This window comes from Rhinoderma darwinii, chromosome 7 (assembly GCF_050947455.1).
Source record: "Rhinoderma darwinii isolate aRhiDar2 chromosome 7, aRhiDar2.hap1, whole genome shotgun sequence".
Taxonomy (NCBI): domain Eukaryota; kingdom Metazoa; phylum Chordata; class Amphibia; order Anura; family Rhinodermatidae; genus Rhinoderma; species Rhinoderma darwinii.
This window is the reverse complement of record NC_134693.1, coordinates 101373156-101661513: the sequence shown is the minus strand read 5'-3', so window position 1 is coordinate 101661513 and position 288358 is coordinate 101373156. Positions and strand designations below refer to the sequence as shown.

The 288358-nt window shown below is 43.3% G+C and overlaps 1 protein-coding gene and 1 long non-coding RNA gene across 3 annotated transcripts; one reads left to right on the top strand and one right to left on the bottom strand.

Moving 5' to 3' along the window:
* The first annotated feature begins 69942 nt into the window (after nt 1-69942).
* On the top strand, nt 69943-75283 carry LOC142657293 (uncharacterized). The gene is made up of 2 exons (XR_012849882.1): nt 69943-70031; nt 73942-75283. It is a non-coding gene; the product is annotated as an uncharacterized LOC142657293 (long non-coding RNA).
* A 13592-nt stretch (nt 75284-88875) lies between these two features.
* Nucleotides 88876-218752, bottom strand: ATRIP (ATR interacting protein). 2 transcript variants are annotated; one of them, XM_075833735.1, is made up of 14 exons: nt 218553-218738; nt 213021-213429; nt 206950-207020; nt 199176-199346; nt 184285-184388; nt 183025-183185; nt 154312-154392; nt 143484-143610; nt 140459-141112; nt 139118-139260; nt 114818-114909; nt 108199-108285; nt 93929-94181; nt 88876-89121 (listed from the first exon to the last, which is right to left on the bottom strand). In XM_075833735.1, exons 2-14 carry the CDS (start codon nt 213409-213411, stop codon nt 89054-89056), a joined length of 2403 nt encoding a protein of 800 aa, XP_075689850.1. In that variant the 5' UTR covers nt 213412-213429; nt 218553-218738; the 3' UTR covers nt 88876-89053. The 2 variants fall into 2 exon arrangements, with proteins under 2 accessions (XP_075689850.1, XP_075689851.1); XM_075833736.1 differs by lacking the exons at nt 88876-89121; nt 93929-94181; nt 108199-108285; nt 114818-114909 and adding an exon at nt 130571-130815 and having other exon boundaries at nt 218553-218752.
* Between the last annotated feature and the right edge of the window lie 69606 nt (nt 218753-288358).

The following is a 288358-nucleotide window of genomic DNA, read 5'->3' as shown; positions in this document are numbered from 1 at the left end:
ATTCAAAATCCCTTTTATCTTGTACAAATCTCCCACTTAACGAGCACCAAAGCAACCCCAGACCATCACATTAAGGGTATGTGCACACACACTAATTACGTCCGTAATTGACGGACGTATTTCGGCCGCAAGTACCGGACCGAACACAGTGCAGGGAGCCGGGCTCCTAGCATCATACTTATGTCCGATGCTAGGAGTCCCTGCCTCGCTGCAGGACAACTGTCCCGTACTGAAAACATGATTACAGTACGAGACAGTAGTTCCACGGAGAGGCAGGGACTCCTAGCATCGTACATAAGTATGATGCTAGGAGCCCGGCTCCCTGCACTGTGTTCGGTCCGGGACTTGCGGCCGAAATACGTCCGTCAATTACGGACGTAATTAGTGTGTGTGCACATACCCTAACTCCACCATGCTTGACAGATGGCGTCAGGCACTGTTCCAGCATCTTTTCAGTTGTTCTGCGTTTCACAAATGTTCTTCTGTGTGATCCAAACACCTCAAACGTCGATTCGTCTGTCCATTACACTTTTTTCCAATCTTCCTCTATCCAATGTCTGTGTGCTTTTGCCCATATTAATCTTTTCCTTTTATTAGCCAGTCTCAGATATGGCTTTTTCTTTGCCACTCTGCCCTGAAGGCCAGCATCCCGGAGTCGCCTCTTCACTGTAGACGTTGACACTGGCGTTTTGCCGGTACTATTTAATGAAGCTGCCAGTTGAGGACCTGTGAGGCGTCTATTTCTCAAACTAGAGACTCTAATGTACTTGTCTTGTTGCTCCATTGTGCAGCGGGGCCTCCCACTTCTCTTTCTACTCTGGTTAGAGCCTGTTTGTGCTGTCCTCTGAAGGGAGTAGTACACACCGTTGTAGGAAATCTTCAGTTTCTTGGCAATTTTTCGCATGGAATAGCCTTCATTTCTAAGAACAAGAATAGACTGTCGAGTTTCACATGAAAGCTCTCTTTTTCTAGCCATTTTGAGAGTTTAATCGAACCCACAAATGTAATGCTCCAGATTCTCAACTAGCTCAAAGGAAGGTACGTTTTATAGCTCCTCTAAACAGCAAAACTGTTTACAGTGGTGCTAACATAATTGCACAAGGGTTTTTAAGTGTTTTCTAATCTTCCATTAGCCTTCTAACACAGTTAGCAAACACAATGTACCATTAGAACACTGGAGTGATGGTTGCTGGAAATGGGCCTCTATACACCTATGTAGATATTGCATTAAAAAACAGACGTTTGCAGCTAGAATAGTCATTTAGCACATTAACAATGTATAGAGTGTATTTCTGATTAATTTAATGTTATCTTCATTGAAAAAAACTGTGCTTTTCTTGCAAAAATAAGGAAATTTCTAAGTGACCCTAAACTTTTGAACGGTAGTGTACATTACCTCCAGCCAGGACGTGATGTGTATTCATAATCCTGACGTGTAATCCTGAAGTGTATGACGCTGATTGATCAGCGTCATACACTCCTCTGTACAATGCCCACTTGGCCATATAGTAAAACATGCCCAGTTGTCCATTGAGAAACTCATTAGAATAAAGCTAATATAGGTCATAACTCCGTCAAAAATGATCGTTTTCTAAATAAAAACACTGCTGTAATCTACATTACAGCGCCGATCATATTATGTACAATATAGGCCACTTATAATGTGGTGACAGAGCCTCTTTAAAGGAACAGTGTCACCAAAAAAAAATGTTCTACCATCAGTTTGATTTTAGTCTTTTATTAAAAACTTTTATATTTATTTGTGTGTTTGTGTTTCACTTTTTTTTATTTTTACACTTTTTCTTCCCTATGGGGGCTGCCATTTTTTACTCCATTTCTGTATGTGCAGATTAACGACACATACAGACATGGAATACGGAAGCTCCAGTCCCATAGGGACTGCGAACGGGGCCCGTTCGCAGTCACTATGGTGTACACCGTCTGTGTGAACGGCGCATGCGCCGCTCCCACACAGTCCAAGTTGAAATGCGCGCCGTCCGGCGCCATTTTCCTGTGGACCGGAAGTCGCGGCCGGACAGTAAGATTACTACTTCCGGTCGCGGCTTCCGGACTTGTGCACATGGAGCAGCGGCAGCAGGCGGAGCGGACGGAACGGAGGGAGCGGCGGCGACTGGAGCAGGTAAGTGATTTCTGTGTATGTAAGTGTTATACTGTGTGTTTACTACTGTATGTAAACCTACTACACTGTGTGTTAGCGCAAAAAATGGCGACACACAGTGTAGGAGGTTTGACCGTTCAATCCCCTCGTTTATCCCGGCACTAGCATTTTTGGCCAAGTTATGACCATTTTTGTAGTTATGCAAATGAGGCTTGCAAAAGTCCAAGTGGGTGTGTTTAAAAGTAAAAGTCCAACTGGGCGTGTATTATGTGTGTACATCGGGGCGTTTTTAATACTTTTACTAGCTGGGCGCTCTGACGAGAAGTATCATCCACTTCTCTTCAGAACGCCCAGCTTCTGCCAGATCACGCTGTGACGTCACTCACAGGTCCTGCATCGTGTCAGACGAGCGAGGACACATCGGCACCAGAGGCTTCAGTTGATTCTGCAGCAGCATCGGCGTTAGCAGGTAAGTCGATGTAGCTACTTACCTGCAAACGCTGATGCTGCTGCAGAATCAACTGTAGCCTCTGGATTCCGATGTGTCCTCGCTCGTCTGACACGATGCAGGACCTGTGAGTGACGTCACAGCGTGATCTGGCAGAAGCTGGGCGTTCTGAAAAGAAGTGGATGATACTTCTCATCAGAACGCCCAGCTAGTAAAAGTATTAAAAACGCCCCGATGTACGCACATAATACACGCCCACTTGGACTTTTACTTTTAAACACACCCACTTGGACTTTTGCAAGCCTCATTTGCATAACTACAAAAATGGTCATAACTTGGCCAAAAATGCTCGTTTTTAAAAAATAAAAACGTTACTGTAATCTACATTGCAGCGCCTATCTGCTGCAATAGCAGATAGGGGTTGCAAAATCTGGTGACAGAGCCTCTTTAACTCCCAAAGTTCCCTCAAATCAGGTCAGCTCCCTTCCAGTGTTCTGGCACGAGCATTCCTCTCATGAGGAATGTAATCTCTATTCCTAAAGTTGTCCTATTGTTTTAAGATCTATTTAGTTTGGAGTAAAAGATTAGAAAAGTTAAGCATTTATTAGTTTTTTCCTGAAAGAAACAAAGGCTTAAAATCCACCCTGGGTAGATTGAGTGAAGAGGTCATTAGACTAGCATTTCATTGTAAGAACTCTGATCCACCTAATTTTTTCTAGAGCCCACTCTACTAGAGCAATGTCCCTTTGGGCTGAATCAGATTTGCTATGCTGCTTGGAGCTCATACTTTAAGGGGGTTGTATGGGCACAGACCGGTTTTGCATACTGATAAACTATCCGCAGGATAGGTCATCAGTATATGATCGGTGGGGGTCCGACACCCGGACCCATCAGCTGTTCTGGTTGCCTCAGGGCACCGGATGTCCCTTCCCCAAAGCAGATGGCTCTAATTACAGTTTAGCGGCTGAGCTGCAGTACTGCAACTCTGCCCCTATTCAAGTGAATAGGAGCAGAGTTGCAATTCTGCATTACGGTCACTATGCTGTGTACAGAGCCATCTGCTTCCGACACCGGCCACTGCATAACATCTGGTGCCCGAAGGCTGCCGGAACAGCTGATTGGTGCAGGGTCTGGTTGTCGGACCCCCAAAATCATATACTGAGGACTTATCCTGTGGATAGGTCATCAGTATGAAAAACCAGTCCATGCCTGGACAACCCCTTTAATATTTATCAACCATTATAGGATGAATTTTTGGTTCTACATGAGTTGTGTTTTTGACACTTTTTTGCCGCAATTTTCATTGTGGCCACAAAACAACACCATTTATGTAAAACCGCAATTACAAAAGCGAAACCACAACATAAAAAGCTGAAGAAACAACTGCACCTCAACGGTATAAAGTAGCAGTGACGTGTCGACACCACTGAGCAGTGGTCAATACTTGGTAGTTTTGTCATGATTATAAAAATCACAATTTTTTGGTGTTTTTTTAAATGTGGCAGAAATATGGAAGATAACATTTTTTAACAAATACGCACGTGTGAGGCTAAGTTCACATCTGTGTTGGATGCTCCTTTAGAAGCCTCCATTGCACAATCTGTCAAAAATGACATAAAAAATAGCACTGCTTGCAGCGCTAATTTCTCCAATAAAATGGCAGAAGCTATGACAGAATCCCAATGGAGCCCATTAAAGTCAATCAGTTCCATCAGGCAGTATCGTTGTCCGTCATGTGACAGATACAGCACTAACATTGGAAATGGTAATGTGAACTTAGCCTGAACTATGCAAAAAACGAAACATGCGTTCTTACATTCAACTCACTGACTTCTATGAGCTAAAACGGATTCGTTATCAATGTCTTGTCAATGTTTTTTCAATGGAAAAAAAACCCTGAATTAATATGGATCCGTATTTTGCAGTGTGAATGAGCCCAAACACTAAATACGATAATACACTCTTGCAAAGATATTTTACTATATATAGTTTTTCTAATTAAACGGAAAACACTGATTTTTGGGCTTAAGCACATGGTGCGGTCAAATCGTGGTTTATTGTTGGACTTACCACAAGATTTACCAAGAACACTGTGTTTTTTGCAACATTGCAAGAAAACTGGTATATTGAAGGGATTTTGCAATAATCGCAGCAATAACCTAAGGTCATGGGCCTCCTCCCTGGAATTCCCTGTTCCACAGGTGCTCTCAGGAGTGCAATGTTAAGTGACTTCACAGCGTGGCAACACATAATGGCGCAGTGTGACATCACATTGCAACATCACATGTTGAATTGGGAATAAAGTTATACGCAGAGCACCAGGGGGACCAGTTGTTATTCCTGCCTTACCTATAAGGGTATGTTCATACAGTGCGGTCAAATCACGGTTTATTACCGCCATTACAGCAAAACCGCCGCAAAATGCGATGTTTTGCAAAATTACAGCAAAGTGGTGGCTGCAAATTTGTAGTAATAGTGGCAATAAATTGCAATTTGACCGCACCGTGTGAATGTACCCTAATGCTAATAAGCTGTTCTGCAGTAATTAGGCCTTAAAAAAAAACAAAAAACAGAATACCCTATTCAAATCAATGGGCGAAAAAGCAACAAAAAATGGTAGTTTGAAAAATTATATTTACTTGAATTGAAGGTATTTTTGGTCCGGATTGTCAATGATGAAAGCCATGAGGGGGAAAAAAATCACAGTTCAAATGCACATGGTTTTAACTCGATTTCCTGTGTTTTTCCCCCTAAAAACGCTGCTTGTAATGCCACGTGAGAAGCTGCATGTGGCATGGGTTTTTATTTAGGTAAAAAAATGCAACCACATGTGTAAAGGATCTGCCAGACACAGCTTCTGTGTCGACGTCCGTGGTTAATCAGTCTGCACCTGCTCCTAGGTCTGATAGACTGACTCCATCTGCCACCACTCAGGTTGGGAGACTGAGGAGTGGGAGAACCTATCACAGCCTGGCCAGACGGTTGTAGCTCCCGCCCTCGGTCTATTTATACCTTCAGTTGTTGCTTGTCCTTTGCCTGTGATTTTCCTGTTTTTCCTGGCTCTGCTGCTCCTGCTATTATTATTGACCTTGCTTCATTTTGACCCTGGCTTTACTGACTACGCTCCTGCTCTTCATTTGGTACCTCGTACACTCCTGGTTTGACTCGGCTCGTTCACTACTCCTGTTGCTCGCGGTTTTGCCGTGGTCAACTGCCCCATTTCCCTTAGCTTCTGTGTACCCTTGTCTGTTTGTCTGTTGTGCACATATTCAGTGTATGGACCGTCGCCCAGTTGTACGCCATCGCCTAGGACGGGCCGTGCAAGTAGGCAGGGACTGAGTTGCGGGTAGATTAGGGCTCACCTGTCTGTCTCCCTACCCCGTCATTACAACATGAAAAAATGCAACAAATCACATGCGGTTTTCGGATGAATTAGACCCAATAATGGCAACACCTGAATACACCCTAAGGCCGGATTCACACGAGCATGTGCGTTTTGCGCACGCAAAAAACGTGCCGTTTTGCGTGCGCAAAAGGCACTTAACAGCTCCGTGTGTCAGCCCTGTATGATGCGCGGCTGCGTGATTTTCGCGCAGCCGCCATCATTATGACACTCCATTTGGATGTTTGTAAACAGAAAAGCACGTGGTGCTTTTCTGTTTACATTCATAGTTTTACTGCTGTTGCGCGAATCACGCGCGTCCCACGGAAGTGCTTCCGTGTGGTGCGCGTGATTTTCACGCACCCATTGACTTCAATGGGTGCGTGGTGCGCGAAATACGCATAAAGAACGGACATGTCGTGAGTTTTACGCAGCGGACTCACGCTGCGTAAAAATCACGGAACTGTCTGCACGGCCCCATAGACTAATATAGGTCCGTGCGACGCACGTGAAAATTACGCGCGTTGCACGGACGTATATCTCGTTCAAATTAAATGAGAACAAAAAGACGGCGCCACCTTGTGTAGATCAGTAGGTCGAGGTGAGGAGACAGTGCAAAGAAATATTTTTTATTTTATTTTTTTTTTTTTATTTTATTTTTTTTAAAAACATGTGTTCACATTGCCTGACTATAATTGCATAATGTGTTTCAACATACAAGTTGGATGTTTATTCATAAAATAGGATACAGTTAAAACAAATAAAGAAATAAGTTAGAAAATAAATAAAACCAAAGTTGGAAGAAATAGCTTAGTTAGGACTGAACGAAGCCGGGACGCGTCCTCGTTGCCAGGACAACCAAGCAGAAATCACAGCGAGTGAGCGGATTGATAGAACACTGCTTGCCGTGTGTAAGGCATTGAACTCATTTGAAGGCTGCCTAGAGGTATGTGTTAATTAGATAAAAGAATGCACTTAAATGCCGTATCAGGCATAAGTTTTATTAAATAGCTACGCTAATAGAGAATTATTATTAGATAACTCAATTAAGCGTGGTTAGCAACAAAGTTGCGTCCTGATAATAATTAAAGTGTGCAGCATATTTTTAGTTACAGAATGTTGTATCTTTTTTTAAAAGGGATATATTCTTATAAAAAGCTGGAATGTAAGATAATAAAAGTGAGTCCGTAGTAGACGACGTCGGGACGCGGCCTCGCTACCAGGACAACCAAAAGAAGGAAAAAGACAAGGAGCGAATGGTAGAACAATGTTTGCCGTGAGTAAGATATTAAAATTATTATTATTAAAAGGCATATATTGTTTAAATAAGAGAATTCATCTACGGTTGCGCTAAATAACACTAAACGTGATTAGCAACTCTGTTCGGTCCAGTTTATAATCGGAGTATGCAACTTGTTTGAAACTGTAATCTAAATTAGTATGAGAACCCCATATTTGATACTACTGTAAATGAAAAGGATAGAGTGGTAGTTGTATAGTGAGATCCCGAGGGCAGAAAAGGCAACATAAGATGTAAGTATAAAGGTATATATATATAATAAAGGACTCTAAAAAAAACAAAAAAAAACCGGGAGTGACGTCAAGATCGCACCTTGACCCCGTCAGATTTGGCGGTTTTTTCAATTATGTTAATTTGTACCTACAGATTATATAAGTTGTGTCTGCTCTGATATGTACATGGCCTGATGAAGACGATTGTTCATCGTCGAAACGCGTAGCCACTATCAATGAATTGAACTTATTAATATCTTGGGACTCCGTTCCACAACATTTATACCACACAGCAGCGCCTCCAAAAAGATCCAATTTTCTTTTACCTGCAAGTATATCTCGTTCGTCTGAATAAGCCCTAAGGCCTCCTTCACACACAGATTTTCGGGCATTTCAAATAAAAAAAACACTTCTAAAAACGCTAGTTTTTTTAAATCTAACATGCGTTTTTTATGGCATTTTTGTAGTGTTATTTCATTATGTGTTATATTGTAACATGCAGTTTTTGTGGTGTTTTTTTTATGGCTTTTTTCACTGCGTTTTCTAAAAGGAAATTAGGTACACCCTATGATGTCACTTCCTTTGTAAAAACGGGGTGGGACCCCATGTAATTATTTTTTTTTTTAAATGTAATAAATGTTGTGCAATTGTCGTCCCCCCATTTATTGGGGGGGGGGGCAATATATGTCTCGGGGCTTGTGCCCCATATCTTTTAAGACCCTAGCAATGCCCCTGGTTTAACAGTACGTCCATAGCTGTATGTGATTAGCTTCTGGAGACCTTGCGGCCTTCTTCAACATTACAAAACAGACCTGTGAGGATGTGCATTAGCCCTGGGGAGCATCTTTTATTACATTAAGGTTCGTCAGTTGTTTTTGTCACACAGTGAACTCTATAAAACAAACCTCTTTAAGATCTGCACCTCCTTATCCAGACCACATTTACTATGAAAGATATTAATTTACAAAATATCCTAAGCATATTGACCATGTTCTTTGAGAGGAACACCCTGCTTGAATAACACTTTTAAATACAATTTTGGGTTGCTCTCAAACAGGTTTAACTGTATTACATAACTGCAATGTAGACATCATAATGTTTTTCATGTAGTAATTTTGTGCTTTTCCTTTCTTTGCAGATTTCTGGCAATGGGTGAGTCTTTGGGCTCCCTTCACTTCCAGTTCTTGATAGGAAAGTCCACCATCTCAGGGATAGTGAAGAAGACCTGTGGCATAATTTTGGAGAAGCTATATCCATCTGTGGTGCCTATTCCCACTCTGGTGACATGGCTGCATGTTGCAGCTGGTTTTTAGAAATTGGCTAATTTCCCAAACTGTGTAGGTGCAGTTGATAGGAAACATATCTGCATACAGCAACCATCACACTCAGGGTTACTGTTGGCATTTGCCGATGCCAACTATACATTTGAAGACAGATCAAGGAAAAGAGGCAGCACTCCAAATTGAATGTCAAAAAATGGTTTTATTCACCCATATGTGCAAGGAATGCAACGTTTCAGCTGCTGAATGCAGCCTTTGTCAAACATCGAGCCTCTTTTCCAAGATCTGTCTACATTTGCGGGATTCACAAGTCGGATTCCTGGAGGCTGGCACCCTATTGACCCTTGTGAGGTCCAGTTCTGCTGTGCTGCTCTTACTTTTGCTATTTTGAACTATAAATTTGTGGCAGTTGTTGTAGTCAGATTTGGAAGCTCTTCTGACTCCAGAATGATGCAGGCTTCACAAATTGGATGTAGACTTCTCCTAGATCAACTTTGTTGATCCTATCCCTTTTGTTTTGGTGTCATATGAGGCCTTTGCTCTGACACCAAACCAACTGAAACCTTTTCCAAAAAGAGGTTTAGATACTCAGAGAATGTTTAATTACCGTCTTGGTCGGGCAAAGAAATTTGTTGAATGTACCTTCAGGATAATGTCTAAGGCTGGGTTCACACGACCTATTTTCAGACGTAAACGAGGCGTATTATGCCTCGTTTTACGTCTGAAAACAGGGCTACAATACGTCGGCAAACATCTGCCCATTCATTTGAATGGGTTTGCCGACGTACTGTGCAGACGACCTGTCATTTACGCGTCGTCGTTTGACAGCTGTCAAACGACGACGCATAAAAATACAGCCTCGTCAAAAGAAGTGCAGGACACTTCTTTGCACGTTTTTGGAGCTGTTTTCTCATAGACTCCAATGAAAACAGCTCCAAAAACGGACGTAAAAAACGCTGCGAAAATGGAGCGAAAAACGCAGCGAAAAACGCGAGTTGCTCAAAAAACGTCTGAAAATCAGGGGCTGTTTTCCCTTGAAAACAGCTCTGTATATTCAGACGTTTTTGGTCACTACGTGTGCACATACCCTAATAAGTGGCAAATTCTTCACACAGCAATGCAGTTAAATATAGACACCATTGCTGCTGTTATTAAAGCATGTTGCGTCCTTGATAACTCTGTCCAAGACAGTGATGGCTTGGTTGTAGATTTTGAGGAGAATATACAGATGTAGCTATCTTTACCTTGACTTTTAACGCATTAAATAAACAATGACTAGATCTCTTATCTTGACTTTTTCAATGATTTTTCTATGGCATCTGTTGTGTGATATCAAGCTGCAGCAAGTTATCAGAATCAAGTTAAAGAGGCTCTGTCACCAGATTTTGCAACCCCTATCTGCTATTGCAGCAGATAGGCGCTGCAATGTAGATTACAGTAACGTTTTTATTTTTAAAAAACGAGCATTTTTGGCCAAGTTATGACCATTTTCGTATTTATGCAAATGAGGCTTGCAAAAGTACAACTGGGCGTGTTGAAAAGTAAAAGTACAACTGGGCGTGTATTATGTGCGTACATCGGGCGTGTTTACTACTTTTACTAGCTGGGCGTTCTGATGAGAAGTATCATCCACTTCTCTTCAGAACGCCCAGCGTCTGGCAGTGCAGATCTGTGACATCACTCACAGGTCCTGCATCGTGTCGGCACCAGAGGCTACAGTTGATTCTGCAGCAGCATCAGCATTTGCAGGTAAGTAGCTACATCGACTTACCTGCAAACGCCGATGCTGCTGCAGAATCATCTGTAGCCTCTGGTGCCGGTGTCCTCGCTCGTCTGACACGATGCAGGACCTGTGAGTGACGACACAGCGTGATCTCTGGAGAACACGGCTGTGTCTGCACTGCCAGAAGCTGGGCGTTATGAAGAGAAGTGGATGATACTTCTCATCAGAACGCCCAGCTAGTAAAAGTAGTAAACACGCCCCGATGTACGCACATAATACACGCCCAGTTGTACTTTTACTTTTCAACACGCCCAGTTGTACTTTTGCAAGCCTCATTTGCATAAATACGAAAATGGTCATAACTTGGCCAAAAATGCTCGTTTTTTAAAAATAAAAACGTTACTGTTATCTACATTGCAGCGCCTCTTTAAGGATAGCTACATCCGTAGCTTGCTTTAATACCACTATCAACTGGGAAACATCTAGGCCACACTTGACTGGATTACATATGGGGGATATGTTTGCTGATTACTTCATTAGTCCCGAAGGTTCCATGCCCTGGCAAATGACGTGTATATCTGGGAGTATATAACTAATACACCTCCTCTTGAAAAATAACATAAAATAACATAAAATAACATAAAATGTTTGCTTAATTCAACAATTGCAAAGATAGACATTTTGTATGTAAGGTAAACAAAACATCTGAAAACATTACATCTGTTTGTCAGAGTGTAGATTTTGAGAATGACATGGTCATAAATATTATTTTTAAATATTAATATGGTGCTTAGTAGCCGACAATATTTAACTGTTCTTTGAAAGAAATCACAAAATAGGCAAAATAAATGAAAAAAATTTGTAAACAAAAAAAGCACAAAAAAAATATCAATATAGTGGTGAAAGCAATGAGGCGGTAAAACCTAAATAATTAGATGTCACATTTTCAAGGGTTTCTGAAGGTGTCGGCTGAGATTGTATTTGGTTTGGCCCTGGGTGATTGGGAGCAGGCATACCCTGACTTTGTGAAGGATAATATACACTTTGCACATTAGCAGAATATGAATAAGTAGCAAAATATGAGGAAGATCCATGTGGAGGAGATGAGTAACGTCCCACTTGGGACCCATAATTGAAGTGTGGGTAACCTGTTTGTCTGGAATAGTTTGGTCCTTGATTTTGTGAATATTAATTCTCTGCCGTAGGTGGATAATATGGTTGGTTAGATGGTCTGCCCCTAGACGAGGTTTGTGTGCTAGCACAATTGCTTGGAGGCCTTTGTTGGATACACCATATGGTTTTGATGATAAAAATGCATCATCAATAATGCTAATTAAAAATGAAATGGATGGGGTTTAAAAGGGTTTTTGAAAAAACTCCATACAGCCCAAAATATCCCATAGTAACATAAACACTACTAACCAGTCATATCTGATTCCCTGGAATGGCGTCCTAGGACAGTGTTGAATTCGCTATCAGCTTCTGCACTTTAGCACTTTATATTTGGCAACACATTGCCCATTTCTAAATGGGAGTTGAGTAAGTTCCATGTTACCGAATTATATTATCATCTGTATGCCCACAGCCTAGCCACTGATATACTAGTCTTTCTCCTTTTATTTATACCACTATACATATATCTGAGTAGTTATCCTATGTACTGACAATAGATGGCTCTGTATAGTGTTGATACATGACATTTCTTGGTGTGGCAATCTTATCTGTTCATCGGTGTGGATTAATTTTTATATACATTGTTACATTTTTAAAGCAATGAAATAAAGTATTTTTTTTTATTGAGCTTATACACTCTGTCTTTTATCGGTTTTCATATATTTTGTATGAGTACAGCTCTGTGATATATTGGGGTCACTTATAATGTCCAGGTAATGGAATCACATGCAGTGATTATAGGTTGAATTATATTGCCCACATAGTGCCAGTGCCCACATAGATAGAGCCCACTGTAATAGTTCCAGAGTACGCACTGTAATAGTTCCAGAGTGCCCACTGTAATAGTTCCAGAGTGCCCACTGCAATAGTGCTAGAGTGCCCACTGTAATAGGGCCAGAGCGCTGGCCGGGGTTTACGATCCTAGAAGGAGCTTAGGTGGCACTATCTACAGAGGGTTTTGAGGTATCTACAGTGGGAGGTGTATTCTGGGGCTTTCAAAGCCCCGGCAGACATAAGAGTTTAGCGCTGCTCACATTGAAGCAGCACTGAACTCATTAAACCCTGTTCCAGGCTGTCAACGTTTATTTACGTGACAACTGTACGGGGCATCGGCAGTTGGAATGTATATAGCTGTATGGCAGTCGTGAAGGGGTTAATTAATATATTGATCACATACAAAACAGACAATTTAGTTAAAAAGTATCTATGGACTACCATTAATTGACAATATTTTTTACATTGGTTAACTCCCTTTCTTTTATTGAAAAATTAGTTTTTGATCTCACTTTCCTTGAGAGTTTGATAAACTACGAGATAGTAAATTGGAGCATTCCTCCCAATTGTACCAGAGAATACTACCAATACAAATGGACAATGTTTTTATACTGCTCTATAATTGGGAAAGCTGGAATTGTCATTAAATCAAAGGGATTTGATCCGCAAATAATAGCAGAGGCTAATACTGATAGGACCAAAGGTTATTTGATTACTAAGAAGCGAATGGAGGCATTCCTCCCAATAATACTATACGCTAATACAAAGGGGCAATTTTTTTTACATTACTCTATAATTGCGAATGTTGACATTTTTAGTAACACAAAATTATTATTTTTTTCTGACTAAAGTTGGGGGCATTCCTCCCATTGTAGTTAATACCAGTGAGTAATCAAAAATATTGTCCTCCAATTGTGGATTTACAGACTCCACAGGATAGGTGGATTTCTTTTTTTTTTTTTTTTTTTTTTTAAACATTAGTTTTTATTATTTAACAAATAAATCCAACGATGTACAAAAGCACAGAAAGTGTACACTCAAATAAATACAAGATAGCACAATCAAGGACATCGGAGGTATTCAGAATGTAAATACAATCATTGGAAGGGGGAAGGCGAGAAAGGAAGGGAAGGGGTGGGGAAACAAGGATAAACTCCAAGGAAACATCTGTATATCCAATAGCATGGTACAAAGAAAATAACAATAACATTAACCATGACATTAACCCCTTAATGACCAGGCCATTTTGCACGTTAATGACCAAGGATTATTTTTTATTTTTTCACGGTCGCATTCCAAGAGTCGTAACCTTTTTTTTATTCCGTCGACATAGCCGTATAAGGGCTTGTTTTTTGCGGGACGAGTTGTATTTTGTAATTGTACCATTTTTAGATGCTTATAATATATTGATTAACTTTTATTAACTTTATTTTAGGAGAGAATTGAAAATAAGCAGCTATTCCAGCATTAATTTTCACGTCATAAATTTACGCCGTTTACTATGCAGCGTAAATAACATGTTAACTTTATTCTATGGGTCGGCATGATAAAGGGGATACCAAATATGTAAAGGTTTTATATGTTTTCCTACGTTTGCACAATAAAAAGCCTTTTAGAAAAAAATTACTTGTTTTTGCATCACCGCATTCCAAGAGCCGTAATCTTTTTATTTTTCCGTCGATGTGGCCGTATGTGGGCTTGATTTTTGCGGGCCAATGTGTAGTTTTCATTAGTACTATTTTGGGATACATAGGACTTATAGATTAACTTTTATTTTATTTTTTATGGGGGGAATGGGAGAAAAGAGGGAATTTTGCCGTGGTTTTTTGCGGTCTTTTTGGACGCCGTTCATCCGGCGGTTTAATTAATGTGTTAATTTTATTGGTCAAGTTGTTACGATTGCGGGGATACCATATATGTTTATGTGTTATTTGTTTTGACACTTTTACTAAATTAATTTTATTTTGACTGTAATTTTATTTTATTTTTTTCACATACTTTATTTAACTGATTTACATTTTTTTTTTTTTTAGTCCCACCAGGGGACTTCACTATGCGATCTGCTGATCGCATATATAATGCTTTGGTATACTTAGTATACCAAAGCATTATTGCCTGTCAGTGTAAAACTGAAAGGCAATCTATTAGGTCATGCCTCTGGCAGATGCTGAAGGCAGACCTGGGGGTCTTTGTTAGGCCCCCGGCTGCCATGGAAACCCGACGGCGACCCGCGATTTCTTTGCGGGGGTGCCGATGGGGTGACAGAGGGAGCTCCCTCCCTCTGTCAAACACATTAGATGTCTCTGTCACTATTGACAGCGGCATTTAATGGGTTAAACTGCCGGAATCGGAGCGCGCTTCGATTCCGGCAGTTGCAGCAGGAGCCAGGCTGTGTATAACAGCCGTGCTCCTGCCGCTGATCGCGTGGGTACAGTGGCAGTACCCGTGCCATCACAGGACGGATATATCCGTCCTCCTGCGCGAACTAGCAGCTGCACAGAACGGATATATCCGTCCTTCGGCGTTAAGGTCTTAATAGCGAAGATCGTAATTCCAGGCGCGTGACAACATGGGAACATATCAGTCCACCTTTGCCACTGGGCACCAAATCTGCCCAATCTGTTCTGTCTGAGTGCAAATAATCTCTCATAAACACAATGGGACTACACTCCCTCAATAACCTCCCGCAAGGAAGGAACCGTGGCAGACTTCCATTTTTTAGCCACCAATAGTTTAACTGAGAGACAAATATGGCAGACCAGAGCTCTATGAGCCGGCAAAATTGTTCCCATATGTAAGGACAGAAGGGCCATAGCTGCGTTTGGAACCAACAGAACACCCAATAATCTAGAACAGAGATTGAAGACTGAAACCCATAATGGAGCAATAACAGGGCAATCCCAGAAAATGTGATGTAAGGAACCCACGTCCCCACACCCCCTCCAGCATAAAGGACTAGAAGCCGGAAATATCTTGGATAGCTTATAGGGAGTATAATACCATTTTAAAGATTATAAGTGCCCTATCTCCTACATAATCTGATCGGCGCTGTAATGTAGATAACAGCAGTGGTTTTTATTTTGAAAAACGATCATTTTTTAGCAAGTTATGAGCAATTTTAGATTTAGTTTCTTAAAGAGGCTCTGTCACCAGATTTTGCAACCCCTATCTCCTATTGCAGCAGATCGGCGCTGCAATGTAGATAAGAGTAACGTTTTTTGTTTTTTTTTAAAACGAGCATTTTTGGCCAAGTTATGACCATTTTTATATTTATGCAAATGAGGCTTTCTAAAGTACAACTGGGCGTGTTTAACGTTAAAGTACAACTGGGCGTGTATTGTGTATGTACATCTGGGCGTCTTTACTTCTTTTACTAGCTGGGCGTTGTGAATAGAAGTGTATGATGCTGACGAATCAGCATCATCCACTTCTCTTCACAACGCCCAGCTTCTAGCAGTGCACAGACACACAGCGTGTTCTCAAGAGATCACGCTGTGACGTCACTCACTTCCTGCCCCAGGTCCTGCATCGTGTCGGACGAGCGAGGACACATCGGCACCAGAGGCTACATTTGATTCTGCAGCAGCATTGGCGTTTGCAGGTAAGTCGATGTAGCTACTTACCTGCAAACGCTGATGCTGCTGCAGAATCAACTGTAGCCTCTGATGCCGATGTGTCCTCGCTCGTCCGACACGATGCAGGACCTGGGGCAGGAAGTGACGTCACAGCGTGATCTCTCGAGAACACGCTGTGTGTCTGTGCACTGCCAGAAGCTGGGTGGTAACGAAGAGAAGTGGATGATGCTGATTCGTCAGCATCATACACTTCTATTCACAACGCCCAGCTAGTAAAAGAAGTAAAAACGCCCAGATGTACATACACAATACACGCCCAGTTGTACTTTAACGTTAAACACGCCCAGTTGTACTTTAGAAAGCCTCATTTGCATAAATATAAAAATGGTCATAACTTGGCCAAAAATGCTTGTTTTTAAAAAAAACAAAAAGACTTTACTCTTATCTACATTGCAGCGCCGATCTGCTGCAATAGGAGATAGGGGTTGCAGAATCTGGTGACAGAGCCTCTTTAAAGGGAATGTGTTGCCAGCAAAACATGTATTTTTTTTTTTTTAGTTAAACATTTAGTGTGTAGGTGATTAAACATTGTTCACATTTTTTTTATTTTTTTCACGAGTCAGGAAATATTATAAATTAGATTCTAATTTATAATATTTCCCAGTGCTGGTCACTAGATGGAGCTATTCCCAAAATTGCAGCATTGCATGTGGTAAAGCAACCACATTGCTTTTTGCTGCAAAATTTGGAAAAAAGCACTCGATCTAGTGAGCTCTGAGAATCCCCCCCTCCTTTATCCTGGCTAGTGCCGGGATAAACGAGGGGATTGAACGGTCTGACCTCCTACACTGTGTGTCGCCATTTTTTGAGCTAACACACAGTGTAGTAGGTTTACATACAGTAGTAAACACACACAAACACGAACATACATAGAAATCTCTTACCTGCTCCTGCCGCCGCGGCTCCCTCCGGCCCGTCCGCTCCGTCTGCTGCCGCTGGTCCAAGTGCACAAGTCCAGAAGCCGCGACCGGAAGTAGTAATCTTACTGTCCGGCCGCGACTTCCGGTCCACAGGAAAATGGCGCCGGACGGCGCGCATTTCAAATTGGACTGTGTGGGAGCGGCACATGCGCCGTTCCCACACAGACGGCGTACACAGAAGTGGATGGGACGGGACCCGTTCGCAGTCCCTATAGGACTGTGGCTGCCGTATTCCATGTCTGTATGTGTCGTTAATCGACACATACAGAAATGGAAAAAAAAAATGGCAGCCCCCATAGGGAAGAAAAAGTGTAAAAATAAGAAAAAGTAACACACAAACACACAAATTAATCCAAACGTTTTTAATAAAGCACTAACATCTTTAACATATTAAAAAAAAATTTGTGATGACACTGTTCCTTTAAAGACCAACTGGGCGTGTTTATACTTTTGACCAAGTGGGTGTTGTAAAGAAGTGTATGACGCTGACCAATCAGTGACCAAAACAGCCTCATACACTTCTCATTGTTCCAGCCCAGCTTCTTTCACTGCACAATCACACTGTGCTGTGGATCATGCTGGGCTGGAACAATGAATGCCTAAATTAGTACATATAGATTGTCAGGCTAGTCTACATGGATGCGTAAATTAAAAGTTCCCTAATCAGCCTCCCTACATGTTTCACTACCTATAGTGGCATCTTCAGGGGAGATGGCAGTTTGTATTACAATTGCAGGTGCATTGGCATCGCCTTAAATAACTTCCCCATCCCTCCTTTTGTTCTCTTCCCATCCTCAAAAGGTACTTCCCCAAAATTATGTTTTTCTTAGGCTGTTTAGAATTGTGACACTGCCTTCAGTTCATAACAAGCATGTTGTATTGGCTCAGGCTGTGCCTGTCGTATCTCAGTGATAGAGTTCATAATTTTAGTCTTTTAGTTCAAGTTTGTTGGCACTTGCTGGGGACACAACCTTTATCAATTGTTAAAATAAATGCTCATCTGGTGATAACATCAACATCTACATACTCTATAAAAAAAAAATTGCACAATAAAAGTGACAAGCCCTTAACCTGAATCAAACAAACACCTTTATAAAAAAAACAAAAAACTTTTCTCTGTCCCACTGTACAGGACATGTAGAAAATGTGCAGCTACTAGGTACATTTTATTTTTCACTTGGTGTTACACTTTTCAGTGGGATTTGTAACTTGATCTGAGCTGATTACCTGTAAGGGCATGACCACACGTGGCGGATTTCCTCCGCAACTGTCCGCATCAATGCCGCACAGAATCTGCGTTGCAGATTCTGCTGCGGATCTGCACAAAATGTGCAGTAACTTGATGCGGACTAGCTGCTGCGGACTGCGGGAAAAGTGCTTCCCTTCTCTCTATTAGTGCAGGATAGAGAGAAGGGCCAGCACTTTCCCTAGTGAAAGTAAAAGAAATTCATACTTACCGGCCGTTGTCTTGGTGACGCGTCCCTCTTTCGGCATCCAGCCCGACCTCCCTGAATGACGCGCCAGTCCATGTGACCGCTGCAGCCTGTGCTTGGCCTGTGATTGGCTGCAGCCGTCACTTAGACTGAAACGTCATCCTGGGAGGCCGGACTGGAGACAGAAGCAGGGAGTTCTCGGTAAGTATGAACTTATATTTTTTTACAGGTTGCTGTATATTGGGATCGGTAGTCACTGTCCCGGGTGCAGAAACAGTTACTGCCGATCGCTTAACTCTTTCAGCACCCTGGACAGTGACTATTTACTGACGTCTCCTAGCAACGCTCCCGTCATTACGGGAGCCCCATTGACTTCTTCAGTCTGGCTGTAGACCTAGAAATACATAGGTCCAGCCAGAATGAAGAAATGTCATGGCAAAAAAGCAAGACGCATCCGCAGCACACATAACATGTGCATGACAGCTGCGGACTTCATTGCGGAACTTAGAATCTCCATTGAAGTCAATGGAGAAATTCCGCCATGAGTCCGCCACTGCTCCGCAACAGACAGAGCATGCTGCGGACACCAAATTCCGCTCCGCAGCCTATGCTCCGCAGCGGAATGTTACGCATCGTCTAAACGAACACTTCTAAATAGAAGTGGAAGTCAATGCAGAAACGGCTCCGCTGCGGATTAACGCTGCGGAGTATCCGCAGCGGAATTTAAGTGAAATTCCGCCACGTGTGAACCCAGCCTAACAGCTCCTCCCCACAGAAATATTCACATATACTATATACTTGATCTGAAAACCATTTTTATTACCTACTCAAAGCAAATGAAGGCTCTTATTCACATACCTAATATCTTAGGAAGCTGAAAAAAACTTGTATTACATTGGAAGGCCTCTTAAGGTCTGTCCGTGCGAGGCGGGTATGCTGATAAGGTTGGCACTGGTCTGCCAGGACTGTTCTTTAGGCAAATCAAGTTATCATTTACACAGATATAACATGCTGCTCCACCTTTTATGTGACACATGCCTCCAATAGTCCAATTCTAAGGCACGCTGATCCAGAACTTTACATGAAACTTAATCTTAGTATTTAAAGCTGCTGATATCTTAGCCATTGAGCAGCACCAGTTCAATATTTGGGGTAAAAACTGTTCCCCTGTCACTTAAGCACAACTTCACTGAAAATGTTCTTGGCTGTGTTCTTTGCAGTGGGGAAGATACTGGCTGGGCTTCAGACCACCCTGAGAACAGGTCTACACATACCAGCACATTTTCATACACATCTACCTTGGGTAGTTGTATGTTCTGCAGTCGCTGGAACAGGTAATCTGGCCATGGTGCACTTTTCATAGGTACCTTTGCTGTTTTACCTATGTCATTCCGTACGCATATCATGCAGGCTACTATAAACCTAGTGGTGGCATTATTGAATCCAGGGCAAGCCAATTTGCTGATACCTGGCTGCACATACTCTCCTTGCCAGGTGTGTCATCTCTTGCGCTCTCAGTTGGCTTACACGATGATCCAACATAGTTCCTACTATCAATGGGCCCATAATCATGTGCGATGCCAAAAGCGTACCTAGAGTCAGTATAAATGTTGACCGTCTTAACTTTTGTCAGGTTACAATCCTCAGCGAGTGCCTCCACCTCCGCTTTCTGATAAGAACAAAATGGGGAAGTGGTCCTGCATCGTGACTATGCGTATCCTGTCTTGTACATACTGCATATTATATGGATGAACTATTGTTCAATGGTGGACTCTTATTTATTCTTAAAAGTAAAAAACGAAAATTTTATATACTTCTTCACACTCATCTGATAATCCAGAACACTTCAGAATCCCGCCCCATCAGGTCCTGTAAATACCTGATTAATACCACAAACAAACCATTATTTTACTAAAATCTCTCATAAAACCAACAATGCTGAGGCAATTTTCACCTCCTTCACATCTAAATCTGTAAAGACTCATCTGTGAGTGACGTCACCTAGGCTCCTGTGCAGATTTGCTGGAGGGAAGAGATCTTTTACACAATACCTCATGTTGGGTAACTACAACACAGCATACCTGGTGCCATATTTGCCGTTCTGGAAGGATCTGGAACTATCTACACAGAAAAACTCAAAATCTATGTTACTCTCATACACATTTTGTAGACATCCTAGCTCAAAGTTCATTAATTCAAACCAAATTCAAACCAAATTCAAAACAAAATTGTGCGCTGTCTCACTAAAACGTAACTGATCATCCTCATCACAACTCCCCCTTTTTGGACCCTGTGGTAGTAATGCAGCAGTGTTCAAAACTGCATATCTGAATATAGTGACTCGATCTGGGGACACTTGTTTGGCCCCCCGTAATATACAATGGCTTAGAACAGTGACTTTCTCTTGACAAAATCTGCATCTTAACTTTAGATACTTTGTGCATTAAGAATTAAGTCTGTACATACTTTTCTACGCAACACTGCACACATGTTACATCACACATTACCCCCCCCCCCCCCCGTCATAATCCACACTAGCCACGGCAATGTAGCTGGATCTCCGTATTATTCACTTTTCCTGTCAAAATCTATGCCTGTATTCACATACCTTTCACACCAACTTACCTGTAACCACCGATAATCACTTAGTTTGTCCACGCACACTGCTTTCCTAGTTTACTCCATTAACTCCTGGTCATTCAACCATCCCTTGTTCATCTCTCCACAAACAACCATTTATGAACATCCACACATCCTGCATTTTTGAACATTTTTCACGCTTTGTTATAGCATCTTTGCCTGTCCTGTTTGTCACAATTTCTTTGGCTGTACACCACAGGGTTTTGTTCCCCCTGTCACTCTGCCCTCTGAGTTCTCCATGATCAGGACTTACCCACAGACGTTCAATCTCGCTGTCCCTGACTCTGTCACCCAAGGACAGTCTGTCGCTCCAGACAGCTATGGCACCCACAGACACCTGTGGTTCTCGCCGAGTCAGGCACTCCCAACATTCAACTACTGAGCCAGCATTCCTGACACTCGACCACTGAGCCGGACTTAACATCCCTGGCCCTCAACTCTCTCTCAGACAAGCAATCAACATGGTTACATTGAACGATTGAACGATTTGACACGACAGCCAAATAATAAATGAAATTTCAAACAGACCTACAACAATACAATTCAAATCCAACACACAGCTTATTGCAGGTTTATTCTACAAAGCCTTTATTTTCCTCACCACATACACAGACACTACCGAACTTACCAGACCTCTAATATTAGGTTCCTTTATAAGAACAAGTTTTTTCACTGTCCAAGCTGCAATTCTTTCACTTTAAAACTTTCACATGTAAATTCGAACACCTCTCAACTATCCGCTACGTCTATGCATTCCAAGGTGGAGGGCGGACAAGCATTCATTCACTCGTAACAACTTTAAAAACAGTTACACTGCCGGAAAAAATCCTCCCATGTCCTGCCGCTCACACCAGCAACTCAAGTCATAAATTTACACATCTTCAACATTAACTCGCAATCATTGATCACGCAAAAAGTTTTAACATACCTTATACATGTGGATAAAATTTTCCTTCTTCCAGGAGATGTGAAGTCATGACAGTTAATTCCAGCCCCGGCAATACATTAGTGAAAAAGGTTAGTGTAAGCATGGCCGGCCTTGGATACGTTCGACCAGTGCGGTCGCACAGGGCGCCAGCCACCACACTGCAAGAGGGGCGCCAGCGGGTGTGTGTATCCCCGCGCTGTTGCAACTACCAGCAGGGATTTTTGTATTGATCTCTAATGTGCCCACCAACTATTGGGGTCCATTTCTTTAGTATTTGCTAATAATTGCAGGGTTAATTACCCATATTTCTAGGACCCTGTTCCAGAAACTTGGAACCTCATTTATTTTTATAACTAGGATTATGGCAGGTTTCCTATCTAAAAGGATTAACTCGGAAACACTGTCTGCGGAGGCAGCATATGTGTTCTCTACAGACAGTGTTCCATTACATCAGTTTGACATACACACTGCTTTCAAAGATCTACAAAAAACGTACCAGAAATACATTAGATCGTGCTGGGAAATTGCTAGCCTCGAGACCTATATTGTAATGGCAGGAAGGAGGTGAAGGGAAAGTGAGCCCTAATCTACCCACCGCCCTGTCCCTGCCTACTTGCAACGGCCCGCCCTAGGCGACGGGGTACAACTGGGCGGCGGTCCCTACGCTGTCTAAGTGCACGGGAGAACAAACAGGGAACACGCAAGGGAAGGGGCAGTAGCCCACGGAACGCCGCGAGGAAACGGAGAGGTGAATGAGTAGTCCGGACCAGGATGAAGTGGAGTATACCCAAGTGAGCACGGAGGAGGAAGCAAGCCAGAGGCAAAGCAAAGCAGGTTAAGCGGAACTGCAGCAAGGCAGAAGCACGGCAGAAGCAGGCTGGAGCAAGCAGCAGTGGGGCCAGGAATCCAGAAGAATTACAAGCACTGAGGAGGAGAACAAGGCAGGTAATAAAGGACAGGGGGCGGAGCTAACTCCGACTGACCAGGCCGCGATAGGCTCTCCCACTCCTAAGCCTGCCACCCTGGTTGGTGGGAGATGGTGTCAGTCGAACAGGTCTGGCCTCAGGTGTGGATTGATTAATCCCAGGAGTATACCTAGACGTAGTACCTGGCAGATCCCTAACAGTACTCCCCCTTTTATGAGGGGCCACCGGACCCTTACTAAGAGGACCCGGTTTAGTAGGGAAGAGAAGGTGGAACCTCCTGATCAATACCCCCGCGTGAACATCACGGGCAGGTACCCAAGTCCTCTCCTCCGGCCCGTATCCTCTCCAATGGACCAGGTACTGGAGGGAGCCCTGGACCATCCTACTGTCCATAATCTTGGCCACCTCGAATTCCACCCCCTCAGGGGTGAGAACGGGAACAGGAGGTTTCCTCGAGGGGGACCAGGACGGGGAGCAGCGTTTAAGGAGGGAGGCATGGAAGACGTCATGTATGCGAAAGGATGGGGGCAGCTCCAGACGGAAGGATACAGGGTTGAGGACTTCAATGATCTTATAAGGTCCAATAAATCGGGGAGCAAACTTCCTGGACGGGACCTTAAGGCGCAAGTTCCTGGACGACAACCAGACCAAATCCCCGACGACAAACCGGGGGTTAGCAGAATGTCTACTATCCGCCTGAATCTTTTGTGCGCTCTGGGACGCCTCTAGGTTCTTCTGAACCTGGGCCCAGACAGTGCACAGTTCCCGATGGACATCCTCTACCTCAGGATTATTGGAACAACCAGGGGAAACGGAGGAGAACCTTGGGTTAAACCCGAAATTACAGAAAAACGGGGAGACCCCTGACGAGTTACTGACCCGGTTATTCAGGGAAAATTCAGCAAGGGGAAGGAATGAGACCCAATCTAATTGACAGTCAGAGATGAAACACCTTAAATATTGTTCCAGGGATTGGTTAGTCCTTTCCGTTTGGCCATTAGTTTCGGGATGGAAGGCGGAGGAGAAGGACAGATCAATCTCCAACTTTTTACAAAAAGCTCTCCAAAATAAGGAAACAAATTGTACCCCCCTGTCAGAAACGATATTGACTGGGGCCCCATGGAGACGCAGGATGTGTTTCACAAACAAAGAAGCTAACGTCTTGGCGTTAGGTAGCTTCTTAAGGGGCACAAAGTGGCACATCTTGCTGAAGCGGTCTACTACCACCCACACCACCGACTTGCCCTGAGATGGAGGCAAATCGGTGATAAAATCCATGGAGATATGGGTCCAAGGTCTCTGGGGAATGGGCAAGGAACGTAGTAGGCCCGCAGGTCGGGACCTAGGGGTTTTGGACCTAGCGCAAACCTCACAAGCGGCGACGTAAGCCCTAACATCTTTAGGCAACCCAGGCCACCAATAGTTTCTGGTGATGAGGTGTTTGGTGCCCAAGATGCCAGGATGACCAGATAGAGCGGAGTCATGGTTTTCCCTGAGTACCCTTAGCCGGTATTGCAGGGGAACAAACAGTTTGTCCCCAGGGACGTTCCCGGGAGCTGCACCCTGATCAGCCGCGATATCAGAAGCTAAATCAGAATCCGTGGCAGAAACGATTATACCAGGGGGTAAAATACAAGCAGGATCCTTCCCGGAAGGAGGATTGGCCATGAAACTACGTGACAGGGCATCAGCCTTAATATTCTTGGACCCAGCCCTATAGGTAACCAAGAAATTAAATCTGGTAAAGAATAGTGCCCACCGAGCTTGTCTAGGATTAAGCCTCCGGGCCGATTCTAGGAAAAACAGATTCTTGTGATCCGTAAGGACCGTTACCTGGTGTCTGGCCCCCTCCAGGAAGTGCCGCCACTCTTCAAAAGCACATTTAATGGCTAGAAGTTCGCGGTTGCCAATATCATAGTTACTCTCCGTGGGCGAAAACTTCCTAGAGAAGTAAGCACAGGGACGGAGATGGGTGAGGGAGCTGGTACCCTGGGACAAGACGGCCCCCACTCCCACCTCGGATGCGTCAACCTCCACAATAAATGGCTCCTCTTGGTTGGGCTGAATCAGCACGGGGGCCGAGATAAAGCACTTCTTGAGGGTCTCAAAGGCCTGGACGGCCTCAGGGGGCCAATGGAGGACATCAGCACCCTTGCGAGTAAGGTCCGTAAGAGGCTTAGCGACGACCGAGAAGTTGGCAATAAATCTCCTGTAATAGTTGGCGAACCCTAAAAAACACTGTAACGCCTTAAGGGAGGCAGTTTGGACCCATTCCGCCACAGCCTGAACCTTGGCAGGGTCCATGCGGAATTCATGAGGAGTGAGGATTTGCCCTAAAAATGGTATCTCCTGTATCCCAAAGACACATTTTTCAGTCTTAGCAAACAGATTATTCTCCCGAAGGACCTGGAGCACCTTCCTGACATGCTCCACGTGGGAGGACCAGTCCTTGGAAAACACCAGTATGTCATCAAGGTACAAAACAAGAAAATTACCCAGGTAATCTCTCAGGATTTCATTAATAAAATTCTGGAAGACAGCAGAGGCATTACACAACCCAAAGGGCATGACGAGGTATTCGAAATGACCCTCGGGTGTGTTGAACGCAGTTTTCCACTCATCCCCCTCTTTGATGCGGATAAGGTTATATGCCCCCCGTAGATCGAACTTAGAAAACCATTGGGCTCCCTGAACCTGATTAAAAAGATCCGGAATCAAAGGAAGTGGGTACTGGTTCCTTACGGTGACCTTATTCAGGTTACGATAATCAATGCACGGCCTAAGACCACCATCCTTCTTCCCCAAGAAGAAGAAGCCAGCACCTACAGGAGAAGTCGAGGGGCGAATGAAACCCTTGGCCAAGCATTCTTGGATATACACCCTCATAGCTTCACGTTCAGGACATGAAAGATTAAATATCCTACCCTTAGGAAGCTTGGCACCAGGCACCAAATCGATGGCGCAATCGTAATCTCTATGGGGGGGCAACACCTCGGAGGCCTCCTTAGAAAACACATCGGCGAAGTCCTGAACAAACTCAGGAAGCGTGTTTACCTCCTCCCGGGGAGAAATAGAGTTAACAGAAAGACATGACATAAGACATTCACTACCCCATTTGGTGAGATCCCCAGTATTCCAATCAAACGTGGGATTATGCAACTGCAACCAGGGAAGACCTAATACCAGATCAGACGATAATCCCTGCATCACCAGTACAGAGCACTGCTCCAAATGCATGGAGCCAACCAAGAGTTCAAAAACAGGAGTATGCTGAGTAAAATAACCATTAGCAAGGGGAGTTGAGTCGATACCTACTACAGGGATAGGATAAGGTAAATCAATAAATGGCATCTTTAGAGACATAGCAAATTCCACAGGCATGATATTAGCAGATGAGCCAGAATCCACGAAGGCACTGCCCGTGGCAGACCGGCCAGCAAACGAGACCTGAAAGGGAAGCAAAATTTTATTGCGTTTCACATTAACGGGAAATACCTGTGTGCCCAAGTGACCTCCCCGATGATCACTTAGGCGCGGAAGTTTTCCGGCTTTTTATTCTTGCGCCTGGGACAGGTGTTCAGAAGATGCTTGTCGTCCCCACAGTAGAAGCAGAGACCATTCATTCTGCGAAACTCCCTACGTTGTCGAGGGGACATGGAGGCCCCGAGTTGCATAGGTACCTCCGAGTCCTCCGTGGAGGGGCGAGGAGACGGGACCTCGCGGGGGGGATCGTAGAAAAGTCAGAGGGGAGCACATTGAAGCGTTCCAGCTGACGTTCCCTGAGACGTCGGTCAAGTCGTACTGCTAGGGCCATAACCTGGTCAAGGGAGTCAGAAGAGGGGTAGCTAACCAGCAGATCCTTCAGGGCGTCAGATAATCCTAACCTAAACTGGCACCTTAGGGCCGGATCGTTCCACCGAGAAGCTACGCACCACTTTCTAAAATCAGAACAGTATTCCTCCACCGGTCTCCTACCCTGACGTAAAGTCACCAGCTGACTCTCGGCTAAAGCAGTCCTGTCAGTCTCGTCGTAAATGAGTCCGAGGGCAGAGAAAAGACGATCAACAGAGGAAAGTTCAGGGGCGTCAGGAGCCAAGGAGAAGGCCCACTCTTGGGGCCCTTCCTGGAGTCGGGATATGATGATATATAAAATTCTGGAAGACAGCAGGGGCATTACACAACCCAAAGGGCATGACGAGGTATTCGAAATGACCCTCGGGTGTGTTGAACGCAGTTTTCCACTCATCCCCCTCTTTGATGCGGATAAGGTTATATGCCCCCCGTAGATCGAACTTAGAAAACCATTGGGCTCCCTGAACCTGATTAAAAAGATCCGGAATCAAAGGAAGTGGGTACTGGTTCCTTACGGTGACCTTATTCAGGTTACGATAATCAATGCACGGCCTAAGACCACCATCCTTCTTCCCCACGAAGAAGAAGCCAGCACCTACAGGAGAAGTCGAGGGGCGAATGAAACCCTTGGCCAAGCATTCTTGGATATACACCCTCATAGCTTCACGTTCAGGACATGAAAGATTAAATATCCTACCCTTAGGAAGCTTGGCACCAGGCACCAAATCGATGGCGCAATCGTAATCTCTATGGGGGGGCAACACCTCGGAGGCCTCCTTAGAAAACACATCGGCGAAGTCCTGAACAAACTCAGGAAGCGTGTTTACCTCCTCCCGGGGAGAAATAGAGTTAACAGAAAGACATGACATAAGACATTCACTACCCCATTTGGTGAGATCCCCAGTATTCCAATCAAACGTGGGATTATGCAACTGCAACCAGGGAAGACCTAATACCAGATCAGACGATAATCCCTGCATCACCAGTACAGAGCACTGCTCCAAATGCATGGAGCCAACCAAGAGTTCAAAAACAGGAGTATGCTGAGTAAAATAACCATTAGCAAGGGGAGTTGAGTCGATACCTACTACAGGGATAGGATAAGGTAAATCAATAAATGGCATCTTTAGAGACATAGCAAATTCCACAGACATGATATTAGCAGATGAGCCAGAATCCACGAAGGCACTGCCCGTGGCAGACCGGCCAGCAAACGAGACCTGAAAGGCAAGCAAAATTTTATTGCGTTTCACATTAACGGGAAATACCTGTGCGCCCAAGTGACCTCCCCGATGATCACTTAGGCGCGGAAGTTTTCCGGCTTTTTATTCTTGCGCCTGGGACAGGTGTTCAGAAGATGCTTGTCGTCCCCACAGTAGAAGCAGAGACCATTCATTCTGCGAAACTCCCTACGTTGTCGAGGGGACATGGAGGCCCCGAGTTGCATAGGTACCTCCGAGTCCTCCGTGGAGGGGCGAGGAGACGGGACCTCGGGGGGGATCGCAGAAAAAAGTCAGAGGGGAGCACATTGAAGCGTTCCAGCTGACGTTCCCAGAGACGTCGGTCAAGTCGTACTGCTAGGGCCATAACCTGGTCAAGGGAGTCAGAAGAGGGGTAGCTAACCAGCAGATCCTTCAGGGCGTCAGATAATGTTAACCTAAACTGGCACCTTAGGGCCGGATTGTTCCACCGAGAAGCTACGCACCACTTTCTAAAATCAGAACAGTATTCCTCCACCGGTCTCCTACCCTGACGTAAGGTCACCAGCTGACTCTCGGCTAAAGCAGTCCTGTCAGTCTCGTTGTAAATGAGTCCGAGGGCAGAGAAAAAACGATCAACAGAGGAAAGTTCAGGGGCGTCAGGAGCCAAGGAGAAGGCCCACTCTTAGGGCCCTTCCTGGAGTCAGGATATGATGATACCCACCCGCTGGTTCTCGGAACCTGAGGAGTGGGGTTTTAGGCGGAAATACAGTCTGCAACTCTCCCGGAAGGAGAGAAACGTCTTACGGTCCCCTGAGAACCGGTCAGGTAACTTGAGGTCGGGTTCTAGAGGTGAGGTGAGGGGAACTACTAAGGCAGCGTCACCCTGGTTGACCCTCTGGGCCAGGGCCTGGACCTGTAGGGAGAGGCCCTGCATCTGCTGGGTCAGGGTCTCAAGGGGGTCCATGATAGCGTCAGCGTAGGAGAAATGGTAGACTAGGTATGGGCTTGTAATTATGTAATGGCAGGAAGGAGGTGAAGGGAAAGTGAGCCCTAATCTACCCACCGCCCTGTCCCTGCCTACTTGCAATGACCCGCCCTAGGCGACGGGGTACAACTGGGCGGCGGTCCCTACGCTGTCTAAGTGCACGGGAGAACAAACAGGGAACACGCAAGGGAAGGGGCAGTAGCCCACGGAACAGAGCGGTGAATGAGTAGTCCGGACCAGGATGAAGTGGAGTATACCCAAGTGAGCACGGAGGAGGAAGCAAGCCAGAGGCAAAGCAAAGCAGGTTAAGCGGAACTGCAGCAAGGCAGAAGCACGGCAGAAGCAGGCTGGAGCACGCAGCAGTGGGGCCAGGAATCCAGAAGAATTACAAGCACTGAGGAGGAGAACAAGGCAGGTAATAAAGGACAGGGGGCAGAGCTAACTCCGACTGACCAGGCCGCGATAGGCTCTCCCACTCCTAAGCCTGCCACCCTGGTTGGTGGGAGATGGTGTCAGTCGAACAGGTCTGGCCTCAGGTGTGGATTGATTAATCCCAGGAGTATACCTAGACGTAGTACCTGGCAGATCCCTAACATATATACAACAGAAAATTGTGTATAGGGGGCTTCGCATCAACATCACCCCCAATTCTTATCGTAGTGACGCAGAATTTGTCAAAGGCTGGGAGGAGCTCCTCACAGAGTGCTCTCTGCGATTACTGCAATATATCCTGGACTTTGAAAAACGTGACTATAACAAAACTCTCCAGTTGGAGAAGGAAATTGGGGATATTCAAGGTTTTAATACTTTGAGCGAATTTAATAATTGTGAAACTCAATTACAAAAAAACATTGAAAAGTTATAAGCGGAGATAAAAGAGAGGAAGCATCGCAAGTACGTTAGAGATCGTAGGGATTTAGATACTGGCCAAGCATATACGTATAAAACACAATCATATCTTGCTCCTAGGCGTGTGCAGGTCTTCACAGATTTTTCTGACTCCGAAGCTTCTGGTATCGACGAATCGGTGCGTTCTCCCAGTTCTAAACTGGGCACTAAATGCAAAATTAAAAACAATAGATTCAATTCTTCTAAAAGAAGTACTGTATAGACCAGATCAAATACAAAATGCCAGCCAAATTCGATTCCAACAATTACCTCCCACTCTTCCTCATTATCAGCTTTCTCAGTACCAGCAATGTCTGCTACCTCAACTATACCCTTAACCCCTCGTATAACTGGCATTGGTTCCAGTCAAAACTCCACAGTTGCCAAATGCCCCACTAGCAGTACCAACAATATAAGTGGAACCCTCAATACTTTTCCTTTTTTAGGAACTACCAACCCTCGTTGGAATCTGGGCTAACATCGGCACCATCCACTCCCCTCGCTCCAACTGGAAGTGACGAAATGCAGGTGTACAACATATCCTCTGTTCACTTAAATGACTCCCAGTTGACACTATTACGTAGAGGTCTATCCTTCACGCCTACTCCCTTGTTTTACGAATTTGTCTGGACTAAGGATGTGAATCTATTCGCCAGAAAGGTAGCCTTGCATAAATATTTTAAAAACAATACATCTGGTTTGGGAGATATTGATAGAGCCGAGGCTAACACACTCAGAGACCTTGAAACTCTCCTATATGAAAACGAAGTCGAGCCCATTGCGGCTGTTGGTCCTTTTTCCTCATTACGCCCTAAGTCGAAGCTTACTCCACCGTTTTCACAATACGCCCATATTGATGTCTTTGTTAACCTGGTGTGTGCAGACTTGAGGAGAATTAAATTAGACAGAACTAGAGCACTTGATAACCTCAGTGAACCAGAAAGAGTGGCACTAGACGAACTCTGCCACAATGATCTAATTACTATAAAACCCTCTGATAAAGGGGGTAACATTGTAGTCATGAACCAGGATGATTATGTCGCTATGGCTTCTAGATTATTAGACGATACCACTACCTACATTATTCTTGAAAGGAATCCTACTGATTGTTTTCTGAAGGAGCTGCACACGCTACTTGAGGAAGCAAAGATACAAAGCATGATCACCAATGAGGAATTCAAACGGATTTATAATCCTGTCCCCACGTTGGCGACTTTTTATGCTCTGCCTAAGATCCATAAGGCAACGCCCCCAGTCCCAGGTAGACCTATTGTTTCTGGCAATGACAGCCTCACTCAAGGCATCAGTATGTACCTAGACGAGATCCTTTCACCCTTCGTCACCTCCCTGCCGTCATTCTTGAGGGACACTAAGGACACCATCAACAGGATCCAGGAGATCCATGTCACTTCCTCCACGTTTATTGCTAGCATCGATGTGGAGTCTCTTTACGCTAATATTCAGCATAAATTTGGCCTCACTGCAGTTGCACACTTCCTAAGCACCAAGGGCAGCCAATTCCATGCACATAATAAATTCCTACTATCACTACTCCAATTTCTTTTGACTCACAATTACTTTTTATTTGACCAAAATTTTTATCAGCAGGTAAAGGGAACGGCCATGGGCACTGTGTGTGCACCAACCTACGTAAATTTATTTCTGGGATGGTGGGAGGACACTATAGTCTTCACTGGTGAGCTATCTTCCTACACTTGTCATATTCTTTTCTGGGGGAGATTTATCGATGATATTCTCCTCCTGTGGAACGGTGACTTAGTTTCTTTCAATGATTTCATGGACACGCTTAATACCAACCAGATGGGCATGAAATTCACTCGTGTTATACATAAAAATGAAATCACCTTCCTGGATTTTAAAATCTCCCTGGACCCTGTTGGTGGTGTCCATACCGATATCTCACGTAAACCAACATCTACCAATAGTCTCTTACACTGGGAAAGCTACCATCCTCTTGCCCTGAAGAAGGGCATTCCTATAGGGCAATACCTCCGTGCCAAAAGGAACTGCTCCGATGAGCGGTCCTTCCAATTGGAGTGTGATGGGCTTTTCTCTAAATTTTTGGCACGAGGGTACCCTAGGAAATGGCTACACAGAGCATATGCCAGAGCGAGGGCCACAGATAGAAGAGAATTACTGTGCGAACGGAAACCTCTGGGTGCTCAACAATCGATGACTACTTATAAGCCCGTGGGATCTGCCAGTATTAGATGTATTGGCACTTTTGATACTGGTTCTCAACAGGTTCGTGAGATCTTACATCGACACTGGCCAATTCTCATGGCCGATCCTGATCTCCAGGATGTTGTTCCTTACACCCCCAGTATCACTTATCGTAGAGGTAGAAACCTGCGTGATTACTTAGTGCATAGCCATCACTCTAGTCCTACCATTATATCGAAATGCTGGTTGAAATCATCAGTTGTTGGTTCCCATCCGTGTGGCCGTTGTTCCTTCTGTTATCTCATGCCCACTGTTAAACAATTTACTAACCCACTTGATAGTAGATCTTACAAGATTGGACAGTTCATTAATTGCCAGAGTAAAGGTGTTATCTATGTAGCCAGGTGCCTGTGCCCTAAGTTATATGTGGGTAAGACTATACAGAAACTAAGGAGGAGAATTTTGAAACATTTGAGTACTATTAATCACAAGGAGGACACACCACTATCTAGACATATCCGCTCTGTACATGACGGATACGTTCGTTCACTACAATTTTGGGGTATAACTCAGATTAAACTTGGCCCGAGAGCAGGCAATCTGGATCGCAGACTGCTACAGGAGGAGGCACGGTGGGGTCCATCGATTGGGGTCTCTTAGTCCTGGTGGCCTTAATGAGGGGCTCACATTTGCGGCGTTTCTCTGAACCTTTTCATATGTATATAATCCACTGATATCTTATGTACCTAATCCCAGTATCCTTGCTTTGACCATGCTTGACTATTATCAAGCTGGCCTATCTGCATTTATGTGCTTTTTAATTTTAAGCACTTCACTTTATATGATGTTCTAGCACTTAAGCAATAATGACTAAAAATGTCTAAACTCTATTATCCTGTCATTCCTATTAATACTCTATTTTATTATTATTTATTTATTTATTGTCGTTTACTGCTTCAGACTACAACTCTGATGGCTATCGCAACGGCTTTCTGTGTCATTGGTGCCAATGTAATCTGATTGAGACCTATTATCACTGCCGCCACTATCCTATATGGTGGCGCTGTGCTGGGTCATTGCCACCTCTGTGACCCTATCTCGCACTAAGTTGATACATTGGTGACTCTCGTGTTTTGTAACGTTTAAAACTACATCTGTTCCCCGTACATTGGCTCTGCACACTGTTGCTCCCGATGAGATGTATATGTATCTCACTGTTATTGAGCAATTGCGCTGGGCTCCACTGATTTCCATGCCCACTGCTGTGCGCATGCGCCTAGGTCTATTTGCTTCGTGACTGTAATGATCTGACTCTATTTGTCTCTCTTTCTTCATTGCGCATGCGCGCTTATGCGATCTCTCATTGGCGGTCGGTGCTGAGCGTACTATTCGCTGCACTGACTGCCTATCTTTCAGGGTGGAGGCTCGGTCCTCTATCCTGCCTCCTATTGGCTCTGGCCATAACTAGGGGACAGGTGTAGCTAATCCCTAATGTATTTAGATATGGGAAATCCGCCGCGCGCCATCAGTAGCCCCGATACCCCTGAAGACGCTACATCCGTAGCGAAACATGTCGGGGGGGGGGGGCTCTCTCTGAAATTTTAACCCATGTCCCTGCTGACTTCTAATAATTTAACTCAGGACCTGAGTGCAGCGTTCTACAGCCGCTAGCACTCTGAATCCCCACAATAGAGGTGTCTAACATTGCACTATGCTGATCATTGTCAGCTATGGACTTGAATCTTTTAATTTCTATGTGGTCTGTTCTTTTGCTATAATCGCATAATAAAATTTTGTTACTTTAAAACTTTGTTACTTTAACCAATCGATAGTTGGAAAACAGGGCTTTTGTTGCCGGCAGGCAATTTTGGTATTGATACACACACTAACTGCAGTCGCGTTTCCACCCGGGCGCTTCTTAACTTAGTGGACGTCGCTACCGCTACCAGGCGTGAGGGAGGTGGCACCGCTAGCAGCCGCTGCGACTGCTATAGCGGTAGCGACGGCACTATAGCAGAGCAGGGAGGTATCTCCCTGCTCTGCAATCTACTAGCGCCACTTTAGCTCCCTGAAGGAGTGGAATCCCCATGTGGCCGGGGATTCCGATGCTGGAGCGCTGCTTGATGTCTCTGTCCATATATGGACAGTGACATCAGGGGAAACTCCTGAAGCGGAATCCCCGGTCACAGCGTTGCAGACGCTAAGACCGGGGATTCCACTCCAGGAGAAGCCAATGACGTCATGGACACAGACGACAGGAGCTACGAGTGTAGTGCTTGTTCTTAGCCATTTTCTGTCTTTCTCGAAAAAAAAATTGGTAGGGGGGCCTTGAGCAAATTTAATTTTTCCAGTTCTGCCTCGAGTCTGAAAAGGTTGGGAAACTCTGTACTAGGCTACAGGATCCCGTCATGGAGCAGCTCAGTTCGTCATGGGAACGGGGCCTAGGAGAGTACAATTTTTGTTTTTGTTTGGGGGCACTGTCTACAAGGGGGAGGTGGGGGACTGCATGGTACTGTCTACAAGGGGGAGGTGGGGGACTGTAGGGCACTGTCTACAAGGGGGAGATGGAGGGCTGTATGGCACGATCTACATAAAGGAGTTGGGGGATTATGGCACTGTTTACAGGGAGACTATATGGCAAAATCTGCAGGGGGCACTATACTGTGTGGGGGCCACTAAGCGGACATTATACTGTGTAGGGGTACTACAGGTGGCATAATACTGTGGGCACAATTAGAGGACAAAATACTGTGTCCTTGAAGGGGTTGTAATATATTATTAAATATTATTATTATACTGTATGGGGGTACTAAAGGGGCATTCTAATTTTTTTATGAGGCATTTTTTTTTAATGATGGGGTGGGACGCCGAAAGATCATTTAGCACAGGGCGCCATCTATCCTAGGGCCGGCCCTGAGTGTAAGAATAGGCTTCTTACTTACTGCGGTTTTTAAAATTTCACTTATGCAATGCCTGACCTCCAGAGACCCCTCTCAGATGATTAATCTCCCGGGTTACGGCACTAAAACTGTTGACGCAATCATGGCCAAAATATATATTAGCCAAAAAAAGGGAAGGAAGACACAGCGATTGTAGTGTCCATAGCCGCGGGCCGTCGTGATTACTCACCTTCCGACGCCCGCAGCCATGGATCAGTGAGCGCTGGCTCGCCACCCCACTCCTAGGAGACGCCAGCGCTCACTTCCACTCCGGTCCGCTGTGTCCCGTAGGGTGCACGCGCATGATCGTGCCCGGTCTTAAAGGGCCAGCGTGCGCACATGTGAACTATCATCATCAACTAGACATGATTTCCTGGACTATAAGAAGGGCTCTGTCTTCTGATCCTTGCCTGAGTATTGTTAGTGTATCCCAAGTCTGTCCTGCAAATGGTCTCTTTGTTTTTCCCCATTCCAGTTGTTACCCGTGCCCTGTTACCCATATCCTGTATCCCGTGCTCTGTTCTCGTTTCTGAGCCTCTTTGTATTGGAGTCGTGCTGCACCTGCTGTTGTTTGCCATGTCCAATGTCTTCTGCCACATTTAGTACTGTTCGCCATGTCTGGCGGAACCTGCTGCACCTACCTCCATCCGTGCTGAAGCAACAGCCTGGACTAATTCAGGTACCCGTGTGTTACAAACAGCTATAGACTTTTGTATAGACTGTGACTAGGCCATCTGCCTCTCCGCTATGGCGGAGTAGCCTAGTGGGTCCACATACCCTGTGATCGTGATAACGATATACCTGCATGGAGATTACTATTGGCATATAATCATATAACAAGTCGGCTATATGGTTGCCCACGGGGTGCTCATCAACAAGTACAGCACGTGAATATTTGAATAAAAAAAGTAAATTGATAGACTAAATTCTGAGTTTTGCAGGTTATTTAACTTTTTTGCCCATGGGGCAGATTTTATGTAGGCAAGACAATTCGCCCTGTATAAAAGGTTTGGTAAACATGTTCATTCTTTGAAAACCGGGAAAGGTTGCCCTAGACTATTTCAGCATATCCAAGAATCACAATAATGACTTTCAATTATTGCGATTTGCAGGGATTGTCCAAATAAAACCGGCACCCTTTGGGGAGATAAACATAAAAACTGAGTCTCTTGGACCGCTCGGTCTCAACGATCTTAGTGCTTTCTTAGTATAAATGTTACTATGTCCAGGGCCGCCATCAGGGGTGTATTAGGGGTACTGCTGTGAGGGGCCCGGCCAAACCTAATTGAAAGGGGGGCCCGGCAACTGCCACGACTTGCCTTTGGTAGAAAAAAACAGGCCCCCGGCAATGGGGCCCGTTTTTTTCATCAAAAGAATGTCGTGAGCTGCGGGCCCCCCCTCTCGTCATGGGGGCCATCAAACACCGTCAAACACCGCCCGCTCGTGCGCACGCACCCGCGACCGCACGCGCCCGTGCGCCTGCAAACGCCAACGAGAGCGCATCGGACACATGGACACACAACTTACCTGGAGCCTGGCTGGAGGTGAAGGACTGGACATCTGGACCGAAGACATCGCCTGGCAGACATCGCCTGACAACGAGGACTGGAGTGGGAGCCAGCAGCTCTTCTGACACAGTGAGTAAAGTGTCTCAAAGTGCTGATTATGTATGGCCCTGTTCACACAGAGTATTTTGCAGGCATAAAAAAATCTGCCTCAAAATTCCTTAAAGAATTTTTAGGCAGATTTTGACCTGCCCACACTATCTTGCCGCGTTTTTTGCTGCGTTTTTTGCCCGTGGTGATTGAGGACAGCAGACAAAAAACGCAGCGAAAAATGCATTTTCTGCCTCCCATTGATTTCGATGGGAGGTCAGAGGCGGAACCGCGGCAAGAAAGGACGTGCTGCTTTTTATTTTTTCCGCGACTGGCTCCCATTGATTTCAGATTAAATCAATGGGAGGCGGGTTTGGAAGTTTTTTGGTGCTGATTCTGACGCAGTGTCCGAGTCAATCTCAAGGCCCAAAAACTCTGTGAACTGGGCCTTATTGTTAGGGTTTATTCAGTTGAAGGTGTAATACGTCCGTGCAAAGCGCGTGATTTTCATGCGCCTCGCACGGACCTATGTTAGTCTATGGGGCCGTTCAGACTGTCGTGATTTTCATGCAGCGTGTGTCCGTGTGTCCGCTGCGTAAAACTCACGACATGTCCTATATTTGTGCGTTGTTCGCGCATCACGCACCCATTGAAGTCAATGGGTGCGTGAAAATCACGCCCAGCACTTCCGTGTGACGCGCGTGATTCGTGCAACAACACAAAAAACTATGAATGTGCTTTTCTGTTTACAAACATACAAACAGAGTGTCATAATGATGGCGGATGCGCGAAAATCACGCAGCCACGCATCATACGCTGCTGACACACAGAGCTGTTATGGACCTTTTGCGTGCGTAAAACGCCACGTATTTTGCGCGCGCAAAACGCTCACGCTCGTGTGAATCCGGCCTTAGGGTAGGAACACACTAGGCATGGACACTGCAGATTTTATGTAACACTATTTACTGCGGAAAATCCGCAGCATATTATAGTCGCAACAGAGTGGATGAGATTTGAACAAATCTCATCCACACGCTGCAAAAAAAATTGACCTGCAGTGTGGCTTTTTAAGCCGCAGCATGTCAATTTATGCTGCGGAATCGCTGCTCCTCTGTTGCGGAAATGCTGCGGTTCTGCCGCAAAAATCACAAATGAGGAAAAAAAAAGGTACTTTTTTAAATTTATAAAAAAGTTTAGACTTACCCCGGCCGTAGTCCTGGTGACACGATCCTATATTCTTAGCGCAGCCCGGCCTCCTGTCATGACGTTTCATCCCATGTGACTGCTGCAGTGGTCACATGGTCTACAGCGTCATCCCAGGAGGCCGTGCTACGTTCAGAATAGAGAGATGCATCACCTATACTACGGCCGGGGCAAATCTAAACTTTTTTTCCCTGGATTCCTGCAGCGAACATGCCTCACGAAACCTGCGCCACTATTTGGTGCGGTTTTGCTGGCGGAATTCCCTGCAGCTACCAAGGTGGATAAGCTGTGTAGTTTTACTCAGCATATCCGCCTAGTGTGTTCCTACCCTTATGATGCGCTCCTGAAGCTGCTGCCTGTCTCTAAATAGGCAGTTGGTCCAGTAGAATTTGGAATTATTTTTTTTGTGAACCAGCTTAAAAAAAGACAAAACTTTTGGGTTAGGCTTTGTTCACAGCTGCGTTGGAGGCTCCGTTGCAGATCTGACAGAATACCAGATACAATAATGCAGCATGCTGCACTATTGTTTTCGTTAAAACAACCGACACCCCAACGGAAATCCAACAAAACCCATTAAAGTCAATGGGTTTCGTTGGCGGCAGGTGTTGTCTGTTGTTCAGCGGAACAGGCGCTTCTTATTTTTCCGTTGCTCTGCTCTGACAGAGGAGAATAACGCAAAACGGAACGCAGGTGTGAACCCAGCCTAACATTTTGGGCATTTTGAGTAAAATAAAACTTGTACTCCCATGCAGGCGGAGCTTGTACGGAGCTGCGGTCATGCATGTTTCAACCTGTTTCCGTCATTCCTATACACTTTGAATGAAATGGAAGCGTGCATGCTTGACCGCCGCTCAATTCAATGTCCCCCACACTGTGGGGGGTGCAGTGAAGAGGATCTGGGGGTTTGGGACCCTCGTTCTTATGAACACAAAAAAACAAACAAACTGTAAAATTATTGTTAACCCACCTGCTGGCCTCACTTTCTTGCTTGCTGCTCCGTTCCCTCGTTCTGGTCCCAGTTGTCCGGGATCCAAGATGGCTGCTACTGTCTCAGACTTGCATATAGAAAGCGTTGCCTGCTAGTCTGAGACATGCCCCCCACCTCCTTCACTGCTCTCAGAATCTCTGTGTCCATCTCTTCTGACACGTCTGGCTTCTTGACAGGGGTTCCGTCTGCAGCAACATCCTCACTGACAGCGCCAGGGTTGGCAGAATCATCTTCTGTATGTAAGTATATCACATTGTATGCTTGTAACGGTCTTATATGTTTTATTGTCTGTGTTTTTTTACAGGTTTCAGTATCTTGGACTATGTAAGATCGTCGTAGGATGGAATTTTTACCAATAAAATGATCACAGCGGGCTGTAGGGGGGCGCAGTTATTTTAATAAAGTATTTTTTAAACATTTTTCCACTGTATAACAGAACTAGTAATCGAGGTATCTGACTGACACCTCTCCATTACAATTGCTAGGGTTTGGCGTTAGCCAGAGGTGTGCTATGTCCACTTTTGGCTGACACCAACCCCTTTTCCCCATTACCCAACGCACCAGCGGTACTAGGAAGAGCCGAGGACTATCCGGTGGCTCCTGGGATGGCCAGAGGCTGGTGTTTTTAGGATGGGAGGGAACCAATAGCCATGGACCTTCCCATCCTGAGAATTTCAAACTGCGGTTATTGGTTTTTCTTGGCTGGATAGTGCAATAGGAGGACCCCAGATGTTTTTTTTGTTTAATCATTTATATTTTTTTAAGAAAAGCATTACACTATGCTATAAATACAAAAACATATATATTAAAAAAAAAAACATTGAGAAAATCAATAGCTGCAGTCTGATTATCCGGATGGGAAGGTTCATGGCTATTGGTCCCCTCCCATCCTAAAAACACCAGCCTGCGGCTGCCCATTACGTTGCTTGGGCCACTCCTGATGGTTCTCGCCTCTTCCCAGTACCCCTGGGGCGTTGGGTACTGAGTTAATTGGAGGGATTAGTGTCAGACAAAGGTGGACATAACACACCTCTGACTGACACCAAGCCCTAGCGATTGTAATGGAGAGGTGTTAGTCAGACACATCGATTACTAGTTCTGTTACACAGTTGAAAAAAATATAAAAAATACTTTATTGAAATAAACTGCCCCCCCTACAGCCCGCTTTGACCATTTTATTGGTAAAAATTCGATCCCACGACAATCCAACGTAGTCCAAGACACGGAAACCTTTAAAAAAAAAAAGACAATAAAACATATAAGACCGTTACAAGCATACAATGTGATATACTTAAAGAGGCTCTGTCACCACATTATAAGTGCCCTCTCTCCTACATAATCTGATTGGCGCTGTAATGTAGATAACAGTGGTTTTTATTTTCAAAAACTATCATTTTTGACCAAGTTATGAGCAATTTTAGATTTATGCTAATTACTTTCTTAACCCCTTCCCGCACCTTGACGTAACTGCACGTCAATGTGTGCAGTAAGTTCGCGCACCTTGACGTGCAGTTACGTCTGTGCTTTGACAGTTAACCGCCACGCTGCGCTACACCGCAGTGGCGGTTAATTGTGCAGGGTGTCTGCCCTACATTCCCTGTTGACGATCAACGGCCCATCGCCGCTGATTTAGGCAGTTAACCCCTTAATTGCGGCATTCGATTTTGAACGCCACAATTAACCCCTTGAGTACCCAGCTCATTTTGGCCTTGAGGACCAGACCCATTTTTTCAAATCTGACATGTATCACTTTATGTGGTAATAACTCCGGAATGCTTTTACCTATCCAATTGATTCTGAGATTGTTTTCTCGTGACATATTGTACTTTAGTTTAGTGCAAAAATTTGGTCGATAAATTCATTGCTTATTTGTGAAAAACACCAACATTTAGCGAAAATATGAAGAAATTATGATTTTTCCCATTTTAAATGCATCTGCTTGTAAAACAGATAGTAATACCACACAAAATAGTTACCAATTAACATCTCCCATATGTCTACTTTATGTTTGCATCGTTTTTTGAACATCCTTTTATTTTTCTATGACCTCACAAGGCTTAGAACTTTAGCAGCAATTTCTCATATTTTTAAGAAAATTTCAAAAAGCGATTTTTTCAGGGACCAGTTCAGTTCTGAAGTGGTTTTGAGTGCCCTATATATTAGAAACCCCCATAAAACACCCCATTTTGAAAACTGCACCCCTCAAAGTATCTAAAACAGCATTCAGAAAGTGTTTCAACCCTTTAGGCGTTTTACAGGAATTGAAGGAAAGTAGAGCTGAAATTTTCAAATTTCATTTTTTTTTACAAAATTCATATGTAATACATTTTTTTCTATACCACAGAAGGTTTTACCTGAGAAATGCAACTCAATATTTATTGCCCAGATTCTGCAGTTTTTAGAAATATCCCACATGTGGCCCTAGTGTGCTAATGGACTGAAACACCGGCCTCAGAAGCAAAGGAGCACCTCTTGGATTTTGGGGCCTCCTTTTTTCAGAATATATTTTAGGCACCATGTCAGGTTTGAAGAGGTCTTGTGGTGCCAAAACAGTGGAAACCCCCAAAAGTGACCCCCATTTTTTAAACTACACCCCTCAGGGAATTTATCTAGGGGTATAGTTAGCATTTTGACCCCACAGGTATTTTGCTATATTTTCTGGAGTTAGTCTGTGAAAATGAAAATCTACTTTTTTTCTAGAAAAATGTAAAAATTTCTAATTTTTGCAAGAAATAAAGGAGAGAAAGCACCCCAACATTTGTAAAGCAATTTCTCGCGATTACGGAAATACCCCATATGTGGTAATAAACTGCTGTTTGGACCCACAGCAGGGCTCAGAAGGGAAGGACCCCCATTTGGATTTTGGAGCTCTGATTTTACTGGAATGGTTTTCAGTGCCGTGTCACGTTTGCAACGCCCTGGAGGGACCTAAACAGTGGAATCCCCCCAAAAGTGACCCCATTTTGGAAACTATACCCCTCAAGGAATTTTTCTAGTGGTATAGTTATCATTTTGACCCCACAGGTTTTTTGCTGAATTTATTGGAATTAGTCTGTGAAGATGAAAAGAGACTTTTTTTTGGAAAAAACACAGAATTTTCTAATTTTTATAAGGAATAAAGGAGAAAAAGCACCTCAACATTTGTAAAGCAATTTCTCCTGATTACGGAAATACCCTGTTATGTGGTAATAAACTGCTGTTTGGACCCATGGCAGGGCTCAGAAGGGACGGAGCACCATTTGGATTTTGCTGAATTGGTTTCTGGGGGCCATGTCGCATTTGCAGAGTCCCTGAAGTACCAGTACAGTAGAAATTCCCCAGATGTGATCCCAATTTGGAGACTATACCCCTGAAAGAATTAAATTAGAGGTGTAGTGAGCATTTTGAGCCCTCAGGTGTTTTATAGATTTTATTAGAATTGGTCCGTGAAAATGAAAACATTTTTTTTTCCAATAACCTGTAGCTTTAGCTCAGAATTTTTCATTTCCACAAGGAATACAGGAAAAAAGACACCCCAAAATGTGTTACACAATTTCTCCTGATTACGGAAATACCCCATATGTGGTTGTAAACGGCTATTTGGACATACGGCAAGGGTCTAAACGGAAAAAGTGCAATTTCGTTTTTGGAGTGGAGATTTTACAAAATTGGTTTTTGGTGCCATGTTGCATTGCGCTGAGGTACCAGTACAGTGAAAACTCCCGAGAAGTGACCCCATTTAGGAAACTACACCCCTCAAGGAATTTATCTAGAAGTGTAGTGAGCATTTTGACCCCCAAAGGTTTTGCAGAAATTAGTGCACAGTGGATGTTGCAGATTAAAAATTGACATTTTCCACATATATGCTATTTCAGTGCCCAATGCGTTGGGCCCAGCTTGTACCACTGGAGACATACACCCCATAAATTGTTAAGCGGTTCTCCAGAGTACGGTAATACCCCATATGTGGTCATAAACCGCTGTTTAGGCACACTGCCAGGCCCAGAAGGAGCGCCATTTGGCCTTTGGAGCGCAGATTTTGCTTGGTAGTAGTTTTGTTTAGGGTTTTACTGGTGTTTCAGTTTATAATGTGGGGGCATATGTAATCTGTGCGGAGTATATACATTTTTTGCGTGACACACTGTCGTTTTTATTGGTACCATGTTTGGCTACGCGCGACTTTTTGATCACTTTTTATTCAATTTTTTGGGAAACAACGTGACCAAAAAAGGAAATTCTGCCATTGTTTTTTATGGTATTTTTTTTACGGTGTTCACCGTTCGGGATAAATAATATGATATTTTTTTAGGTCAGGCCGATACGAACGCGGCGATACCTATTATGTCTAGTTGTTGTCTTTTTTTTCATTTTTTTTCTAAATATAAAGGGCTTGATCAGGGAAACAAGGCGATTATTGTTTTTATTACGTAAAACTTGTATTTATTTATTTATCTAAAACTTTTTTTTTACTTTTTATTTTACACATACTAGGGGACTGGAAGATCTGATCTTCTGATCCCCTGCACAATACACTGCACTACTTCTGTATGTACTGATGTAGTGCAGTGTATTGTAACTGTCACTTTACAACTGACAGTTGAGCCTATTACGTCCTGCCTTGGGCAGGACCTAGTAGGCTCCCGTACCTGGCAACCAGGAAGCCGTTGCTAGGCTTCCTGGTTGCCATCGCAACCATCAGAACCCCGCGATTTTTCGCGGGGGGGGCAATGGGGTGCAGAGGGAGCCCCCTCCCTCTGTATCAATCACTTAAATGCCGCTGTCGCTATTGACAGCGGCATTTAAGGGGTTAAACTACAGCGATCGGAGAGGACAGTGATCGCTGTAGTTGCAGTGGGATGTCGGCTGTATATTACAGCCGACATCCGATGAAGATGGAGCGAGCACAGCTCCTGTGCCCGCTTCATCCTCAGGGCGTTACTATACGGCCATTTTCGGGAAGGGGTTAATAAAAATAGTGTTTTTTTTTTTTTACACCGCTTTCTCTGATCTCCTCACGTATCTCACAGAAGTGAGGAGATCAGAGAAAGTGACAGGAGCTTTCTCCTGCAGACGACGTCACAGACGGCTGTGATTGGTCAGTCTTCAGAGACTGACCAATCACAGCAATCGCCGGCATTGGGGACTGCTAATTGGTCCCCAGGCCGGTAGCAGAGACGGTTAGCTGTCAATGACAGCTGCCGCAGCTGTTCTGTCACTATGTGATTTCACATAGTGACAGTTTATTCCTGCGCCGTAATAGTACGTTGAAGGTACGCTGGAATAAGCGGCCAGCGACGTACTATTACGTCGAAGGTACGCAAGGGGTTAAGGTGTTTAGCGCCGATCGGCAGCCCCCATGTGAAATCACGGGAGCTGGCGATTTTACCCATGGCATCCAGACGCCAGACAATGGCTTCCGGGCTGCCATGTACAGAAGCCTATGAGGACCAGCCGGAGGGTGGTCGTCATAGGCTTCCTGTCAGTGTGACTGTTACGTCATAATGACAATTGGAATGCATTACACTACGTGTGTAGTGTAATGTATTCTAGCAGCGATCAAAGCTGCAAGTCTAAGTGTCCCCTAGTGGGACAAGTAAAAAAAGAATAAAAATGTTTTAAAAAAAAGTGTAAAAATAAAAGTTATAAGTGAAATAAACAAGAACTGCTTTTTTTCCTATAATAAGTCTTTTATTATAGGGAAAAAAATGAACACGTAAAAAAAAGTACACATATTTGGTATCACCACATTCGTAACGACCCCGACTATAAAACTATAATATTATTTTTCCCGCACGGTGAACACCGCAAAAAAAATAAACGAAAACAATGCCAGAATCACTATTTTTTGGTCACCATCCCTCCCAAAATATACAATAAAAAGTGACCAAAAAGTCGCATGTACGCCAAAATAGTACCAATAAAAACTACAACCCGTCCCGCAAAATACAAGCCCTTAGGCCTCATGCACACGACCGTAAAAACTCCCGTTATTACGGGTCGTAATTACGACCCGTAATAACGGGCTCATAGACTTCTATTGGCGACGGGTGCCTTCCCGTTTTCTCACGGGAAGGTGCCCGTGCCGTTGAAAAATATAGAACATGTCCTATTTCAGGCCGTAATAACGGCACGGACAGTCCATAGAAGTTTATGGAGCTCTCGTAATGACGGGTGGCTACATGTGTGCACCCGTCATTACGGCAGCGTTGCTAAGCGACGTCAGTAAATAGTCACTGTCCGGGGAGCTGAAAGAGTTAACTGATCGGCAGTAACTCTTTCAGCACCCTGGACAGTGACTACCGATCAGTATAAACCTGTAAAAAATAACAATAAAAGACGTTCATACTTACCGAGAACTTCCTGCTTCCTCCAGTCCGGTCTCCCGCCCGTTGCCTTGGTGATGCGTCCCTCTCGACATCCGGCCCGACGTCCTGGATGACGTTTCAGGCCATGTGACCGCTGCAGCCAATCACAGGTCAATCACAGGCTGCAGCGGTCACATGGACTGCCGCGTCATCCAGGGATGTCGGGCTGGATGTGAAGAGAGGGACGCGTCACCAAGACAACGGCCGGGTAAGTATGAATTTCTTTAACTTTTATTACAGAAAGGGCTGTCCCTTCTCTCTATCCTGCACTGATAGAGAGAAGGGGCTGCCGATTAGTGCAGTGCTATTTTGCCGCCAAAAACGTGCCCGTAAATACGGGTGGAATACGGGTGACACCGGACCCATATTTACGGGCACGGGTTCGTAAATACTTGTGCAAAACGGGTCGAATACGTGTGATTCTGGACCCGTATTTACGCCAGTATTTACGGGTGGGAAAAAATACGGTCGTGTGCATGAGGCCTTACACAGCTTTTTTTACTGAAAAATAAAAAAGTTCTGGCTCTCAGAATATGGTGACACAAAAAATAAACTATTTTCGAAATAAGTTATTTTATTGCGCAAACGCTGCAAAACATAAAAAAACGATATACATATGGTATCGCCTTAATCGTACCGACCCGCAGAATAAAATATAATGGTCATTTATAGCCCAGGGTGAACGCCGTAAAAAATAAATAAAAATCATTGTCAGAATTTATGGTTTTTGGTCACCTGGCTTGCCGAAAAATGGAATAAAAAGTGATCAACAAAATCGCATGTACCCCAAAATGGTACCAATGAAAATTACAGATTTTCCCGCAACAAATAAGCCCTCACACAGCTCCGGTGGTGAAAAAATAAAAAAAGTTCCGGCTCCCAGATTATGGCGATGCAAAATGTGCAGATCGTTCCAAAAGCGGATAAGATCGGGCGCCATTTATAAGTGCAACACTGGCCACATATCTGTGGATTATTATTTATTTACCCCATTATTATACCCTCTTATTATGCCCTGATGTACTCTGCCCAGCCTACATATGCCCCCACATTATAAACTGAAATACCAGCAAAACGCCAGAGCTACTACCAAGCAAAATCTGCGCTCCAAAAGCCAAATGGCGTCCCTCCCTAATGAGCCCTACAGCGTGCCCAAACAGCCGTTTACATCCACCGATATGGCATCGCCATACCCGGGAGAACCCGGTTCATATTTTATGAGTATTTGTGGCACAAACTGGGCACAACATATAGTGCACTAAAATGGCACATCAGTGGAAAATTGTAATTTTCACTCTGCACCATCCGCTGCGCATTAAACCCTTCGTGCACCATGACTTAATAGCATGTCGTGGTGTGGGGGGTGATATATGGAGCGTCGCAAGCGCTGAGCCCGCGCCATACGCTGCGGGTGTCAGCTGTGTATTACAGCTGATACCCGGGACTAACGGACAGAAACAAGAGCCTGTAAAAATGACAATATACTGCAATACATTAGTATTGCTGTGTATTCTACCAGTGATCTAACGATCGCTGATTCAAATCTCCTAGGGGGACTAATAAAATATGTAAAAACAAAAGCAAATAGTTATTATTAGTGGAAAAAATGAAATAAATATTTAAAGTCCAAAAATAAACCCTTTTCACATTTTTTCTCTAAAGTAATGTAAAAAAATAATAAATACACAAAATTGGTATCGCTGCGTCTGTAAAAGTCCAAGCTATTACAATATACCATTATTGAACTCGCACAGTGAACGCCGTGAAAAATAAAGAATTTTAAACTGCAAAATCGCAGTTTTTTGGTCACCTTCGCTCTACCAAAAATTGTAATAAAAAGTGCTCAAAAAGTCTTATGTACCAAAAAATGGTACCAATAAAAACTACAGCTTGTCCCACAAAAAAAAAGCCCTCACACCCTCTATTGACGGAAAAATAAAAAAGTTGTGGCTCTCGGAAAGCGGGGAGGAAAAACGAAAAAGAAAAAGCAAAACATTGATCAGTTCGGAAAGGGTTAATTACTTTCTAATTAAAAAAAATTAATGACCACATGTGGGGTATAGCCATACTCGGGAGAAATTGCTTTACAAATGTTGGGGTGCATTTTCTCCTTTATCCTTTGTGAAATTCAAAAAATTCAACATTTTAGTGGAAATAATGTTGATATTAATTATCACGGCCTAATTCTAATAAATTCTGCAAAAGACGTGTGGGGCCTAAATGCTCACTATACCCCTAGATAGATTCCTTAAGTGGTGTAGTTTCCCAAATGGGGTTACTTTTGGGGGGCTTCCACTGTTTCGGTCTCTCAGTGGCTTTGCAAATTTGACATGACACCCAAAAACTATTCCAGCTAAATTTGAGCTCCAAAAGCCACATAGCGCCCCTTCCCTTCTAAGCCCCGGTGTGGGTCCAAACAGCACCTTATTACCACATATGGGGTATTTACGTAATCAGGAAAAATTGTTTTACTAATGTTGGGGTGCTTTTTCTCATTTATTCCTTGTAAAAATTAAAAATGTCTAAGTTATTACAGAAAAAAGGTAGATTTTTACCTTTACAGACTAATTCCAATAAATTCAGCAAAACAACTGTGGGGTTAAAATGCTAACTTTAACCCTAGAAAAATTCCTTGAGGGGTGTAGTTTCCAAAATGGGGTCACTATTGAGGGGTTTCCACGGTTTTCATCCCTCCAGTGCATTGCAAATGCAACACGGCACTGAAAACTATTCCAGCAAAATCAGAAATCCAAAATACAAATGGTGCTCCTTCTCTTCTGAGCCCTGCTGTGGGTCCAAACAGCAGTTTACTACCACATATGGGGTATTGTTATAATCGGCAGAAATTGCTTTACATATGTTGGGGTGTTTTTTTTACTTTATTCCTTGTAAAAATTTACAATTTCTACATTTTCTCACAAAAAAAGTAGATTTTCATCTTCACATACTAATTCAAATAAATTTAGCAAAAAAACTGTGGGTTCAAAATGCTAACTATACCCATAGATAAATTCCTTGAGGGGTATAGTTTCCAAAATGGGGTCACTTTTGGGGGGTCTTTACTGTTTTGGTACCACAAGACCTATTCAAACCTGACATGGTGCCTAAAATATATTCTAAAAAAAGGAGGCCCCAAAATCCACTAGGTGCACCTTTGCTTCTGAGGCCTGTGTTTCAGTCCATTACCGCACTACGACCACATGTGGGATATTTCTAAAAACTGCAGAATCTGGGCAATAAATATTGAGTTGCCTTTCTTGGGTAAAACCTTCTGTGGTACAGAAAAAATGTATTACAAATGAATTTTCGAAAAAAAAAATGAAATTTGTAAATTTCACCTCTACTTTGCTTTAATTCCTGTGAAACGCCTAAAGGGTTAAAACACTTTCTGAATACTGTTTTGAATACTTTGAGGGTTGCAGTTTTCAAAATGTGGTGATTTATGGGGACTTTCTAATATATAGGGCCCTCAAAGCCACTTCAGATCTGAACTGGTCCCTGAAAAAATAGGCTTTTGAAATTTTCTTGAAAATATGAGAAATTGCTGCTAAAGTTCTAAGCCTTACATCCTAGAAAAATAAAAGAATGTTCAAAAAACGATGCAAACATAAAGTAGACCTATGGGAAATATAAACTAGTAAGTATTTTGTGTGGTATTACTATCTGTTTTACAAGTAGATACATTTAAATTTAGAAAAATGCTAATTTTTGCTAATTTTCTCTAAATCTTGGTGTTTTTTACAAATAAATATTGAATTTATCGACCAAATTTTTTCCCTAACATAAAGTACAATATGTCACGACAAAACAATCTCAGAATCACTTGGCTAGGCAAAAGCATTCCGGAGTTATTACCACATAAAGTGACACATGTCAGATTTGAAAAATCGGCTTCGTCCTGAAGGCCAAAACAGGCTCAGTCCTGAAGGGGTTAATAGACAACTGGGCGCTTTTTAACTTTTTACCAACTGGGCGTTGTACAGAGGAGTGTATGATGCTGACCAATCAGTGACCAATCAGCGTCTTACACTTCTCATCGTTCCAGCCCAGCTAGTTTCACTGCATAGTGTGATCTCGCGAGATCACGCTGTGCTGTCACATACTCCCACATTAACTTTACCGAAGTGTCTTGAGAGTGAATAGACATTGCCTCCAGGACGTGATGTCTATTCACTCAGCCACAACTTCGGTAAAGTTTCTGTGGGACTTACTTACAGCACAGCGTGATCTCGCGAGGTCACGCTGTGCAGTAAAAGAAGCTGGGCTAGAACGATGAAAAGTGTATGACGCTGATTGGTCACTGATTGGTCAGCGTCATACACTTCACTCCACAACGCCCAGTTGGTAAAAAGTTAAAAAGCGCCCAGTTGTCTATTAAGAAACGAATTAGCATAAATGTAAAATTGTTCATAAAATGATCGTTTTTCAAAATAAAAACCACTGTTAGGGGGGATTCACACGAGCGTGATTTGGCAGCGTGTAGGCCGCGTGGTTTTCGCGCGGCACGCAATGCCCTATAGAAGTCTATGGGGCAGTACACACAGTCCATGTATTTTGCGCAGCGTTTGTTCGCTGCGCAAAATACGCGACAGGTTCAATAACGCTGCGTATTTCACGCATCACGCACCCATTGAAGTCAATGGGTGCGTGAAAACCAGGCAGGTCGCACGGAAGCACTTCCGTGCGAACAGACTGAAACAGCGCACGAGCTCTCAAAAGGATGAATGGAAACAGAAAAGCACCACGTGCTTTTCTGTTTCCAAGCATCCAAACGGAGTGTCTTTGCGAGGAGCGAACCCCGACAACCGAAGCTAACTTCACCGGGTTCGGCCAAACTCGTTTTGGCCGAACCCGGCAAAAAAATTTCCGGTCCGCAACGTCGGAAGACATTCACTGTGCATGGTGCTGAAAGAGTTAAACTGTTTCAGCACCATGGACAGTGACTTGCGATCCCAAAATACATGAACCTGTAAAAAAACCCGAAGTTCTAACTTACCGATTACTCCTGTCTCCTTCCTGCAGTCCGACCTCCCGGGATGACACTTCAGTTCAAGTGACAGCTCCAGCCAATCACAGGCCACGCACAGGCTGCAGCCAATCACAGGCTGCAGCGGTCACTTGGACTGCCGCGTCATCCAGGGAGGTGGGGCCCGATGTCAAGAGAGGCGCGTCACCAAGGACGCGTCACCAAGGACGCGTCACCAAGGCAACGGCCGGGAAGTTCTCGGTAAGTAGGAACTTTATCTTTTTTTTTTACAGGTTTTTCGCTGTTGTGTTCGGCATTCACTGTCGAGGGTGCTGAAAGATTTAGCTGTTTCAGCACCTTGGACAGTGACGGGCGTCGACAAGCCTCATCTCTATGATGCCGGCTGCGCGAAAATCACGCAGCCGCGCATCAGACACGCATGACACACGCAGCTGTCAAATGGTTTTTGCGCTCGCAAAACGCCGCGTTGTTTGTGCGCGCAAAAACGCAACGCTCGTGTGAATCTGCCCTTAGGCTGGATTCACACGAGCGTGTGCCTTTTGCGCACGCAAAAAACGCGGTGTTTTGCCTGCGCAAAAGGTACTTGACAGCTCTGTGTGGAAGCATCATATGAGGCGCGACTGCGTGGTTTTCGCGCAACCGCCATCATTATGACACTCCATTTGGATGTTTGTAAACAGAAAAGCACGTGGTGCTTTTCTGTTTTTATTCATCCTTTTGACAGCTGTTGCGCGAATTACGCTGTTCGCACGGACTTCAATGGGTGCGGGATGCGCGAAAAACGCTCAAAGAACGGACATGTTGTGACTTTTACGCAGCGGACCAACGCTGTGTAAAAATCCCGCACATGTCTGCACGTCCCCATAGGCTAATATAGGTCCGTGCGGCACGTGTGAAAATCACGCGCGTTGCACGGACGTATATCCCGTTCGTCTGAATAAGCCCTTATCTACATTACAGCGCCGTTTAGATTATGTAGGAGATAGGGCACTTAAAATGTGGTGACAGAGCCTCTTTAAACACAGAAGATGATTCATGCCAACCCTGGCGCTGTCTTGCTCCGTCCTCCACTGACGCGCTGTCAATGAGGATGTTGCTGCAGCCGGAACCCCTGTCAAGAAGCCAGCAGGATAAGTGTCAGAAGAGATGGGCACAGCGATGACATCATCGGTGCTTGTCCTTTTGAGAGCAGTGAAGAAGGTGCATGTCTAAGATTTCAATAATTTTGCAGTATTTAATTTGTTGTTGTTTTTTGGACTGAATGTGTAAAGGATCTGCCAGACACAGCTTCTGTGTCGACGCCCCTGGTTAATCAGTCTGCATCTGTGCCTAGGTCTGATAGAGTGATTCCATCTGCCACCACTCAGGCTGGGACGCTGAGGAGAGGGAGAGCCTATCGCGGCCTGGCCAGACGGTTCTAGCTCCCGCCCTTGGTCTATTTATACATTCAGTTATTGCTTGTCCTTTGGCTGCGATTTTCCTGTATCCTGGCTCTGCTGCTCCTGCTATTATTATTGACCTTGCTTCATTTTGACCCTGGCTTTACTGACTACGCTCCTGCTCTGCATTTGGTACCTCGTACACTCCTGGTTTGACTCCGCTCGTTCACTACTCCTGTTGCTCACGGTGTTGCTGTGGGCAACTGCCCCATTTCCCTTAGCTTCTGTGTACCTTGTCTGTCGAGCACATATTGAGCGTAGGGACCGTCGCCCAGTTGTACGCCGTCGCCTAGGATGGGCCGTGCAAGTAGGCAAGGACTGAGTGGCGGGTAGATTGGGGCTCACCTGTCTGTCTCCCTCCCCCGACATTACATAATCACAGGCCCATATACCTTTTCTACCCTGGTCCCTGACACAACTATGGACCCCCTTGAGACCCTGGCTCAGCAAATGCAGGGTCTCTCCCTACAGGTCCAAGCCCTGGCTCAGAGGGGCAACCAGCGTGATTCCACCCTGGTAGTGCCCCCCACCTCACCTCTTGAACCCCACCTCAAGTTGCCTGACCGGTTCTCAGGGGACCGGAAGACTTTTTTCTCCTTTCGGGAGAGTTGTAGGCTCTATTTCCGTCTAAGGCCCCACTCCTCAGGTTCTGAGAGACAGCGAGTGGGTATAATTATGTCCCGGCTCCAGGACGGGCCCCAAGAATGGGCCTTCTCCTTGGCTCCTGACGCCCCTGAACTTTCCTCCGTTGATTTTTTTTTTCTGCTCTCGGGCTCATATATGACGAGACTGACAAGATTGCCTTTGCCGAGAGTCAGCTGGTGACCTTACGTCAGGGTAAGAGAACCGTTGAGGAGTACTGTTCTGACTTTAGGAAGTGGTGTGTAGCTTCTCGGTGGAATGACTCTGCCTTGAGGTGCCAGTTTAGATTGGGTCTGTCGAACGCCCTGAAAGACCTGTTAGTTAGCTATCCCTCTTCTGACTCTCTAGATCAGGTTATGGCTTTTGTTAAAGGGGGCATATGACTATCTGTATTATCTCCCTTTTCTCCGTTCCTAGTCCGTTACCTTTGTTTCTCATATAGTCCGCTTACTTTGTATTGTTCACAATGTGCACACACTCCAGTCCTTCACACACCACAGGAGTAACATACAACCCTCGCAGATACTTAAATATATAAAAATACTTTACTCATAACATAGACGTGACAAACCAATATACACTACATCAAGATACAATACATTACATAGACAACACAACCACACACAGCGGCATCTCTTCCTACCTTCCCTGAACACTTTGCACATGTGACTAGTAATGTGTATGTATATATAATATAAATCCAGGTCCCAACCTTATACGGTCTCCTGGTACTACCACTATAACCAAAGCCACATACAGCGCCTGACCATTAGTACATGTACATATAGAGACTCATGCATAAACAGCATATATATATCTACTCATCTATAATCCACATAAGATTCCTAGAATATCTCTATGTACACATATAAAGTCTGCTGTAATATAATTATACTTATATACATACACAGAAAGCACACATATAATAGAACTTAGCTTGCTCCTGATGTTAAGTGCTGAGCGTCCAGGGCTGGCAGGAAAGAGCCCGAACCAAGAGCTTCCCATGACCTATATGTTCCTATCCCTGGGTTGAACCCACCCATTCCATTGACTCCGCCTTATGACCACCCATACACCTTCCAATGTGCATCTGTACAGTATAGGTAAATCTATTCCCAGTATGCTCAGCTGTCTCTACATCCAGTTTACAATGGCTCCTTCCTGTACTGAGGTCCATTGTAATGCTAATAAGGCAGTAGATAAGAATCTATGACCAAATGGCTTCTGAGCATACTGCCACCTCAAAGGGTGAGCACCACTGAATAATATCAGTATATACTATATCTATTTACCAGGTATATTTTATGTGGTCATAAGACAGAGTGTCTGGATGGGAACAATATTCTCCTGTAACAGCTTTAGTGGTACGTCTTGACCGACGTCTCAAGGAACGACGACTTGAACGTTTTTGTGCTTTCTCCTCTGGCTCCCCCATGATGGCTCCTGAGGTTCCGTTGCTTCGTTCTTCCACGGAAAACTCGGATGAACCAATGCAACTCGGGGCCTCCGTGTCTCCCCATCAACGTAGAGAGCTCCGCAGGAAGAATGGTCTCTGCTTCTACTGTGGGGATGACAAGCATCAAGTGAACAACTGTCCTAGGCGTAAGAATAAACAGCTGGAAGAACTTCCGCGCCTAAGTGATCATCGGGGAGGTCACTTGGGCGCACAGGTATTTCCCGTAAATATGAAACCTAATAAGATCTTGCTTCTCTTTCAGGTCTCTTTTGAGGGTAGGTCTGCTACCGGTAGTGCCTTCGTGGATTCAGGGTCTTCTACTAATATTATGTCTGTGGAATTTTCTATGTCTCTAGCTATGCCATTGATTGATTTGCCTAAACCTGTCCCGGTAGTGGGTATCGACTCCACTCCACTTGCTAATGGTTATTTTACGCAGCATATCCCTGTATTTGAACTCATGGTTGGCTCCATGCATTTGGACCAGTGCTCTGTACTAGTGATGCAGGGATTATCGTCCGATTTGATTTTAGGCCTCCCCTGGTTGCAGATGCATAATCCCACGTTTAACTGGAATACTGGGGATCTTACCAAATGGGGTAATGAATGCATGGCGTCATGTTTTTCTATTCATTTTATTGAGGAGGTGAACACTCTACCTGAGTTTATTCAGGACTTCGCTGATGTTTTTTCTAAAAAGGCCTCTGAAGATTTACCTCTTCATAGAGAATACGATTGCGCTATCGATTTGGTACCAGGAGCTAAGCTCCCTAAGGGTAGGCTATTTAGTCTCTCTTGTCCCGAACGTGAAGCCATGAGAGAATATATCCAGGAAAGCTTGGCCAAGGGTTACATTCTCCCCTCTACTTCTCCGGTAGGTGCTGGCTTCTTCTTCGTAGGGAAGAAGGATGGTGGTCTTAGGCCTTGCATCGATTACCGAAACTTGAATAAGGTCACTGTAAGGAACCAGTATCCCCTTCCTTTGATTCCTGATCTCTTCAATCAGGTGCAGGGGGCCCAATGGTTCTCTAAGTTTGATCTTTGGGGGACTTATAACCTTATCCGCATCAGAGAGGGGGATGAGTGGAAGACTGCGTTTAACACGCCCGAAGGTCATTTAGAATACCTCGTCATGCCCTGTGGGTTGTGTAATGCTCCTGCGGTCTTCCAGAATTTCATAAATGAGATTTTAAGAGACTACCTGGGGGTATTTCTTGTAGTGTACCTTGATGACATACTTGTGTTTTCCAAGGACTGGTCCTCCCACATTGAGCATGTCAGGAAGGTGCTCCAGGCCCTTCGGGAAAACAAACTCTTTGCTAAAACCGAAAAATGTGTGTTTGGGGTGCAGGAGATATCATTTTTGGGTAAAATCCTCACTCCTAATGAATTCCGCATGGACCCTGCCAAGGTTCAGGCTGTGGCTGAATGGGTCCAACCTTCCTCCCTGAAGGCGTTACAGTGCTTCCTGGGGTTTGCTAATTATTACAGGAGATTTATTGCTAACTTCTCGGTCATCGCTAAGCCTCTTACGGACCTTACTCGCAAGGGTGCTGATCTCCTCCACTGGCCCCCGGAGGCGGTTCAGGCTTTTGAGGTCCTTAAGAAGTGCTTTATCTCGGCCCCAGTGCTGATTCAGCCTAACCAAATGGAGCCATTCATCATGGAGGTTGACGCCTCAGAGGTGGGAGTGGGTGCTGTCTTGTCCCAGGGTACCAGGTCCCTCACCCATCTCCGTCCCTGTGCCTACTTCTCCAGGAAGTTCTCGCCCACTGAGAGTAACTATGACATTGGCAACCGCAAACTCTTAGCCATTAAATGAGCATTTGAAGAGTGGCGCCACTTCTTGGAGGGGGCTTGGCACCAGGTAACGGTCCTTACCGACCACAATAATCTGGTTTTCCTAGAATCTGCCCAGAGGCTAAACCCAAGGCAAGCTCGATGGGCGTTGTTTTTTACTAGATTCAACTTTTTGGTCACCTATAGGGCTGGGTCTAAAAATATTAAAGCTGATGCACTGTCGCGCAGCTTCATGGCCAGCCCTCCTTCGGAGGAAGATCCTGCTTGTGTTTTGCCCCCATGTATAATCATTTCCTCTGTTGATTCGGACTTAGTCTCCGAAATTGCAGCTGATCAAGGTTCAGCTCCCGGGAACCTTCCTGAGAACAAGCTGTTTGTTCCCTTGCAATTCCGGCTAAGGGTACTCAGGGAACATCATGACTCTGCATTATCTGGCCATCCTGGCATCCTGGGTACCAAGCACCTCATTGCCAGAAACTATTGGTGGCCTGGGTTGCCTAAAGACGTTAAGGCCTACGTCGCCGCTTGTGAAATTTGGGCTAGGTCCAAGACTCCCAGGTCCCGTCCAGCAGGCTTACTATGTTCTTTGCCCATTCCCCAGAGACCTTGGACCCATATCTCCATGGATTTCATCACCGATCTGCCTCCATCCCAAGGTAAGTCGTTGGTGTGGGTTGTAGTAGACTGCTTCAGTAAGATGTGCCACTTTGTGCCCCTCAAGAAACTACCCAATGCGAAGACGTTAGCTACCTTGTTTGTCAAACACATCCTGCGTCTCCATGGGGTTCCTGTCAATATTGTTTCTGACAGAGGGGTACAATTTGTTTCATTGTTTTGGAGAGCTTTCTGTAAAAAGTTGGAGATTGATCTGTCCTTCTCCTCGGCCTTCCATCCTGAAACTAATGGCCAAACTAATCAGTCTCTAGAACAATATTTAAGGTGTTTTATCTCTGACTGTCAATATCATTGGGTCTCCTTCATTCCCCTCGCTGAATTTTCCCTTAATAACCGGGTCAGTAACTCGTCAGGGGTCTCCCCCATTTTCTGTAATTTTGGGTTTAATCCACGGTTCAACTCCGTTTCACATGGTGGTTCCAACAATCCCGAGGTAGATGTCGTTCATCGGGAACTGTGCACAGTCTGGGCCCAGGTTCAGAAGAACCTAGAGGCGTCCCAGAGCATACAAAAGACTCAGGCTGATAGGAGACCCCTTGTTTGTGGTCGGGGATCTGGTGTGGCTGTCTTCAAAAAATTTGCGCCTTAAAGTCCCGTCCAAAAAATTTGCTCCCCGGTATATAGGGCCGTACAAGGTAATTGAGGTCCTTAACCCTGTCTCCTTCTGACTGGAGTTACCCCCGTCTTTTCGAATACACAACGTGTTTCATGCTTCCCTCCTGAAACGCTGCTTGGGTACCCGCCCGGGATGTTCACGCTGGGGTATTGCTCAGGAGGTTCCATCTTCGGTTCCCCAATAAGCCAGGTCCACCTAGAAAGGGTCCAGTGGCCCCTCAAAAGGGGGGTACTGTAAAGGATCTGCCAGACACAGCTTCTGTGTTGACGCCCGTGGTTAATCAGTCTGCACCTGCTCCTAGGTCTGATAGAGTGACTCCATCTGCCACCACACAGGCTGGGACGCTGAGGAGAGGGAGAGCCTATCGCGGCCTGGCCAGACGGTTCTAGCTCCCGCCCTTGGTCTATTTATACATTCAGTTGTTGCTTGTCCTTTGCCTGTGATTTTCCTGTTTTCCTGGCTCTGCTGCTCCTGCTATTATTATTGACCTTGCTTCATTTTGACCCTGGCTTTACTGACTTCGCTCCTGCTCTGCATTTGGTACCTCGTACACTCCTTTTTTGACTCGGCTCGTTCACTACTCCTGTTGCTCACGGTGTTGCCATGGACAACTGCCCCTTTTCCCTTAGCTTCTGTGTACCCTTGTCTGTTTGTCTGTCGTGCATATATTGAGCGTAGGGACCGTCGCCCAGTTGTATGCCGTCGCCTAGGACGGGCCGTTGCAAGTAGGCAGGGACTGAGTGGCGGGTAGATTGGGGCTCACTTGTCTGTCTCCCTACCCCGACATTACAGAATGGTTGCTTTTTAACCAGTTAAGCAGCAGCTCCAATGTGCGTCTAGCTGGGGTGTATTTACATGCTGAGCGGTCTTATCCTGCAATCTAGCACATGTTGACGTCACGCTCAACGTCATAAGCGTTAACCCTAAAGTTTAAAACTCTGTAGAACTAATGACGAAGCTCTTTACAAAATGTATATATATTTATTTTTTCTTTCACTTAAATAAATTTTTATTATTTCTAAAGGTCCAAAGCGATGAAGAGCAATCCCAGCGACGCCAACTGCGGAGTCTGGATAGGGCAGAGGGAGCGGCTCAGCCTCAGTGTGTGATAAGCACTTGTGAGCTTGATGCCCCCCTGCTGAAGAGAAGAGAAGACTGCAAAGGTAAGTGTAAAATGAATAAATGGGTTACATATAGAACTAGAATAATATTTACACTCAGGGGTGTAACTACATTGTGCTGCGCCACACGCCACACTTTTGAATAGCCTCGTCCACCTTAAGCATGGACCCCAGAACCAACATAAAAATATTAAAAAAATGTACTCCCCACTACTCGCTCCTCAAGCCTTCATGGCCTGGTACACAAGGCCCACTACCATATCCGGCCGGGCAGCATTAGTAAATTATATGAGACGCAGCATACACTGTCCTAACGCTTCGTTAAATACGAGGATCCGGTTTTAAGTGGGGCTCGCCCATTCCAGGTCGACCCACCCCCCTCTGACCGCAATTGTTATGCCACGGTTTTAACAACCTTTTTCTCCTTTGCTCTTATGTATCTATTTTTGATCGTAGATGGGGTTTTAAGATTGTACCAAAACAAATCCTGTATCTTCTATTTTGTTTATGTGAACTTGTCGGCCTGTTAATGTTGCCCTAACAGGGTGGATGTTAGAAAATGTCCTAGAAAAGTAAAAAGAAAAAGAGATTTTGGTAACATTTTCTTTTCTATAAACCACTCAACATTGCTGCAGTGGTAAAATGGTACTCCCATCTTCTAATGTCATGGCATATCGCTAGAATATTCCATAAAATTATGGTCAGTGGGGGTCCATTCTCTAGAATCCCCGCCAATCCCAAATATTCGAAGATATATCCATCTGCCAATGTGATTTTCCAAGAATCATTATTATTAAAGCCGGTAAAAGTAAAAATCAGACTTTGGATTGGTGCTAAACATCAAGTCTAGAATATCATGACTGCTCATCCTAGGGCCATCATGAATGCATTTCATACGTCTTTCTTCTGTGAGTTATACACAGCCTGGCTCCTGACGCAACTGCTGGAATCGAAGCACCCTCCGATTCCGGCAGTTTAACCCATTAAATGCCACTGTCAATAGCGAAAGCGATATCTAATGTGTTTGACAGAGGAAGGGAGCTCCCTTTGTCACCCCATCGGCGCCCCCGCAAAGAAATCGCAGGGCTCCGTCAGGCATGGCATGGCCTAATAGATTGCCTATCAGTTTTACACTGACAGGCAATAATGCTTTGGTATACTAAGGGTATGTGCACACGATAGCAGGCATTTACGTGTGAAAAGACAGACTGTTTTCAAGAGAAAACAGCTGCCTCGTTTCACACGTAAATGCTCCTCCTCGTAATATACAAGGCGTCTGAGACGCTCGTAAATCTTGAGCTGCTCTTCATTGAGTTCAATGAAGAACGGCTCAAATTACGTTGCAAAGAAGTGCCCTGCACTTCTTTACCAAGGCAGTCAATTTACGTGTCGTCGTTTGACAGCTGTCAAACAACGACGCGTAAATTACAGGTCGTCTGCACAGTACGTCGGCAAACCCATTCAAATGAATGGGCAGATGTTTGCCGATGTATTGTAGCCCTATGTTCAGGCGTAAAACGAGGCATAATACGCCTCGTTTACGCCTGAAAATAGGTCGTGTGAACCCAGCCTAAGTATACCAAAGCATTATATATGCGATCAGCAGATCGCATAGTGAAGTCCCCTGGTGGGACTAAAAAAAAAAAATGTAAAGCAGTTAAGTAAAGTTTGGGAAAAAAATAAAATAAAAATTACAGTCAAAATAAAATAAAACAAAAAGTGGTTTTATTTAGTAAAAGTGTCAAAACAAATAACACATATACATATAAGGTATCCCCGCGATTGTAACGACTTGAACAATAAAATGAACTAAACCGCCGGATGAACGTCTTCCAAAAAACCCACAAAAAACAACGGCAAAATTCTCTCTTTTCTCCCATTCCCCCCATAAAAAATTTAATAAAAGTTAATCTATTAGTCCTATGTACCCCAAAATAGTACTAATGAAAACTACAACTTGGCCCGCAATAATCAAGCCCACATACGACCTCATTGACGAAAAAATAAACAGTTACGGCTCTTGGAATGCGGCAATGCAAAAATAAGTAATTTTTTTCTAAAAGGGTTTTTATTGTGCAAACGTAGGAAAATATACAAAACCTCTACATATTTGGTATCCCCTTAATCGTGCCGACCCAAAGAATAAAGGTAACATGTTATTTACGCTGCAAAGTGAACGGCGTAAATTTATAACGTGAAAATCAATGCTGGAATAGCTGCTTATTTCCAATTATATAAAGTTAATAAAAGTTAATCAATATATTATAAGTATCTAAAAATGCTGCAATTACAAAATACAACTCGTCCCGCAAAAAGAAAGCCCTTATACAGGTATGTAGACGGAATTAAAAAAAAATTACGACTCTTGGAATGTGACCTCGAAAAATAAAAAAATAATCCTTGAACATTGACGTGCAAAATGGCCTGATCGTTCTATTTTAGCTTTTGGTTACCAAGAGTACAAAATGTAAAAAGAAAACATGAATAAATAAATATATATATATGTATATATATATATATATATATATATATATATATACATATATATAGTGTACAGTCAGGGCCAAACAATGTACCAACCCCTTTTTAGAAATGTAATAGGGGAATTGGGTTTCTCCTTAGTAGAGGGAACTGGAAGAATTTAGTAAAAATATTACATTTAAATTGTATTTGCACCAATAGCATTTTTTGATTGGTGGGATTTCCTGGTCACCGGGACAGGGGTCCCATGTTCTAGGAGGGTAGGAGATAACCAGAGAGTTGGCTGCACGTGTGGGCTCTCTATATTATAGTCTATGTGAGTAACGATAACCAAGATAAACTGATATTACTGAATATGTAACGCAGATTCAAAAGAAAATGCAGTGAGAATATTATTTATTATTTGTCAGTCGTATAAATTACACCAGACGTAATATTTACCCATGAATAATGAACATATAAGTTATATAACCTGCTGCTGTATGCCATTATTACATCATAGACCTCATCATAATAGGCATGCACCTAAATGATGTCACAATGGTGCCAAGGGGAATGTAAATGGAGATTACCTGTTTGACCTCTTTGAGGGTTTAGTGAAGGCGAGTGAAGATGTCAGGTTTGTGCCACAAGATTATTTGCTTCCCGTTTTTATGTCTTCTTCTTCAGTGTCATACCTACCAATATGGCAGGGTTGGCAGATGCTTGGGGCCCGTTAGATTGGGATCCAAATCCCCCTTGTTACTTTCTGTAGCTGTATGCTAGGAGTGGTCAGTAAAGACAGCGCATGCCACACAGCGGAGCCTCCATGTTCTAACCCATTGTGACATGTCTCAAGCGGGGGAAGTTGCATGGAAGGGGCTGCTGATTGGCAGATTTCATGTTAATTCTGGATAATGTTATATCAGAGGGCATGGAGTTGGTCAATGTTCTGTCCTTTATGACTGATATTATATGGGCACTCTCCCTGGTATTATGTTGGTGCTATGGCTGCCATTTTCTGGGCATTATTTTATGTAAATGAAAACTATAAAATTCAGTAGATAGTGTGTATATATATATATATATATATATATATATATATACACGCACTATAACATATTATGTTAGCCCTATGTCTGCCATTATATGTGCATTACACTTTATGCCATTACTAGTGCACATAGATGAACTGGGTCTTCCACTTTTAACTTGTATACGAAAACATCCCCATAAGATATGACAAAATCCTAACCCTCACCCTAAATTTACCCCATAAATAATTTATATATGTATTTGATTATAGTATTTAAAAAGAAATTAGCCCCAATAATAGTATTATACAACCACATCTACCAATCATACAATACCATGTATACGATGTGAGGGATGATGTCACATTGCTTGTTCTCATGGGATTCCATGAGCCTGAAGACACATGGGGGCAATGTATAAATCACCTTATTTAGGGTTGTTATTTTATGTAACGGTATTCAGAAGAGAGGGGGGAATAGGCGTCCTCCTTAAGGGGTCCTCCCATAATTTAGTCATTTTAGGGGTATTCATAGAAATAATAAAGCTGCAGTTTCCCATCTTACTGATATAACTGAGAATACTAGCTGAAACACTGCACAGAAGTCATTTATATTATTGACAAATTATGTTCCATCATTTATGTATTTATAATTATTAGGATTATTGTGAAAATGTCTTTTATCCGATTTCTTTCTTTCTTACACTGGTCTCAATAAAATAGTTACTTTTACTCCTATTAAGAGTACAACTTCTTTGGTCTTTGATTCCTGTAGGGATTTTATAGCAGTGTCCATTCTAAATCTAATCTATTTCTTAAACAGGTGACTATAAGATTTTGGCGATCGTTCTTTTGGCAATAATGGCTTATATTATTATTGCTTGGCTTCTGTGTTATATCTGGTAAGTTACCAACACTGCTTGCATTATAATTATTATATTTTTTTTTTTTATCATTCTGAAAGTAGGTGCATACTTATCTTTATGGTATCTCTGTTGTGCAATGTCCCAATGTCCCTGTACCAGGGGTAAGACAAAATTTATATGGGTTCATATAAAGTACTGCTTTGTGTCCTCCTGTCCAGTGACATCATGGTTACTTCTAAGTCATTATCACTGGCCCCAAGTATCAGTGTGTGCTCTTCTAGGAACTCAAATACAACATAGTATGACGGAAGTATAAGAATTGTGTTATGGCATGGCGATAGAAAGATGGTTGACCACAGCTTATTTCTCTGTCGCTGCCTCAGGCTTCACTTCTTTCAGCAAAAATCTGCTGGAATCTCCATGAACCTGCAGATCCTGACAGTTATTGGTGAAGAATTTGGCCGCCATTTTTAATTTTGTGTTATTTTTGTAAAAGACCGATTTTAATTGAGTCGATAAAGAACAACCAGCGTTACATGTGACAGACCCTGACAGGACAGGGTTACATGTGACAGGAATGTTAGATTTTAATAAATTATTCAGAATTACGGTCACTGAAATATATGAGAGACCGTGTAATACATGGTTGGGCGAGTCCTTGAGATCAAGGCCTGCTTTTTCCATCAACTCCCAACACTACGGCTAACAGAGGGGGGTCACGAGTGGGGGATATATGATGTTCATGTGCCGTAATAGTGTGTGTGGCATGGGGTTGTCATCACACTCCTTGTCTGCGTTGTCCTCCGCTTCTATCTTTAATTCTGTACAAGATTGTGACTTTAATGATTTTCTCTGTCTTTTGCTGTTTTTTTTTTTTAGGAAGAAGCTGTTCATGGCTCGGAGAATGGATGACCCAGGTAACAACACGAATGTGATTACTAGGCGTGGCATCCTACTGCGACATGACATCTTAGCTGTCAACTGTTTTATCAGTCTTTCTCTAGCGTAGAAAAGTCACACAAGAGCATAAAAGTTTTGGGGTTTTTACACTGCCCTCACCACTTTCGGGAATAGGGGGCGTGGCTTACCAAAGCTAAAACTGGCATATGAAACGCCAGTCTTAGGAAATTTGCACCCAAAAGTTTTCTAACTTTTTTGGGGTGTATTTAAAGAATTCTTTCTTTCCACATAGTGTAGAGATATATATATATATATATATATATATATATATATATATATATATATATATATATATTGTGTTGTATGTCTCCTTTAGAATTGTTCCATTAGAACTACATTCAGCATCTTCTATTCCTCTGTCTAACAGAGATTCCCTACAACATCCATGAAAATGAAGTTGAGATCTGGGTCGAGTCAGTGGCAGGCTGAAAGAAGGGAAGAAATGCGCCACTATAACATCGTGGTTTCTAAAAAGGCTAGGGCTACAAGGTGACTATGGCCGTAACACAGGATGCCCAACCAAAGATCACTGTGTGCCCCTACGTACATCACACATATCTAGAGTGAATGTGGCAGCATTGCGACCTGCGACCGTGACCTGACATTTGCAAAAAATTCAGCAGGTTTGGAGTACTTTTGCCAGCCGTTTCACGGTAGTGGCAACCCGCGGGTGGCAATGCGGCCACATTTACTTTAATTACATGCGATGCACACAGGAGCACACAGCGATCTTTGTCCTAAAGACCTGTGTCGCGGCCCAGATCACAGCGTATCCCCAGCCTAACGCCATCTACAAGACGAACAATACCATCATCATCAAAATAATCATACACAACAACATCATTACCACCAAGAAGATTATAATTAACATCATCAAGATCGGTATGTATTGTTAGAATTAAAGTTAAAGCTTTATGGTAACATTTGGCTACTTGCAAATTTCTGTAAAATCATGACATCATGATCATGAAATCATGACCTATCTATTATGTACAAAAATGCAGGCATCTTGGACCGATTATAAAAATTCTAACAATGTTGCTTTTCCCCCGTAGGTTTACATATAGGTTGCATGCAAGTCACGATAATTCTGTGATTCTACCGTGACTCATAGGCAACCAAATGTTCTCGTGGAGCTCTCTCTAGCCTTACTACATTTGGCCACACATAGTTTTGTCAGCATACATTGCCGGACATTCATTCTCAGGAAAAACATTGATTGCTGTGATGGATTTTTCCATCTTCTTTTATCCTTCCCAGAGATGAATGGTATAGGATGTGCCCAGCAGCTGCTTAAACCTCTGTTCCCCATAGAAATAGCCATAGTATGCACCTTTATTTTTGGGATCTGGAGGTGGAGAAGAGCATTTATTATGTATAGGAAGCTTAAGATTGGCCATGTTTGTGCAGATCTCTCATCATATCTGATGGTCTGGTTATCTTGTTATCTGCTCATCTATACTACATTTGGGACCTCTTTGCCTAGCCAAGGAGCTCATACGGATATGACTTATAGATAACATAAAACAGATTAAATATTTAATAATATGTTAGAAATTCTCTATGTGCTCTGACACAAACCTCAACTGGTAAAGCTCTTCAAATCTAGGTTGGGTACTGATCATCAGATGGGCTCATGCGGCTAGGCAGGAATTGAGTCATGTATAGAGAGTACATCTATTTAAATGCCACCCAATGTTTACTGGCTTAGGCAATATAAATAAAGTTGCGTCATATTTTTGCCCTCTATGCAGAGATACTGCCACTGCTGGGGGGTATGTGGACCCACTAGGCTGCTCCACCGTAGCCGAGAAGCAGCTGGCCAAACAACAGTCAACAACAGTCGCTCGGATATGGGTACCTGGGTAGAAGATCAGGCAGGTACTCGGAGTAGCAGACACGTGGTGAAGCAGGCACAGATGATGCTTGGTGTAGCAGATGACACCTGACGTGGCAGATGACAACAGACGTGGCAGGTGAGGCACACACGACTCCCACAATAGGCTTATGCTCAGGAACAAACACAGCAACAGCATATAGGAAGCAGGATACAAGAACACTGGGAGCAGGATACAACTAAGGGACCATTTGCATAGATGAACACAGGAATACAAACAACGCTCAGGCAAGGAGAGTAAGGGCAGAGCCCTTTTTAAAGTCCAGGATGTTACTGGGTTGATTGGGAAACTTTAGACAGCTGTGCACACTGGCCCTTTAAGGCCGGGAGTGAGCGTGCGCACACCCCACAAGACACAGGAGAGCACTGCAGTCGTGTGTGTCTCTGAGGAGGGAGATACCGACATGAAGATACAGTCCTGTGGTTGCGGCTGCCGACAGTCAGCGACCGCGGGCATAACAGATACCTTGACATGGCATGTTGGCATGTGTGTATATTTATATATAGTGTTGGACTTGTGTTCGTTACTTGTGCTCACCAGAGAAGATAATTGTGAGGGGCCCCCTACATCTATGTGCACGTCCACTTTTAATTACACTGTAAATTTTGTTGTTATCATTTTATACACAGGACTTCATTATCAATAAGGTCTAAAAGGCTATTTCTGAACCAACCCATGAGAAATAGAGTGTAGTGGCAAGTGAGTAGCTCCAAATGGAATTGTCTTCTGCTGGACCTTTGTGAACCATTATTGTGTCACACCCTGGGCCCTCAGGAGCATCCTCTGGTACTATGGGCGGCCAGTCTGCCCTGGTTTCTGAAGACATATACTAAACATGTTCTGTACTTTCAATGATCTAGTCACATATTCTAGTTGGGCCACATTCAAACATTGCGAAAAAACGTACCTAAGTAAAAATCCTATATGGTTATCAGCTTTATGGGCGTAATATTACTCAAAAACAATCCCATCTCTATTTCCAGATTTCTACAATCGACTCTTCTGTCAATAGATTTGCACCATCAAGAATAAGTGACAACGTCTATAGATAGAAAACATCAAGAGATAGTCGTCCCAAAGACAAAGAATGAACTTTTGTCTTTTTCTTTTATCAAAAATAAATGCAATAAAAAATCTAGCCACTAATGTGATATTTTGCTTCTTTGGTCTACAACTGCACCTGTGTATAATGTGTAACAAATATGAAAATGACATTATAAAATGATTCACTATGAAGTACCAAATGGACATAAGATGTAACCCAGGTATATGACAATATATGGGTTTAAATGGGTTTTCCAATTTTCCAATCTCATAAAACGATGGCATCTTGCTAGGAGGTTACTAGTAGAAACTACACAGGACACTGCATCTCCGACACAGTGTTCAGCCTTTTCCTTCAGCGGGTCTCTAGAACTCAGGACCTACTGTATGGGAGGCAGAAACACTTATGCCTCATACACATGACAGTGTGCGCCGGTCGGGTCCCATCAGTGATCCATAGAAAGATAGAACATGTCCTATCTTTCCACGGATCGGAGAATTGGGTCAGTTTTCACGGAACCGATTCACCCGCTAAAATGAATGGGCCATGAAAACTATCGGGGCACTCGGTTATGTGCAACTGCACTAAGGGTATTTTCACACAGGGCGGTATACGCTGCTTAAAAGCACACAGCGTATCCGCCCTGTGCTCCGCAGGGAATTACGGTCCAAAAACCGCACCAAACTGTGGTGCAGTTTTTCGGCTGAAATGTCCGTTGCGGAAAACCGGACAGAAAAAAAAGCGTAATTACCCTGGCGACGCGTCCCACCAACGTCCTGATGTCATGACGCTCTGCAGCCCTGAGATGACGTTTTATCCCATGTGACCTATGCAGCCTATGATTGCAGTCGCATGTGGTGAAACGTCATCCCAGGAGGCCGGCCTGGACAAAGAAACACAGACTTCTGGGTAAGTATAAGATTTTTTTTTCTGAGACGCATTGTTTTCAGCGGAATTGCTGCGATTTTGCCGGAAAAAAAACACAGCATGTGCTATTTGTTGGAGGTTTTACCTTCCGATTGAATTCAATGGGGAAAACCCGCAACAGATAAGCAGCGATTACACAAATACAATTGACATGCTGCAGACTAAAAAACCGCACTGCATGTCAATTTCTAAGCATTTATGCAGCGTGTGGAAATCTCATCCACTTTGCTGGTGCTGTATTATGCTGCGCATTTGCCACAACTAAAAAATCTGCAGTATTTACCGAATGTGTGAACTGAGCCTTACAATGAGGCTACACACAGGCTTCACAGTTGTCTATGAGAAGATTTCTCTGCCTAAAAACTTCAATATTCTTCTTCATAGGCATAATGTACTGGTATATAAATGTTATCTTTAGATTCCATTATATTATAGCTAGAAGATGAAAATTGAAAGTTACATTTTTTCGGTAAAATTACAAATAGCGCCGTAAAAACAATTACAATAAATAGAAAAAAGAAGTACTATGCACACCAATATGGAATTATTTATCCAAGCAAATAATTTATTTATTTGTAGGCAGTGCCTCACACAGCGGTTACCCGCCAATCTTACAGCGCCAGCCACGCAGGACCAGCATTGACTAAAGTTCCTGAGGAAGGTCAAGGTTTTGACCGAAACGTCGCACTGTCACTGGCTACAAATAAATAAATTATTTGCTTGGATAAATAATTCCATATTGGTGTGCATAGTACTTCTTTTCTCTACTGGATCGGGTTGGGCCCCTACTCATGCACCCACACCATTACCTAGTGCTATCCGAACCTTGTAACTAAAATTACAATAAATCAATTTTTTTAAATAGACTTTATTAAATAAACATCACAAAACAGTACATAAAATAGACACATCTGGTATCCTTGTAACCATAATGACACATACAATACAGTGAAAACATTATTCACGGTGATCGATAAATTTAGTAAATAAAAATAGTGCAATTGCTTTTTTTTATGCATTTAACCCATATTAAAATTTTAAATAAGTGAAATGTTTACTTACGTATATGCCAAATGACGCCAAAAAACAACTATAGCAAAATCAAGATATTGCTTTGAATATGGGAAGGTGAAAACAAAATCATTCTTCTGGCTAGCTGAACAATTAGAGCACCTACATTTCTGTTAGCAAAAGGTCTAAATTACAAAAACATCACTGCCAACATTCTTGGTGTATAATATATGTAACGTCCATGGTCGCTGACCACGAACTCCTTCCATCCAGTCGACGCCCTTCTCTCCAGAGATGTCTGCACATGCGCATTCCACAGTGACCACCAGGGTGCACTCGCGAGCTCAGTCCAGACTTAAAGAGGCTCTGTCACCAGATTTTGCAACCCCTATCTGCTATTGCAGCAGATAGGCGCTGCAATGTAGATCACAGTAACGTTTATATTTTTAAAAAACGAGCATTTTTGGCCAAGTTATGACCATTTTTGTAGTTATGCAAATGAGGCTTGCAAAAGTCCAAGTGGGTGTGTTTAAAAGTAAAAGTCCAAGTGGGCGTGTATTATGTGCGTACATCGGGGCGTTTTTAATACTTTTACTAGCTGGGCGTTCTGATGAGAAGTATCATCCACTTCTCTTCAGAACGCCCAGCTTCTGCCAGATCACGCTGTGACGTCACACACAGGTCCTGCATCGTGTCGGACGAGCGAGGACACATCGGCACCAGAGGCTACAGTTGATTCTACAGCAGCATCAGCGTTTGCTGTGCTAAATTTATATGCTTTTTGTGTACTATCCGTGGTGTAACTAATGCTGTAGCAGCCATAATGGGTGCTATAGGGCCCGCGGCATGTGGGGGCCCGTGCCATCCAGCCTGACTACTTCCTGGTGGCATTGCTATCACCGGGCATCGGGGGCCCCAGACGACTGCCACGTTTAATTGTTTCTCTGTCCTTAGGATGCAGACACAATTGAACACTCTCTGCTAGACTAGAATTGAACACCGGTGAACACCGTTTACTAGACTACAGGCCATGTTAGGCCTGCAACCTATAAGTTGCTGGGACAGGGTCCTTGCGCAGGCTGGCACACTGATGTCACTGGATCACGCCGGCATATGCAAGGATCCAGTCTCAAGCTACTGAGGAGGCAGTGGAACAGCTCCATTCGTCTAGTAAATGGGGCTAGGTGAGTATAAGTTGTTTTATTTGTTTTGGGTGGCGTTATCTACACGGGGGGCTCCCGGGCCTTGTGGCACTGTGTACAAGGGGAGGCTGCCCGGCACTATGTACAAGGAGGGGCTGTGTGGCACTATCTACAAGGGGGGCAGTGTGGCACTATGTGGCAGGACTGTGTGGCACTATTTACAAATGGGGGCTGTGTTACTCATTTACAAGGGGGGTATGATGGTTGCGGGGGAGGGGGGCCCAGTCAAAAGTTTGCTATGGGGCCCCATTCTTTACTAGTTATGCCCCTGTGTACTATTGTTGCTTTTTTACTGGGGACTTGCCCATTATTGTTAGCAATGTATGTGTATACATTTCATTCACTTGCAGGGGTCCACGTGCTGTTCCAAAATGGAGGGGCTTTACTGCCTGTGTCAGCCCTTGTAATAGATGTGGATGAATGAAGGGATTCCTATAACAAAAATATATTTGACCATAGCTATTTTTGTAGTTCCCATATAGAAGCGTATATATTCACCAAAGGTAAATTTATTTGATGCAAGGTAATGCATATTGTGAATATCCCGATGGATAACCCAATACATAATGAAAACTAATATTACTTACATTTCTGTAATTGGTCACTTTGAATCATGTTAAGAAAATGGAATTTTTACAATTGCACAGTATAAGTTGACTCTCTTGTCTTTCTCCAGCACATGTCACTAGCAGTGTGACAGTCGCTAATGTCGTTCGCCATCGGCCCATGGTACAAATGCCGTATTCCACACCTGTCGTAGGATACATGCCTGTGGCAAACCAATCAATGTATGCTGGACACTGTCCACCACAATATCCAGGTGAGGCTATTGGCTATTCCAGTTACCCGACTAAATAAGGTGGTAAGTAAGCTTTAGTCAGTATGCATGGCCGCAGATAATTAAATTGTTATTATTGGGTTGGTCTCTGCATTGAATAGTTCTGTTTCCCAGCTGCAGCAGTACATTATAATACACGCCTCAGCTGCCGCACTACATTATAATACACACCTCAGCTGCCGCAGTACACTATAATACACACCTCAGCTGCCGCAGTACACTATAATACACACCTCAGCTGCCGCATTACACGATAATACACGCCTCGGCTGCCGCAGTACATTATAATACACGCCTCGGCTGCCGCAGTACACTATAATACACGCCTCGGCTGCCGCAGTACACTATAATACACGCCTCGGCTGCCGCAGTACACTATAATACACGCCTCGGCTGCCGCAGTACACTATAATACACGCCTCGGCTGCCGCAGTACACTATAATACACGCCTCGGCTGCCGCAGTACACTATAATACACGCCTCGGCTGCCGCAGTACACTATAATACACGCCTCGGCTGCCGCAGTACACTATAATACACGCCTCGGCTGCCGCAGTACACCATAATACACGCCTCGGCTGCCGCAGTACACTATAATACACGCCTCGGCTGCCGCAGTACACTATAATACACGCCTCAGCTGCCGCAGTACATTATAATACACGCCTCAGCTGCCGCACTACATTATAATACACGCCTCAGCTGCCGCCCTACATTATAATACACGCCTCAGCTGCCGCACTACATTATAATACACTCCTCAGCTGCCGCACTACATTATAATACACGCCTCAGCTGCCGCACTACATTATAATACACGCCTCAGCTGCCGCACTACATTATAATACACGCCTCAGCTGCCGCACTTCATTATAATACACGCCTCAGCTGCCGCACTACATTATAATACGCGCCTCAGCCGCCGCACTACATTATAATACGCGCCTCAGCCGCCGCACTACATTATAATAGGCGCCTCAGCTTCCGCAGTACATTATAATACGCGCCTCAGCTGCCGCAGTACACTATAATGCGCACCTCAGCTGCCGCAGTACACTATAATGCGCACCTCAGCTGCCGCAGTACACTATAATGCGCACCTCAGCTGCCGCAGTACACTATAATGCGCACCTCAGCTGCCGCAGTACACTATAATGCGCACCTCAGCCTCCGCAGTACACTATAATACACCTCAGCTGTCGCAGTACATTATAATACACACCTCAGCTGCCGCAGTACATTATAATACACACCTCAGCTGCCGCAGTACATTATAATGCACACCTCAGCTGCCGCAGTACATTATAATGCACACCTCAGCTGCCGCACTACATTATAATACACGCCTCAGCTGCCGCAGTACATTATAATGCACACTTCAGCTGCTTCAGACCTACTTTATAAAAAGATTGAGGGCATTTCAATTCAGTCAATAAATGATGGAAAAGAATCTCCCCTTTACTCTTCAAAAAGAGGTTCTGCAGCAGCTGAATTGTTGTATAAAGAGTAATATACTGCCTACACTAAATTAGAGAGAAAATTGTGTGTCACCAAGAAGGTTTGTGACCTTTTAAAATGCACTCTGTCTCTATGCTTTTGAATGGTCAATGAACTCCTTGGTGGCCGCTAATATTTTTATCATTTACACTTGGGGGTTCATTATCCGATATGTAATTTAGGTATTATCTGCTGTTTCATAAGGGCTATACCAGTAGGCCATTACTTATGGGTTGACTCATATCTATTAACTTTTACCAAGTTGAAAATGAAAAGTGGAGGTAGTTGTGTATGCAGTGGCGGATTAAGAAGACCATGGGTCCTGGGCTGTTACCTAAACTTGGGCCCCCCTTCTCCACCGCCACCCTGCCGCGCCGTAACTATTGCTAATACTACCTTTTTGCACAAGCATTAACAGATGGGTGTTACAATTCCCCTTTCACAGGGCTGTGTTCCTACATACTGACAGTATCACACTGTGCAGGGACACATCCTCCTGCCAAGGTAACACCAATTTTTCTATCATTCCTGTACTGCACAAAGACGTTATGTGGAATACAAGGATTTCCTATAATAAACATGTCAGGAGAGCGGACAGATTCTCTACAAATCCAGTGACTCACAGGTGACTATGTCACAGATGCTAGTAGTTTTTTTCTCCTCTTTTCTTCTCCATTCGGTCCAGAGCTCATGACGACTTCTCCTGGCCATGACCCATTTCTGCAGCCCTTAAATATAATATCACCATGCACTGACCCCTAAATATAATTGTGTCACACACTAAAGTAAAGCACCACATACACAGTGCCCCTGTAGATAGCGCCAAACCCCCATGTAGACAGCGCCACACACACAACCCCCTGTAGAGAGCGTCACAAATCCCCCTATAGATAGCATCACACAGCCCCCTATAGATAGAGCCACAAAGCACTCCCCTGTGTATATAGTGCCACACAGCGCTAACTTCCTTATATATAGTGCCACACAGCGCTCCTCCCCCTTGTATATAGTGCTACACAGCGTCGCCACAGTGCAGCCCTGGGATGACATTTTATGACTGCTGCAGACTGATTGGCTGCAGCGGTCACATGGGGTGAAACGTCATCCCAGGAGGCCAGCCCGGACCAAGAAACAGAATTCTGGACAAGTATAAGATTTTTATTTTTTCAAAATTGCGTTTTTACATAACATCTGTTATTTTTTGCGGGTTTTACCTCCCCATTGAATTAAATGGAAAAAATAAAACAAATGAGCAGCGTTTACACAAATACAATTGACATGCTGAAGAATAAAAAAAAACGCACCGCAGGTCAATTTCTGGGCTTTTTCTCCCCACTTATCATTTACGCAGCGTGTGGATGAGAATTGTTCACATCTAATCTACTCTGCTGCTACTGTATTAGGGCTTGTCCACACTTAACGAAATTGCTGCGTATTTTCCGGCCGGAAAATACGCAGAATATAGTAGTGGCAAAGTGAGTGAGATTTACCAAATCTCATCCAGATGCTGCGAAAAATTTCCAACCAGACATTTTCTCCTGCGGTGCGTATTTCTCGTACTGCAGCATGTCAATTCCTGCTGCGGAAAGTAGACAGAATTGCTGCAACATTGAGAAAAATGCAGCAAAATACGCACCATTTTCTGCAGCAAAAATGCAGGAAATGGTGCTTTTATTCTGCAGCGGAATTTCTGCTAGTTTCTGCGGAATTGCTACTGAAATATATATATATATATATATATATACACACACACACGCACACACACACCCACTATATACATACATACATAAATACACTCACACACATCACAGACACACATGAATATGCACATTATACACATATAAAGTACACATTGTAAGCACACATGCACTTACCTTTTATGTAGGATATTTGTGAAGGGTGTTCAGCAGGTTGATGTGGTGGGAGTCTTCACACAGCGTTTCTCCTGCTCACAGCCCGACACAGAGCCCACAGACAGTTTCCCCTCCCCCATGTCCCGACTGCTAGCAGCAAGAGGAGAGATGTGTAGAGCAGGGAAGGGGGGCTGGAGGGGGAGTTTCAGCACAGACCACGGCTGCTAAGTAGGACAGAAGCTCACCTCGCCTTATGACGGTCCTGGCACCGGGGCATGAGGGGGTTCAGGCGGCCATGGGCCCCCTGGGAGCCTTGGGCCCCGGGCGGCCGCCCGAACTGCCCTAATGATGATCCGCCACTGTGTGTATGGCAAACTTGAATTCCAATACATGGACTATTTACTCCTTCCAAAGATTAGAGAACATACGGTGGGGGGGGAGGAATTAGTCTAAAGAATAATGCCTAATTGAGGAATAGACTCGTTTCAATTAAAAAAAAAATATCTGTTAACATCACGTGAAATTTATATTCTTGTTGCAGGTGCAGATAACAAGGCTTTTGAAGAAACACCATAAATACGATCAACACTGATAATTTGTACCCTGGGTGGACATGTGATATTACTGCATCTTCAAATAAATAGACAAATGTTGCATTTCTTACTTGGTACAAGGATTTCTCATATGAGCTAATTATGGCACCCGCTGGTTTCATGTTTTTTATTTTGTACTATTTTTGTCACAATTATTTTCGTAGGAGTGTTCAGTGGAAAAAGTAAATATAAGAATTGCACAACCCAACAGGCCAATGGCCAATAGGGTGTAAGGAGAAGCAGCAGTATACATATATGAATCACTATATTGGGAATGTTGAGGAATAGTGTTTGTAATATTACATTTCAACATAACTGCAAAGATATAGGGTTAAGATGCAGGAAGGTAGGTGGCGAGAACGGCTTAAGTGGTAGAGCCGGGATATGGTTTCTACATTGTAGCCACCAGTATTTGTCATCTCTATGACCCATATTTTGACAGTCAAACCTAAAAGTTGATGTCTCATTCATGCTGCTGGTTGCACATTGTTAAGATTTTATTGTTTATTGGTGTAAAGGTTTTCCCATGATGGCATTAACAGCACTTCTTAAATAAGACCTTTAAAGGGGGCCATTTTAATTCTCATTCCTTATTTTCCTTAGTTTTATTTAAAGCAGTATTTCCTGAAATGGGTTGTAACAGAAACATCCACTCACTGACCTATTATGAATCACTTTTCTTCTATTAGAAGTGGTTACAAATTTTAAAAAATAAACAAAAAAAAGATATAGCTGATGGCTTATAGGCAAAACAAGCGGAGGAAGCTGAAACGATTGCATAATAAATGCAGCTTTCAAATAGTTGGAAAATAATTTTATATGTTATTTGCCTTATTTTACCAAATAATCTAGAAGGGAATCATTTCACTTTTCTTGCAGTCAATTGAAAAATAATTAATTTTGTTGGATTTACTCCACATTATGCACCTATGACCAAATTGTACCGTCATTTGGTACATAAGCTCCATGACATTTCTTTGCTTCTACCACGCTCTATGATGAATGACCTACAGAAGTTGTCCCCTAATCTGTGGCTCTCCGACTATTGCAAAACTACAAGCTTTAGAGCAGCTGGAGAGCCACAAGTTTGGGACCACTGACCATGAGGAGGGCTTTTTGCTTTGGGGGAGTTTTAAAATGTTAAAACTATATTCTGTACATTATCATTTATAAAACCACCGCCCACTGGTGTTTCAGCATTTTCTTAACATATTGATATAGAAATTATTGCCTTCTCCTGCTTGCCTCTCCCTTCATCACATTAAAATGTCTGGCAGGAGCCAAAATTAACTCTGGTGGTGGACAGTAATCAAAATGTATATCTATAGTACATATAATTTTGTATCAAAGCTTTTAGTTACCTTGATGGGAAATAACATTTTTGTTTTTCTATTGGATTACTGTGTCCAGGTTGTATATGATGTAATTTCTGTGTTTATTAAAGGACCAGTGTCACCCAAAAAATTTTTTTTACATCAGTTTGATTTTAGTGTTTTATTAAAAACTTTTAGATTTATTTGTGTGTTTGTGTTTTACTTTTTTTTATTTTTTAACTTTTTCTTCACTATGGGGGCTGCCATTTTTTTTTCCATTTCTGTATGTGTCGATTAACGACACATACAGACATGGAATACGGCAGCTACAGTCCCATAGTGAATGCGAACGGGGCCCGTTCCATCCACTATGGTGTACGCCATCTGTGTGGGAACGGCGCATGCGCCGCTCCCACACAGTCCAAGTTGAACTGTGCGCCGTCCGGCGCAATTTTCCTGTGGACCGGAAGTCGCGGCCGGACAGTAAGATTACTACTTCCGGTCGCGGCTTCCGGACTTGTGCACTTGGATAAGCGGCAGCAGATGGAGCGGACGGACCGGAGGGAGCGGCGGCGGCGGCAGGAGCAGGTAAGAGATTTCTATGTATGTTCGTGTTTCAGTGTGTGTTTACTACTGTATGTAAACCTACTACACTGTGTGTTAGCTCAAAAAATGGCGACACACAGTGTAGGAGGTTTGACCGTTCAATCCCCTCGTTTCTCCCGGCACTAGCCAGGATAAAGGAGGGGGGATTCTGAGCGCTCACTAGAGCGAGTGAGTTTTCTCAAATTTTGTAGCATAAAGCAATGTGGTTGCTTTACCACATGCAATGCTGCAATTTTGGGAATTGCTCCATCTAGTGACCAGCACTGGGAAATATTATAAATTAGAATCTAACTTATAATATTTCCTGAATCGTGAAAAAAAAAAAAAAAAATTAGAACAATGTTTAATCACCTAAACACTAATTGTTTAACTAAAAAAAAAAATTTTGTTTGACAATAAATGTTGATGATCTGTTTTTATTTGTCATTGATTCAATATGCCAGTCTTTATACATTTTACAAAAATAACTACTTGCTATCTTTCCATAGTCGTGTTACATGTACAACAGTTCAAAAGTTCAGCACTTGTCATGAAAATAGTGTAACCTAAGACATATCAAACATGTTTGGATGTCCAATTGATAGAGTCCAGGACACCCATAATGACAGATACCAGAATCCCTTTTTTAGCAGAGAGATCACTGAACATATGGGGCAAAAAAAGGATCAGGGCACAAATGTTTTGCCACCTTTCTTCAGCAACGCCCTAATCCTCTTTTTGATCTAAAAAAGACATACTAGAGATTAGATCGCCCATACATTATGTAAAAGTGTATAATATGACCGAAAAGCACAGCATGGATCTAGAATGGTTCAAAATGAAGTAAAAATGCGGCTGTCAGCGAGCATATATACAAATATGAACCAGATCCGGGGGTGTATACCCCTAAGGCATTCAAAGCATGATATACAACCGAGAAGAGAAAAAATGCCAACACACAAGAACATAGGGGAAAATAGAAAAATTACTTTAATGAAAATGACACATGAATACATAAGATAAAAAGAATCCATAAACCAACAGGTTAAAAAAGACTAACACGCCATGCAATGTACAAGAAAGGTAACGTCTAAAATAGACAAGCAATGGTGGCAACCAAATGGTATGATCTAATGATCAGGGTACGTAAATACATAGATATGAGTAAATGTAACTGACTACAAATGTGTGTCAGATAAAGTAGTTAGAGAAAAAGTATATACTCTAAGGTACAGAGCATAGTACCATAAATGAATACCATTAGTGAATGAAGGCAGTTGCGCCGAAACGCGCGTTGGGGCAGACATATCGCCGTGCATTCATCTAGTTGATCAATGGGTATGTGTTTCATCTCCATACAATTTATTGTATTCATTCACTAATGGTATTCATTTATGGTACTATGCTCTGTACCTTAGAGTATATACTTTTTCTCTAACTACTTTATCTGACACACATTTGTAGTCAGTTACATTTACTCATATCTATGTATTTACGTACCCTGATCATTAGATCATACCATTTGGTTGCCACCATTGCTTGTCTATTTTAGACGTTACCTTTCTTGTACATTGCATGGCGTGTTAGTCTTTTTTAACCTGTTGGTTTATGGATTCTTTTTATCTTATGTATTCATGTGTCATTTTCATTAAAGTAATTTTTCTATTTTCCCCTATGTTCTTGTGTGTTGGCATTTTTTCTCTTCTCGGTTGTATATTATGTAAAAGTGGCTTAGTGTTATGAAGACACAGAACAGTTGTTTGTAGGACTGGTGTTCATTAACATCCTTTGTACTGAAACGTGGTTGTGGCACAGATTAACAGCAGAAATATATAGCACAAGTATCTCCTCTACTACACTACAGTAGAGATGGACTCGCAAGTGGCCATAATGTTGATCACTGGTACCCATAAAATCTAGCACAAGTGCCAACAACAAATTTCCTGACACTATTTTACTTTCCTGTTCTGTGTTAATGGTATGTTCACATGCAGTGTTTTCAAGCGTATTTCGGGGTGTTTACGCCTCGAGAAAACGGAAGCTGAATGCCTACAAACAGCTGCCCATTGAAATCAATGGGAAAAACAGCATTTAGTTAATACGGGGCGTCTTTTTACGCATCTGTTTTAAAAAACGGAGCGTAAAAAGGCACTCCGCAAAAAGAAGTAGCATGTCACTTCTTGAGGTGTTTTTTGGAGCGGATTTTCCATTGAACACTGAAAAACGCCTCAAAAGAAGTTTTTTGTTGAGCGTGTGAACATACCCTAAGGGCTCATGGAATAGTCAGTACTACTGATCTGCGTTGTATGGATCCATAATACAATGCCCACAGGCTGCTATTGAACTATACAGTACCTCCCTCCTGATTTTGTAAGGAGGAATAAGCAGGTTTTTTTCTCAGTTAAAGAGAATCCATAAGATATTACTGTATGGGGTGGCGCTACTGGAAGAGCATGGAGTGGGACGTGTTTGACTCAGCTCCGTAGCACCAGGCATTATAGCAGCTATACATAGCGATTACCAGGATGGATAATCCACCCGAACAGGACTGCAGACCTGGCTAAGGCTGGGTTCACACGACCTACTTTCAGGCGTAAACGAGGCGTATTATGCCTCGTTTTACGCCTGAAAATAGGGCTACAATACGTCGGCAAACATCTGCCCATTCATTTGAATGGGTTTGCCGACGTACTGTGCAGACCACCTGTAATTTACGCGTCGTCGTTTGACAGCTGTCAAACGACGACGCGTAAATGGACTGCCTCGGCAAAGAAGTGCAGGGCACTTCTTTGCAACGTAATTTGAGCTGTTCTTCATTGAACTCAATGAAGCACAGCTCAAGATTTACGAGCGTCTCAGACGGCTCGCAAAATGCGAGGATGAGCATTTACGTGTGAAACGAGGCAGCTGTTAACAGTCTGTCTTTTCACACGTAAATGCCTCTCATCGTGTGAACATACCCTTATTGTCCTAGATCATGGGGAAAGCTAAATAGAAAGAAAGATTGTTTTTTTCCTTCCACGAGGTCCCAAAATGGCGCCAGCAGCAGACAGGATGCCGGAGCAGCAGACAGAGGACCGTCTTCTCCAACCTGTTCATTGCTTTCCTCAGCCAGTGCTCCTGGACATCTCCAATCTCCTCATGGCTCTCCACTTCAGCTGGGCATAGACACATCTGGGAACAGAGTACGTATGCCACTTTTCCTACCCTATCTCCTATGATAAAATTGGGCTGCACAGAGCCATGTGTATTGCCAGCCATACCGACCTCCCAACCACATACTACGCCTGTGTCTGAAGACACCCTTAAAGGGAATGTGTTGCCAGCAAAACATGTTTTTTTTTTTTTTAGTTAAACAATTAGTGTATAGGTGATTAAACATTGTTCTAATTTTTTATTTTTTTTTCACGAGTCAGGAAATATTATAAATTGGATTCAATTGGATTCTAATTTATAATATTTCCCATTGCTGGTCACTAGATGGAGCCATTCCCAAAATTGCAGCATTGCATGTGGTAAAGCAACCACATTGCTTTATGCTGCAAAATTGGGTAAAAAGCCCTCGCTCTAGTGAGCTCTCAGCATCCCCCCCCCCTCCTTTATCCTGGCTAGTGCTGGGAGAAACGAGGGGTTTGAACGGTCTAACCTCCTACACTGTGTGTTGCCATTTTTTGAGCTAACACACAGTGTAGAAGGTTTACATACAGTAGTAAACACACACTGAAACGCAAACATACATAGAAATCCCTTACCTGCTCCAGTCGCCGCCGCTCCCTCCGGTCCATCCGCTCCGTCTGCTGCTGCTGCTCCATGTGCACAAGTCCGGAAGCCGCGACCGGAAGTAGTAATCTTACTGTCCGGCCGCGACTTCCGGTCCACAGGAAAATGGCGCAGGACGGCGCTCATTTCAAATTGAACTGTGTGGGAGCGGCGCATGCGCCGTTCAAACAGCGGCGTACATGTTAGTGGATGGAACGGGCCCCGTTCGCAGTCCCTATGGGACTGGAGCTGCCGTATTCCATGTCTGTATGTGTCGTTAATCGACACATACAGAAATGGAAAAAAAAATGGCAGCCCCCATAGGGAAGAAAAAGTGTAAAAATAAGAAAAAGTAACACACAAACACACAAATTAATCCAAACGTTTTTAATAAAGCACTAATATCTTTAACATATTAAAAAAAAAATTGTGGTAACACTGTTCCTTTAAAACCCTGCTGGAAGGTCTGAGAACCTTACTCCAGAAAGATATACAGGCAGGTTTCATGAATGTACAGGCAGAATTCTCTGCACTGGGAGAACGTACATCTCATATGGAAAGCAAAATGGCTGAATTTTCTTTATCACATGAGCTGGTAGATCTCAACAGCACTCTGGAAGAAGAAGTAGGGACGGCATACATATGAAGATAGCAGACCTAGAGGAGCGATCACAGCGCAACTACGTGCGGTTTAGAGGCATATCTGAATCGGTTAAACTGGAACAACTTGAAGAGTTTATAACGGATTTTTTTTTTTGTGGCACTCTTACCTGCCTCATCTCCAGCAGACCTACACATTGATAGAGTGCAACATATAACAAAACCAAAGGATCTCCCAGCCGCCATTCCACGGGACGTGATCGCTCGATTACACTTTTATCATTTTAAGGAGAAGATGATGCAAGCTGCTAGACGCCCGTCTGATTTTTCTGAAAGGTTCCAAGATGTATCGGTATTTACTGATTAATTTGCTGCCAGATTGGCAAAATGGAGGGAATTCCAAGAGGAGGCGAAAATTTTGAGAATACACAATATTCAGTACAAATGGGGATTTCCAGTTAAACTGGTCATCTCCAAAGATGGTTGGACAGTGATTGCAAACTCTCCAGCTGGTCATGCAACTCATCCAGGAATAGCTATTATCATCACATGCCTCATTACCCACATCGCCACGTCCAAGATCAGTGCCCAGACTGGAAGAAGAGTGGGTAACTAAAGCTTCTGACTGACTGTTATATATTCCCAATCTCTCTAGATGGAATCTACTGAGTCGTTTGATGGTATGAAATAGTTCTATACTTGATCCTGCAGGTTATGTATTGCGATTGTCTAATACGAGTTAATGTTATGTTTCATTTATGCCGAGGTGTGGTTCAGTCTTACATTGCAAGCAATGTATTCACCCCCCCCCCCCCAAACATCTCACCTTCGGTTTTGATGTTTGTTTGATCTATACCTTTGTTCTAGTCTATGCCAGGCATGTAGATTATATTATAGGTACAGTACAGTCCACTTTGCTATTACAGTACAGGAGAGGGTCTCTAAAGAAGTTTGTCCTAGAAATCCACTTCATCCAGCAAAATGGTGTTACAGGTACTCTCTTAACAATCCTATCCAAAAAAAAGGAGGAAGAATGTATCCAGCTATGTGGAAAACGAGAGCATGTTCACAGGATGAAAGAAAATTTGTAGGGCTGTAATGACTTTTTTATTCAAAGTGACTGGTCATACAACGTCTCTTTAGCTCCATCAATCCCTACATAAGGGACGAATGTGCCAAGTGACGCTGTACACCATAACAAGCCCCTGCCCGGCAAGGTAGGAACCACCATGTGCACAAAACAACCAATCACCTGTAGAATATATAAAGGGGCAGTGTCCCACACCGTATGTATAGATACAGTAAAGGACCACTACTCCCCAAATTAATGTCGCTATTTCTAGAAGTATTGTCGGGTGTAAGAGGTCCACCAAAAACCAGAACAAAACTGTAATAAAGCCCATAGTGTATTGATAAGGAACAGCTCGCTTATTAGAAATCCTCAGAATAGAAACAAAAAATTATGCCGTATCCCCAGTCAGTAACAGCTATTTATTGCAGGACATAGTCATAACGGAAAATGAAAAAAAAAGCTTTCAGGGCACAATTTTATCTTGAATGAATTTCAGGCCCTTATTCCACTTTCTATAACTTTGGGTTCTATCCCAAAATGACAATCTAGAAAAGTAGATTTCCCTCCCTCCCAAAAAAAAAAAGTGATAAAAAAGGATTTTGGCCACTCCTAAATATACAGCGAAGCTGCTTCCCTAAAAAAAAAGGGTGTACAGAAATATAAAATCCTAAATAAATCCTGCAATTTAACTTTTAGAGCTCACAAAAAAAAAAAATTAGTAATCTGCGACGGTACGATAAATTTCAAAACAGGGACTTATGCAAAGGCCAGGGTTGGAAGGACAAGCGGAACAATAATATCGGGACTCACTTCGCTGTCCTCGTTTGCTGCAGACCCCGCACCATTTTTTTGGGGTATTTTTGGTTAGGTGTTGAAGGGATGGGGTGTAAAAAAATGTTTTTCAACAAGTCGGCGTACATTCTCTGACTCATGGACTACTCTCTGGTCTACAGATTGAAATAAGAGATCTTCAATCACTTTCTCCTGAAATTCAAAGAATGTAGCCCTGCCCGCTGATTTTTTGTACAGGACAAATGCATTGTGCATCGCAACCTGGATGAGGTATATTGCCACTTTCTTATACCATGTTCTGGTTTTCCTTTTAACCAGATAAGGTTGTAACATCTGGTCGCACAAATCTACCCCACCCATGAATTTGTTATAGCCGATGACACACACAGGCTTTTGTCTATCTGCAGAGGCCCCACGTTCTCTAACAGTAGCTGTTGCACTTGAATGTACAGTGCTGATCATGTAGACGTCCTTGTGGTCACAAAATTTTAAAGCCAGCATCTTCTCAATTTGAAAAGTGCATGACTACCCCTTTGATAGTTTTTTTTATCCACAAGTTCACATGGGAAACCTTTGCGATTCCTGCGTATTGTGCCACAGGCTCCGGTGTTGGCACTATGAAGGGCGCTAAACAATGGCACACTGGTATAAAAGCTGTCAGTGTATACATGATACCCCTTGTGTAGGAAAGGGCCAATTAAATCACACACAATCTTACCAGTGGTACCAATATTTGGAGGGCACCCTGGTGGATTAAATTCACTGTCTTTACCCTCGTAGATCTTAAACGCACACGTGTAGCCAGTAGTGCTTTCACATAACTTGTAGATCTTTACCCTGTGTTTTGCACTTTTTGAGGGTATGAATTGGCAGAATGAGAGATGCCCTTTGAAATTCATTAGCGATTCATCCACTGCTAAATTTTGTTCAGGGGTATATGCTCCTAATTTATACAGCCGGTCACGGCTTCTGTCGCTGGAAGGGGGTGCCTGTAGGTTGTCACTAAAGTGGAGAAATCGCATAAGTATTTCATACCTGTTGCGTGACATAATGCCAGAAAAAAATGGGGTGACATGTATAGGGCTTGATGCCCAATATGACCCAATAGAGGGTTTTTTTATTTTTTGTCTTTTTTTATAATTCCCATGTTAAGGGTGAGGCCCAGAATTGTTTTTATTTCCATTGCATTTGTGGGATTCCACAACCTGGCATAAAGTGACGAAGGCTTATTGTCAATGTACTGCCTGGCATACAAATTTGTTTCCTGCACAAAACGTTCCAAAACTTGGTCCGTAATAAAAATATTCAAATAATTTAGTGGTAAAAAATTACTGACATTGGGATTTAGGCCAGGAGTAGCAATAAAGTCATTTATGGTGAGAAAATAAACTTGGGTTCCCACACTAAAATCGGTTTGGTGGGGTTGTGCAATTTCAGGGGCTGCACTTTGAACGGACATTGTGGCAACTGCGCCGTCTCCCATATCACTGGTACTGGGTCTCATTTCAATAGAATCCCTTGAAGCGACAATTTCGCTGTCGCTTTCAAGTAAAAGGTCAACTTCAGATGCAGAATCCGTATCTGAACATAGCATCTGATAGGCTTCCTCAACGCTGTATCTTCTGGCAGCCATAATGATTATACAGTCTAAACCGCAAATAATAAATGTAACTAGGAGTTTCATTTTTTTTATCAACTAAGAACACTAAAAACTTTTTTTTTTTTTTACGCTTTTTTTTTCAAACCTAAACCCTACGCCTAACACAAACCGTAAACCCAAGCCCAGAACAGCACCCTACGCGTCTTACAGCGTACACGCCGTCAAACAGCGTACCATAAAAAGAAAGTCGTTTATAGTACGATTCTTAGTATATACAGTAAATATATATATATATATATACACACACACACACACACACCATATACTATAAAATACTGAAAAAAAGTGGTTTTTTTTTTTTTAAAACCGTGTGAGGAACAAGTGATTTTGTGAGGGGACACTGACACACTTGTATCTGTTTCTCTCCACAGCTAGAACAGAGTGAGGAGAAACAGATACATACTTTTATTTTACTGTAGTGATCACTATGATTGGATCTCATAGTGAACACAAAAGATCAGGAACCAATACTATTGGCTCCTGATCACTGCTCTAAGAACAGAGCTGCTAGCAACAGCTCGTTCTTAGAGCAGGAGCTGTCATTTAGACACGCCCCACCGGCTCTGTACACAGTAACAGCATGTGGCCACTGTGATTGGCTGTCACAGCGGTCACATTATGTTACGAGGAAATCGGCCGGTCCTGATGGCTGCACCAAGAACTGGACCAGATACTTACAGCTGCTTTTTAGTGCAGACTTAATCAGGGTGCCGTTAAACCCCCTCTACTACAGCGACGCCAAAAGGCGTCACTGTAGACGGAGTACCTGCACCGCCTGACGTCAAAAGACGGTGGGCGGTCGTTAAGGGGTTAATACCCTTTAAACTCTTAATGATCAGCCTATTTCGGGCTTTCAGAAATGAGCAATTTTGTTCGTTACCACATTTAGAGAACCATAACTATTTTGATTAGACAATTTCATGTGCAGAACACATGGAATTATTAAGATCTCTTCAGGGACTAGGACGTATGTTTGCCTATGAACTGGAATTGTAAAGGGAGTTTTGGCCCATAACATAGCCCTATATTGGGCTGGAGTATACACTCCCCAATGTAGGGTATCAGGGTCAAGTTGAGTAAACCTTATAAACCAGGCTTGTTTATTGGAAAAAGTAATGTTGGTATGAGTTAGATCAGTGAACGAACACAGATTCGATCTTTTTTTAATTTTGATGCATAGTTGGTCTAATTTGAGAAAAGGAAAGCACAATTATGATCGTTACAGTAACAGGATTAACAGAGGGACTTTAGAAACCTCAAGAGTAATTTTTTAAATTTAGATGGCTTGATAAGCAGAGAGTCTGTGTACATCAGTAACCAATGGCCGAGCCCCCTTGGTGCATAATATGACAAGCTAAAATATAGCAGTTATTTTACTGCTCTTACGGTCGTATAGGAGACCGTTCCACAGTCTGATATGTATCTTTGAAGGGTACAAAATCCCCTAGCCTATATGCATGCAGGCAATTCATTAGTCCAAGTCGTGTGATTTTTGGATTTTTCTTCAACTTGTAGTTCCACAGAGGGATGCAGAGATGCTACAATCCAGGTGAGCCCAGTCGAACACCACACTATATCTTCAAAGAGGGAACAAGGAAACAAATAGTGCAATACTTTTTGGACTAGTTCACTTCACGCATTTTATTCCATACTTACAAAAAGGGAAAAGGTATAAAACATAGCGCATCCACAGCATGCGCCACGCCAAATTATATATATATATATATATATATACACACACATATATATATATATATATATATATATATATATATATATATATATATATATGCTATAGGTTCAGGCTCCCCCCCTGTAAGCTGGGCACAGTACACCAGGGTATAAGGTGGTATTAGAACGGGATAAATAATAATATATATAAGACTGTGTGGCCAGTGTCTCACTGATAAATGATGTCTGAGAAGAGAAAAATTTACACAGCGCCACATGGTGCAAGCTAAACCTTGATAGGTAAAGTAATGGAGAGCAATGGTAAGTTGTTACACTCACCGTAAGAGCTTGTACTGGCAGGTAAAGCTTGGGGATGTAGGCAGTATTGTAACAAGGTTGCAACTTTCAGTATCCAGGTACCGGCAACAATTGTATTCTGCCGTGGGTTAAATAGCAGGTAAAAAATATATGTTTTAAAAAAAACATATAGAGTATGTTAAAAACTGGATGTTTTGAAAGCGCTACACAATTGGAAAGATAAACAGAATGATGCTAATGGTGGATTTATTGTACAAAGGAAGGGCAACGCGTTTCAACACAGAACCTGCGTCTTCATCAGGCCGAAAATAAGTTAAAACAAGCATAAACATACATCTTAAATACACATGTGGATAGGGGGAGGGGATCACAGGCAAAGAACCTCCAAAAACGAGAATCAGATACACAGGGGAAAACAGATGTGAATGACGTCATCAGGTAAACACTGACAATTACAATAGCCATGGGATACATAGATCATATAATTGATAATAGAGACTGAATAAAACGTACCAGTAGGTAAAAAGTACACAGTGGGCACACAATTATAAAAATACAGATTGGGTTAGTAAACCCAAAACACATAAGACTGTAAAAACTCAAGGTAAAACATGACGGGAAATAACAGAGCAGACAGAAATGATTTTATATTTTAGAGCATTATGAAAAGAGCATACCGGTGTTCAGAGGAGTAAGAATGGAAATGGCGGAGACAGTTACAGCGGCACAGTCAGCGGTTAGGCTGGAGCGGAACGAAAGGACGAAAACGGCCAGCCGGCGTCAGCGTAACCTGGAGAGCTACGGTGGCCGTGAGAGGAAGAAAAGGTGGCGAAAGCAAAAGCTGATGCCGCAGGAGAAGGAGATACATACCCGGGGAGACATGGGGAATGTAAGTAAAGACCATGGTTACTTTTGAAACAAGTTGATTGTGAGAATGTTAGTTGTGTAAATTAACAGGAGGTAAGGGAAAAAAAATTTTGTTTATCAGAGAGGGAGTGAAATGGATGTGGAAGAAAATTGCAAAGAGAGTAAATCATGTAGGTAGAGATGTATTTGGGGTAAGACTGTAGAAATAAATTGGAGTCATATAATGTGCTAGAATATATGAATTTACAGACACAATACAAATTCATAGAAAAACATATCAAATAAGGTGGCCACATATTTATTAGATTGACACATATTTTTGGACCGGTTTCATCTTGTCAGTCTAGTGCAGATTCAGAAATGTCATTAAGACCACCGGGTTGCAGGCAGGACAGTTTAAAAATCCAATAATTTTCCCTCTGTTTAAGCCTATTAAACCTGTAATTATCAGTTGCTGGGATGGATTCAATGGGAGTAACACGAATATTACCAAAGTCGTTATCATGGACAGTTGAAAAATGTCGTGAAACACTATGTTTAAGAAAGCCAGTCTTCATGTTGAACCTGTGTTTGTTAATCCTGCAACGCAGTTGTTGGGTCGTCCTCCCCACATATTGTAAGTTACAGGGACATTTTAATAGATATATCACGTAGCTATTGCTAGTTACCTTGACTACGCTGACGCTGGCTGGCCGTTTTCGTCCTTTCGTTCCGCTCCAGCCTTACCGCTGACTGTGCCGCTGTAACTGTCTCCCCCATTTCCATTCTTACTCCTCTGAACACCGGTAAAGCTCTTTTCATAATGCTGTAAAATGTAAAATCATTTGTCTGCTCTGTTATTTCCCGTCATGTTTTACCTTGAGTTTTTACATTCTTATGTGTTTTGGGTTTACTAACCCAATCTGTATTTTTATAATTGTGTGCCCACTGTGTACTTTTTACCTACTGGTACGTTTTATTCAGTCTCTATTATCAATTATATGATCTATATATCCCATGGCTATTGTAATTGTCAGTGTTTACCGGATGATGTCATTCACATCTGTTTTCATCTTTGCCTGTAATCCCATCCCCCTATCCACATGTGTATTTAAGATGTATGTTTATGCTTGTTTTAAAATTTTTACGGATGCAGTTATACCAAATATGTGTGCTTTTTTTTTTTTATGTTTTCAGTTTTTTCCTATAATAAAAGACTTGTGAATAAAGTTTTTTTTGTTTTTTGTCCCACTAGGGGACTTGAAGGCATGAAGCCCTGATCGCTACCTTAAAGGCTATGTAAGCCTTTGGAAGTTTGAACAGAAATGATTATTATTTTTTAATAAAAAGGTTGGTCAGCGTGTTTTGCGTAACTTTGTAAATACTTATTAAAAATTTGTTTTACTTTTTTAGATGCAGCTGCTCTGTATTCTCTATACAGAGCAGCTGTATTTTTCACTAAATCCTGCATCCATCAGGTCCACGGGACTGACTGGTTCAGTATCGGCGGGTCCCCTCGTGTCTCTGACACGCAGGATCCACCTGTTATGTATCACATCTAAGTTCATAACGCAGGACCCGCTGACACTGAACCCATTAGGTTCGCGGGACTGACTGATTCAGTGAATAGCGCTACATACAGTTGCTCTGTATAGAGAATACAGAGTAGCTGTATCTAAAACAGTAAAACTATTTTTTAATAAAAAGTATTTATAAAGTTACACAAAACACACGGATACACCTTTTTATTTTTTAAAAAAAAGTTTGCCTTTCAAAGGTTTGCAATGTCTTTAAAACATTGCACTACCTAAGTAGGGCAGTGTATTAAAGTTGTCAGTTATACACTGGCAGCAAGCCCATCACGTCCTGCCTCCAGCCATGCATAATAGGCTTCTGTACTTGGCAGACCAAGAGGCCATAGTTAGGCCTCCGGTTGCCAAAGAAAACCATCGGCATTCCCGCGATCGCGTTGCGGGGGTGCTGATCGGCTACAAACAACCTAGATGCGTTCGCTATTGACCTTGGCATCTAAGGGGTTAATCTTTGAAGAACAGACCTTGCTCAGATCCCTACTGTTACAGCAGTGTCAGCTGTAATATACAGCTGACACCCCGCTGATGATGACGCTCCATCACCATCACATATAGTTATTTGACCACGCGCTAACCTCTTGACAGCAGCGACGTAACTGCATGTGAGATGTTGCCAAGGGATTAAGATGAACGAATAAAAAACAAACCGAAAGCTTAACTAATTACAAGATTTTTGTATTTAAAGGAATTTTCATTATTAAAAATACAGTATATTTCATTTAAGCAGAATTCCACAGCCAGATCTAAAAATGTGATACAAAAACGATAACAGGAATTTTGCCCAATATTTCAAAACATTGTTAATGCACTTCCATATGCTTAAAAACACATGTCTACACAACATATTCAGAATTATGTGCAGTCCATGCATTCGTCTTCCGTCTCTACTTCAGGCGGACACAATTCATCAAGTGCAAACTCTGAAACAGAAGGAGAAAAACTTAAATACATATTAGTGCATCTAAACTAAGTCAGCCCAACGGACTATAAAAACAATGCTTCTTAACTCTTTCATGACGGGGGGGGGGGGGCCATAATGATCAGAGAGAACCTTCACCTTTTGGAATGCTGCATTCTAAAAAGGTAAAACATTATTTTGTTTTTTAGTCTACCTCTAAGTGATGTCAATAAATTTTGTAGGTCTTTAGGGAAAAAAATGTCAGCAACTGGAAAATTAAATATATACTTTTTCCTAATTTTTGCATGCTTGCATGTTTTAAAGTGCAACTTGGCTTTTCAAAAAACTTTTGACATGTCTTAGTGACACGTCAGAATTTTGATCGGTGGGGGTCCGAGCACTGACAACCGCTACCAATCGCTAAAACAATGCAGCAGAAAAACTCGGGTAAGCGCAAAAATGTATCCTCTAATTCTCCTGCCCATAGCAAAGTCAAATATGTGTACATTGTGTAACGTATTACGTCGCTATAGCGGCGAGCACGAAAAGCCTATTTTAGCTTTAAATGGATCTTCCATCTGTACATGGATGATGATCATTTAAAAGTACAGAATATTTTTTAGTAAAGGCGCAAAGCTATGCAAATCTTAATATTCAAGCTGTTGAGGTGGCCGGAGTGGATCATAAACTTAAATATTCTGCAGACAACATCCTCCTTAGCCTAACCCAAACACATACAATCTTCAACAACTACTCTCACTTCAATAGCGTATCGGGCCTTACTATCAATCACGATAAATCAATTGCTCTCAATATTTCCCTCAGTCAATTTGAATTTACCCTTCTGAAATCAAACTACCTCTGTGGCTTGGCAACATCACATTTGACTTATTTGGTTGTCAAACTTACCCCTTCCTATTCAGACCTCTATTCTGTCAATTCGGGTAGGAACACCCACAGCGGGTTCAGGGCGGAATTTCCGCTGCGTAAAGCAGTGCTGGATAAATATAAAAACCCGTTCAAACTTACCCCTCTCTCTTTTCTGCGCGGCGTAGCCCGGCCTTCTGGGATGACGTTGCAGGCCATGTGACCGCTGCAGTCTAATTGCCTGCAGTGGTCACATGGGATGATACGTTATCTCAGGAGGCCGTACTGGAGAAGCAGGGAACTCTGGTTACGTATAATTTTATTTTTCTCCTTACTTACAATTTTTGCTGTGGAATCACTGTGATTCCGCGGCAAATGTCGCTACACACAACACTTTGTTGCGGGTTTAAGTACCCCATTGAATTCAATGCAGAAATCCCGCAACAGAAGAGCTGCAATTCCGCAGAATTAATTGAAATGCTGCTGTTGAAATAAAAGAAAAACGCACCGCAGGTCAATGTATATGCGTTTTTTTTCAGCACCTTTTTTTTTCCCACTGTGTGGGGACGAGATTTGTTGAAACCTCACCCACTCTGCTGCTACTGTAATAAGCTCCGGATTTTCCGCAATTAATCCATTGCGGAAAATGCACAGCGTTTACGCGGTGTTTGTTCGTACACTTATACCCCAACTATACGTTCTCTCCTGACTTTGTTAGACACCTAGAGGACTCTTTCAATCCCTTGGTCTTGCTGTTCTAATGCCATAAAAAAGAAAATGGCTCCCAAAATTGTTATATCTTTTCAGAGTCCTCCCGGTCTCTCCCAGCCTACAGTGCCTTTCGAAAGTATCCACTCCCTTGGTGTTTTTCCATGTTTTGTTGCATTACAACCTGGAATTAAAATGGATTTTCAAATTTGATTTTATGTAATGGACCTAACAAATTAGTTCAAATTGTTAGTCAAATCGATTTCTGTGGAGCTCCGGCGTCCCCAGACATATCTAGCTCAATCCATGCAGATCCTCTCCAGGAAACCCCTGCAGAGGCTCTCCGGAGACTCTCCAGGAACTCGGGGATACAAAAATTATAGGCAGGTGAGCCTCCCCTCCCGACTCTTAGGGCTTACTACAAGGCCCGAAGCCGCGGCTTAGACTACTGGCGGCGGTCGAAAACCTCCCGCGATCGTTCGTTGCAGCCGTTTCCTGAGGCCCTAAATTTGGCAATCAGGGCCAGGGGCTGCCTCCACTCTCTCCCAAACCGCTGGTTGTCCGTGGCTGAATTTTTTCATATTGCGGCCTAGCCGCCGCCTAAATGTCTGACGGCCCCCAAAGATCGTCTTGGTGCGGTGGGCTTGAGAAACCTGGGAGGCCTCCTCACCTACCAAACCCCCATCTGGGCTTAATAACTGGGCCAAATAGGCTATGCATGGGCCCTGCAAAAGTGCCTGATAAAAACCACCTTCACAGCACCCCTGGCCTTTCGACCCCTTGTAGTTTTTGGGTCTCTCATGCTAGGAGTGTCTTTTCCTAGATACCAGCAGCAGAGCCATTTGTACATATTGCTGAACTCCGTCCTAAGACCCATTTTTCTACCTACAAGATCTGTTCTCTACCCATTGTTATTGGGGACGTGTTTCTATGCATGCTTGATACCACGAAGGAGAGGGGGCCCCTTGAGTACGAGACATTCTCGGTTTCTAACTCCGTACACAGACTCACTAAGGAGTCTCATGGAATAGTTCTTAATACCATACAGGGCAGCAACCCACTCACTACCCACAGCCTGCATGTCTAAAGATGCTCAAGATTGGGCCTAGTAAATCAAGAGACTCTCAGGACACGTCGAAAAGTGGCAACCTAGATTGCTTTATCCGTAAGCCTCCCTCTCACCAGGCAGTGAAAGACTCTACACTTTCTAAATAGCAGGACAATATGCCACCCACCAAAAGTTCCCAAGATCACCAGGCGACAGATGATGGCGACCTAGAAGATGCTGCCACCAATCTGTTGTTTTTTAAGCAAAAGCGGCGAGAACCGCTGCTCCATCGAGTGCACCGCACCCCCCCACACACACACTAACCTCCCCAAACAGGTAACCGCGCCACACACGGACCCCCACACACAAAACCACGCACGCACGCACACACCTGCATGTTTAGGGGGTGTGTGGTGCTCGCCGCTGATCCTTCATAGCCCCCAATCAACTGTTTTGAAGGAACATCGGCGAGAATCGCTGCTGCGTCAAGCACCCCTCCCACACACAAAACCCCCCAAACATGCAACTGCACTAGTGACGAATTTAAATGGCCAAATAAATGAGCCGATCAGCCCATAAAGGAGCGCTTGTATACACAGGGCAAGTGTTTATGTGAACAATCATTGGCCTGTATAAAAAGGCCTTTACAGAAACATCTCACCTACAGACAGTACATTAGAAATAGATCTTCCTGCATGTAAACTATCTGTACGTAATTTTTAAAAACTTGTTAGCTACTTAAACTAACGTGGCTTGACTGGAAGCTACCACGTGGCCTTATGACAAGGATACAGCCAGGTGCTCCCGCTCTTTTTACATACAGCGCTCTTGTTTCTTATTTGCTTATGTTAACCCGTTAGCGACCACCCATAGGTATTTTTATAGCGGCCACTAACAGGCTTTATTCCGATGCAATAGACTTTTTACGGCGCTGCATCGGAATAAATAAATAGAGCAGGGAGCAGTTAAATCTCCCTGCTCTCAGCTACCAGAGGTAACGGAGAGTAGGGAGCAGACCTGCTCGAATGGGCGAGATCGATATCAGTATCGATCTCACCTGTTTAACTCCTCAAAAGCGAGAGCCGCATCTGAGTGGTTTTGGAGGGAGGGAGCTCCCTCTCTCACCCCTGCGGCACCCTGCGATAAGATCGCAGGGTGCCAGTGTCTTCTATGGCAGCAGGGGGCATAATAAAGGCCCCCAGGTCTGCCTTAGTTAATGCCTGCTAGGCGTCCTCTTTACACGGACAGGCAGTAATATACCGCAATACAGAAGTATTGCAATGTATTATAAAAGCGATCGGATGATTGCATAGTGAAGTTCCCTAGTGGGACTAGTAAAAAAGTTTAAAAAAAGTTACATAAATTTAATAATAAATAAAAACAAGTGAAAAAAAAATTAAGGACCCCCCTTACAAAATGTTTACTAACAAAAAAAAAGTTAAAAAAAGTCACATATTTGGTATCGCCGCATTCGTAACGACCCCATCTATAAAGTTATAACATTATTTAACCTGCTCGGCGAACACCGTAAAAAAATAAAATAAAAAACATTGCAAGAATTGTGGTTTTCTGTGAATCCTGCCTTTAAAGAAAATTTGATAAAAATTGATCAAAAAGTCGCATGTACTCCAAAATGGTACCAATAAAAACTACAAGTCGTCACACAGCTGCATCGACGGAAAAATAAAACAGTTATGGCTCTTCAAATATAGACACACAAAAACAAATAAATTTGAAAAAAGTTTTTACTGTGTAAAAGTAGTAAACCATGCAAAATCTATATAAATTTGGTATCGTTACCATCCTAACAACCCACTGAATTAAGTTATTGTGTTATTTCTACCACATGGTAAACGACGTAAATTTAGGATGCAAAAAGAGTGGCGAAATTGCTGTTTTTTTTCTATTCCCCCCCCAAAAAAAAGTTTATAAACGTTCATCAATAAATTATATGTACCCCAAAATGGTGCTATTAAAAATACAACTTGTACCCGCAAAAACAAGACCTTATACAGCTATGTTGATGCAAAAATAAAAAACATAGCTCTTTGAATGAGACTATGGAAAAAAACGTAAAAATAGCTTGGTCATTAAGGCCTAAAATAGGCCGGTCACTAAGGGGTTAAAGAGGTCTGTCATGATGACAGATTCCTTTTGAGTATCGTATAGAAAAGAAACTCATACATAGCATTTTGCAGATTCTGACCTTCATTCTCATTCAAGGTGTTGAATTTTCTAAATAATGCTCGGACTCCAGGCACTGCTTGGTCATACTGGTGGAAGACATCCAAACAATGTTCACTGAAGCTTTTGTCCTTCTGGTAGAGGCTGTGCAGAAGCATTACCGCTTCTCGTAGAAAAAGCACCGATTTGTTTTGGTTTGGAGTGGGAAAAAGGATGGTTAAGCGCCGTACACTGAGCCATTCCTGATGAAGAGTAAGAACCAGTGCCTTCACAACCTGAGCAAAAGAAGAAATAATACAGTTATGATACTTTGCACTACTTACCATAAGAAGAAGTATAATCTTCTTTTCTTACAAGGGAGAGAGATGCTTTAAATTTAACGCAGAAGTAAACACGAACTTAACATACATTTTTGCATAATGAGCATGTTTTTTATACTTTAATAATCATTACATTAACTTTATGGTGCCAGTCACTACTTATTAGTTTGACTCATGCTATGGTCAGTACAGTCCAGGATCTCCGCTCTCGTAATTCCGAACAACGTTAAAACTAGGTTTTGGCCTGGCTTCTCGTATGCCCCCACCTACACTGAATCACTGTATATGTTTTTTGCATCTTTGGTGAAATATTTGACTTGATATGTGATATGCATGATCTCTGTAGAGACCATATTGTTTATAGTGGATGCTTCTACCGTGTCCTTTCCATTTGCATGACTTGCTTCCTAACCTGACATCGCTGTATCGCATTTTATAATGTGTACTTTTTCCCTGTATATGCACCGAATTGACTTGTATTGTATGTTATACTTTTTCAAGAAAAAGTTTAAAATAAAATAAAAAAAATCAAACAACAACATTTGTGGATGAAAATTACGGAAAAAAAAAAAAAGTTATTGAACACATGCAGAGGTCAATGTTTATAGGGGTTTTACCACAAGCACATGTATCCCCTATGTACAGGATAGGGGATACATGTGTGATCGCTGGGGGTCAGACCGCTGGGACCCCCCGCGAGTAGAACGGGACATCGAAAGTCCCCCGAAGTGCTCCATGAGAATGGAGCTCATGCTTGACCAGCACTCCATTCATTTCTATGGAGCTGACAGACAGCGGTTCAGGAAGTCCCACAGATATTAATGGAGCGCTGGCCGAACATGCTTCTCATGGAGCACTTCAGTTGGACTTTCGGTGTCACTGTTCTACTCATCCCTGAAGGTCCCAGCGGTCGGAGGAAAACCTAGAAACAAAGCTTTTGATGGGTCAGAACCGCGATCAAGGGGAACTAGTAAAAATAAATAGATGTCCAAAAAAACCTAAAAAACTGAATTGTGTAGGAGCTGTCACCCAATGAGAAAAGGAGTTGATGGAGAGTACTCAAAAATACTCTTTTCTTGTTTGTGTCATTGGGAGACACAGAACATGAGAAGTCCTAAGCGAGTCCCCAAGGGAGAGAACCATTGCACAACCAGTTGTTTAATCCACTGCTACCTGCATAACCTAGCGACCAGGCATAACAGCCAGGATGAAAAAGTGTGAAACTCATAGAAAAAAAAAAAAAAAAGAGTAAGGTGTAGCGAGAGACAAGCAGTGACCGTATGCACCTGCAGCTCTTAGGCACACCCGCCAAGGGGCGACCACAGGACTGAAGGAAGGTAGACGGAAGCGAAAAGCTTTGCCTTTAGAGAGTGACTCATCGGATGTTACAAGAGGACAAGGAGAGTTGTGACGACAGAGATGTAGTAGATAGCATTACCCAAAAATGGGAATAAAAAATACAAAAAAAAAAGTTGAGATTCCGAGGCGTTGTGGTCTGAAAACAAGGAGTCGAGGGGCGGCCCATTGGAGAGCAGTCTGCATGTCAGGAAGGGAACGAAGTAACAAAAAAAAAAAGATCTGGCATCACTACTACAACATGACAAATGGCGCAAGTTTTGGACCCTGCTTGGGAAAAGTCAAAAACCCGAGCAATGAAAAGAGAATGGAGAAGGGAAACCTCCCTCAAAATAGCAGAAACCAGACTTCAAAGTGTGCTGTAAAGAATAGGAGATGGGAAGGCCATATGGCCTTCAGTAAGGTTGTGATTACTTGTTCCGAGAAACCACTAGATCTTAGGGCTACGGATTGACAAAACGTTAACCAAGAAAGTAGGTAGTATCAGAAAAGTAGATGTCAGGAAAAAAAATAAAAAAAATCAGTCGAAAAGGACAATGTGAGAGACCACATTAGTCGACGGAAGATCTATGCCAACAAGATGATGAATGTCTTTAGCAACGATCTACCAGAAAATCCTTGGGAGAAGAGGCAGGAGAGGTAAAATGGTCATCCTTTGGCCGGTGTCTTAGATGTACAAGACTACATGTCAGGGACCACATGTATTCTGCTGAAGATCGCTGTCCAGTAGGCTACTACTGGAAATTGGACCACAGAGTCAGAAACCTGTTCTCAACCCACAACAGGAATCGTTGACACAGCTGAGCTGTAGGTCAACTTGATGGTTTAAGCAGGCGGCCGTGTTAGGCTAGTAAGATGGAAAGTGAGAAGATGAAAAGGGAGTTGACACCCCTCTAGGATAAGAGTTCCCTGAAAAAACGACCGCCAAAAGTGCGGCCTTGGGGAATGGTTGAAGACTAGCACCCCACATGGGATGCACAACACACCGCCAGGGGATAAAAAAAATAGGACGATCCAGCAAAGTGAGATCGATACCAGCGGGCAATTATCTCCAGATATAGCAGGCGAATGTGACACAAATCATAGTGTAAAAACTTCCATAGAGGAAGAACCCCCATAAGACAATGTAGTAATAAGTGTGTAGATTCAAAGGCTAACCTAGTTACAAACTGGAGTAGTAATGTACCAGGATATAGTGCAAACATGGCATGATAAAAAAAAAAAAACAACCGCCAGTACCAGAGAATTGATTGAGCATGACTAGCACCACCAGGATGGCCCAAGGAGAAGAACAAATGCTAGGCCAAAGAGAAGCTGAGGGAGAACTGGTGAGCTCAACATGGCCCACATGGTACCATAAAGGGACTGGAGTAAGAAAATCGAAGAAACTTCCTCTTGAGTAATGTGGACGAGTATGCCCGGGGATGTTGAGGAAGTTCACAGCGCAATGGCCACAAGAAACGAGGCCTAAATAGATTTCTAATCTAGCTCATAAGGGTCTCCATTGCAGTCACACAGTTGATATCCACAAGACCCGAGCTGACCAGAGTAAGGGCTGACCATCATGTAGAGGAGGGCCCTCTAAACTACGCAGTTTATGCTGGGATAGGTAGGGGACAGTGGTTGACACCATATAAGATTTCAGAAATCAGCAGCACAACCAGGTTTGCATCACAAGGAGGAAAAAACAACTCCCCAACACAGCAAAATGCCCCAGGTCCAAAGAGACAGCTAGTATGCAATATAGATATAAGGAAGTCGCACTCAAAAACACCAAATATATGTTGGTCTTTATTCACCAAGCATAAAAAGACTTGCAACATTTCAACCCATGTTGGGTCTTCAGCATAATTACAGTGATGTAGTGCACACTTTATATAGCACATAGCTTGTGACATTTCCTGTGTACAATTTAGTATAAACAAAGAATATAATACATTAGCAGGTACATAATAAGGCCTATACACATCCCCACACAATACATGTGTAGTACACAATGTTAAAATATATGAAGATCTCCAAGGAATACAGTTACACAAAGACACAATCTAAGCTCGAATGTCTACAGTGTCCACAGCTCCCCATTACGCATGCCCTGCCCTCTACGTTCATAATTTTCATATCTAGCGTCCCTTGTTTCTGTGGGCAGCAGATAGCTGTATAAAGGAGACTGTGCATGCGTCTGTACATATGAGCTGCGCATGCTTCAACATGCCCAGTTCGACGCCGCTAAGTAATCAGTTACATCAACTCGTTACTAGAAGACCACGAACGCTAGTATATCATCGACGGGCAGGGCCACCATCAGGAATTTCTGGGTCCCATACAGCCAAGGATTCTGGGCCCCCCTCCATTACCGACGGATGGGCAACTGATAGTGTTGCAAACACGTTTGTACGTTATGCGTGTTAAGTGATTTTGGTACGGATGTCAATTACAGTGAACGAAACCGTGGGTCAGGCACATGACCGGTTAATGCCTTGGATTTTGTTAAATTCAGCCAAAACTTATCCCACTGTATGGCATACAGTGGGATACGTTGCCCGGGAGAATGTCCCTGGGGAAACTCCTGAAGTCACTGTCCATAAATGGACAGTGACGTTAGTAGCATTCCCAATGCTGGAATCCTCGGGCAGAGCTTCTACTAGAGCTCTGCCCAGGCACTCCAATGCGGTTCCTGATGTCCATAGACAAAGACCCCAAGACCAAAGTCCAAAGAGATTGCGATGCTCTGCCTGGAGACTCCGTCATTGGGAAGCTCCTGACATTACTGTCCATGTAGTGGGGTCAGGAGCGTTATGCATTTTTATTTGCGGGATCTCAGGATGGAATAGCATAGTCTACTACGCTATTCCATCCTTCAAAAAAAGGTAAACCCCACTAGATTTATTTTAATTTTTTGGAGTGCTGCCTCTTTTTTGAACACTGACATAGGACTCTGGCCTGACTCCTGTGGCGTGCCCCCTAAAGTTTGTTACTTTTACATATATTTTCCCACTATGCAGCTTTGGATTTTTCTTTTATAGATCTCTCGCTCTCTCTCCGATCGAGCTCCCTCCGATCGAGCTCCCGCCGATCGAGCTCCCTCCGATCGAGCTCCCTCCGATCGAGCTCCCTCCGATCGAGCTCCCTCCGATCGAGCTCCCTCCGATCGAGCTCCCTCCGATCGAGCTCCCTCCGATCGAGCTCCCTCCGATCGAGCTCCCTCCGATCGAGCTCCCTCCGATCGAGCTCCCTCCGATCGAGCTCCCTCCGATCGAGCTCCCTCCGATCGAGCTCCCTCCCCTCTCCGATCGAGCTCCCTCCGCTCCCTCCCCGATCGAGCTCCCTCCGCTCCCTCCGCTCCCTCTCCGATCGAGCTCCCTCCGCTCCCTCTCCGATCGAGCTCCCTCCGCTCCCTCTCCGATCGAGCTCCCTCCGCTCCCTCTCCGATCGAGCTCCCTCCGCTCCCTCTCCGATCGAGCTCCCTCCGCTCCCTCTCCGATCGAGCTCCCTCCGCTCCCTCTCCGATCGAGCTCCCTCCGCTCCCTCTCCGATCGAGCTCCCTCCGCTCCCTCTCCGATCGAGCTCCCTCCGCTCCCTCTCCGATCGAGCTCCATCCGCTCCCTCTCCGATCGAGCTCCCTCCGCTCGAGCTCCCTCCCCTCCCTCTCCGATCGAGCTCCCTCCGCTCCCTCCCTCCCCGAGCGCCCTCCCTCCCCGAGCGGAGCTCCCTCCCCGAGCGGAGCTCCCTCCCCGAGCGGAGCTCCCTCCCCGAGCGGAGCTCCCTCCCCGAGCGGAGCTCCCTCCCTCCCTCTCCGAGCTCCCTCCCTCTCCGAGCCGCGACACTGGTCATATTGCCAAATATTACTATGTTACGTAGCCTACATGGTAAGTAATGACAGTGAATGTGGTCGCAGTCATTTTACTTGCGAAGTAGGCTACTGAACAAAGCGATTTTTGGCCATGGGACCGGTGTCGTGGCTAAAGACATCGTGTAGCCGCAGCCTAAAACGGAGACAGATAGGAGATAGACCAATATGAGAAAGCAGTAGTACTGTCCTGATGGGGACCCTGTGGACGGGACACACATGTAAGTATCTCTTCAATGGAAAACTCCTCGCTGGACAATACCAATACCGGGCTAGACAAACTAGCCACTATACTGTGACTCCTTAGGAATTCTACCTGCTCCACCATGGAAACAGTCTATCCAGTCTGAGGGTATGTTCACACAGCTTATTTTCAGCTGTTTTTCAGGCAGTGAACACCCTGAAAAACGGCTGAAAATATGGGGGCTGAACGCCAACAAACATCTGCCCATTGATTTCAATGGGAAAAACTGATTTTTGTTCCCACAAAGCGTTTTTTTATGTGCCGTTTGTATAGACGGGGCATAAAAAAAACACCCCATAAAAAAAGAAGTGCATGTCTCAATAGAAAAACGGCCGTAAAAGAAACATCAAAAAACGTCTGATGCATAAAAAACAACTGTAAGTCAGAGACTGTTTTCCCTTGAAAACAGTTTCGTATTTCATAGACGTTTTTTGCACTGCTACAGAAAAACAAATTTGGTGCCTATAACGAACAAAAACGGTGTCAATGGAAACTGAGTGGGCAGTTTTGCCCACAAGTTCCAACATCTCCTCCCTGATGTTACGGCTAGTGTTTGGCGCATTTGCAGATTCACAAAGCTTCTTCGAAGATCTGATCTGAGGTGATAGGTGGACAGCAGCTGCCTTCTGGACTCTCCCTCTTGTCGCCGGCCTCAGCGCTGCACTAAATATGACACACGTGACATTACAATGTTTGTGTCAGACCTCAGTGTAGCACTGAGGTGGCAGCAGAAAAGGAGAGCCCCGACATGCTAGGATCACGTTAGAAGTTTTGTGAAATGACAAGTACACAACATACAGTATATCTAATTATCACTAACTATGCACCATTCTAGGGTCTGAAAATGTGCCAATTTCATCAGACAGCCTTTTTGGTGTATCATTGTGGTAAAAAGAGATTTTAAAAACGGATGGTAAAAACTGACGACAACCAATGCAACAGATGGTTTTGTAGTAAAAAATTTAGAAAAAGCCTGATGGCAACGAATATATTTTTACATTAGTTTTTGCATCACTTGAGACAGAAAAAAAAAAAAAAAAGATGCTCATGCAACAGATATATGTGAACGCACCCTTACTCTGCCAGGAAGGGGTTAATGTGGCAGTCTAAAGCTAGCAAAACTGCATAGCTAAGTAGGATACAGCATGGAATGATTACCCCATTTCTGGTAAAGTAATTGTTATGTGGTAGTCCTGAGCTTGCAGAACTGCGTAGCCAAATGCAGGTAGCTTCAGTACAAATCACTGAGCAAGAAGGGCAATGTGGCTGGCTGGAGTGTTCAATTACTGCATAGCGAGCATGTAACGTTAGCACAATTATTCTCCAGCCGAAAAAGAGGTTAAAGGGGTTTGCCCATCAGGGTCATTTATAAATGTCAGATAGATACAGGTCCTACCTCTGGGACCCGCACCTATCTCTAGAACGGGGCCCCCTAAACCCAGTTCTACCTTTCTCAGTTGCTGCGCTGCTACCGTAGCCACCATTCACTTCTATGGGGGGGGGGGGGGGTTACAGAAACAGCATAGCAATAGAGTACCCAGTCTAGAAAAAAAAAAAAAAGAAGAGGGTAATCTGTAAAAATACAAATACTCTGAAATGTAAGGGGGTAATGTGACTTTCTGATGTTTGAAATAACTGCGCAGTCAAACAGGTACAGGAGCGTTGTAATAGTGCAAAAACCCAGCTTATAGACAGCAGTTACGTGTCCATGTGAGATACAGCGATTAGCATTAGTACAATTGCTCCGCCATGCAATTGTGTAACGTGGCTGTCTAGTGTTGGAGTAGGTGTGTAGCTATGTCAGATACAGGACCCGACAACAGCACAATCACTCTGGCGAAGGAGGGAGCGGCTGCCTGGAGATTGCAATGACCGCGTAGTTAGTCAAATGTAGAGTAAACCCAATTAGGGACCGTTCACATATATCCATTGTCCTGGTCAGTTTCCCTCCAGCGTGTTGCAGAACAGCCAGAGGGAAAATTGATGCTAAAATGGATCCTATAGCTTTCTATGGGATCTGCTCTGGCACATAAATTGTGGCGCCGTATGGCGTCGAACCTGTGCAAGAACCGGATCGAGATCCAAAAGCATTATCTGCAGCGCTTTTGCGACCAGCTCCCTGGGAGGTCCAGCGCCGTATCCTCTCTTAATGTACCGTTCCCCGGATGAATGTGGGGTGTTGCTGCATCCACCTTCTGGCAGCACCTGGCCTGGGAATCCCCAGCTAGAGAATTGCTGACGCTCTGGCCGGGGATTCGGCTCCTGGGAGAGCACATGACGTCACTGTCCGTAACCCCAGCTGTGGCTGGGGTTACCACTCCTAGAGGGAGCCCCAATGGCGCTATCTACAGGGAGCTAGCGCTACCAGAAATGGGGTAATGTGGCGGTCCGGAGCTTGCATAACTGCGTAGCCAAATGCAGGTAGCTTTAGTACAATCACTGAGTAAGAAGGGTAATGTGGCTGGCTGGAGTGTTCAATTACTGCGTAGCGAGCACGTAACGTAAGCACAATTATTCTCCAGCCAAAAAAGAGGTTTGCCTATCAGGGACATTTATGGCATATCCACAGGATATGCCATAAATGTCAGATATATGCAGGTTCCACCTCTCTCTAAAACGGGGCCCTCTGAACCCAGTTCTACCTTTTTCGGTTGCTACGCTGCTTCCGTAACTACCATTCACTTCTATGAGGGGTTACGAAACAGCGTAGCATAGCGAGGTATGCTGTTTTCATAATTTCCGAGCATGTCATCAGGAAGTGGCCAAGGAGGCAGCGGGAAACGAGAAAGGTAGAACAGGGTTTAGGGGGTCTCGTTCTAGAGTTAGGTGCGGGACCTGGAGGTGGGACCCGCATCTATCTGATACTTATGGCATATCCTGTGGATATGCCATAAATGTCTCTGAAGGGCAAACAGCTTTAATGTAGCTGTCTATAGCTTGTGAAAGCTGCACAGTCAAGTGAGATACAGCATGTAGCGCTAGCACAATTACTACACCTGGGTAAGGGGTAATGTTGGTGGTTGGTGCTTGTGAAAAACGGAATAGCAAAAAGAGATACAGCATGTAGCGCTAGCACAATCACTCTGCCTTGATAAGAGTGTAATCTGGCAGTCTAGAGCTTGTAATAACTGCAGTAGCTACGAAGCCCTGATACAGAATTAAGCTCATTTCGCAATGTCAGTTACCCCACAAGACACAATTATTCAGCCTATGGAAGGGGCTAATGTGGCTGTAGGTGCCTGCAGAAGCTGCACAGCCATGTCAGATACAGGATCTTGCAATGGTACAAGTACTACGCCTATTTAGAGGGGGTAATGTGGTCATATGCTGCTTGCAGTAGCTGCGCAGCCCTGACTGATACAGCGTTAGTACAATAACTCCATCTAAGGGAGGGGGTAATGTGGCAGTATGGTGCTTGCAGTAGCTACATTGCCATGTCAGATACAGTGTCCGAACCGTTACTCCACCGATGAAAGGGAATAATGTGGCTGTTTGGTGCTAGTGATCGCTACATGGCCATGTCAGAATCATCGACTGGTGTTAAACAAATTTCCCTCTTCCATAAAGGAAGTAATTGTGCGGTCTTTAGTATAGGTCTAGCTGCACAACTTGGCCAAATGCAACAAGGCCAGTCTGGTCTTACCATATGATTGTAATGCTCTAAGGAAGTGCTGGAGAAACACCGCCTATTAGAACATGGGGGAAGGACGCTTTGTGGGACAGAATAAACCAGCATAATGCGGACATTGGAGATGGCGATTGTCACACGACTTTCAAAAGAGAAGAGGTGCGGTAGAGTGCACCAAAGAGGTCACATGGAAACCACTGCCTAAACTTTGTGGCGCGGTCAGACTGTGGGCCGCTTCTAATGCATCACGGTGCGGCCTGTTAGGCCTAAAGAAGCTGGGTGCTCAATTTTTGGGAGTGGCGGATGATGCTGCCATGTAGGAATGAGCGCTACGTGAACTACTGAGATATCCCGCCGCATGGCCCAGACAAAGAGTGAGAGGAGAACGGGGGAAGTACTTATCCTGAAGTACTCACATTTTTCTATATCCTCTTTTTCAGCTCCCACATGTAAACAAGCCCTTGGGCTGTTAGGGTATGTTCACACTCTAAAGTAAAAACGGCTTTAAAATACGGAGCGGTTTTCAAGAGAAAATAGCCTCTGATTTTCAGCCGTTTGCAAAGCATCAAACTTTTTTGATGTGCTTTTTGGAGCCGTTTTTGGCGCTGTTTTTCTATTGTCACAATGAAAAAAGTGCTCCAAAAATGGCTCAAGAAGTGACATGCACTTTTACGTAGTTTTTTAAGCAAATTTATTTCAAACAGCCGCGTAAAAAAAAATGTCCCGTCTGATCGAAGCGCTGCTTTTCCAATTTAAATCAATATGCAGATGTTTGGAGGCATTCAGATTCCGTTTTTTCAGGCGTTTTTCGAGGCGTTTACTCCCCGAAAATCATGAAAACTCTGTGTGTGAACATACCCTTAGGCAACAGAGGAGCTCTGGGTGCTCTTGTTCCACTTCTTTGACAGGGGGACAACGGCACGGTAGAATTGATATTATGTGTCCTGCCCTTGGTGGGGAGAACAGCCTACACACACAGCTAAAACGGATTAGCTCAATGTCTGTAGGAGGGGTAAAGTCTATGTAGGAGGAGTTAACACTTAATGCTTAGGGTCGCCTTCTAGTGGCAGCAGTCTACACACAGTCTGTGTCCCCCAATGATATGAACAAGAAATGTTATTTTATAATATAATCCTCATGAGGTTCAGAGCACCAATTTTAGTTAAAGATCCAAATCCCATGCTACTCCTTACACAGAGTTAAATGATAAACTTTTGGCTACCAGCGGTCACTACTGGGAGCAGCTTAGGCCCCACTCACATCACGTTAAGGCACTACATTTATCTTGTACGTCGGGAAAGCTCCCGACATACAAGATAAACGTGTCCACAGGGCTCCATTATCCTGATGGAGACCAAAAGAGTCATTTTGGCCTCCGTCGGGCTGGTATACATCGCTATACCTTTTTTTTTTAAATCAAATATTAAGATGCGGAGCTGACCTTTTTTCAAGATTTGGCGCCATCCACACTTGCTAAGAGATGCATGCTGAAGCCTCTGTTAGACACCCTCAGCGTGCATGATCTCCAATACGCCTGGTTGTTCCCGTTCGGACTCTCCATATTAAATAATGGACGAAGGATCCCCATCTACACCCCTACAGATCTGGATAACTTCCTGGCATCTCTTGGAGATACCACCTATGGAAGAACCATTATGGCTGCAATCGCCTACCTTGGAAGCCCTTCCATCTCTCACTAGGATAGATCCTTGAACTGACGTCCGGAAAACAGAGGCAAAAAAGGAGAGACAGCACATCCAAAACAAATTGAAATCAGAGCCTTTCTTGCTTGAGAAAGGCTCTGAGGAGCTGAAACTTTGCACGGGTGAATAAAAGGTTAAGTTCTATTTGTTTTGGATGTGCTGCCCGAATCTCCTTTTTTGCCACTATTGGGGACGGTTGGATCCTGTCCTTTTGGGCTTGCACTCATAATTTACCACAGATTGTGGTGCGGTTATCCCTTTTTGGTATTTGCAGTCTGGAAATCAGTCTCCAAAAACCAAGAAAACTCCCACAAAGGACGTATCGCTAACACCATGAGGGCCTCTTTCTAGCCAATGGAATGTACTTTACTTGTTGTACTTGCATGTTTTTTTATTTTATACTGACCGATTCTATGTGATGCACAGTTCCTGGTAGTTTTATTCCATTCAGTTTTTATACGGACACCTGCAATTTATGTCGAGAATAGGTTTTGGACTGTCAAACTTATACTTAATTGCATGTGCATTGATGTCCTGTGTTCCGTTCTTTGATGTGAGACATACAAGTTCTTTTACTATTACTTGTTATTCTGTATTATACTTATGCTATTTGACCCTAAATGATCACACATTATGCATAACAGATGTACCTACTGCATGGCTCTATGTGTGCTCGCGTTCTCACACTTCAGACAGAGTGTTTGCCTATGGGCCGGTTAGCCATCATATAACAGTGGCTTATTCTTGGCACCCCCAGAACAGGTTTTTCTTTTTTTCCCCCATGCTACCTACTCTCTCCCACCATAAATAGACTCCCATCACTATACGCTGATGTTGCAGGGTCCCTTTTTTTGGGTGGCAGGGAGTTGGTGCAGTTAGGTGTAGATCGGCAGGCAGATCACACCACACATTCACTGTTAGTGACTTAAAGTGATGACCAACCCTTTCTTCTTTATATATCTTGCTCATCCCACCCTCCCCTTATTAGTTACCTCTAATCCTGCCCTCAAGTTGCCAATTCCTTCACCCCATACGTCTCCCAATTGGCGATAAGTTGGGTACAAGCTCACATCACAAGTAACCTTTTTAATCCTCAGGTTGCCCTTAACTATGGCTGCAGTCACGATTTCGACCTTCAATATCAAGGGCCTAAACTCCCCGAATAAAAAAAAAGACATCAGGTATTCTCGTCGTCTTGTAAACTGAAAGCACATATTTAGTTCTTCCAAAAAACTCATTTCAAGATGGGTAAAGTCCCAAACCTTCCAAAAATCTATTACTCTCAATGGTTCCACTCATGCCATCCTCACTCCGCCTCTTAAGAAGTCACTACAATGGAGGAAATGGCTGCCTGGATAAATCATTCAAGGGAGAGATATCTGAAGATATGGAAACCATGGCTGGTCAGGGGGGTGGGGGGGGTCATAAGAACAAGCGTGACCCGCTTGCCTGCTCCTCTTCACGAGTAGATTGGGTGAGGTATGTACTACTGGATGGTCTGGGGTAGGGGTGCGAAGGGGCATGATATATGATATACGATATGTGGACAGGAGGGGAGAGTATACCATGTGTGTTATATTTTCTTTATGCATTTTTTGAGTCTGGCCTACACTGTATCCATAAACACTGTCTCCACAACTCAGCACAATCTGTTATTCACGTTATGTTATGAATTAAGAGACCTTTCAAATTCAAGTCAAGTCGAGTCCTGTTTGCATATTCAGGCTCCTATGCTACAGAGAAAGCTCCATAAACACTTTATATTCCTGACACTTCCCCTCGCTACAGCTACCCTGCTAGAGCCTGTTTCCAGTTGAAGAAAATGAACAGTTTCCCTCCATAGAAGAGTCCTGGGCCGGACGGGCTGCCACTTATTTACTACAAAAGCTTCCAAGACATCTTGCAACCCTATCTAACCAGCTCTTGCAACTCCTTACTTTACGGGACTCCACTACCGAGACAGGCACAAGAAGCCCATCTGACCCTCCTACTAAAATATGAAAAAATCAACTCAATTTATGCAGCAGATATAAACTCATATCTTTGCTAAATTTAGATTAAAATATTTTTGGCGAAATTGCTCTCGATGTAATTAAGCTACATCATTCCTGACTTGACACAGAGTGAGTAGTCAGGCTTTGTTAAGGCCCGGGAAGGCAAAGATAACTCCACGAGACTGCTCAAAGCCATTATTTGGCAGACACTCACAGGATACCACTGGTCCTCTTGGGAGTGGATGCCGAATAGGCATTCAAAATGGTTGATTTGACCTTCATGAGGGAAACCCTATCGAAGCTTAATTCCCCCCCCAGAAGGCATTCAGGCCATTTTCATGCTCTAGGCTCAACCTTATGCTAGACTTAGAGAACCTGTCACTAGTTCATAGACAGTGAACCTGCAGTCTAACCTTACTACCGCTGTCTCCTGGACTCCAGCAGTGCTTTCATGCCGCCCCCCCCCCCCCGCCCCCGTTTGAGATACAGCCACCGTTTTTCTTTTGTGTCAAATATGGTAATAAATAGCTTACTAGCCAAGAGGGCGTCAACACCAGCAATTCTCCTGGTTCTGGCGCTGCTCCATCAGCATGAGGCTGCTTTACACACAGTGCTAGCACAGCATGAGGCTCACAGTGAGAGACTGAGGCTGAAGGGAAGAGGGATCATTTCAAATAGCCATATCTTGGGCTGTGGACTACCACAGTGGTTCTGGTGGCATATGAAAGATGAGATTCTTATCTTTCATATGCCACCAGGATCGCAGTTCTAGCTGTGACACAACTAGAGATATCACGAGTTAAAAGACCGTCAGGAGTGGGAACTGTACATTTAGCATACATGTAACATTTAGTATACAGCTTCCATTCCCGACTGTTTTCAACTGGTGAGACCTCCTTGTTTCCCCCTCTCCTCCCAGCAGGTTCTTAGATTTGAGCATAACCGCATTTACGCTTAGAGTTATGAAAGGCTCAAATTGTATATTTTATGTATGCTTTTATATGAATTTCTATATCTGTATTGTTGCTTAACAAAACGTACCAATATGGAGATATTTATGTATTTTTGTACTCTTTAATAAAAAGTTAATTTATATAAAAAAAAAAGAAAAAAAAAAGAAGAATCTGCACTGCCAGATATAGGTTTGGTGTGAGTCATGTCATGCTCTCCATTATTTCTGTGGTTTTAAAAGCATACCTCTCTGTTACACAGACATTTAACTCCAGATCTGGCAGAGTGAGAGCTCCAGCCTTGGGTGATCAATTTGTTCAGGAACCGAACCACCTTTCAAAAAAAATAAAAAAAGGGATTAAAAACAAAACAAAAAACAGGGTAAAATAAATGGCAAATTAATGAAAACAAATAGATATATATCTACAACGTAAACCAATAAGGCTTTGTCCACACGTAACGGAATTGCTACAGAAAATTTCTGCAGCAATTCCGTTGAAAGTAGCAGACATTCCGCTGCAGAAAAAAAACCTCACCATTTCCTGGGTTTTTACTGCAGAAGATGGTGTGGAATTTGCTGCATTTTTCTCAAAGCTGGGAGATGGTGACAACTCCTCAGAAAAACGCAGCAATGCAGTCCACTTTCCACAACAGGAATTTACATGTTGCGGTCTGAAAAATGCGCAATGAAGGTAAATTTCTGGTCGTAATTTTCACGCAGCGTGTGGTTGAGATGTTAAATCTTACCCACTTTGCTGCTACTGTATTATGATGAGTATTTTCCGTCCGAAATTTCGGACGGAAAATACACAGCAATTCCGCTACGTATGGACAAGCACTAACGCAATCGATCTGCACAAAGTAAAAGATATTCAACATATATGCAGTGCCTTAAAGAGGTGCTCCCATGATTAGATATAATTTTTCAGTTAGATCGTGCAAAAAAAAATTTCCAATTGGAATATTTATAAACTGCTCCTGTGTCTAAATATTGCTATAAGGGTTTACTCACACTGTGTATCAAAGGAACTCTGGATGTATACCTCCAACAGAGTCAACGGTATAGGCATCCAGTGGCAATGCTGGTGGCCTATAGGCTCAAATGGTATAATATATATATATATATATATAAAATATTATATTCTTACACATTCTAGTCCTTCTCAATGAATTATATCAAAAAGTTAATTTATTTCAGTAATTAAATTCAAAAAGTGAAACTCCTACATTATATAGATTCATTACACACAGTGTGCTCTATTTCCAGCATTTTTTTCATTTAATGTTGATTATGGCGAACAGTTTATGAAAACCCAAAACTTAGTCTCAGAAAATTTGAACATTGGGTAAAAGTTCAAGACTGTCGTCTCATGGTATCACACTCTAATCAGCTAATCAACAAAAAACACCTGCAAAGGATTCCTAAGCCTTTAAAAGGACTGGTCTGTTGCTCAGTGTCCAACGTCCTGTTTTCAGAAGAAAGTCAATTTTGCATTTCATTTGGAAATCAAGGTCCCAGAGTCTAGAGGAAGAGTAGAGAGGTACTCGATCTAAGTTGCTTGCGGACCAGTGTGAAGTTTCCACAGTCAGTGACGGTTTGCGGAGCCATGTCATTTGTTGGTGTTGGTCCATTGAGTTATACAAAGTCCTCAGACAACGCAGCCGTCTATTAGGAAATTTTAGAGCACGTCATGCTTCCCTCTGCTGAAAAACTTTATGGAGATACGGATTTAATTTTCCAGGAGGAACTGGCACCTGCCCAGACTGCCAAAAGTACCAATACCTGGTTTAATAACCACAGTATCACTGTGCTTGATTGGCCATTGTCAAAAATATTTTAATATCTTTATATGTGTGAACCTAAATTGCTTCATGTGGATGAACAGTTGTCACTGGAGCTCAAAGATCTGCTGACACAACAGCCTACAGAGGGGGGATGGCTATTCTACTTCAAGTCGTTTAGTTTATGGCTTTGCATTTCAGCTGTTACAAAGGCAACGTGAGAAAACGTGATGACATTGTATTTCTTATGGCTAAAGATATATATGTGGAGTTTTGGGATATTACCATATTTAGAATGTTCATGTTTTGCAAGTATGAGGTTACCACCTACTCTCACTTTCTTATTAATAAAGATGGATCCGCCCCCTAGGGCAGAGATCGTTTGAACACTGATGCTGCGTGTCATGGTCTCTCCGGCCGGCCTCTCTCAGATCCACCATTGAGAGAGCATTCACTAATTTGAAACTCATAGACAAATGCAGATAATGTCCAACGTTAATGGACCATGTAAATTCTGCAGCGACATTACTTGGGGGCTCTTGTCCGGGATTCTCAACACAGATCGAAGGTGACAATCGACGGTGGATAATGGTGGATGACGGATAAGATAACGGAGAACTGCACACAAAACCGGTGAGTAAGAAATGTTATTCTTACTGTGCACTTCTCTCTTGTTTTAGCTGCCATCCAGATATTGTCTCTTGACTATTTGGGAACCATGAACACCATTTGTCTATGAGCTGTTGTATGTTATAGGAATAGGCGTGTGAGTAGACATGAATCTGTGAGTGTATCTGTGAGAAGCTGAGATAAGGGAGCGTTTGTTTTCTGATCCCATGACATACAGAAACAACCAAATACCGAGATAACACTAAATGGCCTGTCCGAAGTGTTCCCTCCGGCCCCTGGGTTTAGTCTGTATTAAGATCAGGTTGCAAATTGATCCTTGCAGAAGTGACGGGTATCCATCCCCGCCCAAAAGTGATTGTTAGGACTTTCGCGCATCCAGACTGTGACCCATAGGAGGCGCACCTGGCCGGAAGTAAGAGTATGTATGTGGGCTAATCCTCGGATGATCAATCTGAATGAGTTGCTGATCATTAAGTAACATCTCTGTAACTAGAAAGTTTATAGAATATCCACGGGGCCCTGAGACAGTGAGATAGTTATAAATCACACCCATCCCTTTAAATACAACATAAAGTAGGTTAACGTATACTGAACCAAGGGACTTGTAATAATTGTGATTTGGCTGCGGTTTAGGAGACAGGATCAGAGACGTGGTTGCCCAATGACAGACTAAAATATTTAGTAGAGTGCGTAGGGAGAAACTCCCCAATGACAGACTAGAAATAGGCCCAGGATTGAGCAGAGTGCATAGAGGAGCCCTACTGACAGACTAAACACAGGAGTTAGCAGAGTGCATAGGGAATCCTCATTGACAGACTAAAAATAAGAAAGCCGAGAGTCTAGCAGAGTGCATGTGGACTTCTGACTTAAAGTATGCCCAAGGTAAAGTGCTGGCCAGCCGGGAATTGGGGCATAACACCCAAGGTACAGGGTGTGGAAAAACAGCAGCAGCTATAGTTAGAAAACTATGCTGGAACAGGTTTAGTTTAGAACCTAGAGAAAATAACGTAGAAAGCGAGAATGTCCAAACAAGGGAGTCCTCAGTTGTACTAGATGGGATGGTTTGTTGAGAGATGATGAGCCCTGGATTAATAGACAAAGTTGCAGAGAACAGATAGAAGTGATTGAATGTACCAGAAATAAAAAAATAAAAAAAAACACAAGGAAACCGTTGTCAGTAAAAATTAACCAGCGTCTAATTCTATAGAGACATTCCAGTAGAAAGGAATGTGCCAACGTATAATTCTTCTATGTACAGCTTTATAAACCAAAGGTTTACAGAAACAAGAGGTTTCCAGGGGTGACATGCGATCAGTTATTAGCCATACATCGAGAGAAAGAAGTCATCTGAATTCATAAAGGAATCAAATTAACTCTTCACTTCCTAAAAAGGAAACATTGGGTGAAATGTTCAGAGATTATTGATAGATAGAGAGTAAAATGTGGATTAGGAATTGGCTAGAAATAGAAATAAAGCCAATAGGATAATTTTAAGTGTAATGACCACGGATTGTAGAAGGAGAAGTATATGAAGGAAGAAAAAAGGAGGATCCTATAGGGCGCTGCTGCGTGGTTGTGGTGGAAAGTCAATGAAAGATAGAAGATATATAATAATAATAATTATTTATTGAACAATAGGTGGCTACGCGTTTCAACACTGAACTAGTGTCTTCCTCAGGCCATTAAAAACATATACAAAGGGGTTCCTTATATACCCATAGGTATTAGACAAACAAGAGTCAGAGGTGGGAGAGGTTAAGAGGTTAGTGTTGAAACGCGTAGCCACCTATTGTTCAATAAATAATTATTATTATTATATATCTTCTATCTTTCATTGACTTTCCACCACAACCACGCAGCAGCGCCCTATAGGATCCTCCTTTTTTCTTCCTTCATATGCTTCAATTAGCGGTGACCATTCGTTTTCACCGGTTTTGGATCCTGGCAGCAGCACAGTGGAGTTATTTATTGCCTTTACCAACTACTACGTGGTGAGCACATTAACTACGTTTTACATTTATTTTTAGTCTGATTGACCTGCACTATGTGGCGCCGTGCCTTTTACTTCTTTATTTACTTAGAAGGAGAAGTGAGATTGATAAAGTGAAGATTCTTATGTATTTCTATCCACATCTGGTTGTAAATTCTGCAGCAACACCATCAAACTCGCTTGACCTTAACCCCATAGATTCTCTATGGGGTATTGTCAAGAGGAAGATGAAACACCAGACCCAACAATGTAGACGAGCTGAAGGCCGCTATCAAAGCAATCTGGGCTTCCATAACACCTCAGCAGTACCAGTCTGATCGCCTCCATGCCACGCCGCATTGATGCAGTAATTCATGCAAAAGGAGCCCCGACCATGTATTGAGTACATATACTGTACATACTTTTCAGTAGGCCAACATTTCGATATTAAAAATAATTTTTGAAATTGGGCTTATTTAATATTCTAATTTTCCGAGATACTACATTTTGGGTTTTCATTAACTGTTAGCCATAATCATCAACATTAAAAGAAACAAATTTTGGGAATAGATCACTCTGTGTGTAATGAATTTATATAATATAGGAGTTTCACTTTTTGAATTGAATTACTGAAATAAATCAACATTTTGATGATATTCTAATTCTTTGAGGATACACACATACATGTATGTATATATATATATATATATATATATATATATACATATACACACACACATTATATATTACATAAAAAAGACATACTGTGCAGTGTGAATTCAGCCTTATATACTTGTTATGGTGCATCTGGTGTTATTTTCATTCCCTCTAAAAAAAGTCTAGTGCGGCACAACAGCAGGAATCCCTCCACCACCTATGCACAAGAGGATCTGGGCGGTGGGACTGAGCTACTGAGAATGCATGTCCACCAGTACTGGACACATTGAGAGGGAATAAAAAAAAAAATATGAGGGGACGCCATAACATGTAGAAGCAATATCAAGGACCCTGCAACACAGATATGAAGAGCCCCTTAGATGTCACGGTCTATATGGACCTCGGCAGCTAATGGGTTAAATGGTCAGTATCAGAGGTTTCTCTGATCCCAGACATTACAGCAAGAGCCTGGCTGTCAATCGCAGCTGGGCTCCTGCTGTTGACTGCACGTGTTCAGCTAGCACCTGTGTGATCACCAAAAAAGTAACTCTACGTCATGGAGCGTTAAGGGGTTAATATTTAATTGTGGGAAAAACCCTTTTTTATAAAGTATCAGGAGTTCAATCAGAAAACGAAATCACTATAAATACTCCACATGGATTACATATCCCATCAGGATTTCACTTAGCAGAACAAGAATTACATTTTTTTCATAGTAGTCTTTAGAAAATGAATCCTTTACAGCTACCTCCCCTGACGGTCTCATAAATTGAGCGTGCATGTTTATTCAAATTGGTAGAGTGGAAAAAGCTGCTGCTAGACACCTCTTGCAGGAGCTTTTTTCCTGCGAGAACCAAGGTTTGGGCATGTTGAAATCCAACATGCCAATTCCTTCTTGAGTCTGTCATCTACCATTGGGCGACTGTCAGCAACCCCATACAGATTAGGCTGTTGGATGATCACCTAGAAATTGGTGGGTTGGGATGACTTATCTAATGTGCATGGCCAATTGAATAGAAGAATGAGGAAAAATGCATAAGCAGCAAAATGCAGTTAGACTTTTTTAAGTTTTTTTTTAATAAATTGAGACTTTCTTTTTTTTTAACAATCATGTGGCCGACTGCTAACTTATGTAGGGCAGGAAAAACACAGTCGCCAGACCACTGGGTCTTTAACCCTGCACTACCTACATACATGTTACTGACATCATTCAACTCCATCTGGAGGACACAGCGGCTGTCACATAATGTAAGCTACATGCAGCACAAAAATAGGCTGCCGCACAAAAATAGGCTGCAGCACAAAAATAGGCTGCAGCATGTAGCTGCCGACAAGCAAAGAATGCATGATGGAGGTGAAAGATAAAGAAACACTGCTACTAATTCTACTGGCAAGAAAAGGAGAGGGGACCCTCGTCACTACCATTGTTATAGAGGAGGGGGAACCCTGCTACTGCTGGAAAGGGTCGAGGACCCTGCTGTCACTTCATCTTGGGTAAAATGGGGAGCAGGTGGGGAAACCTTACAGTATCTGCAGAGGGTATATTTTCTGACTCCTAGGTGCAGACTTGCTTAAAAAAAAAATTAAAAAATAAATAAATATATATTATATATATATATATATATATATATATATATATATATATATATATATATATATATAAATATAAATAAAGGTGCCCATTAACATTAGACTGAACTCGGCCAAACCTGCCAATAATCTAATGTGAGCGGAGAATGTATGTTTATGGGGGAGTCAGGAGAAAGAACTATCGGCTGCATATAAAGTCTTCCCTTACATTTAAACATTTCTATAAATGTTATGTACCTCATGCTCTATTTGAAGCCAGTGCTTCTCTGATGCAAGTTTATCCGGCCTGGAGATTATGTACGTATACAAGGCGAGCAGGATACAGTTTTCTACAATGAAATAAAATGGAAACTTCATATTGCTAAGAATCAATTGTAACATATTAGAAGTTAATATGCTTTTACAACTCAAACGATAGATAAAAAAATAACTAAAAAAATGGAAACCACAAGCATCTGTGGTACATTGGAAGCTCCTCCACCCAGTTAGGGGGTTAAGTGTGCATTTCTGCATCTAAGGACGTAAACTAGTTGGCATGTTCAGGAAGCAGCCCCATTTTTCAAATATGACATGTGTCACTTTATATGGTAATAACTTTGGAATGCTTTTACCTATCCAAGCGATTTTGGGATTGTTTTGTCGCCACACCTTGGACTTTAAGTTAGTGGTAAAACGTGTTAGATATATTCAGTGTTTATATATATATATATATATATATATTAGATATATTCAGTGTGCATTTTTCTCAATTTAAATGTATCTGCTTGTAAGACAAATAGTAATGCCACACAAAATAGTTACTAGTTCACATTTCCCATACGTCTACTTTAGATTGACATTTTTTGAACGTCCTTTTATTTTTCAATGACATTACAAGACTTAGACCTTTAGCAAAAATGTCTCACATTTTCAAGAAAATTTCAACAGCCTTTCTTTTTTAAGGGACCAGTTCAGTTCTGAAGTGGCTTTTAGGGCCCTATATATTAGAAAAATAAGTCACCACATTTTAAAAACTGCACCCCTCAAAGTATTCAAACAGAATTTAGAAAGTTTCTTAACCCTTTAGGCGTTTCACAGGAATTAAAAGTGGTTGGTGAATTTTGCAAATTTAATTTTATTTGCAGAAAATCTATTTTAATCCATTTTTTTCGGTAACAGAAGGTTTTACCAGAGAAACACACCTTAAAGAGAACCTTTCACCTGCCCATACATGTGCAGCATGTAATGGGCAGGGTTTCCCAAACACGGTCTCACGTTACATTTTTTTCCTATCTTCCTCCATTATTTACATATCGGTGCCATTATATTTGGCGCCCGATATGTAAATAATCACCTGAACTGTCAATGAGCAGTTTCTATCTAACTAAATGGCAAGGGGGCGTTATGTCTTCGCTCTGACAGCTCGTCCAATCAGCTACGAACAGCTAACATCAGTGTCCACGATGGATTAAGAAGAAAAAGCACCCCAACGTTTGTAAAGCAGTGCTCAACAAGGCAGGAGCGCTATTTGGCATGCAGATATTGCATTATTGTTTTTTGGGCGTCATGTTGCATTTGCAAAACCCCTGAGGTACCAGAGCCCAGTGGAAGCCCAAGAAGTGACCCTATTTTGGAAACTACACCCCTCATGGCATTTATGAATTGCCTGGACATATGACAGGGCTGATAAGTGAAGAGCACCATGAGCATTTGAGGCCTATTTTGGTGATTTTCAGAGCATTGCCCCACAATTGCAGGGCTCGGAGGTCAAATACTAAAACAAACGCCTAAGACGTTAACCCTTATTTTGGAAACTGCACCCCTTAAGGCATTTTAGGGGGTTTAGTGAGCACTTTGCCCCCATAGGTGTATCATTTAAAATTAACATACAGCAGATCGTTGCAAAGTGAAAATTGCCATTTTCCACAGATATGCCATTTTAGTGCACAATATGTTGTGCCCAGTTTGTGCCATCGAAGAAAAATCTCAAACTGCTAAGTGGGTTCTCTCGGGTATGGCAATGCCATATATGTGGACGTAAACCGCTGTTTGGGCATGCTGTAGGGTTCAGAAGGGAGGGAGCGCCATTTGGCTTTTGGAGCGCAGATTTATGTTGGTAGTAGTTCTGTTTGGGGTTTTACTGGTATTTCAGTTTATAATGTGGGGGCATATGTAAGCTGTGTGGATTACATCAGGGTATAATAAGGTGGTATAATAATGCGGTGAATAAATAATGCGCAGATGTGTGGCCAGTGACGCACTGATAAATGGTACCCAAACTTATCCACTTTTAGAACACATACTGCACATTTTGTATCGCCATATTCTGAGATAGAACTTTTTAATTTTTTGCCAACTGAGCTGTGAGAGGGCGTATTTCTTATGGGACAATCTATAGTTTATCGGTACCATTTTGGGGTACATGCAATTTTTTTAATCACTTTTCATTCAATTTTTTTGGCAAGAAAGGTGACCAAAAAAACGCAATTCTGACAATGTTTTCAATTTTTTTTTTTTACAGTATTCGTCGTGGGCTATAAATGACGTTTTTACTTTATTCTGCTGTTTGATACCATATGTATATCGTTTTTATATTTTGCAGAGTTTGAACAATAAAAATCACTTAAAATAATTTATTTTTTGTCACCATATTCTGGAGAGCCATAACTTTATTTTTCAGTCAAGAAAGCGGTGTAAGGGCTAATTATTTGCGAGACAGGTTCTAGCTTTTATTGGTACTATTTTGGGGTACATTACTTTTTATCCATGTTTTGGGAGGGGTGATGACCAAAAAAAGTATTGGTTTTGTATTTTTTTTTGTGTGATTTTAGTTTGGGTCGTTATAATGGTATGTTCACACGCAGTGACCAAAAACACGGAGCTGTTTTCAGGCGAAAACAGCTCCTGATTTTCAGACGTTTTTGTAGCAACTCGCATTTTTCGCGGTGTATTTTACGGACGTTATTGGAGCGTAGTCAATGAAAAACTGCTCCAAAAACGTCCGAAGAAGTGACATGCACTTCTTCGCGGGCGTCTTTTTACGCGCCGTATTTTGACAGCGGCGCGTAAAAGACCACCTCGTGGGAACAGAACACCGTAAAACCCATTGAAAGCAATGGGCAGATGTTTGTAGGCGTAATGGAGCAGTTTGTTCAGGCGTAAAACGCCCGAATTGCGTCTGAAAACAGTGCGTGTGAACATACCCTAAATGTTATAAACCAAATGTGTACTTTTAAAAAGTTTAAATTTTTTCCTATAATAAAAAGACTTATTATTGGGGGAAATAAAGTAGTTTAACTTTTATTTTTATACATTTGTACAACATATGTATTTACTTTTTTTGTCCCACTAGGGGACATGAAGGCCTGCACGCCTGATCTTTATTCTAATAGATTGCACTACTCACGTAGTCATTCACTAATAGCAAGCCTATTAGGCCCCACCTCCAGGCGGGGACAATGGGCTTCCGAACGTGGCAGACCAGGCGGCCATTGATAGGCCTCCGGTTGCCATAGCAACCATCGGCAGCCCAGCGATTGCATTGCAGCAATGCCGATGGTTTACAAATCACTAAGATGCCAAGATCACTTTTGATCGCGGCATCTAAGGGGTTAACGGTGGGGGTCAGAGCTAACATACAGCTGACACCCGTGCCATTCTTTTTGCGATCGGGGGCCTAACAGGCTTACGTATTTGGTAGACAGGAGGTCATTCTTAGGCCTCCGGATGCCAAAGCACTTATCGGTCTTGCCGATCTGCTAATAACCCCATAGATGCATCGGAAAGTCTATGAGGCCGTACTCCGATACATCGGCTTTCCGGAAAAAGCCTAATAGACACGAAGAGGCTGAGCGCTCGCTCTCAGTGCTCAGACCCCCACCAATCCAAACTTCTGACAGGTCACTATGACATGTCAGAAGTTTGTCAAATGTTTAGCTACACTTTAACATTCGTTGTAGGTCTTCTCCTGTCTCTTAACTGTGCTCTCTGGAATTCTAGGTCCGTGTGCAACAAACTCACCTTTATTAACGACATAGGCCCCATGCACACGACCGTAAAAAACAAAATCGCCGTAATTGCAAACAGTAATATGGTCCGCAATTACGGACCCGCCCAGTTCTATTGGCCGCTGACAGCTTTCCGTACTGCTACGGATAGGTGTCCGTGCCGTAGAACCGTGCCAAGAATCATGGGGCATGTCCTTTTAGTTTTTTACGGGCCGTGCTCCCATACCTTGTATGGGAAAACGACACATAAATGCAGCCCGCGGCAGTTGGCAGCCATTAGTGCCCGCAACCGCGGGCCGTGATAATGGGCACGGCCATGTGCATGAGGCCTTATTCCTTTTTAACCCTCTCAACCTCCTGGCTCTTACGGAAACATGGCTACACCCGTCTGACACTGCTTCCCCTGCTGCTCGCTCTTATGTTGGTCTCCATTTCTCTCATGCCCCTAGACCTGATAACAGGCAGGGTGGAGGAGTAGGTATACTGCTTTCCCAACACTGCACTTTCCAGGTCATTCCCCCAGTACCCTCACTCACATTTCCCTCTTTTGAAGTCCACACCCTCAAGCTCTTTCGCCAATTATCCCTCCGAGTGGCAGTTGTCTACTGCCCCGGGCTCACCATGTAAATTCCTGGATCATTTTCCTGCCTGGCTTCCACAATTCCGATAATCTGAAACACCAACTCTCATCATGGGTGACGAACATCCCCATTGATAACCTAATCTCTTCATCTTCCTCCCAGTTTCTATCTTTAACCTCCTCCCTTGGTCTGTCACAACTTCCGAACTCTCCTACACATGAAGACAGGCATTCACTTGACCTGGTCTTCTTCCGTCTCTGCTCAGTTTCTGACTTTAATAATTCTCCTCTCCCGCTCTCTGATCACAACCTTCCCTCCATTACTATCAAAAATTCTATGCCTCCTCAGGACATGCCTACCTATCAGACATACAGAAATCTACATGCCATTAATACTCAGCAACCCCTAGACAGTCTACATTGTCCCCTATCTCTTCCCCCTCATGCCCCAATCTGGCTGCCAAACACTACAATAACACTCTCAAAAATGCTTTGGATGAAGCAGCTCCCCCCCCCCCCCCTACACTCTGAACTACCCAGCAAAGACATCCACAACCATAGCACACACCCCAATCCAGTTTTCTTCAGCGGTGCTCGAGATGTGACTTCTTCAGCAGACTTCCTTCATTACAAATTTATGCTGAGAACTTACAACTCTGCCCTTCACAAAGCCAAATAAGTCTATTCCACCGCTCTCATTTCCACACTATCTAATAATCCAAAACGCCTCTGATACTTTTCATTCCCTCCTTAGTCCTAAAGTGCAGACACCAATCACAGATCTCAGGGCTGAAGACCTGGCCACTTATTTTAAAGTTAAAATTGACAACATTCAGCATGCTATTGCCTCCCAGTCCCCTAGTACCATTGATCCCCTTCCCTCCCGCACTCCCTCTTCTTCACTTTCAGCATTTGACCCAATAACAGAAGTCGTCTCTAGGCTCCTTTCTTCTTCTCATCCTACCTGTCCTTGTGATCCTATCCCCTCACACCTAGTCCAGTCCCTCGCCCCAGCTCTCACTAGTTACCTATCTAAAATTTGTAACTTCTTCCTTTCTTCTGAAATCTTTCCCTTCTCTTTTAAACATGCCATTATAAACGCATTACTGAAAAACCCAACTCTTGACCCATCCAGCGCTGCTAACTACCGACCTGTCTCTAATCTGCCCTTCATCTCCAAACTCCGGGAACGCTTTGTCTACTCTTGCCTTATCCCCTATCTCGCTGCTAACTTCATTCTTGACTGCTTACAATCTGGTTTCCGCACTCTACACTCCACAGAAGCTGCTCTTACTAAAGTCTCAAACGACCTCTTGGCAGCTAATTCTAACTGCAAATACTCTCTACTAATTCTTCTGGATCTCTCTGCAGCCTTTGACACTGTAGACAACAAATTCCTACTTAACATGCTCCACTCTATTGGCCTCCAGGACGTGGCTCTCTTTGTTTTCCTCCTATCTCTCTGACCGCTCGTTCAGTGTGTCATTTGCTGGTTCTACGTCTCCTCTACCCCTTGCTATAAGGGTTGCCTAGGGATCAAACCATAAGCAGATTTGGCTTCCAGTACCATCTCTACGCTGATGATACCCAATATGCCTCTTCCCATTACATCACCCCTGCTCTAATACAAAACAGCAGTAATTGTCTGTCTGCTGTTTCTAACATCATGTCCTCTCTCTATCTGAAACGGAATCTTTCTAAAACGGAGCGCCTTGTTTTCCCACCATCTACTAACCTACCTAAAACTGATGTCTCCATCTCAGTGCGCGGCTCTACCATTACACCTAGGCAGCATGCCCGCTGTCTTGGGGTTATTTTTGACTTGGACCTTTCCCTTACTTCACACATGCAATCACTTTCACGCTCCGGTCACTTTCACCTTAAAAACATCTCCAGAATCCACCCTTTTCTTACTGTGGAAACAGCCAAAACTCTTATTGTCGCTCTGATTCACTCTAGTCTTGATTACTGTAACATTACTAATCAGTTCTCCATTCACTAAACTCTCCCCTCTCCAATCGATCCTTAATTCAGCAGCCAGGCTCATCTTTCTGAACAACCGCTACACCAACGCCTCTACCTTCTGCCAGTCACTGCACTGGTTTCCCATAGCATTCAGAATTAAATTCAAACTTATTACTCTCACCCACAAAGCTCTCCACAGTGCTGCACCACATTACATCTCCTTCCTCATCTCGGTTTACCACACTACTCACGCTCTACGTTCTGTCAACAACCTCAGATTAATATCCGCCATAATCCGAACCTCCCGCTCCCAAGATTTTTCTCGTGCTGCACCAGTCCTCTGGAATGCACTACCCCAGAGAATCAGATTAATTCGCAACTTCCATAGTTTTCCAAATTTTTAGACTGGCTTATAACATTCCCTAATCTAATTCCTTTCCCTGGCCCCTCTTTACATTAGTAAACATAATGAGGCCCCTTCATTCAGCAGTATCCCCCACACTCCTTGCACCCCAATGCACTTCATGTATGTCATACACTGACAATGGCTGGTGACCAGCTCATGCCGATTTGTGTGTACTACCCCATATGTATAAAAGATGGCTGGACCATTGTACTTAACCCCTTAGTGACCACCAATACGCCTTTTTACGTTGGTCACTAAGGGCTCTTAGGCTAGGCTGATGCCTTTTCACGTTAGCCTAGTCTAAGTCCTGCACGGGTGCCCCGTGCAGGCTGGAGCCGGGACTCTGCTGTCTGAAGACAGCTGAGCTCCTGCTCCAACGCCCGCGATCGAAGTTTACTTCGATCGCGGCCGTTTAACCTGTTAAATGCCGCCGCCCATAGCGACCGCGGCATTTTACTTGTTTTTCATCGGTGGCCCACAAATGCAATCGCGGGTCTCCGATGGGGTGTCATGGCAGCCGGAGGCTTGATAAAAGCCCCCAGGTCTGCCCTGGACATATGCCTATTAGGACGCGCCGGAGGCACGTCCTAATAGATTGCCTGTCAGATTTACACTGACAGGCAATAATGCTCTGGTATACTAAGTATACCAGAGCATTATAGCAGCAATCTGAAGATCGCACAGTAAAGTCCCCTAGTGGGACTAATGAAATAAGTAATAAATGTGAAAAAGATTAATACAAATTACAGTAAAATAAAACCATTTTTTTCCATAGTAAAAGTTTAAAAAATAAATAAAATTACACATATATGGTATCGCCGCGACCGTAATGACAATTAATAAAGTTAATATGTAATTTAAACCGCAAGGTAAACACCGTAAAAATAAAAAAAAACACAAAAAACAAATGGCGAAATTGCAACTTTTTTCCATTGCCCCCCCAAAAAAGTCATAATAAAAATGAATCAATAAGTCCCATGCACCCCAAAACAGTACCAATCAAAACTATGTCTCGTCCCGCAAAAAACAAGCCCAAAAAAATCACTACATTGATGGAAAAATAAAAAAATTACGGCTCTTGGAAAGCAACGATGCAAAAACAAATAATTTTAGTTCAAAAGTGTTTTTATTGTGTAAAAGTCATAAACCATAAAAAACCTCTACATATGTGGTATCGCCATAATCGTACCTACCCATAGAATAAAGGTAACATGTTATTTACACTGCACAGTGAATGGCGTCAATTTAAAAACGCATAGCACAATGGTGGAATTTCAGGATTTTTTTATAATCCCCCCCAAAAAAAGTTAATAAAAAAAATTATATGTACCATAAAATGTTGATATTAAAAAGTACAACTAATCCCGCAAAAAACATTTTGAATGCGACTATAGAAAAACAAATAAAATAACTTGGTCATTAGGGCCTAAAATGGGCTGGTCACTAAGGGGTTAAGCATTTTTTACACTTTGTGTCTCCCTTATTTGCTCATAGATTGTAAGCTTTTGCGAGCATGGTCCACACTCCTCTTGTTTCAATTGTAAATTTGTTTTGTCAATATGTAATGTCTGATTTTATCTGTACAATGTACCCACTAAACTGTAAAGTGCTGCGGAATATGTTGGTTCTATATAAATAAAAATTATTATTATTATTAGGTCCTGCCTCTGGATAATAGGCTTCCGTACTTGGCAGGCCAGGAGGCCATTGTTCGACAAAATGGATATGCCGTAAAATGTCCAAGATTTGAAAAACCTTTCAATAAAATAAATGCAAACAATGCTCCGGAATGAGGTGGGTTACATCCAAGAGTTTTTGACCATATCCAGGACAGGTCTGGAATCTTTTAACATTGCTTTAGAAAAGGCTTAAAGGGAAGGGGGTCACGAAAAAAAAAAATTCTATATAATATTGCTTTTAGTATGTCATTAAAATAAATTTTGATTTATTTGTGTTTTTGTGTTGTACTTTTTATTTTTTTCTCTCTTTTACTTCTCTATGGGGGCTGCCATTTTTTTTTCCATCTCTGTATGTGTCGATTAACGACACATACAGAGATGGAATACGGCAGCTACAGGGCATAGGAGTCAGTGAACGACTCCCGTCTATTGCTTCTGCTCTCTGGCTCTGTACTGCGCAGACAGTCACACAGCAGAGCAGCTGTTTGCAGGCGCCATCATGAAGATCAGCTGCACTGCAGGTAAGGTGTGTGTCTCTGTCTGTCCCACTCTCTATCTCACAGACCGCTGCTCTCTTGACCCCCGACTTGCCCCCCCCCCCACCCGTCGGGCCCCCCTGTAGTCGTGCAGGAGACTCTGTATAAAGGACACATGATGTAACTATTCTGGGAAAGCCCTGAACGATAAATCTCTTGTTGTGCTGAGACAGAGGTTCATTAGTCACATTCCCAAACAGTCTCAGCACAACTAGAGAGATTTACCGTTCAGGGGTCTGGGAAAGCTGGGTGACCACCATTACCCCTCCTACTGGAGTGTGAGAGGTTCTTTAGTCACATTCCCAAACACACTCCAGTAGGAGGGGTAATGGTGGACCCCCAGCTTTCCCAGAAGCAGATATAACCAGGAAAGGGCTGGATAGACGGGCTGAGGGTGCACAGGGTTTTTGGTGATCCCCCTCGATCATGTGATTGGACCTAGGTTACTGGTTCATCAGATGGGGTTCATGTGACTATAAATCTGTGCATAACAAGAGACCGTGCACTCAGGGCAAGACCTACCCTCATGCCGTAGTTGTATGGTTCTGTCTGCAGTGATGGCGGTGGGTGGCTCTGACACCGGCCTCCCCCGTTGGGTCATCTCAGGACAGAAGGGGGTGTCCGGATTGGAGAGACAGCGCCGCACCTGTCCTCAGGTTGTGTCTGGTATTGCAGTTCACCTCCAGTGAAGTGAATAGGACAGAGCTGTAATACCACACACGACCTGAGGACAGTTGCGGCTCCATGTTTTCCTGGACGACCCCTTTAAGACTTTTCGTGTGTGTGCGTGTGTGCACGGGCGCCGCTGATACTTCATAGCCGCTTATCAGATGTTTTGAAGAATCAGCGGCGAGCACCCCCCCCCACCACACACAAATCCCCCAAACACGCAAAATCAAGTGTAATCAAGCATTTGTTTTTAATGTGGTTCTTGGAACATAAAATGTGCAAAAGAAAACGCGTCAAATACACGGCGTGTGAACCGGTCAACTGAAAAGTCATTCACTTCACTTTCATCATTCTAAGGGTATGTTCACACACAATGTTTTCAGCTGAAAAATCGGAAGCAGAACGCCTACAAGCATCTGCCCATTGGTTTCAATGGGAAATACGGCGCTCTGTTCCGACAGGGCGTTTTTTACGTGGTCGTTTTCCAAAACCGGCACGTAAAATGGCTGAAAATCAGGAGCGGTTTTCCCTTTGTTTAGTAAGCGTGTGAACATACCCTTAGCCTTTTGGTGTGTCCTATAACTTCTGCCAGCTGCAGAATCACAACCAAAATTGCTGCCGGACACTGCTTAGCAATTTGAAGACACCTTTTCCTGGCTTGTAGGAGATTCCCTCCCACATTTACGACAGCTGTGAGTCAGGTTGCTTTGCCTTATTCACCTTGCTGTAATTCTGGGAAGTGCTCCCCCTGGTGGCCAACATAGGAAAACATGTCAAATTATTATTTCATTTTGAATACATTCCACCATATGGAAGAAAAAAAAAATACAGCAAAAAAAACGTAAAAAATATAATAGAAATAAGGAACGACACAAAAAATAAAAAAAAAGTTTCATTCGCGACACATTCCCTTTAAGAGCGCTCCAGTGAGCACTCATTCTTTATTCAGGAGTTGTTACCAGCCTTTTTTTTTTTTTTTCATTTTACAAAGAAATTAAAAATACATACATTATATATATATATATATATATATATATATATACATATATATACACACGAAGCAAAAGCAAATAAACACAGCACTCCACGGATCCAGAAAATAAGGCCATGTGCTCGTCACCGGGGGATGAATCAATTCCCCTTCTTTTTAGATAGAAAACAGCATAGGATGTAGTAACGGCACCAGAACTTCAAGGCAGATGAAAAACAGGGTGGATTTATTCACCTCAAACACAGCAACGTTTCGGTTCAACAGGAACCTTTCTCAAGTCATGGCTTTAGAAAGGTTCCTGTTGAACCGAAACGTTGCTGTTGGTACCGGTGTACCATTATTTTTGTTGATACGCCAACAATTATCGTTAGCGTTGAACCAAGTACCAATTAAGTCGTTTCCCGATCAACTCCTTCGCTGGCTAGAGACCGCCAATCACTGACCCAGTAAGCCCCTTCTTGCTTCTGTGTTCTTTTGGAGAGAAGATTTTTTTTTCATATCATATACATCTGTATAACTAAAAAAATATTAGTACCGTTCTATTGTTCAGTTGCTACAAATTTACTGTGATATACTATATATAATTAAATTTAAAAAGCAAAAATATGGCCTCGCAGCCAGCTTACAGCAGAGGAGAAATACACAATTGTATGTTCAGACACTGAGTCTGCTAGTGACTATAAAATTAATTTGATCTGGTCATCTTCCTCAAGTGAATCAGACGAATCCCCCAGATCATTTTTTAACTGCACTGCAACCTCAGAACCGCTGCAAACATGAAATGGTGTCTGAAAATCACACAAACAAGAATTGCGCCCTGAAAGCCACAGGGTGCTTCTTATCTTTTGGACCCCACTTTGTGGCCTGAAACCAGATTACGGCCAAAGCATAGTGATTTCTGAACAGAGGATAATAAATATTGGGACGGTCTTCTGTAATTTAACGTGGTATGTGCAAAAAAATATGTTCTATAAATGATGCATTTATGAAAAAAAAATGTACGTTTACATTTTTCATACCAGCTTTGCATTAATTCATGGAACAAAATACGATTTTAAAGTACCCACTACCCCCCTAGATGAATATTAAGCGTATTTTTCTGAAATGGGGTCACTTCTGGTTAGTTTTCATTGTTATGGTACCTCTGGGGCTCATCAAATGCAGCATGGCACCTAATAACTAATCCAGCAACATCTCCACTCCAAAAGTCAGTTGGCACTCCTTCCATTCTGAGCCCTGCCATGTGTCCAAACAGCAGTTTACATTCACATGTGGAGTGCTGATGTACAAATATCGTAACAAAAATTGTGGGGTGCATTTTTTCCTTTAACCCCTTGTAAAAAGAAAAAAGTTGGGGCTAATGCAATGTTTATTTATAATAATTACATTTTTCATTTTTACGGCCCAATGTTAATAAATTCTATGCAACACCAAAGGGGACAAAATGCTTGATAAATTCCTTAAAGGAACAGTGTTATCACAAATTATTTTTTTATATGTTAAAGATGTTAGTGCTTTATTAAAAACGTTTATATTTATTTGTGTGTTTGTGTTTTACTTTTTCTTATTTTTACACTTTTTCTTCCCTATGGGGGCTGCCATTTTTTGTTCCATTTCTGTATGTGTCGATTAACGACACATACAGACATGGAATACGGCAGCCACAGTCCCATAGGGACTGCGAACGGCTCCCGTCCCATTCACTTGTGTGTACGGCGTCTGTGTGGGAACTGCGCATGCGCCGCTCCCACACAGTCCAATTTGAAATTGGCGCCGTCCGGCGCCATTTTCCTGTGGACCGGAAGTCGCGGCCGGACAGTAATATTACTACTTCCGGTCGCGGCTTCCGGACTTGTGCACTTGGACCAGCGGCAGCAGACGGAGCGGACGGGCCGGAGGGAGCCGCGGCGGCAGGAGCAGGTAAGAGATTTCAATGTATGTTCGTGTTTGTGTGTGTTTACTACTGTATGTAAACCTACTACACTGTGTGTTAGCTCAAAAAATGGCGACACACAGTGTAGGAGGTTACACCGTTCAAACCCCTCGTTTATCCCGGCACTAGCCAGGATAAAGGAGGGGGGGATGCTGAGAGCTCACTAGAGCGAGGGCTTTTTACCCAATTTTGCAATGCTGCAATTTTGGGAATAGCTCCATCTAGTGACCAGAAATGGGTAATACTATAAATTAGAATTAATTTATAATATTTCCTGACTCGTGAAAAAAATAAAAAAAATTTGAACAATGTTTAATCACCCACACACTAAATGTTTAATTAAAAAAAACAAAACATGTTTTTCTGGCAACACATTCCCTTTAAGGGATGTAGTTTCCAAAATTGGGTCATTTGTTGGGGATTTCCACCGTCCTTGTACCTCTGGGGTTGTGCAAATGCGACAAATCCAGCAAAATCTGGACTCCAAAGAACACCTAGCACCCTCCCATGGCTCCAAACAGCATTTTATCACCACAAATGGGGTATTGCCACACTCAGGAGAAATTGGGCAACAAAATCTGGTATTTTATTCCTTGTGAAAATAAGAAATTTTGAACAAAAACTACATATGATTGGAAAATTATATATTCTTTTTTTTTTTTTAATTCACAGCCCAATTCAAATAGGTTCTGTGAAAAAACACAACACCCATAAAATAATTCCTTAAGGGGTGTTTTCTATGTTTTGGCACCACAAGACCTCTTCAAACCTGGCATGGTGCCTAAAATATGTTTGAATAAAAAAAAAAAAAGGCCCCAAAATCCACTAGGTGCGCCTTTGCTTCTGAGGCCTGTGTTTTAGTCCAGTAGCACACTAGGGCCACATGTGGGACATTTCTAAAAACTGCAGAATCTGGGCAATAAATATTTAGTTGTTTCTCTGGTAAAACATTGTGTTACAGATTTTTTTTTAATCAAATTTGAATTTCTGCAAGAAAAATTAAATTGGCAAATTTCACCTTAATTTTAATTCCTGTGAAACGCCTAAAAGGTTAAGAAACTTTTTAAATGCTGTTTTGAATACTTTGAGGGGTCCAGGTTTAAAAATTGTGTTTTTTTGGGGATTTCTAATATATAGGCCCCTGAAAGCCACCTCCGAACTGAACTGGTACATAAAAAAAAATGCTTTTGAAATTTTCTTGAAAGTAAGAGAAATTGCTGTTTATGTTCTAAGCCTTTTTAACATCCTAAAAAAATAAAAGAATGTTCAAAAAACGATGCGAACATACAGTAGACATATGGAAAGTGTTAATTAGTAACTATTTTTCGTAGTTTAACCATCTGCCTTACAAGAAGATACATTCAATATTAAGAAAAGTGGCAATTTAAATATTTTTTCTACATTTTGCTATTTTTCCACAAATAAACACAATGTATCAACAAAATTTTACCACTAACAAAGTCCAATGTGTCACGAGAAAATCTCAGATTCGCTTGGATTAATAAAGCCATTCCAAAGTCATTACCACATAATGTGACACGTCAGATTTGAAAAATGGTCTCTGAGCCTTAAGGCCCAAATTAGGCTGTGTCATTAAGGGGTTAAAGTTGATGCTGCCCTAGGCATTTTTACTGCTGACACACACTATAACTTCCGAAGTTACGGAAACAGTGTAGCTCGCTGACATTGCGGCTCCAGCGCTGGACCCAGGATAGGCAACTATAATAATTGCTTTGCTTTTTTATGTGTTACTAATTTTTTTTTTTTTTTACAGGTTCGGTTGTTGGACTACTTCGGATTAAAGTACTACTTTGATGACAGCGTTTTTTTTTTATTCTCAATAAAATGGTTAACGTGGGTTGTGTGGGTGTTTATTATTTCAATAAAAAAAAAAAACAACAACTCTACATCTGTTTTTTTTAAACTTTATTTCTACTGCTTTAGTAACGACTACTAAGGCGAAACGTAGTGTTAGCCGGTGAAAAGGCGAACACTAACCCCCCATTATTACCGCGGTACCTACCACCACCAAGGATACCAGGAATAGTCAGTACGATACAGTGTCCGACCCTGTATAGTAAGGGTCAGGCACTGGGGGGCCAAAGGCTACTATTATTACGCTGGGAAAGGCCAAAAAAAACGTGGCTCTTCCCACCCTGGTAATGCTAGCCTTCTGCTGATATGTTGTATTCGGCTAGTTATGAAAAAAAACACGGCAGCTGGTGCATAAGCGGCTATATAATATCGGAAATGCATATCTAAATGTCAAAGCACGCTTGATAGAATAGAGTAGAGTCTAATTAACCCCTTCCCGACATTTGACGTATCCATTACGCCAAAGTCTGGCAGGGGAAGTATGGAATGGGCTCACGGAGTGAACCCGCTCCATACGATGCCGGTGTCGGCTGTTTGTTACAGCCGACACTTCAGAGTAACTAGCGGCGATGCCGCTCGTTTAACTCGTTCAATGCGTTTAACTCGTTCAATAGCGACCGCAGCATTTAAATCGTTAGAAAGAGGGGGGCGACCACCTCTAACAGGTCATCGCGCCCCTGCAACGCAATTGCGGGTGGGCGATGGTTGCTATGGCTGCCTGGGAGTCTGATGAAGGCCCCCAGGTCCGCCATCTTTGTGCACCTAATAAGCCCTGCCTGAGAGCACCCATGCGAGGAGAACGCCCATCCCAGGACAGGAAACGGAGGAATAAAAAGGTTCACACCCCCTCCACACCTCCGTGATTTGCAAGAAAGGAAGTACCCGGAGTGAAACAAAAAAAAGGAAAAAAGGTATCTTGAAAGATAACACAAGTGGCAGAGATGTGTGGGACACAAATCCGGTAAGTTACATCCCTTTTCTGTCTAGGCCAGCCCTGACCTATAGACTTCCACTCGGAGGAAAAGATAGAGTTACCTGACTCTTAGTGGCAAATAAAAAAATTTAAAGGAGGGAATATATAAGGTGCTGTCATGAGCTCCAAAAAATATTATCACTCATGACAGCACCCATGCGAGACTAGACTAGTAGTCATCAGGGAGGGACAACAGCCTGTAGGACTTTGCTACCAAAGGAAGCATCTGCTCCAAAAAGAACCTGCAGACGATCATGTCTAAAAAAGGTATGTGGAGAACTCCATGTAGTTACCTTACAAATTAGAGAGAGGCTCCTGATTTCCCAGCCCAGGAAGTGGCCAATAACCTGGTTCAATGAGCTCCAAACCCTTCTGGTAGAGGAAGATATAAGGACACAAGCTAAATGTATTGTCTGCTTAATCCATCTGTCAATGGATAATGTAGAAGCTTTACTACCTCTACGAGGTCCCTGAAACTGTGGGAGAAGATTTTTATCTTTCCTCCAATGGGAAGTAACCTGCAGATACCTCCGAAGAAATCTCGACATCCAGGCAGTGGAATCTTTCTTCCAGAATGTTCTCTGGGTCAGGAAAGAAAGAAGGTAGAATGCCATCCTGCGAAGTATGGAACTTTGACACTACCTTTGGAAGGAAGGAGGGGAGAGGTTTAATGATCACCCTGTCATCCAATACCGTAGTATAAGGGGGGGGGGGGGGTGAGCTGAAAAAGACGGATATAAGGAAAGTAAATTTTATGGTTAGAAGTCTGATAGAAATATTTTCGATAGGCTCAAAGTGATTTTGAGAAAGACCCAAAAGGACAGTATTTAGACCCCAAGGTGGTACTACAGTTCTCTAATCTGATGCAAACGTGATGATGATCGTATAAACCTCTTTACCCAGGGATGTTCTGCTAGCCAAACATAAAAAAAATAACTCAATGCAGCGATCTGGACCTTCAGAGTACTGGGAGTAAGTCGTTAGTCTATACATGCCTGTAGGAAATCTAGAATGACTGGTATGTTAGGATCTGTCAGAGGATCTTGTTCTGAACCTACAAACTTAGTAGGTGTTCCAAACTCTCAAGTAGATGTTAGATGTCACTTTCTTTTTTCCCCAATAAAGTTTTTATTAATAAAAAAAAAAAAAAAAAAGGACAAAACCAATTAGGGAGAATACTCAACATGAGGATCTCCCCAAAAACACATAACATAAAATACCACATACAATACAACACATCACAGGGATTCATAGATAATAAAATACAGTATAAAAAGAAAAGAAAAAGCACTGTTATACATAAAGCCATCTGTACGCCAGGGGATAAAGCACTATGAGTGCACAAGCACCTGTCAGAATACATATCACACTGTCAAGATCAAGCAGAGTGGGAAAGCTTTGTGGATCAATCTGGGATTAGAACAAATTCGCTCCACGGTCTCCAGGCTTTTTCAAATTTGTGCAAGTCTTAGAGGCCCACGACTTTTCCATAAGATAGGAAAACTGAATTTGATTGACTAGTTCCGCTTTACTCAGGGAGTCAGCCAATTTCCATTGGCGCGCAATCATGATGGTGCGAGACTAAACCACACACCCAACGGCGAGGAGAAGGTCCACTCCCAGGAAGCACAAAGCCAATCCAGGAGTTTATGTGGCAGCACACAGCGATATAGCTATATCGCTAGTGCTGTATAAATGAATGGAGAGAAGTGCATGACGCTGATTGGTCAGCGTCATACACTTCTCTCCACAACGCCCACTAGGCCATATAATAAAACACGCCCAGTTGTCCATTGAGAAACTCATTAGCATAAAGCTAAAATATGTCATAACTCCGTCAAAAATTATCATTTTTCGAAATAAAAACACTGCTGCAATCTACATTACAGCGCCGATCAGATCATGTACAATATAGGCCACTTATAATGTGGTGACAGAGCCTCTTTAAGGTGAAATCGTACCTAGATTGAAGTATAGTCTGTAACTGCGTCCTCAAACTACGTAAAGTTATGCATGTGAGCCACTGAGAGGGATACTTTATTGAGGCTCTCTATTTTGGAAATTTTAGTTACCGTCTCAGTCACATCTTTCTCCCTCTTACACTTAGCCTGAGCAGAAGCCTGAATGAAGATGCCCTTCATGTATGCCTTATGCGCATCCCACAAGGAGTAAGGATTAATAACAGATGGAGCATTAATTTCAAAGTAAGTGGGTAGAGCGTCCCTAATTCTAGTCTGATAATCAGGATGAGACAGTATATAATCGTTACGCTTCCACTGAGAGGGTGGGGGACGGGACTAAAACTTTCCTCCACGATTACTGAAACCAGAGCGTGATCGGACCAAGTAATATCCCCTATAAAAGAAGCCTTAGTCAACATTAACATTTGCCTATCAACAAGAAAATAATCTATATGGGAGTAAGATAATCTAGGGGAGGAGAAGAACGTGTAATCCCTCTCAGTACCATGCGGACATCTTTCATACATCAAATAATCTTTCCTCCAATACCTGTCGTGAGAGAAAATCATTCCGCCTGCCAACCTTAGAGGAATCCAAATCACCATCAAATACGGCATTAAAATCGACCGTAATAATAAAACGCCTTTGTTTAAGGTCCTCCACTTTTAGCGCTAATTTGGAGAAAAACTTTCCTGGTCTCTTATTCGGAAAGTACACATTTACAATCGTATATTTCACATGGTTAATATCACAAATTAATATGAGGAAGCGACCTAAGGGATCAGACACCACCGTATGAAGAACAAAAGCTACCGAATTTTTAACCGCAATAAACACCTCTTTTTTCTTAATTAGACCCCTAACCCCATGGACTTGCGTCTGTGGTGAGGCTGACCAGGTTGTGAACTGACCAGGGCATCCCAGACTGGAAATTCTTTACCTTTGTCCACCACAGAAGAGAGTCTAACTCCTGAAGAAAGGTGAAATTTGGTGTCCAAAGAGAGGGGGGAACCAGCCCAAAGGCCAGGAATCTCCCTGTGAAGTGGGCTTGAGTAATGCTGAGCTCACCTTATTGCTGGGATAGCTGAAGTAATAAGGCCTAGAATGGACATTGCTTTCCGGAGGGAGCACAGGTGGAAAATAAAGAGATCCATTACTCTGTTCTTTAGGGACTGGACTTTCTGAGGGGGGGGGGGGAGCACTCCTGACAGGTGGAGTCTAGCTGAATTCCCCTCCAAAAAATCTTGATTTTGGAGGGGCTAGAGCGGATTTGTTCCGGTTTATATTCCACCCCAGGTCCTAGAGGGTAGAGTTGAGGAGTTGACAGTGGTTGGTCAAAGATTGGCGACACGACAAAATCAGTAGATAGTTGTCTAGATAGGGTACTAGAAGTAACCCCTGGATTCTGACAAAGGCCGCTATTTCTGAAATTATCCTCGTGAAGAAACTCGGGGCCTGAGAGACCCCCAAAGGGAAGAGCCTTGTACTGGACATGGAGAAGGCTTCCGTTCATCCAGACAGCCAGCCTTAAAAACCTCTGGGAGGACGCATGCATCGGTATATGGTAATACGCATCCTCTAGGTCTAACGTGGCCATTACACAGTGGGGAAACAACAGACTGATAGTTGAGGCAATAGTTCCATTCTGAATTTTTTTGTATGTTAAAAACTCGCTCAGAGGCCTGAGGTTGATAATAAACCTGAACTTGCCATTGCGTTTACTAGAAATGAGGGGGGAGGGGGGGAGAGTAAAAACCCCTTCCAATATCTGCCAGGGGAATCGGGACTAGCACCACCTTCTGAATCAAGGGATTGGACTTCCCCTAGTTAGGCCTGCCTCTTGAAAACATCCCATGGATTTTTTGTTGGGATAAATCCTTCCCCAGGGGGAGGGAGAAACTCTAGTCTGAAACACTCTTATACCCAGGGGTTGGTTGAGAGGTTTCCCCCGGCCTGAGAAAAAAAAAAAGAGCCCCCCCCCCCGGAGGCCTGACCTCATTGCTGACTGACTTTATTTTTATCCTGCTGGGAAAAAATAAACCCTTTACCCTTTTTTGTTAAAGGGAACCAACCTTCCCCCTAGGGACTGGAACCATTCTTTCAGAAAAAAAACAAAACGATTCCCACAGGCGGGACCTGATGGCTGAGGAACCCCTTCTGTCTATCCGAGGCCTTATCTAATATATCATCCAAACAGGAGCCAAATAATAGATCTCCCTCACAGCCTATTTTTGCATACCTGATCTCCCCTCTTCCAACCTTGCTGATAATTTTACTGCTGATGCATCTGCCAAAAAGTCTGCAGCCTTTGCAAAGGAAGGGAGAGAGGCAACAATTTGTTCTCTTGGGGTCTTATCTTTTAGGTGTATCTGTAACTGCCCCAACCAGACCTTGATAGACCTAGCCACACAAGTAGCAGCAATGCTCAGTCTAAGGCTACCTGCCGCAGATTCCCAGGACCTTTTAAGGTATGTATCTGCTTTTCTATCCAGGAAATCCCCTAAACTCCCCAAATCATCAAAGGGGCGGACCCCTTTCCTCGACACTTTAGCTACTGGGGCGTCCACACTAGAAGCCTTATCCCAAGTAGCCGACTCCTTTTCAAAGAGATATTTCCTTTTTATGGTGGAAGGAATGAAGAACTTTGTCAGGATTCTTCCATTCTTTGTCAATGTGGGATCTCCCCTTTCAGATGTACTGGAAATACCCTCTTCTGTCTAAACACTAAACCTTAAAACATTAAATCTGACACGGATCTAGAGGATTCCCTGACATCCCCTAACCCCATTGTTGCCCTATTTGCTTTTAGCAAATGTTCGGCATCTTCTGCCTGGAAGGAGGTGTTACCAGACTGTTCTTCATTAGAGGAGTCTGATCCAGAGGCTACTTCACCCTCATCTGAAGCTGAGCCGGAGTAATCAGCACTAAAGGGAGCAGAGGGTGCACCTGAGGCACTAGCCTGAGAACTCTTCATCTTGAAAGCTTCCAAAGAGGAAACCACTTCATCCTTCACAATTTGTTTGATACGGTCTATTAAAGAAGGCGCCTGCTCAGCAATGACCCTATCCAGGCAGACTTGACAAAGGGGTTTAGAGTATTTTTACAGATTCTAAAAGTCCTGGCTTTACTAGAGCTGGACTTCTTAACCACTTCTTTAGTAGTCTGTAAAAATACAAGACATAGAAAAAAACATTAAGATAATGGAAAAAGCATCTTACCAAATGTTTAATGGATCCCATCAACCCACAGGACAAATACCGGACTCGGAGGACTGGGGGCTTCTGATGGGTCAGCGTTTCTCGAATGGACATCACCAGTATCAGACATGGTGATTCACCCCTTTGAGGTCTCTGGTTTTACAGCTCACAGTAATTATAGGCTGAAAACCTAGTTTTTGCAGAGGACCTGCAAGAGCTGGCTGCCTCCCTGCTGCAAATTTATATAGCGTCCAGCAGCGCTGTGATTCCTCCCACCTGTTCCGGCACGTCAGATGCTACCGGAAGGGACGTCAGCAGAGGGAAGGGAAGAGTCACCGGACAAGTATGCTGCCCGACCTAGCCGGAGCAGATATGAACAGACAAGCGGCAGCGCACTAGACTTAGTAAATAGGCTGCGTTTTACAATAAACTTATACCACACCAGGAAAGGAAGGCAAATTCATTCCAGATTACAGTCCTCAGACCCGGGTGTGAATAAAAAAGAAAAAAATTTATATACATATCTCCAGTGGGCGCAGAAGCTCCCCAGGACAACCTATCCGGAGGACAGTAAAGCTGAAACTGCAGTGTGGAGGGGGTGTGAACCTTTTTATCTCCTCAAGTTTCCTATCCTGGGATGGGCGGTCACCCCTATGGGTGCAGTCATGAGCGATGATAAAAAAATATATATATTTGCTTCTTAAAAAATGAAACTAATTGTGTGTGATAAAATTTTATTGTATCCCTGAAGTCCATAGGTGGCGTATGGTACCACGCCATCTAGATATATATTTTTCTGGATATTCCAGGTGACAATTGTGGATTGCTTATTGATTCAACCCCGGTTGTATCAGGGGTATTTGTGTATCAAAAGAATTACTTGTAGTATTTTAATCTGAATAATGAATAAAAGGTTTTAAAATGCCCTGCCATTAACCCCTTCCCGACCATCCCACGTAGATTAACGGGCTGCAGCGCTGGTCCTTGTGCCTGCAGCCCGTTAATATACGTGTGCACCTAACAGAGCACACTGGTGCTCCCCGCAGCCCGGCATCTCCCAGTAGAGGCTGCTACTAGCAGCCTTAGTACTGGGGGAAAACCGAGTCGGATCACAGCGGTGATCCCTGTCGATAAACCCCTTAAATGCGGCGGTCAATAGTGACAGTCGCATTTAAGTTGTTATAACATCGGCACCCCGCTACTTGATTGCGGGGGGTCGATTGTTGCCAGAGGCAGGACCTAATATGCCCCGTCCGTGTCAAACCGACAGGTATAATACCCTGCAATACATAAATATTGCAGGGTATTATAACAACGATCCAACAATTGGATCTTCAAGTCTCTAATGGGACCGCCATAAAAATAAAAAAAACTATACCAGAATCACTATCTTTAGTCACTTCAGCTCCCAAAAAAAATGAATAAATAGGGATCAAAAAGTCGGATGTACCCAAAAATGGTACCAATAAAAACTACAGTTTGTTCCGCAAAAAACAAGCCCTCACACAACTTTCTTGATGGAAAAATAAAAAGTTGTGGGTCTTAGAATATGGCGAAACAAAAACGTAATGTTTTTAAAACCGTGATTTTATCGTGCAAAAACTGTAAAACAAAAACAAACTATATACATACGGTATCGCCTTAATCGCATCGACCCGCAGAATAAATGAAATATGTCATTTATAATGCACGGTGAATGTTGTAAAGAAAAACAACAAAACAATAGACGTTTTCAGGGCCTAATTACACTAAATTCAGCGAAAAACCTATGGGATCAAAATGCTCACTATACCCCTAGATAAATTATTTTTAGGGCAGTTGTTTCCCATATGGGGTCACTTCTGGGAGGTATCCACTGATTTGGTCCCACAGAGGCTTTGCAAATGCGACATGACACCCGAAAACCAATCCAGCAAACTTGAGCTCCAAAAGCCAAATAGTGCTCCTTCCCTTCTGAGCCCTGCCGTGTGTCCAAACAGCCATTTATTACCACACATGGAGTATATAATCAGTAGAAATTGCTTTACAAATCTTGTGGTGCTTTTTCTTCTTTATTCCTTGTAAAAATTTATAATTTCTACATTTCATTGGAAAAATTTAGATTTTTCATTTTTACAGACTAATTCCACTAAATTCAGCAAAAAACCTGTGGGGTTAAAATGCTCACTATACCGCTTGATAAATTCCGTGAGGGGTGTAGTTTGCCAAATGGTGTCTTTTTGGGGGTATCTCCACTGTTTTGGCCCCACAAGACCTCTTCAAACCTGACATTGTGCCTAAAATATATTCTAATAAAAAGGAGGCCCCATAATCCACTAGGTGCTGCTTTGCTTGAGGCCTGTGCTTCAGTCCATTAGCACACTAGGGCCACATGTGGGATATTTCTAAAAACTGCAGAATCTGGACAATATTGAGTTGCGTTTCTCTGGTAAAACCTTTTGTGTTAAAGAAAAAAAAATTATTTTCTGACAAAAAAAGAAGTTTGTAAATTTCCCCTCTACTTTGCTTTAATTCCTGTGAAACAACTAAAGGGTTAAGAAACTTTCTAAATGTTGCTTTGAAAACTTTGAGGGGTGCGGTTTTTCAAATTGGGTGACTTATGGGGGTGTCTAATATATAAGGCCCTCAAAGCAACTTTAGAACCGAACTGGTACCTATAAAAATTGGTTTTGGAACTTCTTGAAAATGTGAGAAATTGCTGCTAAAGTTCTAAGCCTTGTAACGTCCTAGCAACAAAAAAAAAAAAAGGTTGTTCAAAAAACTATGCCAACATAAAGTAGACATATGGGAAATGTTAATTAGTAACTATTTTGTGTAGTATTGCGGTTTTACAAGCAGATACATTTAAATTTAGAAAAATGCAAATTTTTGCAAATTTTATCTAAAGTTTGGTGTTTCTCTCAAACAAATACTGAATTTATTGATCAAATTTTTTCACTAACAAAGTACAATATGTCACGAGATAACGTTATTACCACATAAAGTGACACGTCAGATTTGAAATAATCGGCTGCATCCACAAGGCCAAAACAGGCTCAGTCCTGAAGGGGTTAAAGATATGGGGCCATTACTGTGAGAGCCTACTAAACTGACAGCTCCTTGTCACAAATAGTGCTAAACATAGAGTGACAAAAGTGAGCTGCGTGTTTAGGATTATAGTCAAATGAATTATTGAAACCTCCCATGTGGGCTGCGGTCTTAAAAATTTGTGAACTCGAAATTCTGTTACAGGCATCTGCCTGACACAAGGCAAATTTAAAAAAACAAAAAAAACAAAATAAGTGCCACTAAACAGTGAGTACATAATTCTATATATTCTTATTCCAATTTAAAGCCCATGTTATACTCCAGAGCTGCATTCATATTACTGCAGACTTCAGATCTGCCTGGTCAATGTCTGCAATTTTCTGGCGAAACGCATTCTGCGAAGTTTAGGGTTTACACCAAGGACTGTACAGTAACTTCATGTAGGAAAAGTTTAATGTGCTCCTGCATTAGAGGAGCTCAGCTAAGCTAAATGGTAAGTTTCCAAATTTGATACACATATATATCTGGAAACACTACTGGGACCACAGTACGGTTAGCACGTGAGTAGCAGGGAGTTTAGAAGGTGAGTATGCACTATCTTTTATTTATTTGCCATATGCAGCTAACACTATTTTTTTTTATTTTTAAAAAGGTTGGAAAAACACTTTAACTTAAAACATGGGAGAACAATCTTTATTTACCTATAATACTTCTAAGTTACACCTTCTTATCCCCCCAAAGCATCAACGGTTCACTAACCTGAGCATGAACACAAGAGACCAGCTAGCCTCTGATCATCCGCAAGAAGGGCCAGCAACAAGACAGCCTTGAAGGCCACAGAGAGAGGAGTGTCTGCCGATAAGCAGCGGAGCAGCACAGGAGAGCTGAGCAATCCCTGGAATCTGAAAGAAAGTGTTTTGAGCATGGGCAGAATTGAAAAAAAAAAAAAAAAAAGGGATTTCTTGAAACCATTTTATGGCAGAAAACAACTGTTCATCTTGTATTCTGCTATACTAAAGAAATAAAAAAGGTCAAGAAAAGTCTTGAAGGCCACAAAGGAAAGAGCAACAGAAGACATTATATATTTCCTTTAAGAGAACCTGACAGTAGGTTTGGAGCCATTAAACCAACATGTCCTTATGCAGCTGAGGTTTAGTGTTCCAAACATGCTGACATCAGAAACTTTAGGCAATAGTTAGTAAAATTCTTCCAAGTTACTAAGGGGAGTACGGTGGCATCCGGCACATGTGCATGCTGCTCCCGGACTTCTCGGTAACTTGTTATTTTTACGATCTATTGTATAAATGTCCGGTTTCAACGTTGGCAGGTTTGGAACACTAAACCTTAACTGCGTAATGACATGCTGGCGGCGGCTTCAAACCTAGTGACAGGTTTATTTGAACTCATTTTTGGGTGCAATTCCAATCTTCTATTTTTCTTCATAATTCACTTTTCCACCGTCAACAACTGTGTATATATAAACTATACAATGGCCTATATCCAACCTCCAGCAGTTTGGTCCAGGGAAACGCAAAGTAACTCTAAGGCAAATATAGCCTACTTTGTCTAATAACCTTAAATAAATCTAACGTCACACCCACCCTTTATCAAATTACAGTACAACTCTCAATATCATTAGTCATGAGAATTTTTTATAATTACACAGCTGTATCGTGTTTGTACTATCGAGAGAGACCTGTGACACCCAATTAAACAGGGGTTGGTTCCTGCACCTTACACAGCCTCCACACTACGTCCAGATCAGCTTTCCATGTCATGACTTTTTCCATTAACATTTTGTGTATGAAAAAATACATATTGGAGAGATGATCTCAGTGTAATGTGAAGGTAGAATTACAATGATGTATGGACTTCCTCAATGTAGGTTCCCTCAGGACACAGTATTAATTTGTAGTGCAGTTTACCTTTTTTGTTAATGATCAGATGGGTACCTAGTTGAAAAAGTGTCCACTAAGCTGAAAAGTTTCTTAAAATTGTCTGTAAACTGATCCTCATGTCTCCACTAGGTCAGTACTTCCCAGTACAAGGGAATTAACGCAATCTCCAAACTCTAAAGATATATGAAAACAAATACATTACCTGGTCAACTGTTCACTGGAAGAATTTTCTGCCAATTTCACAAGTACACGGAGCACACGCTCTCTGATAATTTCTCTCTTATGCGTGACGACAGTAGAGGACAATAGTAGTGCAATTTTTTTAAATAAAGGATGCAACATGCGTTCATCGTTTTCCAGATCTCTATTTACCACAGTATTAGACTCTTGCTCAGCTTCTGATGGTGCCATACACACTGTACTTTTCTGCAGCAAAGTCTCTACAACGTCTAGGCTATAAAACACCAGGTGATACAGAATCTCGAGTGAGGCCAGCGCAGGTTCTGTAAATCTTGAGATTGTATCCTCAGCATTGGTCATCGTATTGCGGTCAGTGCTGGAGGAAGACATGTATTGATTATCAGGTGAACCATCTTCCGATTTTTCCAGAGACTGCAGAGCCCGGTGGTACATCATAATATGATACTCAACAAGAGGCAATAAGTGCAGAGCCCCAGCAAGCCGACACATTTTGTTGAGATGCACTTTTGTTCCTTCGCATTGTGAACCTCTCTTTTCCAAGCCTTCCTCATCCAAGGCAATTGAATTCAGCCCAGAAATGGCCAATTTTTGACAGTCTTTTAGGGCTGCACATTGTGATGGAGACATAACGCTGGAACTTGATCGGCCTGCAGTGCTTAGTAACACAAAATACCAGGTATGATACAGACACAAACACACATGACATAATTTTAGTATATACAAAGCCAAGAACTTTCCTACAGGCCACACAGAATTACAGGAGAGTTCTGTATTATCTAGTCTTCTAAATTTAAAATGACAAAAGATTACGAATAGAAATAAAAAAAATCCATTAACCCTTTTAGGACCGAGCCTTCAGATGCTCGAATGTCCACAGCAAAGGTTGACCTTTTGGAATGACACATTAAAAAAAGCGAATATTTTTTGTTTATATTTTAGTTGAATATTTTTTTCCCTTTTTTGTGTGGCTTTAATATGGTACCAAAACACAACCAGTATCTTTTCATATTATATTTAACCAGAAAAACAAAACAAAAACGGCATTATCTTTTTTGTTCCGTAAATATTTAATTACTTTAACTAGGAAAATTTATATCACAATAGGATTCTCTCACTCTTTGGTGTATAGCGATCCTAAATACGTGTATTTTGCCCAACACGCATAGTTGCTATAACACGAGAACAGAAAGGTTACAATATTTCTTCCAGCTTGTTCTCCACCATTAGCTGGTATATGGGATGTGTAAACTAATGTAGATTTGGTTTCTGGAGCAAGCGAATTGGGTTACAAAATCCGTATTCACTTTCAATGTGCAGATCATATATAATATAGACTGTTGGCCATTAGATCACGATTAGCAGTGATCTGCACATCGAGGAATACTGGGAGGACACAGATCATGTCCTCCCAGCATCCTCCTCTTCCCATATAACAGTTGGAAGCCTGTGAGGTCATCATGGCATCACGCTCACTTGGAGTGTTATCTTTAGTGCTTCTTGGGACGGAGCAGCGTGACCTGCCATTTAAATTAGGACTGTAAATATATGCTCTAGATGCACGACGCTTAGGTGGCTAGGACGCATATCTACAGCTTAGGCTGTTTGCACGTCACATTTTTAAACCCTCTCTGCATATACATTAAACGTAGGCTGTATGGTTGTCACGATTCCAGGATTTGGATACCGATACTTAGAGTAGTATTGCAATACTTGATGCCAAAACGATACCTTGCCAACAATAATAAAAAAAAAAAAAATAATAAAAAAACAACACACGAAAATATCAAGTCCACAGTGTGTTATCAATTCGAACCTACATGTGCCTCACATCAATGTTGCCCATTACAACTGTGAGCGAGGTACTTCTTGGGATCACTTACTATAATGATTATAATGGGCACCATTGGGTTAATGTGTGAGGGAAACTATGTGGTTAATTCACATGGCTGTGTTCGGTGCACGAGATACAGACAGCATGTCACCCGTTTTTCCTGGATCCAACAAAGTTCAGAAAGCCAGGCTCCCGTACTGAAAATATGATTACACTACAGGACGGTATTCCCGCAGGGAGGCAGTGACTCACGACAGCATGGATGACTATGATGCTAGCCTGGCTTTCCGAACTATGTTGGATCCAGGAAAAGCGAGCGACATATGGTCTGTATCTCACGCACCGAACACAGCCATGCAAATTAACCACATAACATTTCCCTCACTCGTTAACCCAATGGTGCCCGTTATAATCATTGTAGTAAGTGATCCCATCAAGTACCTCGCTCACAGTTGTAATGGGTAACATTGAGTTAATGTGTGAGATACATGATGGGGTTAATTACTATTAATGTCCTCCTCATTTATTTCAATACTAAGCTCTGCGGCCACACCGTTTAGTATCGAAATACATAAATTGACGGTATTGAACCGTTTGCCCCCGGACAGCATCAAAATGATATTGAAATTTCGATGCATCGTGCATCCCTAGTAGGCTGTGACGGATGCCTTAACAGTGGCTTCTGTCACCATAGAGTTCAACGGTATACTTTAAGCGTAAACATCAAACTCTCAGGACCCTGGTTCATGATGTATACGTACATTAAACGAATACCATTATAGTCCATGAGCGTAAGATGCCATTATCAGGCACCTGTTTAATGTATACGTCGTGCATACACTATAATGGTATCTGTGGAGCGTAGCCAAAACACAAACGGGGCCTTAGCGGCAGAAAGGAGTAAACCATGCCGGAGAGATCTGCAGCAATGTTACTATTAACAAAAAACTAAAGTAAATAATTTTACTTCTGTATATATTTTCACTTAGAGAGTCTTTACGACAGAGAACTTAAATGGAATCTATCAGCAGTTTTGTGTGGTCAAAACTGCTAACAGTGCTATACAGAGAACGGGGAGAGCAGTGCAATAATACCGGAGGTAATTGTCATGCAATTGAGGGGTCAAAACTGCTGACAAATTCACTTTAAAGATGAGTTTTCTACAACAGGCAATATATAATTGGTCTGTGCTCACTTGTTTGATTGGACGCTCTGTATAGAAGACACTGGCAGACTGCCCAGGTTACTGCTGAGGAGGTGGTATAGACCAAGAGGTCCCAGAGGCTCCGACTGTTGCATTAAAGTACTGAGTAATACAGAACCTAGGAAAGGAAATAAAAAGCAAAACCTGAATAAATTGCCCACTTTGACAGCCTACCTTTGTAAAAGAGAAATTTGGGTCAACCACAGTTACACCACACAGTGATCATTATAGTTTGCAGTTTATGTTCCTTAAAACTTATAGACTGGTGGATATATTTTATGAACGCCTCAGGTAGCTAAAGGACTTTTGAATTCAGACTGCCAAATTCCCGTTCATGGAAGCATGCTGTAATACTGTGAACCGCCGCTACAAGTGTGTCAGCATTTCACAGTACGGAGCAGTAAAAGGAATGATGGGGAAGCAGCGTTTGTACGAGTGCCGCGGCACCTTCAAAATAGCGAATGGATGTGGGTGCTCAGAGCCGGGCCCCCACAGATCAGATTTTGATGGCTTATTCGGAAGATGCTTGAATGCTTGAAGTGTAAAAATAGTGAAAAGACAAGTTGTAAAAAATATAATAAAACAGTCAAGTAATAAAATAAAACACAAATCGCCCCTTTTTCACTTATCAAGTCCTTTATTATTGAAAAAAATAAATAAACCATACATGTTTGGTATCGCCGCTACCAAATTGGCCTCAACTATAAAAATATTGTTATTTATTCCATGCGGTCAACGGTGTAAAAAAATAAAAATAAAAGAAAACAAACTGTTTTTTGGTCACTTTGCCCTACAATAATTGAAATAAAAAGCGATCAAAAAGTAGCATGTATCCAAAAACGGTACCTAAAAAAACTTTAGTCTGTCTCGCAAAAAATGAGCCCACATACAGCTCAGTCAATGAAAAATGTAAGTTATGGTTTTCACAACATGGAGACAGAAAAAATACATTCTTTTTACAAAAGTAATTTTATTGTGCAAGAAGTTGTAAAACATAAAAAAGTGCTATAAATTAGGTATCGCCGGAATTATACTGACCTGCAGAGTAAAGTTAACATGGAATTTATAACGCATGGTGAACGCTGTATAAAAACCCCCTAAAAAACGATGCCAGAAATAGTACCAATAATAACTACAGCTCGTCCTGCAAAAAAACAGCCTTCATGCCGCTACGTCTATCAAACAATACAATTAGTTAAGGCTATAAGTCAGGAAATAAAAAATATGCAGTTGTGCAGGCCTGAGGGAAATATTGCTACTATTTCAAGAGGCGATATATAAAAGGCCCTAAAATTAGGGAACCAGGAAGGGTAGGACCCAAAACAGATCTGCTGGAAGCGAGGGTGCCCATATTATAACAGGACAATGCTTTCCCAGCAAAATTCCCCAAACTGCAAATGTGCAGAGTGTGGACCAAAAAGGGGATAGGAAAGGACACCATTTATTAGTGCGACACTGGCCTGTGCAGAAAGGATTGCTTCACAGTGTAACACACATCTGTGGATTATTTTACCCCATTATTATACCACCTGAGCTTACATGTACTCCCACATTTAAAAAAAACAAACTGGAAAACCAGTAAAACTCCAAACAAAACTACTACCAAGCAAAATCCACGCTCCAAAAGCCAAATGGTGCTCCCTCCCTTCTGAGCCCTACAGCGTGCCCTACAGCAGTTTACTTTCACATACATGGCATCGCCATACACGGCAGAACCCTTTTAACTATTTGTGGGGCGTGGGTCTTCAGTGACAAGCTGGGAATTACATATTTGCCACTGAAATGGCATATCTGGGGAAAAATGTAAATTTACACCATCTGCAGCGCAATCATTTATGGAAAAGGCCTGTGGGGTGAAAATGCTCACTACACCCCTTAATAAATGCCTTGAAGGGTGTGGTTTCCAAAATGGGGTCACATCTCTGGGGTTTCTTTTATTATTTCACATCAGAGCCCTGCAATCGTGAACCAATACTTCGTAAGTCACCAAATTAAGCCTCAACTTCGCACGGTACGCTGTCACTGTTGGGCCTGGTCGAATGTCCAGGCAAAAGATTAGGGCCCCATGTAGGGTGTTTCTTAAACCGGGAAACACAGCATAATAATTAGAGAGCTGTCTTGTTATGGTGGCACAAGAGGGGCACCACATATTGGCATATCTGTGCAAAAAAAAACATTTTCACTCTGCAACATTGAGTGCAGACTAATTTCTGCAGAACATGCTCACTACACCCCTAGGTGAATACCTTAAGGGATCTAGTTTCCAAAATGGGGTCACTTCTGGGGGGCTTCCACTGTTTTGGTCCCACAGGGGGCTTTGCAAATGCGACATAGCGATCAGAAACCAATCCAGCAAAATCCGCACTCCGAAAGCCAAATGGCGCTCCTTCCCTTCTGAGCCCTACTGTGTGCCCAAACAGCAGTTTATGACCACATATGGGGTATTGCCGTAGTTGGGAGAAATTGCTTTTCAAATGTTTTGTTTCTTTTTTCCCTTTATTTGTTGAGAAAATAAAAAATGTTGGCGCTAAATCTACGTCTTATTGAAGAAATGTTTTTTATTTTATTTTCACTGCCCAATTCTAATAAAATCTATGAAACACCTGTGGGATCAAAATGCTCACTACACCCCAAGATGAATTCCTCAAGGGGTGCAGTTTCCTAGAGTCACTTTTTGGGTGTTATTTCTGTTTTGGTCCTTCAGGGGCTTTGCAAATGCGACTTGGCCTCCGCAAACCATTCCTGCTAAATTTGAGCTCCAAAAGCCAAATGGCGCTCTATCCCTTCTAAGCGCTGCTGTGTGTCCAGAGAGCAGTTTATGACCACATGTTGGGTTTTATGTTACTTATGAGAAATTGCTTTACAAATGTTGCGGTGCTTTTTCTCCATTAGTCCTTGTGGAAATGAGAAAAAAATTAGCTAAACATACAAGGGGTGTAGTTTCCCAAATCTGGTCACTTTTGGGGGATTTCCACTGTTTTGGCACCGCAAGAGCCCTTCAGACCCGACATGGTGCCTAAAATATATTCTAATAAAAAGTAGGCCCAAAATCCACTAGGTACTCCTTTGCTTCTGGGGTCTGTGCTTCAGTCCATAAGCACACTAGGAACACATGTGGGATTAGGGCTGGGCGATTAATCAAATTAATTCGCCCTCAAGGACTCTCACGATTCTATTTAACAGAATCGTAGAATCGAATCTTTAGTGGCGCCGTCACACCGTACTGCAGAAGGAAGCTCTGCCCCTGTACTGAACAAAAATGACAGTACGGAACAGCCGTTCCGTGGGGCAGCAGGGACTCCTAGTATATAGCCACACCGTCACTACATGTGGGCACTATCTTCCCTGACAAATTAAATCAATCTTCTTTTCTTTTTTTTTTTTAAACAGCTGACTGGAAATGGATGGGAATTTCGAAACACTGATGCAAAATGGACATGAAAATCTGACCATTGATTAGTTTTAATGGACATTTTTTTTCACGGTCGTGTGATTGTAGCCTTAATGACCATGATGCCAGGAGTCCCGTTCACATGTACTGTGATCTGGCTGCAAAATCCGGCTGACACACAGACCATTCTTCGCGGTTCAATCATGGTCATGTGAATCCGGCAATGTCGGAGACCGGCTGAGGCGGTCACGGGTAGAGAGGGATGTAAGTGCACGCAGCGCATCATTGATTATAGATTCTGTTAACCTGTTCCCTGCCAGGGAACACGGAAGTTATAATCAATTAGATAGACATTCTTCCAACTGTAATTATGATAAAATAAAGTATTTACAGAGGTTAAAAGTTGTGAAGATATGTACAATAATAATAATAGTAATATATGTTAAAAAGTTATTTATATGAAGAAAATGTATTAAATCTCTTGGTATTACTGTTAAATAAACAGAAAAGAAAATAAGAAAAAATCGAAAATTGCCCCAATTGTTGAAGAAAAATCTAGATTTAATTTCTTGGCAAAATCGCCCAGCCCTATGTCGGATATTTCGAAAAACTGCAGAATCTGGGCAATAAATATATTGAGTTGCGTTTCTCTGGTAAAACTGTGTGTTACAAAAAAATGGACTGAAAATGAATTTATTCAAAAAAACAATGAAATTTCATGAATACTTTGAGGGGTGATGTTTTAAAATGGGGTGACTTATTGGGGGTTTCTAATATAGAAGGCCCTAAAAGCCACTTCACAACAGAACTGGTCCATTAAAAAGTCTTTTGAAATTTTCTTGAAAATGTGAGAAATTGCTGCTAAAGTTCTAAGCCTTGTAATATCCTACAAAAATAAAAAGGGTGTTCAAAAAACTATGCTAATCTAAAGTAGACATATGGGGGATGTTACTTACAAACTATATTGTGTGGTGTAACTATGTGTCTTACAAGCAGATACTTTTAATTTAGAAAAATGTGTCACGAGAAAATCTCAGAATCGCTTGGATAAGTAAAAGTATTCCGAAGTTCTTACCACATAAAGTGAAACATGTCAGATTTGAAAAATGAGGCTGTCAGGAAGGTCAAAAGTGGCCAAAGCGGATATGAGGCTATGTACACCTTTGAAATAGCGTTTTTGTTTTGTTTTTTTAATAAAAATGTCTATCACTGTGTTTGGTGCAATATTCTAAATACTTTTTAATAATTTTTACTTTTTGAGATAAAGCTGCTTTGTATCCTGTATACTTGTTTCACCACTTATGGTGATAGCCCCCAAGTATTTTGGATAGCGCACGTTTATGTCATTTTAAATGTTTTTAAAACTTGTAAGTGTGGTTTATGCATTTCAAATAAATATTTCTCCACAGTATCTATATTGAGCCAATATAGATAGCCAATTTGTGTTGTTTCTTTATTATACAGTAGTTTCCAGGGCATGTGGCAGTACTTGTGAGGTGCCCACTGGGGGTAGTTTTTGGCCTCTACCCTCTTTAGACCTTCCTGACAGAGACTCATTCTCAAATCTGACATGTTTCACTTTATGTGGAAATAACTTCGGAATGCTTTAACCTATCCAAGCGATTCTAAGATTATTTTCTCGTGACACATTGGACTTTGTTACTGGCAAAATTTGCTCGATATATTCAGTATTTAAATGTGAAAAACACCAAAATTTTGTGAAAAATTGCAAAAATTTTAATTTTTCTAAATATAAATGTATCTGCTTGTAAGACAGGCAGTTATACCACACAAAATAGTCGCTAATTAACATCCCCCATATGTCTACTTACTTTAGATTGACATAGTCTCTTGAACATCCTTTTATTTTTCTAGGACGTTACAAGGCTTAGAACTTTAGCAGCAATTTCTCACATTTTCAAGAAAATTTCAATTTTTACAGGAGCAAGTTCAGTTGTGAAGTGGCTTTTAGGGCCTTATATATTAGAAACTTCCAAAAAGTCACCCCATTTTAAAAACTTCACACCTCAAAGTATTCAAAATAGCATTTAGAAAGTTTCTTTAGACGTTTCACAGGAATTAAACCAATGTAGAAGTGAAATTTACAAATTTCATTTTTTGTTGTTGCAGAAATTCATTTTTAATCAATTTTTTTTGGATTAAAGTTTTAATTAAAGTTTAAACACAAAGTTTTACAAGGGAAACGCAACTCAATATTTATTGCCCAGGTTCTGGAGTTTTAGGAAATATGCCACATGTGGCCCTAGTGTGGTAATGTACTGAAGCACCGGCCTCAGAAGCAAAGGAGCTCCTAGTGGATTTTGGGCCTCCTTTTTATCAGAATATATTTTAGGCACCATGTTGGGTTTGAAGGGCTCTTGCGGTGCCAAAAACAATGGAAATCCCCCAATAGTGACCCCATTTGGGAAACTACACCCCTTAATGAAATTATCTAGGGATATAGTGAGCATTTTGACCCTACAGGTTTATTGCAGAAATTATTGGAAGTGCGCCGTGAAAATGGAAATCTACATTCTTTCAAAGAAAATGTAAGTTTAGCAAATTTTTTCTCATTTCCACAAGGAATAAAGGAGAAAAAGCACCACAAAATTTGTAAAGCAATTTCTCCAGAGTAAAACAATAACCCACATGTGGTAATAAATGGCTATTTGGACACACGGCAGGGCTTAGAAGGGAAAGAGCACCATTTGGCTTTGGAGCTCAAATTTAGCAGGAATGGTTTGCGGCGGCCATGTCACATTTGCAAAGCCCCTGAGGGACCAAAACAATGAAAACGTCCGAAAAGTGACTCCATTTAGGAAACTACACCCCTTGAGGAATTAATCTATGGGTGTAGTGATCATTTTGACCCCACAGGAGTTTCATAGAAATTATTAGAATTGGGCAGTGAAAATAAAAACAATCCTTTTTCTTCAATAAGACCCCATTTGTGGTCATAAACTGCCGTTTGGGCACACGGCAAGGATCAAAAGAGAAGGAGCAGCATTTGGCTTTTGGAGCACAGATTTTGCTGTATTGGTTTCTTGACACCATGTCGCTTTTGCAAAGCCCCTAAGGTACCAGTACAGTGGAAACTACCCAAAAGGGGACTCCATTTGTGATACTACACCCCTTGAGGAATTAATCTTGGGGTGTAGTGAGCATTTTGACCCCACCGGTGTTTGATAGATTTTATTTGAATTGGGCAGTGAAAATAAAAATTATTTTTTTTTCCAATAAGACGTAGTTTTAGCGCAAAATCTTTCATTTTCTCAACATATAAAAGCAGAAAAAGAACCCCAACATTTCTCCCGAGTATAGCAATACGCCATATGTGGTTATAAACTAATTTTTGGGCACACTGCCAGGCTCAGAAGGGAAGGGAAGCCATTTGGCTTTCGGAGTACAAATTTTGCTGGATTGGTTTCTGGTCGCTATGTCGCATTTGCAAAAGACCTGGGGGACAAAAACAATGGTAACCCCCCAAAAGTGACCCCATTTTGGAAACTACAACCCTCAAGGTATTCACGTAGGGGTGTAATGAGCATGTTAACCCCGCAGGTGTTTTCAATGTAGAGTGCCCACTAATTTATGCAAAAGTGAAAATGGGATTTTTCAATAGATATGCCAATATGTGGTGCCCAGCTTGTGCCATCATAACAAGACAGCGCTCTAATTACTATGCTGTGTTTCCCGGTTTTAGAATCACCCTATGTGTGGCCCTAATCTTTTGCCTGGACATTTGACAGGGCTCAGGAGTGCGAGTACAATGCGAAATTGAGGCCTAATTCGGCGATTTTCACAGAATTCGTTCACAATTGCAGAGGCTCAGATGGTAAATAATAAAAGAAACCCCCCAGAAGTGACCCCATTTTAGAAACTACACCCCTCAAAGCATTTATTAAGGGGTGTAGTGAGCATTTTCACCCCACAGGTCTTTTCCATAAATGAATGTGCTGCGGATGGTGCAAAGTAAAAAATTTAATTTTTCCCCAGATATGCCAATTCAGTGGCAAGTATGTCGTGCCCAGCTTATGCCACTGTAGACACACACCCCAAAATTGTTAAAAGGGTTCTCCCGGGTATGGCGATGCCATATATGTGGAAGTAAACTGCTGTTCCGGCACACTGTAGGGTTCAGATGGGAGGGATCGCCATTTGGCTTTTGGAGCACGGATCTTGCTTGGTAGTAGTTTTGTTTGAGTATTGCTGGTGTTTCCGTTAATAATGTGGGCCATATGTAAGCTGGGCAGAGTATATTAGGGGCATAGTCAAGTGGTATAATAATTGGGTAAACAATAAAATAATCCATAGATGTGTGTTACGCTGTGAAGCAATCCTTTCTGCACAGGCTGGTGTCGCACTGATAAATGGTGTAGTTACTTATCCCCCTTTTGGTCAACACTCCGCATCTTTGCAGTTTGGGGAATTTTGCTAGGAAGTGTTGTCCTGGTATAATACGGGCGCCCTCGCTTCTAGCAGATATGTTTGGGCCCTCCCCTTCCTGGTTCCCTAATTTTAGGGCCCCAATAAATTGCCTCTTGAAACAGACGAAATGTTCCCCTCTGATCTGCACAACTGCATATTTTTTATTTCCTGACTTATTGGAGTAATTTTAGTTTTTCATAGATGTAGTGGTATGAGGGTTGTTTTTTTTTTTGCGGACGAGCTGTAGTTATTATTGCCACCATTTTGGGGTACATGCGACTTTTTATCCTATTTTTTGAGAGGCAAGGTGACCAACAAACAGCAATTCTAGCATATTTTTTTTAAGGGGGTTTTTATATAGCCTTCACCATGCGTTATAAATTGTTAACTTTATTCTGCGGGTCAGTACGATTCCGGCGATACCTAATTTATAGCACTTTTTTAGGTTTTACAACTTTTTACACAATAAAATTACTTTTGTAAAAAGAATGTATTTTTTGTGTCGCCATGTTGTGAGAACCATAACTTTTAAATTTTTTGTTGTCGACCGAACTGTAGGAGGGCTTGTTTTTGGGGAGACGAGCTATGGTTTTTATAGGCACCATCTTTGATCACTTTTTATTTCAATTTTTGTAGGGCAAAGTGACCAAAAACCAGAAATTCTGCCATTTTTTAAGGTTTTTTTTACGCCATTCACCGCGTGGAATAAATAACATTATATTTTTATAGTTTAGGCCGTTACGGTAGCGGCGATACCAAATATGTATGGTTTATTTTTTCAATAATAAAAGACTTGATTAGGGAAAAAGGGCGATTGTGTCTTATTTTATTACTTAAACTTTTTATTTCACTTTTTTTTTTACACTTTACTTTAGTCCCACTAGAGGACTTGAAGGTACAACTGTCAGAGTTTTTTTCTAATACATTGCACTACCTACGTAGTGCAATATATTAGATCCGTCAGTCATTCACTGACAGCAAGCCAATTAGGCTTCGCCTCCAGGCGGGGCCTAATCGGCTTCCGTAATGGCAAACAGAAGGTCATTGTTAGGTCTCCTGTTGTCATAATAGCAGTTGGCAGTCGTGCGATTGCAGGGCACAGCTGGCGATCTGCTAGCAACCACAAAGATGCAGCGATCGCATCCGATCGCTGCATCTGAGGGGTTAATGGCAGGGATCGGAGCTAGCTCTGGTTCCTGCCGTTACAGGTGGATGTCAGCTGTAGCGTACAACTGATATCCACCGCTGATGACGCCGGCTCATCTCCTGAGCCAGCACTATCTTGCCAGCGGCTACGGAAGCCTTTCATGCCCTGCCTCCGGGCGCGGGCTGGAAGTTTTCCGTGCTAGGCACACCGGGTGGCCAGTATTAGGCCTCCGGTTGCCATTGTAGCCACCGACACCCTGGCAATTTCATTGCTGGGGTTTCGATGAGCTGCAAACACCTTAAATACAGCGATCGCTTTTGACGGCTGCATTTAAGGTGTTAAAGGGGTTAATGGCGTGGATCGAAGCTAACTTCAGTCCCCGCCGTTACAGCAGGATGTCAGCTCTAAGATACAGCTGACATCCGGGGATGATGGCACCGACTCAGCTTCTGAGCCGGTGCCATGCATTTGTCGTAAATATATAACATTTTGCGGGAAGCACTGGCGTAAGTAAAGACGCCACATTCCATGATTATTCGGTGCACAGGCAAGAGAGATAAGTCGGTCGTAGGTAGAATTCCAATGAAAAAAATGTAGAGGTCCAGCACACAATACGATGTGAAAAAAATAGAAAACTGTTTAAGTCAAAATTAAAACAAGAAATTAAAAAATCCCGGGAGAGAACGCCTACGTGTTTCGAACTTTTCAGTTCTTAATCATAGCTACTCTCTGATGTATAGAGTCTGCTTTTATGGATTAGATATTGGGAAAAACAAGGAAGTGGGAGTGCTTAGAATTAACCCCTTCAAGTTGATTGTCTATTGGGTACACAGATTCTTTGCACATTTTTAGCAGCATACTAAACAGAAGCACTCCCACTTCCTTGTTTTTCCCAATATCTGATCCATAAAAGCAGACTCTATACATCAGAATAGCTATGATTAAGCACTGTAAAATTCGAACCGCGTATGCGCTCTCTCCCAGGATTTTTTAATTTTGACTTAAACAGTTTTGTATTTTTTCACATCATATCGTGTGCTGGACCTCTAAATTTTTTTCCCACAAAACCATGAACCCTGCAATTGTAATGACTGAGTTCACAGGGACTTCTAAAAAAAAATGTTATGGCTTTAAATGAATTTATCGCATCTTCCCATTAATGTCAGCTAAATCAACAACGTTTTCTGTCTTAAAAGGGACTTTTCATCATACAATAGTGTCCTAACATAGCGGAATTTTTAGACAAACTGTAGAGCCACCAGAAAGGTTGAATACCTTTTTGTTCTGAAAATTACTAAGATACATTGTCCACTTTTAATAATCTTAGTCTATATAGATGTAAACTACCTAAAAATTGGCCACCTTTGTGAATATATTGTATTACTTATACTTGAACATGATTTAACTATTATAGTCCAGAGATGCATTCACAATATTGCAAGGTTCAGAGCTAATATTTTCCAGCATTTCTTGCTTCCTCAATGTCTGCATAGAGCTTTATTTTGTCTTTATACGGTCATCTGATGTAGGAAAACCTCACTGTCCGACTGCATTGCCGGAGCTCAACTAAGCTGTTGGGCCCCATGCACACAACCGTAAATTCGGTCGCAATTGCGGCACCATTCATTTCTATTGGCCGCGGACACCTTTCCGTATCGCTACGTATGGGTGCCCGTGCCGTAGAACTGTGCCGGGAATTATGGAGCATGACAGTTTTTTCGCTATAAGTAATGCAATTGATTTACAAAGATAGGTCAACTTATTTATTTTTTTACACGTAAATTATATCTGTACACAAACTGGTGTTCAAAATGTGGACATATTTTAAGTTTGCAAAGATGCTAGGTACATACCTTGTCTGTCCAGGTTCTGTTTGCAGTATAAAGTAGAAAATACTCTTGCTTGTTTAGCGGTTGTATTTAAAGCTTCAATATCTACAAAGAAAAGGACATTATTTTTTTTATTATAAAATGTGTGGACTGTACAAATTGCAGTTTAACCAGTTCAGGACCGCGCTATTTTGAGCCTTCAGGACCAGACACCGTTAAAGCCCTTTTTTAGCACATGTTAGTTAAATGGCTATAACTTTTTTATTTGTTGGGCTAAAGATGTGATTTTTGCAATGTATTTTCCATAGACAATGCAGATTTCTTTTTTTATCGTTTTTATACACATCCTTTTTGCTATTTTAGAATTTTTATTCTTAAAGTTTGAAAATAATGGTAAAAAAAATAAGCTTTTTTACATTTCAGCTATTTTTTTTTGGTAATAACGTAGTTGTACCCTAAAATAGACCTTTTATTTGTGATCGTCATTGTCTACCGTAAATTTTAATATATTACATGTCTATATTAGGGTAATTGGGTCCGGGCTAGCGTTACGACAATGATTGGCGGGAGGGGAACGCTTTTTTTGGGGTGGGTATTTTATGTGTATTTATTATTAATTTTTTTTGCACTTTACTTTTATTATTTTATATTACTATGGTCTGTCCCTCAAAAGGTCAAAAAAGACCTTTGGAGGACTTTTATATATATATTTTTTCTTTTTACACCATGATTTTCCACTGTAACTGGAGCTGCACAGCAGCCCGTTACAGGGGAGATCAGCCCTCTCATAGTGACGATTGTCAATAATATGGCTGTGCTGGGTCTAGTAAGACCCAGCAGCAGTCTCTCAGTAACGGCACCCGGCGATCATGTGACCAGTCACACGAACACCGGGAGCAATAGAGACCGTGGCGCGGCCGCTGCCTCTATTCATATACACAGCGTTCATTGAGCGCTGTGCACAAGTGATCAGAGAAGACGGAAGCAGCGAAAGCTGCTTCTATCCTCTCCTCAGGATCCCCGGCAGTCACTGACAGCCGGAGACCCAACATTCAGCTGCCCGATCGCTCGGGCAGCAAGTGAAAACCCGAGCCGTAAAAAGTCTATGGCTCGGGTTTTAAGGACCCTGACCGCTGGCCGTAAAAACACAGCCACCGGTCGGGAACCAGTTAAAGACAACGTTTCACCACGTTTACCATTTGAAATAGACAACACAAGGGATAACTACTTATCTTTACATATAATAAAACTGTAAAATTTGCGTGTCTACATTAAAAACATTGAACAATGAAAATATTATTTGCGGAAAAAAAATGAGGGGGTGATGAGGTTTGTTTGTGCACGCATCACGTAAAAACTACTGACCCAATTCAGATGGAGTTTTTAGAAAAATATAGGGGTCAACTTGGAGTAACATTTACTTTTTATTTCATCGCAATCTGTTCACTCAATCAGAAGATATGCGAATTGAACCGCTTAATAACCAGGCCATTTTGCACATTAATGACCAAGGCTTATTTTTTGTTTTTTCACGGTCGCATTCCAAGAGTCATAACTTTTTTTGCGGGACGAGTTGTATTTTGTAATTGCTCCATTTTTAGATGCTTATAATATATCGATTAACTTTTATTAACTTTATTTTAGGAGAGAATTGAAAAAAAGCAGCTATTCCAGCATTGATTTTCATGTTATAAATTTACGCCGTTTACTATGCAGCGTAAATAACATGTTAACTTTATTCTATGGGTCGGCACGATTAAGAGGATACCAAATATGTAAAGGTTTTATATGTTTTCCTACGTTTGCACAATAAAAACCCTTTTAGAAAAAAAATTACTTGTTGTTGCATCGCCGCATTCTAAGAGCCGTAACTTTTTAATTTTTCCATTAATGTGGCCGTATGTTGGCTTGATTTTTGCGGACCAAGGTGTAGTTTTCATCAGTACTATTTTGGGGTACATAGGACTTATAGATTAACTTTTATTTGATTTTTTTATGGGGGGGGAATGGGAGAAAAGAGAGAAATCTGACATTGTTTTTTGCGGGGTTTTTTTTGGACACCGTTCATCCGACGGTTTAATTCAGGTGTTCATTTTATTGTTCAAGTCGTAACGATCGCGGGGATACCATATATGTGCTATTTATTTTGACACCTACTAAAATGAAACCACTTTTTTTTTTTAGTGCCACCAGGGGACTTCACTATGCGATCGCTGATCGCATATATAATGCTTTGGTATACTTCGTATGCCAAGGCACTATTGCCTGTCAGTGTAAAACTGACAGGCAATCTACTAACAGGCATTTGCTGAAGGCAGACCTGGGGGCCTTTGTTAGGCCCCCGGCTGCCATGGAAACCCGATGGCACCCCGCGATTTCTTTGCAGGGGCGCCGATGCGGTGACAGAGGGAGCACCCTCCCTCTGTCAAACACATTAGATGTCGCTGTCACTATTGACAGCGGCATTTAACGGGTTAAACTGCCGGAATCAGAGCGCGCTTAGATTCAGGCAGTTGCGGCACGAGCCAGGCTGTTAATAACAGCCGTGCTCATGCCATTGATCGCGTGGGTACACTGGCAGTACCCACGCAATCATAGGACGGATATATCCATCCTTTTGCGGGAACTAACTCCTGCACAGGACGGCTATATCCGTCCTTCGTCCCAAAAGGGGTTAATGTTTTCAAAAATTAATTTACATTGCATTAGAACAACAACCACATGGAACCATGGCAATCACATTTTTACTTTCATTTTGTATTGTCTTGGAAAAATAAATAGACACCAGTAGGTTACGATGGGCAACTAATCAATCCGATTGCTGCAAATTTTTCAAGCTGCCTCAGACAATCTACAGCTGTGATCTGATTGGTTGCTAAGGTCAACAACTCCAACTTTCGTCTGTATCGTTTCTTTAATGCATTGGAGGCACATATAACTACCAATCAGCTTTATGCTTTCATTGTCTAAGTTGCCTCAGAAAAAAAGAACTGTAATCGGATTGGTTGTTATGGACAACATCTCCAACATTTGTCTACATTGATTTTTATACAAAGTAAAGACATATAGCAACCAATCAGATCGCTGCTGTCATTCACCTGCTGCCTCACAAGAATGTAAACTACAATCTGATTGGTTGCTATGGACAAAAGTTCCAACATTGGTTATTTTATCTCCCTTCTAGGTGTAAGAACCAAAATAAACAAATCAGGTTGCTGCTTTCATTACCCTAGCTCCCTCACAAGAATCTAAACTGTAATCTGATTGGTTGCTATGGACAACAGCGCCAACATTTGTCTGTATTGGATATTACACATAGAATAGAGAAATTGCAACCAATCCGCTCACTGCTTTCATGCCCGCTGCCTCAAAAAACTAATCTGATTGGTTGTCTCAAAGGGCTCGGACATCGGCCTCTCGATCTCAAGAGAGTAAGGCTCTATTCACACGACAGGGTCCGAGTGTCGGCCGATAAAAACATCTTTTTTCCCGGCCGCTTTGCATCCGTTCCGTGTTTCTGTTTTTAACAGCCGCTTTTGATGCGTTTTGCACCCGTTTTTTTCCCCTGTCCGTTTTAAAATCGGATGAATTTCATTTGTAAGGCCTTATTCACACGACAGTGTCCCGCCCGAGCCCGAGTGTCGCGGATTCCACTTCAGGAGTTTCCCCTGATGTCACTGCCTAGATATGGACAGAGCCATCAAGCGCTCTGTCCAGGAGCGGAATCCCCGAACACACAGGGATTCCGCTCCTTCAGGGAGCTAAAGTGGGGCTAGCACGTAGTGGCGTAGTTACAGTAGTAGCAGCCGCAGCAGCTGCAGCTGCTAGCGGCGCCATCGGCCATGGAAGGTGTCGCCGGGCCAGGGCGCTTTTAAAACAAGCAGGGGAAGGGAGCCAGCGCAGTGCTCCCTTCCACCTGCTGTACACCCCGGCCCTGCCACACAGTGTATAAACTTACCTCCAGCGTACAGCCATTCGTCCGAATGGCATAAACTCCTCTTCCTCACATGCACTCTGCGCTGTGAGGAGGGAGCGAGCGACGGAATACATGGCCATCACACGAGACACATTCTGGTGATGGCCGTGTATTACCCGGCCCCATAGACTTCTATGGGAGCCGGGCGGCCGGGTAAACGGCCGAAAATAGGACATGTCCCATTTTTGGACGCCCAGGTTTCCCGGGCCGTCAAAAAATCGGTTGTGTGAATAGCCCCATTAGGGGTCTATTGTTCCTACTGCAGCCGGGTGACGGCCGTTTTATGAACGGCCGTCACCCGGCCGGGAAACCCTGTAGTGTGAATAAGTGCTAAGTCATTTGCCACACTCTTCCCTCTGTAGATACTGCCACAGCCCCCCTGTAGGTAGTGCCACACAGACCCCCTGTAGGTAGTGTCACACAGGCCCACCTGTAGGTAGTGCCACACAGCCCCCCTGTAAGCAATGCCAGACATTACCTTCTATAGGTAGTGCCACACAGACCCCCTGTAGGTAGTGCCACAGCCCCCCCTGTAGGTAGTGCCACACAGACCCCCTGTAGTGTCACACAGGCCCACCTGTAAGCAGTGCCACACAGGCCCACCTGTAAGCAGTGCCACACAGCCCACCTGTAACCAGTGCCACACAGCCCACCTGTAACCAGTGCCACACAGCCCACCTGTAACCAGTGCCTCAGCCCACCTGTAAGCAGTGCCACACAGCCCACCTGTAAGAAGTGCCACACAGCCCCCCTGTAAGCAGTGCCACACAGCCCCCCTGTAAGCAATGCCACAGTCCCCCTGTAAGCAATGCCACAGCCCCCCTGTAAGCAATGCCACACAATCCCCCTGTAAGCAATGCCACACAATCCCCCTGTAAGCAATGCCACACAGTCCCCCTGTAAGCAATGCCACACTGCCCCTTTGTACAGTCAAAAAAAATACCCTCCTCCTCACATGCACTTCGCACTGTGAGGAGGAGGAGAGAGCAAGCGACTGAAGACATGGCCATCACTCGGAACACATACAAGTGATGGCCGTGTATTACCCGGCACTATAGACTTCTAGGGGAGCCGGGCGGCCAGGAGTAGGGCCGAAAATAGGATGTCCCGTTTTTAGACGGCCCAGTTTCCCGAGCTGTCAAAAAAAATTGGTCGTGTGAATAGCCCCATTTGGGGTCTATTGTTTCTACTGCAGCCGTGTGACGGACGTTTTTTGAACGGCCGTCACACAGCCTGGAAACCCTGTCGTGTGAATAGGGCATAAATGCCTTCCAGAAAAAGACCAAATATTTTGCAATTAAGTAGAAATTCAAAAAGAATGAGACTAATTAGGTCTCACGAATCTGAAGATGATCATGAGGCGACACTTACTGCAGCTCAAGAACATCAGGTCAGAACTCGCACATCAGAAACTTCTACCCAGCGTGAGTCTCAGATAACTACACAGCGTGCTGGCATGGCGGCCTCTAGGTTTCTGGAGTGTAACAAGGAACGCGAAGCGCAACTATCTGCTGACCGACAGCGCCATGCATTGTCACGCGAGTCAAACTTTCACCGACAGAGAATCTCGCTTGAGTTGTCAGAGCTTGCACAGCAGCCTCTCGAGAGCTTGAAAGTAGTGAAGAACGTGAAGCGCGATGAACCGACGATCGCAAAACGTCACAACTATGCCAGAGCTCTCAAAAGCGAAGACCAATATCAACGACGATTGGAATCAGCTAGAGAGAATTATGAACGCAAGCACCAAAATAAATGAAAGTTATTTATTGACTGAAAGGGAAAGAGTAGATTAAATACGGCAGGCAGAAAAAGCAGAACACCGTCAATCACGCTTAGAGGCTAATGGAATTCGACACTCTCTTAATAGAATGTTTATTTCATCAGAAAACTCAGATGAGTCTCAGGAGTATGGTGCAGCAAACAATGTTGTTCCTTGGGTCAATAAGTAAAAACTGCAGGTTTTATGTATTCCCCTAGGATTGACTATGCTGAATTTGCTTCCGTAGGCGGTTTGGTCATAATTTGCAATTTTTGCGGTGCTCTCAAATGGAGATAAGAACCAAATGGAATCTGTTGTTCAAGTGGTAAAGTTCACATTGAAAAATTTCAAGAACCTCCGATCTTATAAAACAACTTTTAAACGGTGACCATCCACAATCAAGACACTTCTTAGACAGTATCCGTTTATATAACAACGCATTCCAAATGACATATTTTGGGGAAAAACTAATTACAGAGGGACCATTCATGCCAACCTTCAAGGTGCAGGGCCAAGTTTACCATCCCATCGGATCTTTGCTACCACAAGCGGAGCGAAAATTTCTTCAGATTTATTTTGTATCAGATTACAATGAACAGGCCAATATCAGAAATCAGAATTTTCCACAACTAAACAGTAACCTTATTTCTCCACTTTAAAACATGCTGCATCAGGTGAATCCGTACGTGCATATAGTTTCAAAGCTGCATTACAGTCTATTCCGCAGGGGCAAAGCAATGATTAAAAAATTATCATCAGCGCAGATAGACGTCCTGTTGCTGAACACCGTGCCAGGTATAACGCCCCAGTCACAGATGAAGTTGCAGTGGTTTTCGTTGATAAGAAGTGAGATAGGCGTGACATCGCGTCGCGCATTCACGCTGATCGCCTGCAACGCATTTTCGAAACACACAGAGCTTACAACACCCTGCAATATCCTTTAATTTACTGCCACGGTGAAAATGGGTACAATTTTGGACTCTACCAAGTTATTCCTACTACTAGGGTAACAAATTTTCATAAAAAATTTATCAGTCCAGCAATTTTATTCATACCTGCTGCAGATCAGGCGTAATAATTTTATCCATTTGCAACGATTTCGAGGATTGTTCAGCCAATTTATAGTGGACATGTATGCGAAAATATAGACGGAGAGTTTAGTGTACATATGCACTAACCAGACACTGAAGATTACGTGCATCTGCAAGACGCTATGCAACAAGATAACGTGAAAAACTTAGGGCGATAAGTTATCCTGCTATCCAGTTTTAACGGTGGTCCGTGTTACATTCATGAATGTACACTAGATGCTTTCTACGGCGTCAGAACATATGGCCGGCCTGACCTTTTCATAACGTTCACAACTAATCCAAAGTGGTATGAAATTTCCAAAGAACTTCTCTCAGGACAGACGTCTTATGATAGGCATGATATTATAGCCAGAGTTTTCCACTTAAAACTAAAAAGTTGATGATCGACCTGATCACAAAAAAAAATTTCAGTTCAGCTCTTTGTTTCATGTACAGCATTGAGTGGCAAAAGCGTGGCTTGCCACACTCCCACATTCTCCTGTGGCTGCAAGAAAAAATTTGTCACAATGCTATTGATACGGTCATAAGAATTTCCGGACCGGAACGAGATTGCACGAGATTGTAAAGATGCACATGGTTCATGGGCCATGCGGCGCTTTAAATAGAAACTCTCCTTGCATGCAGGAGGGTCATTGCTCTAAAAGATACCCGAGAACATATTAGAACAAACTATTTCGGGGGAAACGGGTATCCGTTGTATCATCGAAGATCACCCCTACAAGGCGGTTTCACAGCTACAGTAAGGTTACATGGTCAAGAAATTTTTGGGACAATCGATGGGTTATACCCTATTCACCGGTGTTATCAAGAACATTTCAAGCTTACATCAACGTCGAAATATGCAACAGCGTCGAAGCCATCAAATATATATGTAAATACGTCAACAAGGGTAGTGACCAGGCCACGTTTGCGTTGAGAAATAAATGAGTATGACAAAGTCACAAGGTTCCAATCTGGCCGATATATAAGCTCTTCTGAGGCGGTGTGGTGCATTTTGAGCTTCTACATTCATGAGACATCTGCCAGTGATGCATCTTGAAGGCAGGCAACGGGTGTACTTCAACCCTGAAAATGTGGCTGAGCGGTTAGAAAACCTGAGACAAACCACTTTGCTGGCATACTTTCAACTTATATAACGAAGTTCCGTCATACTAAACTTCTAATAAGCCTCAAGGTGTTTTTAACAGTAGAAGATGTGGAACAGCTGTGAATGGCGAGCCCAGCATTTTAAAAGAACACATCATTAGAAGAGCCTATACGGTGCATCCAAACAACTTACCCTTACTTCTACATACAGTGCGAAGACCTACTTCTTTTGCCGAATTGCGAAAGGTTGACGATATTAAATATCCTACTTACTAGGCTGCTTGCGTCACTTGCTAGATGGTGATCAGCATTGGGACGGCGGTTTGGCCGAAGAATGTGTCTGTGATAGTACACATCGCTTGCGTCATTTGTTTGCCATTTTGCTAGTTTTTTTTGTGGACTTTCGGATGCTGCACAGTTGTGGCAAAAATATCAGGAAAAATTAGTTGAAGACTTTTTCAGGAATGCACAACTAAACAAGAACAGCGAACTGAACGACACGTTGCGTGAAAGTAATATGAATCGATGTTTGATGGCTATCCAAGACATAGTTACAGAGGGGAAACTTATTTTGCCTGATAATTTATGTTGCACGGTTCCATCACTGCAAGACCTTATTTCTTCTGTGTATCGTGACCCGATGCAAATATCAAATAATGAAAACTCTTGGCTATGCGAAAGAGCTATTTTAACCCCTCGCAACGACCAGGCAGCAGCAATAAGCGGTGAAATATTGACGTGTGTTCATGGGGAAAGTGTCGAATATCAACGTCATTGAACAAGAAGTGGAACTATCCGGTGGAATTTTTGAATTCCCTAAGCACACCCGGTCTTCCGTCATACAAAATTAATTTAAAAGTCGGCGTCCCTATAATTCTCCTTAGAAATTTAAGCCCACCAAAACTACATAACGGCACAAGACTAAAAATCACAAATCTACAACAAAACGTGATAGAAGCTGAGATTTTAACAGGATGCGGCGCAGGTGATTGCTTTTTTATACCCGGAATCCCTGTCATTCCAAGTAATTTTCCCTTCAGTTATAAGCGTGTACGGTTTCCTTATGTTTTTACACTATGACCATCAACAAAAGCGTAGGGCTAAACGTTGCGTGTTGCGGGCGTGGACCTCAGTGTCCGCTGCTTTGCGCACGGCCAGCTCTATGTGGCTCTCTCCCGTGTTGGCAACTCCACCAATCTTTATGCACACATCCCTGGTGGTTCTAATACTAACATTGTTTACAGGGAAGTGTTGTCATAGTGAACCTGACTACTGAAAGAAAACTATTTGTAATTGAAGTTTGTTTATTGTCCGATTTTTTTTTCACTTTGTTTAGAGTATGGTCCAAGGCTAGGAGTATACTTAAAAACGGCATCGGTACGTTTTTCAGTGGTCTGCGTGTACGAAGTCACGGGCACAGCTAGTCCTTAACCCCTACCCGCACGAGTAAGTAACTGTACGTCGTTGCGGGAGGTTACTAACCGCACGAGGACGTACAGTTACTGAGTTGTTTCCGGTGTACACTGTCGGCGACAGTGTGCACTGGGAACCGGGAGGTCAGCTGTCGCCGACAGCTGACACTCCACTCTTGCCAGCCAGCGGTCCTTTGCTGCTGATTCTGGCGAATTAACACCTTAAATTCGGCGATCGGTTGCAACCGCCGAATTTTAGGGGTTTCTAGCATATCGGCAGACCCCGGTCCGAAATCGCGGGGTTTGCCGATAGTATGGAAAACGAAAGCCAAACAATGGCTTCCGCGTCTGCCATGGACGGAAGCCCATCAGTACCATCCTTCGGCTGCTCCTGATTGACTTCCTGTCACTCTGACAGGAAGCCTCAGTGTCCCTTCCCGATGCACGATGTCGGCGACAAGGTGTGCATCGGAACTGGGAGATCAGCTGTCCCCGACAGCTGACACTCCAGTGTTGCCGATCAGCGGCTCATCGCCGCTGATTTCGGCAATTAACCCGATAAATGTGGTGCTCGATTGCGATCACCACATTTAGGGGGTTTGTAGCACATCAGCAGCCCCATGCAATTGTGGGGGCTGCTGATGCTTGTGATGGCACAGGCAACGGCCTCCGGGTCTGCCATGTATGGAAGCCTATGAGGACCATCACACTGACAGTTGGAATACGTTACACTGCCTAGGTAGTGTAATGTATTCTAGCAGCGATCAGAGTTTTGTCATTTATAGGGAAAAAATGAAAACGTTTAAAAAAAAAAAACGAAAAAAAAAAAAAAAAAAAAGTACACATATTTGGTATCACAGTGTTCGTAACGACCCAAGCTATGAAACTATAATGTTATTTTTTTCCACACGGTGACCGCCGCAAGCAAAATAAACGGAAAACTATGTCAGCATCGCTATTTTTTTGGTCACCACCCCTCACAAGATATAGAATAAAAAGTGATCAAAAAGTCGCATTTACCCCACAATAGTACCAATAAAAACTACAACCGTCCCGCAAAAACCAAAACCTCCCAGTTTTTTTTTCCTGAAAAAATAAAAAAAAGTTACGGCTCAGAATAGGGTGTCTCAGAAAATAAATTATTTTATAGAAACGTAAATTTTATTATAATCGTACCAACCGGCAGAATAAAGTAAAACTTAATTTATTGCGCACGGTGAACGCTGTAAGAAATAAAAAATTTAAAGAACCAAAATCGCTGTTTTTTGGTCACCTTAGCTCTAAAAAAGATCCTGTGGGGTCAAAATGCTCACTATACCCCTAGAAAAATTTATTGAGGGGTGTAGTTTCCAAAATAGGGTCACTTTTGGGGGGTTCCACTGTTTTGATCCCTCCGGGGCATTGCAAACCCGACATGGCACTGGAAACCAATCCAGCAAAATCTGCGCTCCAAAATCCAAAAGGCGCTCCTTCCCTCCTGAGCCCTGCTGTGGGTCCAAACATCAGTTTACGACCACATATAGGGTATTGCCGTAATCGGGAGAAATTGCTTTACAAATGTTGGGGTGCTTTTTCTCCTTTATTCCTTGTAAAACTTTAAAAATTCTATGTTTCCACAGAAAAAAAAGGTGATTTTTTATCTTCACAGACTAATTCCACTAAATTTAGCAAAAAAAACTGTGGGGGTCAAAATGCTAACTATTACCCCTAGAAAAATGCCTTGAGGGGTGCTGTTTCCAAATGGGGTCACTTTTGGGGGGTTTCGACTGTTTAGGTACCACAAGACCTCTTCAAACCTGAAATGGTGGCTAAAATATATTCTAAAAAAAAAAAAAAAAAAAAAAGGAGGCCCCAAAATCCACTCCTTTGCTTCTGAGGCCTGTGTTTCAGTCCATTAGGACACTAGAGCCACATGTTGGATATTTCTAAAAACTGAAGAATCTGGGCAATAAATATTGAGTTGCATCGCTCTTGTAAAACCTTGTGTTAGATTTATTTTTTTTATTACAAATGCATTTCAGAAAAAAAAAAAAAAAATATACAAAAAAAAAAATGTGTCAATTTCACCTCTACTTTGCCTTAACCCCTTAATGACCAGCCTATTTTAAACCTTAATGACCAAGCCATTTTTTAAGTTTTTCCATCGTCGCATTCCAAGAGCTATAACCTTTTTATTTTTGCGTCGACATAGCTGTATAAGGTCTTGTTATTTGCGGGACAAGTTGTATTTTTTAATAGCACCATTTTGGGGGACATATTATTTATTGATTAACTTTTATTTGGGGGGAAATAGAAAAAAACCTGAAATTTCGCCACTCTTTTTCGCGTCTTAAATCTACACCGTTTACCATGTGATATAAATAACACAATAACTTTATTCAGCAGGTTGTTACGATTGCAACGATACCAAATTTGTATCGTTTTTGTATGTTTTACTACTTTTACACAGTAAGGGTATGTGCACACACACTAATTACGTCCGTAATTGACGGACGTATTTCGGCCGCAAGTCCCGGACCGAACACAGCGCAGGGAGCCGAGCTCCTAGCATCATAGTGATGTACGATGCTAGGAGTCCCTGCCTCGCTGCAGGACAACTGTCCCGTACTTTAATCATGTTTTCAGTACGTGACAGTTGTCCTGCAGCGAGGCAGGGACTCCTAGCATTGTACATAACTATGATGCTAGGAGCCCGGCTCCCTGCACTGTGTTCGGTCCGGGACTTGCGGCCGAAATACGTCCGTCAATTACGGACGTAATTAGAGTGTGTGCACATACCCTAAAAACGCTTTTTTTTCCAAAATTATTTGTTTTTGTGTCTCCATATTTGAAGAGCCGTAACGTTTTTATTTTTTCGCCGATGCGGTTGTAGGAGGGCTTTTTTTTTTGCGGGAAGTTTTGTAGTTTTTATTGGTACCATTTTGGAGTAGATGCGACTTTTTGATCACTTTTTAGCAAATTTTTTTAAAGTCAGGATTCACAGAAAACAGCAATTTTTCCATAATTTTTTACGGCGTTCACCGTGCAGGTTAAATAATGTAATATATTTATAGTTGGGGTCGTTACGGACGCGGCGATAAATATGTGTAACTTTTTAACTTTATTTTGTTTTTTTAATAGTAAAGCATTTTGTAAGGGGAAAAGCTGGGTTTTTCATTTTTTTTCACATTTTTTTTAAATTAACTTTATTAAACTTTTTTTTAAACTTTTTTACTAGTCCCACTAGGGGACTTTAATATGCAATTCTCCGATCGCTATTATAATACACTGCAATACTTTTGTATTGCAGTGTATTACTGCCTGTCCGTTCAAAACGGACAGGCATCTGCTAGGTCATGCCTGCGGCATCATCTAGCAGGCATTCATTAAAGGCAGACCTGGGGGCCTTTATTAGGCCCCCGGCTGCCATTAGAGACACAGACACTCGGCGATCGTATCGCCGGGTGTCGGTGGGGGAGAGAGGGAGCTCCCTCCCTCCCTCCAAAACAACTCAGATGCGGTGCTCGCTATTGAGCACCGCATCTGAGGGGTTAAACGGGTGAGATCGATACTAATATCGATCTCACCCGGCAGAGCGGGGACGCCCCCAGCCCTCAGCTACCTCTGGCTGCTGAGAGCAGGGAGATTTGACAGCTCCCTGCTCTGTTTACTTATTCCGATGCCGCGACGTAAAAAGTCTATGGCATCGGAATAAGGCCCGTTCGTGACCGACGTAAAAACACGATGGGCCGGTCACTAACTGGTTAATTCCTGTGAAACCCCTAAATGGTTCAAATACTTTCTATGATATATTTAGATAGGTATTACCCTCTTACAATTTTATATATAATATGTTGGAGTAATTCACACTAGGTGTACACCACCAATTATCGATATATGAACAAAGGAACGGGGAGTGGGAAAAGTAGTGTGTTACATCAATGTTAAAAATAAAAAATACTTTATTGAATAATTATTAAAAACAATGTTAGATGAAAAAAATTTTTGACGTTGTGCCAAAGTCCCCTAGATTGGCACACTGAGACAATATTATGTCTAAATTAATTGCTTCGTTTTATTAAAGATATATGTGTCTAGCCTCCCCCTGTGTATGTGCGAGGAGGCTCTGCAATAGTCCCTGATCCAGAGATTAAAGTGTTAATTATTAGCAAATGGCTGTCCCCCTCAGTATCAATGACGAGACAGTCAACCTGCATATGACACTAAAGGTTCCTCCAACGGGCTGTAATTAAAGCCCTGCGGTGGAGAAATCCCTGCATCAATACAACCATATGGGTTGTATGTGCATGTGTCCCATGCAAGTAGACACGGCACAGCAGAGTTGAGACTGTTGCGTGCTAGCTAGTCCTCTATGTATAAGCTTGACATAGCAGAGCTGTAACTGCTCCGTGAGGACAACTCTGCAGGAGGAGTAACTGATCAGATAGTGTGCTCACACAGTGATCTCCAGTCCCACGTAACCATTAGTATTCTGCCTGTCAGGCAGTTGCATCACTAAATCGAGGTGTGTTTACTTTGTGCAGATAAGGCTGCCGAAGTCAGTCACATACACATGGGAAGGGTTGAGAGAAGGTGAGCCGCGATCAGCTGTTTGAGTGTATTCACAGCTCAAACATAGCTCGGCATAGCAGAGTTGTAACTGCTACGTGAGGACAATTCTACAGGAAAGAGTGTGTTCTCTTTGTGCAGACTATGCTGCCAGAGTCAGTCACATACACATGAGAAGGGTAGAGAGTAAGTGAGCCGCGATCAACTGTTTGAGTGTATTCACAGCTCAAACATAGCTCGGCATAGCAGAGCTGTAACTTGCTATGTGAGAACAACTACAGGGAGGAATAACTGATCAGCCACATTGACGGGCAGGCGGCCACACAGGTAGTGTGCCTCAGCAGTGATCTCCAATCCCACGTAACTGTAAGTGTTCTGCCTGTCAGGCAGTTATATTACTAGATCGAAGTTTGTTTTCTTTGTGCAGATCAGGCTGCCGAAGTCAGTCACATACACATGGGAAGGGCTGAGAGGAGGTGAGCCGCGGTCAGCTGTTTGAGTGTGCTCGCAACTCAAGCATAGCTCAGCTCCGTCCCTCCATGTATTGTGACCGAGTCTGCAGCCCAACATGCGGTATTGACGTGCTTAAGTCCCTGACCAGGGCAGATATTCTGCCAGATAAATGATTCAATCAAATTGTTATTTGAACAGTACGGAGCAATGTGTGACCATCTAACATTGTGATGATTTTAAAAGACACCCGACGCGCGTTTCGCCGGTACTTCCGGCTTCTTCCAGGGGTGGCGACCGCCAGAATCAGAGGCCAGATATGCTAAAAAGATCCCTGATTGACAGGGATGGTAACCAATCCAAACAGTTAAAGACTAGAAACAAAATAATAGTGCAATGTGATACTTCCGGCTCGTTCCAGGAATGTATCCATGTTAAGATAACACTGCCAAGGCTCAGGATGCATCAATTTATAACAAAAAGTTCAAATTGCAGTCATGTCAGGACATTGTGCTGCACATTTAAGTGCACATATAGCACTGTCCTGCAGAAACAAAAATATATAAATGTGAGTATAATAGTCATAGAGAAGGGAGGGGGAGGGGGAGGGGTAAATGTCCGTTCTAGAATAATGCCACTACACAGTCTGTGAGTACAGTCCATCAATAATTACACTGACGGATAGTAACTTGATGGAAATTAAATTAATGTCTCATCACAAAAATATGAGACAAGAAGATATAATTTAATATATTTGGTTGTATGTGAAAACAGCTGTCAATGGGTACATTCACATAGAAAAAAGAGAACAAGTTCGTAGATACAATATGGCAGCATAGTCTGCACAAAGAGAACACACTCTTTCCTTTAGAATTGTCCTCACGTAGCAGTTACAACTCTGCTATGCCGAGCTATGTTTGAGCTGTGAATACACTCAAACAGCTGATCGCGGCTCACCTTCTCTCAACCCTTCCCATGTGTATGTGACTGACTTCGGCAGCCTTATCTGCACAAAGTAAACACACCTCGATTTAGTGATACAACTGCCTGACAGGCAGAATACTAATGGTTACGTGGGACAGGAGATCACTGTGTGAGCACACTATCTGATCAGTTACTCCTCCTGCAGAGTTGTCCTCACGGAGCAGTTACAGCTCTGCTATGTCAAGCTTATACATAGAGGACTAGCTAGCACGCAACAGTCTCAACTCTGCTGTGCCGTGTCTACTTGCATGGGACACATGCACATACAACCCATATGGTTGTATTGATGCAGGGATTTCTCCACCGCAGGGCTTTAATTACAGCCCGTTGGAGGAACCTTTAGTGTCATATGCAGGTTGACTGTCTCGTCATTGATACTGAGGGGGACAGCCATTTGCTAATAATTAACACTTTAATCTCTGGATCAGGGACTATTGCAGAGCCTCCTCGCACATACACAGGGGGAGGCTAGACACATATATCTTTAATAAAACGAAGCAATTAATTTAGACATAATATTGTCTCAGTGTGCCAATCTAGGGGACTTTGGCACAACGTCAAAAATTTTTTTCATCTAACATTGTTTTTAATAATTATTCAATAAAGTATTTTTTATTTTTAACATTGATGTAACACACTACTTTTCCCACTCCCCGTTCCTTTGTTCATAATTCAAATACTTTCTGAATGTGGTTTTGAATACCTTGAGGGTTCCAAAATGGGGTGATTTACCCGGCCTTTCCACCGGGACTGGATAGCGGTCCATTCCAAGTATGGTTGCGGGCGGGTAAGGGACAGGCCCGACAATTTCAGCAGGAGGGGAGGTGGATGAAGAGCGATCAAATTCAAGCCCTGTCGGACCCCGTCCCTTTCTCGACATGGCAGGTTACCCAGTTGCGACATTTCCTAGCGTCCCTAGAACATCCTGGAGAGCAATTGCGAGACTACTCCGCGTTTGAACTCCTGTGTACAGGCACAGGCACGATCCAACATGCTTTATCCAGAATCTATACGTTCTTGATCTCGCCCACCAACCTGCCGCCACCTCCGTACTTGCTCAGCTGGCAGAGGGATCTGGGCGAAACATTTACACCTGAACAACAAGACCGCATGTTCACCATGACACATAAGTCCTCCATGGCCAGTAGATTCCAAGAGGCAGGGTTTAAGATATTGTCCCGTTGGTACAGGGTGCCTTCCAGATTGCATGCTATGATCCCGGCGGCCTCGCCATTATGCTGGAGATGTGGGGACCATGTGGGTACAATCCTGCATATTTTCTGGGACTGCCCACTCCTGACTGGGTTCTGGTCCGAGGTGTGGCGCATTTCCTCAAAGTTTACGGATCACCTTCTGCCGAGATCCCCGGGCCTCTTCCTGCTTCATCTGTGTGAGGTCCCACTGCCAGTGTATAGTCGTTCGGTAGTTAGACACCTGGTAAACGCGGCTAGGGCATGTGTTCCTGCACTGTGGAGACAGTCCTGTCCTCCGACGGTGGGCATGTGGTTCGGCAAGATCCAGGAAATCATGAGAATGGAGGACCTCACGGCATCAATGAAGGGGACTCATGCCTCCTTCCTAAAAACATGGCGTGAATGGATTAGTTTCCAAACGACCGAGGAATATAAAATCATCATGGCCTCGTGAATTCTTGTCTAGATCCGGAATGTCAGGTCAGCTCCCCCCCTCCCCCCCCCCCCCACTTCCCTTCTTGTTTTCTCACTCCCCATTTTCTATTCTTTCTTTCCTTACTAATTGGCCTCTCCTTCTTTCTGTCTCTGTTGCTCTCTTTAATGCTCTTATGCACATTTAGGACATATCATGCACGGCTGCGGGTTCAGGGTGCATACCGGAGTTTTCTTACATAAGTGTTTTCAGCGTCATGGTACTCTCAGGTGAACCCATGTGTTGATGTGAGGCTGATAACTGACCTGTGATCTGTTGCATGATTTTCAATGCCATTTTTGCACTATGTTGTGTATATTATTTGTACGATTTGTGATATAAAATAACAAAATGACAAATAAAAGAATTTAAAAAAAAAACAAAAAACAAAATGGGGTCATTTATGGGGACTTTCTAATATAGAAGGCCCTCAAAGCCACTTCAGAACTGAACTGGTCCCTAAAAAAATGGCCTATTGAAATTTTCTTGAAAATATGAGAAATTGCTGCTAAAGTTCTAAGCCTTGTAACGTCCTAGAAAAATAAAAGGACATGAAAAAAAAACCGATGCAAACAAAGTAGACATATGGGGGATGTTAACTAGTAACTATTTTGTGTGATATTACTATCGGTTTTACAAGCAAATACATTTAAATGTAGAAAAATGCAAATTTTTGCTAAGATTTGAAGTTTTTCACTAATAAATATTGAATTTAAATCGACCAAATTTTTTCCCTAACAAAGTCCAATATGTCACGAGAAAATCTCAGAATTGCTTGGATAGGCAAAAGCATTCCCGGAGTTATTACCACATAAAGTGACACGTCAGATTTGAAAAAATCATCTGTGTCCAGAAGGCCAAAACAGGATGTGTGCTGAAGGTGTTAAATAAACTGCGATATAGGGGAGATGCTTGAATACGTTTAGAGCAGAGAAAGGTCCAGTATTTGTCATTTAGATGACAGGTTCCCTTTTAAAGCAGCACATTATGCTGTCATCACGGAGGGCAATATAATGTAGTGATAGATACGCTGATTTCAGCGAACTGTCACTTACAGTGAAGGAAATAAGTATTTGATCCCTTGCTGATTTTGTAAATTTGCCCACTGTCAAAGACATGAACAGTCTAGAATTTTTGGGCTAGGTTAATTTTACCAGTGAGAGATAGATTATATTTAAAAAAAAAAAAATGAAAAATCACAGTCAAAATGATATATATTTATTTGCATTGTGCACAGAGAAATAAGTATTTGATCCCCTACCAACCATTAAGAGTTCAGCCTCCTCCAGACCAGTTACACGCTCCAAATCAACTTGGTGCCTGCATTAAAGACAGCTGTCTTACATGGTCACCTGTATAAAAGACTCCTGTCCACAGACTCAATTAATCAGTCTGACTCTAACCTCTACAACATGGGCAAGACCAAAGAGCTTTCTAAGGATGTCAGGGACAAGATCATAGACAAGCACAAGGCTGGAATGGGCTACAAAACCATAAGTAAGACGCTGGGTGAGAAGGAGACAACTGTTGGTGCAATAGTAAGAAAATGGAAGACATACAAAATGACTGTCAATCGACATCGATCTGGGGCTCCATGCAAAATCTCACCTCGTGGGGTATCCTTGATCCTGAGGAAGGTGAGAGCTCAGCCGAAAACTACACGGGGGGAACTTGTTAATGATCTCAAGGCAGCTGGGACCACAGTCACCAAGAAAACCATTGGTAACACATTACGCCGTAATGGATTCAAATCCTGCAGTGCCCGCAAGGTCCCCCTGCTCAAGAAGGCACATGTACAGGCCCGTCTGAAGTTTGCAAATAAACATCTGGATGATTCTGAGAGTGATTGGGAGAAGGTGCTGTGGTCAGATGAGACTAAAATTGAGCTCTTGGGCATTAACTCAACTCGCCGTGTTTGGAGGAAGAGAAATGCTGCCTATGACCCAAAGAACACCGTCCCCACTGTCAAGCATGGAGGTGAAACATTATGTTTTGGGGGTGTTTCTCTGCTAAGGGCACAGGACTACTTCACCACATCAATGGGAGAATGGATGGAGCCATGTACCGTCAAATCCTGAGTGACAACCTCCTTCCCTCCACCAGGACATTAAAAATGGCTCGTGGCTGGGTCTTCCAGCATGACAATGACCCGAAACTTACAGCCAAGGCAACAAAGGAGTGGCTCAAAAAGAAGCACATTAAGGTCATGGAGTGGCCTAGCCAGTCTCCAGACCTTAATCCCATCGAAAACGTATGGAGGGAGCTGAAGATCCGAGTTGCCAAGCGACAGCCTCGAAATCTTAATGATTTACAGATGATCTGCAAAGAGGAGTGGGCCAAAATTCCATCTAACATGTGTGCAAACCTCATCATCAACTACAAAAAACGTCTGACTGCTGTGCTTGCCAACAAGGGTTTTGCCACAAAGTATTAAGTCTTGTTTGCCAAAGGGATCAAATACTTACTTATTTCTCTGTGCCCAATGCAAATAAATATATATAATTTTGACTATGTGATTTTCAGTTTTTTTTTAAAATATAATCTCTCTCTCACTGGTAAAATTAACCTAGCCTAAAAATTCTAGACTGTTCATGTCTTTGACAGTGGGCAAACTTACAAAATCAGCAAGGGATCAAATACTTATTTCCTTCACTGTATATGTGTGCGTGCACACACACACACACACACACACACACACAAATTTGGTTTCACTGTAATCTTATTGACCCGCAGAATAAAGTTAACACGTTATTTAAATGCACGGTGAATATCGCAAAAAAAAGAAGCGCAACAAACAATATAGGTACAATAAATGGTGCCATGAAGAAGTACAACTTATCCCGCAAAAATCAAGTCCCACAGGACTAGATCGACTGAAAAATAAAAATTACAAAAAAAAGTTATGGCTTTTGGAGAGAGGAAAAAAATGAAAATGAAAATCAGAAAAATGGCTGCGGCTGAAAGGGGTTAAAATATCCTTAAAAGGGTCAGAGCTTTGTTTTTGTGATACAAAGCCCTATAGCCCCTGCATAGACCTAGATGTAAAACATAAAAATATGCCCTGCAGAAGGCAAAGCTTAGATTATGTGCTGACTGCATACATTTCATTCATTGCATTACGTTCAATAAAAACACCGTATACTGTAAGCGCTTAGCTCCCTCTAGTGTCTATTCAGGGAATTTTTAGCTGTGTATTATAAAAACAAAGCTTCGACATTACTGTATAACAATATGATCTACAATTATTCAGCACAGAATATTGGAAATAAAACACCATGGTGTTCAAAGGTGGACATCCACTTTATAGTGTACCTCCAGTTGCGAAGATGTGCTGACTTTATACAAAAATGACAGAAATTCCCATTGGTGGAGGATCTACCACTAATACCTACAACTCATTGCTTCAACAAATAAGGGCTGTCAACAGACTTGCACTAAATTCTCCAGCTGTCCTCAACTGCCCCAAATGAAGTCTCCGTAAACATGCAGGATCCAGCTATTATCGATTACATCTAAATTCGCAAACTTAGACGTGATCGAGAATAGCTGGATCCTGCGCGTCAGAGACATGGAGGACTAGTGCTCACCGAAGCCATCGGTCCTATTTTAATAAAAACCAATTCAAAACTTTCTTCAAAAAGATTTACATAGCCTTTATTGAGACTGTCCACAGTAGAGGAGACCTTAGAGGATTCATCTTTAGGCATCTACCAGGAGAGGAAGCTTTACTAAAAAAGAAAAAAAAAAAAAAAGGGACACACAGGGGCAAAAAGGGACACAAAGGGGCACATGGTGCCTCACCCAGATAATTAAAAGCGAATTTAAGAGAATAGGTAACACTAACCTGGTGGGATTGTGGTAGAGGAGATAGGGGAACTGATGAGGTAGGAGAAACGGGTGGCTGCCAAGCAGACCTGACCTGCTTTTTAGGCCTGCCACACGACAGCGAGTCCAGAGATGGCTGGTCAGAAAGGCGAACCAAAATGCCCATTACAGACTTGATGATAATATTAGAGATTTCACCAACCATAGAAAGGGAATGAGCCCACTCCGGTTCAGTCCCTGCAGCACTAGGCATCGGTCCCGCTGGGGGTGGTGGAGCCACCGATGCTTAGCCAGGAAGCCGGCATGCACACTGAAGTAGGTGAACCACATAACAATTTAGAGCTACATTTAGTGCAGGCATAATGAACGGTGATTTTCACCTAGCGGGAGGACTCTCCCCTGGGGTGTGACATTCCAGTAAGGGGTTTACACAGAACACTACTTTAACCCCTTCCCCCTGCTTGCATTCTGGGCCCGAATTACCAAGCCATTTTTTACGTTTTTCCATCGTCACATTCCAAGAGCTATAATTTTTTTATTTTTGCGTCGACATTGCTGTATAAGGTCTTGTTTTTTGCGGGACAAGTTGTACTTTTTAATTGCACCATTTTGGGGAACATAGAATTTATTCATTAACTTTTAACAACTTTTTTGGGGAGGGGGGATAGAAGAAAACCTTTGCCACTCTTTTTCTGCGTCCTAAATCTACGTCGTTTACCCTGTGGTATAAATAACACAATAACTTTATTCAGTGGGTTGTTGCGATTGCAACGATACCACATTTGTATACATTTTGTATGTTTTACTACTTTTACACAGTAAAAACAATTTTTTTTCAAAATTATTTGTTTTTGTGTCTCCATATTTGAAGAGCCATAACTTTTTTATTGTTCCGCCGATGCAGTTGTATAAGGGTTTTTTTTTTGCGGGAAGACTTGTAGTTTTTATTGGTACCATTTTGGAGTAAATGCGACTTTTTGATCACTTTTTATCAAAATTTTTTTAAGTCAGGATTCACAGAAAACAGCAATTTTTCCATTGTTTTTTATTTTATTTATTACAGCGTTCACCGTGCGGGTTAAATAATGTAATAGCTTTATAGTCGGGATCGTGGCGATACCAAATATGTGTAACTTTTTTGCTTTATTGTGTGTTTTTTTTTTTTTATATTAAAGCATTTTGTAAGGGGGAAAAAGTGGGTTTTTCATCTTTATTTTCCCTTTTTTTTTTTTTATTAACTTTATTCAACTTTTCTACTAGTCCCACTAGGGGGCTTTAATATGCGATCCTCCCATCGCTAGTATAATACACTGCAATACTTTTGTATTGCAGTATATTACTGCCTGTCAGTTTAAAACGGACAGGCATCTTCTAGGACATGCCTCTGGCATGATCTAGCAGGCATTCACTACAGGCAGACCAGGGGGCCTTTATTAGGCCCCCGGCTGCCATCGGAGACACAGACACTCGGCGATCTTATCGCCGGGTGTCAGTGGGATGAGAGGGAGCTCCCTCCCTCTCTCCAAAACCTCTCAGATGCGGTGCACGCTATTGAGCACCGCATCTGAGGGGTTAAACAGGTGAGAGCGATACTAATATCGATCTCACACGTTCGAGCAGGGATGACCCCAGCCCTCAGCTACCTGAGAGCAGGGACATTTATCGGCTACCTGCTCTGTTTACTTTATTCTGATGCAGCGCTGTGAAAAGGCTTATCGGCGGTCATTAAGGGGTTAAAGAGGCTCGGTCACCCCATTATAAGTGCCCTATATCCTACATAAGGAGATGGGCGCTATAATGTAGGTGACAGTAATGCTTTTTATTTTAAAAAAAAACGATCTATTTTGACCACTTTATTAGCGATTTTAGATTTATGCTAATGAGTTGCTTAATGCCCAAGTGGGCGTGTTTTTACTTTAGACCAAGTGTGCGTTGTACAGAGAAGTGTATGACGCTGACCAATCAGCATCATGCACTTCTCTCCATTCATTTAGGCAGCGAATAGGGATCCTTTTTGATCGCTATGTGCTGTCTTATACTAGCATTAACAATACATAAGTGTTTAGACAGTGAATAGACATTCCACAGGATGTCTATTCACAATCTCTGCACTTCGTTACTCTGTCTGTGGTAGTTCCAGCAGAGGAAGCGTAATCTCGCGAGATAACGCGGTAAATGACAGGTTACAACGAGATTACGCTTGTTCTGCTGTAACTACCACAGACAGAGTAACGAAGTGCAGAGATTGTGAATAGACATCCTGTGGAATGTCTATTCACTGTCTAAACACTTCAGTATTGTTAATGTGTTAGTATAAGACAGCACATAAGGATCTAAAAGGATCCCTATGCGCTGTGTAAATGAATGGAGAGGAGTGCATGATGCCGATTGGTCAGCGTCATACACTCCTCTGTACAACGCCCACTTGGTCTAAAGTAAAAACACGCCCACTTGGGCATTAAGCAACTCATTCGCATAAATCTAAAAACGCTAATAAAGTGGTGAAAATAGATAGTTTTTTAAAAATAAAAAGCATTACTGTCACCTACAAACCTACATTATAGCGCCGATCTCCTTATGTAGGAGATAGGGTACTTATAATGTGGTGACAGAGCCTCCTGGCTGTATTTCTACGGCCAGCGGTCAGGGTCTCTGAAGTCCGCCGTATAGACCAATTACGGCGGCACTTCAGAGACTGTGCACGCGCGATCGCGCGCACACAGCTCCGTGACCTGGCTGTTGCTAACAGCCATGGGCACTAGGCAGAATGTCAGGGGCCAATCTTTTGGCCCCTGAACATGTGATCACTGTGACAACCAATCATAGCGATCACATGCATTTGTACGTATAATACAGTGTGCACGCGATCGCGTGCACACAGCCCTGTGCCCACGCTGTTACCAACAGCTCTGGGCACTGGGCAGAGTATCAGGGACCAATCTGATGGTCCCTGAACATGTGGTCGCTGTGAAAACCTATCACAGCGACCACATTTGTTTTATTTTGACTTTTCTGGCAGCAAATCTCCTGCCTCTTTTCTTCTCCTCAAACATTGTTTCAGTGTGAGGAGAAGAAGAGACTCGAGAGAATTGCTGCCAGAAGAATACAGTTACAGTTACAAAAAAATACAGTTACACTCTAAAACATTCTCTGTATAGATATATTTCTATCTATCTATACAATCTATCTATCCATCTATCTTTTTTTCTATCTATCTACCTTTCTTTCTTTTATTCTATTAGAATAGGCAGGTAGGGAGTATATAATTATATATATATATATCCACATATATATAATATATATATATAGCAATAGCGGTTTATTTTTTGTTAGCGGTAGTGTAGATATATATAGCAGTTAGTTTGTGTGTTTTATTTAATAAAAAAATAATTGTTTAGTTAATGTTAGTGACGTTATGGCGAGGAAGTTGTTTAGCGCCGAGGAGGCATACGCCATGCTGTGGTCTGAGTCGGAGACCGCATCAGAGATGGCACCTGTTTTGGGCAGTGAAGATGACAGCGTCACTTCAGGTTCATCTTCAGGGGATGTTGTCCCTGATGCAGTTGAAACTGCAGAACATGAAAGCGCAGGGCCAAGTAGCGCTGTAGCACAGGACAGCCTGGTCCCTCCAGTCCAGGCTCTTGTATGGGCACCTGCCCCATCTTTTGAGCCTAGAATCCACGGATTTACTGCCACTCCTGGCATAACCATGGACAATACAAATTTTGTCCAAATGGATTACTTCCATTTATTTATAACGGACGACATCCTAAATTTGATTGTCCACGAAACTAATTCATATGCCACTCAATATATAAGGCAGAAACCTTCATCCACCCATGCCAGAGATTGGACGCCCACCAATTTGCAGGAATTCAAAAAAAATTTGGGGCTCACCCTAAATATGGGTATTGTCAAAAAGCCCTCCATTAGGTCTTACTGGTCAACAAGACCCGCCCAAGCCACCCCAGTATATTCTGCAGTAATGCCCAGGTCTCGTTATGAGACAATAATGTGGTTCCTCCACTTCAACGACAGCGCACAGGCCCCCCCAAGTACCGATGCAAACCAGGATCGGTTGTTCAAAATAAGACCACTGATAAATTCCCTCAATTTATTTCTGCAACTCTACACCCCTGAGCAGAATGTAAGTGTGGACGAATCCCTCCTCAACTTTCATGGCAGACTTAGCTTTCGCCAATATCTACCTTCCAAAAGGGCAAGATATGGCGTTAAGCTTTATAAACTGTGCGAAAGCGGGTCAGGATATACCACCGCCTTCAGGATTTATGAAGGGTGGGACCGCTCAATAAATGTTCCGGGATGCCCCCCTGAACTTTCCACCAGCAGTAAGATCATGTGAGAGATAATGCAGCCTCTGCTTCACAAGGGGTACCACCTGTACGGTGATAATTTTTATTCCAGTGTGCCCCTGTTTAGGCATTTGCATGCTGCAAGGACTGGGGCACGTGGTACCATGCACAAAAACCGAATTGGTTTTCCACAGCAATTAGTGGGAAAGGGGGACTCCTGTGCTTATGCATCTGAGGAATTGCTGGTGGTCAAGTTCAGGGATCGCAAAGACGTGTATGTGTTAAGCACGATTCATACCGCAGGAACAGTGGCAGTGAGGGAAAGAGGGGCAACGTCGGACAAGCACAAACCAGTGAGCGTGTTCGAATATAACAAGTACATGGGGGGGGTGGATTTAAGCGACCAGGTTTTACAGCCGTATTTAGTGAAGCGAAAAACAAAAACCTGGTACAAAAAAGTGGCCATTTATTTGTTACTGGTGGCCATCCACAACTCATTTGTGCTCTACAAAAAAAAAACAGGAGGCAGAGACACATACCTGGATTTCCAGGAGAAAATTATTGAAGGCCTCATATTTGATGTTCAGGACACCCGAGAATGCCCACAGTCTGAGGATGTCACGCGACTGACTGAAAGACACTTCATCAGTCGGATTCCCCCAACACCAACCAGAAGAAACCCCCAGAAAAAGTGTCGCGTCTGCAGAAAAGACGGGCACCGCAAAGACTCCCGATATGTCTGTCCCTCACAACCAGGCCTGTGCATTGAGCCATGTTTTAAAATATACCAAACTGTTCTGCATTATTAGATTTTAGTTAATTAGTTGAAAATAAATTTGCCCTACATTACATTTTTATTTTTCCTTGATTTTACTCCAAGGGTGAGGGAGGGAATGGGTGGGGGGTGGATGTCATGTTTGCGTATTTTCTAAAGTTCATCTGCTGAATAGCTCCATTTGCATAAAACTGCAATTTCTTATTTTAGAAAACCCAAAAAAATAAATTCCCATTATACCCCTAGATGAATATTTTGGGATTTCTGCTTCAAGAGCAGATATTTTGGAAGTGTTATAGAAACTCTGTTGAGTTTTGTAAAACCAGCTTTGAAAAAAGGCGATTTGTGAAATAAGCTTCTTCTATCGTCCGCCCTCCTACATCTCTATGTGATAAGGCACACATATTTGGTATCCCCCATGCACAGGAGAAGTGGCAGAATGTGAAAGGAGATGAGTTTTGTCCGTGGTCCATTCTATGTGTGAAAAATGCTAGCATAAACAGACGCAATTGCTAAAAAAATTGCTAATTTTATTTTATTCCATCTTATTCAAGAAACTTTCAGAAGAAAACTGGACTGTCTAACAATATGATAAACCCCTTGAAGAAAACCTTGTGGGGTCTACTTGCGTGAATGAAGTAATTTCTGGGGTGATTCTAATCTTTCAGCAGCATTAGGCCCCCCAGAAAACCGTATGCTTCTATAAAATCAAATGCAGAATGTGCCTCAGGAGGTCCAAACGCAGCCAAGTTGTTAAAGAAGGGTTTCACATGCTTGTGCACGATAAGAGGTTTCTGAGAGGCCCCTTTCAAGATGGCGCCGTGGCAGAAAATGGTGGCAGCCTCGTAATCTAAGCAAGCCAGGGCAGAGAATCAGGTTGTGTCCCAACTAGTCATGGTAGGCCTCAAGCAAGGAATTGTCGTGAAAGGGCAGAGCTAAGTGGTAGGTGCGGTAGACTGAGCGAATCGGGCTGTGGAGGCGTTTGGGAAAGATCCCTACTCACACCTCTACACCTTTCCACTTCACTCCTAGCAATTTGGCAACCAGCAAGGGCACCCCCTTAGTGAGCCACCCTTGGGTAAGTGGGGAGACAATGGTGGCAAACATGTAGAATGGAGGACTCCCTTAAGCTGTTGGGCGACAGAGGAGCTTGTGCACTAGTTTTCTTTGGCAGAGGGACAACGGCGCAGTGAAGTCAACATTGTGCGCCCACCATAGGAGGAAAAATCAGGGGTACAGCATCACCTGTTTCCCACCTACAATAGAAGTATGCTTCCAGAGACACGAAGTTAAGACTGAATTGGCTCAATGTCTATAGGTGGGGTGAGGGGCTAGCACTTTAATTCTTAGGCGGGATTCACACGACCGGGTCGTTCCCGAGCCCGAGTGCGGCCGGTAAAATCGGCCATTTTGCCCGGCCGGTTTGCATAAAGTTATGCATCCGTGCCGGGCCGGGCAGATCCGGACAGTGACATCAGCGGCAACTCCTGAAGGGGAATCCCCATGTGTTCGGGGATTCCGCTTCAGGAGTTTCCCCTGATGTCACTGCCCAGATATGGACAGAGACATCAAGCGCTCTGTCCAGGAGCGGAATCCCCGAAAACACGGGGATTCCGCTCCTTCAAGGAGCTAAAGTGCGGCTAGCACATAGCAGAGCGGGGAGATACCTCCCTGCTCTGCTATAGTGGCGTCGCTACAGTAGTAGCAGCCGCAGCAGCAGCAGCTGCGGCTACTACTACCGTACTAGCGGCGCCATCGAAGGTGTCGCCGAGCCAGGGTGCTTTTAACAAGCAGGGGAAGGGAGCCAGCACAGCGCTCCCTTCCACCTGCTGTACACCCCGGCCCTGCAACACAGTGTACAGCGATGCCATTCGTCAGAATGGCATCAACTCCTCCTCCTCACATGCACTCTGCGCTGTGAGGAGGAGGAGATAGAGCGCAAGCGCCGGGAAACCCGGCCAAAACTCGGAACACATTACGGTGATGGCCGTGTAATACCCGGCCCCATAGACTTCTATGGGAGCCGGGCGGCCGGGTGCCCGGGCAAAGATAGAGCATGTCCTATTTTTTGACGGCCGGATTTTCCGGCCGTCAAAAAATCGGTCGTGTGAATAGCCCCATTAGGGGTCTATCATTCCTAATGCAGCCGGGTGCCGGCCGATTTATGAACGGCCGGCACCCGGCCGGGAAACCCTGCCGTGTGAATGAGGCCTTAGAGTCAAGCCTCCTTGCGGCAACAGCCTATACCACGGTCTGTGTCCCCCAATGATACGAACTAAAATGGCGATTTTTACGCTCCACACGCTTCAGCACTCTGTGTCCTATCTCTGTAAGTTTATGTGGTCTGAGTGATTGTTACTCATCCACACTTCCACTTCACATTATTAGCATTTACGGGGGACAGATCTTGCAAATCAGAAATTTAACAAACTGACAAACTAAAATGGTTATTTTTTTTTTTTTTTTTTGTTAGTCTATTCATTAGTGAAACTGACAAAATTCATAAATGGTAAAATAATGCTACTAAAGTGAAGGATTATTTATTTTTTAAGCACATTTTATTCTTAACTGTGTACGGATCTGCGTGTCATACAGCTTCCAGGAAGGGTAAGAATACTAATGATTCTATAATTTTCATGAAATAGCAGTTCCAGTAATGTAAGAATTGTCCCCCTCAGAAACTAGTGAGAAGCGCATCTACAATCCTCAGCAATCCTACAGCATAAAGAATATACCAGAGCTGGGAGCATATTTTCAGACTTCTCAAATCACAAATATAAATCCTCACTACTGAAGACTAAGGGAAATCAAAATACGATTAAAAAGGATGAGAATACCTTTAAATCATTTTACCTGACTTGACAGGAAGATGCAAGTGCAGAGGAGATACAGGCATATGTGGTTTCAGATAAGTATTGGCCCCAAAAGACTCCTTGGTGGGGAAACTTGTCTTTCCTTGTTGTGGTGAAGGACACGATTCAAGCTTTATTGACACAGAAGGACTCTTCTTGGGGCTAAATTGCAAATAAACAATAAAAAAAATATTTATTTTTTTACATTGAAGTGCAAATTAAGGCCCGTGATCAAGGATGAAGGTGTCCGGGCCGTAGAAAATGACCCGCAAAAACTAGGACATGTCCTATTTTTTTTAATTTGCGGACTGTGCTCCTAAACTTTATGGACCGAAAATGTGGATAATAGTCCGCAGCCGACTGTGTATGTAATCACAGGCCGTGTGCAAGGGGCCTTGGACTGAAACAAGCCTAGTTCAGGTAACTCTGCCGGCAGTGATAGTGGTGCATTAGAAGTTGCTCTTCTGTACATGGCTAAACTGCTAAAATGAACAATGTCACTAACACTAAAATGTCACTATCCATATAGAGACAGTGACCTCAGTAGCTTTGCGATGCTGGACTCCACAGTCAGACCATCGAAAGAACACCGGTAGGGATTCCGGCACTGGAGAACTCCTACAGGGACATCAGGAGCTTTGCGATGCCAGAGTTCCCGGCCAGAGCACCGGAAGCACTATGGCAGGGGACTACAGACACCACCTGTTTGCGGCCCTAAATCCCCGGCAAGATATTTGAAAGCGGCCGGAGTCCCCAGCTCCTCTCTCTTAACAAGGGGAGACACGTCACTGGAGCTTCCCTTGGGTAGCCCCAGTGACTTAACGGGCCAGTAACATCACTGACCTACCACAGGAAAGCTCCATTGGATATGCCATAAATGTCTGAGATGGGAATAAGCCTTTAATTTCTTAAAACGCTCTGGAAAAGTGAAAGCTGCATTGTGGTTGCTATAGGAGACCGTTTTTATAAATAAGCGCTCATTTACACAGCAGAGCCTATTGCGCGGAGTCTGTAGAGCAGTACTTTTGTCAGACTGTATGTACGTAACTATTTCCTCCATAGAAACAATGCCATGTCTTTTTCTTCTGTCGTCTCCGCACAAAAGAGAGCTGTAATATGGCCGTGTGAATGGGCCCTAAGGCTAATTGTTTATTTTTGCTTAGAAAAGTAATGCCCTTTTTCACTAATGACATATGGAATCAATAATGACACGTCACGACTTTCTAACATATGATATGAGAATATTAAAAAATGTACATACCTAACCTGTGGCACCACAGTTCTCCGCTCACAGCTCTGCAGTTTAGTCTTCAATTCAATCATCTCTGCATCTTTAAACTGTAGCTCTGATTGCAAACACTGAATCTGGGATAAAAAGAAGAAGAGTTAAAAAAAATTATTATAACATTCAAATGATTCAAGAGTAATTAACCCCTTGATGCCACGGCCATTTATAAAAGTTTTTAATTTTCGTTTTCTCTGCCCCACCTTCCAAAAATCATATCTTTTATATTTTTGAGTCAAAAAAGCCATGTGAGTGCTAGTTTTTGTGGGGCAAGTTGTAGTTTTTAATAGCGCCATTTAATGTACCATACAATGTACCAATCGACCCTTACGGGGACTATAGCGTGTGAGCTTTCCAGACGTTCATGCTAAATGTAAGGGGAAAAGGCAGTGTGAACACAGCCTTAGCAAATAGTTAAATAAAAGTTCTTTCCCCAGATAGTCCAAGAAAACCAGTCAGGCTTTATGCCCAACCAATGTACATCTATAAATCTTAGGTTATAGCTCAATCTACAAATAGGTCTCATAGCTGCAGGGCAATACTCTTGCCGACTGATGCCAAAGAATTTGACATTGTTGAATTGGAGTATTTGTGGGCTGTCACGTGCAAAATGAACTTTGGGCCACAATACATAGAATGGGTCCAATTGTTATACATACAACTGAGAGCAAGGATGGGGGAGGGTCTCCTCCATTTGCATTGGGGAGGAGAACAAGGCAGGGATACCCTATCTCTTTTCCTCTTCGCTTTTGCCATTGAGACCATTGCACGTTTTATTAGGTGTACCCCTGATATTGTTGGTTTGCCCTATGGTGAAGAGGAAAAACATATCTTTATATGCGGACGACGTTTTGCTATACATTGGAGATGTAGTGAGCTCTATTGACCCAATAATGTCCAACTTAAAAGAAAAAAAAAAATAATTAAACCGAACCTAACCATAAAATGGGTAAACTCAGTTTTCCTTCCCCTAGACCCTTTACCTGCGGATCTGCAGCTTGAACCCACATCTACAAATTGTCAGAGATTTTAAATATTTGGCCATTGTGATCTCACTTATACCAAAAGGAATATATATCTATCTGCTAACCTGACCTGTATATTACATAAGTTTGTTCAGAAGCGTTGTGCCTTCGTCAAGCATTCCCTACCGTTAATGTAAAGGTTTGGGAGAAAGTCAAGAAGCTGCCGCAGAAATCTGGCCTTACATCATAAACACTGTTCTAGCATAATCCAAAATTACCAGAAATCTTTAACCCCTTAATGACCGGGCCATTTTGCACGTTAATGACCAAGGATTATTTTTTGTTTTTTCACGGTTGCATTCCAAGAGTCATAACTTTTTTTTTATTCCGTCGACATAGCCGTATAAGGGCTTGTTTTTTGCGGGACGAGTTGTATTTTGTATTTGCACCATTTTTAGATGCTTATAATATATTGATTAACTTTTATTAACTTTATTTTAGGAGAGAATTGAAAATAAGCAGCTATTCCAGCATTAATTTTCACGTTATAAATTTACGCCGTGTACTATGCAGCGTAAATAACATGTTCACTTTATTCTATGGGTAGGCACTATTACGGGGATACCAAATATGTAAGGGTTTTATATGTTTTTCCTACGTTTGCACAATAAAAACCCTTTTAGAAAAAAATTACTTGTTTTTGCATCGCCGCGTTCCAAGAGCCGTAATCTTTTTATTTTTCTGTCAATGTGGCCGTATGTGGGCTTGATTTTTGCGGGCCAATGTGTAGTTTTCATTAGTACTATTTTGGAGTACATAGGACTTATAGATTAACTTTTATTTTATTTTTTATGGGGGGAATGGGAGAAAAGAGAGAATTTTGTCGTTGTTTTTTGCGGTTTTTTTGGACGCCGTTCATCCGGCGGTTTAATTAATGTGTTAATTTTATTGGTCAAGTTGTTACGATCGCGGGGATACCATATATGTGTATGTGTGATTTGTTTTGACACTTTTACTGAATAAAACCACTTTTTGGGCAAAAAAAGTAGTTTTATTTGATTTTGACTGTAATTATTATTATTTTTTTCTACAAACTTTATTTAACTGATTGACATTTTTTTTTTTTTTTAAGTCCCATCAGGGGACTTCACTAAGCGATGTGCCGATCGCATATATAATGCTTTGGTATACTTAGTTATTATACTCATTATTGCCTGTCAGTGTAAAACTGACAGGCAATCTGTTAGGTCATGCCTCCGGCATCGCCTAACAGGCAGATGCTGAAGGCAGACCTGGGGGTCTTTGTTAGACCCCCGGCTGTCATGGAAACCCGACGGCGACCCGCGATTTGTTTGCGGGGGCGCCGATCGGGTGACAGAGGGAGCTCCCTCCCTCTGTCAAACACATTAGATGCCGCTGTCACTATTGACAGCGGCATTTAATGGGTTAAACTGCCGGAATCGAAGTGCGCTTCGATTTCGGCAGTTGCAGCAGGAGCCAGGCTGAGTATAACAGCCGTGCTCCTGCCGCTGATCGCGTGGGTACAGTCTCAGTACCCGCGCCATCACAGGACGGATATATCCGTCCTCCTGCACGAACTAGCAGCTGCTGAGGACGGATATATCCGTCCTTCGGCGTTAAGGAGTTAAACTGGAGGACTTCTCACACTGGGAGAGAAAAGGAACTATATATAAACCAGATGGGAATTTAAAACTTCTGACCAAATTAAAAAATATTATGATCTCCCACATGGATATTTTGATCAATTTTTACACGTGAGGCATGCCTTTGAGGCACAAAGTATAAATACTTCTATGCTGACTTCATCACAATTTTCGATTCGGTCTCTGCTTCGGGAGCGTTCTCCTATATTTATAAACAACTCATCTGCGGCCTTATCCTTTGGAAATTCAAAGAAAATGGGGAATCAATGTGGGACCCATCACTGGTGATCAGTTGATTGGAAATATTAGCACTAAACACCCACATTATCCTTATGTGAGACTCCGCACACGTCTCCATTTTACTTTAAACAGAGTACTGTATTTTTTGGAGTATAAGACGCAGTATTTTTATCTTAGAATCGGAGCTGTAATCTTCTGCTGCGTCTTATATCCTGAAGCCCTAGCGCAGATAACACAGAGATACTTTACACACAGCACATGCTGCTTCCATTACACTGCACTGCAAGGACCTTTGAAGCTCAAAGCGCAGTCTGCTACTCCAGGCATCTATTTGTCTTCAGGAGATAGCTGACTACGCTATTGATTCTGTCAGAAAGATGGAACCCTTGCACAACTGAGACAAACGGAAACCATTGGGACCGGACCCGTCACCATTGAAATCAATGCTGATGGAAACCTATGGTTTCCGTTTGTGTCTGTCAGGGCTCCGTTCCGACGGAAAGATCGGACAGAACGTTGGAACGGAGCCTTAGCGCAGATGTGAACGCAGCCTTACACACAGAGTTCTGTCAAATCTGACTGTTCAGTGAACAGATAACACAAACATTAATACACACAGCACTGTAAATCTTGGGGGAAAAAAAAATGGGAAATGTTTTTTTTTTAAAAATGTACAATTTTTTTTTTATACCTAAAATGTATCTGACTTTTTTTTTTTTTTAAACATTTTATTAGTTCCCCTGGAGTACTTGAACTAGCGATCATTGGATCGCTGGTACAATACACTGCAATACAAAAAGGTATTGCAGTATATTGTCATTTTTACAGGCTTCTGCTAAGCCCTGCCGGAGGCCCATTAAGACAACCATCGGCGCCCCCCGATCACGATGCGTGGATTAATTGGATCAATTGAATAGTAGTTACGGAAATAGAGCAGCTCGCATGTTACGCTGCTTCCATAACGGCCATTCACTACTATGGGGGTTACGGAAGCAGCGTAGATCAGCAAGTTACGCTGTTTCCGTAACACCCGACCATGTAAATCAGTAAGTGGCCGGGAGGCAAAGTGAGCACAAACAGCTAGAACAGGCTTTAGGGGGCCCCGTTCTAGAGATAGGTGCAGGTCCCAGGGGTGGGACCCACATCTATCTGACATTTAAGACATATCCTGTGGATGTGTCATAAATGTCCCTCATGAAAAACCTCTTTAAATAGTTAAACAGCCAGGAACATTGCGATAGCTGTGATTTACAGCTGACACGCTGCTCTAACGGGCAGGAACAGTGAACACATGCAGTGTATCGAGCTGGCTCAGTGCGTGAGCCCGCTCCAAACATACCACCCCTTGCTCCATGATGTGCCTGCACATCATGAGTTGGGAAGGGGCTAAGGAAGCTGTCAGGGGTTCTGGCACAGCCGGGCCCCTTGACTGCCGACTATAAGACGCAGGGACTTTTTAGTAAGATTTATTCTTGCTAAAAAGTGCGTGTTATAGTCCGAAAAATCCAGTAATTGAAAAAAAAAATTACGTGATAAACTCCGATTGCCATTTAAAGACGACAAGAATACCTAGCTGACCAATTCAACAAAAATCTTGAAATAGTAAAATTTTCACACTAGCCACTAAAGCAGTCATAATAAACATTTCTTGCTTTCTGCAGCTCACTTGTCCATTTTGCTGTATAGACTGGGACATGTGAGCAGAGTCATCTCATCATTAGAAAGACGGAGATTTAATGACAGCTGCATTGTTCCACTGTAGGGCTAGGTAAGGAAGGATAGCAACACTATACACAATGTCTGTATGCTTATGACCTGTCACTGTGATTGAGTCTGGAGGCCGTGAGGTTCCCATCTGGGTGACCCCACCTGGCGTACAATGCGTCGAAGACCTATGGATGAAAAGCCCATATGCCTGATCAAAGCATTCTCTGTGAGATCACTGGCTATCCAGTTACCCACTCCTGGAGCAAGATCTGCTGAGTTGGCACGTGTTTCTGCCCCTCCTCATGATGTTGGTTGTCCCCACCATTGCCACAGCGTTGCATGTCCTGCCCTGATGGTTGGGGTAGGCAACAGTCATTGCATTTTCCATTTGAACCCGAACTGGCGAGCCCACCAAAGGAGGAGAAAAAAAAAAAAAAAAAAGTGTTGAATGGAGATGAAAATGGGCTAAAGCTCCAGAACCTTGATTGGGATAAAAACTCCTGAGGTGACCATACATCCTGAAGCAGAAGGAAGAAGTGTCCCAGAGTCTGGTTGGGGGAGGGTAGCCACCACCAGAGAGATTGTCGGCCTAACAGGTGGAGATAATTGGAGTGATCCAGAGACGCCATAGACTTGTCCCCATGAGTCAGTACCGCCCACTGAAGGGGGTGGGTGTGAAATTGGGCATATGGAATGGATTCCATGAAGGAGACCTCGAGGCACAGAAGACTCATGCAATGGCGAACGAAGACCAGATCTTCTGTTGGAGGTAGTGGAGATTCTCCTGTGAAAGAAACATGCCGAGCAAGAATCGAGATAGGGATACTGATAATTTGGAACGGTTTATTATCCAGCCAAAGCAGAACTGTGTGTCCAGAGGGATTCGAAGACTTTCCAGGTAGGCCGACAAGGATGAGGCCTTTATCATGACGTCGTTCAGGTAGAGTATGGCCACCAGTCCTTGAGTGTTCACAAAGGTTCTCAGCGGTGATGGCCTTTCTTAACTCTCATGTGGCTGTTACTAATCCGAAAGGGAGGGCCATTAACTGGTAGTGATAAATCCAATGAAACAAAAAAGGCAGGACCTATTGGGCACGACCGAACAGATTAGGAGAGCGAAGAATCAGAGATCAGAAAAAAACAAAATTTGTTGACCAACGTAAAACATGTTGTGAAGTCGGTCTGAATTTTTAATCAGGTAGAGTACATTTTTTATTATGGAAAAGGGGGAAAAAAGGGAGGGGGGGGGGGACTAGGGAGTGCTGTAATAGGTTAATGAAAAATCGATTACCGGTAAGTAATCTATCTTTTACCCCTTCACCTATGACAGCACCCCTGGAGATTAACAATAGAACCCACATTTTAGGGTGGGACAACAGTTGGTAGAACTTTCCTACAAAAAGCTACATCAGAGGCTGTGTGCAGGTGTTAACTGTAATGCTTAATGAAGGTGTGAGGTGAACTCCATGTAGCAGCTATGCATATTTGATCTAAAGGATGCATTAGCCCAGGAAGTGGACACTGTCCTTGTGGAATGAGCCCTAAAGAATTCTGGAGGATGGATGTTTTGACTAACGTAGGCTGACCTGTTTAATCCATCTAGCTATAGTAGGCCTACTAGCTGCCAAACCTCTATTAGGACCCTGAAATTGCAAAAAAAGATCATCAGGTGAGCTCCAATCCTTGGTGACCTCTAGGTATTGAATCAAGCACCTTCCTACATACAAGTAATTTAACTGCTGCTCCTTAAGGTTTTTAGGTAAATTACAGAAGGGACAATAATCTCCTGATTCTGATGGAAGGGGGTAGACTACCTTTGGTATGAACCCTGGTGTGGTCTTCATAATAATCCTATCCTCTAGAACTAAAAGCGTATGAAAGGAATGCAGAGAGGGCTTGAATTTCACTTACATCACGGGCAGTGGTCACAGCTAGTAGGAATGTCATCTTGAGTGTAAACGTTTTTATAGACAAAGAGCCTATGGGCTCAAAAGTTGAGCCTGTCATGGCGGTGAAAACAGTATTTAGATCCCACTGTGGGACTGAATATCTAATCTGAGACTTGGAACCTCCTGACCCAGGGTTGTTTGACTAACCTAAAAACAAAAATAAGAACCAAGGGCAGAAACTTGTACCTTCAGGGTGTATGGCTTAAGATTTTTGTCCAGCATGGCCTGGAGAAAATCCCAAATCAAGGAGATAACAGGTTTGGCTAGAGGATTATGATCTATAACTGCAAAAATATGAGAAACGCTCTCAGTAGATCTTATAGGTAACCGGCTTCCAGCTGGCTAGTAATGTGGAAATGACTTTGAGAACACTCTTCCTGAGAATCATCCTCTTAGTTTCAATGTAGTAAGGTGCAGTTTGGATATTTTGCGTTGAACTACTGGGCCACAGAACAAGAGATCTGATCTGTCTGGGAATACTCATGGCTGAGCTGAGGATATTCTCCTCAACCAAGTGAACCAGGGTCTTTTCGGCCAGAAGGGAGTAGTTAAGATAACGGAGGCCCTGTCCTTTCTGATTTTCTTTAAAGAGGCTCTGTCACCAGATTGTAAGTGCCCTATGTCCTACATAATGTGATCGGCGCTGGAATGTAGAGAACAGCAGTGGTTTTTATTTTGAAAAACAATCATTTTTGAGCAAGTTATGAGCAATTTTAGATTTATGCGAATTAGTTTCTTAATAGACAACTGGGCGTGTTTTTACTTTTTACCAACTGGGCGTTGTAAAGAGGAGCGTATGACGCTGACCAATCAGTGTCATACACTTTGCAGTGAAAGAAGCTGGGCTGGAACAATGAGAAGTGTATGACACTGATTGGTCACTGATTGGTCAGCCTCATACACTCCTCTTTACAACGCCAAGTTGGTAAAAAGTAAAAACACGCCCAGTTGTCTATTAAGAAACTAATTTGCATACGTCTAAAATTGCTCATAACTAGCTCAAAAACGATCGTTTTTCATAATAAAAAACACTATTATCTACATTACAGCGCCGATCAGAATATGTAGGAGATCGGGCACTTATAATCTGGTGACAGAGCATTTTTAATACCCTTGGCGACAAAAGGGAGGGGGAGCCATAACCCTGTTCCTGACAAGCATTGGAAAAGTGCGTCCACTGCAACTGGATAGCCTGTGAAATCTAGGAAAAAGAATCTGGTAACTTTCCTGTTCTCCCTGGCAGCAAAGAGATACTGAGTGAGCTCCCCCCACCTGGATATGATCTTTTAGAAGATTTGAGTTTAGGGACTATTCCAACAATAGTAACCTGTTCCTGCTCAAAAGATCTGCTACCTGATTGTCCTTCTCCCTCAGTTGGACTGCTGAAAGGGACAATAAGTGGAGTTCAGCTGATGAAAATATCCTGGTGGATAAATTCATCAGTGGGTTTGGTCTTGATGATTTAAGTATGCCACTGTAGTTGTATTGTCGGAGTCGTTTTTTTACATTTTATTCCTGAGACTATATGTCGAGCGTCTTTCAGAGCTCCTTGAAGTTGGAAGATCTAATGGAAATTTGATTGTCCCATTGATCCTGAAGGTAGGAGTTGCAGTGCGCTCCACAACCCCAGGGGCTCGTATTCATAGTTATGTTGAGTGTTGGTGTTACCCACAAAACCCCTTTCTTGAGAGTCTCGCTGTTCATCCACCACCTGAGAAAAAGTCTGGCTACGGTGATGATCCAAGGAGAACCTTCTTTTGTCCCACTTTTCAAAGATGTCCAGTTGAAGAGCTCTGGACCTGAATTGCACCCACATTACAACTGGAATACAAGATGTCAGAAGGCCAAGGACTGACGTAGCCCTACTTAAAGAGGTCGTGTGTTGTATAAAAAGGTCTGAAACCTTTTCTAGCAAAGCTTGAATCTTCCCCAGAGGAAGGAACAAAAACTATACACCTGCTGGAAGGAGTCAGGCTTCATTTTTTCATGGTTTATGTTTCACCCCAAATCTATTAGGATGGAGCATCAGGATCTTAACTGAGTGTCACTATTAGAAAGTCGTCTAACTTTGAGATTAGAAAAATGTCTTTGGTTCTGATGTAAGAAGTCATTTTTGCAATCAATTTGGCGAGTACTCCTGGTATTTTTGGTGAATACTGCAAACTGGGACATGGTAATAGGCATCCTCCAGGTCTATTGATGTCATTACACAGTCTTTGTAGAGGAGATTCACTGGTGAAGGAATCCTTTTCACCCAAAACTCTATGTAAGCCAGGAAGGTATTTAGTTGCTTTAGGATTACCCTGAATTTCCCCATGGCTTTTTTTTACCCAAAAATTAGGGGAATAGTAGCCTTTCCCTATTTCTAGCCTGGGGACTAGACTTATTTGCTAGAACTGAAACTAGTTGTTTTTCTGGGTCTTTTTGAACCTCCGTGGGGAGGAACCTGTTGGGTGGAGGGGTTTTGACTCCAAACGTCCTGTTATTATAATACTCAGTATCCAAAGATTTGCAGAACTTTTGTACCAATTTTGAAAAAAAAAATAGGGATAGGCAACCTCACACCCCCTACCTCTGGCGTTATTGATGGTGATCTTATTTTTGGGATCATTCTGGGGCCTGAAAATGCATCTCCTGTTTTTCCTAGGGAATTTTGAGGTTTTTAAATCTGGTAAGCTTTTGATTAGGCTGGTCTACTCTGAGTAGGGAATCCCTTCCTCCTGTCTGAGGCTCTCTCAAGGAGGTCTTCCAACGGAGGACAAAACAAAAATTCCCCAGGAAATGGAATGGAGCGAAACCTTCCCTTTGAGCCTGTGTCTCCTTTCCATGTTTTCATCTAGATAGCCCTTCTCGCCGAGATTAAAGGCCTGAAGATCTAACCAATAGGCAGACTGATTCCACTCAAGCATCGGCCAAAAAATCTGATGCCTTAGATTGTACAGGGAGGGAGGAAAGGATTTGCTCTCGGGAGGTTTTGTCACTAATATGCAGTTCCAGTTCTGAGATCCAAATTGTTAAGGACCTAGCCACACAGGTAGATGCAATACCTGGCTTGAAGACCCTTATTAGAGGTTTTCCAAGTTCTCTTTAAATAATAGTCTGCTTTCCATAGGGTCAGAAAGGGGTCTAAGATCTTCAAATGGTAAGGCATTTTTCCTTGATATTTTGGCTACTGGGACATCAAGCCTAGGAATATTATCCCAGTCTTTGCAAATTTCTTCCTCTAAAGGATATTTCCTTTTTAGGGTCTTAGGAATGTCCAACTTCCAGTTGGGGTTATTCCACTCCCTTTTAAGAAAGCTGGCTACATAATTGATGGATGGGAAAGGTTCTCGGTTTTCTTTATCTAGGTCCTCAAACATAATATCCTGGGCTATTCGGGGTTATCGATTCATAGTGGCTCGGTTTTAAGGAGTTGATCCACATCCTCAGCAGAGAACAGATTCTTTCCTTCACAGTCTTTTTCAGAGGAATCGTCGGAAGGGCCTAGCTCTTCCTCGAACAGTTATCTTTACTAGAAGAGTCAGAAATATTTGTTCTGCCAGAAGAGGTACTAGGTAAATCCTGCTTCTTCCTTAAGGACTTAAAGAGGCTCTGTCACCAGATTTTGCAACCCCTATCTGCTATTGCAGCAGATAGGCGCTGCAATGTAGATTACAGTAACGTTTTTATTTTAAAAAAACGAGCATTTTTGGCCAAGTTATGACCATTTTTGTAGTTATGCAAATGAGGCTTGCAAAAGTCCAAGTGGGTGTGTTTAAAAGTACAAGTCCAAGTGGGCGTGTATTAGGTGCGTACATCGGGGCGTTTTTAATACTTTTACTAGCTGGGCGCTCTGATGAGAAGTAACATCCTCTTCTCTTCAGAACGCCCAGCTTGTGACAGTGCAGATCTGTGACGTCACTCACAGGTCCTGCATCGTGACGGCCACATCGGCACCAGAGGCTACAGCTGATTCTGCAGGAGCATCAGCGTTTGCAGGTAAGTCGATCTTACCTGCAAACGCTGATGCTGCTGCAGAATCAACTGTAGCCTCTGCTGCCGATGTGGCCGTCACGATGCAGGACCTGTGAGTGACGTCACAGATCTGCACTGTCACAAGCTGGGCGTTCTGAAGAGAAGAGGATGTTACTTCTCTTCACAGCGCCCAGCTAGTAAAAGTATTAAAAACGCCCCGATGTACGCACCTAATACACGCCCACTTGGACTTGTACTTTTAAACACACCCACTTGGACTTTTGCAAGCCTCATTTGCATAATTACAAAAATGGTCATAACTTGGCCAAAAATGCTCGTTTTTTAAAAATAAAAACGTTACTGTAATCTACATTGCAGCGCCGATCTGCTGCAATAGCAGATAGGGGCTGCAAAATCTGGTGACAGAGCCTCTTTAAGGGAATTCCTATCCTCAGCCCACACCATATCTTTAGTACTAGAGGCAAGGCTAGTAGATTCCTCCTAGAGAATTTTATCTAAACAGGTTTGACATAATATCTTTGTATAAGAATCTCCTAGTTTTTTGTTACACACAGCACGCTCCTAGTTACAGTTCTTGTCCAATTATTTTTTTTTATAGGACCCTCTCTGGCCTAAAAACATAATATACAAAAAAAACAAAAAAACATTGTCCTACCATGTCAGATGATCTTATGTAATCTTCAAAGTACCGCATTTGAAGATCTTCTAACATCTGATTGCGTAGCGTGCCCTGCTGCTTCTGGCGTCTCCATTCTGGTCACTTAGTGGAGAAAGGAGCCATCTTCTGTCTAAATATGCCTAGGAATGGCTGGGGAGGCCCTCTGGCTACAGCACACTGTATCCCCTCCTCCCCCCTGGCGGGCCACCGGAACACCGCTTCCTGGGACATAGGCACGTCCCCTCCACTGGACCGGACCACTTCCGCAGAGGGAAGCGGTGCCGGGGAGAGGTAGTAACCAGACTCAGGCTTAAGGTTGCTCCTGAAGAGGCTTATACCTACAGAGTACCCCTAGGAGACCAGGTAAGTACCTGCTAGGGGATCTTCAATCCAGGAGATGTGTTTGTTATCAGGACAATCTCATCCAGAGAACAAGAAACCTGACTGGTTATGTGGAGAGGTTGTCCTTTTTTATATCATTAGGCTTCCTGTTCAGCGAATGGAATGTCTCTCCAGGAGTGCGGTCATTGGTGAAAGAATAAAAAAACGAATAAAAGCTAATCAACACGTTCTATTTAGCCCAAAATGGTGTTATTTAACCAGTTAGTGACCGCCCCATAGTGTTTTTACGTCGGTCACTAACGGCCTTTATTCCGATGCAATAGACTTTCTACGTTACTGCATTGGAATAAAATAGCATCACCGGGGGGAGGGTTAGCTCCCTGTTCTCAGCTACCGGAGGAAGCTGAGGGCTTGGAGCAGTGACTGGGGACCGCTGTTTGCGGTCCCCATATCAGCGATCGGCGGTATTCAACGAATACCGGAGACCGCCGTTACAATGTATGTGCCAATGTAAATGAGTTTTTTTTTTTATCTCCTCTCACCATGTATGTTAGGTGAGAGGAGATAAAAAAAAAAAACTACTTGTTAGGCACCCGCTGCCACTGATCGTGCCCCCCACCTCTAACTGCCAGGAAAAAAAAAGAAAAATGGCGCACGCATGCGCAGTCAGTCTAAGGCAGCTATTCTGCCTGTAAATAGAAACTGATCAGGGACACTTATAATTGGTCCCTGATCATATGGTCCCTGTGATATACCTATCACAGTGACCATAGTCCCATATTTACAAAATACAGCATAGGATTAGGAGGGAGAGGGTGAGACTATACAAATCTCGTGCTGTTAACTGCAGTTTACCGTATTTTTTCTTTTTTTTTTGTTATTGTTGTACACATACACACACATATATATATATATATACACACACACACAAAAAAATTTTTATTTGTTAGTTTAGTGTAGCAAGAAAAATGTAATAAAAATATTGCAGAATGTTCTCTGCAGAGCAGGCATACGCCATGCTGTGCTCTAGCAGTTCCGGCAGCGGTACGGACACTGCGTCAGAAGCAGAACTTGGCTCAGAAAGCGACAAGTTCTGCTTCTGCCACTGGACCCCCCAGCCCTTTGGTGGTGGACGCAGCTGTCACGGGTGAAGGGTCAGGAGCAGTCCCTAGTAATTCAGTCCCTCCTGCAATGTGGGATCCTGCAGTTTCTTTTTCCACCATTTACAGCGACTCCAAGCATCAACACTGATGTCGCAAATTTTACCCCCTATAATTTTTTTAATTTGTTTATAGGCGATCAGGTCCAGGAACTAATTGTCCAGCAGACGAATTTATACGCCAGGCAATTTGTCACCCAAAATCCCAGGTCTTACTATGCCAGAGGATGGATCCCCACAACCGTCTGTGAGATTAAAAATTTTTTGGAAATTACCCTAAACATGGGGATAGTAAAAAAAACCTCTATCCGCTCCTACTGGGCTACCAGCGCTATCCACAGCACCCCTGTATTTGCTGCTGTCATGGCCCGAACGCGCTATTAGACTCTAATGCGTTTCATGCACTTCAGACAACTCCCAAATCCCCCCAAGAAGTGACCCAGGCCATGAGCGCCTCAACAAGTTAAGACCCCTCATCTCCCTCCTATCTGAGTAATTTGTAAATTTATACACCCCAGGCCAAAAAATAGCGGTAGACGAGTCCCTTATGTCCTTCAAGGGCCGTCTATGGTTTCGCCAATACATCCCCTCCAAAAGAGCCCGATACAATGTGAAACTCTATAAGGTGTGCGAGAGCACAACGGGCTACACCTGTGGCTTTTAAAAAAAAAAAAAAATATATATATATATATATCCTCTGGGCATCCTGGGGGATTAAGTTGGCGGTCCGTGCCTATATATATATATATATATATATATATATATATATATATATATATATATATATATATATATATGGGCACGGACCGCCACCTTAATCCCCCAGGATGCCCAGAGGATGTTGGCATTAGTGGGAAAATTGTCTGGGAACTCATGGTGCCATTCCTACAGAAGGGGTACCATGTGTACACCGACAATTATTAACCAGTGTCCCCCTGTATAAGTCCCTCCATGCTGCTAATACAGGGGCCTGTGGGAAGGTATGCAAAAATAGAGTCGGCTTCCCTCAACAACTGGTGTCCAGGCGAATAGAAAGGGGTGCGACACTCATTTGCAAGCAACCAGTTGCTCGCTGTCAAATCCAGTGATAAAAAGGAGGTTCAAATGCTCTCCACCGTGCATGAGGACACCACAGTGGCAGTGAGAGAGAGGGGCGCTACCTCTGATAAGAGGAAACCGGTATGTGTGGTGGACTATAACAAGTTCATGAGGGGAGTCGATCTATCTGACCAGGTCCTACAACCGTATCTGGTCAATCGCAAAACTAGGGCCTGGTATAAAAAGGTAGCGATCTACCTCATCCAGATGGCTACTTATAACAGCTATGTGCTCTACAAGACCCAGGGAACGCTCAGTTTCCTCCAATAAACATTATAGAGAGTGCCTCCTGTTTGACTCCCCCGCACCTGGCGAATCCTTTGAGTCAGAGGAAGTCAAAAGGCTAACTGAGCGCCACTTCTTATACCCCGTCCCTGCCACTGAGAATAAGGAATACCCCCAAAGGAGATGCCGGGTGTGTAGTAGACATGGAAGGAGGAGGGATACCGCGTTTTACTGCCCCATGTGCCCTTCAAATCCAGGCCTCTGCAACTTCCCCTGTTTTGAGACCTATCACACAGTTTCTAATTATTGATTTTATATATAATTTAGGGAACACCAAAAAGGGTGGGGTGGGGGATTCATTTTAGGGAGTCAATTTCATTTATTAATATTTTTTGTTTTGTTTCTGGGCTTTTCGAGGGAGGGAGGGAGGGATTCTCACGGGGAGGTAGTAAAGTGTATTTATTTCAGACTGTAAGGCCTCATGCACACGACCATAGCCATGTGCACGGCCGTGATTTTCGGGTCGGGCGGCTGCGGACTGTCAGCGGACTGTCAGCCGCGGGCCGCCCGCAAATCGTACGACATGCACATGGCCGCCGTCATTGTTTTCAATTTTTTACTGAATGTTTAACCAATAAAATAACTTATTCATTGAAATTTGGGAGACGTGTGCTGCTGTTCAACCACGCTTTTTCTGAGGATATCCTGTGGATATGTCATAAACGTCCCTCGTGGGAAAACCCCTTAAAATAAATAATTACAGTATTTCTTCAGATAAACAACAGTAGATCAAATAATATCTTGGTTTTAAATAAATATCTTTACTATCAGAAGATAAAGAGCCATCACTGCTGCTGCCCATGAAAAAAAAAAAAAACTTACTTTTTTCAACAAATCTTTTTCTTTTGCACACTGTATTTGAGTCTTCTCCTTTTCCACCACCACATGAGCAATTCTTTGCTGCTCAAGGCTAGACTCTGTCTGATGCAAGGCATCTCGCAATACTTTAATTTCGCCATTCTTGAAAATAATATCATCTTGTAGTATCTTCAGCTGAAAGTACAAAATGAGAGAAAAAGGAATTACCACATTGACAGAACAAAGAACAAAACTTGGCTGTTTTCCTTCCACAGCCGTGATGTCTGTAGAAAAAGTAGATCGGCATTGTTTAAAACCTGAACTTCCTAATGCTGGAATCACACATGCGTTTTCGTGGCCGTTTTTGTGCAAAAGCCAGGAGTGGATCCAAAAAGAAGGAAAAGTATGAAGGAAGGACTCACACTTACCCTCTTCTTTTGTATCCACTCTGTTTAGCGGGGGAAAAAACTGCATGTGTGATTGCAGCTAGGGTTGCAAGACGCAGTGATACAATTTCGATCCTGACAAAAAGTGTGTGCGCGCGTTCAGCATAATGTGATGTGGCTGGCGCTACACTAAAGAGCACCGGCACAGAAGACCGAGAACATGGCGGGCACACTGCAAGACACCCTCATGTTCAGTCTTCAGTGCTCATTAGCGCAATGTTGGCCGCATCACCTCATGCTGACCGCGCGTGCACACGTGATGTCAGGAGCGGGGCAATGGCAGCCCTGATCTAACTTCTGTTTTCCGCCGCTATTCCCTTGAATGGCGTGATCAAAGCTGACAAAAGCATTCAAGTGGAAAAGGGGGGGGGGGGGGGATGTCCCTTGGATCGCGTAAAAGGGAATCCCTGAGACGCAATCGAGGGACATATCATATACGGGCAGACAGCCAAGGCTGTCTATCCATATTTCCTGTAAGGGCATACTTAAGAGGCTCTGTCACCAGATTTTGCAACCCCTATCTGCTATTGCAGCAGATAGGCGATGCAATGTAGATTATAGTAACGTTTTTATTTTTTAAAAACGAGCATTTTTGGCCAAGTTATGACCATTTTTGTAGTTATGCAAATGAGGCTTGCAAAAGTCCAAGTGGGTGTGTTGAAAAGTAAAAGTCCAAGTGGGCGTGTATTATGTGCGTACATCGGGGCGTTTTTAATAATTTTACTAGCTGGGCGTTGTGATGAGAAGTATCATCCACTTCTCTTCAGAACGCCCAGCTTCTGCCAGATCACGCTGTGACGTCACTCACAGGTCCTGCATCGTGTCAGACGAGCGAGGACACATCGGCACCAGAGGCTACAGTTGATTCTGCAGCAGCATCAGCGTTTGCAGGTAAGTAGCTACATCGACTTACCTGCTAACGCCGATGCTGCTGCAGAATCAACTGAAGCCTCTGGTGCCGATGTGTCCTCGCTCGTCTGACACGATGCAGGACCTGTGAGTGACGTCACAGCGTGATCTGGCAGAAGCTGGGCGTTCTGAAGAGAAGTGGATGATACTTCTCATCAGAACGCCCAGCTAGTAAAAGTAGTAAAAACGCCCCGATGTACGCACCTAATACACGCCCACTTGGACTTTTACTTTTAAACACACCCACTTGGACTTTTGCAAGCCTCATTTGCATAACTACAAAAATGGTCATAACTTGGCCAAAAATGCTCGTTTTTTTAAAATAAAAACGTTACTGTAATCTACATTGCAGCGCCTATCTGCTGCAATAGCAGATAGGGGTTGCAAAATCTGGTGACAGAGCCTCTTTAGGTGTGTCCTATCAGTACACAGGCTAATGTACTGGCATATAGATATATGCCAGGACATTAAAGCTAAAAAAAAAATAAAGTAAAAGAAATAAAGTAATGTTTGCAATAAAAACATTTTTTGCAATAAACATTAAAATAAAAGTCTTAATACATAAAATATACACATTCGGTATCGTCGCGACCGCACAACAAATTTATAGCATGAATGATGTGTACACTATGAAAAAAATTAAATAAAAACTGCTTTCTTTCACTTATTAATGTGAGGCACGAGGTTATGAATTTAGTACCTCCATGTGCCTCTCATTAATAGTAATTAACCCATTCATGAACCTCTCATATTAACCCAGTGTTGTTCATTATGGCTGTGAGAAACATGATGGAGTGAATTACTATTAGGCCTTATTCACACAAGCGTATTTCACGTCCGTGTGCTGTCCGTTTTTTTTCACGGACACCACACGGACTTATGAAAATCAATGGGGCTATTCAGACATGCATTGTTTTTCACAGAGTGTGTCCGTTACGTGAAATTTACCGCACGTCCGATTTTATGCGTTTCTGCGCACCATGCAACCCATTAAAGTCTATGGGTGCGTGAAAAAAACCAGACAGCACACGGACGTCATCCGTGTGCTGTCTGTAATTCACGCAACAGGTGCTAATGAAATGAGGGGAGAAAAAAAATAAGTGGATTCGAGGAGGAATCTTCCTGCTGATGGCAGGAATAATTCTGCAGCAGATTTTGCGGCGGGACCCAAGCATAATCCACCGTGAGAACATAGCCCAAAGTTAGGGATACACATAGCGTAAATACTGCGGATTATCCGCAACGTATTTAATTGCAAAAAATGCGCAGAGTAGTACAGTAGCCTCTGTGTGGGTGAGATTTGAACAGAGCTCATCCACACTCAGAGGAAAATCTGCCATAAAACCATTCATAAATTGACCTGCGGTGCGGTTTTTTAATCCACCGCATATGAATTTATGCTGCAGAATCGTGGCTCTTCTGTTGCAGATTTTCCCCATTGAATTGATTGGGCAGGTAAAACCCACAACAAAGAGCTATGTGTTGCAACTTCCACCGCAAAAATCACAAGTGAGAAAAAAAGAACGTTTTTTTTTTATTTCACATAAAAATAAGTTTATACTGATCACCGGCAGTAGACATAGCGGCACGATCCTCTATTCGGTGCGCAGCCTACCTGGGATGACGTTTCATCTCATGTGACTGCTGCGGCCAATCAAAGGCTGCAGTGTTCACTTGGACTACAGTGTCATCCCAGGAGGCCGTACTACGCTCAGAAGAGAGGGATGTGTTGTCATAAATACGACATGGGCAAGTCCTTTTTTTTTCTTTTATTGCTGCAGGATTTCCGCATCTGACATGCCACCCGAAAAACTGCACCACAACTTGGGGTGCGGTTTTTCAGACAGAATTCCCTGACGCTACCAGGGCAGATAAGATGTGTACTTCTTGGCAGCGTATCCGCCTACTGTGTTCCTACCCAAATACCGATCACATCTAACATTACCCGAGGGTCTATAACGTCGGGAGTATTTCACGACTTATACATTCCACAGATGCCACTGTAGAGGCATAGGTCGCCCATAGGCTCCCATGTAAAAAGAAAAGCCTACTGCCCTATTCCTTACAGTTGAAAAAAGGTAAACCAGCCCGGAAGTGTCCGAAAAGAACACTTGTGGTGAAGAGGCTATAGAAACATATGGAGCATTTGCCGGGAGCTTTGTTTTTTGTGGAACAAGTCATTTTCAAATGTACCCTAAAATGGTTCTATCCCCTGTAAATTATTGTTTTACATTTTATGAACTTTCTTTGGGAGAGGGTGGTTAAATAAACAAAAGAAAACCACGTTACACGTTCACTGTGCGGCATAAACATATTACCTTTATTCTATGGGTTGGTGCGATCACGGTCAATACCAAATATGTATTGTCTTGGTTATTTATTTTTTTTATTACTTTTGCACAAGAATAGTAAATATCATGGAAAAAAAAAAAAAAATGACGTAGGATTTAGGTCACCGTAATTTCTTAATACAACCATTTTGGGTTAAACATAACCTGTGGATAAACTTTTAGTATTTGCTTTGGGAGGAGATGGGGGGAAAAAAAAAAAGTGAAGTTTTTTTTTTATTTTTTTTACGTTTTTCAACGTGCGGCTTGAAAAACATGTTAACTTTATCATATGGGTTGTTACGATATCACCACTATCATATGCGTATATTTTTTATTTTTTTTAACACTTTTAAACATTATTTATGTATTTTCTTTTTTTAAATAAAATTTATTAAATATTATTTAACCCCTTAAGAACGCAGCCTAGTGTGGGCCTTAACCCCTTAATGACCAGCCTATTTTAAACCTTAATGACCAAGATATTTTTTATGTTTTTCCATCGTCGCATTCCAAGAGCTATAACTTTTTTATTTTTGCGTCGATGTAGCTGTATAAGGTCTTGTTTTTTGCGGGACAAGTTGTATATATTTTTTTTCATCCTAAATCTACGCCGTTTACCGTGTGGTATAAATAACACAATAACTTTATACAGCGGGTTGTTACGATTGCAACGATACCAAATTTGTATAGATTTTGTATGTTTTACTACTTTTATACAGTAAAAACGCTTTTTTTTCAAAATTATTTGTTTTTGAGTCTCCATATTTGAAGAGCCATAACTTTTTTATTGTTCCGCCGATGCGGTTGTATGAGGGCTTTTTTTTTTTTTTTGCGGGAAGACTGCGGAAGGTAGTTTTTATTGGTACCATTTTGGAGTAGATGCGACTTTTTGATCACTTTTTTTTTTAAAGTCAGGATTCACAGAAAACTTTATCCATAGTTTTGCTTAATTTTTTACGGTGTTCACCGTGCGGGTTAAATAATGTAATAGCTTTGTAGTCCGGGTCGTTACGGACGCGGCAATACCAAATATGCGTAACTTTTTTACTTTATTTTGTTTTTTTTAATAGTAAAGCATTTTGTAAGGGGAAAAAGTGGGTTTTAAATTGTTATTTTTTTTTCCACATTTCACATTTTTTAATTAACTTTATTAAACTTTTTTTTACTTTACTAGTCTCACTAGGGGACTTTAATATGCGATCATCTGATCGCTATTATAATACACTGCAATACTTTTGTATTGCAGTGTATTACTGCCTGTCTGTATTACTGCCTGTCCGGCATGATCTAGCAGGCATTCACTACATGCAGACCTGGGGGACTTTATTAGGCCCCCGGCTGCCATCGGAAACACAGACACTCGGTGATCTTATCACCGGGTGTCGGTGGAATGAGACGGAGCTCCCTCCCTCTCTCCAAAGCAACTCAGATGTGGCGCACACTATTGAGCACCGCATCTGAGGGGTTAAACGGTTGAGATCGATACTTATATCGATCTCACACGTTCGAGCAGGGATGCCCCCAGCCCTCAGCTACCTCTGGCAGCTGAGAGCAGGGAGATTTGACGGCTCCCTGCTCTGTTTAGTTATTCTGATGCAGCGCAGTAAAAAGTTTTATGCATCAGAATAAAGCCCATTAGTGGCCGCCGTGAAAAGGCGTGTTGGCGGTCACTAACGGGTTAAGGCTCAGAGCCCATTTTTCAAATCTGACATATTTCACTATCTGGTAATAACTTCGGAATGCTTAAACCTATCCAAGTGATTGAGTGTTTTCTCGTGAGACATTGGGCTTTATGTTAGTGGTAAAATTTGATCAATATATTCAGTGTTTATTTGTGAAAAACAGCAACATTTTTAGAAAATTTGAAAAAAAAAAAACAAAACATTTTTCGGAATTTAAATGCATCTGCTTGTAAGACAGAGGGTTTTTACCACCCAAAATAGTTACTAGTTCAAATTTCCCATATGTCTACTGTATGTTGGCATGATTTTTTGTACATTCTTATTTTTTTCTAGGACGTTACAAGGCTTAGAACATAAGCAGCAATTTCTCATATTTTGAATAAAATTTCAAAAGCCACTTTATTTAGGTACCAGTTCAGAAGTGGCTTTGAGGAGCCTATATATTAGAAACCCCTATCAAACACCCCATTTTAGAAACTAGACCCCTCAAATTATTCAAAACAGCATATAGAAAGTTTATTAACTCTTTAGGTGTTTCCCAGGAATTTAAAGCAATGTAGAGGTGAAATTTACAAATGTAATTTTTTGGTCAGAAAATACTTTTCATTCCATTTTTTTCTGTAAAACAGAAGAAGGTTTTACCAGAGAAACGTAACTCAATATTTATTTCCCAGATTCTGCAGTTTTTAGAAATATCTCACATGTGGCCCTAGCGTGCTACTGGACTGAAGCACAGGCCTCAGAAGCAAAGAAGCACCTTGTGGATTTTCAGGCCTCCTTTTTATTAGGCACCATGTCCGGTTTGAAGAGGTCTTGTGTTTCCAAAACAGTGGAAACCCCCAAAAGTGACCCTATTTGGCAAACTACACCCTTCAAGGAACTTTTTGAGGGGTATAGTGGGCATTTAGACCCATCAGGTTTTTTTTGCTGCATTTTGTGGAATTAGGCTGTGCAATTGAAAATCAAATTTTTCCATAAAAGGTACAAATTTTTAATTTTGAAAAGGAATAAATGGAGAAAAAGCACCCCAACATTTGTAAAGCAATTTCTCCCGATTACGACAATGCCACATATGTGGTCACAAACTGCTGGTTGGACAAACTGAAGAGCTCAAAATGGCAAGAGAGCTATTTGGCATGTAGATTTTGCTGGATTGGTTTCTGGGCGCCATGTCGTATTTGCAGAGCTTCTGAGATACCAGTACAGGGGAAACCCTTTAAAAGTGACCCCATTTTGGAAACTAGACCCCTTGAGGAATTCATTGTAGATTTGATGGTGTGAATGTGAATTTTTGATCAGTTTTTTTTGTTTTGTTTTTTTAAAGAGGCGTGGGGACTAAAAAAACAGCAATTCTACTATTGTTTTTTTATTAAATTGTATTTTTTTTTTTTTACAGCGTTCACCGTGCGCTATAAATGACATTCACTTTATTCTGCGGGTCGATACGATCACGGCGATACCATATGTTAATAGTTTTTTTTTATGTCTTATGGCGTTAGCACAATAAAATACATTTTATAAAAAATTATTTGCTTTTTGTGTTGCCTTATTCGAAGAGCCAGAACGTTTTTATTTTTCCATCAAGAAAGCCGTGCGAGGACTTGTTTTTTGTGTAACAAACTGTAGTTTCGATCAGTACCATTTTTAGGTACATGCGACTTTTTAATCTCTTTTTATTCCATTTTTTTGGGAAGTGAAGTGATCAAAAAATTTTAATTCTGGTATGGTTTATTATTTTCTTTTATGGCGTTCACCGTGCAGGATAAATAATGAAATACTTTTGTAGTTCAGGCCTTTACGGACGCGGCGATACCAATTATGTATAGTTTATTTATATTAATAATAAAAGGACTGATAATGGAAAAAGTGATATTTTTACTTTTATTACTTATAAAACTTATTTTTACACAACATTTTTTAAACTTTTTTTTACTTTATTACTTTGTGCCACTAGTGGACTTGATTTCAATATGGGGGGACCAGCACTCTGCAAAAGGGGTTTCCAAAAAATCCAGTCAAAATGTTCTTCTGATATGTCAGATATATGTGAGATCACACTGGGCAAGTCTGAAGCCTTTTATTCTAAAGAATCAGTGATCACAAACACCTCAGGTACTAGTCAGATTTTTGTTATAGCAAATCTGACAACATGCTCAAAAGACTGGTCAAATTAATGGCAATTTCAATGTCAGATTTCCAGTAACTAATCTATGAGCAGATTCACTGGGAGCTGCACTCTTTATAGAGCCCTTTCGATCTGAAAATCAATGGTAGCTTAAGCTCACATACTATCATTGTGAAAATCTGTGACAGTAAAACCTGGTAGCATCTCTTACATATAACAGTACACCGATTCTACGCGCATCATGTTAATGTAATAGATCTCCAATAAACAACGCCTGAAGAGTAATATTTCAAAATAATCTCTTACCTGTCGCTTTAGATCTTCATGCGGAGACTGCAAAACTTCAATCGCAGAAGTCTCATTATCAGTATGCGAGCCTGTCATAATAAAAAGGAGGCTTGCATTTAGATCACTGCTTGGGTGCGAGGACCAAACATTTTGTAATCTATCTAAACAAATAAAGGCAGCAAAAAGAAGAGGACCCCAAAAACAAAGTTTATTAGTGGCACTTCTAATAATAAATGGAACACTTCACCATGAATAAGATTACCAATAGTGATAAGGGAAACATACAGAATCCATCAAGAAATCAAGCTAGCTGAAGTAAAAAAGAGGATGTTGGTATTATGTAACAAAAATGTGAGAGAAATGCAATTTCAGAGTATATTACATGTAGTTTTTTCAGGCGTACTTCCAAGATGTCCCTCATATAGGGACAGGAAAAAGAGGTTAAAAGGCCCCATCCATCACCCACTTGCCAGAGTTCTTCCTGTCCCTACAGAGGACAGGTGCAGAGAGAATACTCCGCTACCTGAAGAGGTACCTGTAAAGGCAAAGGCGAGATTGGGGGGGGGGGGCTAAAAACATCACCTTACTTTCCCCTAATGTTTGCTTTGAACATTGGATAGGCCGTTTAGCTTCCCAACCCGGATGCTAACCTGGAGCTGCGGGGTCCTAAACTAGAACTCATAGCAGTCCGGCGTTCGAGGGATACAATGGCTGCATAGCGGAAACTCCGGTGGCATGTCTTTGGCGTGTGCAACCATTTTGGGTTAGATCAGATAGCAGGACTTCCCCCTCTGAGTGGAGATAACGACCGTGTCATACCGGATGTAGCGTCTGACACGGATGCCTTTTAGAATGAGCCAGCCGCGTCACCAGGAGCGATGTCAGACTACTTCTGGTTCGTGGCCATCTTGGGGAAAAGCGGTAAATTGCAAACTTCCCAGCTATAAAGGGGACCCGCACTGGTGTGGAAGCAAGTTTATAGATTATTAGTAGTATCCACCGCAGATCCTATATCTACTAAAACTAGATTGGAGATTATCCGTGTATTGGATTATATCCCCCTGTGTGATATGGAACCTTCTCATTCTGCTAGTATTCCCCGACGGGTCATGAAAAAATACCTACTCAGACAGTAAGACCTAAAAAAGAAGGTTAAAAAGCAGGCTACGTGCGGGAAAAAACTGCAGGATACGCATAAAATGCAATGGTGTCAGGTTTGCATCACAAAGCTATTGAAGGAGGAACAACCTTCATTTTTGTCCGAACAAAGGGCTATAATTCGAGAGGAAGTGAAACAGTTGGTAGCTTCCCTCATCCCACCTCAAGAAACTCCATCAGTATCCCAGACAAAAAGACCTCGGATGGAAGTGGATCAAAGCGGTGCCCCCCTTCTCAGGAATGCTATTTATCAAAAGGAGAATTGGAAGAAGGAGAAGAACCAATACCTTCAACCTCGTCCACAACAAAGAAATTTTATTTTTCTTCAGAGATGTCAGATACCCTAATTCAAGCAATTAGGGAAACCATGGATATTCAAGAAGAGGTTTAGCCCCATACCATTCAAGACGAGATGTTCGGTGGTCCTACAGAAAGAAAAACTAAAGCCTTTCCTGTAAACTAAAACCTTTATGAAAATGATTTTGGTGAAGTTGGAAGATTCAGAAAAGAGGCAATTTATTTAACGGGAAATCAAGAATAGACTTATTTTCAATTCAGAAGACATAAAACCCTGGTATGAAGTCCCAAATGTAGACATCCTGGTGGCAAGAGTCGCTAAGAAGACAGCAATCCCTTTCAAGATTCCTCGCAGTTAAAGGATCCAATGGACCGCAAGGAGGACAGACTGCTAAAAAAAACCGGTAATCATCAGCTTAATTTCTACTAACAACGCTGCTAAGTCAGTCGCAAGATCAATGTTTATCTTGAAGTTTTCGTCAAGTGGTTTTCGAGTTGATTCAACAAGAGAAGATATAGTCGAATCGCTCTATTTTACTCAAAACGGTGATTGGCTTTTTTGGCAGACGCATGAGCTGGATCAGTCAGGCTTGCCACCAGGAATGGTGCCATTTGTAATGCCGCTACAAGAGCGTTGAAACTTAAAACGTGGACAGGTGACCCAATCAAAAATCAAGCTTATTCTATTCCCTTCTCGGGATCCTTGATGTTTGGGCCCCTTCTGGATAACATGTTGGGGAACGCAACAGACAAGAGAAAACGGTTTCGAGAGGAAAAATCCAAGAAGACTTCTCAGTTTCGTAGATTTCAACAACAGTAGAGCTGTAGTGGTAAAGGGAAGTCGGGTCGCTGGAGTTACCCTAAAAGGTGTTGGAGGTCGTGGATTCCTTCTCAACCCCAACAATTCATTCCAGCCCACTGAACAATGACGCCAGGAGGGGGGGTGGGCTTTTGCACTTTTATACCAAGTGAACCAAGATAACCCCGAACCCTTGGGTTTTACAAATTATCAAAGAATGGTACAAAATAGAGTTCTCCTCTCTGCCTCCAGAGAATTTAAGTGAACTCGTAAAAATCTAAAAATCTCCAACACTTTATCATCATAGATGTTCAAAAACTTCTGCGACTGAAGGCGATATCTCCCGTGCCTCACAACAAAACATACAAGGATCATTATTCAAAAATCTTTGTGCTCACAAAACCGAACGGTTCTTACAGGAGAATCATCAACCTGAAGATGTTAAAGAAATTAGTGAAATGTTGGAGGTTCAAGATGGAGTCTATCCGATCTACTACTCCGCTGATAAATCAAGGTGCATCAATGTGGACGATAGTTTTTGATGCTTTTTATCACATCCCTGTCCATCCAACATATCAGATATCTCAGATTTGCAATTCAGTACAGTCCCTCCATCCTTCATTACCAGTTTGCTTGTCTCCCCTTCGGCATTTCCTCGGCTCCCAGGGTGTTTGCAAAAAATATGGCAGAAATAATGGCATTTCTAAGAAATCCGGATATGGTTATCCCATACTTAGACGTCTTTCTTCTGGTGGCAGATACCCCGTCCATCTTAAAAAAAAAAACCATCAAACCCAGGTCCTTGCCCTGTTACAAGATTTGGGTTGGAAAATAAAATTTGAAACATCAAATCTTCCTCCCCAAAATCAAAAATTCTTCATAGGAGTATTATTAGACTCCTCCCTTCAATATGCCTTCATACTTCACCTACAGAGTGAGGTGAGAATATTCTAGGGGAAAGCGAGCCGGTCATTAAGAGATGGGATGCAGGTTTTAGGATTGACGACATCCTGCATCCAGTCCATTCCGTGGAGTCAATTCCATTCTTTGCCTTTGCAGATTCTAATTCTATCCCAGTGGGATTGCAAACAAGATTCCTTAACCCCTTAATGACACAGTCAATTTGAGTTTTTTGGTTTTTTCCTCCCTGCCTTCCAAAAGCCAAAACTTTTATTTCATCGTCGACAGCCATATGAGGGCTTATTTTTTGCGGGACATGTTGTTGTTTTTCATGGAACCATATATTGTACTGGGAAGCTGAAAAATAATTATTTGTGGGGTGAAATTGGCAAAAAAACTGCGATTACGCCATTTTTGGGGGTTTTGTTTTTAAGGCGTCCATCAGGCGGTAAAAACTACATATTCACCTTATTCTACAGATTGATACAATTACGGCAATACCAAATTTATATGTTTTGCTTTATGTTTTACCACTTTTAAAAAAAAATACAACTATTTGCTACAAAAAAAAATAAAAATGTGTCGCCATATTTGAAGCGCCTTAACTTTTTTCCATCAATTTAGCAGTGTGAGGGCTTAAATTTTGCGGGCAAGCTGTAGTTTTCACCGATACTATTTTGGGGTACATGCGACATTTTGATCACTTTTCATTCCATTTTTTTGGAGAGCTAAGGTAACCAAAAAACAGCAATTTGCATGTTTTATATATCATTTTTTACACCATTCACCGAGCGGGTTAAACAATATTGTGATAGTTCGGACTTTTACAGACGCGGTGATAGCAGTTGTGTTAAAAAAATATATTTTAAAAAGAAATGGGAAAATGGTGTTTTTTGAACTTTTAATTTATTTTTTTTTGGAACATTATATAACTGTTTTTTAACTTTTTTTATTAGTCCCCTAGGGGCATGATATACTGCAATACTAATGTATTGCAGTATATCGTGATACTGTCAGTCTCCTTTCAAAGGGTACAAAGATGGCAGACCTGGGGGCCTTCATTAGGCCCCTAGGCTGCCATAACAACCATGGTCACCCACCTATCGCATCGTAGAGGCGCGTTGGAGGGGGCGCCCCCCTCACTCTAACAATTGAAATGTTGCGATTGATCGCAGCATTTAATGTGATAAAAGGGGCGGAATCAAAGTAATATTTATTTCCGCCCGTTGCAATGAAGTGTCGGCCGTATAACACAGCCATCACCCACTGAGTATGGAGCGAGTGCAGTCCGTGAGCCCGATCCATACTTCTCTCCCATTATTAAAATTCATCATGGAAAGTAGGAATTAGATCTACCGGTAATTGTTTTTCCAGGAGTCCATCATGACAGCACCCTAAGGGTATGTTCACAGGTTCTCGTCCGTTACGGCTGAAATTATGGAGCCGTTTTGAGGAGAAAACAGCTCCTGAATTTCAGACGTAATTGCTCGTACTCGCGTTTTTCGAGGCGGCAATTACGGACGTAATTGGAGCAGTTTTTCAATGGAGCCAATGAAAAACGGCTCCAATTACATCTCAAGAAGTGACATGCACTTCTTTGACGCGGGCGTCTTTTTACGCGCCGTCTTTTGACAGCGGCGTGTAAAAAAACAGCCGGTGTGCACAGAACATCCGAAGACCCATTGCTTTCAATGGGCAGACGTTTGCCGGCGCTTTGGAGCCGTATTTTCGGAAGTTAAGGCGTAAAACGCCCGAATTACATCCGTAAATAGGGCGTGTGAACATACCCTTACATTCCCTCTCATTATTAGAATTTGGATTCGGGCAGCCAACATGTCAGTTATTATCCCTAAAAATAAAATAGGGTTGCAACCATCCTGGTGTAGTAATTGAAAAAAAACTGACAAATGGGTGGTGGGAGGGTCCTTTTAACCGCTTTGTCTTACTGTCCCTATAGACGTAAAGAGGGCAACTTCCTGTGGTGCCGTCATGACGGACCCTGGAAAAACGATTACCGGTAGGTCTAATTCCAACTTTCTGAGCATATACGCCTTGAAACACACTAGCCTACAAACGGAATCCTATGGAATTTTAAAAAAGCCTCGTAAAAAAAAAGTCATGTAAAAAGTAGTATCATGTCAATTCTTGACGTGTTTTTGGAGCCGGTTTTCCATTGACACTATGAAAAATGGCTGAAACGATTCAAAACACGACTTGAAATCAGAGGCCGTTTCCCTTGTAATCAGCGCAATAATTTTCAGCCACTTCTTTTTGTATGTGTCAACATACCCTGACATGTGAAAGCCAAAACTCTTTAACCCCCGGATGTTCCTAGTCTGCCTATTTATGTTCGTTCAGCATATACCTCATACTGCAGCAACCTTAAAAGGGGTTGTCCACTACCTATCCATCGGTTAGGTCATCAGTATACAATCAGTGTGGGTCTGACTACCGGACCCCGCCCCGATCAGCTGCTACAGCTGCCTTCAGGCACCGGACGTCCATGCCAGAAGCAGATGGCTCCGGTCACAGAATAACAGCCGAGATGCAGCTCTGTTCCTATTCAAGTGAATAGGAGAAGTGCTGCAGTTCTGCAGTACGGCCGCTATGCAATGCACAGAGCCAATTGCTTCCAGCTCTGTGCAATGACATTCGTTGCCTGCAGGCGGCGATAGTAGCTGATCGGTGCAGGGTCCGGGTGCTGGACTCCCACCGATCGTATACGGATGACCTATTCGGTGGATAGGTCATCAGTTGTCCGGTAGTGGACAACTTTTTTTATTTGAATTCAACAAGCTGTAAATGAAGCGCGTCCCCGTGAACGCACTCAGAGACAACTCAGGTTATTTTGTTTTGCAAAATGACGGAGCCTCCGACGCAGATGAGAACAGGACCTAAATTGTACATAAACTAATTTTGTAAATAAAACACATACCCAAGATATCTCTTCCTCGTTTTGGTGGTGCAGGTCTTTGCGGCTGTAGGAATTTAGATGCTGGTCGACTATTTATCACATTGCCTTGGACATGATTTGTACGATTGTTTGCTGCCCCGGAGTCCTGTGTATACGCCTGAGAGGCTATGATGTCAATTTCCTCCAAATCATCAGCTGTGAAGTCTTCTCCATCACCAAAAATATCCTCCATGGCTTTAGACTTCGTACTACTGGTTGATCGGTAACGCTTTGTTGGAGGATATATTCCTTGATCAATGCAGGGAGAATAGACACATTGGTGTATTGCAGGGGTGGAGTTGGCATTAACCCTATTTGCACTGTATAACACGGAGATATCCCTTTTCTTTGTAAACAGGGCGTTTATTGACATAATGTGCCAGACGATCCTCTGTAAGAATAAACAGAGCGGTAATTAATCAAGGGTTATAAACTATAACGGCTGAAAATTTTAAAGGCTCGTTCCACTTTGGTGCTACTCAGCAGAAAGTACTTGGATTTCACCACGGCTGCGGCTACACTTCGGCCGCAATGCATGAACACAGCCTAAAAATACACTTACAGCTTTAACATTCCCACATTTCTGAAAAAACAATTGTTTCATCTAAAACTGCGAAATTTGCTACTTTTTAACCTGTGCAAGTCCCACCACAAATAGGTAGAAACTGAAGTGCCTGATCACATCAGCGTTGCCCTTCCGTTGTTTTGACGGAATCAATAGCGTAGTCGACTGCGTTATTGGATCCGTCAAAACAACTGAACCCTGTCACAAAGGTGACCAGCGGAAATCATTAACACCATTTCTGTCACCATTGAGATCTATGGTGAGGGAAGCAGAAGCTAAGGTTTCTGTTTGCCTTTCTGTTGAGGGGTTAGCCTGACGGAAACCTCAGACGGAATCCTCATCGGAAGGGCACTGCTGATGTGAACAGGCCCTAACAAATCGTGGCCATTGCAGGGAAAATGTGTTATTACATGGTGCCCATTGAAATACACAAGTGACCAGATAATAAAATATGGCAGTGTCTTTCATAAGAGGAGACGTTTTATGCAGCGGCTCTCCACTATGGCTATTCGAGGAGTATCACCCTATAAGAACTCTCCCTCTAATTCCTCAGCTCTCTCCATTGATGTTGTTAATGAGAAAAGAAACTGCAAAAACAAAAAATGCAACAAACCGCTGCATGCCCCAAAAACAGATATTGGCGGAGAGGGTTTTATTAAATTCTGTTCAATACAATGGTACATCTGGCTGCTGCGGTGAACCACTACGCATGCAAACCTGCACAAAAAACATAAGCATGCCCTTAAGGCTGGGGTCCAACGTATCGCAAATTCTGCGGGAATTTCCGCAACGGAATTTCTGCAGCTCTTACAGTATCAGCAAAGTGGTTGAGATTTTGAAAATCTCATGCCCACGCTGCTGAAAAAAACCACAGCGTAAACGTAAATACGTTGACCTGAAGTGCAGAATTTAAATCCGCAGCATGTCAATTTATGCTGCGTTTTCGTGATTTTCTGTTGCGGGCTTTCCCCATTGAATTCACATTTCAAGTCGTAGCGAATCCGCCTCAAAAGATCGCAACTCAGGGAAAACAATACCATACTTCGCCTCCTTCCTGCAGTTCGAACTCTTGGGATGACATTGCATCCCATGTGACCGCTGCAGCGTCACATGGCCTGCAACATCATTCCAGGAAGCCGGACTATGCGCAGAGAAGAGGGGTTAAGTATGATCGTCTTTTTTCTCGGCAGCTCTTTTTTCCGCAGCGGATTTTCCGTTCGTTTTTCAGATGAAAGGGGCTGCGGGTTCCAGGTCAGATATGTTGCAATGTTTTTACACATGCACATGTTGCGTAATTTTGTGCAGAAAATCTGCATCAAAATCGCAGGTAAACAGGTAATTCCACGGGTAAAATCCGCACCTAATAGTGCCTTTTTTTTGTGTGTTTTTAGGTGCGGTTTTTGCATTTTGATGCGGAAATAGGAGCGGTTTTATGCTGCGGATTTTGGTGCAGTTTTAAAAGAAAAAACTTGTCCGATACAATTTGCAGGTGGAAGTGCAATATAAAATTACATTAACATAAGCACCGCAGGTCAATTTACGTGCGGAAATATTCTGCAACGAGTAGATGAGATTACTTGAAGTCTCATTTACCTTGCTGGTACTAAAGTACTCTGCGGATTTGCAGGAAAACCCGCATGGCAAATCCGCACCTGAGGGCTCATGCACATGACCGTTGTTTTCTTCAGTGTCAAATCTGTTTGGCATTTTTTCGCAGATAGCATACTGAAACAATCGTTTCTATGGAGCCAAGCACACATACTTTTTTTTTTTTTTGCGGATCCGTGTCTCCGTTCTGGTAAATTATAGGTCATGTCCTATTCTTGTCCGTAATTGCGGTCCATCTCACCCATTTTAGTGCACGTAGCTACAAAAATACCGCACAGCACATAGAAGTCACTAGGATCTATGTTTTGCAGTTCGTAAAATGGAGACGGTTGTATGCCTGATGCCTTAAGTGTCTATTAAACCCTTATTCACACGACAGGGTTTCCCGGCCGGGTGACGGCCGTTCATAAAATGTCCGTCACACGGCTGCAGTAGGAACAATAGACCCCTAATGGGGCTATTCACACAACCAATTTTTGGCCGTTTACCCGGCACCCATAGAAGTCTATGGGGCCAGGTAATACACGGCCATCACCAGAATGTGTCCCGGGTGACGGCCGTGTCTTCTGTCGCTCGCGCTCTCTCTCCTCCTCCTCACAGTGCAGAGTGCATGTGAGGAGGAGGAGGGTCTGTTTTTCTTCCTTGTAGGAGTCGGAATCCCCAATCCCAGGTCGGGGATTGGAGATTCCGCTACAGGAGAAGTGAGTGACTACACTGTCCATATATGGACACAGCGAAGTCACTTGACCCTGTGGCCGGGGATTCCTCTCCAGGAGAAGTCAGTGACTACACTGTCCATTACCTACCAGGGGGGGGGGGGGGGGGGCTGGGTGTCATTACCTACAGAGGGCTGTATGTGGCAACAAAATTAAATGAAATTCATCCGATTTTAAAACGGACAGGGGAAAAAAATAAAATAAAAAAAATCGGATGTAAAACGGGTCAAAATCGGGCGTTAAAAACGGCAACACGGCCCGGAACAGAATCGTAACGGATGCAAAACGGCCTGGAAAAACTGACCCTGTCGTGTGAATAAGGCCTTAAAGACACAAACAATCTTAATTTTTTCATTTTAGTTTTTTTCTCCACATCTTCCAAAAGCCATACCTTTTTATTTTAGTCAACATAGCCGAATGAGGGCTTGTTTTTTTGCGGGACAAGTTGTAGTTTTTCATGGCATCATTTATTGCACCGCATAATGTACTGGGAAGCTGAAAAATAATTATTTGGTCAGGTGAAATGGGCAAAAAACAGCAATTACGCCATTTATTTTGGGGGGGTTGTTTGTTTTTTCAGCATCCATCAGGCGGTAAAAACTACACGTTCATTTATTTTACAGGTTGATACGATTACGGTGATCCCAAATTTATATATTGTTAGTTTTTTTCCAAAAGTGGTAAAACCAATTTGCTAAAAAAGTAATTAAAAAAAATTTGTTTTGTCGCCATATTCTAATAAGCATAACTTTTTTCATTTTCTGTCAACGGATGCCACTATATAGTCATACAGTAGCATCTGTCGGCCATAGGCTCCTATTTTTTTTTTTAAATGTATACTGTGCGGTATACTTTTTCTTTTGCAGGATGCAAAGAAAGACTGTGCTATTCCAATTTCCATACAGTTGAGAAAAAAAAGATATACCAACGTATACAAGTCCAACGGAGGCCAAAAGGAGATTATTTTGGATAACTGTGTATGAATTATCGCCAAAAAAACATCCGGACTCACCCCAATTGTTTTCAATGGGTGGAAGGTGTGTTTTTTTCCCGCTGGGCGGCTTCTGACCGCTCGCGTGAGAAAAAAAAAGCAGCAAGTCCTTTCTTGCCATGGTTTCCGCCTCTGAACTCCCAATGAATCAACAGGAGGCAGAAAAGAACCGCGGCGCTCGTTTATGAGCGTTTTTCACAGCGTTTTTTGCCCACGGTCCTTGCATTAGCTTCAATGGCCACAGGGGAAAAACTGCAAGAAATAAAGCAGAGGAAAAACGTGCAGGCAGTTCAAAATCAGCGTCAAAATTCCTGAAAGAATTCTGAGGCAGATTTTTTTCTGCCTACAAAAAACTGTGTGAACAGGGCCTGGCTTGTTTGAAGCAGGCGGAAATGTCTCAACAGTTCTGATTGGATGAGGGGGCGTTTAAGATTCTTTCAGAATTTAGGTGCAGATTAAGATATTGAATTACAATGGGGCTACCCACGTTGGGATTCCCTGGTTATTCTGCGTAATTAGCTGCGTATTACTGTGTGAGGATAGACTTAAAGGGGTATTCCCACCTCAGACATTTATAGGTTACCCTTCAGATAGCCATAATGGTCCGCTAGATGCAGGTCCTATCTCTAGAATGGGGATTACGGACTCCCGTCCTACCTTCATCCACAAGTGGTTTTTGCTACACGGTTTATGGAACTTCCATTGGAATCGGGAGCTATGGGAAGAGTGTAGCTCGCTGTTCTACACCGTTTCCATAACTCCTATTCACTTCTATGGGAGTTCTGGAAACAGAGTAGCAAAATGTGCTTCGGGGTCTCCAGAAAATCAGCAAACTTGTAAATCAGTGGTCGGAGACAAGCAACAAAAGGCAGGACGAGTCAGGGGGCTCCGTTCTAGAGATAGAATTAGGACCCGCATCCACAGACATTTATAGCACATCCTGTGGAGCCCCCCTTTAACTGACATGTGAGATATAAGTTTTGCTTTTAGGGTATGTTCACACGAGGGCGTCCGTTACGGCTGAAATTACGGGGATGTTTCAGCCTGAAAACATCCCCGTAATTTCAGCCGTAACGGCATGTGCAGGCGCTTGAACGCCGCGTCAATTACGGCCATAATTGGCGCTGCTATTCATTGGAGTGAATGAATAACGGCTCCAATTACGGCCAAAGAAGTGACAGGTCACTTCTTTGACGCGGGCGTCTATTTACGCGCCGTCATTTGACAGCGGCGCGTAAATATACGCCTCGTGTGAACAGACAAACGTCTGCCCATTGCTTTCAATGGGCAGATGTTTGTCAGCGCTATTGAGGCGCTATTTTCGGGCGTAATTCGGGGCAAAAACGCCCGATTTACGTCCGTAAATAGGCCGTGTGAACATACCCTTAGCGTGTACACTTTGACCCCCCCACTTACTGTAAAACATGTTTCATGTTGATTTTATTAAAAAGGTTGTTACTGTGAAGTACAGTAATTGTATTTCAAATAGAAGGTGCATCACTTTTATTTCTCCCTCACGTTTCCCCACACAACCTAGTTTCCTTAGAGAAGTAACAGCACATGCACAAAATGGCTCAACAGCGTTAAGTGAAACAATACCGCATACTTTCGGCCGGTGTAACCCAGAGCCGTACCTGCCATAGCTGCCTGGCTCGGAGCTCAGGGCCCAGCCTTACGTTTTCCCCAACTTCCAGTCATGCTTTGTCGGCCAAATGTTTCTGACTAGCCGGGGAAACACAGGAAGAGGTCAACCAATCAGCGACGAGCTTGTATCCGGGTCCTTTGACAGAGCAGATAAACGTTCTAGATGTGAGAGGACAGCTGATTTGCTATCGTTCTATGTACAGGCTCTGAAGTAGCGCTCCGCAGTTTAGAACGTTCAGTCGTCTCTTTAGTTTCTGTTGGTTTTTTTTTCACCCCGCCGCTGCCACAAAAAAAAGTTTGCTTTTGGAAAATGTTATTTTTTTTAGAGCTTGCTGCTTTCTTTGAAGCCATTTGTCCAAGTTCACACTTTTTGTGGCAGCATTACTACTAGGGTATGTTCACACGCTGAGAGGCAGTTAGGGTATGTTCACACGAGGGCGTCCGTTACGGCTGAAATTACGGGGATGTTTCAGCCTGAAAACATCCCCGTAATTTCAGCCGTACCGGCATGTGCAGGCGCTTGAACGCCGCGTCAATTACGGCCGTAATTAGCGCTGCTATTCATTGGAGTCAATGAATAACGGCTCCAATTACGGCCAAAGAAGTGACAGGTCACTTCTTTGACGCGGGCGTCTATTTACGCGCCGTCATTTGACAGCGGCGCGTAAATATACGCCTCGTGTGAACAGACAAACGTCTGCCCATTGCTTTCAATGGGCAGATGTTTGTCAGCGCTATTGAGGCGCTATTTTCAGACGTAATTCGGGGCAAAAACGCCCGAATTACGTCCGTAAATAGGCCGTGTGAACATACCCTAACGTGTGAAAAGACAGACTGTTAACAGCTGCCTCGTTTCACACGTAAAAGCTCCTCCTCGTAATTTACGAGGCGTCTGAGACGCTCGTAAACCTTGAGCCGTGCTTCATTGATTTCAATGAAGAACGGCTCAAATTACGTGGCAAAGAAGTGCCCTGCACTTCTTTGCCGAGGCAGTAAATTTACGGGTCGTCGTTTGACAGCTGTCAAACGACGACGCGTAAATAACAGGTCGTCTGCACAGTACGTCGGCAAACCCATTCAAATGAATGGGCAGATGTTTGCCGACGTATTGTAGCCATATTTTCAGACGTAAAACGAGGCATAATACGCCTCGTATACGTCTGAAATTTGGCCGTGTGAACATACCCCTACCACACAGAACCGCTGCAAAGGAATTGTCTCATCTGAAGAGCACTTTCCTAGAATGAAGCAACAAATGCCGGTTTTGCTGTTTCAGATAGAAACAACAACAAAAAACAAATTAAAGTGGCAAAAACAGCACATGTATATCGCATAGAGGGACAACCGCTGCGGTTACTTTTTAAGGCACGTCTCTAATCCCGCCCAATCCCCGCCCATATACACCCATCTGTGTTGCCAGCAAAACATGATTTTTTTTTTTTTTTGTTAAACAATTAGTTTATAGGTGATTAAACATTTTTCTAATTTTTTATTTTTTTTTCACGAGTCAGGAAATATTATAAATTGGATTCAATTGGATTCTAATTTATAATATTTCCCATTGCTGGTCACTAGATGGAGCCATTCCCAAAATTGCAGCATTGCATGTGGTAAAGCAACCACATTGCTTTATGCTGCAAAATTGGGTAAAAAGCCCTCGCTCTAGTGAGCTCTCAGCATCCCCCCCCCCTCCTTTATCCTGGCTAGTGCCGGGATAAACGAGGGGATTGAACGGTCTAACCTCCTACACTGTGTGTCGCCATTTTTTGAGCTAACACACAGTGTAGTAGGTTTACATACAGTAGTAAACACACACAAACACGAACATACATAGAAATCTCTTACCTGCTCCTGCCGCCGCGGCTCCCTCCGGCCCGTCCGCTCCGTCTGCTGCCGCTGGTCCAAGTGCACAAGTCCGGAAGCCGCGACCGGAAGTAGTAATCTTACTGTCCGGCCGCGACTTCCGGTCCACAGGAAAATGGCGCCGGACGGCGCGCATTTCAAATTGGACTGTGTGGGAGCGGCGCACACAGACGGCGTACATTGAAGTGGATGGAAAGGGCCCCGTTCGCAGTCCCTATGGGACTGGAGCTGCCGTATTCCATGTCTGTATGTGTCGTTAATCGACACATACAGAAATGGAAAAAAAAATGGCAGCCCCTATAGGGAAGAAAAAGTGTAAAAATAAGAAAAAGTAACACACAAACACACAAATTAATCCAAACGTTTTTAATAAAGCACTAACATCTTTAACATATTAAAAAAAAAATTGTGGTGACACTGTTCCTTTAAGCCTAAACAGTATCATGCTCCCATAGATGCGCCCATACAGTATAATGACCACAAAAATGCCCCATACAGTATAATGCCCCCCATAGCTGCTCTCATACAGTATAATGCCCCATAGCTGACCTGTACAGTATAATTCCCCCATAGCTACCTCCATACAGTAGAATGCCCCTATAGCTGCTCTTATACACTATAATGCCCTATAGCTGCCCCCATACAGTATAATGCCCCTATATGTTCCCCCATACAGTATAATGCCCCCTTAGCTACCACCATACACTATAATGCCCCCATAGCTACAATACACTATAATGCACCCTTAGCTGCCACCATTCACTATAATGCCACACAGGGGAGGTGAAGCATCAGGAACCAGTTCAATCAGACAGTCGTATGCCCGGTGTGGGGGAAGCATCTCGGCCTCCTTCTTGCTGAAGACATCTGCAAACTGAGAAAAATGAGCAGGCAATCCCGCCAATGACTGAGGCAGAGAAGGCTGGGCAGGACGGATCTGTAACAGACATTTGGAGCCCCATTGGAGAACTTCTCCAGAATTCCAATCACGGATCGGTGCATGAAGCCGGAGCCAAGGCAGACACAGCAGAACAAGGATTGAAGGCTTTAGGCAAGATGAGAAATGTAATTTGTTCCATGTGAAGGGCTCCCACTTGGAGCTTCAGTGGCTTGGTCTCAGACACAATCGGATCAGGCAGGGGAAGTCAATTCACAGAGGCAACGGCGAGAGGCATCTCCAGGGGGACTGTGGGCAACTGGAGGTGAGCCACTAAGTCTTGTTGGATAAAGTTTGCCGCAGACCATAAGTCCAGTTAGGCAGAAACCCGGTGCATCTTCTCGCAGGACACTATAGTCAAGGGAATGGACAGTTTGGAAGATCATTTTTTATTTAGTGCCGTTCCGCCTAGGGTTGTCCCTACAACCAATCCTAGGCACTGGAGATTTTTGGCTTCTGGGGACACAAATGCAGAAATTGGCTTTCGAGGATGCAATACAGACAGAGTCCCGAAGTGCGTCTGCGTTGTTTCTCCTGGACTGACAGCTTGGGGGAGTCTACTTGCATAGGTTCCTCTGGTGGAACAACTGGTGAGGGCAGCAGGGGTTTCTGGAATGTAGGAGCCAGCCTAGGGAGTCTTCTGTCTTGGCAAACCTCTTGGGACCGTTCCTGGATCCTCATATCAATCCGGGTGGCCAGAAAAATGAGATCACCCAGGGTAGATGGCAGATCTTTAGCGGCAAGCTCGTCTTCAATATTGGAAGACAGTCCCTGCCAGAAGATAGCCACCAAGGCCTCATTGTTCCAGGATAGCTCTGCCGCCAGGGTACGGAACCGAATTGCGTACTCGCCCACGGAGGTGTCTCCTTGGCAAAGGGTCAGCAGAGATGCAGCTGCAGAAGAGACTCTTCCAGGTTCCTCAAATACTGTGCAGACAGTCTGCAGGAGACACTGTAAGTCACGGGTCTGTGGTCCCTGATGTTCCCAGATGGGGTTTGCCCATGCCAGGGCCTTGCCAGTAAGGAGAGAGACTATAAAGTTGATCCTTGCGTCATCGGACAGAAATGCTTTTGCATACAGTCTGAAGTGGATCTGACATTGGTTTAGAAATCCCCTGCAGGTCCTCACGTCTCCATCCTAGCAAGGAGGTAGTGGCAGGGAGAATCGGGGATCGGTACTGCCAGGAGGTGTAGCAGGAGGAACAATAGGAGCAGGTGCCGTGAAGGCTGCAACTTGCGTATCCAGCCGATATGCAATGGATTTCACCGCCTGAAGGAGTTGGTCTTGTCGTGACCGGAGGTCTCGCATATCTGCCTGCATGATTTGCGATGTCGTCAAGGTCTTGGGTTGACTAGCGAGGTCCATGGCCTGAGCGTACTGTCACAATCCGTGGGTATGTGGACCTACTAGGCCATACCACCGTAGCGGAGTAGCAGCTGGCCAAACAACAGTATACACAGTCTATGCAAAGTCCTAGTAGAAGAGTACCTGTAATAGTCCAAACAGAAGCAGAGGCTTAGGCACAGATGGATCTTGACGGTAGATACGCCAAATGTGGCAGATGACACCAGACGTGGTGTATGACAGCAGGCTTGGCAGATGGCACAATACGACTCCAACACTAGAAAGGGAACAGGAACAAACAGCACTGGCAACAGGATACAGGTAGCAGGGCACGGGAACCCTGGAAACAGGATACGATTAAGGGACCATTTGCAAGACTAACATGGGATTACACAACAACGCTCAGGCAAGGAATGAAAGGGCAGGGACCTTTTTATAGTCCAGGGTGATCTGGGGATAATTAAATAATTAAATACATATGTGCGCGCTGGCCCTTTAAGGCAGGAACGAGCGTGCGTGCACCCTAGAGACCAGTGCAGAGCTGGGAAGATGCGAGCGCTGGCATCTCCTGGGAGGGAGGCGCCAGCCCGGACATGGAAGTCTGTGATCACGGTCGTCAGGGGGTGAGCGAGAGCGGCGGTCTGTGGCCGCAGACGTTACAGTAACAGTTTTGGGTATTTTGGGACTGTGTGCCACTATATATAAGGGACGGGGGGAGCTGTGTGCCACTATATACAAGGCGAGGGGGAGCTGTGTGCCACTATATACAAGGGGAGAGTGTAGCTGTGTGCCACTATATGCAAGGGAAGGGGGAGCTGTGTGCCACTATATACAACGGGAGGGGGAGCTGTGTGCCACTATATACAAGGAGGGAGGAGCTGTGTGCCACTATATACAAGGGGAGGGGGAGCTGTGTGTCACTATATACAAGGGGAGAGTGGAGCTGTGTGCCACTATATACAAGGGGAGGGGGAGCTGTGTGCCACTATATACAAGGGGAGGGTGGAGCTGTGTACCACTATATACAACGGGAGGGTGGTTCTGTGTGCCACTATATACAACAGGAGGGGGAGCTGTGTGCCACTATATACAAGGGGAGGGGGAGCTGTGTGCCACTATATACTAGGGGAGGGGGAGCTATGTGGCACTATATACATGGGGAAGGGGAGCTTTGTGCCACTATATACAAGGGGAGGGGAAGTTGTGTGCCACTTTATATAAGGGGGAGGGGAGCTGTGTGCCACTATATACAAGAGGAGGGGGAGCTGTGTGCCACTATATATAAGGGGAGGGGGAGCTGTGTTCCACTATATACAAGGGGAGAGGGGAGCTGTGTGCGACTATATACAAGGGGATGGGGAGCTGTGTGCCACTAAATATATGGAGAAAGGAAAGCTGTGTGACACTATATACAAGGGGAGGGGGCTGTATGTCACTATATAAGGGAGGGGAGACTGTGTGGCACTATCTACTAGGGGGGCTGTATGGCACTAAATACAAGGGGGGAGGCCTGTGTGGCGCTATCTACAGGGGACAGTGTGGCACTATCTACAAGGGAGGGGGCCGTGTGGCATTATATACAAGGGAGGGGGCTGTGTGGCACTATATACAAGAGAGGGGGGCTGTGTGGCACTATATACAAGGGGGCTGTGTGGCACTATATACAAAGGGTGCTGTGTGTCACTATCTACTAAGGGGGGCTGTGTGTCACTATCTACTAATGGGGGCTGTGTGTCACTATATACAAGGGAGGGGACTGGCGCTATCTACAGGGGGCTGTGTGTGGCACTATATACAGGGAGGCTGTGTGTGGCACTATCTACAGGGGCACAAAGGGGGCATTACTGCTGTGAGGGCACAAGGGGGGCATGTTTACTGAGGGGGCACTTTTATTATGTCGAGCACTGAGGGATTATTATTACTGTCTGGTACACTGTGGAAAATCTAGATACCAACATGTCTGTGTGTCAAATTCTGCAGAGAGGAGTCGTGGCTGGAATAGGTCGTCACAGTGGTCTGGGCCGGATGGAGAAAAAAAGGGAAAGTGAATGACTCTAATCAGAGAAGACATCACCTATGAGCCACTAGATATAAATGTGCTGTAATCACTTATATGGTCTGCAGAGCTCCTGTGTATAACAGGCATCTACCACTATAAGGTCACTACATAATGGTAATATTGGTCTTTGTATAGTGGTTTTTATTCAATAACAGTATGGGGGTATTATTCAGTCACTATGTGGTTATGGTGTGGGGGTATTATTCAGTAACAGTATGGGGGTATTATTCAGTCACTATGTGGTTATAGTGTGGCAGTATTAGTCAGTAACAATATGGGGGTATTATTCAGTCACTATGTGGTTATAGAGTGGCAGTATTAAACAGTAACAGTATGGGGGTATTATTCAGTCACTATGTGGTTATGGTGTGGAGGTATTATTTAGTAACAGTATGGGGGTATTATTCAGTCACTATGTGGTTATGTTGTGGCAGTATTATTCAGTAACAGTATAGGGGTATTATTCAGTGACTATGTGGTTAAGATGTGGAGGCATTATTCAGTAACATTATGGGATTTTATTCAATCACTATGTCGTTATGGTGTGGCGGTATTATTCAGTAACAGTATGGGGGTATTATTCAGTCACTATATGGTTATGGTGTGGTGGTATTACTCAGTAACAGTATTGGGGTATTTTTCAGTCACTATGTGGCTATTGTGTGGCGGTATTATTCAGTTACAGTATGGGGGTATTATTCAGTCACTATGTAGCGGTATTTTTTGGACCTCACAATGTATTATTAGTGGTAATATTGGTCTTATAATAGTGAGTTGTCTTCAGTATGCAGGTAATATTTAATCTGGTATAGTTGTATGATATAATAACTGTATATGTATATAGATCATGTTTTTGTGCGAGAGGGAGGAGGACATATGCTTTGGGGCTTAAATAGTCCTAGATGCGCTAGAAATCAGCGATGCAGTTCTCTGCGCACCGCCTTCTGAATTAACTGCATTATTGATATAGTAAGGGTGTGCACACATCAGCGTTCGGTTTCTGTTGATGGCTTCCGTTAGACCTTTGCCTCGGAGGAAACCATCAACGGAAAGGCAAACAGAAACCATAGCTTCCGTTTACATTACCATTGATTTCAATTGTAATGCTTCCGTAGCAAATGGTTTCCGTTTGTCTCCGTTCTGTAAGGTTTCAATTTTTGACGGAATCAATAGTCCATGGTTTGCTTTCATTGGTTCCCCTGATGGAAATGTCTGACAGAAGCCATCAATGGAACCCCGATGCAGATGTGAACAGGCCCTAATTAAGCATTTGGGGCGCCACTTTTAACTTTGCCCAGGGCCACACTTTGTCTAAAACCGGCCCTGATAAGGCTATGGGATTGTTTTTGAGGGGTTGGCCTAGGCCATTTAGTTCAAGTGAAGGGAAATCTTAAAGGCTATGTACACCTTTGAAAAAATATATATTTTTTTGAAATAAAAATGTGTATCAGTGTGATTGGTGCAACTTTGTAATTACATTTTATTAAAAATAGTTTTTACTCTTTAAGATACAGATGCTTTGTATCCTGTATACAGAGCAACTGTAGCTAGCGATGAAATCTGTATCTGTCAGCTCAGCGGCACTGACGGGTTCAGTGACAGCAGGTCCTGCGTGTCTTTGACACACAGGATCAAGCTGTTATCGATCACATCTAATTTTAACACTTAGATGTGATAATACATCCACTTAGAGCTTATGCCACAATACCCAATACCTTAATCACTGTATAAATAGTTCTACAAATTTTAAATATACTTTGGGGGAATATATTAAAGTGGTTTTCCCATCAGGGACATTTATGACATATCCACAGGATATGTCATAAATGTCAGATAGATGCGGGTCCCACCTATCTCTAGAACAGGGCCACCTAATACCCGTTATACGTTTTTCTGCTGCCGCAGCTTCCTCCTGGCCACTTCCTGACAATATGGTCGGGAGTACAAAAACAGTGTAACTCGCTGAGCTACGCTGTTTTCGTAACTCCCATAGTAGAGAATAGCAGTTACGGAAGCAGCGTAGCGTGTGCGCTATGCTGTTTCCGTAACTTCCATTCAGTTCTATGAGACTTACAGAAACAGCGTAGATCAGCAAACTACGCTGTTTTTGTACTCCCGCCCATATTGTCAGGAAGTGCAGCTGTAGCAGAAAAAGGTAGAATGGGGTTTAGGGGGCCCCAATCTAGAGATAGGTGTGGGTCCCAGAGGGACCCGCATCTATCTGACACTTATGAGATATCCTGTGAATATGTCATAAATAGCCCTGATGGGAAACCCTTTTAAGACTGGCATTTTAAATGCCAGTCTTAAACTAATCTATGCTAGCGAAAAATGTGCCAAATATATTAAGAGGTGCAAACCTCTTAATATATTTGGCACATCTTTGGCTGTCCGTGCGACATAAATGCAAATCTATGCTTGCCATAAGCAGGTGTAGATTTGCGCGATAACTTCCACTGTATCACCCGCTATGAGTGCAACCACTGCAGCTGTCTCGTGGCTGTGGGCATTGGCAATCAATTTATAGGGCTGTTGCATTACTGCCCACCAAGCCCTCACCAGTGACATCACTGCCTGCTCTGGGGCCATCAGTGTCAGAGGTCATTGTGATGTCTCCACCCCGTGACCACATACACTGAGACTACAGAGAACCCACCAGTCCAGCTCCCTGAAAACCCCCCATCCCTAAAGGTTTCATTATGGTAACATCACCAAGGCAGCAATGTTGGCCCATCTGACATCACATCTGTGGCATCATCACCCATTATGGGATCCCCCACGCACACACCTGTTTGTTTTTTCTTTTAATTCTTTTATTTTTAAATTCTAATAAAATACAAACAAGGGAGAGGGAATAGAGAGGGAATAGAAGTCGGCTCGCAGGCCATCAGAATAACATACAGCAATTTATGGTTCGCTAAACATGAAAATGAATTAAAACATTTCACGGCACACATGCCGTCAACTTAGCGATCATATGTCGACTGACTGATCGCAGTGACACTATTACAATACAAAACATTTCAGGGGAACAGTAGACTCAATATTTTAAAAGACTGGAAAGGAGGAAGTCAATAGAAATATAGAAAAGACAGAAAGGGGAGGAAAAAAATGGGGGGAAGGGCAATGCCTCGGTAACCAATTTACAATGTATCTGAATTCCAAGGAGGTCTAAAAAATTATCAAATGATACCAAGATTTAAGGAACTTAGCGTGACTGCCTCTCAAAGAAGCAGTAAGATCCTCCATTCTCATGATCTCCTGTATTTTACCAAACCACATAGCGACCGAAGGAGGATTTGATTGTCTCCAGATCGCAGGAATACATGCTATGGCTGCCTTTACCAGATGACGCAACACCGAGCGTCTATACGTAGATAAGGGATTGTCGCAGAGATGAAGCAGAAAAAAAGCTGGTGATTGAGGAAGTATACAATCTGTAAGTTCGGAGGTTATACGCCACGTCTCTGACCAAAAGTCGGTCAACTTCCGACACTCTCAAAAAATATGCAGAATGGTACCTACATGATCTCCACATCTCCAACACAAAGGGGAGACAGTGGGTATTAAAGTATGTAATCTGAAAGGCACCCTATACCACCGTGAAAAGACCTTAAATTCCACCTCCTGGTACCTGCTTGCAATGTCAGAGTATAAAAATGGTCCTTTTGTTCAGTGGTGAAAGTTATGCAGAGATCTCTTTCCCAACTCAACAAATAGGAGGGGGTAGAGGCATCAGATGGGGAAATTAGGAGGACATAGTGGCGGGATAATGTATGGCGAGTCATTCCGCTTCTGATGCAAAGGTATTCGAAGGTAGTTTAGTCCCGTGTGTAATCTGAGGGGCCTGAAATAGATGTGAGAAAATGCTGAAATTCAGCCAAGATGTAAGAGACTTGGGATCTGACATAGACACTATAACGGTTCTCACCGGTTTGTTTGTGGATCTCCTGTGTCGTCTGGGAGATGGTGCTTGTAACCCAGGGCAACGCTTGGCACAGCAGATTTAGAGGCAGTCAGATCAATAGTCCAGAAGTCAGGACAGGCAGCAGACGTCGTTACGGGTATGCATAGCAATAGGTCAAGGCAGGCGGCAGGCAAGGATAGTACAAGTTCAGGCAGAGGTCACAACGGGAAATCCAGGCAAAGGTAGAAGGCAAGGTAACAGTTAAACTGGGTACAGGGAAGTTCACAGGGATAACTTGGTTGAACAAGCAAGGATCTGAGGGAGGAAGATCTTTAAATAGGAAGTCTTAGGATTTTGGCAAACGCTGGCCCTTTAAGAAGGGAAGAGTCAGCACGAGCGCCCTCTAGTGGCTGCAGCCGTACATCGTGGATGACAGCCATGGAGGGAGGTGAGAGATGCAGTTACCTGACGACGCTCAGAGTCTGTAGAGCGTCCGGAATGGTGTGAGTGGAGCTCGGGATGAACATGAGGGAATGGAGGGTACGGGAATTGGAGCAGAGGCAGTGGAAGCAAGGGAGAATGACGCGGCAGCCATTACAGTACCCCCCTTTACACCCCCTCTTTTTTGGCTTGCTTGGGAACCTCCGTTCAAAGTCCTTGATGACAGCTTGGGCGTTGACATTCTCCACGGGCTCCCATGATCTTTCCTCAGGACCATAATCCTTCCAGTCCACCAGGTACCACAATGTCCCCAGTGTTCTTTTGACATCAAGGATCTTTTTAATCTCAAACTCGGCATCAGCCGCAGGAGCAGGATGGACAGGAACTTGAATATTGTAGGTTTCAGCAGAGAAATGTGGAAAGAATTAGAGATTTTCAAAGACTGAGGAAGGCGAAGTCTGAAAGTTACTGGATTAATCTGTTCTGTTATCTCATAAGGACCCAGAAAACGAGGAGCCAGTTTGTAACAAGGTGTCTTCAGTCGTATGTACCGGGTGGACAACCAGACGGGGTGGGGAGACGGATAGGTGAGCCCTAATCTACCCGCCACTCAGTCCCTGCCTACTTGCATGGCCCGTCCTAGGCGACGGCGTACAACTGGGCGACGGTCCCTGCGCTAAATAAGTGCACGACAGACAACACAAGACGAGGGTACACAGAAGCCGAGGCAGTTGCCCACGGCAACACCGTGAGCAATAGGAGTAGTGAACGAGCCGAGTCAAACCAGGAGAGTATGTGGTAGCAAAAGCAGAGCAGGAGAATAGTAGTCAAACAAGCCAGGGTCGATATGAAGCAGCGGTCAATGGAAAATATCAGGAACAGCAGAGCCAGGAAGACAAGACAATCACAGGCAAAGGACAAGCAGCAAATGAAGGTATACATAGACCAAGGGCGGGAACTAGAACCGTCTGGCCAGGCTGTGATAGGTTCTCCCACTCCTAAGCCTACCAGCCTGAGTGGCAGCAGATCGAGTCACTCCAACAGACCTAGGCACAGATGCAGGCTGATTAACCACGGGCGTCGATACAGAAGCTGTGTCAGACAAATCCATTACACTTTATCCCCAGGAAAGAGTTGTGGCGGTATCCTGCGTTTTTTATCCGCGTTTCACTTGAACCTGGCTACGGCTTTGTGGCTGGAGTCCTTGGCCTCCTGCCATATATGTACAAAGTCACGGTGGAACATGTTAGCAGCTGGAACCTCAGAAGGTACATAAACTGGTAGAGGAATTCCTGGGTGCTGGCCAAACACCAAGAAGAAAGGAGAAGAGCGGGTATATTCCCCCGTATGGTTGTTGTAGGCAAATTCAGCCCATGGAAGTAGACTTGCCCAGTCGTCTTGTTGTGGAGACACAAAATTCCTGAGGAAACTTTCAAGTATTTGATTTATCCGCTCTACTTGACCATTGGATTGAGGATGGTAAGTGGAAGAGAAGTCTAGTTTGACCTCCAGCAGTTTGCACAAGGCTCTCCAGAACTTGGATGTGAACTGTACTCCTCTGTCAGAAACAATATGTTTAGGAACACCATGAAGGTGAAAGATGTGCTTGATAAACAGCATTGCCAGTCGGGAATATGACAGAAGGCCTGAAAGGGGTACAAAATGCGCCATTTTGGAAAAGCGATCCACGACTAACCAGATCACAGTACACCCAGCAGAACTTGGCAGATCAGCAATGAAGTCCATGGCTATGTGTGACCAGGGAGAGTCAGGCACGGGTAGAAGATTCAAAAGGCCGGCAGGTCTTAAATGAGAGTGTTAAGGATCTGCCAGGCACAGCTTCTGTATCCACGCCCATAGGTAATCAGTCTGCACCTGCTTCTATGTCTGTGAGACTGACTCCATCTTCCACCACTCAGGATGGCAGGCTTAGGAGTGGGAGAGCCTATCACAGCCTGGCCAGACGGAGCTAGCTCCCGCCCTGTCTATTTATACCTGCCTTTCCTGTTCCTCCTTGCTTGTGATTCTTCTCGTTTTGTTTCCTGGCCCTGCTGCAGCTTCTTGAACCATTTGACCCTGCTTCATATTGACCCTGGCTTACTGACTACTCTCCTGCTCTGCGTTTGGTACCTCGTACACTCCTGGTTTGACTCGGCTCGTTCACCACTCTTGTTGCTCACGGTGTTGCCGTGGGCAACTGCCCCTTTTCCCTTGCTTCTGTGTACCCTTGTCTGTTTGTCTGTCATGCACTTATTGAGCGTAGGGACCGTCGCCCAGTTGTACCCCGTCGCCTAAGGAGGGTCGTTGCAAGTAGGCAGGGACTGAGTGGCGGGTAGATTAGGGCTCACTTGTCTGTTTCCTTACCCCCATCATTACATAATCACAAGCCCATATACCTACTCTACCCTGGTCCCTCACACTACTATGGACCCCCTTGAGACCCTGGTTCAGCAAATGCAGGGGCTCTCCCTACAGGTCCAGGCCCTGGCTCAGAGGGTCAACCAGCCTGATGCTACCATGGTAGTGCCCCTCACCTCACCTCTTGAACCCCATCTCAAGTTGCCTGACCGGTTCTCAGGGGACCGGAAGACTTTTCTCTCCTTTCGGGAGAGTTGTAGGCTCTATTTTCGTTTAAAGCCCCACTCCTCAGGTTCTGAGAGCCAGCGGGTGGGTATAATTATGTCCCGGCTCCAGGAAGGGCCCCAAGAATGGGCCTTCTCCTTGGCTCCTGACGCCCCTGAACTTTCCTCCGTTGATCTTTTCTTTTCTGCTCTCGGACTCATTTATGACGAGACTGACAGGACTGCCTTTGCCGAGAGTCAGCTGGTGACCTTACGTCAGGGTAAGAGACCTGTTGAGGAGTATTGCTCTGACTTTAGGAAGTGGTGTGTAGCTTCTCGGTGGAATGACCCTGCCTTAAGGTGCCAGTTTAGGTTGGGTCTGTCGAACGCCCTGAAAGACCAGCTAGTTAGCTATCCCATTTCTGACTCCCTAGACCAGGTTATGGCTTTAGCGGTACGACTTGACCGACGTCTCAGGGAACGACAACTTGAACGTTTTTGTGTTTTCTCCTCTGACTTCCACATGATGCCTCCCGAGGTTCCGTTGCTTCGTTCTTCCACGGAAGACTCGGAGGTACCTATGCAACTCGGGGCCTCCGGGTCCCCCCAACAACGTAGAGAGTTCCGCAGGAAGAATGGTCTCTGCTTCTATTGTGGGGATGACAAGCATCAAGTGAACACCTTTCCTAGGCGTAAGAATAAGCAGCCGTAAAACTTCCGCGCCTAAGTGATCATCGGGGAGGTCACTTGGGCGCACAGGTATTTCCCGTAAATATGAAACGGAATAAAATCTTGCTTCCCTTTCAGGTCTCTTTTGGTGGTAGGTCTGCTACCGGCAGTGCCTTCGTGGATTCAGGGTCGTCTGCTAATATCATGTCTGTGGAATTTGCTATGTCTCTAGCTATGCCTTTGATTGATTTGCCTAAACCTGTCCCGGTAGTGGGTATCGACTCCACTCCTCTTGCTAATGGTTATTTTACACAGCATACCCCTGTTTTTGAACTCCTTGTTGGCTCCATGCATTTGGAGCAGTGCTCTGTACTGTTGATGCAGGGATTATCGTCCGATTTGGTTTTAGGCCTTCCCTGGTTGCAGTTGCATAATCCCACGTTTGACTGGAATACTGGGGATCTTACCAAATGGGGTAATGAATGCTTGACGTCATGTTTTTCTGTTAATTCTATTTCTCCCCCTGAGGAGGTGAACACGCTACCTGAGTTTGTTCAGGACTTCGCTGATGTTTTCTCTAAGGAGGCCTCCGAAGTGTTACCTCCTCATAGAGAATACGATTGCGCTATCGATTTGGTACCAGGAGCTAAGCTCCCTAAGGGTAGGATATTTAATCTCTCTTGTCCCGAACGTGAAGCCATGAGAGAGTATATCCAGGAATGCCTGGCCAAGGGTTACATTCGCCCCTCTACTTCTCCGGTAGGTGCTGGCTTCTTCTTCGTAGGGAAGAAGGATGGTGGTCTTAGGCCATGCATTGACTACCGTAACTTTAATAAGGTCACTGTAAGGAACCAGTATCCCCTTCCTTTGATTCCTGATCTCTTTAATCAGGTTCAGGGGGCCCAATGGTTCTCTAAGTTTGATCTACGGGGGGCTTATAACCTTATCCGCATCAAAGAGGGGGATGAGTGGAAGACTGCGTTTAACACGCCCGAAGGTCATTTAGAATACCTTGTCATGCCCTTTGGGTTGTGTAATGCTCCTGCGGTCTTCCAGAATTTCATAAATGAGATTTTAAGAGATTACCTGGGGGTATTTCTTGTAGTGTACCTTGATGACATACTTGTGTTTTCCAAGGACTAGTCCTCCCACATTGAGCACGTCAGGAAGGTGCTCCAGGTCCTTCGGGAAAACAAACTGTTTGCGAAGACCGAAAAATGTGTGTTTGGGGTGCAGGAGATACCATTTTTGGGTCAAATCCTCACTCCTCATGAATTCCGCATGGACCCCGCCAAGGTCCAGGTTGTGGCGGAATGGGTCCAACCTGCCTCCCTGAAGGCGTTACAGTGCTTCGTGGGGTTCGCTAATTATTACAGGAGATTTATTGCTAACTTCTCGGTCATCGATAAGCCTCTAACGGACCTCACTCGCAAGGGTGCTGATCTCCTCCGCTGGCCTCCTGAGGCTGTCCAGGCTTTTGAGGTCCTTAAGAAGTGCTTTATCTCGGCCCCGGTGTTGGTTCAGCCCAACCAAATGGAGCCATTTATCGTGGAGGTTGACGCGTCCGAGGTGGGAGTGGGGGCTGTCTTGTCCCAGGGTACCAGGTCCCTCACCCATCTCCGTCCCTGTGCCTACATCTCCAGGAAGTTTTCGCCCACTGAGAGTAACTATGATATTGGCAACCGCGAACTCTTAGACATTAAATGGTCATTTGAAGAGTGGCGCCACTTCTTGGAGGGGGCTAGGCACCAGGTAACGGTCCTTACCGACCACAAGAATCTGGTTTTCCTAGAATCTGCCTGGAGGCTAAACCCGAGACAAGCTCGATGGGCGTTATTTTTTACCAGATTAAATTTTTTGGTTACCTATAGGGCTGGGTCTAAAAATATTAAGGCTGATGCACTGTCGCGTAGCTTCATGGCCAGCCCTCCTTCGGAGGAAGATCCTGCTTGTATTTTGCCTCCAGGTATAATCATTTCCTCTATTGATTCTGATTTAGTCTCTGAAATTGCTGCTGATCAAGGTTCAGCTCCCGAGAACCTTCCTGAGAACAAGCTGTTTGTTCCCCTGCAATTCCGGCTTAGGGTACTTAGGGAAAATCATGACTCCGCACTATCTGGTCATCCAGGCATCCTGGTTACCAAGCACCTCATTGCCAGAAACTATTGGTGGCCTGGGTTGCCTAAAGACGTTAAGGCCTACGTCGGCGCTTCTGAGGTTTGTGCTAGGTCCAAGACTCCCAGGTCCCTACCAGCGGGCTTACTACATTCTTTGCCCATTCCCCAGAGACCTTGGACCCATATCTCCATGGATTTTATCACCGATTTGCCTCCATCTCAAGGCAAGTCGGTGGTGTGGGTTGTAGTAGACCGCTTCAGTAAGATGTGCCACTTTGTGCCCCTCAAAAAACTACCCAATGCTAAGATGTTAGCTACCTTGTTTGTCAAACACATCCTGCGTCTCCATGGGGTCCCTGTCAATATTGTTTCTGACAGAGGGGTACAATTTGTTTCTTTGTTTTGGAGAGCCTTCTGTAAAAAGTTGGAGATTGATCTGTCCTTCTCCTCTGCCTTCCATCCTGAAACTAATGGCCAAACCGAGAGGACTAATCAGTCTCTAGAACAATATTTAAGGTGTTTTATCTCTGATTGTCAATATGATTGGGTCTCATTCATTCCCCTCGCCAAATTTTCCCTTAATAACCGGGTCAGTAACTCGTCAGGGGTCTCCCCCTTTTTCTGTAATTTTGGGTTTAATCCACGGTTCTCCTCCGTTTCATCAGGTAGTTCCAACATTCCCGAGGTAGAGGAACCTAGAGGCGTCCCAGAGCATACAAAAAACTCAGGCAGATAGAAGACGTTCTGCTAACCCCTTGTTTATGGTCGGGGATCTGGTGTGGCTGTCGTCAAAGAACTTGCGCCTTAAAGTCCCGTTCAAGAAATTTGCTCCCCGGTTTATAGGGCCGCACAAGGTCATTGAAGTCCTCAATCCTGTCTCCTTCCGACTGGAGTTGCCCCCATCTTTTCGAGTACACAACGTGTTTCATGCCTCCCTCCTTAAACGCTGCTCCCCGTCCTTGGCTCCCTCGAGGAAACCTCCTGTCCCCGTTGTCACCCCTGAGGGGGTAGAATTCGAGGTGGCCAAGATTGTGGACAGCAAGATGGTCCAAGGCTCCCTCCAGTACCTGGTCCATTGGAGAGGATACGGGCCTGAGGAGAGGACTTGGTACCCGCCTGGGATGTTCACGCTGGGGTATTGGTCAGGAGGTTCCACCTTCGTTTCCCCAATAAACCAGGTCCATCTAGAAAGGGTCCGGTGGCCCCTCATAAAAGGGGAGGTACTGTTAAGGATCTGCCAGGCACAGCTTCTGTATCCACGCCCATAGGTAATCAGTCTGCACCTGCTTCTATGTCTGTGAGACTGACTCCATCTTCCACCACTCAGGATGGCAGGCTTAGGAGTGGGAGAGCCTATCACAGCCTGGCCAGACGGAGCTAGCTCCCGCCCTCTGTCTATTTATACCTGCCTTTCCTGTTCCTCCTTGCTCGTGATTCTTCTCGTTTTGTTTCCTGGCCCTGCTGCAGCTTCTTGAACCATTTGACCCTGCTTCATATTGACCCTGGCTTACTGACTACTCTCCTGCTCTGCGTTTGGTACCTCGTACACTCCTGGTTTGACTCGACTTGTTCACTACTCTCCTGCTCTGCGTTTGGTACCTCGTACACTCCTGGTTTGACTCGGCTCGTTCACCACTCTTGTTGCTCACGGTGTTGCCGTGGGAAACTGCCCCTTTTCCCTTGCTTCTGTGTACCCTTGTCTGTTTGTCTGTCATGCACTTATTGAGCGTAGGGACCGTCGCCCAGTTGAACCCCGTCGCCTAGGGCGGGTCGTTGCAAGTAGGCAGGGACTGAGTGGCGGGTAGATTAGGGCTCACTTGTCTGTTTCCTTACCCCCATCATTACAGGGAGACCTTATTCTGAGAGCAGATGGAGCAGGCTAAAACAAAGTCTTTAGTATCTTGGAACATTGAAGGCCACCAGTACTGACGGCTAATCAAATTGAGAGTCTTTTTGATGCCAGGGTGCCCAGAAACCCTGGAGGTAGGTCTTCCCTCTGGGAATGTGTACCACTTCAGCTGGGGCAGCACTCATAATGCGTTCTGGATCTATAATGAACTAGGGACTGGGCTCTTGATCTGTGGGGTCAAAAGAGCGAGATAAGGCGTCAGCCTTGGTATTCTTTCCAGCGGGTCTGTAGTGAAGATAGAAATCAAATCTGGTGAAGAATAATGCCCACCGTGCTTGGCGAGGATTCAGGCGTTGAGCAAATTGCAGGTAAAGGAGGTTTTTATGATCTGTGTAGATGATGATAGGATGCCGTGCACCCTCTAGCAAATGTCTCCACTCCTCCAGGGCCAATTTAATAGCCAAAAGTTCTTTATCTCCAATACCGTAATTTTTCTCTGCAGGTGTAAATGATTTGGAGAAAAAGCCACAGGCCACATGTTTCCCTCTACAACTCTTTTGTGAAAGAATAGCTCCGACTCCCACAGATGAAGCATCGACCTCCAGAACAAAGGGTTTCTTGGAATCCGGTCTATGTAGGACTGAAGCAGAAGAGAAGGCAATTTTAAGAGCTTGGAATGCGGCTTCGGCCTCCGTGGTCCAGTCTTTGGCATTAACCCCCTTTTTGGTCAGTGCAGAAATAGGAGCTGCCATAGAGGAGAAGTGAGGAATAAACTGGCGGTAATAATTTGCGAATCCTAGCAGGCGTTGGACAGCTTTGAGTCCTTGCGGACGAGGCCAGTTGAGAATTGAGGACAGCTTGGCTGGATCCATTTGAAGCCCCTGGTCGGAAATGACATACCCCAGGAAAGGCAGGCTGGTTTTCTCGAAGAGGCATTTCTCCAGTTTAGCAAACAGGGAGTTCTCTCGCAGACGATGTAACACTTGGCGCACATGCACATGATGAGTCTGAATATTGGGAGAAAATATTAAAATGTCATTTAGGTATACCACCACACAGCTGTACAATAGATCTCGAAAAATGTCATTAACAAAAGGCCTGGAAAACCACAGAAGCATTACTGAGTCCAAAGGGCATGACGAGGTATTCAAAATGCCCATCACGAGTGTTGAACGCGGTTTTCCATTCGTCTCCTTCGCGGATACGAATCAGGTTATAAGCTCCACGAAGGTCTAGTTTGGTGAAAATTCTCGCCTCATGTAAGCGGTCAAAGAGTTCAGAGATCAACGTTAATGGGTACTTGTTTTTTAACATGATATTATTCAACCCACGGTGATCAATGCAAGGACGCAGGGAGCCATCTTTTTTCCCCACAAAGAAAAACCCTGCGCCAGCAGGAGAGGAGGACTTACGGATGAATCCTCTCTCCAGATCCTCTTGGATATACCGAGACATGGCCTCCATCTCGGGCAAAGACAGAGGGTAGACTCGACCTCTGGGAGGTGTGGCGTTGGGAACCAGGTCTATGGTACAGTCATAGGGCCTGTGAGGTGGCAGCGATTCAGCTTGTTCTTTACATAAAACATCAGAGAAGCTTTTATATGGAGTAGGAAGTCCTGCTGAGTTAGGTTCTGTAGGCTGAGGCATGGATGGGCGAATAGATTGTAGACAATGTTGGTGACAGAAATCACTCCAGCGGGTAATTTGACCTCCAGTCCAGTAAATAACAGGAGAGTGCTTCTGCAACCTAGGTAGACCCAGTACCAAAGGGTTCAGAGAGTTCATTAAAACGTAGAAGGAGATACGTTCTTGGTGCATCGCCCCTGTTAACATGAAAATGGGCTTGGTGACAAGATAGATAGCCTCCTGTAGAAGCCTCCCATCCACAGAAGCAATGGACAAAGGTTTGGTTAGTTTTTGAACTGGGATTTGGTAGCGATTTACCAGGGACTGGCACAGGAAATTCCCCGCGGATCCGGAGTCTAGAAAGGCTTGAACGCAAAAAGTGCTTCCTGCAAAGGACAGTTTTGCCGGTATGGTCATCTTTTAAGAGGGTGGTACTCCACCTAGGGTAGCCTCTCCTACTTGCCCTAGGCGTTGGAGTTTTCCGGTCTCACTGGACAGTCCTTGAGGAAGTGCATTTTTTCCACCACAATATAAACATAAATTCAACTTGCGTCTATTCTGGCACTCCTCGGGCGTGAGTCTTGTTCTCTCCACCTGCATGGGTTCATCCGACCGAGAGGAAGATGAGGCAAGAAGAGGCCTTTGGAAGGTTGGTGCCAACCGTGATGTCCGATTGCGTCGAGCAGATTCTTGTTGTCTCTCGCGGAAACGTATATCAATCCGATTGGCAAGAGTGATCAAGTCATCCAAGGATGGTGGAAGGTCTCGGCCAGCAAGTACATCCTTGATTTTGCCTGCCAGCCCCACCCAGAAGGTAGATACCAAAACCTCTTTATTCCACTGGAATCCTGTAGCCAGGGTGCGAAATTGAATGGCGTATTGGCCTACAGTGGAGGTTCCTTGCCGGAGCTTGAGAAGAGGGGAAGCTGCTGAAGACGCTCGACCCGGTTCTTCAAACACCTTTTTAAATGTGGAGAGAAAGTTCTGAATATCATACATTATGGGGTCTTTTCTCTCCCACAAGGGCGATGCCCAAGCCATCGCTTCGCCAGACAGCAGGGACAGGATGTAGGCCACCTTAGCCCTGTCTGAGGGAAAATGATGCGCCATGACCTCAAAATGGATGGTGTATTGATTAACAAATCCCCTGTAGGTTTTGGGGTTACCCCCATAGCGGGCAGGCGTAGGTAAATGTAGTCCTGGACTGTAGACAGGAGCTTGCGGTGGTGGTGGCTGTATCGGAGGCACCGGAGGCGCTAGTACGTTCAAACGAGTAAACACATTTTGCAGAAGCTGGAAAAGCTGGTCTTGGGGGGGGGGGGGGCGTGGCTTGGACATGGCGCTGACCAGACATGCTGCTTGACAGTTCCGTCCCGGCACTTCCCTAACCCGTTCATAAGCACTGTTAGAAGCTGAAGTACACATACCTGATGGTGAGGAAATCCAAGGCAACCTCTGGGACCCCATATCAGACGAGACAGATGTCGTCAACCGGCTCAATTCAGTGTTTCCTCACGGACACAGCTGCTGGAGCTCCTTCCAAGATGGCGCTGCCGGAGGGGAGACATGACGGTGTGGGGACTCCGCTTGTTAAGGGGCTTTCATCTGCGGCCACAGCTGCTGCTCCAGGTATCGATTGTACCCTCTCCTCTCCCTGTGGTCCTGTAGGACAGTTTCCACCCATGCTGGCTGGGGGTGAGCAATGTTCTCTTGGGACTGTCATGGCGTTTCCCGCTCTGGAGCGCTCGCCACATGGTGCTTGTCATGGCGGCCGGGTCTCACCTACTTTCTCCTCATCTATGTCGGGGCCTTCATCATTACCCTCCATCTCCTTCAGCGATCCAGCAGGCCACTCGTTTCACAGTCTCACCGCCCCAGGGGATGATTTACAGGGGTTGCGGTTATAGTTGTCTGCTCTACTTACTAATCAGGACATGGAGCGTTATATTAATCGCCTGGAGACCACTTATAAATCTGAGATTCAATCGCTCACTAATAATCTTTCTCACTTGTCTGATCAAGTACAGCGTATGGAAGGCGATATCTCCTCTGTCCCAGTGCAACAGGCTTCACATGCTGATCGTTTGGAGCAACACTCCCATCAGATTCACATGCTTTTTAATATGTCGGAAGACCATGAAAATCGTAACCGTCGTAACAATATTCGACTCCGGGGTATTCCTGAGGATGTCTCCCCTGGGCAACTTATACCCACTCTGCAGTCTATGTTTAACTCCTTACTGGAGCGCCCCGCTGATGATCCTCTGGAGTTGGATAGAGCTCACAGAACTCTCGGTCCTCGTAAGCCGGATCCTGACAGACCTAGAGATGTCTTATGCCGAGTTCACTTCTTCGCTCTCAAAGAATGGATTATGAGGAAGGCCCGTGATAAAGGCGACGTTTTATTGAATGATGTCAAGATCCAATTCATGTCTGATTTGTCTAGGATGACTTTAGACAAGCGAAGAGTGCTGCGTCCTTTGTTGGATGTGCTAAGAGAGCATGAAATTTCTTACTCGTGGGGACACCCCTTTCAGTTACAGGTTCGAAAAGATGGCGGGTTGCTGATTGTTCGAGATCCCGGGGATATTCCGGATTTTTGTGCTGCTCTTCATTTGCCACGAGTCTCTATACCTGAATGGCCTTATGTTCCTCAGCCGCCCTCGCGTCCACGATACCGAAGACGTGGCCGCTCCCCTGCCTCTCCTGTGAGGCATAATGCTGCTCCATTATGAGTCCTTCCTGCGGCATATTGTGAAATTTGCTGTTGGTTCTTCAATTCGGCCTACGCCCTGTGAGGCGGTTATTTGCTGCTCACATGTTCCTATGATACACCTGTTGCCTGCTTAATTTTCTTTTTCTTTTAGGTGGACTTTATGTTTTTTGCCATTTCTTGCTAATTTACAGCTCCTGCTGGATTATCGACCTTAATCCCATATGAATGTTTACTTCATATTTTGAATGCCTAAATGTACATGTATCTTGTCAATACCTGTATGGTGGGTGGTTCTTTATTGGGGTTCTCTGCCTTTTTCTGACTGGGTCATGTACCTTATGCTATATGCTCTCTGTCCTTGGTCTTTGGCCCTAATATTACGTCACCTGGTTTTCCTTCCTTTCCTTTTCTTTTTATTTCCTTCATCATTTCTTTCTAATCAATTCAGCTATGTTTTATATTATTGCTGGGTTGGGGGGTGCAGGGCGCTGGCTAGACCTTGTCCTGACACTTCTCCTCTTAGGGACTCACTGGTTGTATCCAGTGTTTACTGTATTTGGATTGTTTCTCCTTGATTAGTTCGAGGAGTGCGTGATCATTTCACCCGTTTTGTTTGTCTTTGTTGTCGTGTTATACCTTCCTGGTTTGTCTTGTCTTTGTCCTTGGTACGATAGTACACAGTATTGGCTTGCTCATTCTGACTACGGCGATATGGCATAGTTGAAAGTCTGTACCCTTAACCCCTTCCCTCTTTAGCCACTTTTGACCTTCCTGACAGAGCCTCATTTTTCAAATCTGACATGTTTCACTTTATGTGGTAATAACGTCGAAATGCTTTCACCTATCCGGGCGATTCTGAGATTGTTTTCTCGGGACACATTGGACTTTAAGATAGTGGTAAAATTTGGTCGATACATTCAGTATTTAATTGTGAAAAACACGAAAATATAGTGAAAAATTGCAAAAATTAGCATTTTTCTCAATTTAAATGTATCTGCTTGTAAGACAGGCAGTTATAACACACAAAATTGTTGCTAATTAACATCCCCCATATGTCTACTTTAGATTGGCATCGTTTTTTTTTGAACATCCTTTTATTTTTCTATGACCTCACAAGGCTTAGAACTTTAGCAGCAATTTCTCACATTTTCAAGAAAATTTCAAAAGGCCATTTTTACAGGGGCCAGTTCAGTTGTGAAGTGGTTTTGAGGGCCTTATATATTAGAAACCCCCAAAAACTCACCCCATTTTAAAAACTTCACCCCTCAAAGTATTCAAAACAGCATTTAGAAAATGTCTTAACCCTTTACACATTTCACAGGAATTAAAGCAAAGTAGAGGTGAAATTTACAAATTTCATATTTTTTTGCAGAAATAAATTTTTAATACAATTTTTTTTATAACACAGAAGGTTTTACCAGAGAAATGCAACTCAATATTTGTTGCCCAGTTTCTGCAGTTTTAGGAAATATCCCACATGTGGCCGTAGCGTGCTACTGGAATGAAGCACTGGCCTCAGCAGCAAAGGAGCACCTAGTGGATTTTGGGGCCTTATTTTTGTTAGAATATATTTTAGGCACCATATCAGGTTTGAAGGGCTCTTGCGGTGCCAAAACAGTGAAAATCCCCCAAAAGTGACCCCATCTGGGAAACTAGACACCTCAAGGAAATTATCTAGGGGTGTAGTGAGCATTTTGACCCCACAGGTTTTTACAGAAATTATTGGAAGTAGGCCGTGAAAATTAAAATCAACATTTCTTCAAAGAAAATGTAGGTTTAGCGATTTTTTTTCTCATTTCCACAAGGACTAAAGGAGAAAAAGCACCGCAAAATTTGTAAAGCAATTTCTCCCGAGTAAAACACTACCCCACATGTGGTAATAAATGGATATTTGGACACACGGCAGAGCTTAGAAGGGAAAGAGCGCCGTTTGGCTTTTGGAGCTCAAGTTTAGCAGGAATGGTTTGAGAGGCCATGTCACATTTACAAAGCCCCTGAGGGGACAAAACAGTGGAAACCCCCCACAAGTGACCCCATTTCGGAAACTACACCCATTGAGGAAATTATCTAGGGGTATAGTGAGCGTTTTGACCCCACAGGTTTTTTGCATAAATTATTGGAAGTAGGCTGTGAAAATGATAATCTAAATTTTTTCAAAGAAAATGTAGGTTTAGCTAATTTATTCTCATTTCCACAAGGACTGAAGGAGAAAAAGCACCGTAAAATTTGTAAAGCTATTTCTCCCGAGTAAAATAATACCCCACATGTGGTAATAAACGGCTGTTTGGACACACGGCAGGGCTTAGAAGGGAAAGAGCGCCATTTGGCTTTTGGAGTCCACATTTAGCAGGAATGGTTTGCGGAGGCCATGTCACATTTACGAAGCCCCTGAGGGGACAAAACAGTGGAAACCCCCCACAAGTGACCCCATTTTGGAGACTACACCCATTGAGGAAATTATCTAGGGGTATAGTGAGCGATTTGACCCCACAGTTTTTTTGCAGAAAATATTGGAAGTAGGGCCTGAAAATAATAATCTACATTTTTTCAAAAAAAATCTGGGTTTAGCTAATTTTTTCTCATTTCCAGAAGGACTGAAGGAGAAAAAGCACTACAAAATTTGTAAAGCAATTTCTCCCGAGTAAAACAATACCCCACATGTGGTAATAAACGGCTGTTTGGACACACGGCAGGGCTTAGAAGGGAAAGAGCACTATTTGGCTTTTTGAGATCACATTTAGCAGGAATGGTTTGCGGAGGCCAGGTCACATTTGCAAAGCCCCTGAGGGGACAAAACAATGAAAACGCCCAAAAAGGGACTCCATTTAGGAAACTACACCTCTTGAGGAATTCATCTAGGGGTGTAGTAAGCATTTTGACCCCACAGATGTTTCATAGAATTTATTAGAATTAGGCAGTGAAAATAAAAACAGTCCTTTTTCTTCAATAAGACGTAGCTTTAGCGCAAATTTTTTCATTTTCTCAACAAATAAAGGAAAAAAAGAACCCAAAATTTGTAAAGCAATTTCTCCCGAGTACGGCAATACTTCATATGTGGTCATAAACTGCTGTTTGGGCAAACGGCAGGGCTCAGAAGGAAAGGACCGCCATTTGGAGTGCAGATGTTGCTGGATTGGTTTCTGGGCGCCTGTGGGCCCAAAACAGTGGAAACCCCCCAGAAGTGACCCCATTTTGGAAACGACACCCCTCAATGCATTTACCAAGGGGTGTAGTAAGCATTTTAACCCTGCAGGTGTTTTGTAGAAATTAGTGTTCACTCGATGTTACAGAGTGAAAATGGGATTTTCTTTCATAGATATGCCAATATGTGGTGCCCGGCTTCTGCCACCATAACAAGACAGCCTTCTAATTATTATGCAGTGTTTCCCGGTTTTAGAAACACCCTACATGTGGCCCTAATCTTTTGCCTGGACATATGACAGGGCTCAGGAGTGAAGAGTACCATGCGGAGTGGAGGCCTAATTTGGCGATTTACAAAGTATTGGTTCACAACTGCAGAGGCTCAGATGTGAAATAATAAAAAGAAACCCCTGAGAAGTGACCCCATTATGGAAACTGCACCCCTCAAGGCATTTATTAAGAGGTGTAGTGAGCATTTTCACCCCACAGGTCTTTTCCATAAATGAATGTGCTGTGGATGGTGCAAATTAAAAATTTATATTTTTCCCTAGATATGCCATTCAGTGGCAAATATGTCATGCCAAGCTTATGACACTGGAGACACACACCCCAAAAATTGTTAAAAGGGTTCTCCCGGGTATGACGATGCCATATATGTTGAAGGAAACTGCTGTTTGGGCACGCTGTAGGGTTCAGAGCCGAGGGAGCACCATTTGGCTTTTGGAGAGCGGATTTTGCTTGGTACTAAATTTGTTTGAGTATTGCTGGTGTTTTATAATGTGGGGGTACATGTAATGTAAGCGGGGCGGAGTATATAAGGGGCATAGTCAGGTGGTATGAAAAAAAAAATAATAATCCATAGATGTGTGTTACGCTGTGAAGCAATCCTTTCCGCACAGGCCAGTGTCGCACTGATAAATGGTGTAATTTCTTATCCCCCTTTTGGTCCACACTCTGCACCTTTGTAGTTTGAGGAATTTTGCTGGGAAAGTCTTGTCCTGGTATAATACGGGCACCGTCGCTTCCAGCGGATATTTTTGGGCCCTCCCTTTCCTGGTTCCCTAATTTTAGGTCCTTGATAAATCGCCTCTTCAAACTGAAGAAATGTTCCCCTCGGGCCTGCACAACTGCATATTTTTTTATTTCCTGACTTATTGGAGCCATAACTAATTTTATTTTTCATAGACGTAGCGGTATGAGGGCTGGTTTGTTGCGGGACGAGCTGTAGTTATTATTGGTACCATTTTGGGGTACATGTGACTTTTTGATCACCTTTTATCCTATTTTTTGGGATGCCAGGTAAACAAAAAAATGCAATTCTGGCACAGCTTTTTTCGGTTTTTTATACAGCGTTCACCATGCGTTATAAATTACATGTTAACTTTATTCTGCGGGTCAGTACGATTCCGGCGATACCTAATTTATAGGACTTTTTTATGTTTTACAACTTTTTTCACAATAAAATTACTTTTGTAAAAAGAATGTATTTTTTCTGTCGCCAAGTTGTGAGAACCATAACGTTTTAATTTTTTTGTCGACGGAGGTGTATGAGGGCTTGTTTTTTGCGGGACGAGCTATAGTTTTTATAGGTACCATTTTTGGATATGTGCGACTTTTTGATCACTTTTTATTCTAATATTTGTAGGGCACAGTGACTAAAAAACAGAAACTCTGGTAACGTTTTTTACGTTTTTTTTACGCTGTTCACCGCGTGCAATAAATAATACAATATTTTGATACCTCAGGTCGTTACGGTCGTGGCGATACCAAATACATATGGTTTATTATTATTTTTCAATAATAAAGGACTTGATAAGAGTAAAAGGGGGATTGTGTTTTATTTGATTACTTGAAACTTTTATTGTTTTCAAACTTTTATTTTTTTCACTTTTTTTTACACTTTTTTATACTTTTTTTTTACACTTTTCTTCAAGTCCCACTAGGGGACTTGAAGGTCCAATGGTCAGATTTTTTTTTTTCTAATACATTGCACTACCTATGTAGTGCAATGTATTAGATCTGTCAGTCATTCACTGACAGCAAGCCGATTAGGCTTCGCCTCCCGGCGGGGCCTAAATCGGCTTCCGTAATGGCAGAGCAGGAGACCATTGTGTCTCCTGTTGCCATAACAGCAGTCGCCAGTCCCGATTGCCTGTCAGGGCTGGCGATCTGCTAGTAACCGCTACGATGCAGCAATCGCTTTCGATTGCTGCATCGAAGGGGTTAATGGCAGGGATCGGAGCTAGCTCCGGTTCCTGCCGTTACAGGTGATTGTCAGCTGTACAGTACAGCTGACTTCCACCGCTGATGACGCCGGATCAGCTCCTGACCCTGCGCCATCTTGCCGGCAGCTACGGAAGCCGATCAGGCAGCCGGCCAGTATTAGGCCTCCGGTTGCCATTGCAGCCACCGGAACCCCGGCAATTTCATTGCTGGGGCTCCGATGAGCTGCAAACACCTTAAGTGCAGCGGTCGCGTTTGAGCGCTGCACTTAAGGGGTTAATGGTGGGGATCGAAGCTAATTTCGGTCCCCGCCGTTACAGTCGGATGTCAGCTGTAAGATACAGCTGAGATCCGGTGATGATGGCACCGACTCAGCTTCTGAGCTGGTGCCAAACATTTGACGTACATGTACGGCATTTTGCGGGAAGTCAATGCTTTCCATGACGTACATGTACGGCAAATGTCGGGAAGGGGTTAATGTTAGAGGGTTTAATGTCCCTGAAAAATGCTCACAGGTACTGTATCACATGCACAAAGAGCGGGTGCAGATCCTGTTCCTACAGGAAACTCATTTTCAGGTGGGCCATACCCCTCAGTTTACTAACCGGTATTATCCGGTTTGGTTTCACAGTGCCAACCCGGACGGTAAATCCAAAGGGGCTAGTATTTGTGTCCATAGATCACTTGCTCATAAGACCATTGATGTTCTGATCGACCCAGGTGGTCGGTTTGTCTTCCTTAAAGAGGCTCTGTCACCAGATTTTGCAACCCCTATCTGCTATTGCAGCAGATAGGCGCTGCAATGTAGATTGCAGTAACGTTTTTATTTTAAAAAAACGAGCATTTTTGGCCAAGTTATGACCATTTTTGTATTTATGCAAATGAGGCTTGCAAAAGTCCAAGTTGGCGTGTATTATGTGCGTACATCGGGGCGTTTTTACTACTTTTACTAGCTGGGCGTTCTGACGAGAAGTATCATCCACTTCTCTTCAGAACGCCCAGTTTCTGGCAGTGCAGATCTGTGACGTCACTCACAGGTCCTGCATCGTGTCGGCCACATCGGCACCAGAGGCTACAGTTGATTCTGCAGCAGCATCAGCGTTTGCAGGTAAGTAGCTACATCGACTTACCTGCAAACGCCGATGCTGCTGCAGAATCAACTGTAGCCTCTGGTGCCGATGTGTCCTCGCTCGTCCGACACGATGCAGGACCTGTGAGTGATGTCACAGCGTGATCTCTCGAGAACACGGCTGTGTCTGCACTGTCAGAAGCTGGGCGTTGTGTAGAGAAGTGGATGATACTTCTCGTCAGAACGCCCAGCTAGTAAAAGTAGTAAAAACGCCCCGATGTACGCACATAATACACGCCCACTTGGACTTTTACTTTAAACACGCCCACTTGGACTTTTGCAAGCCTCATTTGCATAAATACAAAAATGGTCATAACTTGGCCAAAAATGCTCGTTTTTTAAAAATAAAAACGTTACTGTAATCTACATTGCAGCGCCTATCTGCTGCAATAGCAGATAGGGGTTGCAAAATCTGGTGACAGAGCCTCTTTAAGTTGTCTATTAAGAATAAGATTTTCACATTGGCTAACTTTTATCTTCCTAATCAGGACCCGGCTCGGGTGTCGTGTATTTCTCAGGAAATTAGAGGAGTTTTCGGAAGGTGTTTTACTTGTGGGTGGTGACTTTAATTTAACTTTTGACTCCAGGCTTGATACCTCCTCGGGCAGGTCTGCTGTTCCTAAGACGCAATTGGCAGCCTTGAAGACAACGATGCACTCTATGCAATTGATTGACATGTGGAGGGTTCTCCATCCTCAGGTACGAGAATATACCTATTTCTCTCCATTGCACAATATGTACAGTTGTTTAGATGCCTTTCTCGTTAGCCATCACTTGCTTACTTGGCGCCCTACTTCTGAGGTGGGCCCCATGTTTTGGTCGGACCATGCACCGGTCTTTTTATCTCTTACCTTCCCTGACTCAGCGCCCACGTTCCAGTCTTGGAAGCTTAATGATAATCTCTTACGTGATACGGTGTGTATGTCTGCTCTTAAAGATACGCTTAGCTCTTTTTTCGCTGTACACGCTCATGACTCTACTCCGCTACCTTTACAGTGGGAGGCATTGAAGTGCGTGGTTAGGGGTGTCCTGATTCAGAATGGGGCTCGTTTGAAAAGGGAAAAAGGGGTAGCTATTGCGCAGCTCTTGGAGCGGATACGAGAGTTGGAGTCCAGTCATAAGCGTGCTCCTTCCTCCTCACAGGTTTTTTCTGAACTCACTACGACGCGAGAATCTCTACGTTCTTTGCTAGACCAGTCGCATGCTAGATTTCGGGATCGGATGCGCAAACACTCCTACGAATTTGCGGATAAATGTGGTCGGACTTTAGCCAGGATTTTACATCCCCGTACGCAAGCATCATGTATTCCTAAAATTGCGTCTCCCACTGGCGGCGAGATTCATGACCCAGTCGGTATCACTGAATGTTTTAGGCAATATTACTCTACTTTGTATAATCTCAAAGGTCATTTTAGGACATGCAGGCTGATGCGTTGCGAGAGAAAATTGATCTGTATGTGCAAGACACGGCCTTGCCGTCTTTGGAGGCCTTGGGACTTGAGGAAGAATTTTTGGAATCCGATGTCTTTCAGGCGATTGGAGATTCTCCTTTGGGCAAAAGTCCAGGACCTGATGGGTTCAACAATAGATTTTATAAGACGTTCAAGGATCAACTTGCTCCCTTTTTGACGAAAGTCTTTAACTCTGTGTCTTCCTCTTGTCCCTTTGCGCCTCAGTCTCTTGAGGCTCATATTACTCTCCTACCTAAAACCGGGTAAAGACCCCACGTTGTGTGCAAATTTTCGGCCCATCTCATTGATTAATGTAGATGTAAAAATATTTGCAAAATTGATCGCAGCCAGACTTTCTCCGCTATTACCGGGCTTGGTTACGGATGATCAGGTAGGGTTTGTGTGTGGTAGAGAAGCCCGGGACAATACTAACAAGACCCTGCTTTTAACATCTTATTGTCAGTCACGAAAGATACCGATGTGTCTGCTTTCTGTCGATGCCGAAAAGGCTTTCGATAGGGTACACTGTGTGTTTCTCCGCAGTGTCCTGAATCAGGTCGGCCTTGGCTCTACCATGGTGGCTAGGATTATGGCGCTATATCACAGGCCTACAGCTCGGGTACGAGTTAATGGTCTCTTGTCTGATTCTTTGCCTATTACAAATGCAACAATACAGTGGTGTCCACTTTCACCTCTGTTATATGTGTTAGTCATGGAACATCTGGCCGTGGCACTGCGGAATAACCCTAACATTCAGGGTGTTTGCGTTGGGGTTCAACATCACAAGTTAGCACTGTACGCTGATGATCTTCTAGTGTACCTCACGACTCCAATGATTTCTTTGCCTTCTCTGACGGGGGAGTTTGAGCGATATGGTCACTTGAGTAACTTCAAGGTCAATTATTCTAAATCGGAGGCGCTGAATGTATCTCTAGACGCCCCTCTAGCTGCCCATCTTGCTCGGGTTTTCCCGTTTAAGTGGCAAACTGCATCTTTAAAATATTTAGGGATACATATCCCCACACATTTGTCTGACCTGTTTACCCTGAACTACACACCTCTCTTACAGCGTACCTTGCGGGAGTTAGAGGCATTTGGGGGTCGGCGCATGTCGTGGTTCAAAATGGATATTTTACCCAAATTTTTGTACATATTTCAAACTGTCCCCATTGTGGTTCCTGCGTCCTTCTTTAAGATCTTGCATAGGGCCATAACCAAATTTGTATGGAGCTCATCTCGGCCTCGGCTTAGATTTTCTACTCTCAGTAGGCCCAAGGTGGAGGGAGGTGCGGGCTTACCAGACTTTAAGCGCTACCATCATGCTGCGATTCTCATGAGGTTGGTGGACTGGTACCGTGCGGCTGCAGGTAAGCAATGGGTCTGCTGATTGTTGGAGGTGTGGGGAGGCTCCTGGAACCATGTTGCACATTTGGTGGGATTGCCCCAAGCTCCGTCCCTTCTGGGAAATTTTTTTTAATCTTGGCAACAAGCTTTTTGGTACTGACGTTCCTACCTCGCCTTCTGTTGGATTGCTTTCCATGGTCCCTGGATCACCCCCACACCTCAAAAATTGGATATTTAGACATTTTTTGACTGCAGCTAGAACTGTCATTCCACGTCATTGGAAGTCTAGTACCGTGCCTTCCTTGAAGGAATGGGTAACGGAACTGAATGGGATTATGAGGATGGAGGAGTTAATGTCTGCTGATCGTGGTAAATCCGAGGTTTTTGTTCGAACTTGGTCAGTTTGGTCTGATTTCCGGGCGGGGGGGGGGTCCTGATATGCCTCTTTGGTTAGATGGCCTCTATTGAACACTCCTTTTGCCAAATTCTGTGTGCTTTTGTCCGTCTGTGTTTCCCTTCGTTGTCTTGTGTTTATGTAACTTCGTGTTAGACTTTGCACTTAAACGTGTCATTACTTATCGTCTTTGGGACTGGTTTCCCTAAATATTGCACTACTTTTACTGTAGTTATGATGTTATTACTTACCATTAGATTTTATTCTGTAATTCATATTACTTTGATGTTCGGGAGGCTACCTCCTACCATTACTCATATGTTTTTGTAACATTTCTTGCAATTTGACTTTCTTGTACTGCACTATGTGCCAACTTTTGCAATTTAGTGTAATGTTTTATATGCTTTGTTTATTTTCTAATAAAAAATGTTTTGATAATGAAAAAAAAAAGAAAAGCTGGTCTTGGCGGACTCGTTGTCTTGAAAGTTCCTGAGCCATATCAGCCGCGCCAGGCAGGGCTGTGTCAAGGGGATCCATGGCTTGTTCAAAATATAACGGTTCTCATCGGTTTGTTTGTGGATCCTCTGTGTCGTCGAGGAGAAGGTGCTTGTAACCCAGGGCAACGCTTGGCACAGCAGGTTTAGAGGCAGTCAGATGAATAGGCCAGAAGTCAGGACAAGCAGCAGACGTCGTTACAGGTATGGATAGCAATAGGTCAAGGCAGGCGGCAGGCAAAGATAGTACAAGTTTAAGCAGAGGTCACAACGGAAAATCCAGGCAAAGGTAGAAGACAAGGTAACAGGGAAACTGGGTACAGTGAAACTCACAGGGATAACTTGGTTGAACAAGCAAGAATCTGAGGGAGGAGGATACTTAAATAGGAAGTCTTAGGATTTTGGCACGCGCTGGCCCTTTAAGAAGGGAAGAGTCAGCGCGTGCGCCCTCTAGTGGCTGCTGCCGCACATCGTGGATGATGGCCATGGAGGGAGGTGAGAGATGCAGTTACCCGACAACGCCCAGAGCATGCAGAGCGTTCGGATCGGGTGACTGGAGCTCGGGACGAGCATGAGGGAATGGAGGGTACGGGAACTGGGGCAGAGGCCGTGGAAGCAGCGGGGAACGGCGCGGCAGCCGTTACAGACGTCAACATTTGACTAGAGCAGGGGTTTCAAGCACGCGGCTCGCGGGCCGCATGCGGCCCCTGGGGCTGTCATCTGCGGCCCGCGGGACACAGAGTCGCTAGTACAGGCTCTGCTCCGGGACTCGGTGGAATTCCCTGACATCGCTGTCCATATATGGACAGTGTTGTCAGGGTCTTCCCTAGAGCGGAGTCCCGGGCAGAGCGCTAGTATCGGCTCTGCTCCAGGACTCTGTGGAATCCCCTGATATCGCTGTCCATATATGGATACTGATGTCAGTTGCTTCCCCAGAGTTCCGGAGAAGAGCCTATACTAGTGCTCTGCTCTGGGACACCAGCTCTGGGGTTGCCCCTGACATCACATTCCGGTCCAGGAGGATCCCCTGACGTCACTGTGTATGGACATTGGGGCTCCTCCAGCAGAGGAATCCCTGGCCAAAGCATCGACAACGATCTGGCTAGGGATTACACTCCTAGAGGGAGCCCTAATGGAGCTATCTACTGGGGGGGGGGGGGTGTGGCACTATCTACAAGGGGTGTGTGTGGCATTATCTACAGAGAGCACTGTGGCAGCATCTACAGAGGGCACTGTAGCAGCATCTACAGAGGGCACTGTGGCAGCATCTACAGAGGGCACTGTGGCAGCATCTACAGCATCTACTGTGGGTGTGTGGCAGTATCTAAAGAGGACACTGGCATTATCTAGGGGTGTGTGGCAGTATCTACAGATGGCACTGTGGGTGTGTGGCAGTATCTACAGAGGACACTGGCATTATCTAGGGGTGTGTGGCAGTATCTACAGAGGGTACTGTGGCGGTATCTACAGAGGGCACTGTGGCAGTATCTACAGAGGGCACTGTGACAGTATCTATAGAGGGCTCTGTGGCACTATCTAAAAAGGGGCTGCCCAATCTTGACATTTGTGTGTCTGCCAAACGCTGCCAGCTGAGCCGCCGGACTGCATTTAGCGACACTTAAGCTGGAAAACTGGATTGTTGAAATAAGCACGTGGAGAAAACTCACAAATTTCCGTTAAGTTTAAACCTAGCAGTATTATAATAGTAATGCAGTATTATTATAGTAGTTCAAATAACTAATTGATTAACAATAATTTTGTATTGTATCAAATTTGAAAGTAATGCGGCCCGTCAACTTCACATTTTTTCTATATGTGGCCCACTTACCCGGCTGAGTTTGAGATGAGATCCCTGGTCTACAGGGTGGCTGTAGAGCACTGTCTACAGGGGGGGCTGTGTAGTTCTGTCTACGGGGGTCTGTATAGCGCTGTCTACAGGGGGCTGTATAGCACTGTCTACAGGGGTTTGTATAGCACTGTCTACAGGGGGGCTGTATAGCACTGTCTACACAGGGGGGGGGCTGTACAGCACTGTCTACAGGGGGCTGTACAGCACTGTCTACATGGGGAACTGTATGGCACAGTCTACAGGGGGCTGTATGGCACAATCTGCAGGGGGGATGTATGGCACAATCTACAGGGGGCAGTGTCTACCAAGGGGGGCTGTGTATAGCACCCAGGGGAGGGGCCCAGTGTTTTCTAGTTATGCCTCTGGCAGCTCTCAAGGGAAAAGGAGAGACCTAGGGAGGAGGAGGAGGAGCATGGAGGAGGAGACAACGCAGCCAGGTAAGTATGAAAGACAAGGAGGAAGACCCCCCCACATCCTGGAGACTGAAATAGAGACTGTTTAATGTACACAGAGGAGAGAGACTGTCTCAGAGTTTCACCCTCTCTCCTCTATTTACATTAGACAGTCTCTCCTGTTGCATATACAGAGAGGAGAGAGACTGTCTTATATACAAAGCGTAGATACGTTTTTTTAGCCTGCTTAGTAGCTTAGTAGTAGGAGTAATTAAGGAATTACTGTGCATGCAATTCCCTTATCTAAAAAAAAAATACCAATACACAATTCTTTTACATAAGGGAATTGCAGCCACAGCCATACCTCCCAACCTTCCCGGATTCAGCAGGATAGTTCCAGATTCAGGGCGGTGTCACGCTGTCCGGGACGGCCGGGGTATGTCCCACTGTCAATTGTGTCTGCGTCCTCAGGACGCAGATACAGTTGAACCCAGTGCTGAAGCAGGGAACCTTCCGCTCAAGGAGTAGCAACTGACGTGACTGTCTATATATGGACAGTGACATCAGGGCTTCCCTCTAGGAGTGGAATCCCTGCCCTATGCTATGGCTCTGGATTCCGCTCCTAGAGGGAGTCCCAATGGCGCTATCTACAGGAGGGGGTAGCGCTATCTACAGGGGGTTTGGCGTTATCTTCAAGGGGGTGTGGCACTATCAACATGGACACTGTGGCACTATATAGGGTCACTATCTACATGGGCACTAACTACATTGTCACTGTGTGTAACGTCCACAGCGCAGACAGTCGTTCTTACCTGCCCCCCGACGGCCGCGGCCATGGACGAGTGCCAGGCGGGATTTCCCTCCTGAGAGACGCCGGCACTCACTTCCGCATCGCTGCACTGGTTCCCGTAGGGTGCGCATGCGCGCTCGCGTCCGACCTTAAAGGGCCAGTGCACACACATGAGTAAAATCTGTAATTAGCCCATGATCACCCTGGACTATAAAAAGGGCTCTGCCCTTTCACTCATTGCCTGAGCTTTCTTGTGTTTACCCATGTTAGTCTTAGCAAATGGTCCCTTAGTGTTATCCTGTTCCCGTTGTTCCCGTTGTTCCCGTGCCCTGCTACCTGTATCCTGTATTTCGTGCTATAGTTGTTCCTGTGTCTAGAGTGTTGGAGTCGTTTTGTGCCATCGGTCACACCTGCTGATATACACCACGTCTGGTGTCTGCAAGTTCATCTGTGCCGAGCCTCTGTTACTGTCTGGACTATCATAGGTACTCTTCTACTAGGACTGTTGTTTGGCCAGCTGCTACTCCACTATGGCGGTGCGCCCTAGCAGGTCCATATACTCGCGGATCGTGAAACTGTGGCACTATCTACAAGGGCAATGGCACTTTATATGTGGGCACTGGCACTAGGGGCAGCTTTGTGGGGCATTATACTGTATAAGGGCAGTTAGGGGGCATTATACTATATGGGGCAGCTATGGAGCATTATGCTGTATGGGGGCATTAAGCTGTGTGGGGCAGCTATTGGGCATTATACTGTATGGGGCAGCTATGGGGACATTATACTGTATGGGGGTATCTGTGTGGGCATTAGACTGTATGGGGGCATTATACTGTATAGGGCAGCTATGGGGGCATTATGCTGCATAGGGTGGCGCTATGGAGCATTATGCTGTATGGGAGAATTTGTTTGGTCATTATACTGCATGGGGCATTTGTGTTGGGATTATACTGTATGGGGGCATCAGTGTGGGAATTATACTGCATGGGAGAATCTGTGCGGGCATTATACTGTATGGGGCAACTATGGGGGCATTATACTGTATGGTGGAAGCTATGGGGGCTTTATACTGTATGGTGGCAGCTATTTGGCATTATACTGTGTGGGAGGCACTATGGTAGCATGATACTGTGTGGGCTGAGCCGGGTGTGTATTGGCAGGGATTGTGTAGTAATAGAGGCATGGCTTAAAAGAAAAAAAATTGCTGCGGTGGATGTCCCGCGCGCCGCATCAGTTGTCCCTCTTTGTGATACTTAAAAGTTCGGAGGTATGGGCATAGCTATTCCATAATATATACTGATTATGAAGATTGTCCCTTTTATAAGTGAGCGTGATCACAGATAGCACCAAATGGAAAATCCTGATAATCAGTATATATTATATAATAGCTCTGACTGCAATTCGCTTATGTAAAAGAATTGTGTCTTTGTATTTTTTTAGATAAGGGAAATGCATGCACAGTAATTCCTTAATTACTCCTAAAAATAAGAAAATTGTGATGCAAATCAAAAATTGTCCGTAGGGTTGACAAAAATCTAGATTTTATTTTTTTTGCAAAATCACCCAGCCCTACACACAGTAAAAACTCTCTAAATACAGATAATGTAGTAGATGTTACCTGAAGTCCTATGTAATACTACAGATAACACACAGTGGTAACTATCTGAGTACAGATAATGTAGTAGTTATTACCTGCAATCCTATGTAACACCACAAATAACACACAGTGATAACTCTCTAAGTACAGATACTCACCATCTCCTTCCTGAGAGGATTCTTGCTGGGCGGGCTGTGGGGGAGCCAGGGCTGGCCTTAGGATAGATGGGGCCCCGTGTGAAATTATCTTTGCGGCCGCAGCCCATCATAAAAAAAATGTCCCATAAAAAAGTATAATGCCACCCACAGTATAATGCCCTATTTAGTGCCCCACACAGTATAATGCCCCTTCAGTGCCCCCATACAGTATAATAATAATATTTAATAGTATAATATATTATAACCCCTTTAAGGACACAGTATTTTGTCATCTAATTGAGCCCACACATTACTATGCCCCCTAAGGGCCAAACACAGTATATTGCTGCCTGTAGTACCCCTACACAGTATAATGTCTGCTTAGTGGCCCCCACACAGTATAATACCCCCCTCCCGTGGCTGACGCACACAGCCCCCCCTTGTAGATAGTGCCCTCCTGTAGATTGTGTCATACAGCCTCCCTGTAGACAGTGCCATAATCCACCACTTCCTCCTCATAGATCGTGCCATACAGCCCCCCACCTCCCCCTTGTAGACAGTGCCCCCATACAAAAAAAAATTGTACTCACCTAGACAACGGACTGAGCTGCTCCACGACAGGATACTTGCGTAGGCCAGCATAATCCTGTAGACTAGTACAGAGTTTCCCGACCTTTTCAGTCTTGAGGCACCACTGGAAAAATTTTATTTCCTCAGGGCACTCCTACCAAAAATGTTTTGAGAAAGACAAAAAAACAGCTAAAAACAAGCACTACACTTTTAGGGTATGTTAACACAGTGTCTTTTTTTTTTAGGCAAAAAAAAATTTGCCTCAAAATTCCTTCAGGAATTTTGAAGCAGATTTTGAATTGACAGCGTTGTTTGACCTTTTTTCTTTGCATTTTTCTTAAGCCGTTTAAGCTAATGCAAAAGACGCAGGCAAAAAAATCACTCCAAATGAGCGCTGCAGGTATTTTCTGCCTCCTGTTAATTTCAATTGGAGCTCAGAGGTGGAAACCAATTGAAGACTATCAGCCCCCCACTCATATTAAAATACCCATCAGCCCCCCACTCAGTAAAATAACCATCATCCCACCACTCACAGTAAAATGACCATCAGCCCGCCCACTCACAGTAAAATGACCTTCAGCCCTCCACTCACAGCAAAATGACCATCAGCCCGCCACTCACAGATTGCCCTTGTAGATAGTGCCACACAGCCCCCTTGTAGGTAGTGCCACACAGCCCCCTTGTAGGTAGTGCCACACAGCCCCCTTGTAGGTAGTGCCACACAGCCCCCTGTAGGTAGTGCCACACAGCCCCCTTGTAAGTAGTGCCACACAGCCCCCTTGTAGGTAGTGCCACACAGCCCCCTTGTAGGTAGTGCCAAACAGCCCCCTTGTAGGTAGAGCCACAAAGCCCCCCGTAGGTAGTGCCACACAGCCCCATTGTATATAGCACCCCCCTTCCTGTAGATAGCGCCACTGTAGCTCCCTGAAGTAGCGGAATGCCCTGTGGCCAGAGATTTTGATTCTAGAGTGCTCCACTTCATACCTGTGTCCATATATGGACAGTGACATCAGGGGCAACTCCTGAAGCAGAATCCCTGTCCACAGCGTTGCCGATGCTGTGCGACATGTTCGTGGCTGTGGGCCATCAGCTCCAATCTCCTCCTGACAGCCGCAGCCACGAGTCGGCAAGCGCTGGCCCCAGCCTCCTCCTCAGGAGACACCAGCGCTCGCTTCCACTCACCTCAGCCGGAACCCGTAGGGTGCGCGCGCACGCTCGTGCCTGCTCTTAAAGGTGCAGCGCGTGCACAGGACTTTTGATGAACTTCAGGCCATGAGTACCCGGGACTATAAGAGGGGTCCAGCCCCCTGCTTCGATGCCTGAGCGTTGTTGTTGTTTCCTAAGTTTGTCTATGTGATAGCCTCCTAGTGTGCTCCTGTTCCCTGCATTCTGTACTATCCTGGTCGAGTACTGTGCTGAGCCAAAGTCGTGCCGTGCTGTATACCATGCCTGACCTGCTTCACCATGCCTGACGTCTGCCTGCTGCCTAGTCCTATCCGAGCCTGCCTTGCTACTGTCCGAGCTGCCACAGGTACCCTATACGAACTATAGACATTGACCTGCGCCCTGTTGTCCAGCTGCCATACCATCAAGGCGGTACGGCCCAGTAGGTCCACAGACCCTTCGTGACACTGTGACCGGGGATTCCACGCCAGTAGAAGCCCCTGTTGTCTGTGTTCATTTATGGACAGTGACGTCAAGGGCTTCTCCTGGAGTGGAATCCCCGGTCATAGAGTCGACAACGCTGTGGTTGGGGTTTCCGCTTCAGGTGTTGCCCCTGATGTCACTGTCCATATATGTCACTGTAAATATGTATACTGTATATATGTCACTGTCCATATATTCCACTCCTTCAGGGAGCTACAGTGGTGCTAGTAGATAGCAGAGCAGGGAGATACCTCCCTGCTCTGCTATAGTGGCATCGTTACCGTTGTAGCAGCCGCAGCGGCTGCTAAAGGCATCACCGGCCATGGTGGGGCATCCCGACGGGCAACCTGGGTGCCCTTATGCCCGATGTCGCCGCTAGCAGCCGCTATGGCTGCTACAGTGGTAGGGACGCCACTGATTGAAGAAGCGCCCGGGCGGAAAGGCGACTGCTGAGTCGCCGGGCCCGGGCGCTTTGGAAACAAGCAGGGGAAGGGAGCCAGCGCAGCGCCCCTTCCACCTGCTGCAGTGATGCGCCCTGTGCAGTGGCATATGTCACACACCCCTAAAGCCTGCTCTAGGCGGAGCTTCCTCCCCTCCTCTTGCTTCTTCTGCTCCTGTCTACTCCGTGCTGGCCCTGAGTCTGAGACACTCCAACTGTTCTTGTATTAGCTACAGCTGCTTAGGTGAACAGTTCTGTCCAATCTATGAACAGAGGGCGTGTCTTAGAAGTGCTGGGGTAGCCACCCTGCCCTGTGAGTGACCTCACCGCTGGTCGGTCAGGTCACAAACTTAATTTTTTTAGGGAGAAATAAAGAAAATAACTCTGCTGACCACCCTGCTGGACGCCCTGGGCACTGCACACCCAGTGCCTAGTGGCAAATACGGGCCTTTAACCCAAATAAGACCCTTAACCGAGGACCACTACTTCATCTTCAGAGGACAGCCATCCTCATTAAAGGAGATATCCTCCTTCGTATATTCCTTGTTAGGTCATATAAATAGAATAGAGGAGGGTACATGGGGGGAAAGAGGACATTTCTCTAGGCAACCAGATCAGCTGAAGATAAATGGCTTGGCATCGCGGCCAGAGCTCCCTCTGACCAGGAGGCGCTGCTTTTTGCCTTTACCTCTCCATCTAGGCTCATCATTTGGCGGGTTTGTTTCTAAAGACTGAACAGTGCGTTACATATAATCATTGTAATGACGGGGGTAGGGAAACAGACAAGTGAGCCCTAATCTACCCGCCACTCAGTCCCTGCCTACTTGCAATGACCCGCCCTAGGCGACGGGGTACAACTGGGCGACGGTCCCTAGGCTCAATAAGTACACGACAGACAAACAGACAAGGGTACACAGAAGCTGAGGGAAATGGGACAGTTGCCCACGGCAACACCGTGAGCAACAAGAGTGGTGAACGAGCCGAGTCAAACCAGGAGTGTACGACGTACCAAACGCAGAGCAGGAGAGTAGTGAACAAGCTGAGTCAAACCAGGAGTGTACGAAGTACCAAACACAGAGCAGGAAAGTAGTCAGTAAGCCAGGGTCAATATGAAGCAGGGTCAAATAGTTCAAGAAGCTGCAGCAGGGCCAGGAAACCAAACGAGAAGAATCACAAGCAAGGAGGAACAGGAAAGGCAGGTATAAATAGACAGAGGGCGGGAGCTAGCTCCGTCTGGCCAGGCTGTGATAGGCTCTCCCACTCCTAAGCCTGCCATCCTGAGTGGTGGAAGATGGAGTCAGTCTCACAGACATAGAAGCAGGTGCAGACTGATTACCTATGGGCGTAGACACAGAAGCTGTGCCTGGCAGATCCTTTACAATCATGCTGGTTAAACCATTGAGGTGGTCAGAATTGCAATGTTTTCTCTTTGCAGCTAAGCTTCAAATCTCTCATCTTATATGTTTGCCACTCATAATAAAGGCAGTCCTGCTTCTACATAAGGCCTCATGTACACATGAATCTTTTCACCAGATCTTTTCCTAATTTTATGCAGATAGACAATGTAAAAATACAGTATTAGCAGTTGGATTGGACATAGGCATCTGGAATCTCTTTAGCTACCATTATGTTTTTTGTGCCTACAAACCATTTTTAAAAAGCGCATATTTTTTTCTTTTAACCGCTTCCCGACCACTGTAAATTCACGTCGGCGCTTGCTGGGCTCTGTGTAGCGCCGACGTGAATTCACGGTAGGTGTTAAAAGCGTGATCGGGTGTCTCAGAGTAGCCCTGACACCCGGATCGCTCTGTTAACCCCTGCCTCTAGTCCCGGAGACATGATCGGGACCTGATTTGTTCAGGTCCCGATCATGTGATCGCAGGGAAAGTTTGTTGTAGCAACAAACTGGAAAGTTTATTGCTATAACAAACTGGAAAGTTTGTTGCTACAAAAAACTTTGCCGGGGACCGATTGCGGGTGCTGCCATCGGTTGTCATGGCAAAATAAAACCGGAGGCCATGCAACGGCCTCCGGGTCTGCCATGCACTGACTTCCGGTCAGCGTGACTCTCAGCGTCACACTGACAGTTTATAATACATTAGACTACCTAGGTAGTTTAATGTATTATAGCAGCTATCAGTGCTGCAGGTCTTCAAGTAAAAAAAGTAAAAGAAAAAGGTAATAATGTTTTATAAAAGTGTAAAAATAATTTCTAAGTTACAAAAAATGCTTTTTTTCCCTATAATAAATCTTTTATTATAGGAAAGAAATGAAAACGTTAAAAAAGTACACATATTTGGTATCACCGCATTCGTAATGACCAAAACTATTATTTTTCCTGCACGGAGAAGACCGCAAAAAAGATTATTAAAAAAACAATACCAGAATCACTATTTTTTGATCACCACTCCTCCCAAAAGATAGACTAAAAAGTGATCAAAAAGTCGCATGTATCCCAAAATAGTACCAATAAAAACTACAACCCATTTCGCAAAAAACTAGTCCTTACACAGCTTTTTTGTCTGAAAACTAAAAAAAAGTTCTGTCTCTCAGAATATAGCGACAGAAATTGTGCAGAGGGTTCCAAAAGCGGATAAGATAAGGCACCATTTATCAGTGCAACAGCGGCCACATATCTATGAATTATTATTAATTTACTGCATTATCATACCCTCTTATTATGCCCTGATGTACTCTGCCCAGCTCACATATGTCCCCCACATTATAAACTGAAATACCAGCAAAACCCCAAACAGAACTATTACCAAGCAAAATCTGCGCTCCAAAAGCCAAATGGCGCTTCCTCACTTCTGAGCCCTACAGCGTGCCCAAACACCAGCTTACGTCCACATACATGACATTTTATACCCGGGAGAACCCGCTCAACATTGTATGAGGTATTTGTCTAAAGTGGCACAAACTGGGCACAACATATTGTGCATTAAAATGGCATAACAGTGGACAATTTGAATTTTCACTTTGCACCATCCACTGCATATTAACCCCTTCGCACACCCTGTCGCACAGCATGTTGGAGGGTTATATATGGAGCGGGCTCATGCGCTGAGCCCACTCCATATGCTGCAGGTGTCAGCATACAGCTGACACCCGGGACTAACGGACAGGAAAAGCGATCGCGCTGTTACAGGAGCCTGTAAAAATGACAATATACTGCAAAACATTTTTCCTCTAAAGTAATATAAAAAATAAAATAAATAAACAAAATTGGTATCGCTGCATCCGTAAAAGTCCGAATAATTTCAATATACCATTATTTAACTCGCACCGTAAATGGCGGAAAAAATAAAGAATTCAAAACTCCAAAAGTTGTCATTTTTACCGCACGGTGAAAGCCGTAAAAACTGAGGAATCTCAGCTTTTTCCAATTTCCACCTGCAAAGAATTTTATTTTCAGTTCCCAGTACATTATATGTTACTTTAAATGGTGTTACTAGAACCTACAACTCCTCCCGCAAAAAAAAAAAGCCCTCACACCACTCTACTGACATAAAAATAAAAAAGTTATGGCTCTTGGAAAGCGGGGAGGAAAAAACTAAAATGAAAAAGCAAAAAATGGATCAGTCCTGAAAGGGTTAATTAATTTCTAATAAAAAACATTTATGACCACGTGGGGTATTGCCGTACTTGGGAGAAATTGCTTAACAAATGTTGGGGTGCTTTTTCTCCTTTATCCTTTGTGAAAATGAAAAAAACGCAACATTTTTGTGGCCTAATTCTAATAAATTCTGCAAAAGACCTGTGGGGTTCAAATGCTCACTAAAGATAGATTCCTTAAGGGGTGTAGTTTCAAAAAATGGGGTCAGTTTTTGGGTGTTTCCACTATTTTTGTACCTCAGGGGCTTTGCAAATGCGACAAAACACCCAAAAACTACTCCAGCTAAATTTGAGCTTCAAAAGCCAAATATTGCTCCTTCCCTTCTAAATCCTGCCATGGGTCCAAACAGCAGTTTATTACCACATATGGCATATTGCTGTAATCAGGAGAAATTGCTTTACAAATTTGGGGTTCTTTTTCTCCTTTATTCATTGTAAAAATGAAACATTTCTATGTTTTTTCAGAAAAAAGCTAGATTTTCATTTTCACGGTCTAATTCCACTAAATTCAGCAAAAAAACTGTGGGGTCAAAATGCTAACTATAATCCTAGAAAACTTACTTGAGGAGTGTAGTTTCCAAAATGGGGTCACTTTTGGGGGGTTTACACTGTTTTGGTCCCTCCAGAGCGTTGCAAACGCGACATGGCACTGAAAACCAATCCAGTAAAAACTGCGCTCCAAAATCCAAATGGCGCTCCTTCCTTTCTGAGCTCTGCCGTGGGTCCAAACAGCAGTTTATTACCACATATAGATTATTGTCGTAGTCGGGAGAAATAGCTTTACAAGTTTTGGGGTGCTTTTCATTCTTTATTTCTTGTAAAAATTTTCATTTTTACAGACAAACTCCAATAAATATTTCAAAAGCCTGTTTTGGCCTTCAGGACCCAGCCGATTTTTTGTGTTACTTTATGTGGTAATAACGTTGGAATGCTTTTAACTATCCAAGCGATTCTGAGATTGTTTTCTCGTGACATGTTGTACTTTATGTTAGTGAAAAAATTTTGTCCATAATTTTGGTATTTATTTCTGAAAAACACCACAATTTAGAAAACATTTGCAAAACTTTGCATTTTTCTAAATTTAAACGTATCTGCTTGTAAAACAGATAGTAATACCACACAAAATAGTTACTAGTTAACATTTTACATATGTGTACTTTATATTTGCATCGTTTTTTGAACGTCGTTTTATTTTTCTAGGACGTTACAAGGCTTAGAACTTTAGCAGAAAATTCTCATATTTTAAAGAAAATTTCAAAATGCTATTTATTCAGGGACCAGTTCAGTTCTGAGGTGGCTTGAGGGCCTTATATATTAGAAAATCCCCAGAAGTCACCCCATTTTGAAGACTGCACCCCTCAAGGTATTCTAATCAGCATTAACAAAGTGTTTTAACCCTTTATGCGTTTCAAAGGAATTAAAGCAAAGTAGAGGTGAAATTTACAAATGTAATTTTTTTTGCCGAAATTCATTTCTAATAAAAAAAAATTTGTAACACAGAAGGTCTTACCAGAGAAAGGCAACACAATATTTATTGCCCAGATTCTGCAGTTTTTAGAAATATCCCACATGTGGCCCTAGTGTGATAATGGACTGAAGCACCGGCCTCAGAAGCAAAGGAGCACCCAGTGGATTTTGGGCCTCCTTTTTTTTTTAGAATATATTTTAGACACCTTGTCAGGATTGAAGAGGTCTTGTGGTGCCAAAATAGTGGAAACACCCCAAAAGTAAGCCCATTTTGGAAACTACACCCCTCAAGTAATTTATCTAGGTGTATAGTTAGCATTTTGACCACACAGGTTTTTCGCTAAACTTATTAGAATTAGTCTGTAAAGATGAAAATCTACTTTTTTTCTGAAAAAACATAGACATTTTTAATATTTACAAGAAATAATAAGGAAAATGCACCCCAACATATGTAAAGCAATGTCTCCCGATTACGGCAATATCCCATATGTGGTAATAAACTGCTGATTGGACCCACAACAAGGCTCAGAAGGGAAGGAGCGCCATTTGGATTTTGGAGCACGGATTTTGCTGGATTGGTTTTCGGTTCCATGTCGCATTTGCAACCCCCTGGAGGGACCAAAACAGGGGAAACCCTCCAAAAGTGAGCCCATTTTGGAAACTACACATAGTTACATAGTTTGTACGGTTGAAAAAAGACACATGTCCATCAAGTTCAACCAAGGGATGGGAAAGGGGAAGTGGGATAGGAAAGGGGAAGTAAAAAATTTCTACACATAGCAGTTAATATTTTTTTGTTCTAGGAAATTATCTAAGCCTTTTTTAACCGGTTAAGGACTAGGCTGTTTTACAGCTAAATGACCAGAGCAAATTTCACAATTTTGCTATGCGCTTCTTTAGATGACTATAAATCAGCAGGTGAATAAAGTTCATCTTTGAATTTTACACTCTTTTTAAAGGACAGATAGGGCTTTGTTTTAGTGGCATTTGTCAGTATATATAATTTTTTTTTTTTTCTCTAAAGTGGGCAAAATTGGAAAAAAATGCAAGAATTTAACAATTGCGTCGGTTTATGCTAGCATTTTTCACACACGGTATAGACCACGGCCAAAATTCATCTCCTTTCACGTTCTTCCACTTCTCCCGTGCATGGGGATACCAAATATGTGTGCCTTATTCGCTGTGCGGGCATGTGCCAGGGCTTGGCATAAAAGGAGGCTTTTTGGCCTTTTCGGTCCAGGAATTTTGCATTTGATTTTATAGCCGTATACTGTTTTCTGGGGGGCCTAATGCTGCTGAAACATTAGAAACACCCCATAAATGACTTCATTCACACAATTAGACCCCACAAGGTTTCCTTCAAGGGGTTTATCATATTTTTAGCAAGTCCAGTTTTCTTCTGAAAGTTTCTTGAATAAGATGGAACAAAATAAAATCAGCACTTTTTTAGCAAATGCGTCAGTTTAGGCTAGTATTTTTCACACACGGTATAGACCACGGCCAAAATTCATCTCCTTTCACATTCTTCCACTTCTCCCGTGCATGGGGATACCAAATATGTGTGCCTTATTCGCTGTGCGGGCATGTGCCAGGGCTTGGCATAAAAGGAGGCTTTTTGGCCTTTTCGGTCCAGGAATTTTGCATTTGATTTTAGAGCCGCATACTGTTTTCTGGGGGGCGTAATGCTGCTGAAACATTAGAAACACCCCATAAATGACTTCATTCACACAAGTAGACCCCACAAGGTTTCCTTCAAGGGGTTTATCATATTTTTAGCAAGTCCAGTTTTCTTCTGAAAGTTTCTTGAATAAGATGGAACAAAATAAAATCAGCACTTTTTTAGCAAATGCGTCAGTTTAGGCTAGTATTTTTCACACACGGTATAAACCACGGCCAAAATTCATCTCCTTTCACATTCTTCCACTTCTCCCGTGCATGGGGATACCAAATATGTGTGCCTTATTCGCTGTGCGGGCATGTGCCAGGGCTTGGCATAAAAGGAGGCTTTTTGGCCTTTTCGGTCCAGGAATTTTGCATTTGATTTTATAGCCGTATACTGTTTTCTGGGGGGCCTAATGCTGCTGAAACATTAGAAACACCCCATAAATGACTTCATTCACACAATTAGACCCCACAAGGTTTCCTTCAAGGGGTTTATCATATTTTTAGCAAGTCCAGTTTTCTTCTGAAAGTTTCTTGAATAAGATGGAACAAAATAAAATCAGCACTTTTTTAGCAAATGCGTCAGTTTAGGCTAGTATTTTTCACACACGGTATAGTCCACGGACAAAATTCATCTCCTTTCACATTCTTCCACTTCTCCCGTGCATGGGGATACCAAATATGTGTGCCTTATTCACTGTGCGGGCATGTGCCAGGGCTTGGCATAAAAGGAGGCTTTTTGGCCTTTTCGGTCCAGGAATTTTGCATTTGATTTTAGAGCAGCATACTGTTTTCTGGGGGGCCTAATGCTGCTGAAACATTAGAAACACCCCATAAATTACTTCATTCACACAAGTAGACCCCACAAGGTTTCCTTCAAGGGGTTTATCATATTTTTAGCAAGTCCAGTTTTCTTCTGAAAGTTTCTTGAATAAGATGGAACAAAATAAAATCAGCACTTTTTTAGCAAATGCGTCAGTTTAGGCTAGTATTTTTCACACACGGTATAGACCACGGCCAAAATTCATCTCCTTTCACGTTCTTCCACTTCTCCCGTGCATGGGGATACCAAATATGTGTGCCTTATTCGCTGTGCGGGCATGTGCCAGGGCTTGGCATAAAAGGAGGCTTTTTGGCCTTTTCGGTCCAGGAATTTTGCATTTGATTTTAGAGCCGCATACTGTTTTCTGGGGGGCCTAATGCTGCTGAAACATTAGAAACACCCCATAAATGACTTCATTCACACAAGTAGACCCCACAAGGTTTCCTTCAAGGGGTTTATCATATTTTTAGCAAGTCCAGTTTTCTTCTGAAAGTTTCTTGAATAAGATGGAACAAAATAAAATCAGCACTTTTTTAGCAAATGTGTCAGTTTAGGCTAGTATTTTTCACACACGGTATAGACCACGGCCAAAATTCATCTCCTTTCACGTTCTTCCACTACTCCCGTGCATGGGGATACCAAATATGTGTGCCTTATTCACTGTGCGGGCATGTGCCAGGGCTTGGCATAAAAGGAGTCTTTTTGGTCCAGGAATTCTGCATTTGATTTTATAGCAGCATACTGTTTTCTGGGGGGCCTAATGCTGCTGAAACATTAGAAACACCCCATAAATGACTTCATTCACACAAGTAGACCCCACAAGGTTTCCTTCAAGGGGTTTATCATATTTTTAGACAGTCCAGTTTTCTTCTGAAAGTTTCTTGAATAAGATGGATCAAAATAAAATTAGCAATTTTTTAGCAAATGCGTCAGTTTATACCAGCATTTTTCACACACGGTATAGACCACGGTCAAAATTAATCTCCGTTCACATTCTGCCACTTCTCCCGTGCACGGGGATACCAAATATGTGGCCTTATTTATCACATAGAGATGTAGGAGGGCGGAGGATAGAAGAAGATTATTTCACAAATCGCTTTTTTTCAAAGCTGGTTTTACAAAACTCAACAGAGTTTCTATAACACTTCCAAAATATCTGCTCTTGAAGCAGAAATCTCAAAATATTCATCTAGGGGTATAATGGGAATTTATTTTTTGGGTTTTCTAAAATAAGAAATTGCAGGTTAATGCAAATGGAGATCTCCAGCAGATGAACTTTAGAAAACATCAAACATGACATCCACCCCCCACCCATTCCCTCCCTCACCCTTTGAGTAAAATCAGGGGAAAAATAAAAACGTAATGTAGGGCAAATATATTTTCAACAAATTAACTAAAATCTAATAATTCAGAACAGTGTGGTATTTTTTAAAACATGGCTCAATGCACAGGCCTGGTTGTGAGGGACATGAGGGACAGAAATATCGGGAATCTTTGCGGTGCCCGTCTTTTCTGCAGACGCGGCACTTTTTCTGGGGGTTGCTTCTGGTTGCTGTTGGGGGAATCCGACTGATGAAGTGTCTTTCAGTCAGTCGCGTGACATCCTCAGACTGGGGGCATTCTCGGGTGTCCTGAACATCAAAAATGAGGCCTTCAATAATTTTTTCCTGGAAATCCAGGTATGTGTCTCTGCCTCTGTTTTTTTTATAGAGCACAAATGAGTTGTGGATGGCCACCTGTAACAAATAAATGGCCACCTTTTTGTACCAGGTTTTAGTTTTGCGTTTTACTAAATAGGGCTGTAAAACCTGGTCGCTTAAATCCACCCCCCCCATGTACTTGTTATATTCGGACACGCTCACTGGTTTGTGCTTGTCCGATGTTGCCCCTCTTTCCCTCACTGCCACTGTTCCTGCGGTATGAATCGTGCTTAGCACATACACATCTTTGCGATCCCTGAACTTGACCGCCAGCAATTCTTCAGATGCATAAGCACAGGAGTCCCCCTTTACCATGCGCTTCCCCACTAATTGCTGTGGAAAACCAATTCTGTTTTTGCGCATGGTACCACATGCCCCAGTCCTTGCAGCATGCAAATGCCTAAACAGGGGCACACTGGAATAAAAATTCACAGTACAGGTGGTACCCCTTGTGAAGCAGAGGCTGCATTATCTCCCACACAATCTTACTGCTGGTGGAAAGATCAGGGGGGCATCCAGGAACATTTATTGTGCGGTCCCGCCCTTCATAAATCCTGAAGGCGGTGGTATATCCTGACCCGCTTTCACACAATTTGTAGAGCTTAACGCCATATCTTGCCCTTTTGGAAGGTAGATATATTGGCGAAAGCTAAGTCTGCCATGAAAGTTGAGGAGGGATTCGTCCACACTTACATTCTGCTCAGGGGTGTAGAGTTGCAGAAATAAATTATTCAGGGAATTTATTAGCGGTCTTATTTTGAACAACCGATCCCGGTTTGCATCGGTACTTGGGGGGGCCTGTGCGTTGTCATTGAAGTGGAGGAACCTCATTATTGTCTCATAACGAGACCTGGGCATTACTGCAGAATATACTGGGGTGGCTTGGGCGGGTCTTGTTGACCAGTAAGACCTAATGGAGGGCTTTTTGACAATACCCATATTTAGGGTGAGCCCCAAAAAAAATTTTAATTCCTGCAAATTGGTGGGCGTCCAATCTCTGGCATGGGTGGATGAAGGTTTCTGCCTTATATATTGCGTGGCATATAAATTTGTTTCGTGGACAATCTGATTTAGGATGTCGTCCGTTATAAATAAATGGAAGTAATCCATTTGGACAAAATTTGTATTGTCCACGGTTATGCCAGGAGTGGCCGTAAATCCGTGGATTCTAGGCCCAAAAGATGGGGCAGGTGCCCATACAAGAGCCTGGACTGGAGGGACCAGGCTGTCCCGTGCTACAGCGCTACTTGGCCCTGCGCTTTCATGTTCTGCAGTTTCGACTGCATCAGGGACAACGTCCCCTGAAGATGAACCTGATGTGACGCTGTCATCGTCACTGCCCAAAACAGGTTCCATCTCGGACGCCATCTCTGATGCGGTCTCCGACTCAGACCACAGCATGGCGTATGCCTCCTCGGCGCTAAACAACTTCCTCGCCATAACGTAACTAACACTAACACTAACTAAACAAATGTTTATTTTTTTATTTTTTTTATAAAACACACAAACTAACTGCTATATATATCTACACTACCGCTAACAAAAAAATAAACCGCTATTGCTATATATATTATATATATGTGGATATATATATAATTATATACTCCCTACCTGCCTATTCTAATAGAATAAAAGAAAGAAAGGTAGATAGATAGAAAAAAATATAGATGGATAGATAGATTGTATAGATAGATAGAAATCTATCTATACAGAGAATGTTTTAGAGTGTAACTGTATTTTTTTGTAACTGTAACTGTAATCTTCTGGCAGCAATTCTCCCGAGTCTCTTCTTCTCCTCAAACTGAAACAATGTTTGAGGAGAAGAAAAGAGGCAGGAGATTTACTGCCAGAAAAGTCAAAATAAAACAAATGTGGTCGCTGTGATAGGTTTTCACAGCGACCACATGATCAGGGACCATCAGATTGGTCCCTGATACTCTGCCCAGTGCCCAGAGCTGTTGGTAACAGCGAGGGCACAGGGCTGTGTGCACGCGATCGCGTGCACACTGTTTTATAAGCAGGAATGCATGTGATCGCTGTGATTGGTTGTCACAGCGACCACATGTTCAGGGACCATCAGATTGGTCCCTGATACTCTGCCCAGTGCCCAGAGCTGTTGGTAACAGCGAGGGCACAGGGCTGTGTGCACGCGATCGCGTGCACACTGTTTTCTATGCAGAAATGCATGTGATCGCTGTGATTGGTTGTCACAGCGATCACATGTTCAGGGGCCAAAAGATTGACCCCTGACATTCTGCCCAGTGCCCATGGCTGTTAGCAACAGCCAGGGCACAGAGCTGTGTGCACGCGATCGCGCGTGCACAGTCTCTGAAGTGCGGCCGTATATATACTATACGCCGGACTTTAGAGACCCTGACCGCTGGCCGTATATTTACGGCCAGCGGTCGGGAACCTGTTAAAGCCATCTACTGTCCCTGCTGCGATCAGCTCCTGCGGTAGGCTATTCCATAGATTCACAGTTCTCACGGTAAAGAAGGCTTGTCGCCTCTTCAGGTTGAACCTTTTTTTCTCCAGACGGAGGGAGTGCCCCCTTGTTTTTTGAGGGGGTTTTACATGGAACAGGATTTCACCATATTTTTTGTATGCGCCATTCATATATTTATATAAGTTAATCATGTCCCCCCTTAGTCGTCTTTTCTCAAGGCTAAATAGGTTTAGTTCTTTTAATCTTTCCTCATAACTTAGATTCTCCATGCCCCTTATTAGCTTCGTTGCTCTTCTTTGTATTTTTTCCAACTCCAGGGCATCCTTTCTATGAACTGGAGCCCAGAACTGGACTGCATATTCTAGATGAGGCCTCACTAATGCTTTGTAAAGTGGTAATATTACCTCCCTGTCCCGCGAGTCCATGCCTCTTTTGATACACGACAATATTTTGCTGGCCTTTGAAGCAGCTGATTGACACTGCATGCTGAAATTTAGTTTATGATTTACAAGTACACCCAGATCCTTCTCAACAATTGACTCCCCCAGTGTAGCGCCCCCTAGGACATATGATGCTTGCAGGTTTTTCGTACCCAGATGCATAACTTTACATTTATCTACATTAAACTTCATTTGCCAAGTGGACGCCCAAACACTTAGTTTGTTTAAATCTGCCTGCAATTCATGAACATCTTCCATAGACTGAACTATATTACATAGCTTGGTGTCATCTGCAAAAATAGAAATAGTGCTATTAATCCCATCTTCTATATCATTAATAAATAAGTTGAATAATAGTGGTCCCAGCACTGAACCCTGGGGTACACCACTTATAACTGGGGACCATTCAGAGTAGGAATCATTGACCACAACTCTCTGGATACGGTCCTTGAGCCAATTCTCAATCCAATTACAAACTATACTTTCTAAACCTATAGTCCTTAATTTACCCATTAGATGTCTATGAGGGACAGTGTCAAATGCCTTTGCAAAGTCCAAAAACACTATATCCACAGCGGCCCCTCTGTCTAGGCTTCTGCTTACCTCTTCAGAAAAACAAATCAGGTTGGTTTGACAGCTTCTGTCCTTTGTAAAACCGTGCTGGCTGTCACTTATAATACTATTTATTGTCACATAATTCTGTATATAGTCCCTCAATAGCCCCTCAAACATTTTCCCCACAATTGATGTTAAAGGAACAGTGTCATCACAAATTATTTTTTTTATATGTTAAAGATGTTAGTGCTTTATTAAAAATGTTTATATTCATTTGTGTGTTTGTGTTTTACTTTTTCTTATTTTTACACTTTTTCTTCCCTATGGGGGCTGCCATTTTTTGTTCCATTTCTGTCTGTGTCGATTAACGACACATACAGACATGGAATACGGCAGCCACAGTCCCATAGGGACTGCGAACGGCTCCCGTCCCATTGACTTCAGTGTACGGCGTCTGTGTGGGAACTGCGCATGCGCCGCTCCCACACAGTCCAATTCGAAATTGGCGCCGTCCGGCGCCATTTTCCTGTGGACCGGAAGTCGCGGCCGGACAGTAATATTACTACTTCCGGTCGCGGCTTCCGGGAGGGAGCCGCGGCGGCAGGAGCAGGTAAGAGATTTCAATAAAGTACAGTGAAGTTTACCGCTCAGACGGCACTGGTAACAGTCCAATATCATTCAGTATAGACACTCTCTCCCAGAAAAATGCAGTGGACAGTCCGCAATCCAATGAGGGTGTGGATGGTAATTCTTATCCTTGTAGTTCCACCAAGCTCCTTATCGTCTCCCTCCACATTCAAAGAACTCCTGGTAGGAAAAGGATCTTATGTCTCTAATAGATGGAAAAAGGAAGACACATAGTGCAACACCCTCTGAAAAAGATTGCTCCACGCCAAGTTTAATCCATACTCACAGAAGTAACAAGAAATAAAAGCATCAAGGTAAGTAAAAATCTTTAACATTTCTAGGCGGCACGCCAAACACTCTCGCCCGACCCTGGGTTTCGCCCTTCCGGCTTCCTCTGGGGCATGTGTGACGTGTCTAATTAACAGGTTTATATAGCCGCATATCATTTAAATTTACATAAATTTACATACATAAAAAATGGTTAAAAAAAAAAAACATATACACCCACAATGATCTCTGCAATATATAGAGATAATCTGATCTTACCATCATAAACGTATACATATATATACACTTTTATTATTTTTATATAAATGCCTAATCTCTTTAAAAAGTAAAAAAATATATATAATATATTATGCTAAACAAGCCTATTTGCCACCTTTATAGTTGGTTAGATTCCACATATCATCCCATATCCATTATATTGATTTTTATTTATATTTTATCAGTTGTTTTATATTTTTTTCTGTCTCTAATTTTCCACTTAGTCTGAACTGTGGCCAATCTCTAAAGCTTCCAGAGCTTCAGTGAGCTGCAGCTAATCAGAACAATTAAGTTCTGCTGAGACAAGATCCCTTGGTCATAATGCTATGTGTGAACAAGTCTCTTACTAATACTATACATAGGGCATTTTTTGGCATGTTTATGATGGTAAGATCAGATTATCTCTATATATTGCAGAGATCATTGTGGGTGTATATGTTTTTTTTTTTTAACCATTTTTTATGTATGTAAATTTATGTAAATTTAAATGATATGCGGCTATATAAACCTGTTAATTAGACACGTCACACATGCCCCAGAGGAAGCCGGAAGGGCGAAACCCAGGGTCGGGCGAGAGTGTTTGGCGTGCCGCCTAGAAATGTTAAAGATTTTTACTTACCTTGATGCTTTTATTTCTTGTTACTTCTGTATGGATTAAACTTGGCGTGGAGCAATCTTTTTCAGAGGGTGTTGCACTATGTGTCTTCCTTTTTCCATCTATTAGAGACATAAGATCCTTTTCCTACCAGGAGTTCTTTGAATGTGGAGGGAGACGATAAGGAGCTTGGTGGAACTACAAGGATAAGAATTACCATCCACACCCTCATTGGATTGCGGACTGTCCACTGCATTTTTCTGGGAGAGAGTGTCTATACTGAATGATATTGGACTGTTACCAGTGCCGTCTGAGCGGTAAACTTCACTGTACTTTATATATGCTATTTAGGGTATTTGTTGGATCATACCCAATTTAGTTTTGCCTGCTCCGGTCTGAGAGAGATTTTGTGGGTATTTGAGCCAAGAGAAACCACCATTATATTTGTAAGAGATTTCAATGTATGTTCGTGTTTGTGTGTGTTTACTACTGTATGTAAACCTACTACACTGTGTGTTAGCTCAAAAAATGGCGACACACAGTGTAGGAGGTTACACCGTTCAAACCCCTCGTTTATCCCGGCACTAGCCAGGATAAAGGAGGGGGGGATGCTGAGAGCTCACTAGAGCGAGGGCTTTTAACCCAATGTTGCAATGCTGCAATTTTGGGAATAGCTCCATCTAGTGACCAAAAATGGGTAGTATTATAAATTAGAATTAATTTATAATATTTCCTGACTATTTCCTGACTCGTGAAAAAAATAAAAAAAATTTGAACAATGTTTAATCACCCACACACTAAATGTTTAATTTTTTTAAAAAAACCATGTTTTTCTGGCAACACATTCCCTTTAAGCTTACTGGTCTATAATTACCCGGCGAAGACCTAGTGCCCTTTTTGAACACCTATCAAGAAATGTATCTAGGGGTATAGTTAGCATTTTGACCACACAGGTTTTTCGCTAAATATATTGGAATTAGTCTGTAAAAATGAAAATCTACTTTTTTTCTGAAAAAACATAGAAATTTTTAATATTTTTAATATTTACGAGGAATAATGAAGAAAATCACCCCAACATTTGTAAAGCAATGTCTCCTGATTACAGCAATATCCCATATGTGGTGATAAACTGCTGATTGGACCCACAGCAGGGCTCAGAAGGGAAGGAGCGCCATTTGGATTTTGGAGCACGGATTTTGCTGGATTGGTTTTCGGTGCCATGTCGCGTTTGAGAGACCAAAACAGGGGAAACCCCCCAAAAGTGACCCCATTTTGGAAACTACACCACTCAAGGAATTTATCTAGGGGTATAATTAGCATTTTGACCACACAGGTTTTTTTTGCAGAATTTAGTGGAATTAGGCAGTGAAAATGAAAATCAACTTTTTTTCTGAAAAAGCATAGAAATGTAAAATTTTTACAAGGAATAAAGGAAAAAAAGAACCACAACATATGTAAAGCATTTTCTCCTGATTACGGCAATACCCCATATGTGGTAATAAACTGCTGATTGGACCTATGGCAGCGCTCAGAAGGGAAGTAGCGCCGTTTGGATTTTGGAGCACGGATTTTGCTGGATTGTTTTTCGGTGCCATGCCGCCTTTGCAAAGCCCTAGAGGGACCAAAACAGTGGAAGCCCCCCAAGTTACCCCATTTTGGAAACACCCCTCAAGGAATTTTTCTAGGGGTATAGTAAGCATTTATACTCCACGGGTCTTTTGCAGAATTTATTAGAATTAGGCGGAGAAAATTAATATCACAATTTTTTTCCACTAAAATGTTGCATTTTCTCATTTTCACAAGGGATAAAGGAGAAATAAACAACCAATTTTTGTAAAGCTATTTCTCCCGGGTACGGAAATACCCCACATGTGGTCATACATTTTTTTCATTAGAAATGAATTAACCCTTTCAGGACTGATCCATTTTTTGCTTTCTTATTTTCGTTTTTCACTACCCGCCTTCCAAGAGCCATAACCTTTTTCTTTTTCCGTCAGTAGAGTGATGTGAGAGCTTATTTCTTGTGAGAGGAATTGTAGTTTCTATTGATACCATTTAAAGTGCCATAAAAAGTACTGGGAAACTGAAAAAAAATAGGAAAATATAGGAATATAGGAAAAAAATCTGATTCGATTTTTTGGGGTTTTCGTTTTTAGGGTATGTTCACACGGCAGCGTCCTTAACGGCTGAAATTACGGGGCTGTTTCCAGGAGAAAACAGCCCCGTCCTTTCAGTCGTAACGGCATGTGCAGGCGCTTGAACGCCGCGTCCATTACGGACGTAACTGGAGCTGGTGTCCATGGAAAACGGCTCCATTTACGTCTGAAGAAGTGACATGACACTTCTTTGGCGCGGGCGTCTATTTACGCGCCGTCTTTTGACAGCGACGCGTAAATATACGCCTCGTGTGAACAGACAAACGTCAGCCCATTGCTTTCAATGGGCAGATGTTTGTCAACGCTTTCAAGCCGTATTTTCAGACGTAATTCCAGGCGTAAAACGCCCGAATTACGTCCGTAAATAAGCCGTGTGAACAGACCTTTGCAGCTTTTGCCGTGCGGTAAAAATGAAAACTACAGCGATTTTGGCGGTTTAAATTATTTAAGTTGTTCACCGTGTGAGTTAAATAATGGTATATTGTAATAGTTTGGACTTTTACGGATGTAGCGATATCAATTCTGTTTATTTTTTTACATTACTTTAGAAGAAAAATGGGAAAAGGTTTTTTTTTTTACTTGAAACTTTTTTCTTTCTCACTACTAATAACTTTAATTCTTCTACACATTTTATTAGTCCCCTTAGGGGACTTGTACCAGCGATCATTGGATCGCGGGTACAATATGCTGCAATACTAATGTATTGCAGTATATTGTTATTTTTACAGACTCCTGTAACAGCGCGATCGCTGTTCCTGTCCGTTAGCCCGGGTGTCAGCAGTAATACACAGCCGACACCCGCAGCGTATGGAGCGGGCTCAGCACGTGAGCCCGCTCCATACATCAACCCCCGCACCATGACGTGCTATTAAGTCATAGTGCGCAAAGGGGTTAATGCACAGTGGAGGGTGTGAATATTGCAATTTTCCACTGATATTTAATTTTAGTGCATAATATGTTGTGCCCAGTTTGTGCCACTGAAGACAAATACCTCATAAAACGTTAAGCGTGTTCTACCGGGTATGGCGATGCCATATATGTGGACGCAAACTGCTGTTTCGGCACGCTGCAGGGCTCAGAAGGAAAGGACACCATTTTGCTTTTGAAGCGCAGATTTTGCTTGGTAGTTTTTCTGTTTTTGGGTTTTGCTGGTATTTCAGTTTATAATGTGGGGGGGCATATGTAATCTGTGCGGGGTACATCAGGGCATAATAAGAGGGTATAATAATGCGGTAAATAAATAATAATTCATAGATGTGTGGCCGATGTCGCACTGATAAATGGCGCCCGATCTTATCCGCTTTTGAAACCCTCTACACATTTTGCATCGCCATATTCTGAGAGCCAGAAGTTTGTTTTTTTTTCACCACCGGAGCAGTGTGAGGGCTTATTTGTTGCGGGACAATCTGTAGTTTTCATTGGTACCATTTTGGGGGTACATGCGATTTTTTTGATAACTTTTTATTAAATTTTTTTGCAAGCCGGGTGACCAAAAACAAGCAATTCTGACAATGTTTTTTAGTTTATGTTATGTTCACCGTGCACTATATATGACAATTTTACTTTATTCTGCAGGTCGGTACAATTACGGCGATACCATATGTATATAGGTTTTTTTATGTTTTGCAGCGTGTGCGCAATAAAATCACTTTGTAATAAAATAATTTATTTTCTGTCACCATATTCTGAGAGCCGTAACATTTTTATTTTTCAGTCAAAAAAGCTGTGTAAGAGCTTGTTTTTTGCGGGACGGGTTGTAGTTTTTATCGGTATTATTTTCGGGTACATGCAACTTTTTGATGACTTTTTATTCTCTATTTTGGGAGGGGTGGTGACCAAAAAATAGCGATTCTGGTGTCGTTTTTTATTGATTTTTTTTGGGGTGTTCATCGTGCGGGAAAAATAACATTATAGTTTTATAGTGGGGGTCGTTACGAACACGGTGATACCAGATATGTGTACTTTTTTTAACGTGTTCATTTTTTTCCTATAATGAAAGACTTATTATAGGAAAAAAAATGCAGTGTTTGTTTATGTAACTTATAACTTTTATTTTTACACTTTTTTTAAAACATTTTTATTCTTTTTTTCACTTGTCCCACTAGGGGACACTTAGACTTGCAGCTCTGATCGCTGCTGGAATACATTACACTATACACGTAGTGTAATGCATTCCAACTGTCATTGTGACGTGTGACAGTCACACTGACAGGAAGCCTCGGAGGACCGGCAGAGGCTGCTCCTCCGAGGCTTCTGTACATAGCAACGCGGAGGTCATTCTCTGACCTCCGATTGCCACGACAAGCATCGGTAGCCCCCACGATCATTTCGTGGGGGCTGCCGATGTGCTTCAAACCACTTAAATGCGGCGACGGCAATCTGTCGCCGCATTTATGGGGTTAATTGCCGAAATCAGCGGTGTTGGTCCGCTGACCGGCAAGGCTGGAGTGTCAGCTGTCAGGGACAGCTGACCTCCTGGTTCCCGGACACTGTCAGTTAGGACAGTGGGTGCCGGGAACTACTCCGCAACTGTACGTCCTGATGCGGGAACTAACCCCTCTGCAGGACGTACTATTGCGGAGCAAGGCGGGAAGAGGTTAAGATGCTACGGGCATGACCACACGTGGCGGATTTCCTCCGCAACTGTCCGCATCAATGCCGCACAGAATCTGCGTTGCAGATTCTGCTGCGGATCTGCACAAAATGTGCAGTAAATTGATGCGGACTAGCTGCTGCGGACTGCGGGAAAAGTGCTTCCCTTCTCCCTATCAGTGCAGGATAGAGAGAAGGGACAGCACTTTCCCTAGTGAAAGTAAACGAATTTAATACTTACCGGCCGTTGTCTTGGTGACGCGTCCCTCTTTCGGCATCCAGCCCGACCTCCCTGGATGACGCGCCAGTCCATGTGACCGCTGCAGCCTGTGCTTGGCCTGTGATTGGCTGCAGCCGTCACTTAGACTGAAACGTCATCCTGGGAGGCCGGACTGGAGACAGAAGCAGGGAGTTCTCGGTAAGTATGAACTTATATTTTTTTACAGGTTGCTGTATATTGTGATCGGTAGTCACTGTCCCGGGTGCAGAAACAGTTACTGCCGATCGCTTAACTCTTTCAGCACCCTGGACAGTGACTATTTACAGACGTCTCCTAGCAACGCTCCCGTCATTACGGGAGCCCCATTGACTTCCTCAGTCTGGCTGTAGACCTAGAAATACATAGGTCCAGCCAGAATGAAGAAATGTCATGTTAAAAAAGCAAGACGCATCCGCAGCACACATAACATGTGCATGACAGCTGCGGACTTCATTGCGGAACTTAGAATCTCCATTGAAGTCAATGGAGAAATTCCGCCATGAGTCCGCCACTGCTCCGCAACAGACAGAGCATGCTGCGGACACCAAATTCCGCTCCGCAGCCTATGCTCCGCAGCGGAATGTTATGCATCGTCTAAACGAACACTTCTAAATAGAAGTGGAAGTCAATGCAGAAACGGCTCCGCTGCGGATTAACGCTGCGGAGTGTCCGCAGCGGAATTTAAGTGAAATTCCGCCACGTGTGAACCCAGCCTACCTATACTCCTTGATAAATTCTTTGAGGTGTGTAGTTTCCAAAACCGTGTCACTTTTGGCGAGTTTCCACTGTTTTGGCACCACAAGACCTCTTCAAACCTGATATGGTGCCTAAAATATATTCTAAAAAACAGGAAGCCCCAAAATCCCCTAGGTGCTCCTTTGCTTCTAAGGCCTGTGTTTCAGTCCATTACCACACTAGAGTCACATGTGTGATATTTCTAAAAACTGCAGAATCTGGGCAATAAATATTGAGTTGCGTTTCTCTGGGAAAAAAACCTTCTGTGTTACAGAAAAACATGTATTATAAATGAATTTCGGCAAAAAAAAATAAAAATTTGTACATTTCCCCCCTACTTTGCTTTAATTCCTGTGAAACGCCTAAAGGGTTAAGAAACTTTCTGAATGCTGTTTTGAATACTTTGACGGGTGCAGTTTTTAAAATGGGGTAATTCATGGGGTTTATCTAGTTACATAAGGCCCTCAAAGCCACTTCAGAACTGAACTGGTCCTTGAAAATTAGCCTTTTGACATTTTCTTGAAAATATGATTAATTTTTGCCTAGAAAAATAAAATAATGTTCAAAAAACAATGCAAAAGTAGACATATGGAATATGTGAAATAGTAACTATTTTGCGTGGTATTACTATATGTTTTACAAGCAGATACATTTAAAATGAGAAAAATCATAATTTTTACAAATTTTCATTCAATTTTGGTGTTTTTCACAAATAAGCAATGAATTTATTTACCAAATTTTTCAACTAACATAAAGTACAATATGTGACGACAAAACAATCTCAGAATCGCTTGGATAGGCAAAAGCATTCCAGAGTTATTACCACATAAAATGGCACATGTCAGATTTGAAAAAATGGGGCTGGTCCTGAAGGCCAAAATGAGCTCGGTCCTGAAAGGGTTAAAGGGGTTGGCTATATTACAGATTCCTGTTGTACATATCAATAATATGGGGCCTTATAGGCTGCAAGTCCCATACTGTACATTGCCATTTATTTTATTACATAGGCACACAGAGGTTCTTTCCTCACGGTTTCCATTTGAATCTGTGAGGAGAAAAACAGCACAACATCGAATGCTGAGTTATGGAGGTATCAATCCGCCAGAGTAGGAGCTGTTCGTTATTAACGGCTCATAGGAGTTCCTGAACAGAGAACCCTCCCTATATGATGTACATATGGATAGGGGTTGTCTTGGAGAGCCAACGCCTTTAATAGCCTGTGTTAAACAGCTTTTCTAAGAACACATTAGGCCTCATGTAGCAATGCTGTCTCAGAGGAAAAGATTAATTTAGTGAAGTACACTGGAAAATCCAACATAAACTCCAAATATATTTGTTATCTATTGTATTACATTTTTTTCTCTGAAAGTGCAATGCAAAAACAGAACAATGTTTTTGGGTCAAATACTAACATTTCATATGTGTACTTTAGAGAAATTTAGTTTCTTGTGGAAGATATCAGGATACCTAGTCAGACAACTAGGCCAGCCATTAACCTTAATTGGGTTTATCCTTACTGGTATTTACAGAGTTGGGTCGAGAGCTGTTAATTTTCATATGTGCTCTTTGGCAGAGGCCCAGCTCTAGCCAGACAAAGCAAGCTTAGTAGTATTGCAATCTAGTGACATAATACCAGAGCAATCCTGTACTCTGTGTGTTATGACTCTTACAAGAATTACATTTTGTACGCTAAGTATTGTGCAATGCTGTTACATTTATGGTGTAACCAGTTTTCAGAATCATGTATGGCTTTAATTATGTAGCAGCTCTGCAATTCGGTGAAACAATAATTAGATATATAATTGCACAGGCGGTGACTGTTTTCTTCACAGTCCAAGCTTTGTCTGTGTAAATATCTATTAATACATATCTGTTTAATATCCCCTGCCCAGCAGTAATTCCCTTGTGTAGGTGGTTATGCCTGTAGAACAAATAAACTTAATTGCTACGCATGTACTGTCAGGTATGTATAGACTGGGCTGGAGTGTTTTAGGATTTGTTCACACACAATGTTTGTAATGGGTTTTTTTTTTCAACCATATTTCTGGAAATTTTCTCTTTATTCTTGATCTCTCTCTGATCCATTTCTTCGCTTTGTATCAAAAATATGTTTATGAAAACTATGTTGCAAACATGGTATGTGAATGTGGCCCAAGATAAATTTTTTTGTTGATTTCCCTCTTGATCAATATCCCGATCAATATCCAGATCGATCTCGCGCATGCGCCGTTGACCAGGATGGTTATTGGCCAAATTGTCATCACATGACATCCTTAGCGTTCCTTAAAAGACATGCACTCGAACATAATATTCAGTAACCCTTGAGAAAGCGATTAAATGCGAAACGTGCATCGGGGCGCTATACCTGGGCTCACGTTACATCTCAGCATATATGGGTAAGTTACATTAGTAGGACGTATTATATCCACCTCTTTGAAGAGATGGTGGATTATTTCCCATATATCACTTTTTGCCTATACATTTTTGTCTCATTGGACATCAGATCATAGCAGCTTAATTATGCTGTTTTGAATACCTAAACTATTAGACTACCATTTTCCTCATGTGGATATAAATTAAAATGTATTGCTATCTTTATCCCATTGTGCTTTTCCTTTGCTGGCATGGAATACACCATTGTTTTGCATCTAACTTTGACATCTAAAGTTTAGCTTTCGTATAGCTGTTTATTAATGGGATCCTCTTTATTATGTGATTTTATCTAGTATGTTTTGTATAAATAAAGATTTGATATTTTTTAATATTTACAACTAATAGTGTATTGATCTTATAAGCTTAGGCTGCCCGCTACCCTCAGAATCCCCAACTCCTTTCATGTATCTCTTCTGAAGCCTGTGGTCCTGAACCGCTACTCTAACACTCTTGGCCCTGCAGTTGCCCCCAGCGGTTATGCCGATGTATTTGAGGTTAAGTAGATCTTAGACTTCAAGAGGATAAGAGGAAAAGCCTTTTACTTGGTGGATTGGAGGGGGTTTGGTCCAGAAGAGAGGGGTCCTGGGAGCCAAAGGAAAACCTCAATGCTCCTACCCTCGTGAAGAAGTTTCTCTCCCGCTCTGGCCGCAAGAAGAGGGGGTGTAAGAGGTGGGATACTGTAACGCCCATTGCCACGGACCGCATTTCCCCTCAGGAGAAGCCAGTGCTCACTTCCGCCTAACTCTGCAGTGTCCCGTATGGTGCGCGCGCATGATCGTGCCCGGCCTTAAAGGGCCTTAAAGGGCCAGCGCGCGCACCTGAAAAGTATGTAAAATTAGCCCATAATCACCCTGGACTATAAGAAGAGCCCTGTCACTTCCTTCATTGCCTGAACGTTATTGTGCTTACCCGTGTTAGTCTTTGCAAATGGTCCCTTAGTGGTTTCCAGTTCCCAGTGCTCCCGTACCTGCTACCTATATCCCATGCTACCTTGTTCCTGTGTCATAGAGAGTTGGAGTCGTGTTGTGCCATTTACTACGCCTGCTGTGTTACACCACGCCTGGTGTCTGCCTGCTGCCAAGGTCCCACCCGAGCCTACCGTCGCTACTCTCTGAATTACCACAGGTACCCTTATTAGAAATATACACATTGACTTGGTATCCTTTTGGCCAGCTGCTATACCGCTACGGCAGTACGGCCCAGTGGGTCCACATATCAGGACACAAAGAACAGGTTGAGGAAGCCAGGTATAAATACAAGCCTACACCTGATAGGCAGAAGGACAGATAAAAGAGATAGGCTCAAAGTAAAACCAGCACCGCCCAGAAGCTAGAACAGTAGTCATGGTGATCTTAATGGAACAGGCGTTTTCCTAACAATACCAATTTTTTAAAGTAGTGTCTGGTGCCCGGTGTTAAATAGTAGGTCTTCTATTTCTTGAGATCTTTAGTATTCTCCAAGCCTACATCCTCTAGGAGTCTAGAAGCTGTGGAGTTTTGATTGGCTGCTGTTATTGCCAAAAGTAGATTCAAGGAACTGTCCACTACCACATTAAAAAAATTAAAGGGGTTGTCCACTTTTTATTTTAACAATTAATTTAGAAAAAAAATCATACAGATTTCTAATATACATGTATTTAAAATTCTGCTTACCAGTGCAGTTGCTTCTGTCTAAAAAAATATAAAAATTGTATAGCCCATAGCTTAGTCCATAGTAATGCATCCATAGGATAACTGAATGGACTAAAGATGGTGTCAGTTATGTGACCCACATCATGTGACCACTGGCATTCAGGTTACACTGTAAAGGTATATAACAGGTGGATAATAGGTTATTGAGGAGCAAAAATTATAAAGTATTTCTACCTACAGCAACATCTCATCAGAGGCGGACACAGACGGCAGAGGGCCCCTGTGCAAAGAATGTGCCTGGGCCCGCCATAACCTAACCATGCCCGGGTGCATATAAAACAATAAACAATCTACATTGCACATTTTATTACTAGTTTAAAACACAAGTAAGAAACATAAATAATGCAAATAATGTTACTGAATAATACCCCCATACAGTTACTGAATAATACCACCACATCATAACCCCATAGTGGCAGAATAATACCCCCATACTGTTACTGAATAATACTGCCACACCATAACCACATAGTGACTGAATAATACCCCCATACTGTTACTGAATAATACCTAGACACCATGACCACATAGTGACTGAATAATACCTCCATACTGTTACTGAATAATACTGCCACCGCATAACCATGTAGTGACTGAATAATACCCCCACACTATTACTAGATAATACCTCCATACTGTTACTGAATAATACTGCCACCCCATAACCATGTAGTGACTGAATAACACCCCCACACTATTCCTAAATAATACCCCCATACAGTTACTGAATAATACCGCCACACTATAACCACATAGTGACTGAATAATACCCCCATACTGTAACTGAATAATACCGCCACACCATAACCACATAGTGACTGAATAATACCCCATACTGTTACTGAATAATTACGCCACACCATAACCACATAGTGACTGAATAATACCCCCATACTGTAACTTAATAATACCGCCACACCATAACCACATAGTGACTGAATAATACCCCATACTGTTACTGAATAATACCGCCACACCATAACCACATAGTGACTGACTAATACCCCCGTACTGTTACAGAATAATACCGCCACACCATAACCATATAGTGACTGAATAATACCCCCATACTGTTACTGAATAATACCGCCACACTATAACCACATAGTAACTAAATAATAGCCCCATACTGTTACTGAATAATACTGCCACACCATAACCACATAGTGACTGAATAATATCCACACACTCTTACTGAATAATACCTCCATACTGTTACTGAATAATACTGCAGCACCATAACCACATAGCGACTGAATAATACCCCCGTACAGTTACTGAATAAAAAAAAACACTATACAAAGATCAATATTACCACCATATAGTGGTAGATGCCAGTTATACACAGGTGCTCTGCAGACAATATAAGTGATTACAGCACATGTATATTCAGTGATTCACAGGTGTTTCTTCTGATTAGAGTCGTTCACTTTCCATTTTTTTCTCCATCCGTCCCAGACCACTGTGACAACTTGTTCCAGCCACGGCTTGTCTCTGCAGAATTAGACACACAGACATGTTGGTTTCTTGCTTTTCCAGCACCCTCCACACCTATACCCCATCCTGTAAACAAACTCGTAATCCACAGTGCCCCAGATGGTAATAATGATTCGTCAGTGCTCAACACAATAAAAGGTACTAAGAAGACCCTAGTAGTTGGCAGGTATATGAATGAATCAAGGAACTAATGTGCTTGTGGCACAGTGAAACCCAATTTCCCAACTACTACTGAAAATGTAATAAAATATAACTTTTAATGATGTGCTTATAAAATGTCCAAATGAAAGACAGACAAATGCGCAATAGATTAAAATTAGTAGCTAAAGTCAGCTAGTGTAAGCTCTATGTAATCTGTGCCTTCACTGGGGCAGAATTAGGTATCGGAAATACAGGAGTATAACTGATTCGGTCCGCAGCTGCAGACTGCTGAACGTTCGCTAGTGTCACAATTGATTACAGTGTAGAGGCTAGCCTGACATAGCTGTTTAACCCCTTCCCGACATTTGACGTACATGTACGTCATGGAAAGCATTGACTTCCCGCAAAATGCCGTACATGTACGTCAAACGTTTGGCACCGGCTCAGAAGCTGAGTCGGTGCCAACATCACCGGATCTCAGCTGTATCTTACAGCTGACATCCGACTGTAACGGTGGGGACCGAAATTAGCTTCGATCCCCGCCATTAACCCCTTAAGTGCAGCGCTCAAACGCGATCGCTGCACTTAAGGTGTTTGCAGCTCATCGGAGCCCCAGCAATGAAATTGCCGGGGTTCCGGTGGCTGCAATGGCAACCGGAGGCCTAATACTGGCCTCCCGGTCTGCCTAGCACCGAAGCCGGTCAAGATCCGCCCGGCGGCGGAGCCTGATCGGCTTCCGTAGCTGCCGGCAAGATGGCGCCGGGTCAGGAGCTGATCCGGCGTCATCAGCGGTGGAGGTCAGCTGTACTGTACAGCTGACATCCACCTGTAACGGCAGGAACCGGAGCTAGCGCCGATCCCTGCCATTAACCCCTTCGATGCAGCAATCGAAAGCGATTGCTGCATCGTAGCGGTTACTAGCAGATCGCCAGCCCTGATAGGCAATCGGGACTGGCGACTGCTGTTATGGCAACAGGAGACACAATGGTCTCCTGCTCTGCCATTACGGAAGCCGATTTAGGCCCCGCCGGGAGGCGAAGCCTAAACGGCTTGCTGTCAGTGAATGACTGACAGATCTAATACATTGCACTACATAGGTAGTGCAATGTATTAGAAAAAAATAAATCTGACCGTTGGACCTTCAAGTCCCCTAGTGGGACTTGAGAAAAAGTGTAAAAAAAGTATAAAAAAAGTGTAAAAAAAAGTGCAAAAAATAAAAGTTTGAAAACAATAAAAGTTTCAAGTAATCAAATAACACACAATCCCCCTTTTACTCTTATCAAGTCCTTTATTATTGAAAAATAATAATAAACCATATGTATTTGGTATCGCCACGACCGTAACGACCGGAGGTATCAAAATATTATATTATTTATTGCACGCGGTGAACAGCGTAAAAAAAACCCGTAAAAAACTTTACCAGAGTTTCTGTTTTTTGGTCACTTTGCCCTACAAATATTACAATAAAAAGTGATCAAAAAGTCGCACGTATCCAAAAATAGTACCTATAAAAACTATAGCTCGTCCCGCAAAAAACAAGCCCTCATACAACTCCGTCGACTAAAAAGTTATGGTTCTCACAACTTGGCGACAGAAAAAATACATTCTTTTTACAAAAGTAATTTTATTGTGCAAAAAGTTGTAAAACATAAAAAAGTGCTATAAATTAGGTATCGCCGGAATCGTACTGACCCGCAGAATAAAGTTAACATGTAGTTTATAATGCGTGGTGAACGCTGTATAAAAAAAACTAAAAAAGCTGTGCCAGAATTGCGTTTTTTGTTTACCTGGCATCCCAAAAAATAGGATAAAAGGTGATCAAAAAGTTGCATGTACCCCAAAATGGTACCAATAATAACTACAGCTCGTCCCGCAACAAACCAGCCCTCATACCGCTACGTCTATGAAAAATAAAATTAGTTATGGCTCCAATAAGTCAGGAAATAAAAAAATATGCAGTTGTGCCCGAGGGGAACATTTCTTCTGTTTCAAGAGGCCATTTATCAAGGACCTAAAATTAGGGAACCAGGAAGGGGAGGGCCCAAACATATCCGCTGGAAGCGACGGTGCCCGTATTATACCAGGACAACACTTCCCAGCAAAATTCCCCAAACTACAAAGGCGCGGAGTGTGGACCAAAAGGGGGATAAGAAATGACACCATTTATCAGTGCGACACTGGCCTGTGCGGAAAGGATTGCTTCACAGCGTAACACACATCTATGGATTATTTTTATTTTTTTATACCACCTGACTATGCCCCTTATATACTCCGCCCCGCTTACATGTACCCCCACATTATAAAACACCAGCAATACTCAAACAAATATAGTACCAAGCAAAATCCGCTCTCCAAAAGCCAAATGGTGCTCCCTCGGCCCTGAACCCTACAGCGTCCCCAAACAGCAGTTTCCTTCAACATATATGGCATCGTCATACCCGGGAGAACCCTTTTAACAATTTTTGGGGTGTGTGTCTCCAGTGGCATAAGCTGGGCATTACATATTTGCCACTGAATGGCATATCTAGGGAAAAATATAAATTTTTAATTTGCACCATCCGCAGCGCATTCATTTATGGAAAAGACCTGTGGGGTGAAAATGCTCACTACACCCCTTAATTAATGCCTTGAGGGGTGCAGTTCCATAGTGGGGGTCACTTATCAGGGGTTTCTTTTTATTATTTCACATCTGAGCCTCTGCAGTTGTGAACCAATACTTTGTAAATCGCCAAATTAGGCCTCCACTCCGCATGGTACTCTTCACTTCTGAGCCCTGTCATATGTCCAGACAAAAGATTAGGGCCACATGTAGGGTGTTTCTAAAACCGGGAAACACTGCATAATAATTAGAGAGCTGTCTTGTTATGGTGGCACAAGCCGGGCACCACATATTGGCATATCTATGGAAAAAAATCCCATTTTCACTCTGCAACATTGAGCGCACACTAATTTCTACAAAACACCTGCAGGGTTAAAATGCTTACTACACCCCTTGGTAAATGCATTGAGGGGTGTAGTTTCCAAAATGGGGTCACTTCTGGGGGGTTTCCACTGTTTTGGGCCCACAGGTGCCCAGAAACCAATCCAGCAACATCTGCACTCCAAATGGCGGTCCTTCCCATCTGAGCCCTGCGGTTTGCCCAAACAGCAGTTTATGACCACATATGGGGTATTGCCGTACTCGGGAGAAATAGCTTTACAAATGTTGGGTTCTTTTTTTCCTTTATTTGTTGAGAAAATGAAAAAATTTGCGCTAAAGCTACGTCTTATTGAAGAAAAAGGACTGTTTTTATTTTCACTGCCTAATTCTAATAAATTCTATGAAACATCTGTGGGGTCAAAATGCTCACTACACCCCTAGATGCATTCCTCAAGAGGTGTAGTTTCCTAAATGGAGTCCCTTTTTGGGCGTTTTCATTGTTTTGTCCCCTCAGGGGCTTTGCAAATGTGACCTGGCCTCCGCAAATCATTCCTGCTTAATGTGATCTCAAAAAGCCAAATAGCGCTCTTTCCCTTCTAAGCCCTGCCGTGTGTCCAAACAGCCGTTTATTACCACATGTGGGGTATTGTTTTACTCGGGAGAAATTGCTTTACAAATTTTGTGGTGCTTTTTCTCCTTCAGTCCTTCTTGAAATGAGAAAAAATTAGCTAAACCTACATTTTCTTTGAAAAAATGTAGATTATTATTTTCAGGGCCTACTTCCAATAATTTCTGCAAAAAAACTGTGGTGTCAAATCGTTCACTATACCCCTAGATAATTTCATCAATGGGTGTAGTTTCCAAAATGGGGTCACTTGTGGGGGGTTTCCACTGTTTTATCCCCTCAGGGGCTTTGTAAATGTGACATGGCCTCTGCAAACCATTCCTGCTAAATTTGAGTTCCAAAAGCCAAATGGCGCTCTTTCCCTTCTCAGCCTCGCCGTGTGTCCAAACAGCCGTTTATTACCACATGTGGGGTATTGTTTTACTCGGGAGAAATTTCTTTACAAATTTTATGGTGCTTTTTCTCCTTTAGTCCTTGTGGAAATGAAAAAAAATTAGCTAAACCTACATTTTATTTGAAAAAATGTAGATTTTCATTTTCACAGCCTACTTGCAAAAATTTCTGCAAAAAACCTGTGGGGTCAAA

What these genes read in the sequence shown, in the direction of transcription:
- ATRIP (XM_075833735.1), bottom strand. Translation starts at nt 213,411, where the DNA reads ATGTCAATAAACGCCCTGTTTACAAAGAAAAGGGATATCTCCGTGTTA. An exon ending in CAGAGCGTCCAATCAAACAA is followed by an intron (nt 141,113 to 143,483) that starts GTGAGCACAGAC and finishes TGTGTTACTAAG; the next exon opens with CACTGCAGGCCGATCAAGTT. An exon ending in TCCAGTGAACAGTTGACCAG is followed by an intron (nt 139,261 to 140,458) that starts GTAATGTATTTG and finishes ACTTTCTTTCAG; the next exon opens with ATTCCAGGGATTGCTCAGCT.